We start from the raw sequence: 288,358 nt of genomic DNA on the forward strand, positions 1-288,358 counted from the left end.
GGATCTGTAGGAGAGATGGACAGTGTGATCTGGAGCACTGTAAGCACCAATCCCCTATATTCTGGATACCACAGAAAAGGTGAGAACAGGTGACTTACCTTTTCTCATATTGATCTGAGACTGTGATGCAGAATTCCCCTTCTTTACTTCACAGACGTTTGGATGCATGAACTACAGGGCTGGATTTTTACACACACACACATCTAGCTGCTCTATAGAAGCTTCACCACCTAGCAAGAGGAGGGAAATTTCTTGAGGAAATTTCTTGAGACTTGCTTGAGATTTAGAGTCTCATTCTGTCTAAGGACAGCTCCTTGCAAGTACCAGTGGTTAACAAGATGGAGGAGCTAAATGGAAAATGCATTGGATAATTCTCACTTGAGGTGATACTCTATAAATCACTGATACTGGATACTATATAAATGTTCTTTTCCATGTCATCCAGGGATGCTCTACTGGTCCCAGAATTCAAGAAGACTAGTGAATTTTAAGAGCTAAAGATCTTATATCGAGGGCAGGAGAGTGTTTCTTTTCATTACACTTACAATAAGGAATTAACCCCAAGGGTATCCACTTAATTTCATAATATATAGACTGGAACACTAATAATGTGAATCTTCTAAAATGCAATAAAGAAGCAAGTGACCCTTTGTCCCCATGGGAGTTTTATGTAAAATGTTTCACCAAAAAAAATGTAAAACAAAGGTTTAGAGTTAACAAGTTCCATAATGTCACTGGCTCCATGCCCCGTGTGATAGGGAGTCTACAAACACAAGCATCGATAATTTTTTGTGCAGTCAGAATTCATTGACAGAATTCTATTTGTAGCACTTTGTTGGCGCAAGAAAAGAGTGGGAAAATGTAGAGAGGGAGAAAACTATTTTATAGTGTAAACCAATAAGCATGCTAAAGAAGTGGGTTGGCCAGAGGACAAGAGAAAACAATAATACAAATTAATGATGTGTTTAAAGGCACATCCGGACATAAGAAGCATGGACCAAGCTTCCTAAGAAAGTAATATCAACTAGGGCTGCCAACTCAAGCTTGGAAAATTCCTGGAGACTTGTGGATGGTACCTGAGGAGGGGAGAGTTTGTGTGAGGGAGATGCAATGCCATAGAGCCCCCACCCCCACCCCCAAGCTGCTGTTTTTTCCCCCAGGGGAACTGATCTTTGGTGTGTGGAGATCAGTTTTAATTCCAGGAGGACACCAAGCCCCACTTAGAGGTTGGTAAGCATAACAACAGCCATTCTGGAACAGAGCAATGATCCATAGAATCCAACATCTGTTTCACACAATGGCCAACCAGGTACTCCAGAAGGCCTACATTAGGGCACAGATATAAAACTGTCCTGCTGTCAGTGTCTCCCAGCACAGGAATTAATAGGGTTGTTGCCTTTAAACATGGAGATTTCATTTAGTCATATATAATAGCCACCAATTGACCTGTCCTTTATTAATTTTTCTGATTCCCCTTTAAAGCCAATTTAGGCACTACCCGTGGCCATCTTCTACAGAAACAAATTCCACAAGCCAATCAACCTTTGAATGAAGAAGTACTGCCTTTTGTCTGCCCTGTGATATGCTAACATTTTACCCCATATTCCAAAATAATGTTCATATTGGTGTTCTTGACAGTAAGCAATTGCCTATGAATATTCATCTCTACACAGGACAAAAAATATTAGAAGACCTCTGTACTATAATTGCATCAAATTCCTAAGAACAGCTTGAAATGCTGAAAAAAACGTTGAATAGTTGGAGGAATCTTCATTTAAAAAATGAATGCCAAATTCAAGCATTTCTAAGTCAATGAAGGAAACCTAATGATCTAAACAGATCCCCTTTCTGGTTTGTTTGCATTGACCACAGAGGGTAATTTTGAGACTCATGGAGTGTTATTTATGAAACTGCAGAGACACTATGTCTTCTGCACAAAAGTCAGATATTTACAACTCAACTGTGCAAGATCCCTTTGGAGATCCTTGGGGCACATGTCAAAGATAGGTTGAGAAGTTGCTAAGGAAAATCTGAAAATAAGAAGTGCTAGAGAACACTTAGGGGAACAATGCATCATGTTAGGCTAGGAGAGCTGAGAAGTCAGAGTCTTGTGGATGGCTAGAGAAGCCATCAGATGTGTCAGGAAGACATTAACTAGACACAGAGGAACAGTAGGGGAAGTCTAAGAAAGGGTCAAAGGATCAGGGGGGAAAAAGACAGACAAAAACCATAGGAGACTGCAAGGAGTACATGTGGAAATTTGGCATGAAATGAAACATATAATTCAGAATGAGAAAAGTTTTGCTAGCTTCAGGACAGAGCTTATCAAACATTTGAAATAGACTGGCTGGGGAATGCAACCTATCAAACATGAAGCCCTGTTTCTTCTACCATTTCTATACCTCAGAGACATAATTCCAGAATAATCTGTAGACCAGACTGTGACTCCTTCATACATGGTTTAACAGATTCTGCTAAAAATATAAGATTCTGTATTTTTATTATCTGCTTCACAGTTTCCGTGCTACTAACATGCCCCGTATCGCCAATCTGCATTATTATTATTATTAGTAGTAGTAGTAATAGTAGTAGTAGTAGTAAATTTTATATACTGCCTTTTCAGAGACCACATAGAGTAAGAACATGGCTTATAATTAAAGGGTTATCAGGTTGTAAATTCCTCCCAGTAAATGTCAATGAAGATGAAAGCAGGAGTTGAAGATTGGGACCAATCTATATTTCCAGTCTGTTTTTATGATCAGGAGAATATTCTCACACAGAGAAGAAGGCAACACCATTTCCAAGTCCACAAAAATGTTGCCTGCCTCAACAGTGCAGTCCTAAACAGTGTTAACTCTACAATCCTGAGGAGGTATACTCAGAAGTAGGTCCCTCTGCATTCAACAGGATTTACTCCCTAATAAGAATTCTTAGGAATGCACTGTGAATCCGTGCGTTTTCATAAAGGTGGCACACTTATGGGTTATGCTTGTTGACTTCAGTACTGCTCTGTGGTGTAAAGGACTGTATCACTATGAATAAATAGCTGATAATCTGCCCCAAGAAATCAATAAATATTAGAAAGAATAAGGAAGACATAAAACTCATCAAAATCAAGCTGAGAAATATTCTACAACAGGAACATTCTATTGTCTATGACTGTTAGATCATTGTTCTCTTGATTGCCTCACTTATTTGTTTTGTAAAATATGGCATCAGTTTCTTGAAGGATTTAAATGGGATTGTCTGGGCAGAGATAGGCCAGCCTAGCAGCAATAATTGAAGCAGAGGTTTTTATTATTTCCCAGTACTGTGTATCATTATACCCTAGTATTATGGGCTTCTTAACTTCTAAAGTAGAGATAAGATAGAATCATAATAGTGGGTCACTTTTATGAGTAAGCATTCTAGAAACACAGGGGAATGCTAAATAGTTTAGCAGTGCATAAGAGTCTTTGGTCTACTCTATATCCTTTCTCCTCTAAACCAATCAAGTTATTACACATGGCCAATTATGCATGGGAGGTTTTGCCTTGGGTTTGCCACTCTTTAGATACACATTTTCCCCATCCATATTCTCAAAACTCAACAATAAGCCCCCATGCAGAGTTTTGAGAATTCGGATCGAGAAAATGTGCATCAAGAGAGCAGCAAATCTAAGGCTAAACCTCCCATGCATAAATGGCCATCAGGTCAGTCAGCATTTTTCTCTAAGTTATTAGGCTGGAGTAACTCTTATGATTGCACTGTTAGTGCTGTATGATGAACAAAAAAGTAAGAAAATAACATAATCTAGATATTTCACAAGAAAACTATGTGCTTCAATCATAAGCTCTAGATTGGCAACAGAGTGTCCATATTAGGGAGTCAGGTATCCTGCTTTGGCAGAAGTCCTCCTGCCCCCCCCCCCCAGCTCTGCCTGCCACTGCTCATCTGATCAGCAGAGGGAAAATACTGGGGGAAATGGGGGGGATGCCATGATGCCATTTCCAGCATAACCTAGAAGTTATGTCATGGTGCTGAGCAACTCTCCAGCATTCACCCCAAAGTTTGGAGCAAATGCTAGTGTTGCCCCTACCCAATGGTGTCACTTCCAGGCCATGCCAGTAGTTAAGTAACTGCATTGCCAGTTGTACTGACAGAAAATCACACAGAACCTGATACATTCAAGAACTAGGATGGCAGCTGCGTTGAAGGAAGCTAAGCAGGTTCAGCCCTGGTTAGTACTTGGATAGGAGACTATCAAGAAAGTCCAGGGTCCCTACAAAGAGGAAGGCAATGGGAAACCACCTCTGTTAGTCTATTACCTTGAAAACTTTATGGGGTTGCTGTAAGTGACTTGACAGCCCTTTACACACACACACATTCTCAGCTAGTGGCTAAAAAGCACACTGATTAATTACTAGGAGTGTTTGGATAACAGTCTGAATGCTGGACATTGGACAAGGTAGGGCTTTTTCCTGGCAACTGCCTAAAATCCTTATTTCATTAGTGTGATTTAATTCATTGCACCCTGCTTTTTCTGCTGGTTCTCTGCTTTTCCCCCCTGTGGTAGGCAGAGAACTATTTAACTCTAGGACAAAATCATGGAGGCTAAAAGATCTCAACCTCAACATGTCGAGGTTATGAACAAGATGAAGGAAATCTCACAACAATAGGCCCATGATTGTTACATGGAATCTCTGTTTGCATACTTCTGAATATCAAATACTTAAAACATACAGCGTATAAAAATCTGAGAATTATGTGGCTGACTAGTGTTGGGGCGGGGGGAAGACTACTAGACTAGATGGACCTTTGGGCCCATTCCACTGCATTCATTGCTGTACTGGATTATATGGACCCATCACATTTTCATCCTGCCTTTCCTCCAAGGAGCTCAGGGCAGGGTATATGGTTTTCTCTTCCTTCACAACAACCCTGTAAAGTAGGTCATGTTAAGAAAGTCTGGACGGTCCAAGGTTAACTAGAGAGCTTCATGAGGGATTCCCAATGAAGTAGAACCGTTACAACTGCATCTTCATTCTATACCCCTCTTGAACTGGACATACATTTGCTGAAATCTTAAAATCCCATATCTTCCAAATGGAAGAAGAGGCAAATTGTGTTTATACAGAAATCATTCTGACTTTGCCTATCAGCCATCTGCGACACTGAATTTGCAGTCAGGACTTGCTCTGTATTATCGGTTTTCTCTTTGGCAAAAGGAGCCATGTATGAATTCCACTCTGGAATAGTCAACCTGAAATCTGTCAACAGTGTCTTCTGTCGCTAAGTTTGGATCAGAAAAAAGAAAAACTGGTGAGTGCTCAGCATGGTACATGTCAGCAGGCCCATAAAATATGCCTGGCTTTGCATTGTACTGTGGTTGCAAATTCACATTGACTTTGCCAAGAAAGAAAAACAAATGCTCATGAGTAGCAACGCCAGTAAATATTATCACCTCCAATAAAATCATTCCAATCTGTGGAGCTTTTGATCATCTTCTTCCAAGAGATAAAAAGCCAAATGAGACATCAGTCATCCTTTGCTGTCTTTTCGCAGAAGAATGGGAAAACCACACAGGAACAGCTGCTTGACTGAACTTGGAGTGAGCCTTGCCAACGAGAAATAGGAAAAAGCTACTTCATTGCACCCTTATGATCCTAAAGACAGTCACATAAGGAGTAAAGTCAACACAGAAGACCCACATTATTCAGTGGATCTTACTCCTGAGAGAATGTCCTTAGGATTTCAGCCTTAGTCCCCTGGGGTCCCTTGAACTGCTTGGATGTCAGGATTACTTCAGGCATCAGTAGCAGCTGTGAACATTGCATAGAGATACAGACTCTTGCTGTTGAGGAGCTATCATTTGGCCCAGAGCCGTTCTGTGCCCAGAGACCATCAGTCCACTCTAGGGGCTTTCATTCTAGGCCCAGGGCTGATTTCTCTAAATCCTCTCCACATAGGGTTGCCAACTGCCAGGTAGTAGCAGGAGATCTCCTGCTAATTCAATTGATCTCCAGCCGATAGAGATCAGATCACCTGGAGAAAAATGGCCGCTTTTGCAATTGAACTCTATGGCATTGAAGTCCCTCCCCTCCCCAAACCCCACCCTCTTCAGGCTTCGCCCCAAAATCTCCCACCGGTTGAGAAGAGGGACCTGGCTACCCTATCTCCACATTTTCATTGCAACTTTGGTGATCTGTAATGTATTCCAATGGAGCCGTCAGGCCGCAGGCCTCTCCCATTGTTTCCAATAGGTATTCTTGTCTTTGTTTTAGTACATCCCTTCCTTCGCCAGACTTCCCCCTGTCGTCTCTTCCCATTGGTCTGCCATTATGTACTATGGGGGACTTTCGGGGAGGCTGGAGTGGTTGTTTTTCAACCAAGTGGAACCGAAATGCAGCAGAGTGGGGGCTGCCCGGCATCTCAAGAACTCCCAAGTTTCAAGCAAATTTGACCAAAGGTTTGGATTCTGTGGGCCCCTGAACAAGCTGCCAACTCTCTATTTTCCTAGCCATAGCATTTGCAAACAATAAAAAGGCTCTGTCCCTCCCCCACAAAGCAGGGTAGGAGGGAGAACAGCAGCTCTATGCAGCTTGTCTCCAAAGGTGATTTGCTGGAATTGCTCTGTGCTCCTCCCTTGCAAGATCTGATTGGAGGGGAGACATGACATCGCTAAGGAAATCAATGGTATCAGATGAGCACATGCTGCTTGTTGGTAAGCAAGCAAACCCAAAGAGGGGGCTGTTTCAGAGAAGGGGGTTTCATTATACCAACAACCCTGGATTTTTGTTACCATTCCAGGAAATCATGGTACCTACTTAGGGTTGCCTACCACCAGGTACTAGGTGGAGATCTCCGCTATTACAATTGATCTCCATAGGATTGCCAAGTGCCCAGTGGTGGCGGGTAAAATCCCGCCAATCCTGAGGGCCAGTGGGCAACGCGTGCACGCGGCCCTAAGGTTTTACCCAGAAGTGTCACGGACACTCTAGCAGCCTCCACTGATAGAGTGTCCACATCGCTTCCAGGTAAAACCGGAAGTGACATTGGCTCATTGCCTAGATCTCCAGCCGACAGAGGTCAGTTCACCTGGAGAAAACGGCCGCTTTGGCAATTGGACTCTATGGAAATTGGACTCTCCCCAAACCCTCCCCTCCTCAGGCTCCACCCCAAAAACCTCCCTCTGGTGGCAAAGAAGTACCTGGCAACCCTATACCTACCCAAAGCAGCCATTTCCATGTATATCTTCAGCTTGGCAATAGGGCTGTTGAAAAAAAAAATCGGTAAAATTCGGATTCGGCAAAATTTGGCCCGTTTTGATTTGGGAAATGTCGAAGTCTGAACTCCCCCAATTTGGATCCGTGGAATTTGGCGCCAAGTTCCGAGTTCAGGAAAAAATTTGGCCGAATAAAGCCATTAAAAACACATTCGCGACTTTCCGTGGCTCCGGGGGGGGCATTTTTGGAGGTAGAGGTCCCACACTTTCAGCGTAGCTTGAGGGGACTCTTCTTGCAAGAACCCCCAAGTTTTGTAAAGATTGGGTCAGGGGTTCTCGAGATATGGGGCCCGGAAGGCCCCCCCCCAAATTGCCCACAGGAATAAAGGCATTAAAAACACATTCTCGCCTTTCTGCGGCTCTGGGGGGGCATGTTTGGAGGTAGAGGTCCCAAAATCGCAGCATACCTTGAGGGGACCCTTCTTGCAAGAACCCCCAAGTTTTGTAAAGATTGGGTCAGGGGCCCCCGAGTTATGGGGCCCGGAAGGGGTCCCCCCATCTGCCCATTGGAATGAGCCATTAAAAGGGATGTACTAAAACGAATGACAAGTCCGCCCATTGGAAGCAATGGGAGAGGCTGCCCAGCCCATTGAAGATAATGGGAGAGCGGAATGTCGATTGACTTGCATTGACTCCACTGAAATATATTACAGGGGATGTACTAAAACGAATGACAGGCTAGCCCATTCGAAACAACAGGAGTGGCTGCACAGCCCATTGGAAACAATAGGAACCAGCCAGAGAGAGACTCACTGACCCACAGTTAACTCCACACGAAATTGGCAACCGGTGAAAACAGTAGAAAGCACAGTCCCACACAGAGGCAATCAAGCCCACCCCCCGCAGGACAGGTAAACCCTCCCCCCTTTGGCTTCCCCCTCACACACACACAGAATCCCCCCCCCACATACACACACACACAGGAAAAAAATTATAGAGAATTATAGAGAAAAGCCCCCAACTGGGTCTTACTGTGGATGTCCTCTTCTATCAGGAGCAGGAACTGGGAGGACTCAGGAGTAATCCAAAACAATTCTAGCAGACTCACACACACACACTCTCTGGCACGGGAGGTTTTGCCTTGGATTTGCCGCTCTCTAGATGCACATTAAGGATTGCCTGCTCCCATTCATTCCAATGGGTGGATGGGGGGGACCCCATAACTCGGGATTAATTGCCTTTTAGTCAGACCTCCGGGCCAGGGTAATGGGCACTTTTGTGGGTGGGGCTTTTGCCCAGCAGGGCTTCTGACTGGCCATTGGAGATCTGATTGCTTCAGCAGCCATTGCCATCACATGGATCTTCACTGTTTTTATGTCAGAAAATGTTTTTAAACATTTTAAAAGGCATCCCGTTTAACAGAGCTTCTGCCTGAAATGTTGAAGTGTTACTACTAGAGTTATGCATGACCTCCCTCCCTGACAATTTGTGGTTGATTCTGCCTCCTGCGACAGCGTAGGCTCCACCCCCGAATCTCCAGAAACTTCCCAATCCAGAGCTGGCAACCCTACTTATTTTTTATCCAGCTCTCTATGTTGGCTTCTTTTTCTCTCCCCCCGATTTTGCCAGAAATATATTTATAGCCAGCCCTAACCTTGAAGGTCAGGGTGGGTAATGACTAGAAAATCAATGAACTTCATATATATTTTTATGGCCATATTTATATTGAATGAAAGACTTAGCCTTCATGATTATGGAAAACAATGATGTGTGTAACATTTACTCAGTTAAAATGTCTCCAGGTATGCCTTATCTTGCCCTTTATAAGTGTCTGTCCTGAATGAATCAGGCCAGCCGGTCCAGCAGAATAAACCCCAGACAAAGGCTTGTGGTCCTGACTTTGGATCTGCAGTTTGGATCAAGATATGACTTACCCAGGAAACCAAAACAAGCAAAATCAGTGTTGTTCAAACTGTATATTTTGGTGGTGGAAATGCATTTGGAATTAGGTGCTTGGTTAACTTCCAAACACCAAAGAGAGGTGGAGATCTTTGAAAGAACCAGAAGTAAGTGATTTAACAAAGAGTTGTGATTTCTAAGATTTCTGTTTTGTTAGTAATGTTTGGAGTTCAAGGGCTGTTCACACCACCAAAGCAACTCTGTTTTATTTGTATCACAGCATATAATTCCTCATCCAGGCATCCATTTTAGGAAACATGAATAAATCCTTCGTTCCCCAGGGGTATGCCAACTCTGACTGCTAAACAAAAGTATCTGCCACTTGGCCACTCGGTGGCTACTAATAGGAACAAAGATTACCTTGTTTTGTGCATTTTGTATTTGAGGACATTTTTAAATACTCACTGTTTGGATGTGGTGTGGTACCACAGAACAATTGAACAGGTTGAGTGGCCGACTTGAAAGGATATTGCAAATGGGATAGTTTTTAGTTTAAATGAAAATCATGTATGGTGATGAGCAACTGTCTTGGTAACGTGGGAATGATAAATGATTAATTGTCAGACTCTCTTGCTTACTTCTGCATTCATTCTCTTTTCTAAGAAATACAGAACTTGTAAACTAGTCAGGAGACTAATGGTTCTATTTGCAGTGAGACAGGGCCTAACTACATGATACACTTTTTCAGGTACATCACCACAATGGTTTGACAGAGAGCATTACTTGATTCCCAGGTGTGTGGGAAAGGGGGTGATTGGGATTGGGACTTTAATCCATGCAGAGAGGGGGCCTTAACACTTCCCTTCCATATTCTTTTCTTCATCTGAAACAGCCCTGGGAAGCTGTTGTTTGCCCATCTGGAGAATCTTGTATATAACCCATTAGCTGAAATACCTTGTGGTGCTAGAAACCTTTCGTTCTGGAAATCTGATGTATAGCGTTTGATTTGCTTCCAAGAATGCTTCTTTGCCTCTCTATGTTTGCTCTACCATTTATAAGTAAAGCAAATACCACAGAAACAACATGTATCTCTAGAGCTTTCTCCTTCAACCCAAGTAGTGCTGCTCCCGGAAGTTCTCATTGCTTGGGGAAGTGGGGAGGGCATAACCCTTTGCTCCTGCTGCTACAATCTAATTTGGCATTGGTTTTATGTGCCACAGCACTGCACATTATCCACTATAATCCATTAATCTTTCCCAGTAATGCTACTACCTAGCAGGGTACCTCCCATTTTGCATTTGTCTTTGTTGAATTTCATTTGATTGCCAGCTTCCAGTTTTCCAGTTTATTCAAAGCATCATGTTTAATTTCAGTTCATCCCCCAGAGAGGTTGTAATCCCTCCCAAATTTGTTTCATCTGCAAATTTGATATATTCCAGAGTGGTAGCATGTTGCATCAATAAAGAACCAAGTCTTTTGGCATCTGAAAGACTAACACTTTAATTTGATTTAAACCGTCAACTCCAACCTGGATTCCCTAAGTGTATAGTTCACAGTGTTAGCAAGAAAGTCATTCACATATGCAAGTATGTCAGTTTGTGGAAAGCCATTTGGTCTGGGGGTATGAAAGTGTGTACTATTGGCACTAATCTTTCTGCTCACAGAGGAAAGACCATAAGAGTAACCACTGGAGTCAAGAGATTTCCTTGTGAGTGTGGCTGATCTCTCTGCAGTTCCTTCCTTTGGCCAGAGCTATGGTTACCAGCCTAAAATAGGGCCTGGGGTTCTCATGGAATTATAACTGACCTCCAGACTACAGGGAAAGAAATGGCAGCTTCCGAAGGAAGATTCCATAGCATGGGCCCCCCAACCATTTTGACCTCAGCAGGGGTAAAATGCCATAGAGGTTTCTTCCACTTGGGCATGGGATATTGTGGACCCCCGTTGCTGATGTCGCTGCAGGTAAAGCAAAGCAACAATGGAGCGTTCACAAGGCAGGTTTGCCCACAGTTTCCCTGCCCCAACCCTCACCAGTGGCCACTTCCCTCCCCTGGGCCTCCAAGATTTTTGCAAAAAAATTTTTTTAAAAATAGCACTTGAATATCATGATATCAATATAACATTGTAGCTACAGATGTAACAGGTTCTCTGAATAGCCAACTTTCTTTTTTTTAAAGTAATTCTCTAGCCCTTTTGTTTGTAAAGATATGTTTTTTTCCCTTATTTCTCTGCAGGGGATGGGTATAGAGACTTACTTTTTTAAATGAAAGCTGAGAATTTCTGATACTTGCTATACCTATTGTTACAATTGTACATCAATAGAACAATATTCTAGGTCTGATTTTTAAAAAGCCCCCTGGTGGCGGGGGGAGGAAATGGCTGCCATTGGAACAGGGCCAGGGAAAATGGCTGCCAAGTGGGCCAGAAAATCCAAATTTTCCCACCCACACAGCAGCCATTTAGGCTTTACTGCGATCTTTCCCACAACTTTGGAGCAAAACAGGTTTGAGAAAATATCAGAGAAATGCTAGGGAACCACCTAGAGGTGCACAAATGCACTAAAATGCTGTAAGGAAGCAGGAAAAACAAAAGTAAAAACCATTGAACTTGAGGCAAATAAGCTGAGTGAAAGCCATCAGAGCCCACCTTCCAAACTAACCATTTTGCCCAGGGGAAACAGTCTGGAGATCAGTTGTAATTCCAGGAGATGTTCAGCCCCTACCTGGAAATTGGAAACCCTAATAGGCCACAATTTAGCCATAATTCCAGGGGTGTACATGAGTATGATGGTATACAATGAGTAGGATTTAATCTTCTGTGAGGCACCTTAAGTACCAACCCTGCTAGACTAAGGGGTAAACCTGGAAGGATAGCAAAGGCAAAAGTCCAGCACAGGCAGGGATGCTAGGCTGTGGTCTGGCACCCCTTGGAGGTTTTGGAGGGTTAGTATAGGTACACCAGCATCACACTGGTATACAATGTCACTTCTGGATAAAACTTGAGTTGACTTCATGACATCAGAAGTGACACTCTAAAATCTGCCAAAACTCTATGGTTAAACCATAGACTGGGAGGGATCCTAGAGACATACCCCCAATGTCATAATGTCACTTCTAGTTTTTGCTTACACATAGGAATGGAAAGATACAGAGAACACACAGACACGATGGGCCAAAACTGAAGTCATGTTACCTTAATGTTACTTTAATGGGGAACCATATGTTACTTCTACCATTATCGTAGCTACAGACATATAAAGAAGGAACAGAAATTAAAATGTGATCCCTTTGCACATGCCAAGCTGACACCATGATTCAATCTGGAATTAAAGATGGGGCTAGATCTTTTTATGGAAAATAATGGGCAGAGAAACAAATCAATTAATTAGACCATATGGCAACTTCTTGCCCTTTTCAACATTGCAGAAATACATATGCTTCCTAAACAGATGGATTGTCAATATATGTAAATGCAGGATGTATTAAAATATGAATTGGGCCCTACAGCATGTGGGACTTCAAAATGTCTCCAGATATTGGAAAGATAATTTCATTACCTTAGATGCCCAAGTCTAACATTTTCTTGTACCAGAATATATGAAAATTGAACTGCAATATCTATGAAACATCAGTGGAAGGCAGCAGTAGAAACCATAAAAGAATTGTCTGTAGTCATAAAATACAACACAAATTAATCTTTATAAGTTGAAACATAAGTGGTACTGTGGACTGCTGGGGGTGTGGAAGTGGCATGGGTTCACTGGTACATATGATGTGAGATTGTTCAGTTATCTCAGGCTTCTGATGGCAGTCTGTGTATGAATAAATTTAGTATTAGAAAATGGCTCCAAGATTTTCAGACACAAATTTCAGGATATGGCCCAACTGTATATAGCATGTTGAAATAGGACATGAATACTACAAGATATTGATATTGAAATATTGGGAAAGCAATAATTATAACATTACCAGAATATTAGAATATTATGTCAAAATCTTTCATTCATACAGAAATTTTTCTGTAGTCAATTAACAATATAAACTGGGAAAACAAATCCGACTGTGGAAAGCAAGAATAAGTTGTGAAGGTATGTAACTCCTTTCCTTCTGTGCCTCATTTGTTTATTTTATTTTGAGGTTCTTGTTGGCATTATTTCTTGTTCTAGCTTCTTATGTTATTGTTAAAAATATAAAAGAATCATTAAGCATATTTAAAAACTGTACATACATGGCTTGGACCCCATGGTCAGGAATGCTGCTGACTTGACCATTCCAGACTCAGGGATTATACTTTAATGTGTATAGCCATCATGTTTTGTGTTTTCTTTAAAATGCCTACATCCCAGTGACCGTGTGGGTAGGGGCCGGGCCAGTGCAGTTGTTCCCATTCCCCGCCCCCCCCCCCCAACAGCATATGTTAGTAAAAGTTGTGTTTGCTGTGCATGCAGAGACCAGGCCTCGACACATTTTCTTCAGATCTTAGAGCCAGCCTAAAAATTGAGGAGATGACTCATTTTTCACCTACCTCAAAACATCATCAGACCACCACCACCCCATCCCATAACATCACTAAAACCCACCTTCTGGCAATGTCCTAACTAAAAAACTTAGGTTTGAAAAAAAATTAAAATTGCAGATTGTGTATTTTTGTGTGTACTTTCCCTGCTGTTGTATTTATCATAGGCAGATGATGACCTATTTTTATCGTTGCACCATAAAAGCATGTGATACTTTGCACTGTAAAAACACAGGGGAGAGCTTTCGCAGCTCTCTGCCCCCAAGAACCTTACAGTCTACATTTAGATGGGGTGGGGGGTGTCTGCCAGGTCCTGATCCTAAGCCTTCTTTGTCAGAATCCTGTATAGGATGCCCTGCTGGCTTTGACTTGAATGGTCACAGGATACCAGGTTGCTCTCTTGCCATGCTGGGAACAAGAATTTGTAAAAGTAGGTCTACTGGAAATGTAAAAGCTGATTAACTGTCTTACCAGACATCAGATGGAATCTATACGCCACTTTTAGAAGGACTTTGTTATCTCTACGTTTGCTTTTCATTATTGGTCTTTATTATTCATTTAGTGCATTTTTATCCCACCCTTCCTCCAGAGAGCTCGAAGTGTCATACATTTTTCTCCCTTCTTCCCTGTTATCCTCATAACAAGTCTGTAAAGGCGATTAAGCTGAGAAAGGCTGACTGGTGTCAGGTCATACAATGAGCTTCTCCACCCTAGGCTCTCTCTCTATTTCCTGAGGTAACTGTACTCTTTTCAGCAGGGCTGCAACACAGGGCTTTGGTCTCATGTGGAAAATCTAGCAGCTGCAACCCAGCTTTCTGGAGAGACTTCTGGAGAGGGAGGAAAGGATGTTTTGTCCCCTCCCTACCAAATAGGGATGCCAGCCTCCAGGTGGGACCTGGCGATCCCCCGGAATTATGGCCCAACTCCAGACAACAGCGATCAGTTCCCCTCAAGAAAATGGATGTTTTAAAGGGTGGATTCTAGGGCATTGTACTCCACTGAGGTCCCTATCCTTCCCTATGCTCCACCCCCAAAGCTCCAGGAGTTTCCCAGCTGGGATCAGCCAACCCTATCCCCTCAACCCCTGCCGGTGGCCAGGGGAACCTGGCAACCCTACGTACCACAGCACATTGACCAGGGAATGATTGCTGGCTCCTGCTCCCTGAATAGGAGCTGCCTGATCAATTGCTCTCGATCCTCAGAAAAACGTCAGCCACACCTCATGGCCAGCACAATTCTCTTATCTTCTGCTGTCTGCTGGTGGGACGTCAGGGCTCCAGGCAGGCTCCAGGTGGCATTTTGAAGGCCTGGGGCCTGGGATTGTTGACCCCTGGCATAAACTGCATGATTGTATGGTGATCAATCAACATGGCTACATCACATCCTGCAATCTGAACCCTGGACTTTGCAGGGCATTGGTCCCGTGCCCTGGTACAAAGTCATCCTCTTCTGCCTCCTCATTGAAGCCTAGAAGCCCATGTAGCCATTACCCCACATGGGTCCTGTGACTCCAGAAATCAATTTTCACAGAGTTGGAAATGGTTGCTGTGGGAAGGGAAGAGTAGGGAAGATCCACAGTCCCTGAGCAAGCAGATTGCTGGACTGGACCCCATCTGCATTCATTCACTCTAAAATGTTGGATGAATAGCCCTAGTGTGTTAGTACTTGGATAGGTACTAAAGAGACTGAGAAAAGGAATAAGGAGAGTCAGAAGCTGAATGTTCTCAAAGTATGTGAACTAATCAGAAAAACTTACCATGGAGGACAGGAAGCAAGGAAAGCCTTGGGCCAGGAATAGGTCACTCTGACAGCAAGTTTGGTCAGTGAGCCATGAAATACTACTGTGGTGTATGACAGCAGCACCAGAACTTGCCACTATGCCTCGCCTGCATGTCTAGGGCAGAATCATTTCTGCCTTCAATGAGGCACAGCTGCCATTATTAGTGAGGAAAATAGGCAAAGAATGACCTTGGTTTTGATGTCACTTTGCCTCTTTTCCCATCGTTTCCCTCCTTCAGTGCTAAAATCCACAATAGTGGCATTTAGTCCTATAGTTCTCTTGGCTGTGGTTATACGGGCAATTTATTCAAAGAATAATAATACACAATAGCAATAATCTAGGATTATTTCCTTAGTAAATTGTAAGGGCACATATTTCGCTGAAGCATTACGCAGTTTGGAAGGTAAAACATACCACTGGAACAAGTATCTGGTCACTGTGACCTCTGAAGAAAATGGCTTTTCGCAGTATGAGCTAGACGAAGCCATAATTTATTAAGCCCAGCTCATGAAGAGAGAGAACAGCCTTAAATGTGGCCTATTTCAATAAGTTTGTTAATTTCCTATCTTTCTCACTTTGTTAGCCAAGTAATAGATTTCCTGACACTAGTGTACCAGTGACTAGCATGACTAATCAACGTTCCATTGTATTTCCACAGTGGAAATAGCTGTTTATATCTCCTTTGCTCTGTCTTGCAGTGAATTATCATTAGGGGCTATTACGTTCCTCTTAGTATTTCCAGTCATTTGTCACACTCAGCAGAAACACTCTGCTGAATAATGGCAAAATATTTCTTATCACTCTTTCCAACAATTCACTTCTTTACCTGTTTTTACTTTATCTTTTCCTCCTTGGTGCAGAAGGGCAAAGCCCACATAGCCGAGGCCACTGTTCTGCATTGCGCCGCCAGACGTTTTAGGTGCTGCAATAATGTGAAACTGTGAACAGCTATGCTGCTAGATTGATGAAAAAACGTGCTTTTCATTTCTATAAGAGAAGTATTTTCGCCTAGGATGGGGATGTGTGAAGGAGGAGCTTTCCCCCCTCCTATTAAGAGAGATACAATCATAGAAACAAACTTCCCCACTGTACAAGCTCAGACCCACACTTTAATTTCTACAGGAAATCACTTTTCCATCTGCCAATATGAGCCATATTTGACCTAGGTGAGCAATAATCAGTATCTACTATTTCTTTAAGGCTAAAAGCAGGTGGGGGAGGTGGGGTTTGGATTACAGTGCTGGGAACAGTGGATTCTCCCATGCCATTTTGCCACAGTGCCATTAGTTCTCCGTTTGGAGGTTCCATGGGACCAATGGCAACTTGAGGCAGGGTCCTTTGGGGCTGGGGAAAGGGGGAAGGATTAAACTTCTTGTCCTCTGATTACCATTGACATAAACTGAATTGCCTTTCCTTCAGGAGGCTGTATGTAAACTTTGAAAAACACAGGTGATCCCAGCCATGGATCTCCTAGGTCTTATCGATTGGAGTGCCAACCCATCATCACACCATTAAATCTCATTCACCATCCCTACTGCAATCTTGGATTTATGAATGTAAGAAGGGCACTCCAAAGGTCTTTTCTTCCTTAACAACAGGCTCCTTGAGGAAAACGTTATCTGATATTCAACTTGCTGTCTAAAAAATCATACATTCGTGAATGGCAGAAAGAAGGCATAGTGGCCAACCCTATTTCCAAAAGACATATCAGTAATATCCAATCTCCTCCAAGCTACTCTGGATGACAACAGATCTCTTTTCTCTTCTCCACCTATACTCTGTGTTTATGGAAGACTACCAATGGAAGACTTTCTCTTCCTTCCCATCTGATGTCACATGATCACCAATCCCTTTGATAATTGCCCCACTGGAACTTTTCCAAACTCTTCCTCTTTCCATTCTCTATAAGCATGTGTGGAAACAAGCCAGATCTGCTCCTTCATTTCAGCTCAACACCTCTCCTTTCCTCTGGGCTAATTTATGCCAGGGCTCATTGCTGGTATCTGTTTCAACAGTTGATCTTATCTCTGGAACATATTAATTAAGAATAGAAGCAGGTGCAGAGCAGATGCAGAGTACATTTCCCTCACTACTGGAAAGATACATACAGTTTTCATACATCAGCTATTAGAGGGATTTCAGGTTAGAGGGTAACCAAGGAGACTTGAGGCTCAGCATCCTTTCTTCTAGAAATTAAGTACTGCCCCGCCTCTGTCACCTCTTCCACAGCCATATTAAGGACCTTTAGATCTCCTGTTGTTCCTCTACCCAACATTTGTCCTGTATTGCATCATCAGAATAAACAAAATGCTGTGCACAGTCTCTTGCACATTATATACATTTCCTTCTAATAAATTCTCCTGACTGGCATAATAGCCAAGTGCCCGTCATTGTTTCCTGAATGCTTCTTTCAAATTCAGACTCAGCAAGAGAATAAAACACATAACCTAATTCTGTTGCAGGCAGACGCTGTCATCTTGGGTGGTATTTTCAAAATGCTTAGAAATCTTTCAAGCTTGAAGGACCTAAATACCAATTATCAGCTAATAACATATGCTGATTCAAATGATACATCATCGTCATTATATGATACATAGCCACATAGGTTGGCATATGACTCAAGTGCTGTTCCTCCCAGTGCCCATTGCTCAGACTGGGAAACTTAGATGTGCCTTTCTTACACTCCTGTAACTGTCAGTCTTGCCCCTGAAGCCTTGACCTACATGCTATTCAAGCCTTCTTGTTCTGTTCCATTGCCAGCATGCTGGGAGATGTGTACACCCATAGCAGACCAGTGGGGACGGTTAATCAAGGTACCTGTCTTTCCCACCTACTGTCCATTGCTGCACCCATTGGGGTTACTCCATTAGAACCAAGGATTCGTCTTTTGAAACACAACTGTTGCTAGGATAGCAAAATTGTGCAATCTAAATCCTAGAAATGACCAAAATGGTGTATATTAAACAACTTTCAGCTGATGAAGCAGCAATTAGCAGCTATTGTGGGGAGAAGCAAAGCTGGACTATAAAAAAGGGTTTGATTAATCTAATTGCCTCTAATTATCTTTCAACATTTTCACATTTGGGGGGAAGCATCCAACTCCTTTCCATCTCAAAGCAACATCAGACATAGCTTTGTTTCCTTAGAGAAAGGGGGCCACGGCAGTCCCCCTGCAAACATGGACTTAATAACATTAAATTCCTGGCGGCAAAGCTGCCCTTGAGATATTGTCTGGTTTGGTTATTATCAGAGAGGAGAAGACAGGCTTAATCACTGTGTAGCTCCTTTCTTGGTAAATGAAAATATTTATTGCAAGATGCATTATTTTATTTTTCTTGCTGCTATTTGGTGACTATGGGGTGAATGTACCTCTTCGTGCCAGAGTCTTTTCATTAATAAAACATTCAAACATGGTTTTTAGCTCGTTCCCAGAAATCCTACTTCCAGCATCATATCCTGTTATAAAATGGTTCTACTTAAAAATCTATAAGTAAAATTGGGATAGTACTATTATTTTTGTCTTGGAGATAAGTGTGTAATTATAAGCTCTTTATCTATAAGCTGATGACATGTGACCCAGCCCCAAAGGCCGAGGGCTAATAGAGGGAGGCTGATTGAATGGTGCACGGTTTTTCAAGAGGGCGAGAAGAGCGTTGCTTTCGTGTAACACAGAAAGTCACATAGTGATTGCCAAGCATCTTTCGCGTGCTTCCCACTTTCCCAAAGTGGTGAGACATCCTGGGGTTTAGCTATCATTCAATTAAAGAGCAGTCTAATTGTATCTTTGCAATATCAGATTTATTTACAAAGATTATTCATGACGGCCCAGACATTCCAAGAGAGCTTGCCAGCAGTGATTGAACCACATGATTGTTTCTCCGATACATGAACCATTGAAACACTTGATTGCAGTAAGTTATGAGAAGAAGGTGGCAGAGAAGACCACTGAGTGCGTCCTTGTTCCTACCCTGGCTCACTCTGATTCATTATTCAGAGGCAAGTTGGTCTACATATGGCTTGTTGACTATTAACACCTACTGGAAAGAAGTGTGAGAAATTCCACTTGCAGTGGAAATAAAGGTATCTTGCTCTTGTGCCTGGATGGGAAGCAGAAGTTTAAATAATGGCAAAAGCTTGTTGAAAAGGATAAATAAAGGAAGGCGATAACATGAACCACACAGGGTGTTAATTGTGTGCCTGTATGGTTTCAAATTATTTTCAAGATTAAAGACTGAGAAGTTATTTTGAACGTTTGAGGCTAGCCATAGTCTTGCTAGTTGACAAAATTAGTCCGCCTGGAAGACTGGACGTATCTGCCCCCAATGACCTGGCAGTGTGCAAAATTTAACCACTTACAAATATACCGTATATACTCGCGTATAAGCCGAGTTTTTCAGCCCAAAAAAAGGGCTGAAAAAGCCGGCCTCGGCTTATACGCGGGTCAATACGGTAGAGGGGGGAGGGAGGAGGGAGGGGGGAACTTACCACCGCCATCTTTTCTCTGCGGGGAGAGGCTTCCAGAGCCTCCCTGCGGCCGCGGGGAGGGCGCTCTGCCGCCCCCGCCGCCTTCTCCCGGCCGGGAGGGGCCTCTAGAGGCCCTCTGTGGCCGCGGGGAGGGCGCTCGGCCGCCCCCGCCGCCTTCTCCCGGCCGGGAGAGGCTTCCAGAGCCTCCCTGCTGCCGCGGGGAGGGCGCTCGGCCGCCCCCGCCGCCTTCTCCCGGCCGGGAGGGGCCTTCAAAGCCTCCCTGCGGCCGCGGGGAGGGCGCTCGGCTGCCCCCGCCGCCTTCTCCCGGCCGGGAGGGGCCTCTAGAGGCCCTCTGTGGCCGTGGGGAGGGCGCTCGGCGGCCCCGCCGCCTTCTCCCGGCCGGGAGAGGCTTCCAGAGATTAGCTGCACCATCAATTGACTGAAATTCATATCATGTAATTGACCACCTTTCTACCAGAATGCTAAATTAACCCTGCACATCACCTTCTTTGAAAATTGTTTCAGAAATAGATTCTTACAAGTGGGAAACCCACAAGGACGTGTGGACGTCAGCTCATTACTCTCTGTATCTCCCCTCAGTATTTCTTCTTTCCATCCTCCTGGCAGCCCCTGGCAGCCTTTTCCTGCTTCTCTCCCACCCACTAACCTCCCTGGCCCTCAGCCTTCAGCCTTATTTGTAATTTATTTAATACATTCATACCCTGCCTTTCTCCCCAATGGGGTCCCAAAGCATTATATTATATTGTTCTCCTCTCCTCCATTTTATCCTTACAACATCCCTGTGAGTGAGGTAAGTTCCACCGATAGTGAGTGACTGGCCCAAGGTCACCCAATCATGGCAGAGTGGGGATTCAAACCTCAGTGTCCTAGATCCTAGTCTGACTCTCTTTACCATTATAGCACACTGGCTTTCATGCAGTGGCTGCTGTTGAATAGTAGTGAGTTGCCAGGTGGTTGCCACTGGGCCTGAGTGAGTCATGCAAGACATGTGGTAGTGAGTCACCTGGTGGCTGCTTCCAGGGCAGGGGGGAGCAGGAAGAAGAAGAGGCGGAGGAGTCGGTTTTTATACCCCATTTTTTTCTCCACCTTTAAGAAGTCTCAATCTGCCTTACAACCGCCTTCCCTTCCCCTCCCCACAACAGACATCTTGTGAGGTAGGTGGGGCTGAGAGAGTTCTGAGAGAACTGTGACTAGTAGCCCAAGGTAACCCAGCAGGCTTCATATGTAAGAGTGGGGAAACAAACCTGGTCCAATAGATTAGAATCTGCCACTCTTAACCACTACACTAAGCTGGCTCTGTGATCCCTAAACAGCCTTGGAAAGGGCCCCACACCTTCCCCCTGGCTTTTACTGATAGAAAGAAGACTGATGATATTGTAATGGTTGCCTAGCAACACCACCCAATGACCACTAAGAGGGCATTCATTTCTTAAAGATGTAGGCACTGCTTGCATTATTGGTGTGTGGGGGGGGGGATGAAGCACTCAGTGCTGTGTTTTGTCTTGTTTTGTTAATTTCAGGATTTTCTGGTAAATTGGAGCTTTTCGGATGTTTGTAGAAGATCTGGCTTGACTGTTCCTTGTCCCATTTTCTGGATTTAAGTATCCTCGGAGGGGGCTACGCTGAGAATTAGACATACAAGTGGGAACCTGCAAGGAACTTGTGGGTAGGGGCAACCCATCTCCCCTGTCTCTGCATCCTCCCTCTCCCTTCCCCCACCCTTCTCTGTCCCTCTTTCCCTCTGTCATCTCGCTGGGTGACCTTGGGCCAGTAACACTCTCTCAGCCTAACCTACCTCACACGGTGTTCTGAGGATACAATGGAAGAGAGAATGATGTAAGCCACTTTTGGGTCTCCGTTGGGGGAAAGATGGGGTATAAATGAAGTAAATGAATAAATAATAAATATTTGCATAGGGAACCCATGAGACTCATGGGGGGATCCCATCCTTTTATCTTGATCCCCCCAGAAGCCCTCTCCCTCTCTTTTAGCACCCCACTTATTTTGATTCCCCTGCTCCCTCCCTATTCCTTTTTCAACCCCTTCTCATTTTCTTCTCTCCTTCCCCCCATTACTGCCTCCTCCTGGGCTTGCCCAGCTGTGCAAATTTTCACTCACTATCTCGCTTCACAGATAGTGCAGATGCCCACTATGCTATACCACCACCACCTCTGCCTGCCTGGCTCACACTCATGGCAGCACCTCTTTCTCCTATCCTCAACTGGTTCCTGCTGCCACCCTTCCTTCCCAATTCCTTCCCTTCTCCTCCAAACAGAGCAGGCTGCCTTCACAAGCCTACTGCAGGAACCCTGCTGGGCTGAAAGCAATGCTTGGTGTGCACATTGGCTGCCCTTAAAAAGCCAGGAGATGACAAGGGAGGGAGGAAGTGGAGAAGGGGATAACAAGCAGGAGACAAAGGTCTCTTGTGCATTGGACTTTTATCTGAGGTTCCTTGCTCGTTGGACCCACACTTTCCTGCTGGGAATCTATACACCAGCAGTCTCCAAGCTTAAATCAAGTCCTGCCCCTTTAAATGCTGCTTTGTAATTGGCTTACTTGTAGTGCTAACTGTGAGAGAAAATCCCCCCCCCGCAACCCAATTGCCATTCATAAAAAAGCATTTTAAGAACGACCACAAAAATGGAGCAATTGGAAAGTGGGGGGGGGGAGAAATCCAAGCCTTGGTTTTAAAAAGATTTCTGCTCAGAAAGAGCTCCAAGGAAGCAGGAAGTATTTGAATCGCCCCCTCTGGACATGCTGCTTTGTAATTGGCTATGAGAGAAACCAAGCTTGGGTGTCCCACACTTTGCCTTCTGCATGGGGATTTCACCTGGGCTTTGCTCGGGGAAGATGGAAGAGTCAGGTTAACAGAGGAATGGGAAGACCTGGACATTGCGAGTGCTGGCAGCAAGGTAATCTCTAATAGACAGAAAATTCATGCATAACTCCAAGGAACATCTGATTCAGTCCGGGGGCGAACGTGAAAGTACCCATGCATAAATGACCAAACCTGAAGAGAAGCAAGAGATTCTGGGGAGGGCAGCTGAGCAATGCTGGAGTCTCCTCATCCAACAACCTGTCTCTCATCCATAATGCTGGAAGCCATGACTGCAATAGCAGTGCTGGGCCTGAGGGTATCATTGTTGAGGTTGAAGCCAGGTAAGGTGCCTACAGCGTCTCCCCCTCACAGCAGAAACATTGTCTGCATGTGCACAAACAATGCTCCTCCGTTGGGGGGGATTTATACCCCCAATCAATTTTTCCCATTTTCAGATTTTCTGCAAACCTGAGGGCTCCTCCAGGATTGTAGAAAAACATTTCTTCTGTGTAAATGGGCCAAATCCATGGATTTAGATATTCTCAGAACCCCCTCTTTCACTATTAGATATAAGACTGATACTTAGAGGAGGTACATGTTGGAACATGCATAGACTTGCAAGAGGCATACCATTTCCTCCTCCCCCACTATTTCCTCTTTCCCTTTCCTGGAAGCCCCCATAACTTCTCCTCTTTTTCTGCTTCCTTCTCTCCTTCCCACCCAACAGCAAACCTACATTTTTCTGCCCTTCTGACTTCAGCTTTCCCTCCCTCCCATCATAGGAAAACTATGTGCCAGTTGTGCGGTGCTGGCCACTGGGCAAAGCCCACTCACGTGGTAGGGAACCTTCAAGGACTGGAGGGTACCTTTCTCCACAGTGGGGACCAAAACAATTTGCATTATTCCCCTCTCCTCCTTTTTATCCTCACAACAACCCTGTGACTTAGATTAGGCTGAGAGGATGTGACTGGACCAAAATCACCCAGTGAGCTCCACTGTCAGATGTGAATTCGAACCTGGGTTCCCAGAGATTTCTCTAAAGTTCCAACTACTACAGCACACTGGCTTTCATAGGGTGCCTGCTGTTGAACAGTAACAAGTAGCTAGACCTAGTTGAGCCATGCAGATCAGGTGGTATCATGTAATCCAGTGGTTTCTGCCAGGCCTAGGGTGACAACCTCCAGGAGGAGCCTGGAGATCTCCTGGAATTACAACTGATCTCCAGACAACAGAGAGCTGTTCCCCTGGGGAAAATGACTGCTTTGGAGGGTGGATTCTATGGCATTATATCTGGTTGAGGCCCCTCCCCTCCCCAAACCCTGCCCCCCTCAGACTCCACCCCAAAATCTCCAAGAATTTCCCAACTTGAAGCTGGTAATGCTACTCAGTCCTGGCCCCAATGAGTCCTCCCTCAAAGGCCAAAATAAGCCTGGGATGGACCCTGGCTTTATCCCGCTGCCTTTTTACTCACAGAAACCCAGCCTGGAAAGCTGTAGTTGCCTAGCAACAGCCACTGAGAGAATCTGTTTCTTCATGCTTCAGGTGCTCCTTTTGTCATTTTTTTTTTTAAAAAAAAAACAATATTCTTTTTTTTAGATTTCAGATTTTTCTACAAATTCAGGCCCTTTTCACGCTTGAAGAAAAATCTGTCTTGTCTGTTCACAGCTCTTGTCACCGGATTTAAGTATCCTCAGATTTGCTGTCTTTGCTATTAGTATATAGATGATGATCAGATAATTTTTTAAAAAAATGATGGCCAGGTTTTTGTGTAACCATGCAGAACACAGTAACCACTAAAGTTAACTACAATACCAGCAATAATAATGATAGCAATTGTTCTTATTATTGTGATTAGAAATTCTCATTTATTTGAAATCCGTTGGCATTTGAGAATCAGAACATAGTTAAAGAGAATCCGCAATCTTGGAAATTTTAATTTTTCAAGTTCTCTACCCCAATATCAAAATATCTCTTAAATTATCTCATACGTTAGTAGCGCTGAAAGATCAATTTACATTTCTCTATAGTATGAGCCAGTTTGGCAAAATAATCAGGCTTTTGAACTTCAGTACCAATTTATATAAACATGTGAGAGGATTAAACTGCCCAGTTCTTGATAAACTGCGGCAAAATAAATGAGAGTTCCAAATTAAGTTGAAGACATGAAAGGGAAAATTGAAGTGACCTTGATTACAGCTTGTCTGTGTCAGAAACTTTATTTCTAATAACAATATTTCTTTTGTCAATATTTGATTTGGCAAAGGAAATGCCATGAGCCACCACAGCCAAACAAAACAAGAGGCTAATGTCATATACACCATATTAAATATAATAAGCTACCTAATTAAATGAGTGTTGAGAAAAATAACAGCATGGAAGGGCTTGTAGGGTTTTCTTTATGGGAGTTGCAATGAATATTTTATAACTTTTTTCACAAAAAAATTAATTCTTCTAGTAACCCTATCCCTGCCCTGCCTTGCTGCTCGCACAGTCTATATTTGAGTATCAGAGACTTCATACACAGGTGCAAACATAAAAGTTTTATAAGCTTCAAGCGTTTCCCACAACTGTTTTGAAAGCCCCATTCATAATCATGTGGTTTGAACAGAAATAAGTATTCATATGCAGACCAATTTTCAGTTCCGAGCTTGGATGAGGATTTATAGAAACTAACAGGCAGTGTTGTTTTGTTGTCTCAGCTTTGATAGAGAGACCATTTTTACGAAATGTGTGGCTTGGGTGATTTTCTTTAATAATTTACCAAATTACTTGCAGTAAAATGTCTTCACCTGCTCTTTGTTTCCTTAGCATTCAAAAGTCTGGATTTATTTTATATCCTTCTTCTGCTGGTGTTACTTCCAGCCTTAAATCTCTCACTGAAGTTCTATTTGTGCACACAGTTTTCTGAAGCATTAAAATTCTGACCTAATTTAACCCAAGCAATCTAATGCATTCTCTTTGATTTCTTCAGTCTATCCATTGTCATTCTTTCCTCCTTTTCGTTTAATCTTCACTTCCTGATGGCTAATACTTTCTATAGCAGTGGTTTTTTGTTAGTGTTTATAAGTTCAGTTTTCTCATTTGTCTTCCTTTATTCCAGGTTATGACCAAAGAAAACAGTGAAAAACTGGGCCTGTAGGATCATGACCATTACGGCAGAACAATCCTGAAGGGGGGCAACAGGGGATAGGAGCCGCCGTGATCCCTGCATAGGGTTGCCAACCTCCAGGTAGTAGCTGGAGATCTCCTGCTATTACAACTGAACTCCAGCCGATAGTGATCAGTTCACCTGGAGAAAATGGCCACTTTGGCAATTGGACTCTATGGCACTGAAGTCCCTCCCGTCCCAAAACCCTGCCTTCCTCAGGCTCCACCCTAACAACCTCCCGCCAATGGTGAAGAGGGACCTGGCAACCCTATCCCTGCACCAGCATTAGTGCTGACTAAACTGGCACTAACGCCAGTGCAGGGCCACTTACACTGACTGTGGGGAACAGCCTCACTAGCAGTGTTTCCCCAGTGCAAGGACTCTCACCAGTGCCAAAGGGGGCATTCCCAGGGGTGGGGCTGACTTTAGAAGAAGAAGAAAAGTTGGTTTTTATATGCCGACTTTCTCTGCCACTTAAGGAAGAATCAGACCGGCTTACAATTACCTTCTGTTCCCCTCCCCACAACAGACAACTGTGAGGTAGGTGGGGCTGAGAGAGCTGTGACTAGCCCAAGGTCACCCAGCTGGCCTTATGTGTAGCAGTGGGGAAACCAACCCGGTTCACCAGATCAGGGTCTGCCGCACATGTGGAAGAGTGAGGAATCAAACCTGGTTCTCCAGATTGCAGTCCACCACTCCAAATTACTGCTCTTAACCACTATACCATGCTGGCTCTTTAGTCTGCTCCCTGAGCCCTTTAACCCCGGGAACATCCCTTTTGCTGGAGCTAACTTGTGCCTGCAAAAGTGAGGCATAGCCCCATTAAACTTAATGGAACAGTTATCAAGATTTTGCTAAAATAACATTTTTGGCTTGCTGCACTGAGGCAGCAAGCCGATCAGGTGGCGGTGTGGTGGCGCCGTCCCCAGGTTCAACCCAACTACCACCACCACCACCACCACATGCAGGATTGCACTGTTAGTTTAATTTAAAGCCTCAGTAGGAAACAAGCTCTAGTCCACCAGTATATGACCTTTCTAAGGAAAAGCCATGAACCTGGAGGACTTGAAGAAGCCTTCAAAACTTCAGTTAAGAAAAATGACTCATCATAAATGCTTTCCTTTAGTACTATTTGTGCTAGCCTGCTTTTCATTGAATTACATGTTTTAATAATAGGCTAATATAGTGTTCAAAAAAAGAATTTTGCAGCCATTTTTCAATTAATTACCCATGAAAATCTGAGACAAGTTACAGGGTAATAATTATACCCCGGGTGTGAAGCATATGCTTCGTAAAAAAAGTGCAGTCACCTTGAAATTACATGGACACGGTATTCCACTGAATTTTCATATCACCATTCTTATAGATGAGATGTCTTGAAAGTTGTTCATTTGTTGCTTTTAGAATGTTATCCGGTCAATTGGGCAAAGAAGAAGAAAGAAGATAACTATGTTATCTTACAAAGCTGGAGTTTTTCCCCTCTAGGTTATACATTTTAAGAAAAAAAATGAGCTCTCTCTACTCCTTAAAGTTCATATTTAACTCAATTTACAAAATTGCTGACTCAGTTTAGCAGTTACTTAAAAGCATGGACGCACCAATACATGCATGGAGCTCCTTTGACCCCAAAAACTGTTCCATTTTTTTTCAATCAAGTATGCTGCAACTTTGCAAGTTATGTGATTGACATTCAGACTTATCATAAGCCCCCTTGACCCATGAAGAAAAGTAAGGTATACATGTTTAAATAAATAAATAAATAAATAAGCAAGCTTATCTGAAATCCCCAATTTGCATCAATTTAAACACCTCCTATACTAGCCTTAGGAGCCCCTTGGCGCAGAGTGGTAAGCTGCAGTACTGCAGTAAAAAGCTCTGCTCACGACCTGAGTTCGATCCCGGCAGAAGTCGGTTTCAGGTAGCCGGCTCAAGGTTGACTCAGCCTTCCATCCTTCCGAGGTCGGTAAAATGAGTACCCAGCTTGCTGGGGGTAAAGGGAAGATGACTGGGGAAGGCAATGGCAAACCACTCCATAAACAAAGTTTGCCTAGTAAACGTCGAGATGTGACGTCACCCCATGTGTCAAGAATGACCCGGTGCTTGCACAGGGGACCTTTACCTTTACCTTTATACTAGCCTTACTAACTTGCTTGCAGTTCAGAATGAACAGCCTTTCTAGTACTTTTGCATCTCTGATGTGGTGGCTTTCAGTGTGGTGGTTAGCCAGGTACCTGTTGCAAGCTTACAATGTACTGGCATATTTGGATTATTATTTATTAATTATTAATTTTATTAATTTTAATATCCCACCCTCCCCTTCAAGGCCAGGATCATCTTGGACATATTATAAATATGTATAAATTCAACAAAGAACAAATTAACATAAATACAGCTTTGAGGAAGGCAATGTTGGAATACTATATAGAAAAATTATAGTTTCCCCACCCCACACCCTTCCATGACCAAGATGACCAAGGAAACCTCCTCTTTTTAAAGTTATGTTTTCTAGTGGTGTGTTTGGCAAAGAGATGGGAGGGTGGCAACCATGGCAAAGTATTTGTGATCCAGAGCCAACAAACACTCCGTCAGCATGGCAAAATGCACAAGGCTAGAAGAGAGGCACGAGCCACACATCTCCCTGCCCCGTTTTCTCTTTCATGTCTTCAACTTAATTTGGAACTCTCATTTATTTTGCCTCAGTTTATCAAGACTGAAGCATTTTTAAATTAATTTAATAGCTTTTTTACATATTACAAAATTGATGGGTTTGAGGACGGGGACAATGTTGTAAGAACATTCATATATAGAAGTTTTTTTTATCCAATTACATTTTTTAAAAAAATCAAACTTTTTTCAAGGTTCAAGCGTCCTGTTCGCAATTTTGGGTCACATTGTGATCCGAACAGAGGGGTGACGGAGCATCCCTGATGTCAGTGGCTATAGTAGGGTCCATACATGAATCCCTGAAGGCACAGATCTAATACCAAGACTGGAATTACTGGGACAGCTTATAAGCACAAGAATTTTACATCACAGCAAGTGCAGAATTCTAGATCCTGTGAAATGTTTACATGCTAATTGCATTTTAATGTTCACAGTAAGTTCTAAGAAGAAATAAAAATACAGTGGGATGAATCCAACCATCCTCCAAATAGCCTTCCTCCATGTTAAGGAACCTTATTCAAATTTAAGTGGCTCTTCCTCCAATATAAGAGTAATTTACATTGGAGGGAGTCTCCTTAGAATGGAGGAAGTCTTCAAACTTGAGCCAAAGGAAAGGTGGGGTATGGATATTTTAATTAATAAATGAGTAAATAAACTTTGCTTAGTTGAACGGTGGAATAGGAGCAAGACCCACCCCACTATACTGTAAAATAAAAGCATAAAATAACAACTACTACTATAGATAAATGGTATAAACTTGCTGGGTGACCTTTGGTCAAGCTTGTCCAAACTAATTATTGTTAGTGGGAGATTTAGGGATGATTTATTTTCTAGCATCGATCATTTTTCTGGTAAGCAGAGTTTGAAAGAATATACACTGGGACATAGGAAAAGGTACTGGATAAGTATCCCTGATAACGTAACATGAAAAATATATATACAATATGCTACCCAACCCAATAGCCTGCACTTGCCTTCCAGTGCTCTTAGAGCTCTCTCAGCCCCACTTTAATAGGACCAGACCATCCATTAGGTGTACCTAGGCAATTGTCTAGGATGCCACCGGTGAAGAATGGTCACAACCAATCCTGTCACTGCCCTACCTGTACCATCAGGGTCTGTCACAATAAGTGGCAGCTCCAGGTGGTGCTCCCAACCCCAATGGGTGGCCCATGACAAGCCTGGTCCTTCCCTCAGTCTGTTGGCAAACAGCAGATGGGTCCTCTCTTCCTTCCCTCTTTCTTAACTGGGGGGAGGGGGTTCAGTGCCATGGGTGAGCCAGGGGATGGGGCCCCTTTTTCAGGTCATTTTGGCCTCCCAATCTGCCACTGTTGGGAGGCATGGAACCACAGCAATCCACCGTTCCAGCCGCAATGAGAGTGAGTGGCTTTGAGAGTGAGTGGCTTCCCTGCAGTGCTGGTAGAGAAGGAAGAGGGGGTGGCTTTCCTACGGTGATGGGGGAGGAATGTGGGTGGTGGCAGGGCCATAATTGGGGGGGGGGGCAAAGAGGGCAGCCACCGCCCCTGTGGCATGCAAAGAGGGCAGCAGGACTGCCTCTCCTGTAGGCGCCTCTGTGCTGGATAGGAGAGGCAGTTCTGCTGCCCGCTCTGCATGCCACTGACATGGAAGCAGACAGATTAGCAGTTATCCAGGACACACCACCAGAACTCCTTGCTTTATAGAAAATTGTTTAATTTACAGTGCACATATAAAAGACAAACCGTCACGTGCACTCTCTCCACCAAACTTCCCAACAACAGAGTTACAGTTACATAGGCTTATATACAGATTCTTGTAGGTTATCCGGGCTGTGTAACCGTGGTCTTGGAATTTTCTTTCCTGACGTTTCGCCAGCAACTGTGGCAGGCATCTTCAGAGTAGTAACACTGAAGGACAGTGTCTCTCAGTGTCAAGGGTGTAGGAAGAGTAATATATAGTCAGAAAGGGGTTGGGTTTGAGCTGAGCATTGTCCTGCAAAAGTAATGTGCTAATCATTGTCCTGTAAGCCTTCGACAATACTTATATACAGAACTCCACCTGAAACCAATAAGGCCACCTGTAGACCTGGCCACAGTATTACATCATTCTACTGCTTCAAACCGGTTAGTTGCAGTTCACCCTAAAACCTGCAAGGCTATTGCTGCCTCTTGCATCATCCCAGATGCCTCTGATCTGACAGCTGCCTATCAGCTGTCTCTGTCAGATTATTATGGGCAACTTGTTACTCTGACAGCCACAGGGGCGGTGTCTTCCATCCTCCCCCCACCCAGTTACAGCCCTGGGTGGTGGCTGTGGCTGTCTTGCAATGTAGGGGGCACAGCAAAATCATTTGTCTAGAGCTCAAAAAATGTATTCACAGTGCAATCCTATGCAGAGTTACACCAGCCTAAGCCCAATGAAGTCATTGGATTTACAGTGGAGTAATTCTGCATAGGATTGTACTATCCATAACTTTATTTTACCCACATGAAACTACCTGTATTTAGGTTTTGCAAGCTATAGTCTACACATTCCATGAAATGGTCACTTGCTTAGTGGAAATAGATTGAAGGGTCTCTCTTTCCCCCACCCAATGCCAAAGTGAATCTCTTAAGTGTTTTTTTATGGTGTTACATCAGATTCTACATGGACTTCTTCAAAAGTTATACACACATTTTACAAGCTTTGCATTGTTTCAAGTGACCATGAAAGCTTGATATATATAAAAATGGATTGCTTCAACACAAAGTATCTCCTCTATGCTGACATTTGCCCTAAGTTGGAAACAGTTAAGGATTTTTTCCCACAAATGTGAGGTAATGTCACAATTACTGCATGCAAATGAGTTAAAATTGTGGGTTGGGAACCCCACGTTTGCCTCTCTGAGCTCCTTTGAGGAGGGTAGAATTACAGAAGAAGGAGAGAGAGAAAGAGAGAGAGACAGATTAAGGCAACAAAAACAGCAGATTCACAATACTTCATGCTGTGTAATAGCCTACCTACTAGAATTCCAAGTGATGCTGACAACCATAATTCATATTACCAGACATTTGTAGCTATTCCAAATTCTAGAAATATACCAAGTGTCAAGTGTGAACATCAAGTACAAAGTGATGACCAAAATCCAATGTCTGTTTCCAGAGTGTCTCCCAACACATGCAGATTCTGTACAAAAGCATAAAAAAGTAGCAGAAGACTGGAACACTTTCAAAAGGAATTTAAATTAGCTTCTGTGGAGAAATACATTTTTACTTGGGGTTTGGGCTTGACAAATCATCCACGTTCAATTATAAAAGTTTCTCTCTCTCCAGGAATAAGATAGGCAGGAAGGGGGAAGTCAGTTGCTCCCAAGTATCACCCAAGTACCAACCATCAAAGCTTTGGAAATGCTAATGGACATCCTGGCCAGAGACAATGAAATTGTCAGCTTCCACCTTGACTAGAAGAGACATGGGGTGTGAGAGGGGCTAGACTGTATCTTCATGGATATTTCAGGAAAGGATTCTTTGACCCACAAGGGGCTGGGAAAACAGAAGAGATAAAATCCTTTGGCATGTAGGGTGAGGGGTCCATTTTGCTAGTCCATGTTTGCTTTGGGGGTGGTGAGGAAGGACAATCTATGCACTGGAGCCCCTGCCTTCCAATCCTTGCTGCTTGTGGGCTCGGACCTCCTTGTGGAGGTCCCAGCCAGCATGTGGCATGGATTGGAAGGCCTCCACAGCCCAGACTGGGACTGGAGGGTGTCTGCCTTAGCTGGCGAGCCCACAGTGGGCTCAGCAGCACAGATCAGAAGTGGAGAGTGGCTCCCTCGGCTCGTGAGCCTTTAGCAGGCTCAGCAGCCCAGATCAGTAGTGGGGAGGTGGCTTCCTTGGCTGGCAAGCCCAGTGCATACTTTGCCCTCCCCAATAGCCCTTGACTTTGGGGCAGTGGGGAAGGGCAATCCAATGCTGGTCTGGAGCTACCGCCTTCCAATCACCACAGCCTGGAGCTTGGACTTCTACATGGAGGTCTCAGCTGACAAGCAGCATGGATCTAAAGGCCCCCACAGCCCAGAATTGGGAGTGGGGGGAGTGGGGGGTGGCTGCCTTGGCTCGGCTTGCAGGCCGGATAAAAGTGCTCAAGGGGCCAGATCCAGCCTGCGGGCCTTATTTTGACACCCTTGCCATAATCCCTCTGTGCGCCATTTGTGGGGGGGACGACTCAAGATGGTACCTAGATGCCTTAAAGGGCTGAACAGATCAGTGCTCAAGGGTTAATGGAGCTGTTCCACCAGAGCTTCAGACAAGATAAAAGAAGCAGTTAGATTCTTATGACAATAAGATTGTTGCTGAAGTTGCTATTGTTGAGTTTCACCCCATCACCACCACCAAATGGGTTAGAACAAAGTCCATTCCAGGAATTTTTTAAATATAATTGACTCTTACTATGGTGCAGCTATGTACTTCTGGCCCTGACCTGGATGACCCAGGCTAGCCTGATCTCGTCAGATCTCAGAAGCTAAGCAGGGTCACCCCTGGTTAGTATTTGGATGGGAGACCACCAAGGAATACCAGGGTTTCTGTGTAGAGGAAGGCACTGGCAAACCACTTCTGTTAGTCTCTTGCCATGAAAACCCCAATAAGGGTTCGCCTTAAGTTGGCTGTGACTTGAAGGCACTTTACGCACAAGTGTACTTCTGAGTGCATGAAAAACACCGATTCCATATGAATGAAGGTGGCCAAAATCAATCATTGATTAGTCATCACTGATTTCACCTCCATCTTATCTCAGCGCTTGGTGTATAGAAAATATTTATTTTATTAATTAGAAAATATGCGTGCTGCCTCCCCAGACCTGTTTGGGGCAGCTCATAATTAAAATAGTAAAAAAAATTAAAAAAAAATTAAGGTCATACCAATAAGAACAAATAGAAATAAATGGAGAGAAGGGTGACCGGGGGACACCTTCAGCAGCTGGATGTAAAATTAGATCCCTTCATCCAATGCATGTGAAACTTAAGAGATATTTAATAGAGAGAGAAGACTAGGCTGAAATTTTGGTGCCATTTGGTGGAAAACAGCTGCTCCAGGCCCCTTTTCTACAGTACTGCCACCACCCATGTTCCCATTTGTGTTTTTTAAGTGTTCACACATCAGCTTAGTGAGATCTAGGCCCATTCTGTGTGCCTGTTTTAGAGACGTGTGTATCCTGACTACGTATACTGCCCAGAAGTGCTGTGATTGTCTGCAGACTTAATTAGTACCATAAACTACAGAGAGGCCCTATAGGCACATGGCGGTGGAGAGACTTTGTTTTCATTGAACAGTGAGAATATTTGTATTTACACCACTTCTTTAGCCAGTGCAAAGTTACACCAGTATAAGAGACTGGAGGTCGAGAGGGTATAGGATGTCCACGAACTCCTGTTCTTCCCCCAATGTCACCCAAGTCTGCCCCCTACGCTGCTATAGTCATGCTGGTATCAGTGGCACACTGGTGTGTCTCCAAGAAGTAAAGTGCAGGGTGGTCGTTGCCAATCTAAGCCATTCTAGAATGGTCATGGGATTGAGCGATTAGTTCACTATTTCTTTTTTCTGGTTCCTCCATTTTACTCTAAATGTCACACCAGAGAGTGGTACAAGTTGGCATGCTGAGTGGCCTGAAGACGTTGTCAAGAATGCCTGTCAGCCGCTGGCCATTACATGTACTAAAGATGCATGAAATGGCAGCTGAATTGTTCCTTTCGTTTCATACAGAGTCTAAAAGGAAAACGAGAGTGCCTTTATTCATCACACTGTATTTGACTACCAGAAAACCCACGCACAGAGAGAGGCTTTATTATCTTACCCCCTACTAAAAATATGCCATTAGGACTCAAATAACCTGATGAGCCACAATCTATTTGGGGTTTAATGTATGTTTTCATTGCCCCCCACCTAGAAACATTAATACTGTGTATGGTTTAATGGCTGATAAATAATTTAGTGTGCACCACTTTTTTTATATTTAAAGTTTATTACAACTTCTTTTGAGCAATATAAAACAGAGTCAAACAGTTTTTCATTCCCGCAAGCCTACCCTCTCCTATAGCCCTAAAAAGGAATTAGAAAGGGACAAACAGCAGGGTGTTCAGAAAGAGAAGAGGAAAAGGAAAAAGAGAAAGACAAAGGCGGGGGGGGGGGGGACCACAAAACAAAACAAAGGCAGGGGTGGGTAGAAATGAAAGTGGAACTCATCCAAACAGTGAATATAAATACTATATCAGGTTTCATGAAGTTCAAAAACATTTGGCCCAAATGCTGTCGAATATAATTCCCAGTTCCTGCATCCTGCTTATTAAATGCTAATCTTCCCTTCACTGCTATGTTCAGTCATTCTTCTATGGAGTTTACAGCTTTCCAGTGCTGAAGGATAAGGCACTCAGCAATAATAGCAGCCCTTAATCTCTGGCCCAGTGAGGTTTCCCACATGGAAAGCACATGGGTCAATATTAGACAGAGAACTTTTTCTTTAAAAAAAATGCACTGTGGCACTACGTAAAGATACTTAAGTCTGAACAGTTTACTTTGGGAACAAGTTCTCTGACACAATTGATGTTGAAATGAATGGGCGGTTTGCATGAATACAACAGTCCCATAGGAATGATCTTGCAAGTTCACATTTATTTCAAAAGGGGCTTTGTGCAGGAGACCCTCCCAGTCAATTGTGCCTTTTAGCTACTGAAAGCACCACTTTATGATACATTTGGTTGTATTGTCACAGGCATCTCTGCACTAAACTGCTAGTATATGATATACTTCTGCTCATCTCCAGGGCATGATGCACTCTTCAACATTACTACAATCTGAATAGTTGCTCGAGAGGAAAAGGGTAACTACCACTAGACATTGGCAAAGAGAGGATTAATTAATGTGTTTTGATTATGTAAGAGAGAACTGCCAGAGTTCGCATTTCATGCCATCTTTAGAGGCATGGTTTAGTGGTGGAAATTAAACTCACAGAAGGACAAATAGAGAATATGCTCCAGTTTCAAAGCATACCACGTCAAATATTGATCAGGTGAATGTGGACTGTGTATCCCGGAGACAGAGTAGATGAGGAGGCATGGAAAGCCAATGTTTAAAGAAAGGGAATTAATATGGAGCCCAAGATTGCAGATTTAGCAGTGTGTGTGCATAATACTGAACTAGCATGTTGGGAGAAAGTATAAAATACGCTTGGCTTTGTGAGTTAGGCTGGCCAAATGGGCACAGCTGAAGTGTACAGGAAACAAACGAAACAGTTGTTGCCCGTTCCACCTACGGTAGCTAGGTCCCTCTTTGCCACTGATGAGAGGTTTGGGGAAGGAGCCTGAGGAGGGTGGGGTTTGGGGACTGGAGGGACTTCAATGCCATATAGTCCAATTGCCAAAGTGGCCATTTTCTCCAGGTGAACTGATCTCTATCAGCTGAGATCAGTCATAATAGCAGGAGATCGCCAGCTAGTATCTGGAGGTTGCAACCCTAGTTCTACTCCATCAGGAGCACTACAGTCAAGGAAAGCGCTTATTTGTATTTTTCCTGTTGAGGCTGGTGGAGGGCAGAACAGACGGTAGAACAAGGACTGCTGTGGGAAAGCATTATGAGAACGTACAGGTGCTCTCCAGTTTAGAACAATTCCAGCTGTTCCAATAGCAAACTTTTTTGAGTATTCAAAGGTGAGGTTTGTGATCAAATGATTTGAGCAGAGGAGTAATTGGACACCGTGACTTCAGCAGCATGCTCAAGTAGTGTGGTGTACTGGTTAGAGCACTGGACTAAAATGTGGGAGCCCCAGGTTTGAGTCCCCACTTTGCCATGGAAGCTTGCTGGGCCAGTCACACACTCTCAGCTCAAACTATCTCATCGGGTTGCTGACAGGATAAAATAGAGGGGTGAAGAAAGTAAGCTGCTTTAGGTTCTCACTGCGGAGAAAGTCGAGGTATAAATGAAGTAAAAAAGCAAATAGTGGAATGAAAATCGACACAAGCAGTCTGGCTTCTGTGTTGTGCACCAAGTGAAGTTTCTAGCCATCTTCAGAGGCAGCCAACGTAAACTTCGTTACAGTGATCTAATTGGGATGTGATCAGAGAATGAATGACCATTGCTAAATCTGCCTCTCAAGGAAAGGCTACAGTTGGTTGAAACAAGTGAAAAGCGCTAAATGAGATGGGTAAGTTGTAGCCTGCACTCCAAGGCCCTTTTTGCATGTTCAGTTTTGATGCTCACTCACAGCTCTTTTTTAAAATGTGACTTTAAAAAGGCCTATTCACAGTCCCGGCGTAAAAGGAGAAATTCCACCCCCCACTTGCCTGCTCCTTTGTTTCTGTTTGCATAGCAATTACCATGTGCATAGCTAATGCACCGCTGGTTTTTTTGCATGGTTCCCGCAGGGGGATTCTTCACAGCAAACACCAAAGGTTGCATTAAATGGGCTCTTTAGTAATGCAAAGGAGGTCTGCGCTGGCTTCGCAGTCACTTCCAGAATGACGGTTCAGCGTGTAAAATTTAAAAAAAAAATGTGGGGCAATTCAGGCTGGAACGTTCAGCTAATTGCCATGCAAAAATGGCCTATGTTTTCTCTACTCGGGAACAACCTTTGTGACAAACTGGTTTCGACTTTGTCATCTCTGCTGTTTATTTTCCTGGTGCTTCGGGATTATGATATTGTTGCTTGTACTCAAAGTAGCACGACTGCTTTATTTCATTTTGTAATCTGAACTTGATACTGTTTGTAAGCCGCCTGAAGAGTAAAATAAATATTTACACAAAGGTCACCACCGTATTCAAAAAAGTCCTTTAAAAATGGCAGCATTGAGTATATCTTCCAGTCTGCCTGCCTGTTCTTCTCTCTCTCACACACACACATGCGGTGTTACCTATCCCTGTTTGATCACTGCCTCCAAGTTTCCTTTCAGCTGCTGTAAACAAACATTGCAACATGTTTGTATCCAAAATGTGAAACTTAACTGTAATTCTACCTTTTTGTTTGCAGCTGGCAGAATCCTTTAATTATGTGCTTCTCTGTGTCGTTTTTTTAAAGAATCCCTGTGGAGACAAGTCAGGGAATAAAGGAAGGTAACAAGCAGGTAATGTTAAGAACGGAGCAAAAGTTCATTGGGGAGAAGGAGCAGAAACCTCATCCCTTTGCTGAGCAAATACGTCCAGACAGGTATTGATCCGGCAGAGGAGGGAACGTTTTCAGTTGCCATCATGAAATAGTGCTTATTAGGGGTGAAAAATGCAACAACAAGGTTACAAATGGGGCAGATAAACTGAACATTTGTTTGTGATCAGCAGGCATTTGAGAAAGGGATAAAGTAAAATGTTTTGCTCCCAATTTGTGCTTTTATACTGGTGTTTCCTGTTGGGAGTATTTTTCATATGAAAAAGAAATACAGAGAACCATGTAACAGATTCAAAGCCATTAGGGACCACATCACATCATCCTATGTTAACCTCCACCACATCTGGATATGTGCTGGTTCCCAATTGCGCTTTATATATTCCCCACATATGTAACAGCAACAAGTGCTCCTGCCCTGGAATACTGTGACACAAACCCTGGAATACTGTGATACAATACTGGATACAAACCCTGGAGAGCCGCTGCTGGTCTGAGCAGACAATACTGACTTTGATGAACCAAGGGTCTGATTCAGTATAAGGCAGATTCATGTGTGAATTGGTTCTTCAACTGTGAATTGCAGTAAAGCATCTGTACATGAAATGTAAGAGGGAACAAGTCACAAGTTACAACTTAAGGTTGCTGTGTGCATCTTGAGATGGTAGTGAAATAGCTCTGAAATGGTGGCAAGTGCATACTTGAAAATACATCTGGATAAATCTTGACAGGCTCTGTCTTGTCCAAAAGTCTCAGACAGTAACGGTAAGTATAATCTAAACATTGCCACCTCTACCCTGTATTATGTGAGGCAGATTTATGGCTTGAGAGGCAGAATGGTGTAGTGGTTAAAAGTGGCAGACTCTAATCTGGAGAACCAGGTCCCGACTCCTCCACATGAAGCCTGCTGTGCGATCTTGGGCTAGTCACAGTTCTCTCAGAACTCTCTCAGCTCTACCTACCTCACAGGGTGCCTGTTGTGAGGAGCGAACAGAAGGCAATTGTAAACCTCTTTGAGACTCCTTACAGTAGAGGAAAGCGAGTATAAAAACCAACTATTCTTCTTCCTCCTCTTCTTCTTCACATAGAACACAGAAACATGTATTGGAAAGCTGGTGCCAATTCCATTTCCCTATGGTATATTCTGAACTAAATTTGCAGTTGCATTGTAGAAGTGAATATTCAGTAATATTTGCTATTTACCTGTTTCCATTGTGACATTTGAAGTGCCCCTCATTCCGACTATGACAAGTTACATGTATGTTGCTCTTACATAGCCACTTCCATACTGGTGGTTTAAGAAACAAATGTGTAACCAAATTAGAAGTACGATGAATATCTGATATTTGTGTTATTATGGTCCATCTATAGGCTTAGTAGTGGTCATGGCAGACCATACTGAGATCTCTGCATTGTAATGCACAAAGAGAGGTAAGGTGACATGTTATAGGCAGATCTTGGAAACTAAGTAGAGATGATACTTGGATGGGATACCACCAAGGAAGACTGTGCAGAGGAAGGCAATGGCAAACCACCTCTGCTTCTCACTTGCCTTAAAAATCTCTTGCTGGGGTCGCCATAAATCGGTTGCAACTTGACAGCACTTACTTACATAACACAAATAAGGTGGTTGACGTTGTGCGTGGAATTTTTGTCCCAAAGATGCTGTTTCATTTTACTCTGTGATGAGTTGGTTTCAGACACAGTCTTGCCTCATATAAGCAAACCGATTTATAAACATATTTGTGTTTAAATTCTCCTGAAGGGCCAACTGTTTTAAGTGTCAATCTCAAGACCTTTTAAAAAAAAAGCTCGAAATATGGCATCTGGACCCACAGCCTTTTTTTCTGCGCCTTTTCTTACACTTGTTGTCCTGGGTTTGATCTTTTCCTTCATCTCCACCTTGTGAATGGGTTTGTTCTGGTTACTCCTCTTTTCTGCATTTTTCCAAGTTGCTAGAAGTAGTTGATTTTGAAGTTGGGAGCCAACTTGCTTACTTACCAGAAAATGCATGCTTATATTTTGTTATTTTCCCCCAGCTGTTTTATTCTTTCTTACCTGTTGAGAAGAATGTGATTAGGCAATAAGCATTAAATTTACCAGCAGAGCTACAAGAAAGAATGCAGGGAGGTGGAACAGCATTTGCTGCGTGATAAGCTAATGAAACACAGGGGAGAGCAACAGAGATATGTGACAAGAACTGAACCATTAACATTCAGAGGAATCTGTGTGAATCTCAGCTGTGAACGTGCAAAACTAAAATAATCCTCCAAAGTATGAAGAAGTGAAGTATCTGTGTGTGAAGTTACAACCTATGGCTGCCCTTTAACTTCCTGAACTCAAGTAAGTTTTCAGCGATTGTCTATGTTTAAGAATGCTGTGTTTAAGTCTTATGCTCTTCTGGTTTTGTTTTTGCAATTATTTTGATAGAGATCAAATTTGCGGGACAATTACATGTTCTGCCCTCTTAAGCAACAATTCCTTTTAAGTCAGTGGGACGATCAAAGCCAGGTCCAGCCTCTGGGAGGCTCTTACCAGCCAATCAGGAGAATGTGGGGAGAACGGAGGGTCGAAGCAGGCAGTTAAACTGCCAGATAGGGCCAGATAAAAAGAAAAAGTAAGATGGATTTAGGAAATCAGACTGTATCTCAAAATTCCTCACTCTGAGGAGGGAATTAGAAAGGCTTTTCTTAGGAAAGGGGGGAAAGCATAAGCCCATTGTAATAAGTGTTAAGCTCTTAGTGAGATGCTTTGGCTGAAAGCCAGGTTTGAAGGCCATAGTTACTGAATTATTAAATGAAACAACTTGTGTTATACAGGCCTGAGCCCAGTATTGGTGAACCACTAAACTTTTTACCCTCTCTGAATGCACCAAAATAAAAGTTCTTCAGGAATAAGCCATCTTCAACCTATGTTCAACCCACTAAGCACAATATACTAAATTCATGTAGCCCAGTATTGTCTACTTCTCTGGCCAGCAGTTGCTGTCCAAGGTTTCAGGCATGGAAAGGTATTTTCCACACCTTTTGCCTGAGATCCTTTTAACTGGAGATGACCGGGATGTAAATTTGAAAAATGCAGAGCATATTATCTCTGAGCTATAGGCCATCCATAAATATTCTCATTAGGTAAAATGAGTATTTGTTCCCAAGAAGAACAGAAGTCATAGGGGATGCCATAGGTTCAGTGGTGGGACGCAAAATTTCACTTTCTGATGGCAAATAAGTCAGAGGATCCATTCAACTCCATGAATGTGCATTGGATAGTAGAGACCAGCATGAAGAAGACTGAGATACTGGAGAACCTGTTGAGCAAGTATGTTTATCTGCAGGAGGGTTTGGATGCAAAATATTATTGAAGACACAGTGGCCGCTCATTCACACCTCTGTTCAAGGTACAGCCTTCCAAAGAAACTTTTAAAACATCCTGGACTTTTTCAGACCCTGCAGTGGCCTTGCTGAGTCAGCTTCTCCGAAGCATCCTTCCTCCAAGAGACTTATAATGAGCTGGGTAACTTTACTTCAACAAATTGAATGCCCAACTTGATGAAAGGCAGGTATTATAATTTAATCTTTGCCAGGCTGAACTCTTATTTTATTTCACCCTCCTGCTGGCATCATGGTTTGACTTGCATTCAGCGCTTCCTTCCTTCGCTGACAAAAGGAGAACAGCAGGATGTTGCCCTTTATAACGAACGGGATTCCTTGAAAGTGTGACCTGGAGATTTTGCTGAGTTTCACAATCACATTTATATCAGTGATAGATGTTATGTTTCCTAAAACAAAGGCAATGGAATTTATAATCGTGGCAAAGAAAAATCTGAGGAGAGACACACATTGTGAATAAGTACACCTCCTGAATTGTCATCTGTATGAATATGCTTATCTTATGACTAGGATCACAAACAACTACAACAATTGGTAATCACAGTTGGTAACCATGTTGTGAGTTTTGTGGGAACTGCATACAGGCTCTTTATGTGAAATATTGATCAAACAATCCTTCCATATGGACCTGATGTTTCCTTTGTCTTTTTTCCTAGTTGTGGAATATGGGCATAGTTTGGAATTGCAACCATGTAAATATCCCATCAATATCAAATCAAGCCTGAACTGACCCTAGAAGCTAAAATGACTAAACTTTGGCTATCGTATTTTGGTCACGTCATGAGACGACAAGAATCACTGGAAAAGACAGTCATGCTAGGAAAAGTTGAGGGCAGCAGGAAAAGAGGAAGACCCAACAAGAGATGGATGGACTCAATAAAGGAAGCCACAGCCTTCAATTTGCAAGATCTGAGCAAGGCTGTCAAAGATAGGTCATTTTGGAGGACTTTCATTCATAGGGTCGCCATGAGTCAGAAGCAACTTGAAGGCACTTAACACACACACACAAATATCCCATCATGTAAATTACATTTCCCTTCTAGAAAATGGCCAACAGTGAACCAAACCAAGCAAACTGTTGGAAATGTTCTGAGGCTGAAGGAAATTATTTCCACCAATGGTGGATTTGTAAAAAGGCACAGAAATTCTGGAAGAAAATACAAACTGAACTGCAAGCGATGTTTCGAATGAACTTTGAACTACGAGCCAAATACTTTTTGCTAGGTATAGTTCCTCCACAAATCAAGTCTGTAAATGAAGAATTAAACCAATATGGGATGACGGCCGCAAGAACACTCTACACTAAGTACTGGAAAGACAAAAAGACACCAACAGTAAAAGAATGGATTACAAAAATGTATAACTATGCTAATATGGCAAGATTAACCAACCTGCTGCGAAAGAATATGATGGAGGAACATGAACAGAGAAGGCAACCTTTTTATAATAGAAATGCGTTCAATTTTTAACATATAAGTAACCAGAGAAGCAAATATAAAGTTAAATAATAGACAAGATATTAGTGATATTCATTGGAAGTATTGTATTAGTGTGATAGATATTATGAATGAGACCATAATCATCAATTTTGACAAAGTTAAGACTGACTGTTAAGTTGAAGAGCGCTTGGCCTGGATGCCGACCCAACAATGTAACTCCCCAATTTAACTGCTTTCCTTTTTTTCCTGTATCCCTAAAAAACTTAATAAAATATTTATTTTTTAAAAATAGAAAATGGTCAACAGTGGAAATCACAGTGATTTTTTTACAATATTCTGCAATAAAAATTGATTTCTGAATGAACCAATCATCATAAACTATGTCCCGATTGGGGGAAAACATTAATGCAGACAGACAAAACAGATATGGAATCTAAGATTTTGGCAACACACGCGATTGCAGTGTGGCCAGATATATACAAAGACAGTAATTCTGCTCATACTCTCTCAAAGATGTGTTTTGAGTTCCAAGCCCAAGTTGTCAATATAGTAGGACATGGTAGTGACTTTTAGGTTTTTGTACCATCTCCCATACTGCAACCTTTAATCATATTTGTGGTTTATGCATGTAATGTCTGTGTACTTGTGCAATCCACCCACTATGAAAAGAAGGGTTGTGTTGAAGAGGTCTAGTTACATAGGCATTAATGTGGTTCAGTTCACATCAACGTTTCTACATCATGCTATGTAGACATTCTACATACTGGGTCAGCAGGTGAACAGAGATGCCCCATCTTTCAAAGAAAAGGTGGGGGCTCATTCAGCTGCCACCTCCAACAATCACCTACCTTTCAAGTTACCCTAGCCAGAAAACACATTGATTGGTTGTTGGGAATCAGTAGCTCAATCTGATGGTAACACGAAGAAAGTACAGTCATTATAGTTATTTCTAGTATAAATTTGAATGAAGTTTTGTATTTTCCAATGCAAAGAATTTCAGCAGGGGTGCGTGTGTGTGGTATTATTCTGCATTCATAGACTAGAATAGCCAGGGGCATTTTGCAGCTGAGTATCAAAAGTTACAGTTTTGTGCAATGCTGGCTTTCTAAAAACAGTTTTTCCAGGCCCCTGTTTCCAGCTGGCCTGGAAGTTATTAACCAACAAGGAAGCTTCTCAGGGTCTCCAGCACAAGGTTGTTTAGAACTTGGGTCATGGGCTTTTGAGTCACGCGCTATAATAGAACCAGCTACTGTCATCATCTGATCTTGTAGGTTATTTTCCAAACAATAAAACCATTTTTTTTTAAATACGCTTTTAAGGGACTCACTATGATATTTTAAGGATGCAAGAGGTTAGAAGTCTTTACAGGACATGCAACTTTGCTTCACAATAGATGTCACTGATGACACAGTCACAAAAAGTGGCCAACATATTCTCTGTAGGACTATTTAAAGGATGTCCAGAGGTGCAAAGATGACACGAAGTACAAATGATTCTGTGATTGACAAATAGATTTATGACCTGACAGTGACCCCAAGGAATACATGCTTCTTAAGGAAGCTCTGGTTTGTGGACTGTGTAAGTGCAAAGCAACTGCAACATATTGTTTATTGTGTGTGTGTGTGTGTGTTAAGTGCCGTCAAGTCGCTTACAAACTGAGGGCTCTGGCTTCCTTTATTGAGTCAATCCATCTCTTGTTGGGTCTTCCTCTTTTCCTGCTGCCCTCAACTTTTCCTAGCATGATTGTCTTTTCCAGTGACTCTTGTCTTTTTATAATGTGACCAAAGTACGATAGCCTCAGTTTAGTCATTTTAGCTTCTAGGGTCAGTTCAGGCTTGATTTGATCTATAACCTACTGATTTGTTTTTTTGGCAGTCCACGATATCCGTAACACTCTCCTCCAACACCGCATTTCAAAGGAATCTACTTTCTTCCTATCAGCTTTCTTCAATGTCCAGCTTTCACACCCATACATTGTAATAGGGAATACCATTATTTATTACCAAGACACAATTGACCCCATAGCACAAGCAGCTGACTATAACTGCATAACATGCAAAGCTCTAGGGAGTTCAGTCAAGATAAGTTCACCTGGCTATCATGTTCATGCTGGAGTTCTCAGCACTGACATTCTAGCTGCACACATGCATGCAGAAACAATTGTCCATGACTTCAAACCCTTTCTTCTTTTCTTAACCCAGGACAGTTTACAATACCTGTGTAAGATGCCCTGCCTGGACAGGCGTCGCCCCAAGGACCGGGGTAGCTGGGGGAGGTGAGGTCTGTGGGGCCTCCTCGGCCTCAGACCATTCCGAGGGGGAATCGGAACTCTCTTCCCCCTCGGAGGAAGCCAGCATCATGGCCCAAAAGCTCAGGCAGTATGGCAAACGTTGACTCCTTTTTCCTCTCTGGCCTCAGCCTCACAGCCTCTTTTATACCCCTCCAATATCGGCTCCACCCCTGTCTCCACCCCCCAGGTCCCGCCCCCGAGCCCATATAAGGGGAGAGAGAGGCTTACATCAGCCCTCTCTAATCTCCTGCAAGGGATGCATTGTCCTCCCCGGCCCCGCCCTGGGCAGGCTCGCCCGCTTCCCAGCTGGCCATTGGGCCTTTGAGGTGGCCGTGGCAGGGCGCCGCTTGTCAGCCAGCTCTTTCCCGGCTTCAGGGCTGCCCTTTCTTCGCGGGTCACCGGCCGGCCCTTTTTCGGAGCGTCTGCTCCCCCTGTCGCTGACGACCCTGCGGGCAGAAAGTAGGGTGTGGGCGACAGCTCCTGGCCATCCCCGGTCTCGGCGGTAATGGCGCCTCATTCCTGACAGCTGCGTTGCAGCGGAGGCGGGCCTGCGAACAGGGAAGGGGGTAGAATCATAGAATCACCAGGGACCACCAGGGTCATCTAGTCCAACCCCCTGCACAATGCAGGAAATTAACAACTATCTCTGCCCACATCCCCAGTGACCCCAACCCTCCCCTGCCATGCAGGATCCCACAATCAAAGCACTCCTGACAGATAGCCATCTAGCCTCTGCTTAAAGACCTCCAAAGACAGGGACTCCACCACCCTCCGAGGCAGTGCATTCCACCATCGAACCGCCCTCACCGTCAGGAAGTTCTTCCTAATGTTTAGGTGGAATTGCTTTTCTATTAGTTTAAATCCATTACTCCGTGTCCTAGTTTCTGGAGCAACAGAGAACAAGCTAGTTCCCTCATCAACATGGGCTCATGCTGGCCCAGAAGCCTCCTTCCCCATCAAAAACCCCTTTCCTTGGCGCACGAGGTGGCTGCCGCCTCACTCACCAGCCCAGAAGCCCCCTTCCTTCCCTGGCCAGAAAGCTCTTTCTTCCTTTCCTTTCCCTCCCTCCCTTCCTGAAAACTTTCCTGATTCCAGCAAATGCCTGATAGGTCTCTCTAGGACTTCCTCAAGAATGGAGAATACAGCCCTCCCACAACTGGTAGACTGCCTCTGAATGTGAAGGTACCACTATGGATGTCTGGTTCCCAGCTATATTAGTTCTAATGCAGTTTTTGTTCTAATGCAGTTTTTGCAGGCAGCGCGGAGCAGTTCAAAGGCCCCACCCCCTTCCCTTCCCTGGACCCTGGTTTTGAACTGCCCCCCTCTTCCCTGGACTCCCCGCCGCCCAGCTGGGAGTCCAGGGAAGTTGTTTTTTCTAAACTAAAACCTCAGTATTCAGGTTAAATTGCCGTGTTGGCACTTTGCAATAAATAAGTGGGTTTTGGGTTACAGTTTGGGCACTCGGTCTCTAAAAGGTTTGCCATCACTGTCATAGGGCATGGATTCCAGACCTCTGACCATTCTGGTCGCCCTCCTCTGGACACGCTCCAACTTGTCAACATCCTTCTTAAATTGTGGAGCCCAAAACTGGACACCGTATTCCAAGTGAGGTCTGACCAATGCAGAATACAGTGGTAGTATTACTACCCTTGATCTAGACTCAATACTCCTATTGATGCAGCCCAGAATTGCATTGGCCTTCTTAGCCGCCATATCACACTGTTGACTCATGTTCAGTTTGTGGTCCACTAAGACTCCCAGATCTCTTTCACATGTACTGTTGTCAAGCCAACTATCTCCCATCCTGTACCTGTGCCTTATGTTGTTTCTGCCTAGGTGAAGTACTTTATACTTCTCCCTATTGAAATCCATTTTATTGCTTATGGCCCAGCTCTCCATTCTATCGAGGTCATTCTGAACTTTGACCCTACCCTCCGGGGTATTAACTACCCCTCCTAACTTGGTGTCATCTGCAAATTTGATTAGCATGCTCTCTATTCCATCATCCAAGTCATTTATAAAAATATTAAATAGTACCGGTCCCAGGACAGACCCCTGTGGTACCCCACTGGTCACTCCTCTCCAGGATGAAGTTGTGCCATTAATGAGCACCCTTTGGGTTCGGTTGGTCAACCAATTGCCAATCTACCTAACAGTAGCAGTGTCCAGCCCACATTTTACTAGCTTTGTTTCCAGAAGATCATGGGGGACTTTATCAAAGGCTTTACTGAAATCAAGGTACACTACATCTACAGCATTCCCTTCATCTACCATACTTGTAACTCTTTCAAAAAAAGATATGAGATTAGTTTGGCATGACCTGTTTTTGAGAAACCCATGTTGACTGTTAGTGATCACGGCATTTCTTTCTAAGAGATGAGAGGTGCGGACCCCTTTCCCGCTGGCCAGACGTCTTTTCCTCCCCTGCTGGTGCAGGGGTTGGCCCCTGAGGAGGAACGGGAAGGTCCGAGCTAGCTCTTGAAGGCAGCTGCCTCAGGACAACCTGCCTCAACCATTTTGTACCACCTACAAGTAATAAATGAAATGGTCACAACAGGGTTGAAATTTGGATCCAGTAATATACCGTAGCAATCCACTACAGAGTCAAAAGTCATTACCTAATGTACAGTCAGACAGTAAACCCAATTCATAATGTCTTCCTTAAGTAGCAAAGTTTTAGCCAGAGACTTCATGGTTCTGAAACCCTTTCACAGTAGGTATCGGGACTGAGCCCTGTATCTTACACATGCTGATCGTGTACTCTGTCACTGAGCCCCGAAGCAGTGTTGTGGTAACAACAATTGCCATTATACCCATGAATCGGGAGCAAAAGCTAACTAAAGTTAGAAGCTAGAGGGGAATTTATATCACTAGGTAGATACTTTATTGTACAAACTAGAAAGAAGCTCAAGGATTATGAGCCTCAGGATGTTACTAGCACTCTCAACACTGACTCACTTGGCTATTCAGGTTCATATCGTCCCCCATATTGTCACCAGAATCTCTCTCTCTCTCTCTCTCTCACACACACACACGTTCAACAGCTCCGGTTTTAATTGTAAGATAACATTAGTTTGAAGTTAAGCTAAGCTTATCATGTGACTCTGTTCCCGAGACTTACTTCAGCAGCAGGCCGCCAAGATCAAACCCTGGCATTGAGCAAGCACTGATATTAAAAGCTGCCATTCTGCTGAATGAACCCAAATGAATCTTTATTAAAGCAGAGAGCTAGCATGGTGCAGTGGTTAGAGTAACAGACTAAGACTGGGAGTACCTGGCTTCAAATTCCTGTTCAGCTGTGATGCTCACTGGGTGACTTTTGGTCAGTCACCTAACATACTTCACAGGGTTGTTATAAGGACAGAGTACAGTAAGGGAGAAGTGTGTGAACTGCTTTATTTACAGAAAAGTCAGGATAAAAATGTGAGCGCTTACCTCAGAGTAAGATCGGGTGAGTTTCCTAGCAGGTTCAGAAAGGTATTTTGTAAGGTGATGCAATGAGGAATTTACTTCAAACAAGACAGTGCCCTTAGGTTAAAGTTGTTTATTAAAGAGACTCAACTAATTTAGTATATTTCAACTTTCTTTTTTTTTAAATCCAGAGTTATTCAACTAACAGTGCTATCTTGGGGAATTGATAGTACAGAGGGGAGAATTCTGAATGAGCTCAATAACCTTTTCCTGAAGACATTTACCTCCCAATGAAGCTATTTTTAAAAAGTCATAAAAATAGCATGATTCATGCTTGAAGGGTACTTTAATAAAAGCCTGGCTCTTAGAAGTTAGTAGAAAGCAATGAAACAAAGCAACAATGTTTTCCATATTGTAAGAACAAAAAGTTAAAGGTCTAGAACACAAACCAGAAGTGCAACATTTGAGTTTGTGTTATTCAGGTTATTAAATAGTTATTTAGGTTAACAAACAGGTGCAAGAACAAGAATTAAAGGAAAATAGGAAAAGAAATTCAGAAATGTGGAAGACAGAGCCATATCTAGCTGGGAAAAATACAAGCAACACAGAAAATTCGGGGAGGGGGCTCCCAAACACTGCAAACATATGAGAACAGTAATGGAAAATCTGAAAAATGCACAAGCAAACATTCTTCTTAAAATCTACCTCAGTGGCAATGGAATTTTTGTCTTTCAAGCACGCACCTTCTAGAGTTCTTGCTTCCACTAGAAAGATACCATATGTTTATATGTTCACAATGTCTAGATGAGGAAAACCTATGCTGGACTAAATGTTTTAGCCCTTAAGGTGCCATTAGACCTATACTTATTTTTACTGTAAAAGACTATCTTTCTGGAAAGATCCTCTACAACAGGGGCCTGTAACCTACGGCTCAGTACAGAACTAAATAAGGCTCTTTTTTAAAAAAAAGATGAAATCTTTAAATTAAGGTATATTTGAGTGGGCCCTGACCTGGATATCCCAGGTTCGCCCAATCTCTTCAGATCTCAGAAGCTATGCAGGGTCAGTCTTGGTTAGTACTTGGATAGGAGACCACCAAGAAAGTCCAGGGTTGCTGTGCAGAGGCAGGCAATGGCAAACCACCTCTTATAGTTTCTTGCCTTGAAAACTCTACAGGGTTGCCAAAGGTCAGCTGTGACTTGACGGCAGTTTACACACACACACACACACACACACACACATTTGAGGGATAGGTGGGATGCTAGAATAACCAGTATGTGATGTGAATGACAGGCAAAGATTTGTAATGGGCTTCTCAGAGATGCTTTAAATAATGGGAAGTGATAGAGATGAACAGTTGCCAGTGCGAACCATACACAATTCATTCCTGTTTTAGTTCACTAAAACAATTGTGTAGAATACTTCTGTGAGAGGAAGAAGAAGAGTTGGTTTTTATACCCTAATTTTCTCTACCGTAAGGAGTCTCAAACTGGCTTACAATTGCCTTCCCTTCCCCTTCCCGCAACAGACACCTTGTGAGGTAGGTGGGACTGAGAGAATTCGGAGAGAACTGTGACTAGCCCAAGGTCACCCAGCTGGCTTCATGTGGAGGAGTGGGGAATCAAACCCAGTTCTCCAGATTAGAATCCACCACCCTTAACCATTACATCACGCTGGCTCACAATTACTTATTGTGAGACTTCATGTGAACCAATTCCTAATAAAAGACTTGCAAAAACCTGTTGGGCTGCAGAAACTTTATGGATTATTATCAATTATATGTAATGTTAAACTGACCATTTTCTTATATTGGGTGTTTTTAAAAAAATCTTTGTTGATATCTTTCTCTGAATTTTATTGTGGTATATCTCTTTGCCCCTGACCTGGATGGCCAAGGCTAGCCTGATCTCGTCAGATCTCAGAAGCTAAGCAGGGTCAGCCCTGGTTAGTATTTGGATGGGAGACCACCAAGGAACTCCATGGTTGCTGTGCAGAGGAAGGCACTGGTAAACCACCTCTGTTAGTCTCTTGCCGTGAAAACCCCCCAAAGGGGTTGCCATAAGTCGGCTGCGACTTGACGGCATTTTACACACACACATATCTCTTTAATTGTAAAAGCTTACTGAGCCCTGCTCTACAAGAGGAACTTTTCTAATTCATTATTAACTTCTTGTTGACATCTTCTCATCAGTTCCTGGTAGTAAGGCTTTTCCTGCTACAAAACAGTCTGCATCATTTACTTTGGAATGTAAGGTGACAATCTGAACCAAATATAGAAATCACTTTCTCACTACGCAGGTTGACTTCCTTTGTGCTGGATGCATCAACTCTCATCTACATTCTATATTCAGGATGCTACAGAGACAACCACGGCAATCCTAAATATTTCAGTCCAAACACTTCAATGCTTGGGATTTGACTCAGCAATATAAACTCAAGTCCCCATGGCTCTACATAGTGCCGTTACCCACGTGAGATGGGAGCAGGTGTTAATTAAAATTACAAGCTAGAGAGAGCATGAATTAAGAAACAAAGAAAATGGAAGCCAGAACCAAATTATCTGTGAACGAATCACCCTTGCTTTACTGAATCATAACCCCCACCACCAAGAAATTATTAGACAAAATGTCCTTAAATACAGCATCTATCACTCCATGGAAAAATCACCAGGAAAGCATGTAATTAGAGCCAACTTTAACAATAAGCAGCATCTGGCATCTCCCCCCCACCCCGTTCATACTCTGGCAGGGCATGCCCAGTGATCTGTCCCTGAGATCTCAGACAGTATCGAGGGCTGAAACATGCTTGTTCCCACTTTTTGCTACTACTCCCCACACATTTTTCTTTTTAAAAGGTAACAGTAATTTGAAAATATGTTAATGATTTGTAGAGCAATTCACTGTGTCATAGCTCTTAAAGCAAACAATACACAAGAGGAGTTGAATCGTGTGATAGCCTGGAGAAAAGAAGGTTGTGTGTATATGATGCAATTTTACAGGGGGAAAAACCTACAGAATTTTATTTATTTACTTTCTTTTGTTTCTTTTATTTATGCTGCACACGTAGTGGTTGGTTTCTTAAGAATCTCAACTTGCACTTTTTTTTAAGCAAGTTTTTAACTTTCATGATGCAAAAATATAGTTGGGAGGTTTTGGTTAATGCACAGTTAAATCTCAGAAGACAGAGAAGGTTCTGAATTTCCATGGGTTACAGGAGAATATTTAGGATTTTTTTTTGTGGCTTTGTATTCTTTGGACTGGCTGAAGCAGAAGAACATTTGCACATTTATTAAGATGCAACATAAGTTATCCGCAAGGAAATAGTGCAAATATGCCTAGCATTGCTTTTACAGTATGCAGAATATGGGTTATTCTGCTGCATTCTATTTTTAGTGCCAAGTACACACAAGCCTGCAAACACTCCTCTACACAAAGCACATTTGTGAACAGCAAGGAGTGGAGGCACTTTTTCTTGACAAACCCTTCCAGGAATATCTAATCTTAAACTGTGGGTGGGCATGATCACATAATAGGCTAGGATGAGACAGAAAGGAGCTTACCCTCTCCTGAGCTGAACTCACCTACCACATTAAGACCCACTGCATTTGAGAAAAAGCACAATTGTGTTCTGCCAGTTAGGGTTGCAATAAATTTGACTTCCATCTCACAGGTGAGAAATGAAGAGTTCAACTCCATTAAGAGAGCTTACAGCTAAGGCTGTCTATAGAATTCTTCCAAGAGATCTCTTGTAATGCGTCTTGCAAAAGCCGTTAATGACTGATTAACACAAAATGCAGAGGTTTTCACATTCTGAAAATAGAAAGGGATGAGAAATTCTATTCCAAATAAATCACAAGCAATCTTGCTTAGCCAAAAGCAGTCTGTGTCAAGGAGATACTTGCCATTAGGCTAAATTAGAATACAATTTTTGATCAAAGAATCTCAGGATTTTCATGGGATCACAGTCAGCTTTTTAGTAATGTATATTGTATAGTAATATATTTTCCCACTGCAACTAGAGGCAAGCATTTTTTACCAGTATTGTAGCTGAATTAGTATAAAGCAATCATTCAGTCTTATGTCAGTTTCCCATTGTGGGAAAAGTTTGTACGGTATTTATCAGGGGCGAAGTTTAAAATTAATGGTGACATAATACAATAGAAAATGTAAAAGAACATATGATGCATAAAATAATGCAATGCCAATAGGAGTGTGCACTGGAGAATCACTATGAAATATAAGGTGGATCCCATGGATCCATCCTGCTAGCAATGGTACTTTTTTCCAGCACCAGGAACCTTCCCCTGACTCAAGAGACTCAAAAAGGAAGGAAGGCGCCATTGCTAGACAAACACTGTGGAGCCAATACAAAGCTAACAACACATTACAGCCAAGTACTTCACAATGGTTAGCTCATATGACGTGCAGTTCAATGTAGTTACTCCACTTCAAGCACATTGGTTTTAGTGGGCCCAACTGGAGTAACTCCATAGGATTTCCACTGTTAGCCTCATGCTGAATGGTTGAAGCTGGTTAAAGGTAGAAGGAATGCTCAGGGCCACCAAGTGAATGGAGTAGCTAAATCCCTAACATCTCATAAGCATAGTCTTTAACGGGAAATCCGTCTGCATTGCATAAAAATATTTGCCCACATACATCCATAAATGACAATCCACTCTTTTGGGGTTCCATCCTGACATTTGCTTTTATTTTAAAATACTAGAGAACTTGCTTGTTTGCTCCCCCTGCTTTCAATGATCCTGACAAGGGACTAGAAATCTCAAAAACATAGAAATCTAGTGGTGTACTTGTACTGCAGTCATCCAGCAGGTTGCCTGCACGATCAGGGTATAATCTGTTTACACTTTAAAAAAACAGGGCCGAAAAATCCAACTTTGTCAATTACAAATCAGGCTCACAAAGGTTAATTTAAAAAACTTATTCGGCATAGTACAGTAAAGCAGATCTGCTTGGTGAAGCAGGCTTCCAATCACAGCTTCTCTGGCAGGATTGGAAGTGTAAGCACAGAATATGGTGCACCCAGATCACTGGGGTGATTCCGAGAAGTAGAAACTGGGGCTTCACGTGTAGTTTTTGATGCTGCACACACACACATGCACGCAGAGTGTAGGAACTACATAGCCAGTATGCAACGCATGATCAACTATTGTTGGATGCAGATGCACACCTGAGACACAACAGATCCCTCCATGCTTTCTGGACAGGGATGTACCATTCCTTATCCATCTTGCATAAAATGGAGAAGCAGAGATGATGTGAGCTACTTTGGGTCCCTGTTGGGGAGAAAGGTGGGATATAAATGCAGCAAATAAATTCCTAATATCTTCTAGTGACCCCCAGGCAGTTAGCCTAGGCAGTTTACTGCACCAAACCAGCCTAGCTTAGGAAAATAACTTCATTCTGTGTCTTCAAAACATTCTCTGGACCTACTAAATAAGGACATACTTACTAAGCAATCAAAGATCAGGAAAGACAATAGGTGAATTCTTAGGAAGCCATGTGTGATAGGGAAAGGAAGAGACAAAGAACTTCCCAGCAGCCCCTTGCAGCCCCCAAGAAGCCACAGCTGAAGGCTGAATGCACCTTGAGGAACAATGTGCTGTGTAATCCACCTTGAGTCTCAGTGAGAAAGAAGGCTACACAGGGGAATAAAATATCCCAAATATAGAATGGCAAGAAGCCCTGAGTAATAAAGAGCAGCTGCAGCAGGAAAAGAAAGGAGCTGAAGAAACACCGCAAAAGGCCACTCAGTGTAAAGAACTTCAGCTACCACCCCGTCTTACCACTCAGTGGTAGCAGCTGGGGTTTGAACAGACCCTTCCTCTTATATGCTACTCAGCAGAAAGGAAACAAGAGTCGGCACCTGCTATCTAGGCCACTGCTGGCTATGAGCCCATCAGAACCACGTGGGGCTCCAGGTCGGCCAGAATAGCAATGATGTTCTGGCTAGAAATTAATAAATCTGCTTTAAGTTTGCAAGATGGCCTGAGGGAATCATTTTGATCTGGTCCAGCCTCAGCATACATTTGCCAGACTTGAGGCATATGTAGGACACATGAGCTACAGAAGTTTCCTTTAGATGAAATCCCATCAACCACCCTGTAAACACTACTGGGAAGTTTCGCTGCTTAAGCCTCACTCAATTCAAGAGTGCTTCCATATATTTCCAATGGATTGTGCCCAACTGCCTTATTAAGGAAACAGTTGGCAGCGTTTGCAAGCAACCAGGGCTGCATGAAAAAAAAGAGAGAAATATACTAACAAATTATCATGAAGCATCTGTATATGGTTTAAACTCAAATGACTGGAAATTAAAACTGGAATCGGAAGTATGCTATAGGCAATATAATGTAGAGGAATAAACCGATCGTTCCAAAATAGTATGTCTAAAATTAAATCCTGATTCTGCTGGTGACATGCTATAAACTGCTTTGGGCAAAGCATCAGCTTCCTGCCTCGATTCCCCATCTGCTAATAGTAGTAATAACAGTAAACTAATTTGCATATCACAAAAGACTGCTGTGATTTACCATCTTTGCAAGGCATTGAATATTCACAGTGCTTCTATAAATGCTACAATATTAGTAGTTTTTCTCTATGACAAGAGTTTATTTTTATCCCTAATTATAGCCATATAATTACAGTTGCCTGAAATATGATAGCACAGTTTGCAACCTTTTTTTATTTTTAATAAATCAGATTCCTATTTGAATTTTTAAAATCTGTTGTAAATGGAGGACACTGCCACACACTTTTTGTAATGGGAGCTTGTGTTTCTGATCTTGATCATATGTGACTATGACTAGAATATTAAGTAGCGGTAATGACCTCTATTCGATAGAGATTATATATAGACAGCTCCTACTCTTGTCTTCTACATATAAACTGAGAACTGTACAGGAGCAGTGCTAAGCAGAATTTAGCCAGCAGTACATAATCGAGCTAATGACTCATAGGTAAGAAAGCGCATTTTACCTATTTGGAAAAAAATTCACATTTATTTACTGTCAAACAGGTGTTAAACTTTACATTGGATATTAGTGATGGGCTCATTATTAACAGGTTTACACAAAGGGATGAAAAAAGCAGATTTTTTCTGAAACAATGTACAATTAATTAGATCTTTTATCATAAAATAAATTAATTACTAAATATAGGCAGAAGGAGTATGGAAGAGTAATATTTTTGTTTTCTCTTAGCTTAAAAAGGACAGGCACGATTTGTTCCCCAGTAAGTTTTCAGAGTAATATCCTGGGTCCCTCCTTTGGTCCCTCCCACTTCTACCCCCTCCCCCAGTTAAAGAATGAAATGGGAACTAATTTATAATTTGTCACAGATCCTTTACCAAATTTGTGCAAGGCATGGCATTAATTGGCTTCTAAGAGAATTCTCCCCAGAAAATGTTCGTTTGGCAATAAGAAGTTTGAAATATAAGAAGAAATACTAACGTCAAAGCAGAACACTGTTTACAGTGAAAAAGAAGTGAAAATGGGAAGAACTTGCATTTTAAACATATTACGGTACTATAAAACAAGTGTAAGAAAAAACAGCTTGTAGCATATGTGCAACCAAGAGCGTTTCACAATATTTTCTTCAAACTCTTTAAAATTATTTTAATGACAATTATATTTCCGTTTGGACACAAATGTATTTATTTTTTTACCCTAGCAATAGAACAAAATATAATTTCTTTAGCCATTTTTTTTTCATGAGAACAGTTCATTGTACAGTTGAGGAAATATATGAAATAAGGCCTGTGGCTTGATTGCTAGTGGTTAGACATGTTTTCAATCTTTACCATAATGGAAAAGATTTGCAGTGAACTGCACACTGATGCAGAATCTCTCTCCTGCTTTTGCAAGTCTTGTCAGGAATAGTAAGGTACAGTAAATTTGTCCCACAGGATTTTTAGAGCCTACGCCTTGTATATAATACAATGTAGGCCTACAAAAAATGATACAGCCATATTTACAAATTTAGTTCACAAACTGCTGCAGTAAAATGGCTGGGACGCTTTCTGTGTGTGTGTGTGTGTATGTTTATTTCACAATCTCTTCTATGTCAGCAGCAGAAGATATCTTAAAATACCTTGATGGTATCTCCTTTTTCCTTTGTAACAAATAATTCTTTTAGTATACTCTGTGTATATACAAAGCTTTGTTTTATAAAAATTCACAGAACTGCAAGGTCCAGTCATCTCCGTTACATGGGAGAAAGAAACCACAGGGACGACAGAACTGTCTCTTCAAGCAGATATGAGGGAGCCTGCATGGGGCCAATTAAGTCTGTTTAATACTTGTATGTGGTCTTCAGTATTCCTTTGCTACACTATTAAAGGCTTGTCACTAGTTGCATTTGTCCTTCCCTAACGTCCCCTTCTGGAATACATCCTTCCTTGTTTATGGGAATTATATAGCCATCGCTATTGCCCCTGCTGATTTGATAGTACATCTGAAGCTGATGACCAGCTCCGAGATTTGGCATGCTTTTGTAGTAAATGTCCTCATTCTCACTCCTCCTGGAGGGAGAGAGGTCTTCCTCGATGTCAGGACTGCTCTCGGGGTAAGGAGAGTCTCTGAGGTTGGGCATGCTTGTGTAAAGAGAGTCTCTGTTGGGGGACTGGAGATGGTCTTCGACTTCAGCTGTCAGCTGTGACACATAGCTATCTGTTCCTTCAGTTTTCACTTTCTTCTGCGGCTGGTACAGAAGCGAGTGAGTCCGTTGGGGAATCAGGGGGGCCTCAAGTTCCTTTTGGTGCAGCTCCAGGCCTGGGTTATCACTGTGCATCAAAGATGAAGCATCTGCGACGATAGCATCATCTTCACTACTGCTCCCACCGATCACAGCTTTGATTGGTAATGTGCGCTCTAGGTTGTGGTTCTTGTTGCTGCCCCGCAGGTTGTTGTGCACTAATTCTGAAATGATCATTTTTTCAAATGCGGCATCATTCAGGCTTAGTCCACAGTCTACAACTTGCACGCTATCATTATAGTCTCCATTGCGCAAAGAGTAGCTGTTGTTGAAATTACCATTTAGCGGTAGAGTATCCATGGCACTTGTATCCCTGGCATTGTTCAGTGAATGTCCTGCAAGAGAAAAGTGACACCCTGGGTTAGTGTCTATGCTGGAGCTACGGTTCTTATTCTATAAAAGATCTTTAATGTAGTTCAGGACAAAGTTGTACTTCGAAGTAAGACTTCAGAAATGTTAGGGTGACTGGATGTTCCCAACGGTAAGGATATGTACCTTATAAAAGAGAGAGAGTTTATGCAGTAGTAAGACTTTTCATGAGGCTTCCATGTTACTTTAAATTAGAAATTTGAAAGTAAATGCAAGGTTTCTAATTTAACAATTTAGCGTCAGTTCTAGAAGTCTTCCAACAAGGAAGAGGAAGGTCACTCCATGCCCTTGCATATGTAATGCAATGCAATTCATTTGTAAACATTTATATTTTAAGTACAACACCATGGTTCGGGGAAAAATAAAATCAACAGAATTTGTCCTAAACAACACTAAATTAAAACAAAGCAAAAAAAAAAGGAATCAGGTCACATACAAAACAGAAGGTAAATGTGTAACTAAACCCACGCCATTGGCAAGCAACTACTGTTACAGCATTTCTAAATTTCCCTTTTGTGTGTGTTTTTTTTTCTTTTGAAGATGGAATAAAGAAAAGAATGAAAAAAATGGACAAGTACAGAGATTTCATGTTAAGCACAGACAGCCACCTCTCACACTAAAGGGACTGGGTGGGTCCACAAGCACCATCCAACAACACGGAAGACAGCAGGTGGAATGACTCACTTTGGACAACTCACATCATGTCTGTCTGCTCAGGCTATCTGGCCTAAGAGTAGCTGATATATAAAAGAAAGTAAAATGATTTATTGTAACATGATGAAGAATTACTAAGCTTCTCAGCAACTTAGTCAGAGCAAGGGTTCAACAAATTAGATTACTTGCAATAACAGCTCCCTGCCCCCCAATTTCAATGCAAAATTTTTGTTTTTGTTTTTGGTAGCATTTCTCTCTGCCAGCAATGGCCCCAGGCTTCAGAAGGTCAAAGATGGCCTGTAGCCCTGCAGTCTGCATCAGTCACAGTGACAGCACTAAATGAAACCACCATAGTCTATTTAAGAGTTGGGCCCACAGACACCATGGGCAACATGGAAGTCAAAAAGCAGAAATGTTAGGGATTCCTCTAAGCATGGGTTACAGAAATTAACCAAAGAATAAATAAAGAATAAATATTAAGCTGTGGAATGGGAGGAGATTATCAGCCAAGGCTGACATTTTTCAACTGCTGGAGAAATGGAGAAATTGGATAGGTCTTGCTGGAAAGATGAAAAGAAGTTTAGGAAACAAAAACAAAAAAACCACCTGGAATTTTATGGTGACATGCTCTTTTTCTAGAGATAAAGAAATTGGTTTTGCTAGAGACACAAAGACATGTAAACTAAGACATCACATTGCTTCCCAGGCAAAGAAGAAAAAAAGAAAGCTTTGAAAGAAACTGAATGGTATGTGTCATGGAAAGTTAGGTGATTTGTTAGTGAACTCTCCTAGAAGAATCACTTTTATCATTCTAGAGAAATGTGTGGAAAAAATCAAGAAAGAATGAGGTACTGTTTTTGGAATGAAACTGACCACTGTGAGGCTGCTGCATTATATGCAAGGCTTGGAGTAGTTACACACAGAAAGAAAAGTGATTTTTTTTCAGTGTGTCTAAGGACATTTCCTGATTTACTTTCAGCCAGCGCTTAAAGCTGCAGCTTAACCAAGAAAATTCAAAGTTGCTTCTATAAAGATAGAAAGATTGGATTTATGCCCAAAAGTGACTTTTTTGTTTGGTTACAGAATACTAATTTTTGAAGTGCAAGAGCTGCAGCTAATCTTGTATTGTGTTGTTCCAGCCATCCATGTGCACTGAATTAGTCGAAAGGATGGCAATTCTTTGAACAGCTTCTCTAGGCTTTGATTAAACAACTTTTTTTGTAGCTGGGTAATTTCATATATGTTCCTAGATCTTTCTTGCAAAAAGCCTTATCCATATGGAACATATGGCATTTATAAGAGACAGCCAACACATGGACTACATGACGGTATTAATTTCCCTTACGAAGGCTCTCTCTCTCTCTCTCTCTCTCTTATAGAAATAATCTAATTCTTTATCCTCTGCTAAGGAGATATCGAAGCATATTTAATAATCCAAAATGAATTTTCTATGATATACTGCAGAATTAAGCACACTCGAATTTACTTCAACCGCTTTTAAAGAGGCAAGTTTAGCTGCCCGTGATCAGGTAATTCACTTGAAGTCTTTTCATAGCCTGTAGCAAGATTACGGTGGGAATGTGAAAATGTAAGTCAATTATTAAGCATCTCTGCTCAACAGTGCTCTAGTTTTTAGCAGCAAATTATTTCAGCATTGCATATCCTCAGTTACCAATAGGGCTTGCTACAGACCTCTCGTGAATTTTTTCCCTTCCAAAAAGCAGTACACATGTACTGTTTGAACAGGGAAACATTTTATTTGCAAATTGTGAACCACTTGCCCGCTGAGTCTACTTCATGACCGCTAGTTATGTTTTAATTGTGCCCATTAAAAATCATGCTGAAAAAATTTACATTTGATAGGCAAAGTTAAGTTTTACTCCCATACTTGTCTCTCTGTAGGTTGCTAGAGGAAAGCATAAGGAAAGTAAGAAAACAGGAGAATGAACATAGAAACTGCAGTTCAGTTTTTAAAAAAGACGGAAATCTGACGTGTAACAATAGGTCTGGTTTTTAAAAAGAACATGCTTAACACAGACTTCCAGTTACATTAGAGACTCTTATGGTTTAACTCAACTAGTAATTATTTTTAAAAGGTTTTAAATTGGGAATTGATTCAGTAGCTAAAGACAAGCAGTTGGACAGTATAGTACAGTACAAGTAAGTTAGTTATGAGGCCCTGACAACCCTGAACTTATACATTACCACGTGCAAGTGTGTCTGCCTGCAGTGGTGAATTAATGTCCCTGCATCTGCCTAATGCATCAGAGCAATGTCATGTTAAGTGACAAATGCTCTTAAGCACACCCCATCATCAACATTTAGCTGCTGGTGTTGCCGACAGTCTTAGGATCAAGGCCATAAGTCCCACACTTCTATGCTCGCTTCTAATTCTAATTACTGCCTGAACACTTTCCTAAGGAAAAGAAAAAAACTCACATAAAGCTGCACTATACTATAGTTTGCCTCGAAATATGACTCTGGATACAGTTTTCCACACCAGGATAATCCAGATGTCAAGATGCCTTGTGCGGGTTTAATTGTCTAATCAACTCCAGAAGCAGAATGTTCTCAGCAAGCTTTTGATTAATTTTATATTACATAGACATGATACCTCTAAGTGATATATATCTTGAAGATGGGCTCTCAGACCAGGGGGTGTCAGTCCTGTAATAGTATATTAAGATTTATGCCACCTGTGTTAAAAACATGGATGATTATTGGCAACGGCTATTACGGCAAAGGCATTATCACTATAATATAGTGCAGTTTTACAAGTCTGGCATTATCAGCAGTACTTCTCAAGCCTACATTCTGAAGGCAGCTCTAGGTCTCCAACTACATTAAAGGAAGGGGGTGCTGAGCAAAATATCATAAAGAAACATAGGCAAAATCACCATATCCCAAAGTGTGGGCACACCTGGTGAGTTAAACACAGGAGCTGAAGGGGCATTACATACAACGGTTTCAGCGAGCAATGTGTTATAAGGATTGTTAGTGCCGTGCGGTCGAAGAAGAGGATTTGTTAGTAGGTAATTGCCAGTCATTCCTAAAGCAAAGAAACAGAAAGAGAGAGACATCAGCTCTTTAATTTGATTCTGACAGTTCCAATAAAATATTTTTTTTGTTTCATCATGAGTCGTGTATATCTTGTCAAATTTAATTCAGCTGAACATTTCTGAATGTATTTGAACTACTAATTTGAAGGAAGAGAGTGAAAATGTAGTTAGATTTCAGTAATTCACAGGTGCCGTCCAAATCCCCAAAGTAAACACCTGCTGAGAATGACATTTGCTAATTTATACAAAATCGCTGTTAAAACAAGAATAGCAATTAAATACAGAAAGACCCAATGTTCTGTTTCAAGATGTTACAACTTAATGTCTGTAACCTTAGTCATGGATAGGCACCAGAATAGAGAAATCAAAATCGTGTTAATTTAAAGGCACTGGACAATATCTGATGGAAAAAACACCAGAGTTTATGTCTAACTTAAGTAAAAGTAGAGCAAGGTTTTTGTTTTTTTAAAGCACAACTTTTTCAGCCAAAGGTAAGTTGAGCACAAGTTGCAGGAAGCCTCTCTTATTATATGCAAAAGAGCACATGCTGAAGATGTGTTGGGGGGTGGGGGAGACTGCAGGTAAATCATTCACATATTCTCGTAGAATAAATGGAACCATGCTGCAATATTATCTGCAAGGCTTTTTAAAACATCAATTATCTTTAAGATATGTCTGTTCCCTGTGTAACAATAATATTAAATGAACACACTAAAAGCAAGAACAAACAGTTAGTTTAGCTACTTCAGTCCAAATCCATCAATATTTTTTTTTGCATTAGTGTCTAAATAAGCAGGCAAAGTTTCAAAATAACATCTTAAAAAACAGCTTTTAGAAACCCACATGGATCTTGGGTCTCTTAAATGAACACACTCGTCAACAGTACATAAAATTAGATTACAGCCTTTGATAGTCTTTATGGGCACCCATATATCACATAAGAGATAGGTGAAGGTGCTATTCTACTGAGCAGTACAGGAACGCATAAGGAAGGGTTGATCTTATCTGAATATATTACATGTCCAGAATGAGATAGAGCGCAGTCTAAGAATTTACATATAAAATTTAAATTGATTAGCTTCTCATTGTGGCAATGGCGGCAGATATTACATTTTAAATATTAATGCCTTATCACTACTCAAAATATTATTACTGTAGGTAGCAAAAAATCCTGGAGTTCGGGGAATTGCTTTACTGACAGATTATGTTAATCTTATTTGGTGTTGGTTTCATTTATTTGATTTTCACAGATTTTTTAAAAATGCAATCTACATACAAGAAAGGGCAGTTCAAGTAATCTTCTGCTGTAGCGTACATCACAAACTTTCGACTATGGTAATTTCAACTAATTAACATAAATGAACATGGATCTACCGTCCCCATCACTGTCATTGTGCTGTAGCTGAATGAATATTGATTCTCATTTCTTAACCCTGGTGGAATGGTTCTAGTAAACAAAGCTCAAAGGCCATGGGTCTTGCATGCAAGTATGGAATATCGGGTTGCCAACTTCGAGTTGGGAAATTCCTGGTAATGTGGAGGTGGGGATGCTGGAGATGTGGAGGTGGGGAGAGACCTCAAGGAGGTATAACGCCATACAGCACACCTTCCAAAGCAGCCATTTTCTCCAGAGGAACTTATCTGGTATTCTGAAGATCAGTTGTAATTCCAGGAGATCTCTAGACCCCATCTGGAGGTTGACAACCCTAATGGAATATGTAAGGAATTTCTCTTTCACGAGCCCTGTGTGACACCAAGCTAGGTGAACACAGCAGACCCTATGATTATGAATGGCTATCAATGCAACCAGTCTGCCAGCAGGGAAAGTTTCTGCTGGTTAAGAAGGGAGTGGCTATGTATTCTACTGACAACAAATGTTTCTCTTAGGGCTTATGCAGATATTATTACAGGGCATTCCTAAGGAGAGAGTTACTCTAGTCTAAGTCCATTCATTTCAATGGGCTTGGACTAGAGTACTCTCCTTGGGAATGCACTGTTAGTCAGGAAAAAAATGTCACATTTTAAGTGTTTCAGATTGGCACCCTCTTACCCTACTTTCTCATCATGGGGAGCAAATAATGTCTGAACTTCACTGGATGTTTATTTAAATTCAGTTATTTTACGACCCTGCTTTTCTATCTACAGAAGGAATGTGACTTTGCGGTTATGGGATCAGGGAGATACTGTGCTCTAATAAAAATGGTACAGCTTGAGCTACAGACTCATTTTTTTCTCCCAGAGAGGGGTAAGGGAGAACTTCAGAAGGATGAAATTTTCCACAGGTATCATCTGAACAAGTGCCTATCTTCCAGTACTGTATGCATTTTGCCAGAAAATTGGTGGCCAGTTTATTAATTTTAGTTGAGTTGATGTGCCTGGGAGGAAAAAGAAACCAGGCCAGAAAGATGGTGAACTGGTTTGGGATGTGGGACATGTGCAGTTCCACATACATCAGAAAAAATGTGTTTTTCAATATGGGTACATGCACAGGGAACTGCAAACAGTTGCCACTTCCTTGTGGTGTATACCAGAATCGTACAATGATTGGAAAAGGAGTATCAAGCATTTAAACCAAACCATACAGGTACACAGAACGATAAGGTATGAGGCAGCCCTTAGTTATTAAGTTCACTGAGCAGCCATGTATTTCTGAGTGTAATTTGAGACTCTGGTGTAGGGAAAAGTGAGAAAAAGCTTGTAAAGCTCTCTACATGAGACAAATAAAATGTATATATACAACTATCACCCCAAGGCAGAAATCTGTATGTGCTGTGCACATCAAGCTCTTTTGAATGTAACGTCCTCCATTTATTTTGATGCAGCAAAAAGTATATAACCATATTGTTTTGTGTGCACAGAGCTACTCTCGGCATGAAATGAGAAAGGAAACTTTGTCTGAAATGCAATGGAGCTCCTGCTCCAGTTTTTCTCATTTTCTTACTGGGCAAACTCAAAACGTGACTCTAGAAGCTAGAGGCAGAGTTTTAAATCAGACCAGCTGACCATTGATTGCTTGGGATTTCTTGGAAGATAATAAGTCTTGGGGTCAGCAAGTCAAAATCTAGCAGCAACGGTGAGACACTGGTTTGGTTTTTATCACAACTACCTGGGAGGCCCTACGTCTTATAACCTATGTGTGTGTTAAGTGCCGTCAAGTCGCTTCCGACTCATGGTGACCCTATGAATCAAAGTCCTCCAAAATGTCTTATCTTTGACAGCCTTGCCCAGATCTTGAAAAATTGAGGGCTGTGGCTTCCTTTATTGAGTCAATCCATCTCTTGCTGGGTCTTCCTCTTTTCCTGCTGCCCTCAACTTTTCCTAGCATGACTGTAACCTAGATTTAGATTTTAAGGAAAGAAGTAAGAGGCATCTTTTGGATAAAGATGTTAAGGTTAAGTGTTGTCCTATTAGCAACACATTTCCCCTATGAAAAGATCTGGCAAGCAAGCCAGTGAGAAACGTTGGTTGTCGTTTAGTATTTATGGCTGGAACACAGTGGAACGGCCCTCACTATCATTTAGTAAACCTATAGGAAGAGATGTGAAGGCTTTACAAACATTAATCTGAGTTACAATGATAAATCTATGTCCAGAGGTCTTAAATCTAGTCTATGTGGCTATGTTTTCTCCCTCTCGCGCTGTCATGTGGCTGACAAATGCTACGTTACAGACATGATCAAAACTATACAGGGGAAAAAAACCTTTGCAGATGTCTTTTGTATAGAGCTGCTCTCAATTTGATTTCACGGTCAAAATGCCGTCGTATTGAAATCTAATGCATTTAAAATGTTACTGCGCTGGTAGTTCTGTTTCAGTTTTAGACTACAAAGGTTAGCAAAGGTTTAAAATTATGCTCTTGCTTTTAAGTTAAATTATTGATGAGAATTATTTAAATACACTTTCCATGAATGGGAATGCCAGCTTCTATCCTAAAAAAAGAGGCTGAGGGAACCAGATTTTAAATGTATTCAAGATAGACTTTAAATTGTAATTTTAGCAAGCACTGCTTCTGAACTGTCTATATCCACTATACCTACTCCAGATGTTTGGTTTTTTTTATTTCCAACACAATTCATCTAAATTTGTACCTAATAAAATACTGTTGAATGATTTAAAAAATAAAACAAAGTAGAATGAAATATGTCTAATAACTGACCTTGATTAAGTGTTGAAGTGCTATTGATATCACCTGAGATAAAGGAAGATTCAGATTGTTTTCTCACAGTGTCATTCCACATTCTTCTTATTCGGCTCTGTTAACAAAGTAAATCGAACAAAACTGTCACATTTCAAGCAGCAGACTAGCACTTAATTTTTTTTAAATCTGCCTGTGTATTGCATTCTCCATGCATGCTATTATGGCTAAAGTACTGGAGAGTAGGGAAGCTGCGGATTTTGTAGTAAACCAGTTTGGCAGTCGAACACCCCCTGGTTAGCACACCCTCTCAGTTTGTGCGCTTATCACGGTTATGTTCACCTTGCTCTGAACAAACTGAACAGCTGCCCAACAACTGTGCAGATGCCTGTTGGTCAGAAACCAGTTCACAGCTGATTGTGGGAGTTATGTTTCTTCCAGCAGTTGTGTGTGTCTTAGCTTTGCTGTGATGGGGCACAGGAAAGTTTCAGGGGAGAATCAGCAGAAGCCAAGTCCCAGTTGATAAGGGAGCAGCTGCAAATAAGCTTCTGATCGACCCACTGCCCTGCTTGTAAGATACTGATTGCATCTTTTCCAAAGTAGGTAGAAACTGATCACTAATATTATCCCCCTCCAGCAGAAGTAATTAGTGTCCGTTCTTCCTGTCCTAAGCATCTCCTATGTCCCTGCAAGGCAGAGATTCAGGGAGAGGCAAAGGGGAAAGATGATCAGTTCAGAGCTAGCTTTTCTTCCTCCCTCAAGTTTCTTTCTTAGTTCCTGCAAGGCTGTGACACACTGAGAAGTTTCCTGTTCCTGCCACACTGGAATGAACAAATAAACAGGCATTCAGTCTACTGGCTCCTTGATCACTACTGGCAATAAGAAGGTGAACCAAACTGAAGGGCGTTCAACTATCCCCACTGGAAAGAAGCATGTGTGGGATGTGTAGGGTTTACCTTCAAACTAATTTCTGGCTCTGTGCCAATTTACAGCATTATCTTAAGTAGAGCCATGCCCCTTTAAGGCTACTTACTTCAGTGGACTTAGAAGGGTGTGGCTCTACTTAAGATGATACCATCAGAAAACCAAATGCCTTTCACTTCCTTCTCTACATCCTGACCACCTAGCACCAGATGAGCACTGACAATCCTGTCCTGAGACTGTGGATTTGGTAAATCTAAACCTCAACATGTTGAGGAAAGAACCACATTTAATTTTTAAACCAGGGATGTCAACCTCAATTGTTACAAGGGCTGGATATGACATAAATGTCACTTGGTTGGGCCAAGCCATGCTTCACCAGCCCAGATCAAGAGTGGGGGTTGCCTTGGCTAACTCGCGGGACGGATAAGAGCTCTCAGGGGGCCGGATCCAACCCTCGGGCCTTATGTTTGACACCCCTGCTTTAAACTAAAAAGGGCCAGCTCGCCAGGGGTCCAGGGGTTTGGGGTTCAAACCCTACAGGGCCCTAAGCATATATTCTTGATAATTAGTTTGCGCATTCCAGAGCTGAACATGGACATGAAATAAGTTCAAGTTAAACTCTGGATGAGGGCTTGTAGGGCTGTGGCATTTTGATAAAAAAGAGGAAATATTTATGACCTGTTTTTGATAAAGAGGGGGAAAATATCCTTTCTTCCATAGATAGAAGGGAAGAGATAAGGAAAAACTAGTTGAACTCAGTAGCTGCCTGAGGAAAAACGTTTTAACACTAAGTCAGAATGTATTGTTCATGGCAGTATATATTCTATCTAAACACAATCAGCATTCTTGCTGTAACTGTTCTTTCCCTTATTCTAGCTTTACTATGCATACCGGAAAATTTCCAGAAAATGGCCAGATGTGTTCATCTGTATAATGTGAAATCATATGTGAAATATGCATTTGATAAACATTCCTGAAAGTGCCTTACTAAAAACTGTTCACTCATTATCCCTCAGAGATATAGCCCTCACCACTGTCCACCAAGAAGTGGAAAGTAGCCCTAAGTCTGCATATGGACACCTTATGTTTAAAAACCACCTTTCCACCTTGTAGGAATGTTTAGAAATCAAGTCCAGAATGTGAAAGCAAGTAATTGTCATCTAGATTACTATGATAAGAACACGATTAGTGCAGCTGTACATCTCAGTGGGCTTTTTATAAGTAAGGTTAATTAAAAGATACTGTCATTAAAAGACGCTGTCAAGATCTTTGTTACCTGAGTGCCAGAGGAATAGCGAGCACTAGTTCTTGTGGTTGATGCCTTTACTGAACTATGTGGGCTCTCTGTCGGTAATCCTCCACAACAATAAGAATGTCTGAAGCACTTTCCATATTCCTTCCGTACCTGTGAGTAAAAGTGCTCATAAACATACACGTTCACACTTTCATTTTTTTAAACTGGATCACCCTATTCAAGAGATTTGAGAAATAACAATGCCAAACCAAGTTTCTTCAGAATGGGACCAAATGTAGATTTCCAGTTAAACAGATACATGTTGATGCCAAGCAGTATTATTTGTGTATTGGTCCTTTCCCTCTTGAGAATTGGTATGGTTTGGTAGATAAGAGTTGAAATGATATCACTTCAAAATTGCCAAGCCATTCCCAAATGCAGGCATACAATGATGCTGTTTGAACTGCAGATGGCTTCTTTGTAAGTAATTCATATGTTTGTTTTCCACTTAGCTGACTCCTGGTTGCAACCAAACACCAACAGTATCTAGAAGTGAACTACAAGAAGTATTTCTTGTCCAGTGATACATTCACACCTGTTCCAAGTAATGTGATCATATCAAATAATCTAAGGAGAACTGAAGGCTGCAAACAGCCTTCCTACTCTAGGGAAAGAAGCATTAAGAGAACTGAAAAACTGTCTTAACATTTGTTCAAGCTGCTAACTAAAGTTTAATTGAAAACGATTAAACCATTCAATATGTTTCTCTACAACTCTCTGATACAGTAACAGTGCAAAACTAAGCAGAGTTATACTCATCTAAACCCATTGACATCAATGTAATGGGATGACACTGTAAGATCTATATACTAATAGTGAAGTCGGCCAAAAATGAAGAAACTTAAATCCCGTGACTGGAGCTGTGCACGGGCAAAACAGATAGTTCTACAAACCTGAAAAGGCACCAGGTTTGCATAAAATACTGATATTTTTTTTAATGGGGGAGTGTAAAAACCCAAAAATTATAAATGAAGTGCCAGTAGCTTTAAGCAACAGATTCCCTCAGTGGCCTTTCCCAAGCAACACAGTATTCCAGGCTGAGTTTCTCAGGGGAGAAAAAAAGGCAAGGGGAGAAGATAGTGTCCTTTCCAGGCCTATTTTAGCCTTTGAAGGAGGACACATTAGGGCTAGGCCTGAGTTCTAGAGTTGCCAGCTCCAGGTTGGGGAAACTCCTGGAGATTTTGTGGTGGAGTCTGAGAACAGCAGGTTTTAGGGAGGGGAGAGGCCTCAGCTGAATATAATGCCACAGAGTCCACCCTCAAAAGATGCCATTTTCTCCAGGGGTCAGACCTCTATCGCCTGAACTTAAGTTCTAATTCCAGAACATCTCCCAGTCCCACCTGGAATTTGGCAAACCTGGGCCTGGCAGCAACAGAGGGGCAGATAAAGGTAGGTTGGCTGTTGGGTGGGAAGGAGATAGGCTTGTCAAGTCCTAGTTAGGAAATACCCGGAGATTTGGGGGTAGAGCCTGGGGAGGGGAGGGTTTGAGGAGGAGAGGGGCCTCAGGGGGTATAATGCCATAGACTCCATCCTCCCAAGCAGCCATTTCCTCCAGGGAAACTAAAGTTGCCAACTTCCAACTAAGGGTTAGAGATCACCCAGAATTACAACTGATCTCCAGATGACAGAAATTAGTTCCTTTGGAGAAAATGGCTGCTTTGGAGGGTGGACTCTATGGCATTATACCCTGTTGAAGTCACTTCCCCCCCACCAAACCTCACCCTTCCAAGGCTTCACCCCCAAATCTCCAGGAATTTTCCAACCTGGAGCTGGCATCCCTAGGGAGCTGATCTCTGCAGCTGGGAGATCTCTTGTGATTCCTGAAGATCTTTAGGTTCTACCTGGAGGTTGGCAACCCTAGAAGCAGGGGAAGGGGGATAGGCTATAGGGAGAGGGGGAAACAAGATGCCTCCTGCAAGTCTTTGTGGGTTCCCAATTGTTATTATATATTAGTATTATATATTATACAAAGATGATGAGGGAATATTTTGCAGTGGCCTCTTGTGCTCCACAGGAGTGATCCATGTTAAAGTTGCCCTTTTAATGTAAAAATGGGGTGATAGCAGTGGCAACAGCGGTGAAAACATGGCTCTACATTCACAGAAGTCTGGAGAAGGCAAAATCATCCTCACCTTTCTGTGGTTTTGCTCTATCATTCTTTCAATGGACGATGTTGTGACTTTATGGTACAGGAGTAACTTGAGTAAAATGTCAGGGTCAAAAACTGTGATTGAAGCTGGTTTAGGTGACTCTCCTTCTTCAGTGGCTGTTCATTAACAGCACTTTTTGCTTTACTCATTTACCAGGTTAAGGGAAAGGTGCCATCAAATGTGAAGACGATAGTAATGGGGGTGCATAAAATCTATTGTTCAGATGGCTTATGTGGGAACCCAGAAACATATTTTAAGTTCAATATGGTTGGTTAAGATCAGAAACATGCGGATCCCTAAACTTGTGGGAATTACAATACAACGCTACACTAGAACATCAGGAAAACATGGATCTAGATTGAACATATTTTAACTGCAACAGAAGCATATTACGAATCAGAAAGCATATGACCAGAAACGTTCTCTTTTTACCCAAGTACCACTCCCTGGGGCTGATTTTGCCTAATGTCTCTACTGCTGCGAATGAACATTATCTGTCGGTGCAGGCACACTCCACTGTCATTATTTCTAAATTATAGCCTGTTCAAAACTGAAGGAAGTTAACAGCACTATCATCTTGTCAGAACTGGAAACATAATAGTTTTCACTTTCACAATTCTATTTCTCTGTTCAATTTACTGACCAACTAGTAATAACAGAATAAAAAGTCTGCATTAGCTATGTATACAGCAGTTGAATGATATCCAGTGAAAGACACTGAAATTTTTAAACATTAAATGGCAACCTGAATGTTCGTTCAGGTATGAATCATCTTGCGCTAGATGAAGGTTTTCTATACTTGACTGGCACTTTAATATTGCTTTCTGCTGACTCCACATAACAGAAGAAACAGTGCACAATTCTAATAAGAAACAAAAAACTGAATACCTCTGGATTATATATATATATATATATATATATATATATATATATATATATATATATATATATATATATATATATATAATTTGTAATAACTTACACTAGAAATGATTTGCATCTCTAAGATTTTCCTTTCAAAATGTTTCCAGCATTCAGCTCATGCCCTGTTCTGATGCCAAAGAATATCTGTACCCAATTGACTATCCCATCTATTTTTTTTGTCATAAACAATTTTGTATGAATTTCTATAAAGGATGCCACACACAAACAAATAGGATGGCATGAAGGCTCATTCTGAAATGCTACACTTCCCAAAGGGTGCTTAACTCACTTTCTAAAAAGCAGCCTATCTCCAATGCACATTCAGTCAAATCCATTAAAATCCCCCGTGAATTACAAAGGGGCAGCATTTCATTAACGCGTGAACAACATTTTCCTTGTTAAAACTCTCTAGTAAAATGCCTACTGTAAAACTTTTATTCTAATATGACTAACAGCATTATAAGACACCAAGAATAGTGTCTTCTTTTTTGTGTTATTTTCTTATAACTTTCTTCCCATCTGCTCAAATTTTCTTAACTCTCTTGTAAACACTTAGGTATGTTATTTGTTTTCATTTATGGAAATCAAATGTGTTGCATCTCAACTGGAATGGAAATTAAGTGATGGGTTGCTTTGGCACAGGTAACAGTATGTTCAGCTTTGAGGATTCTCATTTTCACCTTCCTCTGTCAGTGTAATTTGTTTGACAATGGCTGCATTCAGAAGTTATGAATAAGCCACGGTTCATTTATGATGAGAACAGCCAGGAAATTCTCTGGTTCAAGAGCTCTCTCTTTTCTCTGCACTACACTGCGCGGCAGTAAAAATGAACTAATTTGCTGTGATGTCAAAATTGGGCACTTTAACAAATCATGGTTTGTTTCTTTCCTAAAAACCAGTATTCTAACCAGAGGACTTCTTGGCTTAAGACACCTGAATGCAGCCTATATAAAGATATGGTACTTTTGCATAGTGATAGCTGTTAGAATAGGGAACACTGGAAGCTGCCTTTATTTACTCTTCCATGGAAAGCTATATTTCACAAAATCAAAGTTTTCTATCTGATATTAACAAATTGGAACAAAACATTTTTTAAACCTAAATATATGAAATCAGAAGATTTTCATATTACAATGCTATTATCAAAACCAGTACATGGTAGATGGAGAAATACTTTCTATTATTAGCCTTTTTGAGTCTAGCTTCTGCTGAGAAGTTCAACTCCTGTCAATGAACAGTCTCCAAAATCAGCAAGAGGTATCATATCCGCGATGTTGTGCCACTAAAGATGATCAATGGCTATAAGTGCTTTAATGACCAATATTTCTGAGGGGTGATGTATATATAACTGCTATAGCACAATTTAGAAGTTAAATATGTTAACTACTTTTTCTGGGCTTTGTAGTAGTAATGTAAGTGATTTCAATTGATTTTTCCCCTTTTTGATTGACTAAGGAAGTTTTAATGTATATACAGTTTACCACATATTTCCTGTTCTCTTTTTCAATTATACATATAACCCATTATAAACCTGTGCCACAACCTGCTGACCTTCCTCTGACTATCATCCTGTTTTCTTTTAAATTTCCAACCATTACTACTACATCAGCTATCAATCTGTTTGCAATGGATCAACAATGAAATTTACCATCATCAAAGAATCAAATTCATTATGATGTGGTGACTTCAAAGTGACCAGATGGGAGGGCTATCACAAGAACAAGATTAAAGGGCAAAAATCAAATCAGATTCAGGACTTACTCCAGTGTGCAAACCACACTGGGAAAAGACCGGTGGAAAGTAGAATACAAGTTCTTTCCTGTAGCCACTGTTTTTACCTAAGTGCCCTTTAAAAAAGTTAGTTGAGATATTCTGGATGAAAATCAGAGAAAATGTGTAATGACTCACTTTCTTTTGGAGTGCGCAATGAAAGATGAAAATAAACATTCCTTGGAAAGCATTAAATACTGTGAAAAGGTATGCCATCACAATGGTTTCTTCGTTGACAAAAAGCAGCCCAAAAGACCATGTTAGGCCAAGAAGACACAGGAGAGCAAATGCACCTAGGACCCACGATCTGAAAAAGAACACTGGTTTTAATCACATTGTGGGGAAAAGTGCACACGGCAAACCCACATATGAACATTTTACTTGTTGTATTAGACTTTTACTAGCATACATATTCAAATGAAAAGCACTCTTGGATTTAACTTTTCATCTATTAAAAAAATAACAATTCCATTTGGTAGTTTTCACCTCCAGCGAAAACAGCAGTGGGCTTTCTTCTTACTCAAGTCTGCAAAAAATGGTCACAACTATTTTGAAGTGCAAGACACCCCTGCTTTATTATTTTTTTTCAAGCAGAGGCTGAAAACCCTAGTTTAGCTGGTAATGGAAGCCCATATTTTAACAACTGTGCTTGCATCTCACAAATACACAAAAAATATATCATGAATACACAAAGGTTAAATGGCAGATCAAAAGCAGATAACCTAAAGTTTAACACTCTGATTAGCTCAGCTAAACTGATGCTAGATGATCTAACTTTCATATGGAAGTGCCTCACTGAAATGTAAAAAAAAATACATGGATTGATCCATAAAAGAAAATCTTTAAAGGATATTGTCATGAATAAGTTTCAGGCGGGAAAAAAAGAAGAAATTGCAGAGAACAGTGCAGAATGAAGTGGGAAAGGGATTTTATTCAGTGCATTCCACATCTAACTAATGATCTTACTTGATAAATGGCTTATTATCTTCATAGCTAGAAGGCATTATAAGCAGAAAAGAGAAACAAAATGATTAGACAGAATTTATATTGAAATAAATAAGAAAGCATTTTAGTAATTTTATACAAAAATTAGTCAAAATTAGAAAAGTCAAAGTGCAGGTGCAAGCAGTTTAAAAAAATAAAAGGCATATAATAATTAAAAAATAGTTTAGCAAATGAGACATCTCTAGAGTAGTTAATCAAAATCAGGGACAATCCACAATGCTGTCCAAATTAGCAAAGTTTTAAAAAATCATGCTTGAAATTTGTTAATATAGGGTTCTATCTTACCCAGGTAAGTCCGTATTATAGTAGCCATCACAAACACGGTAATTACTGGTGTGGATGAAAAGACAGAAAGAAGAAGAAAAGGAAGAAAAGAGAGAGATGCTAAAGATTAGCTCTCTCTCTTATCATGCAACATGCAATGAAGCTGATACTGTGACCTATCTATGTTCAGTGATAATTCAACAGCCCAGCCCTAGTTACATTTTACTTGTAAGGCCCAATTATTTAAGCAGTGCTTACTGCCAAATAAAAGTGTTTTTTATTTTAAAAAATCCTGTCTTTCCAAAGCAAGTCTAGCAAAATAGGTAATACCTTATAGAACTAATGAAGGGGTAGGCAACCTACGGGCAATGGCTTTTATTCAGACCCAATAAGTTTCCTTCAGAGAGAAAAAACAACCCTAGGTATCCACACAAAGGCAGGTGTGGGCTAAAGATGGGGGAAGAGAAACTCGTGTTGCCTACCTGTGACCTAAACTGATCCACCACTGCCAGATTCTTATTAACTATCTTATTAACCAATCACACTACTCTCCAGAAAGGGGATCTGTGACTCTCATACATCACTGGGGTAAAAGTAAACATTTGTTAAATTAGCATAAATAGCATCAGATAATCTTCAAGATAACAGTGGTAATTTGAGCAAATTCTCTTAGGGGAATAGGATTATAAGCAGAGAAACTGCTGAGAATCCTTTAACTGTAGAGAATAATTTTGACAAAACTCATCAGAACACCAGCCATGCAAACAGGAACATCATTTTGAACTGTGTTTTAAATGCAAATAAAATTACTAGATTGCTGTGGAATTTCTTGGCAGCTGTTTCCAGGCAGGAGTTATTTAATTTTGACCCTTGCCTGTGACATTATAACAACAAAGGTGACGAAAGAAGGTCTGATGCTCTTTGGTTGGCATTGACAGCTATGGCTGCTGGGAGCCAAAGCCATGTGGTTCCTAATGGAGGCCAGCTTTCAATCAGTTTGAACAATCAGAAAAATAATCATAGTTCTTGGATTTGAACACAAAGCACTTACTTAATGTTTTCCAACCTGCTGGAGTCTGGTTTCAAAGTATTTGAGTGTTTCACCATTTTGCACAGTGTGATCACCAGGAAGATAAGATTCAGCTGTCAAAACAGATACCAATGAAATTAAACTATTTCAAGTAACAGGATGATGCTATAGACTAAATAAAGAAAAAACGGTTATTTTACAGCCTATCTGGTGGGCTAGTGACAGGACAGCTTCTTAATTCCACAAATCTGTTGCAAATAAGGATTAGATTAAGAATGGTCAAAGGCATTCAAGCACACATCTTATATTACTTTGTATGTTCCTTAACAATTAAGTTTCAGTTTAGTTTATATTCATTCTTCTTGATGTTAAACATTCTTAGGAAACTATTACAAACTTCTTATATGACTTTACAGTTTGGAGCGCTTCATACATTTTCAAAAATATACCTAAGCGTTGGAACCTACAAACCATGAGTGCTTTGCATTCTCCTTCTCACCGCAGCTTCCTGTGACCCCTGAAAAGCAGAGAAGACCCCACAAGGACAAAAAAAGCCATGTGGCGTGTGTGTGTGTGTATGCTGCAATGAGGAAGAATCAGGAGAAACTGTGTCCCTCCCACTTCTGTCAGCACAACCTTTTTTGCCAGCACAAGGTCTGTACAAACTCGATTGATTGTCCTGCCTCACTGTAGTTCCTTGTGCCACTTAGCTTTTTATCTACAGAGGTTCCTTGACCCTTGGAAATGCATTTTTGTGGGTAACAGGATGCTGCCATGGAAAGGGGAAGGCAGGAGATTGCAACAGATTGAGTTATTCCTTGTCCAACTGCTTCCCTTTGCTTGCAAAATACATGTAACTAAAAAAAAATATCACAAATGTTTCATTTGTACTACAAAGCAGAGCAAACCTCTTTGGTACTACAAAGCAGAGCAAACCCTTCTTCTGGGGGACACTTAGCCTCTTCCCTTTGGGAATATGGGATTGCCTCACAGTTGTAATTAGAGCGGCATTCCTTTCCGGCCCAGTCTCTATCACTGACAAAAGATTTTTTTTGTTTTTTGCAAGCTGTGTATCAGTACCTAGAGTCTTCAAACTCCTGTCTATGAGAAGTCCTGGAACTTTCGATTTCAAGTGTCAGCAGCTGTCCTCCTAACCAGGAGGACAGAGACATTTTACGTGAGAGGCAATACAGGCCCTTCCTGAAAATGTGCCTGTGCTGTTTGAGAGCCAGTGTAGACTTGGTTCTGTAGCATCACCATGGCATCTCTTCTCTTGCTCTGCACTAACCAACACAGGATTTATTCTGGCATTGGTAATTCTTGGGGTGTCTTTGGTGTACAATGGCATGACTAGTGACAGTTAGTGCAATTGAGAGGGACACGGTTACAGTAGTTGTCAGTGTTACTATGTTACTTCCACTGGTATTGTTTTGATTTTGACTGTGCTGGCAGGACATATTAGGATTGTAATTATGTTACACCAACGTAAGCTGACTATAGGAGGTGTTTGCAAGTCAGGGCTGTTCATATTTTACTTCAGTTGCTTTGTTCCCTCACAGCAGCACTGGACTGATATAAGCAGAACAACTTGAGCCAGGAGCTTTTGGATCTCAGCACTGACAAGCTCTATGAATTATGAAGTCCCGAAAAGCAGCTTTCATACCACAAACATTATTGACAGTAGGGCTGTCGATTCGGTTCGGCTTGAACCGAAAAACAGCAGAATTTCCCGATTCTGCGGTTTTTAGTTCGGGACGAACCAAACTCAAAAATGGCGGGAAAACGAGTTTGGGAGTTCACGAATAAATTCGGCAAATTCGGGACGCAGCATAATAACCGTCAGTAAGCAGCATTCTCCCCCGACCAATTGGTGGCCAAGCTGGGTCTTCTTCTGGCCAATCAGTCAGGATTGAGTACTGGAGGAATCAGCTGCTGCGCGGCCTGGCCGGGGAGAGAAAGAGGGGGGGTGAGTGTGCACATTCGCTCCTTTCCATGGCTGCAGGGGGTGCATTTTTGGGGGTAGAGACCCCAAACTTTCAGCAGAGCTTCAGACGAGCCTTTTTTAAGAGACCCCCCAAGTTTTGTAAACATTGGGTCAGGGCCCCCCGAGATATGGGCTCCACCCCTTTTCCCTCCCCCCTTTTCCATTTCCGTGGCTGCAGGGGGTGCTTTTTTGGGGGTGCAGCCACGGAACTTTCAGCATAGCTTCAGACGAGCCTTCTTAAGAGACCCCCCAAGTTTTGTAAAGATGTGTTCAGTGGGGGCAGAAATATGGGCTCCCCCCTTTTCTCTTTCCGTGGCTGCAGGGGGCACATTTTTGGGGTGCAGCCGCCAAACTTTCAGCATAGCTTCAGACGAGCCTTCTTAAGAGACCCCCCAAGTTTTGTAAACATTGGGTCAGGGGGTGTCGAGATATGGGCTTTCCCCTTTTCCCTATTGGGATGAATGGATCACCCGATCCTGTATGCATCTCCAGAGCGGCAAATCCAAGGCAAAACCTCCCGTGCTTAAATAGAATTGTATTGGATTACCCAAAAATGCCCCCACAGAGCTGCGGAAAGGCGCGGTTGTGTTTTTAATGGTGGAACAGAAGACAGCCACAGTAAGACCCCTTTGGGGGCTTTAATCTATAATTTTTCTCCTGTGTGTGTGTGTGGGGGGTGAAGCAGAGTCTGTGTATGTGTGGGGAGGGAGCAGTTTCTGCGGGGGGGGGGAAGCCAAAGGGGGCTTTCGCCTGTTCTGCCTGGGGTGTGTGTGCCCCCTCGAGTCTCTCTCTCCCTGGTTTGAGGGGGGGGGCTTCAGTTGTGTGTTCTCAGGTTTTCCCTCATTCATAAGATCGGTTAGGTCTATTTTGATGCTTGCTCAAAACTGGTTTTCAAATGGTGACTTAAAGAATGCATGTGCTTGGTCCCGAGTTCGATGCAAAAGGTAAATTCCACCCCTCCTGCTCATTATGCATAGCTAGCTGCCTCTGTCCCTTTCCATGGTTTGCAAACTCCCAGGTGTCAGGTGTTGCTTTGCATGGTTGCAAACGTGTTGCTTTGCATGGTTGTGTTGCTTTGCAGTTGTGTTGCTTTGCCAACTTCTTCGCACCTGCCCCACCCTTGCTCCCCGCAGCTCAGCTGTTTGTCGGGGCTGGGAGCTTTGTGCGTGGGTGGCAAGCTCTGCTCAGAGATGCACATTAAGGGTGGGGGGACCCCTTTCGGGGCCCATATCTCAGCCCCCCCCTGACCCAATCTTTACAAAACTTGGGGGGTCTTGCAAGAAGGGTCCTTTGAAGCTCCGCTGAAAGTTTGGGACTTCTACCCCCAAAAATGCCCCCACAGAGCTGCGGAAAGGCGCGGTTGTGTTTTTAATGGCTTTATTCGGCCGAATTTTTTCACCGAACTTTGAATTCGCGCCGAATTGCAGGGACCCGAAGCGGGGGAGTTCGAACTTCGGCATATCCCGAATCCAGACGGGCTGAATTTGGCCGAATCCGAACTATACCGAATTTTTTTTCAACAGCCCTAATTGACAGCAATGATCTATGAGATCATAACTTACATTACACTACTCATGCAAGTAGACTGCACCCAGGATTAAAGAAAGTGGTTGAGAGTGCTGAAGGAATCAGTCCACAGTGGCACACACACACACACACACACACACACACACACTTCCATCTCCATGGATGTTGGTCCAGGATTCAAGACCAACACATAATGGATAACTAATAACTAGTAATGCAAAGATTTTGCAGGCTGTATTACGAAGGAAGGAAGGAAGGAAGGAAGGAAGGAAGGAAGGAAGGAAGGAAGGAAGGAAGGAAGGAAGGAAGGAAGGAAGGAAGGAAGGAAGGAAGGAAGGAAGGAAGGAAGGAAGGAAGGAAGGAAGGAAGGAAGGAAGTCTGACAACAGCTCCTGAACGGAATATGATGTAGGTGAAAATGGAAGAATACAGCAAAAAAACTGCAGTTCCCTAGCAAAGTAACTATGACAACAGAGCATATGATACTTGTTCTCCACATATCTGTGAAATATGATATAATTTAAAGCATCACCAAACCAAAGAAGACTAATTCACTACCTGAAAACAATATTCAGACATCCTGCTTTTTCTATGCTCTAGGTACCTATTGAAAAATTATTCAATTTTTGCTTTAAAAAAGCCACTGAGAATATACATCCCTCTGTATCAGTCACCTCCAGACATCGGGGGGGGGGGAAGTTATTTTAAATAATTTGCTCTCCAGGATACATTCATGAGTCAAAGAAATTGGGAGCTTGCCATTTTATCATATAATATGGAAAGAAGAAAGTGCAGGGGAATTTGCTGAAAAAGAATGCACTCTTATAGTTAATGATTTCCTCTTCCAATTTCAGTTAAAATAGAACTATATACAGAAATGTATTGCTTATTTCCCATTCTACTAATTTTTATCATTGTTATCCAGCTAATTACTCACAAAGCATGAATATTGGGGTAAAAAAAAAGTGTCTTGCATACTTCATTTTTAAATGTAAGACTATTTTCCGTAGAACATTCCTAGTAATTTACAGCATTATATAAGTGGATGGCACTTGACTGGGCTATGCACATATCTACTAGGATCAGGGCATTGGTCTTTGTCATACTTTGTCATACTCTGGACTTTTCATTTATCTTGGATATGGTAAATATAAAATTTTACATATCCTCCATATAACTGGAGAAATATCTAACTTTCAAAAATCTCCATTATACTCAAAAAGAAAGTTATTTTCTTACTGCCTGCATTTTATCCAGCAGATGAAGTGAAACATTTAGTATTTTATTTATCACCAAAGTGATATTTGACCAACTGAGGGAAAATAATGCCAATTTACAGAGGCAGGTGATAGACTTCTCAGCTGTGGAAACAGAACTGTGAAGAAAATCTTTATATCAGTAAAAATTACACAGGTAATTTATCAGGTTTGTGAAGATCCCTCACAGAAGCCTCCTATAAACTATAACCAACCCACTATGAATGGGATGAATGAATCTGGAGGAAACAGAAGTCGAAATACATCCTTTTCAAACCAGAACTTACAAGGGTACCCTGTTTGTTTTATAGCCATCAACCTGCTCAATTGAATCACATTCACCTGAGCTTAGCAGCTTGAAATTCATTCCACACAGCCTGAAGTGCTGACATGGATATGATAAGACAGAAGAACAGAAACACCACTCTGAAGTAACCTAGCTGAACTGCACATGTTCTGACCCTGTTTGTCCTCCCTGGAGCTTTTGTTACCTGGCAAATGCAGCTCTAAAATTGCTCTTGTATCTCTAGATCTTTGCTCTTAGCCATGCAGAAGCCTATTTCACCCTGGGACTGGAAGCCAGAGAGGTGTTCTCTGAAGAAGGCTTCTAAATGAGTGTGCAAGCTGAACTCTCCCTGAACTTAATTAATTATTAAAGACGCAGATGGAGCTGTCCGGATGATAAGAACAGCTCCTGACGTGTCATGATCCAAGCTTTCATTAAATTATTTCAGGCATACTAATGGTTTTCTGCTGCTCATTACTTCCAGGAGTTCTCTTCATAGATATAATAACCCTAGCGCCCATAAACATCGAGTCTGAGGGAAAAATCAACCGATATCCTTTGTAGGCACAAACAAGCATAGGTATCATTGGCCATGATTCTGCGCAGAATTAGGTACGCATAAAGAATGTGCTTAAATGTGCCAAAGTCATTACTGAATTATGGCCATAGAAGGCTACTTACAGACTACACTAAATACACCTCTTGCTTCAATGCATATGATGTATCTGTACCAAAGCTCTTTTTCCTAGATCATATAAACTGTCATAACAGTCCCATAAATCAGGGTGGATTGGATTTAAATCAGATCGATTTAAATCCCAGTTTTCTACATAAAGACTCATTCTTGCTGGTATAATCTTAATATTTACACCCAGATGGTTTCCTTTTTAGAATAATAACTTTTCAGATTAGTTTTACAGTTGTACCAACAATTACTGGTTTAGTTATACTATCAGAAATACTTAGATAATTAAGCAATTATTGCGAGGTGAACTACCTCCTGTTTCATTCGGGCCACCAGGCCTTGCATTTCTTTACTCCAGTGTTTGCATTTTGCACGCATGCCTGTCTTACCCATAGGCAGAGGAACTTCATTAACACATTCCCAAACTGGGTCTCTTTTATAGCCTTTTGTCATTATAGATTTTCTCCTCCAGGGAGAGAATAATATGATAAACCTCAGGCTATACACACAAAGATCCCAAGAACTGTGGAGTATTCTGCTCAAAAGTTTTCCCTTTCATTTTTACTGCTTACCCCTCCCTCCTCACATTTAGCTCTTTGTGCAGATCTATTCCACTCCAAACAATCTTCTATTCATTGAACTTCTTGAAACTTAGCACTTAAGAAGTAAGGGGTTGATTCTGTGAACATAGATTTGCAAAGGAACAAAGGGGTTAAAGTCTTTTTCTCACATCTGTATGTTTATTTTATAACATTTTTGCTGTGAAGAAGAGGCATGTTATGAACTTTATCAAATACATGAATTTCTGCACGTTGATCAATAACTGTCGTTTCGCTGCTCTTCAGTAGATGGTAACTTCTCTGCTTTCTTATCATAATAACCCTTAAAAATGAAGCCATCAAATGTATAATCTAACAACCTGGTCTTATGAGTCATCTTGTTGAGACAACAGCTTATGGAAACTGATACTAAAGTGACAGTGCTAACAAAAGAGGGCAAACTGTTGCCTTTGGCTAGTGCTTGACTTCACTCTGGGTGGGATCAGCCATTTGCAGTTCTGTGCCTATGGTTCTGTCCTGTCCCTGGTGCAGGTTAATTACAACATTTGTGGGAGTTGCATCTTCCCAGCCCCTTAGGTCCAGAAGAAACATAGTGGTCAGCACTTGCAAGTATTGGGGGGGGAGGGAGCTGCTTGGAAAGTGGGTCCTAACCAAAAGAGAAATCTGGCCCTACTTTCTTGGCATATAATGGCAACCTGCAGTAGAACTTGGTACTTACCCTAGCCAAAGAATGCTCAAGAGCGACTAATGCTATATAGCATAACCACTTTGGCTATCTAAAGGAAGCCTGTAGACGCCAGGCCTTGAACATGTATGTCAAAGGCAGAAAAGCATCATTAAGATTGTGTATTTATAGGAGAGGAATAAAATCTCCAAATTGCAAGTGTAAAAAAACCAGCTCTGTGACTGAATTAAAAAAGGTTTATAAACCTGTATAATGTTAACAGATTGTTCGAACCTAAAGCACAACAATGAAGTGGAAGAAGACTTTTTTCTAATGATTTCATTTAGGACCACTATAATAAGCACAGCAGGACATCATTCAGATATTCCGAAACCTTTCATGTAATCTAGAAATGTGTTCTGTAAAATTCAAGTTGACATTCTCAATATTCCGCTGGACATGTATACTCTGCATGAGAGGTCATATCCTAGCCTCCAGCCATACTGTGTGTGGCACACTATTTGTGTTAAATAGGAGAAGCAGCAATAATTCTAGTACTGCAATCATCACAAAGCCAGATCTTTACAAGGATTATAATCTTAAATCCCTGAATGCTGCTGATAATGTATGTACATTAATGTGCGCACACGGCTATTCTTCAGTAACACTGTTCTGGAATCATTACACTTTTTTCTTTTGGTCGGGACGATTAGAGGGCAAAGCAATTGCCAGAGAAGAATTACTCCCAGGAACTGTGCAGTGATTGCTACCTGCTGTTTCATATTTTTTTGAAGTTGGGAATACTGCTCCCAAAGGCCTTTCACTTCTCAGCCTAAATGATTTGCAGGAGGATAATAATGTCATGGCCGGTAAATAATAGTAGACTCTGAGTTACATGGTCAATATGATTAAATGTCCCTCACCCTGATTTTCACTGTGACCTGGTTATGAGGAAACACCAATATCTGCAGCAATGCCCAAGGCCCACACAAACGGCAATGTTATTTAAAGAGAGCGAGAAAAAAAAAAATGAAGTGCTCGTAGTAAATAATGCTGCTGTTTTAGTTAAAAGGAAAAACGGGGGCTGCTACAGGAGCTGCACACTGAATTGACTGTCGAGACACAAGACAAATTCTGGTTCACCCATTACCATTGGCCACTTTATTTAGTCACAGGAGGTGGCCCCCTGGATTGTACAGAACACCATGTGAGATACTCTCAGTAACACAAATCTGGAAAGTACTTTTTGCTACTTCGGAGAGAAAGGACATTATCATAGCTGTGATCTGGGAGAAGGCTAGACCTGTTTTTTGCACCGTGCACAACAGAAAACAAGAGCCGCATAGTAAGAAAATGGTCAGCTGCAGCATATGCCACCAGCTTGCAGTATTTCTTTTAAAGTATCCCCCAAAGGCGTGCATGGTGGTATATTGAATCAAAAACTGCCACTTTTAAATTACGATGCCAAAGTTGGGGCAGGGGAGCAAGGATGAGGATGGTTTTCATTAATTCCTAGACCCTGAAACTATGGCTCCCTTGAGTCCAAGAACTGCACTGTCTCATGTTTTCTGTGCACGCTTACATCAATTGTGACACTAGAGAGACAAAAGGAAGACTCCTTAAAAGAGAGCCTTGTTTGTGAAATGTGAATAATTTGCTTGATACACAATGGACATTTTTTATATGCAGAATGGAGAGGAAAGGAGTTCCTGTGTAACAAAAGTAGTCTTCTAATGTGGCAAAGAATGCTCCTGAAGAGGCATCACTAAAAAGAGTTCCTCAGAATGCAACAAAGCCTAGAACACCTCTGAAAACTGCTAAACTGTGAAATTATTAGTTGGCAGTATTTTTATCGGCTGTTTACAAATGAGAATGCACAGAACATTTTTCTCTATCAAATCTGCTCACACAGTGATGCAGCTAGAGCCAGGACTTTTTTATGGGCTATACAAACTGTGCATATCACATGAGCTGTACTGAGAACAGCTCTCCTCTGAACAGCATTGCCTAAACAGTGGTAACCATAGGGATTGATGTTAGCTGCCACACAGGCTCATATAACAGCATACAGAACTGGGCTGCAGGACTACAGCAGGCCTCAAGATTAATTCCTTCTTGGGAAAAATTAATTTTGCATCAACGCATCTGGCAATGGCATAAACAATTAACTCTGATATAATCACTTTGATTACTTTTCAGAAAATGCTGGGAAAGCAACACCAAAAGGATCCTTATGGATTTGTATGAGGGAGTGCTGGCACAGCGCAAAACGCAGTTTAATGCTTGAAACGGAGCATTGCCTGGATAGCCCACCCTTTGCAAAATATGCATAAGCTACTCCAAGATCCTTTGAAGAAAGAATAAGGAGCAACTGGAACAAATAAATGAATGAATTAAGCCAACTGTAACCATTCAGAAAATCACACGTAATATGCCCCTCTGATTAGATGGGGAAACCACGTGCTTTCTTAAATGTAGCTAATAACAGCCATGGGGTGACTGATTAAATTTTTTTTAGTTACTAATATGACATAACAAACACACTGACGGAAAGATTACTAGATACTGTAACTATGAAAACAAATTTGTACATAAATATATGTTTATGCATATATATCATAGATGTAATGGCAGTCAAATTAATTCATATTTATTCTCTAAAGTTAGTATTATTATCAAAGATTTAGTGGGGAACAGACATTGTTATCATGTATATGATTTTCAATGTATTTTGGTACTAATATATTATGAATATTATGCAGGAATTTTAAAAGGTTACTTATTATATAAATGCATTGTGAGGTAGTTTTGGTTAGTTGTTGGGATACCATCCCCCTTTCTATTTCCTGCTGTCCAGGAAAAGGGTCTGATGTATATGTTGCTAGCAGCTGCTGTGTCACTATTCTCACATCACTCTAGTAACATTTGAAGGAAGACAAAACGGTAGCACGATTATTTTAAACACCTTGCTCAAAACTAGAAGACAAATAAAAGAAGCTCAAATGTATTAAGGAATTGTGAGTGAACTAACACAAGGGTTAATAATTCATATATCATTACAATTTTAATACATTCTGATAGCTACTGCTCATCAGGGGGATGATTGTTCAAATGGCTACTTTGGCACAAACAGGAAAGTTCTCACTATGTCCCAGCCTTGTAGGCACTCAGAGAAAAGCGTGGGGGTGGGGGAGAAGAGACGCTGGTGCTCAGCTGATCATTCTCCCCCCCCCACACTTCTATTTGGGTACACTGGAGATGCTTAGAGTGGGAAGAGCAAAGCTAACTGCTTCTCTCCCAGCTGAGGAGGGGAAACATTAGTGATTAGCTCCTCTCCATTTGGGGTGAGGCGGGGACAAACTGACCCCACCAAGTTTGAGAGGGAACAGAAGCAATCAGCAGCTTATCTCCTTGGGAGCTTATCTCCTATTTGGTGGGTTTTCAAATTGTCCAGTGCAAGATGAGCATAACCAGAATTGCCTCACTGTTTGGTCATGAGTGCCAAACAGGGTGTGGTTAACTGCCAAGCAAATTTGCTGCGAAATTCACAGCGTTCCTAGCACAGAAGTGCATTGTGCTTAAATATATACCTGTGGATTTCTTACATGCAAGGTGTGAGGTGCCCCCTTGGCCTGCCTGAGCCCCTTGCCCTCCGCTGTGGTCCTGGAGGTATTCGCTCGGCCTCAGAACAAGGTGGGCCTTGCAAAAAAAAGAGAGGTCCTGACTCCCTGGCTGTCAGGTATAGCCTCTTCTGGCAGACCCTCCAGCCTTCTTTCCCCCTAGCCACTTGGGCATCCCTCCTTTTTATTCTCTTTCCCTCCCCTGTCCTTCCTTGTCCATTTCCTCCCCCCCCCAACCATGATCTGTCTAAGCTGGGTAGCATTCTGCCCTTCCTATCTCCCCACCACCCACATTCCTTAACCCTCACTCTGCCCCTCTCTCCTCTGGCTGGCTCTCACTTGGTTCCTTTGCCGCTCTCAGTACTGGTTGCCTGCGAGGAGGCTTGCCCCGTAGCCTCCTCCCGCCATTCTGCCTGCCTGCTGCTTCCTGGGGCCTCTTTCCTGTTGGCTGGGGGAGAGACGCAGGCCCAGGCCTTCCCCTATGATGTGTGCAAGTCGCTGGTGAGCTGGGTGGCAGCAGAGCAGCTCTCAGGCCCTCGGACCGTGCTGGCATCTTTCCTCGCCACCGTGGCTCTGTGCCTCTCCCCGCTCGAGCTCTGGAGGGCTCCCCAGCACGAGACCATGACACCAGTAAGTGTGGGGGGCGACGCACTGGGGAAATTCGGGGAGGTGGACCCCAGACACAAGGAGTCCTCATTCATTTCGACAGAATGTTTTGAAATGCTAAAAAGTCTCAGGTGAAGAATTGTATGATCAGTGATATACAGAATTCATAACTGTCATTAATTGGAGTAAGAGAGAGGCAGACTATTAGCTGGAAAGGAAATAAAGCGTTCTTACCAGAATAATGAAGGTAACAGGTCCAATAAAACTCCAGATAAAATAGTTGTCAACCTTGAGCCAGCAACTGTTTCAGAAAAAAGAAGAAATGTTATGAGACTATGGTGCATGGACTGAATTTTGCTTGTGACAAGTGCAAACCACAGGCATTATTTATATGACTGTTTCCTAGCTATTATGTGATTTTTTCCCTAGAGGCTATCTAGTGGAGGTGCACACAAAATTCAGTCTTGGAAATGAATATAATACCTGTGGCTGTCTCACTTTCTTATACCTGGCCAAAGTCTAAGAACTGCTGCAGATGAGTGGTGTCTTATTGTAATATGTAGTACATTTTTTCTCATCTTTCCTCCAAGGATTTCACAGTGGCATGCACAATTCTCCTCTCCTCCATTTTATCCTCACAACAACTCTCTAAGGTAGGCTCGGCCGAGAAAGAATGCCTGGCTCAATGTCTACCCAGCAAACTCAACAGCTGAGAGTGAATTTGAACATGGGTCCCCCCAGTCCTAGTCCAACCCACTGACCACTATACCACAGCGGCTGTCAGCAACTGCAATAATTTATGAAAATGAAAACCAAAATAATTTGATCTGCTTCATGAATGATAAATTGGATCGTGACACTCACTCCTTAAGTAGTTTTCTCATGGTGAATTGATAATGAGATAATTTGGAACAGAAGTCTACTCATGGGCAGATACGTGCTAACCTACAGCTGTCGGTTCAAGACTCTTCATCAACACTGTGTTATGATCATATACTGTGTTTCAGCATAACTGAATATTGTTATGAGAGACTGTTATCCTGTGTGATGCACAAAAGGACTTGCTATGAGAGGATGGCTTTCAGGGGAAACCATTTAATATGGTCCAAACATCGTAGCTTGTATTCCTTCTGGAAGTCTTTGATATAGGCCTGTGAACTCAGGCATTTAGAGTTCCCCCTCCTCACAGGTTTTCTTGGTAACTCTCAAAATTGCTTTTAACTGTCCATCACATGCAGACGTGCCTTCTCCTCAAGGAAAGCCAAGTTAGAAAATGATTACATGTCATGTTTTGCTGCAGAACAGCCTAATATCAATCAAATGCCCCAGCGTCTAATTGGGAATTGAATAGCTAAAACAAAAACAAATGGTATTAAACCAAATTAAGCATCTGCTTATCAGGACTTTATTTCACTTAGTGATTCGCTTTTCATACACCACAGCTCCCTGCTGAATCACATTTATTTGTCTTTCATCAGCAGCAAAATCAAGCAGATTTATTGTATTCCACAGTATCTGCCCATACTGTAACTAATTTCATCAAAGGACAAAGTAAGCACTAGTGGAAGGCACATTTATGCCTCCAGCAACTAAAACCCTCAGAAATATTCTAAGTCTACCTTCTGTCACTTTCTTTAAATACCTATATTTTTACAAATAAAAGGCAGTGGCTAATTTTAATTCTGTTCTTTCTCATCTGATAAAATATTATCAAAGTGAACTATATGGGCTAAAATATTGAACTATCACCATCCAAATAGAGACCTAGACGGAGGGCCAGCTAAACAAGGACTCTAATGAGTCACTGGCTTAAGAACAGGTGGTTAAGCTAGTCAGACACTTTAAGTTGAGGAGACTGTTCATTCCTTGTTATTATTATTATTTTTTTACTCAATGTGAAGCCTAAAAGTTATTTATTTTTTCTCCAATTTGTTTCAGGTCAATCTTTTGTGTTAAAAAGAAAGGCCATAATTTAGAATCTGCCTCTCCAGAGTACGAATCCTCTGAACCTATAAAATTACAAAAGACCGTATTGGAATTTGCACACAGCATTGCTATTCTCTTACCAATAAAGCTTTCAGATGCTATTTTAGTCTGTCGGGGACTCTCTGACAGCTAACACACTTTAAAAAATTATTCACTCGAAAAACACTCAGGTCACTAGCAATTACTTACGCTTTCTGTGTTCCATAGCTGCTATAGTCAATAGCTGCTGAGACTCCCACAACAGTGGCCGGGAAGAGGTAGCCAGCTACATAGTAGTACTTCTTCCTAGAATATTCACTTTCAAATACCTCTACTAACATGAGATAGAGTTGCACCCCTTCTAGGCACATCCAGGCAAAGGCTGCCAGGAAGAAAAAGTGTAAGAGGCCTGCAAATATTGGGCATGCAATCTGCAAAGAAAGAGAAAAATAAAATACAAACACCGTCAACAATAAAATACAACACCATCAATCTTCCTGTTTAACCTTAAGGCATCAGAATATGAAACGCTTTTGGGTTCACAGCTGGGACCGATCGGGAAGCAGAGGTATAGACCAAACTTCAATCCCTCCCCCCAATTTCCCAAACATAACTTGATATTGAGCAATGTTGAAAGTCTATTACATCCCCAGTAACTAAAGCCTTTGCTCGGTTGCACTCTGAGTTAAGATATGGAAAATATGTGAGCATTAGCATTCTTTAATGTAATGGAATATCAAGTGAGGAAAGCAGTCCATTAATGTTTGGTTGTGAAATGTTAACACTCTGAGTAAGGCTTATATTGCAGATGATTTGATGCAGGAAGATAAAAATCCTTCTACTAGGTGCATTATTTTATACCTTCTGTTTAAAATCCTTATGCCACTTTCAGAATTTTCTCTTTCCTTCATATCAAATATCATTTTTTTTCTATTTTAGGAAGGTTAGCCATCATATCACTAGACAAGAAACATTCCCTCCTCTGTAGCTAAATATTGAATGAAATGCTTCCAAATGACACCATTTTAAAAAGGAGGTCATTTTTGAAAACCATGGGATCTTGTGCTGAGATTTAGGAATATCTTATTACTATGCCTGAAGAGAAGACAGGCAGGTGCACCTAAATTATGTTGTAATGAATAGGAGTGACATTTTAAAATGTGTATCTTAATTAATTTAATCCAATAGGATAGCCATGCCTATTTTTTTTCTGGATTACAATCATTGCTCTTTTAAACAACTATTACCCCATGAAGCTATCTTATACTGAGTCAGATCAGAGGTCTATCAAGGTCCATACTCTGAACTTAGATCGGCAGCAATATCCAAATCTCAGGTAGAGGTCTTTTACATAACCTGATTCTTTTTAAAATCAGATTTGCCAGAGACTGAACCTGGGACCCTTCTGCATGAAAAACACTCTTTCATTGAACCATGCTCTCCACCCTCACAAGGAACAACCATATGCCAATCTGATCTGTTGGCACAGTGTGTCAAAAACACAAACTCGATACTTCCAGGTTACTGGAACAAAATTGTGTTTTTTTCATAAAACCCAATCCTTGATTTTTGTGCAGCATCTAAGCCACATTGTGGTACACTCGCGTTCTGTGCAAAGTAGGCCACACAATTTTAAATGCAATCCACCCCCAGCTGAAGAAACAGTTCCAGCTTTATGGCAGAACATGACATTCAGTGGCAAACACAAGATGTCCACTCTTGTATTTTCCTCTGACATACAGTGTGTTCATGTGTAGGGGGGAACCAGAAGGTGGGGGGGGGGGAGGGGGAATGCATAACCCTGATGCTTGTTCTTACAACCCCTCCCAATCTTGCTCCCCTGGAAAGAGAAACAGAAGAGGAAAACCAAGTGACTGGGGATTCTGTAATTGCAACCCAACATCTAGCTCTGGCCTTAATGTTGCAATCCTTTTCAGGCATACATATATACATATATAAACTGTATTTTAAGTGTGGAGAGCTTACCTTATATTCTGTCTTGTCAATGCCTATTAGGAAAATGAACTCTGCAATGAGGAGGTTGATGCAAAGGTTCTTGTGAATTGTGTTTCGATCACTTTGAAGGCCACGGAAGAAACAGAAAGTGAAGATGCAAATTGCCAGGCAGACAAGGGAAATAACAATCCCTACCCAGGTGATGACAGTGAGGAGTAACTCATGCATTCCATTTTTGTACTGCAAGTGATGAAGTGAAGAAAATTAGTGTGGTCACTGAACAACACAACACTAAACATCATGTTCAGAGCAAGCACCTAGAAACTGCTATTTTGCTTTATGGGAGACACAGGAACCCAGGTTGGCAAAGAAAAAAAAAATATATTTCTTAGTGAAGATATGAACACTGCAGGTCTTTAACAGTACGAAGATGAACATCTGGGTTTAATATCTGGGTTTTTTCCAAGTAACATGCTGCACTACAAGTATAAAGAGCATTTTTTGGGAAAGGGAGAATCGCTGGTATTTAATGCATGAAGGTTTTTTTTATGATAATGAAGGAAGTTCAGGGAAATTAGAATTCTTTTCTGTACGAACTGCATGCTCCACAATGGGAATATGTGAATAGACCTACTTAAGCATTCTGTTTAGAGCATGATGGCCTGTTAGGTTCTGGATGTTTGTGGTCAGGTAAAGGCTGATTCATATATCTTTTAGTACCATCTTCAAGCTTTTGTTATATTTTTTAGCTTAGCAGCTGCACCCTATCAAAATCTTTAGTAGGTCTTTTGCTCTGCTGATTGAAGAGTAATTCCCAGTACTTTGAAAGCCTACAGTATGGTCTTCATGACGCTACGTATGAAGTCTGGAAAAATTCATGGGGGAAATGTATTGTAGGGGGGAAAGTCTGCTTGTTTTAAATCTTATGACAATCTTCATAAGATCATACTTAACAAAACTGGTTGCAAGCTCTCAGCGGCTGCATATAAACCTGTGATATCCTGTAAGTTGAAAAATGTGTGGGTTTGTGATGGCAAATGGGGACTGGCTGAGAACTTGCAGAAGCAAATCAGTTTTCCAATGCACTTGTGTGAACAAGACTCAGGATTAGGGGTGTGCATTGGGCTAACGCCGAACCGAAAAAAACCTCGAAAAATACATTGTTGGTATTTTTTTAAAACCGGTTACAAAATGACGGTAATTAATGGGAGCCAAAAAAGGGGATCCCAAATAACGCTGTTTTGGGGGGCATTATTTGGAACCCCTTTGGCTTCGCTGCCATTTTCCCCCTCCCCCTTTACTTACCAGCTGGATGACTCCTCGCCACCTGCTGCTTCCGAAGAGTTCAGATTCGAAGCCCCAGCTTTCAGATTGCTGCTGCCTGCTGCCTTTGGAGTCCACATGGATTTGGGAGATGGCGAGCAGTGGTGATCTGAAAGCTGGGACGTTCAGACGACCATGGATGCCGCCTCCTGGAGTCCATGTGGACTCTGAAGGTGGCAGGCCACGAAAATGTCTGACTGTTCAAAATGGCTGAATCCTTACATTTGGCTTTTTGGAAAATATCCATGTTTATTAAACCCAAAAAATAGCCCTACTCAGGATGTCCTCGGATCATATGACTTCCACAAGATCATGCTACTGCACAGCTTGTTACTGGACTGGACTGACAATGATAGTGTTGTACTATTGTAGAACATAATTCACATTTTGCTCAAAAGCATTCTTTTGGAAGGGTAGATGTCCTTTTCGTTAGCTATCCATTCAGATTTTAAATATATCACGGTTACAAAAAAATAAGAATCTGGATCATGTAATCTTAAATGAAACCATTTCAGTGGATTACAAGGCACTTGGAGAGGAAACGGAGGGAAAAAGTTTTCAGAGTATTCAAAGTTCACCAGAAGGCACCATAAATATTGGCGTATATCAATGGGATAGATTGCTCATTTATTTTTCATAACAAAAAGTATTTCCTATAGTGAGCAGAATTCTTTTTCACCTGACCAAATAATGCTGCTTTTTTTATTTGTGTGTAATTGTTTTAAGGCACAGAGAAACCTTTTAAAACATTTTATGTCTGGACCCATGAAGCATGACAGTGATATGAATACCAAGAAATGAGATAACCAGAAATATTTAGAAATAAGGCTCATTTCTGGCTATCTAAGGTCCAAACTACATGTTACATCTACCAGGTCTTGTAATAATACAACAACTGCAAGGCCCCTGTGGAAACCCAATTTAGAAATGATGCAGGGGCCCGATTCGGACTGGGAGTGGCACATGTAGGAGAAGGGGGTTCTTACCAAGACAAGATTTTCCTGAACTGAAATGCCCCATTGAAGGTAGAGGGCTGTGTATTCACTGAGTGTTTGAACATACAGGCCCACAATGGGGCAGTAGCAAGGGCCCCTCCCACCCACAGAACAGTCCTGAACTGAATGAGGCCCCTGTGGTGCTTCCAAGTTGAGACCCCATGAGGAAATCACAGCTCTTGTATGGCTGCAAGTGTTCAGTTATGTCTACTGTGATCATGTGGTAGATGTAACATGTAGTTTGGCCCTAAGTCCCCTTATCACCTAGACATATAACTAGGTTTTCTCAATTCACTGATCAGAGCAACTGTTGCTTACCACAATTCCTCTATGGGCCATGAGGATTGCAAAGTTGGTTAGATGGCTGCATGCACATGTGGTATGTGTTTTATTGGTGTCAATTAGCTTGCAACCTTGAGTAGACCAATATCCCATCATAGTCCGTTCTGAGTAGTTCCAGAAGGAGCAATTGGCATTGAAATAATTTTCAGCCTGTGAAATAAAATTAGGATTACACACACATTAAATACAACAATGCATTTAAGATGCATGAACTATTGTTTAGATTAAATTCAGCACATTTTTCAGTTCTGAGGTTTTGGACACAATTGATCAAACCCTACTGAACTCCCTATATAATAAACAGTGTGAAAACGAATAAAACCTTGGTGCATTGTGCTCGTTAGGAAACAAATAAACTACATTGGTTGCTACAAGACTGCTAGCTACTCAAAATATGGACTAAGGTTTAGAAAGATTTAGACTGTATTTTAGAGTATAGTCCACAAACAATAACCACTATAATTCAATTACAATTTCCCATCTGAAATTTAACGCTCACACTGTGCACTCACTCCTCTTTAATTTTTTTCCACTCTGCTGCAGTACAAACATGATTTTTTTCTACAGCGTTTCTTGAAGGTTTATTAATGCATTCACTTTTCCATTCTAATTCTGATCAGGTCTAAAGCAGCATAAGTGGGAAGTCAGGATCTTAAGTCAAATTAAATTGACACAAAAACTTGGCTAGGGAAAACATATGCACAGCCCCTACCCAGTCCCTGATCTTCTACAGACCCCTTTTATGGTCTCTTTAGGTAAACAGAACATCTCATCCTGTACAATAAACAGCGCATCAACCCAGAGAAGAGAGTCCAGGGGAATTATCTGAAGAAAGACTTTGTGTCAAATTGAATCAGAGGGAACAGCCCCATCATTCTCCCCTCCACTGGCCAAAACAGATTTGAATGACTGGTAAATGGGCTCCAGAAGACAATGCAGAATGAGAGAGAAATGCTTTAAATGCCTTTGAAATTTTGCTACATTAAGCAAGCAAAATCATAAGAGCTGGTGTTTTCTGCCCTGCTGCTAAGGTAAGAGTTAATTTTCACTTAGGAACAAATTAGAGCCGTTTGCATTTTCATGTTGATTACTGAATTAGCTTTCATTAAGAATACACTTAAGTTCTAATAATCACTGATCCAGGCTCATTTAATTTTATGTTCGTCGACTTAAATAAACCTGTGCCTCTGACCTAGCCCGACATTTAAAATTCAAATTGAAAGAGTCTCCCTCCCCTTTCTTTGCTCTTCTCTCTCTTGCTGGTTTTATGACCTTCCCCATTAATTCATTACCATCACTCACATCAATGTGCGCCAGGGTGAAAAGAACAGGATCGGTCAAGTAGACCCGGCTGGACTCCTTGTTGATGGAGGCAGCAATGACGTCAGAGTTCACCGCAATGGTACTGTTCCTGCCGGCAAACTCGCCGCCTAGTTTTATGGTCGCGTTTTCAGTGCTGAGGAACCGACCCAAGCTTTTGTAAATTATGAAAACCAGCTTTGCTAACCCTGTGAAAAAGACAGCTTGCGTTATATCAACTTGGAAGGAAAAAAGGGGGGGAGTACAAATCGCTCGTCCCATCCCACCTCCCCAACTGTAATGTAAAATCTTAGCCCAGAGGAATTGATTCCAAGCAAAAATGCCAGCCAAACATTATGTACAAATGAGAGTTACGGAAGAGCTATTTTTAACGTTGCTGAGGGTGTAGTCACACACCACACTCTAAGACTTTAAGACGCTAGAGCTTGAAATAAACTGTTTGCAAAGACGTACCATTTCTGCTGTTCTGTTTCACAGTGCTTGAAGAGAGCTGGATCGAATTGCCTCCAGTATTACCCTGAGGAAATTTCAAGTCCTGCACCTGCCCTTCTGTACTTAGCACCGCAACTTCCAGGACTAGGTGGACCAAAAGCAAAGACAATTTTGGGGTGGTCAGATTTGTATTTATTTAATTGAAATCATCTTATTTGGCTGCCTTTGTTTGCTTGTACAAGACAGACGCGTAACCGGGTGTATTTCAACAACACAGACTCAATTTTCTTTAAATTTTAATCAAACTCAGTGCACATGCCAACGAAGTAGCAGCATTTCAGTTCCGAGAACATGACATCCAACCTGACTTTAATGTGCTGCCTAAAGGATACGACTTTAAAAGCCCTGAGAGTGATTTGTTGGAAGAACTTTAGGAAACCAAAGTTGCTGAGCTGCATGCATTTTTTTTCTTATCTACTATTGTTAAGACCAATCTGAAATAATTAAGCGTTTGAGGGAAAAAGAACCAAGTGAGGTCTGCCAATGATCTCCGAGGAATGGGAAGCTTGTAATAAAAAGCTATTGTATATAAGCAAGCATTTTACAGCACTTTTCAAAAGCACAACATGCTTGTCTCCTGGCTCGTAATTCTTTACTGTTGTCAGTTTTTGGATTTCCCGCTTCATCTTAATGATTTTCTATGAAGCTTTCTGCAATTTTATGTACTTTGGCCTTATCAGAAAAAATGAATTAATATTTATTTTCAGGTTATGGTTTATAAAATCAGTACTCTGAAACAGAAAAGGTTATACAGACTTTTTACAATTTCTTGAAAGAAAGACTCTCCCTAATTAAAATGGGAAAAGACCTCCTTGTTTCAACTAGTTCAAAATGAAAAGATTTAAAGACCAGCAGTGCGCATTTATTTTGTTTGACGGAGTTTAAAAGAGCTGAAGATTGGGAGCTTTTTTTTTAACAGGCATACAAGCTTTAGGGCCTTTAGATAAAATCACTTCTGTTCAATTATATTTCAAATAACAACAAAAGGATTATTACGTAGAAACTATGTCCACTTTTATATTTAGTTAGATATTAGTTTAAGCTTCTCATTATAAAACTGAGGTCACTACTCAGTATCTACAAACCCTTCTCCTTCAGCAACAGAAGGTACCTCAATGCATTCAGAAATTCAAACACTGACATTCTCCCATATCTAGGGTGGTACCTGGAAATCTCCCGCTATTACAGTTGATCTCATGATTATCCAGATCAGTTCCCCTGGAGAAAATGGCTGGTTTGCAGCATGGACTCTATGGCATTATACCCTATGGAGGTCCCTCTCTAGGTATTTCCCAACCCAGAGCTGGTAACCCTACCCATATCCCATTTGTAGTACTGCAATATCCAGGCCCCTGCCTTTCAATCGCTTAAACCTGCAGGAGGGGATTCCTTTGCTCCCATCCCCTTCAGCTGCAGCTCACAATACATCCAGAAATCCTGCTCCTGGGGAACACGGAACCCTCAGGAATAACGCGAAGGGCAAATGAGGGCTTTGCACTAGGCTGGAGGTATCAGTGAAAAACCACCCTACTTTTGATTAGCAGAAATTTATCATGCTATCCAGCCACTATCTTTCCAGCTTGGACATAATCAACTTCCTAGTACATACACACTGGGGCAAGTCTTAAGGATACAATACAAATAAAAGTTTAATCTATACACAGTGATACTGTTAAGCATAAATGGCAAATTCCTGTATGTCTCTAACAGGAAAACTTTTCATTTTTCTGACACCATTTAAATGATCAACTATGCTCAAAGTGTTGTTAGGTATTTTCCAATCTATGAAGCATGGCTATTTTGTATTGGGGGAGACACAGCTCACTGGACACATTTTCACCCAAAGGCAGTTGTGTTTAATATAAACATTTAATGTAAACATGTGCCCAAAACTGACATGACATTCACCCAGAACATAATTTAGTGGAGTTCCATAATAAAACATTTCTGTGCTGTTAAAGGATCCCTTTTCTAAATTAAGGTGCCAGCAGAATTGAAATGAGGGTTCCAGGAAACATTTAATAAAGCACTATATGCCATTTAAACAAAACTAGCAATGCTTGCCACCAAAGATCCTACTATATGGCTGCTTGGAAGTTCCTAAGTTCATTCGTTCGTTCCTTCCCAAAATAAATTACTTTCTGTTCTCTCCTGGTAGCTGGCTGTTTTCTTTAAGGTGAATTATCAAGTCTTCTGGTGAGAGGGAATTCTGCAAAGGACTCGACCTATTTTTTTTTCCAATCTTAAATAGACCTAGATTTACCTCACTATATATGTATCTTAAAGGCTTTCTGTTTTCCACTGTGGGTAAACCCAGCTGATCAAGATTAATTCACTTACCAATATGATCTGTAGGCATTGCGACTCTTGTAGGTTCTAAGAGATTGTCAGCCAAGACAAAAGCCCCCTCTTCTAGCGTATCAAGTAACATTGTTGCGGCATGTGCTTGTTCTGTGGAATTCATATCTTTCCAAGATTCTAGAGCTTCAGCCCTAAGCAGGTTGTCCACCGTGTCAACGATTGCCTGTATCAGTAGGAAAAAAATTAGGCCATATTGCCTTCGGCAGCAAGAGAGATTGCAGTGATCTGATGACAATGGTAATATTTAACTGTCAACATGATTTAAGGTGATTTAACATCAAAAAACGCTACTGCTTTTTCCTTAGTACTGTGAGTACCACTATAACATACCCTAGAGCAGCTATGAAAAAGTACATTGCTGAAGAGTGCAATGAGTGAATGCTGGTGGCTTAAATTTTAAAGCTCCTGGTGCCAATCTAAAGCTCTATTAGGCTTTGATGATCAAATAGTTCTTTGGGAACAAGGGACTTCCCCATTCATTCAATGTTAAGAAATACTCCATGGTGCCCTGATGCTGTCTGGCTATAAGCACATTAAATTGCTTGCAGCATAACAGCAAATCAAGGAAGAGGAAAGGGACTTAAGCGGAAGGATCATATTCACTCTTCAAAGTAATCAGATCAATCATGCTAATCAAATGATTGATCAAACTGTAACTCTTACATTACTGCACAATAAAGCCACATCACTGAATAAGCGACACATTGCTGAATCACCCTGTATGCTCTGCCCAAGTACCTAGTAATGTGTCATTAAGTACATACATAACTTGGTTGATCAATTTCAAAAGTAAGGGGAATGAAAACAGGATGTGTTAGACAAACAGAAAAGGATGTTGGGTACAGGACAGTGTGCTCTGTGTGTGAACAGATAGCAATAGTTGGTTGGGGCTATTGTCAGGAGCAAAATTAATGAGCGTAATCCATTTTAATAATCCTCTTTCTGTCTACATTGTGAGCCACCGCAACAGCAGGTGGAAGATACTTTGGAGTGGCACAAAAGGTTTCTCTCCCCCTTTTCTCTAATGGGAAATGGAAGAGTCAAACTGTTCGCACTGATACTGCTGTAGCCATTAATAGAGTGGAACAGAAATTGGTCTGCAGAGGGCAAATTCATTAGTCACCAAGAAAGACGGATCGGAGCCTCTGATCTGAGTTACAAATGAATCCTCCGTTGTAAAGTGGGCACTTGCTTCATTTGCATAGCATCAGCCAGTTTTGATTTGTAATTTTAAGAGGTTTTAGCAGTATTATCCATGCGGAGAAGTCAATTGAGACCTACTGAAAATGCTCCTAGTCAGAAATTAACGCTGTGCTTCAGTTTGTGTGGCCTGTGTATATATGTCAAGCTGATGCTACACATTCATTAGTATGATTCACTTTTTATATATATTTTCATATGTCTGAATCTGCATTTCTCCAGTGGCTTGAAAATGGTCTGCATATAATGACATTTCCTCCTGACATGGAGAGGGGAAAAATAATAATTAAGGTATGATCCAGCTAAAATTACACATATTCACATTTTATTAGTTCTAAGAGAAAAAATTAATCATATGAGTATCTTTCTTGATTATATCAAATGGATGTAAAATGATTCATTTTATTTGGATTATGTCAAAGGATGCTTCCCATCCTGATAACACTCACATCTTCAGGAGCTTACCAATCATTACATTTTATATATTGACACTTATTATCAAAGGTGATACAACCCAGAATAGTCAACTCACTACAGCAATCATATTGCACCTTCACCAGGTTAAAAAACAACAATAATTATTACAGCGTTATTTAAGACATAACTTCTCATTCGAGGAAAATGATGACTACACAGGTCCTGGTCAGCACACGAACATACACCACAAGGGTATTCCAGGTTAGTGTTTTGAATTCTTTTCCTGGTCTTCCAGCAGCTTACTGGAAAGTCAGCATTTTATCTGGAGTTCAAGCTCAAGGTATGAAAAACTAAACTTGCTGAATTTAAGAGTGCATCTGAAGGAAAATAAAGCAGGCTGGTTGAAGGTGTGTATGTGTGTTTTGGCTTTGGTCATGCACGAACATGGGATGTAATCCACCAGGCGCTCTTGCTACATAAACCCTGCTAAAGCAAATGGAAGCCGCAAAGCAGAAGTGATCAATGGATTCCACTTGCTAGGGTTGCCCAGTCTTTGATCTCCAAACATTATAGCTACGAAACAATTTCTGTTATTGCCAGCTTGTTTTTTTCTTCCACAAGTATAATATCATGAGGAAGGCAAAGCCATTATCAACTCCAATTCAGCTAATGCCTATTGTATGTTGCACTACTGAAAGTGGAAGGAAATAAAGTAGAAAGTATTGATTGCTGGCTTAATTGTGGCAGTATTATACCTGTGCAAAGCCAACCTTTTGTACAGTTGGTAAGGAGGCACAATGCACCTTTAACAAAGACTGAAACACACAGGATCATGCAGCAAGAGGGTAATGCGTAGCAGTGGGTTGCTGAAGCAGGGGGAAAGCAAGGTGACAGCACAGGAGATATACCTTAAGGTAAGCCCTGCATGTCTTCTCTCGCTTTTGGAGCTTGTTAGAGAGAAAAAAAGTCAGTTAGACACAGTAAGTCTAAGAGTAATGTTAATATTTAATTGTTAAGACACAAACGTGTTAGCCTGAGAAATAAATTCTGCTAAAAAATCATTTTTTTAAAAGGGTTGTTGAATAATACTGATGGAAGAATCTGCTGTTTTAAGAACGCCAAAGATATTCCCATGGATCTGATTTACTTTTTGGAGTATCAGACACTTCTAGGATCTTAACAGTGTAATCCTTAGCAAAATTACATCCTTCTAAATTAATGGGTTGGAAGGATGTAACTCATCAGCCTAAGAAAGTCCACGCAACATGATCAATAATAATAAAAAACCCTTCTTGCCCTCTTCCTGTGGCTAAAAAATATTAGTTTCTGCAAGAAAAATGATAAAATGATGTAATGGGGTTGAATGTTATTTATATTCCAAAAACTGAGGGTTTGTTCATTTGTTTACTACTGTTGAAGTATTAGTAAAATTCCCTATTCTGTTCTTACTGCTCATGTGGAAATAATCATGTTCTATTCTTTTCTGGCACTGTGAAACATAGCCCCAAAGCCCACGTAGCCTAGGGAATGCAGTCTTGTCAATTTGCTAGTTTTCCTTCATATCATTAAACGCGCCCAATAAACTGACATCTGGTGACAGTGTTTCTGGGAGGAAACAAACAAAACCATGTCAACTCTCTTTTAAAACTCACCAGAAAAGACTGTACACTTCTGTACCTACCTTATTATAACTCCGTCCAGCAGAGTCCTTTTCATTAGGTTTCAGATCTTGCAGCTGAGCATCCAGAATGTCCACCAACTGTTCCATTAGCCTGACTGATGAACTCACATCGCCAGCAAAGATTGGTCCTTTGGTGTGTTTAGCCAGTTCATTGGCAAGGCTAGCAGCATTTTCTCCACTTCTGATCTGAAATGACAATTCAAATTCTCCTGAGAAGATTCCTTGGGTATAATTGGTGGCCATTCACTACCTGGGTTTTTACAGTTGGCTTCTATTGCATTATTTATTTTTTGGGTTCTTATTTGTTGCACTTGTTTTATTTTTTATTTATTACCCAGGTATTAAATTTCATTTTTGTTTTAATGGTTTTTGTGACTGATTGTTAGCTGTCTTCAGTGTCCTATGTAAAAAAAAAAAAGGTGTGGGAGAAGAAATGTTCCAATAAATAATCCATTCATGAATTGGAAATTTTATTTGAAAGCAAACACCAGATTGTTTGCCTTGGAATTAAAAGTCAGTAAACCTTAAAATAAACAAAAAACAGCCACACCATCTTCTCCCTCTCCATCCCTCAAATGGGCTACAACAACAACTGATTACTAGTGGGAGATTAAATCTTCTGCAATAGCTACTTTTACTGCTGCTATGACACATGGAGAAATGTGTCAACATTTCAACGTTCATTCTCACTGTACTGATGGTATTTTACTGATCTACTAATATGATGGTTACTTCATGTCATGACAGCCATGGGAAAATCCAGTGAGTGTAGACTCTCATGCTATGACCAGCAGCTACTTGTGTGATTCCCATAGCTGGTGGAATACACAAGAATCTCAAGCATTTTCCCCCTAGCTACATTACTCAAACCTGTTCTTTTCAAAAAGTAGCAGATTAGAATTATTTCCATCTTAAACATCATATATTGTTGGAAGTGTACAAATTCTGGTGAAAACACTTGCTGTGAAAACTAGCATTAGATATCTGAAAAGGCACAGCAGCATGTAACATGGGAGCAACAACTGCAGAATATGACTTTAAAATGTCATGCTAGTGCAATCAGTACATTCCCTGGGATATGAGTAGAGTTTCTCAAGGAACTTAATCAGATATTACTCGGCTATATTCTGCTACCCAAAAAGTAAGCACTGACAAAATATGGCCTAAAATACTAAACCATTTTAGTATTTTAGGCTACTAAAATAAACCAAAGACGTTTACCTTACTTGCAACCCATCAAGTGGAACATAATCCTCCCACCCCTGTATGAGGCCCAACAAGGCTTGGTTCAGCCAATTTTTGCTCCTTGACAAAATCTAAGCTTGCAAGTCATCTGAGTTTTAGATAGGGATAGGTGGGTATCCAGGCTGCTCCTGATTATTTACGTCCTTCAGATGCCTGAAAAAAATAATCAAGTCTCCAAACTGAGCCTGCTGTGGATCGGGCCTGTTCCAAAGTTCCTGATGGATGCCATTTTCCTGAATGCATCAAGGTGTGAGGAGAAAGAAGGGGGGCATGTGGGTGCTGTGGTAAGGGCTTCATTAGACTCTGGATGCTGCTATACGCATATATGCTGTGCTATGCTGTATCATGCAAGTGCTGTGCTGTCTCCCTTGAGAGCTGTATCATGTTAGAATATTCTTTCAACCCACCTTCTGGGCCAGCTGATTTACCCAGTGTGAAGTACAGTTGCTAAGATCAGGGCCCTTAGGATTCCATGTTCCAGTAGAAACCATACAGAGGTATGAAGCTGTTCCTATAAAAGACGTAGAAAGCAAAATCCAAAGTGAACTTATTTCTCCTGCAATCTCCAGCAAACATCCATGAAATCTGGGACTATAACTTAAGTGGCTTCTCTATATCAAACAGAAAAACTAATAAAAGCAGCTGACAATGAACTGACAAAATAAAAGACAATGGTGCCAATTAAAAGTCAGGACAAAAATCTCCGGCCTGTCTGGCAAATAAACCAATACAAAAGATCATGCTTTTCCCTGAACTCATACAAAGCAGAATTCAATAAGGAGAAAGACAGCAATAAGCACATTTTGCTATAATCCTTCAGCCTATGATCTTAAATCCCGAGAAGGTGCTTTAATGCCATTCTGTACCAAGGCTTCAATGCCCTCTACAGCTTAAAACTGGAAGCTGCCACTTTCTCCTAAGTAACCAAAACCAATTGACAGATACCGTGAGACCTATCAGCAGGACCAGAGGTTTGAAAACTTGTTCTGAAAGATTTACTAGAGCTGAAGGCATAGTCTGAAGGACTTACCACGAGTTCCTTTGGGACAGGGACGTTCCACCATGATTCCCCTTTGTGTCTGAGGCCAACTAATCCCCCGGGCCACATCAGGTTCACAGAACCTTTCTGGCAAAGGGAAAAAGCTTGTCACAGGAGGGATTTTGGTTGTTGAAACTGCTGGAGGTGGTTTGGGGCCTTTACTTGTCCCTGTAGCTAAAGTTGTACTGATCGGGACTTTCTGGGGTGTAGTGCTTGTGGTTGATACAGTTGTTTTGTACAGCTCTGTGGAAGGGGTTACTGTCTCCGCTGTGGTAGGCACTGTGATAGAGGGAGGGAAAAAAAGCAAGTTAAAAGGGGAACTACAAATAGGAACATGGCCAGTGCTGAAAACTGGTGAATGTTGGATGTTTTCTCAGAGAAGCTCAAGGCTTGGGATAATTTTAAGAAGGCAAGGGGAAAGTACACTTATAGTAACAATAATACATAATGCTTACATTTATCTGTCAAAAAAGTATTTTTTTTATTTCTTCTTTGTGGGATACATAAATTTTAGAATAAACACATCAGAGCTATTTTTAATATAGCCATATTTCATGGGTTCTGCACATTTTTGTAAAAGCTTCATTATAATATGATTCTGAACAACTGCTTTTGTTGCTTCCAATATTCATTGTGCTCTTGAACATATGCACTCAGAAGTAAGTTCTTTGGAAATTATTCCCAGGTACATGTGCACAAGATTGCTACCTCAATAGATAATACATTCTCTTTACAAAGACATCTTCATAAATACATACTGATAAGCTACATTTCTTAAGAGCAGGAGGCATTAGCACTGAATTGTCTGTACATGGCAAACATGGACACCACATTTTAATACTTCGGCAAAGAAAATGTAGAAGGTTCGTATACAGCAAGATGCTATAGATACTGTTATACAGTTAAAAAGCAACCACCCCTTAAGAGGCTATAAATAACCAGACAGTTAAAATCAAAGAAAGCCTAACTTCACATCACCCAGTCTGCAACTTGCAGAAAGATAATTAACGTCTTCCCACCCGGCAGTCACTCTTGCTTGAGAGATTTTCAGCATGCCTGATTAGATCCAAACAGAAATAAAATGTAGCATGCATGTATTGCTTTAGTATTTGAACATGCTAGCCTTTAAACCTCCTCCCCACACTACCTACTTTGATAAAGCAGGTGTGAAGAAACAACTAATTCAAGCCAGTGGCAAAATTACAACTTAATCATCTATATCAAAGTAAATGCTTTTGAACAAGTAACTTCTGTTTTGAATTCTGGAATTTAATATTACTGATCTGACAGTAATGTCGACATGTTAACTGAAGTGCCAAAGGTAACTGTTCAAGCACAGAGGTTATTTCTTTTTGATAGGCATTTACAATATTTGGCATTGATATATATCATAACCACACCTGCCAAGATTCAAGACTCTCTCTCTGAGCAACACAACCCCCCCCCCCCAATCCTTACCCACGCCACAAGTAAAGCTAATGGAGCTAGGCTTGGTATTTTCATTCATTCAGATCACACTCCTAGATGAAGATATACAAGATGGTTTATATGGTGTGTCTTATGATTCAATAAGGAATTTGTTCTCTTCTAATGTATGGGTAAGTTCTACCTCTAATATGGTTGAATTTTCCACAAGTTTTTTTTTTTTTTAAATGGCGGGGTAATCCATTGTTTTAAAGTAATGAGGATAATGCAATGTTTGCCCAACTTTTTGGGAGCCTGACATTTATAAACAGCAGTGTGCAAGATAAATCCTGGGCATCTCCCTCAATGGAATAAATATTGATCCCCTGATTATAAGTGAGTATTTATAACATAAAAATGTTGTGCAACCAAGATTAAAGTGGGTCGAGTTAACCATACAGATAGGAATGTTTTTATTCTATTTATTTTTAAACTGATTTATATTAATATCAATGAGTCAATAAATAATTTTTCAAAGGATAATCATGTCTATTTCTTATCTTGACTTAAGGGGTAACCACTCCACTTAGGATAGTTTAGGCTCAGGGTAACAGCACAAAGTTGGTATAAAAGCCACAGGACATTTTTAATGAAGCTAATAAAAATGACGGAGAAGACAACATTATTTTTTCTCTCCAAGATACAGCATAAGATTACAATCAAGACCATTTATCCTAGAATAACTACCAAGTGCATATACAATGAGGACTAGAATCACCATTCCACACACAAACTTTAAAGTGAATGACTGGCGGGAAAAAACACCACCTTTTCACTATGTGAATACTCCACATGTCATTAATGAAGTGATTGACAGTGCAATCCTAAACAGAGTTACACTCTTTTGTGCCCTCTGAAATCACTTACTGCACTGCAAACTGTGCTTAAGCAGTCTTGCATATGTGCCTCAATTAACTCCAGCCCTGATATGGCAGTAGCAGAACTGTTATGCCCTCCCACCCCGAAGAGTTACAGTATCAGGATGAAGCTTCCCCCCCCCACAGGTGCCACATTAACTCTTGGTTTTTATTGATCCAGCTGGAACGGATTTGCAGTTATAGGGGAAGAAATGGATGCAGTAAAACCAAGAAAGCCTCTTTGCCCTGTAGAGCTGGAAAACTGGAGAGGCCTTTGGATTCATAGAAGTCTGGGCTTTTAAAAGATGGATGGGTGACACCTCCATTAAACTCCCTTCAAAGTGGTCTTTATGTGAACCCTGCAGAATATAGCACGCAGTCCATGCATAACGGCTGGACATCAGTTTTAATATAATCTACCTCTTTTTAATATTCAGATTTTTAATGTAATTGATATTGTCATGCGTGTATAGTAAAATATAACGGTATATCATGCATAACTACAGTATCAATGGAATGTATTATTATTCCCCAGTTTTTAAGTCCCTGGCAGACATGAAGTTGATAAAGTCCCTACATGCAAACTATTTTGTGTTTTCAGCATGCACAGGTTTGCTTTATGCACACGCACAGTGAAGCTGAAAGAGCTGAAAAAGTAGCTAAGAGCTGCTGGAACACCCTTTTTGGAACTAAAACAGGCAGGATCTTGAAGTTGAGCCCTGGAGTAGGATGACTTCTTCAGTTGGGGGACAACTAGAAAGCGTTCTGCCGCACTATGGCTCAAAAACAACAATCAAAACCAGACATGTTTATCCTTAGGAGGAATTACCAGTGTTTGTGCACAATGGCATGGCTACCACCAGTGAGAGATGGCTTTGAGGTTTTGGGTGGGATTTTGATACAGAGAAGGAGATCTAGAATTTAGATCTCTTATGCTGAAGCAACATATGTCCCTTGGTTTCCAGTCTGATCTGGAAAAATCCACTGGCCGCTGCCTGATCCGCTTGCTGGGCAAGGCCAGCACTGCAACCAGCAGCACCAGTGGGAGAAAAGGCACATTACAGTAGGTGTGGCCAGTTACAACTGGAGATACCTCCTGTAAACTTGCTAATTCGAGGGTGCTGAAGTGTATTAATGCTACACCTAAAGGAAATAATCGCTGGTTTTGTTGACTTTAATTGAGAGCTTTTTGTATTAAGATCAGTTTCCAAGACATTTCAGAGAAGGTATAGCAAACAGCTAACCATAAGAAGGCAACTTCAAAAGGGTCAGGGAGGTAGATCAATTCTGATATTAGTAGCACATCTTCTGTACAATACTGCCTGTTCACTGGAAAATGAGCCTCTGGCAACAGTTAAAAATTCAAAGCAATATTGGCCAGCGGAGGGACACAACTCACCACTTATTTCTCCATCTCCACAGGTGTGCCTGCCACTTTTACAAACAAAAAAAAGACAGGTCCCTGCCTGGAGGAATTTACAAACTGTGACAAGCATTCACTGCTTTCTGTGTCTATGTTTCTTCTAGAAACAACTGGATCTGACACTTTTCAGGTTTTTTTCTTTGACATTTATTTCCTAAAGGCTTATGCTTTTTAAAAAGGATTTAAAGCTCTTCTGTCCTTAGGCTAGAACTTATCAAAAACATATATTCTTGAATGTAAATTGAATTTAACCACAAATTCAAACAAGGAGAGAGGCACCAGACAGTCTTTCAAAGGACCTGAAAAAGAATGGGGGTTTTCTTTGCAAAAAAAAACAGAGTTTCTGCGTTGTTTTTTTCCAGAGCAGGGACAGGAGTCACAGAATAAAGCCCTATATAAATCTTTTTTTTAAAGTCCTAAAAATGGTCAAAGCTCGAATTTGCCTGTCATCTCCCCAGGGAAAACTGGAACACAGATCTTTTAATCAGGGGGCTGTTCCTGGGAACAATGAATGCCAGCACCGTGTCTAAAATGCCAACAAGAGTTTTTGATGGGATGCATGTGAATCTCATTATTTTCCTCCAAATAGATTTCACATACACTCAGGTATTATGAGTTAATCAAAGAAACACACAAATCAATGAATTTTACTGTGATTTTTACAATTGTTTCCTGTTTCCAGCTGCATACTGCCAACCCCCCCAATCCCCCCTCCAAAACCCCAACCCACACTTTTTGGAAAGTGTGATGCTTATTCCACATCTCAGACCGGAAACGCTTTGAGCGCTGTGCTTTATTCCCAGACTGATCGAGTGCTACTTATGCCTGCTGAACTTCTCGCCTAGCCTCACTACTGCAAAAACCTCTCCTAACCTGTCTTGTCTGCAAGTACTTGCCTGACATCTTGTGAAACCTCTGGATTTTCTTTTGATTATAATGCAGCCAGGCTTTCAGTGCTTACTCAATTAACGTTTGTCAAAAATGTCACCGGTGCCTGAAACAGTGTCAAAAAACTAGTGCTGATTCAGATCTCAGGGTGCAACAGGAAGGATCTAGGAAGATTTTCCATCATTACTAATATCCTAGGCATCCAATAACACCCTGTGCTTAATGAAGTCATTCTTCATGACAGGAATCTGTATCAACAATGGTGTGATTAATACCTACCCGTATACTTTGGATAGCTTCTATCTGATTTAAGATATCCTTGTGCCCAGCTGCTTAACATCACTAAAGGGATCGTGGTCTTCTTACTGAAGTCTAGTGATGAGGTCAGAATCACAATAGCATATCATTTTATCCAGCACACTGTTTGCTGCTGCTCTTTTGCCAAGGCAGGTTTGATTCACACGATGTTGGATATTACTCTATTGTAACCATTCACCTCCTGGATTTTTCTGTCCAGCACAGATTTAATGCCACAGATTTAATGTGGTTCTTAAGATGAATACTGAAGCACACCTGATTTGTCTGAAACACTATCCCCACATTTTTTACTAATAAGGCATTTTTTAAGGGACTTTTAAAAAAACCTCAAACTAAGGACTTCGTTTAGAATTAAAGATGGTACAAATTGAAAGTCAAATTCGGAAGGAATTTTAGTCACCAAATTAAACCTGAGTTGAGAGGTCTCCTTTCTCTTTCCTAAAGGTGGCACCACAAGCATCCAAACAGACTTTTTAAGTGCAGACATGGAGAAAGGCTTGAAGTAGAAAATGTTGGAAGAAGAAGATGGAAATCAAGGGCCTCTTCATTCTAACATGTCTGTGCATTCAACAGGATACGTTATGAGGCAAAGATTATAGACAGGTCAACAACCATTCTTTAGCACATTATTTTTCCTCCTGGGATAGCGCCAAATTGATTTTATAACTGTTCTTAGGATGTCAATTGGCATAGATGTTTTAAGCCTATGTCACAGATTGGAACATGTAAAATCTCGGTTTTGGGTTGTTAGGTGCACATTTAAGTTCAGAAATTAATAGTGCTGGCACTGGTTACCTGCACGTGCAGCATTCCTGTTTAAGGAAGAACAGCAAGGGATCTCTCATGATTAAGCCAGACACAGCTAAAGCAGCCCACATTGATGTGCCCTAGGTACATTATATCTGATCACGTAATCTGCTCTCTTTCACCTTTCTATTACCTATTTGGCTGCACTTTCTGGCTGTGTATCTCTAGGGGCAGCCAGAAGGAAGTTCCTGTTGAAACAGGCAATTATGAAACCTACTGGAAATCCTTGTATCTCATGTGAATATCGGTGATAATACAGCTAGCAAAAAGGTCAGGGACAAGTCACCAAAATAAAACAAAGTTTAGGTTCTGATGCTGGAAAAAGGAACTCTGAGTCAGAGGTAGTTAAGTGAAGTCTAATGTTCTTGGATATTTAAATACTGGCACGTAAGCAGCTATCCATAAATTCAGAAGTTAAGATAGTTTCCCATTAAAGAACAAGAAAGGATAAACAAATTGGGCCAGCAAATCAAGTGAACCCCTTAGTAGTTCAAGAATATGTCGCTTGAAAAGAGAAACAAGAACAAAATACACGGACAAAGCATCTATGTGTGTGCATTAAATACTGCTGAACTTGGTCCGTATCCTATGGAGGCCTAGAACGTTATCCCATCACATAAAAACCATTTGTGTGTACAAGTAAAGCAGCTTAGGTCTGCCACTCAAAGGAAAAAATCTCATCCAGACTGATTAAACACCAAAAGGAGGTCTTTACTCTTTTGCTAAACACATCTTGGAGAGGCTGGGAAGACTGCTAATGGAACAAAACCAAGTCAGAACCTTGATCTTATCACATATCTAACATAGTGGCACAGCTGAAAAAGAAACCAATTCCCCATCTCCCCATCCCAGACCCATCATATATAGGCTCCCACTTATTATTTTCATAGGATGGTTTCTTCAATTGTGGCCATGTTGTCTCCTTGTCTTCATGCTAAAGCACTATAGTTAAATGCAAAACATAGTAAATTCACTCAAAGGGAAAGACGTGTTTAACTGACACAAGATCAAAGGTGATAAGGTACTCAAAACAACGGAACAAAACTACAAGGTTAAACTGCCAGGGAACCATGAAACTGTGCCATGATTGAAGAAATGCTTCTGAAAACAAAAGGATTTCTTGGCAATAATTTTCCACATTCCATGAAGTAGGGACTTACTGTACACTGGGAGGAATTGTATTGCACAGTATAGCTTCAGCATTGCAGGCTGGTAGACTCCAGGTTGGGTGAAACTGGCAATGCTGTAGCCACTTCAGTTTGCAGAACTCAAAAGCAATATCCAGCTTCCAGAAGCAGCACATGGTTGAGGTCAAAAATAATATCTGGCCTTGAGACTGAAATTAACGTCTAAGTTCAGGAGAGCAAGTCAGATGTATGTGACAAAGGCCTCTTTTTAGTCGAAAGGGTAAAGACTATAGTGTTTGAACCATTTTTGTTAAGTAGGAAGCTTTGGGGCAGCTAGGCGCTGACAGGCAGAGAGATGAAAGATAGAGGGCTCATTGAGAAAGTCAATATATCATTACTGCTCCCATCACAAGTGAAGTGGCAAAGGCTGCTGAGTTTTCCATAATGGCCTCAAATTAGGCATTGCAACAATAGAGGCTATGACTTCTGCAACAGAGGCACTGACCCCATGACATCATTAAGCACTTGATATCAGGGCACGTCAGCAGAAGGCAACTTCCTTCCCCTCAAAAACTGGAAAGGCCTCCAAATGCTACCTTGAAAGACCATTTTACAAATTTACTATCACTCTAGGAAGTCTTTGCAAACTAATAAGTTTAAATAAATTATCCCAAAATGTTTCAAGTTGATTTCTTTTCCTTTACTACTGAGTAACATTTCAAGTTTTGCAAAATATAGGGAAGACTGAGGACAACTAATGCATTGCACTCTAGAGGTATATCCTCATGATCAGTATATATCTTTTCATTATTTAATCTAAAATGAATTAGATCCATTCTTACCTTGTTCTCAAGATCACTTGGCTTAAGAAGGTTATTTAACTAGAAACCCATTTAAACATGCCTCTGTAAAAGGAACGCTTGAAATATAAACTGTATCTTTGTCTATCCAAATATGCATGTGAGCTCCAGCATATTTACCATTAGAATATGATACTATTCTTTTGTACATAGAGATCAGGGGGAAAGCATGGTAAGACTGGACATTTGTAGAGATATACTCCTACTATAAACACTATCTAAAAATTATGGATTAATTGATCAGCTGTGTTTTTCTGGACATAGGCATTAATTAAACGCATTAAGCATACTATAGAAGAGGAAAATAATTAACCTCTTTGAAGAAGAGTGAATCAAATCCACTATAGGATAAACTGTAGGATAACTCCATTAACTACTCCATTTAGGTCACTGTCCATTTTTTTTAATTGATGGCACATTCTTTATAATTTCTCTAGCATTCAAAGTTATCTTGGGACTGGTCACTTGGTTAGAACGGAAGGAAAATTATGTATGGGATGCTTGGAAGCTATTTAAAACCTCCCTAAGTGAAGCCCAGATAGAATGTATTTCCTAGCTTAGCCGAGTCTAAAAAGTTGCCTGTGTGGTTAATGACCTGAGTCAAAGAAGCCATAAAAGGCAAAAAAAGGCTTCTTTTAAAAAGTGGAAGGTCTGCCCCAATGAAGTGAACACAAGGGAGAACAGAAATATGTTAATAATTACACAAGCAAAAGAAGAATTACTTAAAGCATCAAGAAAAACATGCATTTATTTAAATATATCCGGAGCAGGAAACCAACCAGAGAGGCAGTTGGGCCTTGGATGATAGAGGAATAAAAGGATTGCTAAAGGAAGATGGGGGAATGGCAGAGAAGCTAAATGATTTTTTTGTGTCTGTGTTCACTGTGGAAAGTGTGTGGCATGTACAGGCTGAAGAGCCTGGGACATTTCAGCTTAGAAAAAAAACATGACAACAGGGCAGCATGATAGAGGTTTATAAAGTTATGCACGGGGTAAAGAGAATGGACAGAGAGACCTTTTCTTTCTTTTCCAAAATATTACAGCTCAGGAACATCCAGTGAAGTTGATGGGCAGGAGATTCAGGATGAATAAAAGGAAATACTCCATTACACAATGAGTGATTAAAATGTGGAATTTACTGCCAGAGGATGTAGTGATGGCTACAGGCGCAGACGGATTTAAAAAGGGAATAGACTGATTTATGGAGGATAGGTATATCAGTGGCTACTATCCATGATGATTGAAGGGAACCTCCATATTTATTTGGCAAATTTTTGTGCCTTCTTTCCAAGGAACCTATATAGGATATTCTATTTGAAATTTCAAAGTCAGGAAAAAGCACCGATGCTAGCATGCATCTCATTCCAGGTGGATGCATTTATCTTGTTCACTGTAATAAAAAACTAAACCTGACCACTAGTTATACTACTATAGAACTGATAAAACAGGCACAGTTTAAAAACCTGTTTTATACGTACAAAGCAGACTTTATAGTTCCTAAGGAGCATAGCTTTATAGCAGTCTAGGGTGCTGGACCAGGATCAGGAAGAACTGGATTCAAACTCCCACTCTGCAATGGAAGCTCACTGGGTGATTTTGAGCCTATCGCTCTCACTCAGCCTAACCTACATCATAGGGTTGTTGTTGTGAGGATATGGTGGAGGAGGGGAGAATGATGTTGTAAGCCACTTCGGGTCTCCATTGAGGAGGAAAGTGGGGTAAAAATAAATAAATGCTAGCTTCTAAAATACTGGAGTCTAGTTACACTAGCAAGAACATCAAAGGGATTTAAAGAAATAGAAATCAAAGAGAATTCTTACCTTGAGCAGGGTCTGGTGGGCCAAACTCTAGAGAGTATCGCAGGATGAAGTTGTTGTTCCACACATACAGTTGGTTATCTCTCGGATTGTAATCCACGGCAGCAATGTAATGATACATGTTGGGGAAAGGAATATCTATGTATTCTCCTCTGCTTAACCTTGTGTTATAAATATAATCAATTGCGTTCTTTCCAGTTTCGCTTTCATTGTCTTGGTATACTGAGCGGACCACGTAGAGAACCCCACATATCATAAAAGCATTGGATGCTGCCCGTTTGTCGTACGTTGTTTCCCATGTCGCTTCAAAACGCAGAGTATATGGGTTCAGCTGACTAATCACTATCATTCCATTGTTTTGTTCCGTAGCATAAATTACCCACAAGCCATTTTCATCAACGGCCAAATCAATATCAGTCTTTCCCCCCCATCTATAAGGAGAAGTGTCATGGTAGTTAGCATAATTTATAATAGCCTCTCCGCTCTTAATTCTGGTCCTTAAGTCAAACTTTACAATGTTCCTGGTTCTTTCCTTGTTAAAAAAAACAGCACCATCGTATACCACAAATCCAGTACCATCCACTCGATTTGGAAGCTTATATGTTGTCTGCTGGCGTCCACTCTGGAAGTCCTCTAAAGAAGAGTATTCTATCAGGTTATCAGTACGGTACGGAGTCCATGGCATGAAGTATATTTTATCTGCTGCCTGAAGAGGGTCTTTGCACCAGGCACCTGCCTTTTGCTCTGCTTCATATAAATTTGGAGAATCCACAACGGTTTTCAACGTCCCAGGGCAAACAAAAACTAGCAGTCCAAGAAAGAAGGAAGACAAGATTTCTGTAAAATTAAAATGTTCATACTACCAAATAAAGGCTAGGTAAACATCATAAGTGACTATATGGGAAAAAAACATTTTAAACTGGTAACAGTGGTTGATAAATAATATGTAATTAATGCATATAATCATTTGCCATCATTGTGTGTTGATATTATCTCAGTGACCAGTATGTGATGTTTTCCCTTTTATTGACCAATGTTCTATGGCACACCAATGTATCTGGAAATGCGGAACTACACTTGTTTTTAGAAAGCCATAAACTTTTACAAAATTGGGAGGTTGGGAATAAGAGTGCCTCAACATATGACAAAAATCAAAGTGATAAAAAATAAAGATGAGATTTATAGAGATCTTAATTAGAAGCACAAATAAAAGACAACCAAAGCGATGGATGGAACAGACCAGGAAGGAACCCTTGTAACCATGGCATGCTATGAAGAGGGTTCTGGAAGCCAAGCAAGATGAGGTTTCAGTAACAAGAAGTATTCAAGGGTAAGAAAAAGACAGGGAAAGAGAGAGAAAGGGAGGAAGAAAGCAAAGGGAGCGTCCGTCCCAGAGCAGGTACGTCAGACAATAAATCCCACCACCTGCTTTAAGCAGACAAGTCAGTTTATTGCAAAGTCGGCTTCTTTATGAGGTGTACATATGAGATCCTGCTGATTATCATAGTATCAGTGTTGAGGAGAGGGAAGGGGAGGAGGTTAACATCCATAAGGCACATAACAAGGATCTGGGAGGGGGTTGGACTATGTACATTATTTACCTTTTTGCTCCACTTCTATTTCAAGCATCGGAAGAAAAATGAAAAAAAGTGCAAGGGAAAAAAGAAGAAGATTAACATAAATTGAGTATTAGGCGAAGATTAAATTAGTTAACAGATGTTTAACACAGGGAGAATAAGAACTGCACTACACTGGATAAAGAGAAAATAGACAACAGGAAAACCGACCAGGAGAAAGATTCTACAGTTACATAAGTGAACATGGATCAATCATTTTAGTAGGTTAAAGAGGCAATACAGAAAATGCTGGGATGTAGTTTCACTTAGTCAACCTGAATAAATAATGAAAGACTTGACTAATGCATGATATACATACCCTTCTAGTTCCCAAGCCCAAAGTAAAACCCTGAAGACTTCATCTTTTAAAAAACGCCTTCTATTAATATTCTCTGCATGTGTGTATGTGTTATATATGCTCAAAAGCAATATATGTATGCGTATATATTATTTCCTCAACACCAGCATACCGCTAGTGAAATATTCTACTTCTGTTTCTTGTAAGGAATTTTTATTTTTGCAGAATGTAACTTTTCAGTCTTGCATTGCAAAGTTTCTCTAAAAGGAATAAAAACCATCCTCTAGAAGAAAGAAGCAAAGCACAATAAGCAACAAAAAGGAGGGGAGGAACATTTAGAACACTTAAGAGTCTCTCCAAAAGGAATAAAAACCAACCTCTAGAAGAAAGAAGCAGAGCACAATAAGCAACAAAAAAGGTGGGGAAGGGAGGAATATTTAGAACACTTAAGAGTCTCTCTAAAAGGAATAAAAACCAACCTCTAGAAGAAAGAAGCAAAGCACAATAAGCAACAAAAAAGGAGGGGAGGAACATTTAGAACCCACAGACATCCTTCAGCATCGAACAAGCCCAAATCGGGAAGCTAGGCATCCACCTGTAATCCACCCAATAAAACAAACATTTGTGTGTGTGTGGTGGGGAAATTACTTAGCTAGCAAAAGTCATTCTTCACGTGCCTTAAGAAGGTAGTTCCAATAATGCAAAGCTTTCTCACTTGCACAGCTTCCTGAACAATTTCAACAGCAGAAACTGATTTATGTGCATGTAGCCTTGCACAAATGAATCTATTTCTGTCACTGAAATTAACGGGAACATACAAGACCCTGGGTTGGGGAAGAACATATAAACTGTTTTGTGTCCTATAAATAACAGCTACAAAACTGCACTGGTAAATATTACCTAAAATATTCCTTGGAAAAAGCTAGTCATATCGGTTTTTATGCAGCCTGCATCACTATCAAGATTATACACTAAAAATGTACACAAAATAACTTTAAATATTATATGAAATAAATACATTATTTGCTATAGAAAATGGTGTATACTGACTTTCCATGACAACCTATGATTGTTATGTGAAATGATCGAGTTTCACTGCAGTATAACATGATCCATAGTGTGAATCTTTAAAAATAAACTTCTTGCAATCCAGAAGGGTTCTGCACATCAGTTTGTACAGTTAATTTCTCCAGTCATATTAATTTCAGTGGTACAACCAACTTTCTCTGGATTGCATCCATTTTCCTTAGTGCTGACTTACATTTGGCATAGTTTTCAATACTGCATCAATTCAGTATTCGAGTGCATTAAATATATTCAAGTATAGAGCCTCTTAATTTAGTGTTAATGACTTCCTGATGATTCTGTGCATGAGCTCACTACACATTTAAAAAGAGGAATATTGTACCTGTTTAGAATAAATACTAGTGGAACAAAGATATAAAGACAACAATAAAAAAATTTATTCGTAGCATGTCTGCTATGGTTACACTGTATACAGCTGCACATTCTCAGGGCAGATGAGTTTGCTAAAGCAAATAAAAACTGCAAAGTCCAATCAGTACAGCTAGGGAATAAAACACTTCAGAATACTTTCCACTAAATTCCTGGGTCCAAGAAAGGCTTAAAATAGAATGTCATGAACAGATGTAGAAAAGTGGTGCTTCTGATGTGCTTATTAATTCTAAAAGAACTGACTTGGGTTATTCAAAGTATCAACATACATTGTGCAGTATAATTGAGAGAAATGTCAAGTGGGATACTCTCAATTTCTCTGTAATTTAATCAATAACACTTTTATTCAAGGACAAGCAATGCATTTTAGGTTTTTTTCAGAATTTTGATTTTAATAGCAATTCAACTGAAGTACCTCAAAACATCTTTCTTGTCAAAAAGGTTTAAGGGGGGGAAACACTGGCAGCAGATCTGATTTTTGAGAAACAAACAGAAAGAGCTCGTGAGTGAAAATGTATTTTGAAAGGCTGTGAGATTCAGGAAAGCTCAATCAGCCAGGCATAGGGGGTTACCACACTTTGTATTCCCAGCGATGTTGTAAAAAATGTTGTAAAAAACATCGCTTTAAAAGGGTTTTTGGATACCAGAGCTTATAAATGGTTGGAAGACGTTTTCACAGCTAAAGGGGCCAAGCAAAGTGCGAACAGTATTTTTTATAACATTTTCAAACTCTTAATACATCGCTGGGAAAACAAGTGCGGTAACAGCCATAATCTTCCCAAGACTACTATATCTAATGCAGACCTGGAAGGTGTGAAGAAACCAGCAAGTTTTTTAATGCATAAAAGTTTATACATAGGGTTGTGAGGACACTCTTTGCCATCGGCAGGAGGTTTTTGGGGCAGAGCCTGAGGAGGGCAGAGTTTGGGGAAGGACTACAATGCCATAGAGTCCAATTGCCAAAGTGGCCATTTTCTCCAGGTGAACTGATCTCTATCTGCTGGAGATCAGTTGCAATAGCAGGAGATCTCCAGATAAGACCTGGAGGTTGGCAACTCTATTCATACAGCACAGACTGCATGGAGTTCCAGCTCTTTATGTGATCCAGCACATGGTTTTAGGACATCCAAGCACAGAAAAAAAAATAACAAGGGAAACCCCTATGGAATAACCCTAGTTTGCTTTCCTACACAAAGCTGGAGTTTGCACTTTAAGGATAAGTTCTTGAACATCCATTTTCCCCCATTTCCATTTCCCATCTGAATGGAATATTTAGAACATTACAGGGATCCTTCTAGATCAAAAGGTGGGTAGAAATCACATAAATACATTGTATTGAACTCCAAGGGTTTACAAGACACAAAATCACTATCCCTCTTCCTGTTATATACAATCACTACTAGTCCAGATCACATGGTAAGCTATAAATCGAAATAAATTAATAAACTAAACAAACTTTATGGCTCCCAGGGATCTAAATGCCCTTTTCACCTTTGCCGACCCTGTAGTATTTCCAAGCATTCAGATGCTTGGTGTGCTTTTTTCATGTAATAAGTCACTCTTTTCTTGGAAGTTATTGGGTTCTTTAAGTATCCTTTTAGAACTGTTGTTTGGTTCACAATGACCCCTCCCCACCCAAAAGCCTAAATGACTCCCTTAACTAGGCTTGAGAGCAAATGAAATGTTGCATGACAATGTGCTAGCTTGTTCTATGCAGGGCTATGTTTGAAAACTGTGCAAAAACAACAAGTTTATAAATGAGCACAGAATTTACTGCAACCTTATAAACTGGTACATCTGCACAAGATCACATCTCATTAGTTCTGAAAGCGCTTCAAAGGCTGTTAATCAGTTTCCAAGCACAATTTCTTACATCTAAAGGTCTAAATGGATTGGGATTGGGGTACCTTAAAGACTGTCATCTCAACTCCCCAAACATTAACACATATTTCCCAATAATTTCAACACATGACCTGTTAAAGTTAGGCGAGTGGCCACAAAGAAAATGTTCTTTTCTTGTTTGTCCTCTCATTTGTGGAGTTAGTTCCCACCACTACCAAACTAGCAACTTCCCTGCTAAGCTTCATTCTAAGTAAAAATATTATGTATCAAAGCATTGGTGATTTGTTTCCTTTGCTGGTGTAACTACTGCTTGCGACACTTGTTCTTGTATATGCTACCAGACTGGATATGTATATTTCATAGTTTTATCTGCTACATGGCATTTAAAAATAATTCTGCTGATTCCGTGTTTATTTCTTTAGTATTCCCACTGCTGGTTCAATGAGTTTTATGTGTCGATTGTTAAGTTGCATCATTTCCTCTTGTGCACTGGCTTGAGAGGCTTACAGATGAGAGGCAGTATAGATGACATCCAAATAAATAAATACGGGAGAGAAAAAATTCAGACATCAAAGGTCAAGTATGAGCCCATAATAAAAACTATTAGTGCATTTAATACACTGCACAGCCGATCCCCTCATGCTCACTAATCAAGCTCAAAAGTGACTGCAATATATAGCAGCTGTCCTAGTGAAGAAGGAACATGGCAATACATATGTATTTCTGATATGGATGATCTGTCCATGGCCTAGAACCTGAAACACACAATGGATTGTAAGTGCGTTTGTTAATTTCACCACGGAAGACTGAAGCCCTTCACCACTGAAGCAAATAAACAAGATGCAAGAGCGGCGTCTGAATATTTAACATGTAACTGTCAAGCTTACAGCAACAGCTGAGTTTATGAAATGAATTTCCAATAGTTCAGGAGTCTAGGCATCGAAAGGGCTGAAATTTGAGCACTGCAAAGCATCCAGAGCTCTCAAGTTATACACAGAAAGCTTCACAACCCCACTACAGAAAAAATGATAAACCTCATACATCACAGTAAAAACTTTGTTACCAGGCACTCATGAGGAATGGGGGTTGCCAGTTAATCAAATGTGCCAGATACTTAAGCTTATTGCTCTGTCCCACACCCTGCCTAATGGAATCCCCAGCAACAAAACCTTACTCAATTGGGAATGCTGTGGCAATAGCCCCCACACTTGGCAGACCCTTCCCCTTTCTCCCCAAGCCACAGATCCAACCTTTGCAACAGACTGACAAGAGGACCAGCTGGCTCGCAATGCCTTGAGAAAGGCTGAGAGGAAGCAGGCACTTGAGGATGACATCAGCTGTTGGAAGTCTAGAAATGGTTGGAGGCATCAAGTTGGCTGGCTAAAGAGGCAGGAGTGGGGTGTGTTTGTGCCTGAAGATGCAGGGGTATGGCAGCTCAGGGGGAGGAGCTTGCCCTCTGGTTGACACCAGATTACTGAGCATTTTAGATAATCAAGTGCTGGATAACAAAGCTTTTTCCTGTATTTGGCATTTAGAGAGAGGAGAAAAGATTAAAAACAAGATTAATGTGGATAAGCAGGAATATTCATACAAGGACTTCATTGTTGAATATTTTAAAGGCTGTCACAAAGATGTGACAATTTATGACACACAATTAATTTTGGGACCACTGCTCTTTATACTACAGTTTGGGCAATAATTCTCCTTTCTCAGCTTTGTAAACCCTGAAAATCCAATTCAGATATGGATTGTCTATTTCCTTGCATTTTCATAATAATAGTTAACTAACTGAGATGTTGTATATAATATTGGTATTTCTCCAACTCTAAATTGGTGTGTGATAATTATCATATGATTTAATGTAGATTTGTTTAAAGTAAGACATGGTACAGGAATTTAAATGGCTAGTGTATACACTGCCTGACACGTATATAAGAGAACTGAATTACTAACCAACAATATGATTTTTTTTCAAATCTTCCAGTTACGTACTTCTACCCTGCAGGATATAACAGGATCTCTAGTACAAAAAAGAAAGCAATGCCTAAACTTTGTCACACTCAACAAAAATAAAAAGCTGCATTTCATGCATGACAGAGGCATGCTGGACCTAGAGTTTGTTATTTTCTCCAGGAGCTTCCTGATAAAATCCAAAAGAGGGTGCCAATTGAAACTGTATGCAGTGGGCTGATTGGCTTTTGAGAGAGGCTGCAATCCTGCACCCAGCTATGTATGCTTAAATGAATTCTGTATATGCAATAACATGCAAGTCAGTGCAGAACTGCAGCCAATGTTGTTATATTTAAATACTGTGAAGTAAGTAACAGTGTGTTATCATTTGATCTTGTACTACAAACAAGAAAACATTATAATTTACCAATATTAACTCACATTCAAGGTCTGCCTATTGAAGCTCTGAATCTGATTCATGAATCAGTACAGGCTGAATCCAGCCCTTCCCAAGGTAACTAAGAAGAGTATTATAAGAGAACAAGTAACAAAACAATAGATGAATTTATATACATTTTCTAAAGGAGTAAAGTAACTATATGTTAAGACAGATCACGATGGGCAGCCGCGTTAGCCGGTCTGTAGCAGTAGAAAAGAGCAAGAGTCAAGGTGCACCTTAAAGACTAACAACATTTCTGGCAGAGTATGAGCTTTTGTAAGTCACAGCTCACTTCTTCAGATTCTTTATATGTTAAGAGAGTCTTTATATGAGTTCTGCGTAGGCAATGCCGTGCAGAATGTCCTCCTGTTAACTGCAAAAGAAACAAATTGCTTGATAGACCAGGAAAACCCAATCAGCAGGACATATCCACACTTGTCTCCCTAAAAGCAGCACAGAAAACAATCTGAAATCTGAAAATAACACTTGCATAATTTTTGTCTTCTACTGCCTCAGCCTATAGGAACAGGCCCAAGGCAATGCAAACGTCTTGACATTTTGGCCTTATGTAGGGTTGCCAACCTCCAGCTGGGGATTGGCGATCTCCTGGAATTACAACTTATCTCCAGACTACAGAGATCAGTTGCCCTGGAGAAAATAGCCATTTTGGAGGGTGAGGTCTGTAATTATACTCTACTGGGTCCTTTCCCCAAACCCCACCCTCCCTGGCTCCATCCCCACATCTCCAGGAATTTCCAACCCAGAGTTGGCATCCCTAGCCTTTCTGGGAATTTAGGAATAGAGGCCATGACCTTAACGTAGAGGAAATTTTGTGAAACAAAATGGTTTTTTGTTAGATAGGGAAAACAACATTCCTCCTCAAAAGTGCTACACAAAGAACGATTACAATGAGCCACCAATGAAAGACACAGGAAGACAGACACTAACGTCAGCATACACAGTAAGCTTCCAAACCTACTGAAGGCACAGAAAAATAAAATCACAACGAGCATCCATTCCACAATGGTACCGGAATACACAGCAAGGATGAAAGGAAAAGATGATCAGTGTCCAGCCTTTGACTCAGTAAAGCTAATGCAGTCATTTAGTATTGAGCACTGCCTAGATGCTTGAAAAGAGCCCTGTGGCGCAGAGTGGTAAGCTGCAGTACTGCAGTCCAAGCTCTGCTCACGAACTGAGTTCGATCCCAACGAAGTTGGTTTCAGGTAGCCAGCTCAAGGTTGACTCGGCCTTCCATTCTTCCGAGGTCGGTAAAATGAGTACCCAGCTTGCTGGGGGTAAAGGGAAGATGACTGGGGAAGGCACTGGCAAACCACCCTGTAAACAAAGTCTGCTTAGTAAACGTCGGGATGTGACATCATCCCATGGGTCAGGAATGACCAGGTGCTTGCACAGAGGACCTTTACCTTTAGATGCTTGAGGTTAGTTTTTTTTTTTTTAAGGTGCACAACTAAACAAGTAGAGTCTTGATATGACTTGTTTTAGAAATTGTACATGCCTCTGATTTTTGATGCATGAACAGTACTAACCCTAAAGTGAAACATCTCATGCAAGGTGTGTGCTCGTGCTCTATAAATATATACACGCACAAATACACAGAGAAGCGCACAAGTGCTGTGTTTTTTTTTTAAGGTATGAAGGGCTGCCGTGTATTAAGAACATTAATCTCACATTTATAATAAATGGAAGCACAATCAATGCATTGCTGAAGTTTACTGTTACAAGCAACGACCTTCCTCTAATGGAAAATATGAGGCTAAGCGAGAATTTTATTTTGAGGAACAGCATTATGAAGAAGAAAACAAAAGCTTTTCAGAAACGAGATGAATCAGCTCTTTAGAGACAAGGCAGGCAGCACAAGTTTCATGGACTGCATAGGGCCTGCCAAAGATCTTCCCCTCCGCAGATGGGAAGCAACGTTAAGAGCACTGGGAGAGAAAAAATAGTATAGAGTCTATCACGGTATAGCATGTCCCTGAATTTAATATTTTCAAGCTGTGGAATTCTGAAAATTAATAAAAAGGTTAAATGTAAAATGCTGTAAATGTGATCATGAAGTACAAAGCTCATGAGCTTTAATATGAACACTTAAAAACCTCTACAAAATCAAATAATAATTAGGGAAAGAGTCCCTAAAAATTTCCATGGAACATAACACAAACACCCAAGTTACCACAGCAGGGAGTCTTTTCAAATGGCTGAAGATTAAAATGGAAGCTAGTGGTTTCTTTAGAAAACTACAAGCCAAGCCAATTTGTCAGGAACTGGTATTGGGCAAAAGTACAAATTCCTATCTAGTCTTTTGAATAGCTAATTCAAGTTCGTTTTTTTGTGGAAAATCAACCCTAGTAGCCTTAAAAGCCAAACACTTAAGAACACAAGACAGACACTTGGCCAGCATTACATTATGGCTCCTTTCCACACTGTGTGAAGCTTACTGGAGGCCCTAGTTTGTAAGTGCTCCGCGTGCATAATGCTTCTCAGGCCATAAACGTATGCTCTTTTCGTTAATGTAGCATGGCTCTGGCATGAGTTGTGAAAGCTAGAGGAAGTGAACAAGAACAAAAAGGAAGTACTTACTGTAGGGGACACATTCATATTGGACTTCGAGGTATTTGTATGTTCCAGGACAAGGATCAGGAAACACATCTGACCCAGTAACTACTATACACTGAGTTCGGTTGTTGCACCTGTAAGAAGGAATGGAAAAGCAATTAATTTAACTAAAATTCATTTAGGAATTTTTTTTTAAAAAATTATTTGCTTTGTTTATACCCCACTTTTCCCCCATTGGGACCCAAGCGACCTACCACACTCTCACCTTCTTCATTTTATCCTCACAACAATCCTGTGAGATAGATCAGGCTGAGAGTGTGTGATTGGCCACCAGCAAGCTTCTATCACAAAGTGGGGATTTGAACCTGGGTCTCCCAGATTATAGTCTTGTCATTCTAACCACAAAACCAAATTTCTATCTGTTGAATAGTAGATTTAAATTTAGTTTTGTGGCAAATTAGCCCTAGTAGCTTTGAAAGCTGGATTTACACTAGCACTCTTTGAAAAGTGTATTTCTTCTGGATCTATCAGTGTCTTGGGGTGTTTTTGCATACAACTACAGAAATCTGCAGTGCATGTTGTCCCATAGTAAGAACTTCTAGATAAAAAGCTGACTTAATAAATTGTATATAAAATGAGAGTGACAAGCAAAAGCAGTCAATTTGTGCAAGTCTGGCATTTTGCAGGATTTAAGAGACTCCAGTTTGGATTTTTCCTTTGATGACTTGATCATTTACAATTAGAAATTTAAAAAATGGCTGTGGCACAGCTAGTCAAAATAAAAATAAAGCAAAACAAAACTATCTGTTGCCCTAAAAGCAAAGGAAGGAGGAAAGTAAAAAGATCGGAAACAGTTTGGTGACCAAACAAAGAAAGCTTGGCTGATCTCCTGGGTGAGTTCTGTTTGTCAGTAAACTGAAGGAAAGGAACCCAGATCTTAAAATAATAGTCTAGCCTTTGACTTCAGCCATACATCAATTCCAGCATTACTAGTCCTTCCCACACTACTGAATACCCTTGTACAAGTTGAGAAGATCTGTCTTGTGTCAGGGAGCTTCTAACATCTGTCTTCTGCCAACAGGTGCAAGATCAAGCTATATTTTAAATTCATGCTGCTATGCAAATATTAAAGCCAGACTAACTGTAAAATCTCCATATGACTTGAGAACCCCTACCCACCACTCTACACAATGGCTTTGGGAAGGGACTTGTTTTAGAATTCTGTCAAAAGCATCAGGAATGGTGCAGATTTCTTTCACAGCCAGTAACACTACAGATCTCAGGCTATGAGTGCTTTCTGTATCTGTGATGCCCATCACAGAAATTAGCAATGTCATCAAAATTTCTTCTTCTGTCTGGTTTGTCATGAACAAAAAAATCACCATTTTGATTTTGTGTGAATCAAACTACGAGACTCTATTTTATATCAACTTCTGTTTCCTCTTGCCAAATTTTCTCTGGGAATATCAACACACTGTGCAATGTTACTTTCTGTCAACTGCATACTAGTATGCATAAATTAGTAATAGTAATTATGAGAATGATAATAATAGGTGGATATGGCACCAACTCTCTAAAAGGGTAGAGGATAAATTAAAATAGCCTGTCTACAGAGACTTATGGATCCAGTTGATACTTTAGTCGAAGATATATAAACATGTTAAATAATCAAACAAATAAATGGATTCTGGAAAGTACTGTTGTATGTTACAGAATTGGGTAATCTGAAGAGATGCCTTGAGCGTCGTTGGAAAACTTGAAGAGAATCTGACAAGAGTGTGCTACAGAGCCTCTTTGAAGGCCTAGGAGGTTGCCATGATAGTGGGGAAGAAATCATTCTTTTCTGCTACTATGGCATCAGCTAGGTCATATCTGGTTCGGCACTTGTTGACTTCTGTGACACCTGTGAGTTGTGAAGGCCATCTTTGTTACTGAAATTCCTTAATGAGCAGATTAATGAGTCCTGATGTCCAGTACAAATAAATCACCAACACTGGAATGCTTTCCTCAGCCACTAGAGGAGGTGGTTATTCATCCACAATGTTAAAAAAATACTGCTGGGGAGAATGATATGGCCATTTATGGTCTTGTCTCTAATCAGCCCTTTCTGGGCAAGTTAGGAGAGGATGGTGGCAAAGCAATTTTAAGTCTTCCTGGATGACCCATCTATCCTTGACCCTTTTCAATATGGTTTCCCACTGGGCTATGTGATAGAGACAGCATTTATCTAAAATGTTTATATCCTGCCTTATCTCTACAGATTCAAGGCGACTAACAAAGTAGCAATAGGTACAATAATTTTTTTAAAATCCTTTGGATTAGAGTTAGAGGTGGCTGATCTGGCCACATGGATTCATGCCACAGTAGCCTCAAGACTAATAGTAACTTATACTATTGTAACATGCTCTGCATAGGACTGCCTTTGGAAACTGCTGGTACAGAATACTGCCACTTAAATACTACCAAGAGCTAGGCACAGCTACCATGAAGCACCTACTCTGCAGAACCACTATTGGTTACTGAATTGTTTCTGGGTTTAATTTGTGCTAGATATTACCAACCAAGTCCTTCGTGGACCAGAACACACATATTTGCATGATTGCCTCTCCCGACATGCTCCACTGTGACAGCTTAGCTCGTCTGTGGAAGGTGCTGCCCCTTACAAACAGGCACGATCAACAGCTGCCCATACCTCAGCACTCTTGATTATGACCCTCCCATGGTGGAAAGCCCTGTCTGATGAGGTCAGAAAGGCCACTATACTACTATTATTCCACAGAACATGCAAAATGGAATGGTTTAGTAAGCCATTTTTATAAAGGGGATTGTGTCAATAATAGTTCTGCACTGGCAAAGGGAACTGTGTCAATGTTTCAATGTCAGTGAAATTTTTCTGGATAGTTTGTATTGTATTTATTATTTTTATTGTACTATTACATTTTATTACCTCCCTTGAGTCTCTGAAAGAAAAGTGGAATATAAATATAGAAAATAAATTCTAGACTAGAGTGTCTGATTTGAAGTTAATATTTCAAAGCTTCTCTCAAAGGAGATGCTTTCAATCTCCATGGAAACATCCAGTTTGCTCACTGCCATAATAAAAACCACTTGTTCACTGGCTATAGTGGTGTCAATAATATTTCTCAAGTAGCTGGGAAGAACAGTCTGAAAGTTGCCTTTAAGCAGTGAAGGGGGCACTGCTGCCTCTCTCGCATGGGCAGCCCAATCCTGAAGGGGGGCAGACTGTGGTGGCCAGGAGGGGCGCAGCTGTGCCTCCTCCTCAGAGGCTTCCTAGCTGCTATGAAGGCAAAACCCTCCTTTTTAAAACGTTTAAAATGTTAAAAAGTGGAAAATGCCCCATAGCAAGCAACGAGGCTGTGCCACTGAAAAAGGTCCTGCTGCACTCGTCTTGTTTGTGGCTTCCTGGAGGCACCTGGTTGGCCACTGTGTGAACAGACTGCTGGACTTGATGGGCCTTGGTCTGATCCAGCAGGGCCTTTCTTATGTTCTTAAGGTGCTGCAGCCCTGCCGCTGCTCAAGGGTGCATTCCCGGGATGAAAGGGCTGTGGAAGCTGCCTAAAGGCAGCTCCACCTCTGGGTACGCCGCCCCAACATGCCGGCGCAGACTTTCCCTTCTGGGAAAGCGCTTCCGGTGTGAGTGCACTGGCAGTGGGGCCACCAGCACCCAGACACTGGCATGTTTGCCCCTGTGCTGGTGTACATGCCACCTTATTCTTTGAAAAGGTGACACCTACGCCTGTGTGGGGTCATGCTGGCTCCTAAGGAGCTTTGTCCCCCCTTCAGGAATGGGTTCAAAATTATCACTAATCATCCCAGCAAATATGCAAGGGGCTAGTCATATCCCTGACTTAAGTTGCCATCATAAGGAAATTCTTCTGGAAGTAAGCCCCAGTGAATAACATGGGATTTACCTCTAGTAACTTTCTTAGGATTGCTCCCCTAATATACAAGAGCCATACAATTTGCGTGTATTAAATGTCCAGAGTATGAACCTCCCTTTTCACCTCCATTACTCTTTCAAGAGGATCTGTTTGATAGGCTCCAGAACTCATAATGTTTCTCCCTACCACAACAAGGAACCACTATAAAAATGTGATAATCACCGTAAGCGCCATCTTGCTTCAAGTTAGTATAAATAGCAGCATCATTTTGTTCTTCTGTTTTAATTAAAACAAAAAAAACTAACAAAGATTAGGTTCAGTTAGGATTTCCATAATTTAGAAAAAAAACCTGATCAAGAAATATTGCACCTAATTAAGATTTCTCAGTGAAGTGGAACATTAACAAAAAACCAGCTGTATTGGCTATGGGGTTTTCATGTGTGGTAGGACAAAGAATATTATTTACTTTCAGAAAAATATTGTGCACACCTAATAGCATTATGCTATACATAAAATTAATGTAGTAAAATATGCTATTATACAGAAGTCAGCAGCCAGATGTTAGCCAGTGTAGTTATTGCAAACTATTTATTTTTTATTTATTGTATTAGATTTTTACATGTAACAGCAATCTTTGGGAATATTTATAGATGTATAAATTGTACACTACTGATATTCTTGCATTGTGTCTGGAAATCTTGCATATGTAGGACAGGATGGCTAGTTTCCTTTTATTCAGAATTCAAGGTCTTGCCTACAGTATTCACTGTCTCATAATTTTGAAAGCATTTGTTCAAGGCTATAATTGCCTTCAAATTCCTTACAAAGGAAACAGCTTTCTGAGATATAAAGTTTATGGCAGTGTTGGGAATATAATTTTTCACTTCTTGCAAAATTAAGATAGTGTTCAGAAAAAAAGGGGTCATTGAGATGGACACAATGGGATGGATTGAGTGGAGCCATTGCTCAAACAGTAGGAAGTTCTACTCCCACAAGGAGAGATTTGCAATATTTTCTTGGCCCCCCTGCATTGCAACACATACTGTTCCGTGTGGTTTTCCAAGCCCTAGGATAACTTTTTATGATGGCATGGGGATGGCGGGGGCTAAAAAAATTATAAGGTGGTGGAAAGTTCCATTCCACAACTGGAACTCATGTTTCTTTGAATCTAACTCATATGATAACATCACACATTAATTAGGAATCTTATTTATTTTCATCCACAGTACCCACACATAGACAGATATCTCTTTCTCTGCTGCAATTCCAGACATACATACACACACTACCTATTTGAAAGTAATGGTTAACAAAATTCATTATTTATTTATACACACACACAAACTTTTTTTTTCATTTAAACACAAATGAAAAAAGTTTGGTTTATCTGGTACAGATATGTCCCTGTGGGAAATCTGAAACCGAAAAGGGTCAGTTAATTAACAGCTCCAGCAAGACACCAAATTCCGCTCACCTCAGATGAATGACTGTGCAAATGCAGGGCTAGGCTCTTCACACATCAGATGAAGAAGGTCCCAGAAAAGCAAATTGGTCTTTCACCTGCTGTTAAATCTGCCCACTTCATGTTTATCCCAGCATACTGTGTAAATTCATCCTCACGCTCTTAGAAAGCGGTGCTGTTGCCATTATAATTTGTTTGTATTCCCGCTGTAATCTCGATCCGTACAATTCCCAACAAATTGCTTTTGCTTTTCTTTTGATTATCTTACGCTCATTATTACACTTTACCAAGTGAAAAGTATGGTGATGAGATTCCATGTGTAATCTATTTGCGTGAGGTGCTTTAATCAATAGTCTTGCTCTGCTGATTAAGGAGAGGCTTCTGTTTTGGCAAGATAACATTAGCTTCTCCTGTCATGCTCCAAAAGCCATTGGGAATCTTCAGCAGATCATTAGATATGCTACAATAAAGCTTTGGTACATTCCCTTTTCTTTCTTAAATTACTTCTTCACTGTCCTATCATTTCCCGTCACCATTGGCACTGCGTTATTACAGCTCCCCTGAAACTTGCACTAGAGCTATGTCTCCAGGCCATAGGATGCCATTTTCAATTGAGGCTTCTGCTTGAAAATATAAATTAAGAAAATTTCATTATCTCCTGCCAGGGGCCATTATTCACCACTGTTCTAGGGAAGATTAAAAATGTAAAATCTACAGACTTGAACAAATACTCAAACATTAAAATGAAAAGCTTGGTATATCAAGACAAAGCTAGCAAGCTGACAGAAGTACTGAAATTTGGAAAACTGCGCACTAGAATGTTTTCACAGATAATTGTCCCAAGCAAAGAGAAGTGCGGGAGATCAATGAAATGGCTACAGAATGAACTCTTATTATATTACACACATTCATGATGTTATGTTTTTTATGCAATTAAATATGTTTGTCATATTGTAATTTAATTGGCTAAGCAATTGTGGCTTCAACCAAAGAACTCTGAAAATTGTAGTCTGCTGAAGATGTTGATTGGATATTAGTTCCTAAAATCTCCTACCCCATTAATTTTAAACTATTTTATATCAGAATTCCACCTGTTGCTAGACGAACTCCTGTAAAAATAGCAGCTAAATAGAAGGCAAATTTACAACAGGCTCAGATTTCCCCCATCTCTTGTGTCTTCCACAGTGTTTGTGCAAAATGTTGAGCTAAACACGTCATAGGCTCAGACTACTGAGTATATACTCAGACTTATGCAGATTAACACCCTTTAGCTCAACACTGTCTACTTTAACAGACAGCAGCTCCCAGGAAGAGAAGGCTCTTTTCATAAAACTGCTACATGAGATCCTTTAAGTAGAGATGCCAAAGGCTGAACCTGAGGTCTTTTGCATGCAACACAACACTAAGCCACAACACCTCAAAGCTTCTGATTTTGATGCCATTGTCATAGGCACAGAAGGCAAGCCAGACAAAAAGACAGAAATTAATTAGGGCCACTAAGATTTAGTGATTACAATTTCTGTAACATAGATCTCAAAATTCATCTCACAATCTTGAAGTGTGAGTTAGTCAACATTACTGTCATAAACAACAGCAGATACAAAGAAACAAGACATTACAACACTCAAGCACCATCCAAATCAGAAGTTCTGCAGGGAAGAGGGCCTGCCGGGTATGTGGATAAGACTTCTTGCCAATAATTTTAACACGGTACGAAAACTGCAGATGCAGTTTTCTTTCAGTGTTTAACAACTAATGATTTGTTGAATCTTATTAATCACTAAATAAATATAACATTAGGAACTAAATGTGATGCAATTAATATGGCAAAGGAGGTGTTCCACAGTAATGATCCCATTTGTCATAATTAATGAAATAATAGTGCTTGTGGCATGGTGGTATTATACAATTCTTGGAATTAAAACTCATTTCCTTAAAATTGTTGATTTTAAAATCCAGAACTACAGGTATTATAAAAAAGCAAGTCAAATAATAAATACAGTGCTTTAAAAAATTGTGTTTGGCTAGTTCTGTAAAATCAATTAAGACATCAAAATTAGTTTGGAAGAAAATGTGTTTAATTGTGCTTTTGCATGTGTGCACTCTTACAGATATATATAAACAGAAATGCAACAATGATGAGCTATAATTCTCAGTACAATTCAACAAACGCTATTATCATTAATTTCAGAAACGCATCTTCAGGGTCTTCTATTTACAGGCCGTTGAAATGAATGAATCTGGTCCAGTGACGGGGATGGGTGGGTGGGTGGGTGGGGGAGAAGGGGGTCTGCCTTAAAATACAGAAATCAGATCCCATGTGTGAAGCTGTACCCTTTGTCGAGCATTTTCAATACATTATTCTGATTGAATTGCTGACATATTTCCACTCTATAAACAGAACCTTCAGATTTCTATTGTCAGCGAAAAGCCCAATTATTTTCCTGAAGTATGCCTATGCCCAATGGACATAAGTAAATTCTCATAAATCATCAAATTGGGGTTGGGACTGTTAATACTAAAAAGAGAAAACTTTAGTTAGTGGCTGTCCAATGCAGAAAAGTTCAACGATTTCTGACTGACCCACCACATACTCTCTAAAGCTAAAACACTTCTGTAAGTCATTTCTGTGACTCCTTTACTTGACTGAAATAAATCCAAACAAATCTGATACGTATTAGGATTTCAACAATATATTATATGTACCCTTGGTAGTACTCTTCATTTTAAACACTGCTTTAAATTGCAAGGATTAGATTAGAGGTTGGCGTTGGTCCTTTCAATGATTAGCTCCAGAACCTGCTTTCAGTGCAACGGATGCATAATAAAAAATGTGAAGCATAAAGTGTTGTTGAGTATGAATAGAGAATAGTAGTTTCGATACAGCATGGGAGAGTTGCTTTTCCTGGGGCTGGGAGAGGGGAAGGGGGAAATCCCACAGATTATGTGCAAGTCTTTGGAGGTGGCTAAAGTAACTCTTTGGATGCCAATCACTATGTAGAAATATGTTCCAATGAAACAGAAATAGTCTTTTCTTCCAAATGGTGTGCTCAGAATTTAAGTATGGGAGAACACAGAATGAGTGGTAAACTGTTCCAAACCTATCCTTTTATGTATACAATTCTTAAAAAAAGAAGAGAAACTGGCAACTTGGTATTCAAGTGTTCATAATAGTGTTAAAAGTTTTACAAAGTCAGACTGGTTTTTCTCTTGTTTTAATGTGATTCTCAGAGTAATAAATGATGCAGGATTTACAATGGCAATGTTATGGGGATTTTTCTTTTATACAAGGTAATTTGCATAAATTTTGAATATAACTTAAAACTGCCTTTAAAAGATCCTTTAATTAGTAAAATAAGCAATTTTTAAAACAACACCACTAATTTGTTAGTAAAACCTCCGATATGTTAGAAGCCTTGATAATTCTGAGCAATTTTACAAGACCTTTGGGTCAGTTTAATGCAAATTAGGCCCGACTTGCTCATAGTCTTATTAATCCAGCCAAACTTTCGTTTGCAGAAATGCACATTCAACATAAAAGTAGCTTAGCTTTAGGAGCAAAATAAGACATATTTATTTACAGAACAGACCACTGAGACCCCCGTAATTTCACAGGGTCATCATGTCTCAACATAATGTCGGGACAACATGATTGCGGGTGCACAGAGCGAGCAAATGGCCATACTTATTTATTTAAGTGCCTATAGGATGCCTGGAATTTCAAGACCTCTCCTTGGATAATTAAAATATATTTCCATATATTGGGGCCAGTGTCAATTAGGACCAATTACTTATGAAAACGTTCACCTACTGCAGTTTTCACATATAGAACAATCACTTCCCAGTTTGACAAGGGAAATGGGAAATCGCTATGGGATGTCCTAGTTAAGATTTAAATTAGCAAGAACTTGTTACCAGGCCATACAGAAGAAACAGCATAATAAGGCATGACCTTGCAGAACCTTGGAGGCAATCTGAATTTCCCCCCCTATAACCCGTTAATTATCTGCAAAAGTTACCAGCCCTTTTGTGGCAGGTTATTTTTCTTTAACTAGTGAGAGGGAATAAGGGGAGGGGGAGGGCTCCTAAATATTTAATTAGTCGCATGATGCGATAACAGCAGCACATGCCAAGTGCTTCTATTCTCAGACGATGCTCTTCCTAATTATGCTCAAATTTAGATTGGTCATCGCAAACCCCAGCGCTTGTAATTATTTATTCCTTAAAGATCCTTCCGTGGAGAAATATTTTTTACCCTCATGGCTCTGGTTTTCCCTAAATGGCTCTTCTAGCCCATTAATTACCCTCTCTGAGTATTACAGTCAGTAATGATGCAGAAGTAGAAGGGAAGGAGGAAAATCAAAACATAAAAACCTTTGTGTGTAGCCTGAGCCAGTTCCTAAGGGCAAAAATATTTCTTTTTGGGAAAGAATCCACAGGGAGGGGGATCCTCTTTGGGGGTCTATTTATCAGCCTTGGTTGTGAGCATCTGCATTATATTTATATATTGATCTATTACGGCACATTCCAATATACAGTCAAACAGAACTTTAAAAGCAACTGGGACCATAAAATGTCTGATTGCAAGGCATTCCCTAATGATCTGAATTTCTTTCCTTTCTTTCTTCTACTGATTAGATTGCAATCTGAGACCAGCTTGTCATGACTGCTCCTCCTCCCCCCTCCCCAACTTTCCAATCATGGCTTTAAAGTATAAATGTCAAACTGGTGGCTAATAACTAAATTAAAGGCTTTTGATTTGATCTCCTGGTCTCCCCACCCTCTGCTCCCCATGTGGTTTAAAACATGCGACAGTAGTAGTGTCCCCTTGGAACAGTCTGTAATCAGCTCAATAGTGGCGGTGTCATTTTCTATTAAAATGTATCTCTGAATTTTATGCTACAAGTACTTTTTCCCTTGGGGGGGCAGCATGCTACAAAAGAGCTGTTGTTTATCAGCCACCGTGGTGTCTGGGTATAATTAGCATCTGGAAAGTTTGTAAAGGTTCCAGGTGTAACGCTTCCTCTCAAAAGGTATCTTTTCACTCCTGCAACTCAAAGGAGTTTAGTCTTTGGGAGAAAGAGGGGAGATTAGGTTGCTTCTCTGAATGTGCTCTGCTAGAATCTGCCATGAGCAACTGACAATGAATTGCACATTTGTGTTGATTGTGTTGATTTTTTAAGGCAGATTGTGTTGCCTTAAAAAAATATCTTTTGAAATGGGTACTTTGGTGTACTCTTTCTCTGAGAAGCAAGTTCAAAAATGCCAGAATCCTGCAAAGAGACCGACTGGCTCACTGTTGTCAGCTCCCAACTAATCTTTTTTTTATCAAGCTGGAAATATTCATAATCTAATCCTTTTTATAAAATTGCCTGCCACCGCAAGAGCTTCATAGGCATGTACAATTAAAACCCCCATGTTAGCCAGACATAATACTGCATTACATTGGATGCAAATCCTTTGCCATTGAAATAACTGGGTTGACAGCAGGAAGTGGCTGATAAGAAAGCAACAAGGCATTGCTGATGGCATTCATGATAACTGAACACTAACTCATATGTATTTAGCCCCATTACCCAAAGAGCTCTTTAAAAAGTGTGACTACACTGAGGGATCTTTAGGCTGTATCTCAGTCACAAAGGCAAAGAACTATCTCAGAATGTTAAGTATACAGACAGTTTTTCAACCTATCTGTGATACTAACTGTGGAGTAACACACTCTTGACAGCAGATACATTTGAAATGAGAAATGACCTACAGGTAATCGTACCACTGATTTCATTGCCTGAAAGTTACCATCATGCAAATGTGCACAGAAGTGATTATTCTTCCAGAACGAGATAAAGGTTGAACCCCACCTGCACACAGAAAGAATTCCTCACACAAATGCTAAGGTTGAGGACAGCAGTTTGATTTATGCTGGAACAATAGCTTTGCCGAGCTGGTAAAATGCCTAGATTAAAGACATGTTCAACATCATTACCCCTTCTGGCTAGAAATCACAGCAAGAAAGCAATATCACAAATACTAAAAAGCAAGGTTAAAGATAAGACTTTCACCAACTGTCACTAATAAAATAATATGTTTTTTTATACTTCCAATGTATACATTTTGGTGAGATGAAATACTAGTTCAACTCAGTAGGGAGTCTAGTGGGTTGAGACTGAGGCTGCAACTGAACATTAGCGAGACGTAATTATTATCAGTTATCTGTGGTAAAAAATTTAAATGTATAGATGTTATATTCTGGGACACTGTATTGCATATTCAGGCATTTTTAAAACACAAATTTCTCATGCAGCTATTTAATTCCTGATTATTGTGACAAAACTAAGAACAGCTTCATGCAGGGTAATCTAACAGTGTGAACAGGAAGCAAACAGTGGCACCTGCCAAGTGTTTCCAGAAAGTAGGCAGGGCCAGGTGTGGCTTTTGCCCAGCAGTGCTTCTGATTGGCTGTGCAGATTTTTTTTTAAATGTTGCTTTGGGAGCAGCTGCCATCACAGCATAAGGATCTTCATTGTGTGCCTGAAGGTAAACTGTGGGTATGCAACGAAGTATTTTATGTTCATTTTTAAAGGCATTCTGTTAAATGGAGCTTCTGCCTGAAATGTTGAAGACTTACTATTAGTTATGCATAATCTCACTCCCTGACCGTTTGCAGATAGCCCCACATTCTGCAGCTGCCATTTTACGGTTGCACCCACCACTGTGTGTCTGAATCCCAAAGGGGCCACAAGCTAAAAAAAAGCTGGGGTCCCCTGATCTAGTGCTTCCTATTCCTCTGCTACAGTACAATAATAAAATACACCCATGTCAGAGATATCTTCCTAATGATGTGAGAAAGATGCTTGTAACACACACACCTTACGTTTCAGATGTGATGGCACTGTAGAGAAATCGGAAAGCATAAGACACTAGAGATTCTTTCTTCAACATCTGAAGGTGTTCATAATGTTCTTGGTGTTAGGTAATAGCTCGTAATATTGCCCAGATACTTTTACTACCCAGATTTCCTTCAAAGTCTGACAGTCTCGTGAAGTGAATAAAAAAAAAATCATACATATCTTGTTTTAAAAGGAGATAGTCAAAATGAACACAAAATTTAAGGAACACAAATCTGTATAATTCTTTAGTAGCATTATTATGCTGGCAAACAAAGTTAACGTTCAAGGTTTATATGAGGGAAGATTTTTTTATGCCCAATTGATGTATCTGTAGCAAGCTAAAAATATTACTCTGAGTAAAGCATTTGTTCTATGTTACCCTCTTAGACTGCATTAACTTCATAGCAGTCACTTGCTTTATAGGCTCTGTTCATCATGACCTATAAAATGTTAGGCTGAAGTGCTTTAAATATCTGCTAACACCATGTGCAGGCCTGGGAGTACAAGGCAGTGTGCTGTGAAGTGGCAAAGACAGTACTCTTCTGAGAAACTAGCACACACTCTTGTGTCACTGATATAAACAGGATAGGCATGCTAAATATTGTATGACACAAAAGTCTTCATAAGCAACTGGAAGCCTAGGTGTGTCTGTTTTAGTGTCCTTCCTTTATACTAGATTGTTTAAAATGTATTAATTCCAACAACAGAATTTGTTTGATTGATGTCAAATATACAGACACGCCCACGTTTAAAATGTGTAGATCACATGAGGAAAAATTAAGCTCCCTCTAATTTCTGGCTGTAGGATTCTGTTTTACATTTATAAAGGTGGTCTGGAATTATTTAGGCTTCTTGAAAGGCAATTAGCTACAACCATTCTTGGAGGAAGAACTGATGCGCTCTCATGCTGTTGCGCTTATCCTTAACTCTTAATCTCTCCCACTTCAGGAGTTTTTATTAATGTAGAAAAAATACACTTAGGACAGTTGGTTGGGCACAGCAAATGCAAAAATCTAAGGGGTTCAATTTAAAAGGTATCACCACAGGTGTACAAAAGGTTAGGTTCACATTTTCATTACAGCCAGGAGACGGTGTTTGTGTCGTGGTAGTGACCTCTAAATATAATTAGGGATGTCAGTACAGGAGCTACTTCCTACAAGTACAATTTTGCATTTAATTACTAATGTTTCAATGCCAGTTTTGCTAAGGAACATTTAATTTGTCTTTAACCTATGGGGGGGGGGTAATCCATAAATCCCATAAAAGTTCTCTTTGGTTCACTTTTCTGCCATTTACGATCTCCCCTACAGATCCATATCGTCATATCTTGCTTTGTGTGTCGTTCCTGTTTACTAAATGATATTCAACAAATTTCCTATAGAGCAATGAACCTTAACAAAAAGCTTTAATGGCCTCACATAGGAAATGACATTGCTATTAATTCCACAGCAATCCTATAATATATAAACTATTGCTTTGCAAACTCTAGAGCAATTAGACCTCTCGGCTATTTGGCTAACTCTGCTTCATGATACCCAGTGCAGTTAATTATATTTTTTGATGTTAATAGTCTCTGTCAGTTTCAAGCATAAATCCGCTTTGATGAATATTTAAATTATATTTGAATAAAAATAATCTTGGTTACATTGCCTATTCACCGGTCATCACAGCTGAATAAAAGGTTGTTCAGGAAAGGGATGAAATAAATGGCTTGTGATCCCATGTACAAGAATCCTAAATCTGCTTGACATCGGATATTGTGGGTATGATGACCACTATCATACTGTAATTAATCATGCCTTCATAGTGAAAGGGAAAGGTCTCCCAAACAGTTTAACTTCCTATACTTGTTTTGCATATTAGGTATATTATGTAAGTCAACAGTCCATTGGGTCACAATTTTGCAGGCAACTGGGGAGGGGGGGAAAGGAAAATCAAAATTGTCCTGAGGCCTAAACATCCTCTCAGAAATCTTCAGGCCTGGCCCAGAATCCAACTAACCTGTAACCTACAGCCCTCAGTAACTCTACTCACCTGTTGAGGGTTGGGGAAAGGGGGGGAGCCTCATGAACTTTGTCTCACATGGCATGAAAGAGGCTGAAAGGAGGAGAGGGAATTGCTTATAAGGTGTTGCGTTTGCGCAACAGAATTAACCGTGCAATCCTGGGGGGGGGGGGGTTCTGTTGCGGTTGGAGGTGGCAGAGCTGCGCTGCAAGCCAGTGCAGTGCAGCAAGCCGGAAAAAGATTTTTAAAATATTTTTTAAAGCCCCATGGAACCCCTCATAGAGTTCCATGAGGCTGCGCCATGAATTTTGCAGGGGTATCTTTGATGCCTGGAAATCGGCGCATATTATGCCAAAAAGGGGTCAAGAAGTTGCCTAAAAGGCAGCTCTGCCCCTGTGCATGCTCCCCAGGACACTGGCATGGGGAGATATGCCAGGGAAATGCCGGCAGAAGGCTGCACTGGAGTCTGAGAGCTGCACTGCTGCCGTGGCCCAGGGGGCCAGCCTAAGTCACCTTACGCTGGCACCTGTACCAATTTGCATGGTGCAAGTGACATGGACGCCAGTGTAGGGGTCACAACAGCTCCTATGGACATTTGGGGGGCCCTTTAGGAATGGGCTGTAAGTGCACATACTAATGAGTGAAGGGATGAGTAGTCCAAACTTCTTTCATAATGTGTTCCAAGCTCACACCTGTAGGATCCAGTCATCTGTACAGTATTTTACAGTTCAATGTACTTCACTCATTGTGTACCAATGGGATGCAGTATGAATTATGGGATATACCTGCTTTCAGTTGAGAACATGGAACGTAGAGGCTATGGATCAGGAAGCCTCCAGTTTGAATCTCAGGTCTTCCATGAACTCCTCATGTGACCGTGCCCCTTTTCCAATGCCAGAATAGGAATACAAATACTTGGCTACCTACTGTACAAGGTTTTTGTAAGGGTAACTTCAAATTCAAATAATATTTTATTGTTTAACCAAAAGTTCATTAAAGTAACAATGAAATATATTAAATGTGAAGCATTTTGGTTCTAACGTGTGGTTTGCTAAATATTAGCATTATGAAACACTACTCAGGCAATTGTGAGTATTTCACTTAACCACAGGCTCTTACATTTGTTTGCTTTACAGTGAATTTACAAAATGTGGTCAATTTTAAGAGACTGAGCTTAAATGGGAAGAACTCTGCAAACACCCATCTGACTACAAATGTACTCTCTAAGAAGAGTTTGCAGAAAGAATGCCTGTGTCTGTGAGTTGACTTTGATGTGAGCTGAAGCCAGCTCCAAATAAAGGCATGTCTAAGAGAGAGAGTCTGGCTCTGATAATCATGTACAGTAGAGGTTTGTCAAGCATCTTTCAGACTCTGGTATTGAAAGCCAATAACGTGCCACAGGAAAGTAAGGACCTGATATTTGAGATCAGTCATTTACAATGACAGCTTTGATGCACATTCAGTCAAGGAATGCACTTGACCAAATTGGTATCTGATATGTGACAATCAATACAGTCACTTTGGGGCTGAGCAAGAAGAGTAAGTCTCCAACGTACCAAGTGAAACAGAAATATAAAAACGTAGGCAGCACTCAACTAGAAGGCACCACTTTCACTAAAGAATACCGCTAACAGAGTCAGCAGCCCCGATCCACAGAAAGAACAGCTACTTTTATTCACATGAAAGCCAACAAAGCTGAAGAGGTCAGTGGAGTCCTTGTGTAAGACTGAAAGATCCCAAAAGAAGGTGGCTTTATTCTCAGTAACACAGTGCCTTTTCAGGATGGGGATGCCAGAGATGAAGCTCTGAACATTAGGACATTTTCAACCCAAGTTAAGAAACGGAATTGGAACGCTGTACTGGAGCTCATTTTATAAAACTGTTTTTGAGAGCTGTCACAAAGCATATATAGCGCGAGGCTCCAAAATGGTTCTCAGTAGGGTGCACTGTAATGTGATGAGGTAGCTGGGAAACTATTTTCACAAACTGGTTTAGGCTTTCCACTAGTGTGGACTTGGGGCTTAAGGGGCCAAAGCAATTCATGCTGATGAGATTAATAAGATGAGATGGGTGAGTTCACCATCCATCTGTCCAAGACCCTGGATTTTAGTGAAAGATTTTCCTTTATTCATTATCATTATAAAGAAGACGGCCAGCCTTGTTTCACTTGAAAGGACTCAGTCTCATATCCCTGTCCAGCTTCTTTTTTTCCAGGCCTGACAAGCAAGGAAATATGTGAAACATGCTGGCAGGATGGAATCTGATCAGGAAGGTAATTTATTTTTGTTTTCTTTCAGCCAACCGTCATTCATGTTGACAAAAGGAATTAAAAACATCATTTGCCAGAAGATATTTGATTGCAGGAGAACATCTCCATTTCCTTTCCCTTCACTCTCTCAAATAAATGGGCTTTTCCCCATCATTATATTTAGAACAGTAAAAATAATGGGGATTTCAAATTAAAGGTCCAGGAATTTTAAATAGCCTTGCTGCTAAATTACAAATAGAAAGGTCAGGGAGCCAAGCAAGTAAACAGCTCTCATATTGAGCTTTGATTTTGCGCAGCTGTGTCCTCTGAAGGATGAATGAGTGACACGAGAGGGAAGATTATTGCAGCATGAGAATCTTTTGGGCGTGATTGTTCACTAGCTTGATATACCTAGTATACTAGACTCAGTACAACAATTCAACCTGTGCACTTAAATGGTAATTCTTCTGTTCCTTAAGGAACACTCTTGAAAACATTTATACTTAAATTGCTGAACATGTCATTTTCAGTTCCACTGTCTGTGCCATTTTGAGTAACTGAACTTCTGATTACTATTAGATAGGTTAATAAGATGCGTGCAGTCAAACCCGCAGGTGAAATACAGTGCTGTCACAGTATCAGTTGGCTCTGAAATATAGGAATACAAATTGTAGACCTTAATCACATTACATTGTCACAGATAATGGCCAAGATTCAATGCTATAACTCCACGGGTGCAAAGGGGGCTCTCCCAATGTTAGCTATGGCAGATCAAACATTGTATTAAGTGTTGAAACTTCATTTGCCATAGAAGGTGCTGGCAGCTGTATGTATATTTTCTGAAGCCAATTTTGTGGCTTGTTTTTATGCTCCGGTGATATGATTTGATTATATCATTTTACTTTGTGAGCCGCCTCTAGCAGGTCTCCAGAAATGCAACATAATTTTTAAATAAATAAATAAATACTTCCACACTCTAGTTATTTAATACACTGAGCATGATACAGGCCAGACTGAGGAATGAAATCCTGTTCTTCTGCTGGTGGTATTAAACCACATGTTTACTCTTCCATTTAAATAAATGGATCTTAAACATGCTAGTTGGATTGTGCCAGAGGTAACTAAATTTTGCCAGGGTTGAAGAAAACTGAATGGAATGGCATGAATATGTTCTCGCATGAATCCAGGAAAAATACGTATATTCTAAATCTACCTATAAGCCCCAAGTGATCAGCAACAAATGAATCATAATTAGACAGAATTAACTATCAATAAATACTCACATGAGCAACTGGGGTGGAAGGAGGTATACCTCATTAGAATTTAGAAGCTTCTGTGAGGTATACAGAACATTTCATTGTGCCACACGCTTGTTAACTGCCTTTGGTTCCTACAGTACTGACTTTACAAGCCATTTCTGGCTTTTAATTGCAGTGTGGTATATAACCTTCACTGCAATAAGCCATTCCAGAGACATGATTAGGAATGTCCGCGGCAAATCTAAATTTATTTTGTATTTATTTTGTATTTTTATATATAACTCAAATAAAATATCTGTTTTCGTCCTGAAAGGTGGTGCCACCTTTATTTGAATGTGATGCTTCTTTTTGATGTACCATGTATCCTATAAATTATAAGCAGAGTTTAGGTTTTCCCCCCAAAGCAAAACTTACTAATATTAAAAATTCACATTCTTTAGTTGACCATCTTTATTTATGATCACTGTCATATTTGGATCCAACTGCTACGACATGTTGGTAATAGGTTATAAATGCTAATGATGGTTAATCAGCAGCTATAAGGGTGGAGTTTGATACATTTTCTAGATGGGGAAAGGGTCAGTTATTGTGTTAAATGTGTTTAATTGGAATTAATATTCAGAAGTTTCTTAAACAGGAAGCCACTTCTGAAAACCTCTGAGTGGGATTCTGACTACACAAAAGAGAAGGATACAGTAACTAAAAAAAACACGATTCTGTCCCTTTGCAGTCACCTTTCTGTTTTCTTGCACTTTACTCAGAGAAAGTTTTAAAAAGAATAAGCTCAAAGATCCTTGTAAGTGGATTTATTTTTTATTATTTCTTGATTAAAATGGTGGGGATATTTAATTTTCCCAGGAAAAAGAAATTAAAAACAAACAAACCAAAAAGTATACTCAAACTTTTTTTAGATGTCTAGCAAATTGATTCCTTTTTTGTAGTGTACTGAAATAAGCATTATGGTTACCTTTGTGTCATAATTTTGTAGGCATCGGGGAGGAAACATTCTGTGTTCTCCATCTGGAAAGGGTCAGCATCACAAATTTTGTCATCTGTCCGCCCATAATTAGCACTCTCTATCATGATGACATCACTCCCTGGACAACGAAGATCAATGGAGTAGCCCTCACAGGACAGTTCTCTCCTTACTAAGCCAAATGGTAATGCTGCTCGACTGAAACCTAAAAAAGCAATCAAAAGACAAATTAAATAATTAAATAACTATTTTCATATCTTAATTGAAAACAAAACAAAACAAAACCTAAGATCCATTGTATCTGTGATCCTGGGAGCACTCTTCAAACAGCCATGATCATGGAAATGGCTATGCCTGCTGTATCAAAGTACAGTTCATTTCATACTTAGGTTTCTTCTTGATATCTCGTGAGAGGGAGAGATTATACGGAAAAAATGTTCCCACTGTTTTGAGCCATGCTTAATCCTAGCCGTAATTCAGAAGACATTATCCTATAAATCTTATCCATTTCATTTACATGAAGATATCTGTTTCATTTACATAAAATGGCCATTAGGAAACAGTATCTCTCTCAATTTTACTAATACAAATCAAATCTTGCAATGGCAATGTATGGAAAATTCATAATATTGCATAATAGCTAAACATTCTTTTGGCCAGCAGGTTTACAAACTAGAATACAACCATACTTCAAGACTAATCCTATTTAATGACTCTCAACATATGTTAATGACTAGTATGTCTAGCTTATCCAATCCTGGGACCAGGTCAATCAATCCCCAGATTGACTTAGTGGAAAATAAAATGCCGTGCAACAAGTCTGTTTATTTTCCCTGCTCTCCCTACTCACCCATTAACTATCAAACCTAGAACAGTCTGCAATGTTTATGTAGCAAGCCCTCACATAGCTTTCCTTACCCCCTGCCACAAAATAACTGAGACGTGGGGCACCTACCTGTGAAAAACACAGTAAAATGTAACAGGCTTAATAAACTCTGTAACCTAAGACCAGCATGTGCCTCAATCCTTCTAGTGTTTCTTTATTCCTTCCTCTTGCTCTTTCGCCTCAGATTTTTTCTTCCTATACACATTTACCTTGATCCAGTTCCCACATCCATGTCTCTTCTTATGAAAAAAAAATACATTTCCCTCTCAAGAATTATGACTGATTTTATTCATGCATGGTTTATGCTTCAAAGGTGGTTGCTATCATTCACTCAGCTGCCCGATGCAATTATTTCACATAACAAATTTTCAGCTGCTGGCCTACTCAGCTACACTTTGGCTGTGCACAGGTACCTGTACATCTTTTGAACAGACAAAGGGCAATTCCTTGTTTGCTGATACTGACTAGAAGCGAGTGCATATGACCAGAAGAAGGGCTTGCAAAGTGCTTGGAAATATTTCTGAAGGGGGGAAATGTGCAAGCAACTGCTGGTGACCTAAGCATACCTTCATGAATCAGTATAAACTATAATGTGAATTAGCAAAACTCTAGTTGTAGTAATAAATGAAAAGCAATATTAATATGATGACAATACTTGGTATCGTATTTTAATATTGTAGGCAGCTCTACATGGGAAATCAGCAGCATTCTTTGAATATTCAGCAGAGCCAGTAGGCATCCCTCAGGATATATTAATATGCGAAGCCAGAGGAGGTAAAAAAACAGGCATGAGTTTGAGCTACTGGGGGAGGAAAGTGGCTCCCCACGGTAACCCTTTTTTTTTTTTTTTTTGGCAAACAAGGACACCCTGGAACATGTGACACAATAAAGAATGAAACACAAAGCTCATTTATTTCATTACTAACAGTGTGGTCCTAATCTAAGTTCCAACTTTCTAAGCCCATTGATTTACATGTACTGAGAAGGATGCATCTTTTCTTAGGATTACACTGTAAGTAACCTCAGCTAATGCCACCTTCCGCTGCCTTTTGGATTTAGGAAAATGGCTTGCACAACTGAGAGCGTAATTTTCTGCCAGGTTTGAGCCATAACATCTTCCATTGTGGTGTACCAGCTTACCACTGGTGATAGCACGTATTCCTACTACTGCTTCAACCCCTAGCATTTGCAGATTTCAGTCTCACTGCTATGGACACCAGCAATATACATAATGACAACACACACATGCAAGTCAGCTTGGTTAATCTTTTAGCATGCAGCTATGAATGCCATATATAACAAACTCAGTGAGTGGAAATGTGACTGGAGGCTGGATGTGCCAAGTGAACACCATTGTTAACAACTGTGAGAACAGGCCTCAAGGAAGTGAAGATATAGCAACGGGAGCAGCACAGCTTGAGCAACTAGGGAAGAAGAATGCAACAATGAAAACACTGGCTATCTCTCTCAACTCCTGCATTAGAAGTTAGCTATAGATATTGATGTAAATATGCATATCCATATTTATATCTCTCTGTGTGTATACATTTAAAAATACATGCACCGACCCCCCCTTAAAATGTTTCTAGATCCTGCTGGGAATGCTTGGAGGGAGAAGAACTATAGTGCAATAATATGAAGGGGAAGCCTTTACTGATCTAAGGGCAACTTTTGATTCTGTACCAAGAAACCAGCTATGGACCAAGTTGAGAACCGCTTCCATCGACTGTAGACTCTTGAGGCTAATTGAAAGGCTATATGAGCCCTCCTATGCATGTGTCTGTTGTAGCAACGCTGGTCATTTGTCTAGTTCCTTCCCTTTGTGGAGAGAGGCCTGTCAGGGATGTGTTCTGGCTCCCTTATTGTTCAATTTATATTTGAATGATCTGTTTGCAAAGTTGAAATCACCTGATCATCACTCCCCTTCTTTAGCTAATGTTGAAATTCCTTCTTTAGCTAATGTTAGCTGAAGCTAACTTTTGTCTCCCCAGAAACAGGTGGGCTCTTTTTACTGAGGATGGATGCTTTTAGAACCACCTGGCAGAAACTAGTAACCTCTCGCCTGAACTGTTTGGGGATCTCCCCTAATCTCAGTACCAGAATCCGGGCCTGTGGAGTTTGTTCTCTTTATTTGGGACTGGCATATCCAAACTCCAGCCCAGTCTATCCTGACTACTTGACAGTTCCCAAATACCGACGACCCTTTATGTTGGCTCACCTTAATTCAATCCCAATGACAGGATTTTTTGGCTGCTTTGGGGGGATTCCATTTGCAGACAGACTTTGTAGCTGTGACACAGGGAGCCTTGACACCTTGCTTCATTGTCTATTGGATTGTCCAAAATTTCCATAGGTATGTTTGTCTCTCCCTTTCTAAAGGATCTACTTAGCATTCCAGCCCATTGTAAACTACAGACCCTTTCGGCTGGAAGTGATCATAATATCACCCTGGCATTTGCCAAGTTTTCCCCCCATGTAATCAAATCTAACAGTTTGATAGATCTGAGTAACCTGATACCCTAGTTGCCATAGGCGTATTTATTGTTATTATTACTTTTACTCTTTTTTGTTCTGTTGTTGAAACTGTTTGTGCTCAAGACTGCTGCCATAAGAGAGAGAGAGAGAGAGAGAGAGAGAGAGAGAGAGAGAGAGAGAGAGAGAGAGAGAGAGAGAGAGAGAGAGAAAGAGAAAGAGAGAGAGAAAGAGAGAAAGAGAGAAAGAGAGAAAGAAAGAGAGAGAGAGAGAGAGAGAGAGAGAAAGAGAGAAAGAGAGAAAGAGAGAAAGAGAGAAAGAGAGAAAGAAAGAAAGAAAGAAAGAAAGAAAGAAAGAAAGAAAGAAAGAAAGAAAGAAAGAAAGAAAGAAAGAAAGAAAGAAAGAAAGAAAATGAAGGGGGGGAATCACAAAAGTGCTTTGGCTGCAATAATGTGTTCAACAAAAAACAACTCTTCCTATCAATTTATTCAGAGACTATTTATATGACCAAAAGAACTATACAATATTGAACAGAGTATTACATACTGCCAAACTATGACACAGAACTTTACTGAATAGCTGCTGATCTAAAAGAGTAGCCTTGTCAGAAATATGTTTCTTTAAAAAGAATCTCTAAAGCAATGAAGAGTTATGCATAGTTTCATCATTAACAGTGTGTTACAGCTTGAGGCAATGGAGCCTGTGCTTTTCAAAGAAAATGCCCCCTACGGTACTACTTTGTGCATGGCAGAAACATGCCATTTTCCATTCAAAGACATGTGCAACAATGTCAACCACTTGGCACACTGATATAGATAATTACTCAATTAACCACAATTATCTCCAGCAGCTCCAGTAACGAATTCAGATTTTTATTCTGTATAGTGTTTGATTTATGAAGTCATGCTTGTTAGTTCCCCATCTTGATTTCCCACCAATAAAATGGGGTTTGGGACCTACTTCATGGTTTGTTGGGAATGTGAAATATGCTCTTCTTCCTTCTGATAAGAGGATGCAAGTTTAAAAATAACAAATAAATAAAGAAAACTATAAATGGCACTGTCTGGGGCCAGAGACTTACTTACGTGCTCTGAACTGGGCTGCCTTGGCAGGGGAGATGCCGGATGCATACCTGGCCAAGTGACAGAACTGATACCGGCAACATGACCAGGCTTGGGGAGGAGCCTGATGTCTCAGGAGAGCTACAGCTTTCACAAGAGGCCAGGAACCTCCACCAGGCATGCTCAGTTTGTTCCATAGTGTATAAATGTGCTGGGTGGGTCGCCAAGCACGCACAGACTGCCTGCTGCTCCCAATAATGGAAGACGGTTGACAGGAAAAACAAGGAGGACCTAGGTGAGAACCCCCCCCCCTTTCTGGCTGAGGCTATGGGGAAGGCTGCCTGGGCGGCCCAAGCCAGTGCCAAAGCAATGGGAGAGGCAAGATAGCTAAGACCTCCCTCAACATGTGCACATTCTTTGTATGTCTAAACCAACCAGAGTTAATTCAGTCTAAGGCCATTAAAGGGGACAGGCTGGAGTAACTCTGCCTAGGATTGCACTATATATTGCATTTATAAGTTTTTTAGAAATTGAATATGCTATATGAATAGTGTTCTGTTCTAACTATGTAGAAGGTTATAATATATAATTGTTGTGAAGATGTTTGATAAGGTGCCAAGCATGCCTTAATTAGCTTGGTTTTGGGGAAGGAACAGCTGGGTTATAGGCAGAGACAAAGCCTTCCTCTCAGTTCTATAGTTGCAGGGTGTATATTGTGTTTTATATATTTATTTACTTTTTAACCTTATTTTACTTAATTGGTATTATTTTAAAGTGGAACCTAACTGGCTTGGCTGGCTGAAAAGGAGGTTCTTTGAGCTTTTTCTTTTCTTTATGTGTGTGTCTTTTTATGTTCCTCATAGAAACAGGGGTTTTGTTACGAATTGAGCACAAAACTAGTGTAGTGGTTAAGAGGCAGCGTGGTGTAATGGTTAAGAACAGAGGACTCTAATCTGGAGAACCGGGCTGGATTCCCCACTCCTCCACATGAAGCCTGCTGGATGACCTTGGGCTAGTCACAGTTCTTTCAGAACTCTCTCAGCCCCACCTACCTCACAAGGTGTCTGTTGCGGGGAGAGGAAGGGAAGGTGATTATAAGACGGGTTGAGACTCCTTTAGGTAGGGGTATAAAAACAAACTCTTCTTCTTCTGGTTATTATTATGGGGAGGAAAAGAAATCACATTTTTAAGGAATTTTCAGCACCCCAAAGAGCACAAAGTAGAATGGACAATTTCCTAGATATTAGTACTCCATCTGCTCAAATCATCGTTTACCTTTGCTCCCCAATGATAAAGCTCCACTATTAGCTGATTCAAGTATTATTAATGTGACTAAAATATCTTTTTTCTCAACATCTAAGTTACTGAAAATAGATTTCTCCAAAGAACAATATCTAAAGATTCGTTCTAAGCACTTTGAATAAATAATAATCTTTCGTTTACTATACAGCAGATTCTTAATGTTTTCCGTGATATGTCAAAGTATTATTGCAGAGATGTCATGCAACATTTGCTGTCACCAGCCTAGCTGTCCTATGTCATACAAGTACTGTGTAGCCCATGGCAATGTAGTCTGAATATAAAGGAACTATGTTAAATTAAACTACCTCATCTGTAACTGTATATCACATGCTTTTAAATGACATCCTGGGGTCAACCAGTTCAGGAATCCTGGGATGAATGGGTCATTATCTTTTGAAGAAAACAGCATTTGTTCTTTACATATTTGCCACACATATGTGCCCATCTATGCACACGAATCTGTATTCACAAACAGATCAGAAGGTAACTTTCTGAGTTCTACAGTTATAAAGAACTGGACTGCAGGGTACAGGATGGAGAAGGTAATGCTATCACCTACATTCTTCCCGATGGTGTAAAAAGTCAACTGTTGCATTTGGGATTACTTATCAGGCAGACATTTATCACTGAAGATTTTTTTTAGGACAAAAGAAAATCAGATTACAATAAATTCTAACTTTTTCCTTGTTTGTTATTATGGAAAGTGTCTAGATGTTGACAACAGTTAAGTTTGTTCACTGAATCTCTTCAGTTCTAGCTGTAATTCACTAATGCCGGCATCTTGGATGCAAGGGCAATAGTCTCCTGCTTGGTATAACAGGAAAAATGTGTGTGTACTTAAAAAACAAACAAATGCTCTGATTTAACAGCACTAGACTTTAACCTACATCTAACTCTGTGCTATATTTGGATAGCTACCCCAAAATAATAGGTTAAGATCTCAATTCCCAAGCAAGAGGGATCTTACTTGATGCATACTGCGCCACACATCACAAAGAAACAGTGCAATATGATGCAGCATCTACAGTAGAAGGGAGCTTTTGTGAACTCTTCTCTGTGCCATCATCATTATCATTAACATGTGTTTAAAATGAATGCCTTTAAATGAAAAGCCTACCAATAAACACCGTGATCTTTATTTTTAGTCTTTTTAAAATAAATAAATGGGGGGAAATAAGCTTTCCAAGAAGCAGAGTGTAATTCAATCCATCTTGCAACCCTGACAATATACTTTTTTAAAAAAGAAAGAAAAAGAAAAAGAAAGAACTGGTGGGAGGCTCTGTGAGCAAAAAAAAAAAATCAATATTGCAGCTTTGTGCTGTGCAAATGTGAATAATGCCAAAATAGCAGTGTTTAGGGTAAAATGAACTGTTTTGCTCCATTTTCTTCTCTCCAAACAAATGATTTTTAAAAGACAGGTTTTTTTTTAAGAGCTATAAAATGTCAAGCAACAACTCCCTGTGCTTTAGGCGAGTGATTGGAATAAATCCCTCCTGGCAACAGGTGCAGTGACTTAAGACTGAAATATATTCACATGCGGGAGTAAACTCTGGTAAACAGATGCCTTCCTTCACGATAGAAAATGGGAAGACCAATGTCTAAATCTTACAGCTAGTTTCTCCATCTTTTCAAAGATCTTCAGAATTAAGTATGCTGGCCTGTCAATAAGAACTGCTGTCACTGTTGACTTTGAGATGCAATACCAGCCATTGATATTTAAACACTATGCTTTCCTGATAAATCTACAATTCAGACTGCAAAATAATAAAAAAAAAACTTCCCAATGCTACGCAAAAGCCTACTTCAGTAGGATTACTGAGGGTTCAACTTGACTTGACAAGGGAATCTATACATATTTATTTATTGTTCTACCCATTCACATATAAAAATAGGATGATGGTGGAGTAATTTTTTTTTCTTTTCCCCTAAAGCAGGTTGTGAGCGGGAAGAAAGCTCAACAAACCATGGCCCCCTTCCCACCTTACTTCATTGCCTTAGGTTGTCCGAAACATTTTTCCCACTTCAGTTCCAGATGGGAAGTGAAAAGGGTTGGGATAAAATGCTTCAAATAATGAAGTACTAAGATAATGGAATAAGTAAGATGAGGCAGAGAACAGGTTTTAGTTTACACGGAAGTTCCAATTTATGTAAAAAGTAGACTTCCACCCCTGCTATATACATGAACGGTTGGACATGTGAATAAATACTGGTGAAAGTCCCCATTACATCTACCTTTCCATGGAAATTTAGGCGAAGTTTTTTGAATACTTCAAATGAACTAGAAAAATGATGAACACTTTTATTATTATCAATAAATAGCAATGCAATTTCCTAACGTTTTCAGTAATTGTTTGGAGCATCTTTAGATCATGGATGCATTGCTCATGCTGGGAGAGGAACAGGGACGCCCACAGCTTGCTGATTGTCCAAGACCTTTTGTGTTGCTGCATATGTGACTCGTAGCATAATGGAAACATTAACTCTGCCAAGAGCAACCAACACTGCATCTGATACTTAACAAAGAAAATGAGTTAAGTCAAGTTGAACATTTACCTTAGTAACAGGTTTCCTGGCAAATATGCTTCTTCTTCTGTGGTTGTGTGTGTGTACAATTTGTATGTGTTACATTTCAAACACTAAAATGAATCAGTTCCCTCTTACTTCCACCTCTATGAAAGATGCTGATGATGTATTATTACTTTGTAGATAAAACTTTTCTGCGCAACTCGTTTTTATTTAATAAGAGCAAGTCCATGGAGGAAGGAAAAGGGGGCTAAAATAAACTGATTTTTTACCGTAGACTTAAAATGAGCTTCATGATCACTTAAAATTGTTCTCAGAGGTTTTGCAAAATGACATGTTTGTTTCATATTCCATTTCTCTTTACTTTAGCTGCACTGAAGAAATGGCTTGGACTGAAGGGAAATAATAATCTACATTGATTGAAGTACAGAGATTATATTGCTACTTCATGACTTCAGACATTTAAACTGCAAGTACTAGTGGGCAAGTCCCTGACCTGGATGGCCCAGGCTAGCCTGATCTCGGCAGATCTCAGAAGCTAAGCAGGGTCAGCCCTGGTTAGTATTTGGATGGGAGACCGCCAAGGAATACCAGGGTTGCTGTGCAGACGAAGGCACTGGCAAACTACCTTTGTTAGTCTCTTGCCTTGAAAACCCCAAAAGGGGTCGCCATAAGTCGGCTGCGACTTGAAGGCACTTTACACACACTAGTGTGTATCTGTGGACTTTGTGGAGTAGGATTTTCCTGCTTCCCTCTCCTGCGGCAGCTCTTTGAGGCCCCCTCCCAATTTTGTTCTGGGGATCTGCAGACCTTCAGGAACAGCATAGGGGGAAAGATACAATAGGAGAGGACCATCAGTGGAAATCACCACTTCTTCCACAAACGGAAATGGCAGTCCATTGGGGAAAATGCTTGGTTGCATACAAGACAGTTATCACATAAAGTGCTAACAAAGGCCCCTTTCAGATTACGGCTCTAAACTGGATGTTATCCGTTGTTTTCCCGATTCCAAATAAAGTGATACAGGGGCAGGCGTTTCATATGGGTCCTCAGTCCATCTATGAGCCATCTCTAAAGTGTTCTGAAACGTTCTGACCATTTCAAACAGTGCTGCGACCCCCCCCCCTGCCTTTTTTTCGCAGTGCATTCTTTTTGGTTGTTTTTTTTTTTAATTAGTGCTATAGCACCATAGCGCTAGACCATCATCGCAATAGCAATCCAGTGCATCTGAATGGTGGTGATATAGCACTGAATTGCTATATCACCAGCATTCAGGTGGATTGGACTGCTATTGCGATGGTGGTCTAGAGCTATGGTGCTGGGGCACTAATCTTTGAACATTTTAAAAAATGCCAAAAAAAGAATATGCCCAGAAAAAAAGGGGGGGAGGGAGTGGTCCTTTAGGAAGTACTCCACACATTTTAAACAGTACACTGCCGTGATTCAAAAGTGCAAGGAAGAACTGAAAATGAGAGAAAGCAGTTTTCATTAAAAAACAACAACTGAGCCCCGGGTCACAAGCAGCATTGTCTGAAAGGGTGAAAACAAAAAACCTGTTAGCAGCTGGGAGCCAAAATGGTTGCATCTGAAATGACACAAACATCTGTTAGCAACCAGCTGCTCAAACAGATTATAAGGGCAGTTTGAAAGGGGCCAAAATAAGGACTTTTGCCTTTGGATTTTGCTCCAAGCAGAGACAAATAATGTAGCTTATTGAGGAGTCCCCATGTGATGCCCAAGGGTACTATGGTGCCTGCCAACACCTTTCCTGGCTCCCACCAAAAGTTTTTAGAAAGTGGGGGGAGCCATGTGGGGTTCTTGCCCTGTAGGGCTTCTGATTGGGCACTGGATATGATTGGTTGTGCAGAATAAAATAATGTAGTTTCATTTGCAGCTCCCACCATATTGTTGGTTTTATTTCCTCTCACTCCTCTTTCTAGTGTATTCTGTAAATTACCCCTCTTCTCCCCTGCACTTGAGTTTCCTCTATGTGTTGGCTCTGCCGCCTATAGCAGCCTTTTTGTTATTGGTTCCACCTCCTGGGGCAGCCATTTTGTAGTTGTACCCACCACCCTTTGTCAGAATTTGAAAGGTGCTCACAGGCTTAAAAAGATTGAGGTCCTCTAGGATATACTGCTTCAGATTATTAGCAATACTGCTTATTGTTAACAGCAAGAGACTTTTTGGTAAAGCATAAATCAACAAGCACTTCTATTCTAGAAATATGACATGATTCTAAGGAACACAATGCAAGTTACTGAAAGCATCATGAAAAAAATAATCTCAGCATAAATACATTTCTCTGCCAAGAATGAAATAGTGCCCCTCCCCATGTTATTTTTGCACTCACAGAAAAGGTCTTTTGTAAAGATCACATTTTCCCAAGAGGAATGTTTACAGTTGTCTTTTTGACAATCTTCTGAAATCATGAAACATGATGATACAAGTGGCAGCGATGCACGTTAGGCAGCATTTCAGTTTTTCTTGTTAAACAGATGTGATGCTCCATGAAAAAGGGTTATTGCATTACATCATCACAACAAAACAAACAGCAGAAAAGGAAAGATGAAACACAGTGTATCAATATCTATCGGTTCTTCAAATTAGATATGAAAATTGAACCTTTATATTGTCTTTTTTGATTTCAGAGCAATGAGTTGGATGCGGGAAAGAAACAAAGGGGCAAAAGAAGACAGGCCTATTCGAATAAACATTCAGAATCTTCTAGGTTCCACTCTAGAAATTCATTAAGGACCTCCATTCATACTATCCCAAAGGAATTCAAAACTTCCAGCAGAATACTCTAAATTTCTTTATTAAATAAGTCGTAATCAGTTCTCAGTGTTCAACAACAGTTAGAGAAAATCTCTCAATGAAGCAAAACTGAGGCTTATTACAGTTCTAAAGGAAGGAGCAAAGGGGGGACAACAGACCTATGAATCACTACAGTGGAGTGGTAACAGCTTGGTCCTCAATGCATTTGAACAAAAGGCCTAGGAAATAGAATTATTTAGATCCACTGTCTTCAATGAAATTAAACTGTTACATCTACTGTTCAGTACCTCATTGTTTTTGCAGAATGAGGCCTAGAATTTATACTACTCAGCTCCCATTTCCCTGAAAGTCACTGGATTAAAATACAAAGCACTGGCATAAAGACAACACTGAGAGCAGCTTGTTTGTGCTGACCTGGCTGAGAATGTGCTGAAAGTTTAGTCCTATTTTTGTCCCTCTTTTTCTAAGAGATTTGTAAAAATAAACAGAATCAAGATGAACAGTAAAAGAACATAAGGCTAAAAAAATAGTAAAACTGAACAGATACTGTGATCTTTGAACACACAAAATCCCATCTTATATTCTAACAGTGAGGTTGGCCAAATGTGAGGATATTGAAATATGGTAACTGGAACAGTGAAGTGGCAAGACAGATCTTTCTACAAAACTGAAAAGGGCTTCAGGTTTGCAGAAAAATGTGAAATCTTAAAAAAAACAAAAAAAAAAAAAACCCTGAGCACATTAAAAAAAACCAAAAATGATAAAAGGAGTGCCTGCAGTTTTCTGCAATGTATTTCCTCAGTGGCTGTTCCTCGGCAATCACAAAGTTCTAAGGCTTGGTTCTGTCAGTAAATGCAAGGGGAAGCGGACAGAGCCCTTTCCAGGCCTATTTTGGCCTTTGAGAGAGGGCACCTTGGAGCCAGGCCTGACTAGGGTTGCCTGCTCCAGGTTAGGAAATTCCTGGAGATTTTGTGGTGGAGTCTAAGGAAAGCAGTGTTTAGAGAGGGGAGAGGGCTCAGCTGGATATAATGACATAGAGTCCACCCTCCAAAGCAGCCATTTTCTCCAGGGGGATAGATCTCTGTCATCTGAAGTTCATTGTAATCCAGGGGGATCTTCAGGTCCCACCTGGAGGTTGGCAACACTGGGCCTGGAAGCAACCTCATGCAAGCAACCACCCGACTTGCATGACTCAATTAGGCCTGACTGCTTGCTACTGTTCAACAGCAGCCACCCTAAGAAAGCCAGTGTGGTGTAGCCATTGGAACTTCAGAGTAGGGTCTGGGAGAACCAGGTTTGAATCCCCATCTGGCTGTGGAAACTCACTGGGTGGTTTTGGGCCAGTCACATATTTCCAGCCAAACCAACCGCACAGGGTTGTTGTACTGATAAAAAAGAGGGGAGGAGAATAATGTAAGCTGCTTTGGTCCCACTGTGGGAAAAGGTGGGGTATAAATGAAGTAAATAAATAATAAATATAGCTGAAGATGGGAACCAGATAAATGTAGGTTGGTGAATGTCTGAGAAGGAGAGAATGAGGCAGGGAAATGGGAGATGATGTCAGAGTTGCCAGGAGGTTAGAAAGAGAAATAGAGTGGGGAGGGGAATACAGGGGAAAGTGAGGTGCCACCCGACAAGACCTTAATGGTTCCCTACCATGCAAATGGGCCTGGCCCAAGGGCAGGCACCACACAACTAAGCCACAGTTTTCCTAGGTTGAGGCTGCTGGGGGCGGGAGGGAAAGCTTAAGACAGAGGGGCAGATAAAGGTAGGCTGGCTGTTGGGTGGGGAAGAGATATGTTTGCCAACTCAAGTTATGTTTGCCAACCTCCTGGTGTGGGCTAGAGATCACCTGGAATTACAACTGCTCTCCTGGTGACAGAGATCAGTTCCCCTGGAGAAAACGGCTGCTTTGGAGGGTGGAGTCTGTTGCATTATACCCTGCTGAGGTTGCTTCCCTCCCCAAACCTCACCCTCGAAAGGCTCCACCACCAAATCTCCAGGAATTGCCCAACCTGGACCTGGCAACCCTAAGGGGGAAGTGATTCTCTGTAGCTGGGAGATCTGTTGTGATTACAAGAGGTTTCCAGTCTCCACCTGGAGGTTGGCAACCCTAGAACAAGGGAAGGAAGCAGGAAATGGGGAGAGGCTATGGGGGCTTTTAGGAAGGGAAAGAGGAAATAGTGGAGGAGGTGGAAATGAGATGCCTCCCGCAAGTCCTTGCAGGTTCCCACTTGTGATCTTCTAAGTGCACACATGAAGCTGTCATACTGAGCTCCTTTTCATAAGGGCTCTTTAAGCCCACTTTGGTTTGTGAAAACAAACAGATTTTTTGTTAATATTTCATATACCTAAAGGACAAAAGTGGGAAAACATTTTATTTGCAAGCCGACCTATCCATCGGTTTTCAGGTTCAGAAGTTCAGCATAGCCGAGGACTGGTGGAAAGAGCCGACTGCCTGGCTGGCGCCTCAAAGTCTGGGGGCTCCCTTCATATTTGGGGTGCATAGCATATCCATGCAAATTAGCTTCCAAACTGAGGGAAACGGCTTAAATGAAGAAAAATAAGGCACAGAAAACATTTCTTTTGGTGGCAAATGACATCCTGTGAACAGTCCTTTATAATAGTCATCAAAAGTCTGATTTCAAGAGATGGTCACGGTGTAGGGAAACAAAGCCACTACTCGGGGCTACTGAAAGCAGGTTTTTTTTGGGGGGGTTGTTGTTGTGATATTGGGGCCAGCCGAAGTCTCGACCACGGGAGCTGTACTGAAGGACACTACTCAGCCGTGCAGGTGAGGAAGTCTTCTTCGGAAGCCTGGTGGAGTGAGCAGCTGTGGAATCCGGTTCTTTTTAGCTGAAGGGTATATCCCTGCAGACGGGACTGGGTGAGCCCCGTCTTTTAAATAACCCTTATGCTTAATCCAGATTAACCCACTGAATGCTGATGATTGGTCAGTCCAATTACACAACCCCTACCTCAAAAGTGCCCCAACTATGGGGCCCTAAGAAAACCAGTCAAAGACAGAAAAATGGGAGAAAGCACAGAGCCATGCATCCAAGAAAAGGTGAATAGCCGAACCCGAAAAAGCTGAATAATTATTCAGGAATTGCCTGTTCGGCTTTGGGCAGATTTCCAGGTTTGGATATTTGGTCTACCTAAAACCCAAATATTGCTGAAACGGCTAATTTCAAGTTTATTTTCAGTTTGGGTATATCGATATGCACAACCCTAGACCTGTCATTACACTGGGCCATTCTAGCTCAGTGTTTTCTACTCTGACTGGCAGTTGCTCTCCATGGTTTCAGTCAGAGAGTGGTCTTTCCCAATATTTGCTAGTTGGGATTCTTCAACTAGAGATGCCAGAATCTTCTGCAAAGAGAGCAAGTACTCTGCCACTGAAACAGGCTCCATCCCATATCGTAAACATACAGCAGTTTAGTGCTGGCACAACAAAACAAAATCCTGCTGTACATGGGGGGAAAGCAGATCCAATTATCATCTTTCTGCTTGCACAATCCAACCTAGGACCCTGATGTATGCAGAAAATCAGAGCCTCCCTTGAGGATGGGGAGAATGGATGCACTGTGCCACCTCTCGACATACAAAGCCTTGCATGTGCACAGCGCAAACATGTTATCCATTTCTCATATCAGCTATAGCCACATTTGGCACTTGGGGTGCAAAGAGCTTCTGTTTTCTCATCCATTCACAGAACTACTTGCAATCAGCACTTTAGTGTGCAAGAAAGTCTCAGATCAGAGCTCTTATACATGATAGAATGGCTTGCCGCTGCACAATCACATAGAGCTGCACTGAAATGAAAAGCAGTCCTCAACTGATGAGCATGCCTGGAATGAGCAACTCTCAGGCAAGCATTTTACAATAGTATTTCTGACAAAACTAAGGATATTCTTAGTGGCAATACTATAGCCACCTCTGCATTTGCTAACATATAATGAGCCCCATAAAAAGGTAAAGGTCCCCTGTATAAGCACAGGGTCATTCCTGATCCTTGGGGTGACGTCATATCCCGACGTTTCCAAGGCAGACTTTGTTTACGGGGTGGTTTGCCAGTGCCTTCTCCAGTCATCTTCCTTTTACCCCCAGCAAGCTGGGTACTCATTTTACTGACCTTGGAAGGATGGAAGGCTGAGTCAACCTTGAGCCGGCTACCTAAAACTGACTTCTGTCGGGATCGAACTCAGGTCGTGAACAGAGCTTGGACTGCAGTACTGCAGCTTACCACTCTGTGCTGCGGGGCTCCTTTAATGAGCCCCATACTTAGTTCTAAATAATTAGGGGGATCTGCTTGGAGAGAATAAGAACCAGCATGTTGCAAGGATTTAGAAAACTCCCATGTTATTTTGCAAATATTACCATGCTCAGTTCACTGTCCCATTCAAACCCTCCCGACAATCTTGCCAGTGCTTTTCTAAGCCCTTCATTCTAAGTCCCATCCAATTGGCGGATGCTCATTCTGTTTTCTGTTCAAGGCTTATAACAGGTTTACATTATTTTAAGTGCTGGCTGACTCACTACTGTGCAGATAACTGCTGTTAAGGACCAAACCTTATTGTGTATCATCTTACATAACACAGAGAAATCTCTCTGCAACACCAAAGCTGCCAGAACTGATTTTCACCCCTTGCTATATTTGCTGTATTCATCTGCAGCTGCAAAGATGACATCTTCACTCCTAAAAGCCGCCACCATGGATTTTAGTGCATACTTACTATGGGCTGTGGCTACAGCTTACACCAACAGAGTTACATGCTTTCTGTAGCACATAAACAGAATATAGAATAGCTCTGAAATCACCACACTGGAAGGATCCAGCCAAATCATTTACCTTAGCCAAGTGGCTGTAATCCAAAGACCCACACTCATCAGGCATTTTTGGCAAGAGACATAGCCTTATATATGTATAAATGGGGTCTTTGGATTGAGGCCAGGGAGGGCAACGAGGCAACCACAAGTTAGGCCATAATTCAACACAGTCTTACAGACATTTTAAATACTATTGATTTCAACAGTTATGGCAGCTTGCACAACTGCGTGTGGGGATTTAGGTTCTCAAAAAGTGAGTTACAGGGTGTTTGTTAGCTGGCCTCTGAGAGCTTATCCTCCTTTTCTTCACAAGAGCCTTCAGAGAGTGCTACTTGTCAGGAAGGAAAGGCTTCCGAGCTCAGAACAATTTCAGGAGGACTGAGACAAGAAAGCACAAACTACAAACAAAAGAGTTTTGTGTCAAAAACTGTGCGTCAACAGAATTTCCTGCTGCATTGCTTCCCCTCAACAAAAAAAGCTGTACCAGAACGAAAACAACACCCACATACTCCAGTATTTTTTAATTTAAAAAGTTTATCAAGTACACTTACTCAATAAACATTTTTTTTTATTTTTGAATTCTCATGCAGTTCCTGTTGGCTCAGAAGTTTTTACCTACCATGAGAATGACAAAGAGAGAAAAAAACAGAAAAACAAAACAAAACCCTCTCTCTAAGCAAGATTCAAAAGCCACTGCTGAGTTCACAAACTGACAAAGAAAAAATGCCTTTGTTCCCAGGCTTTACAAACCAAACCAAAACCCTCTGAATCATGAATGTGCATTATTTTATTTTAGGGGGATCTAATTCTGTGGGACAATGAGTGTGGGTGTAAAAGAAAGGAGATCAAAATTGCTAGAATTCATTTGCCTATAATACATTATGACCTCTGTGTGCTGAAGGGGCCTATTTAGTTTATAACACAGTCCTAAAAAGAGGATTTAACAGATTGGCTTTAGATCATAGATCTAAACATTTATGTTTTTCTCCAACTAGTCTCATAAATTCCTATATATGGGCATTAGCAGGAGTACTCTGGAAAGAAATGACAACTGGGAGAGAGTGCCCTTCTGGCCTGAATACAGGACATTCAAACATTCCTATTTGCTTCATTTATACCACACATTTTGTCCCCAATGGGGACCCATAGTGGCTTACAACATTCTCCCCTTTTCCATTTTATCCTCACAACAACTAGGGCTGCTAGCACCAGGTTGGGAAATACCTGGAGATTTTGGGGGTGGAGCCTGAGGAGTGTGGGGTTTAGGGAGGGATTTCAAAGGGGTATAATGCCATAGAGCCCACCTTCCAATGAGGCCATTTTCTCCAGGTGAACTGATCTGTTGTATTAGCGGGAAATCTCCAGTCACCACCTGGAATTTGGCAACCCTAATAACAACTATCCTGTGAGGTAGGTTAGGCTGAGTATGAAGATAAGTGATTTCGTCTTAGATTTTAAAAACCTACAACCCTTCTATCTATATAAGCACGCACGCATACACAAAAAACACCTTTTAGGTTTAACAGCTTCTCTGAATTCCGAGCTTTCAAATAAAAATAAGTTTCTTATCTCCTTCCCTTATGGAAACCTGCATTTCCCCTTATATAGCCATGAGGAAAGAAGCTAGAGACTTACTTTTTTTTTTAAAAAAAGCTAGGAATTCAGAAAACCTGCTAAACCTCTCACTACAACAGTATACTGATATAACAATTTTCAGTGCAAAATTGGAGAAAGGAACACAGCCATTTAAGGGCTACTCCCCAGATCCCAATGTCGGCGAGGCGGTGGGCTAAAAGATCATGATTGACCATGTCAAACACTGCTGACAAGTCCAACAATATCAGCAGCCCCGACCCGCCTCGATCCAACTGACGACGGAGATCGTCTGTGAGGGTGACCAGAGCCATCTCTGCCCCATGGCCAGGGCGGAAGCCCAAATGGAATGGGTCCAACAACGATGTGTCATCCAGGAATGTCTGCAGCTGCTTGTCAACCGCTCTCTCAACTACCTTGCCCAGAAACTAAAGATTCGAGACTGGGGTGGGGGGGTATTTGGCTAGATCTTTAGGATCTAAAGATGGCTTTTTGAAGAGCGGTCGAGCCACGACCTCCTTTAACACCTCTGGGAAGGTCCCAGAACTAAGGGACAAGTTGATAATCTCTCCCAGAGGGCCCCACATCGCCTCCCATCTGGCCTTCACATGGAAGGCACATGGAAGCATGCACAAAAAATAAAAGGGAGGTGTTGTGATGCCACTAATGATGACAGCATTCTCCCTTAGGAATCCTGATTATTTAAGGTACGTGAAGAAGAAAATAAACTGACTCCACAACTGTGAAAATACAGAGAGAAGGCAGACGTGCAGAACAACTGTGCTAAACCTGATTCCAATGCTTGTGGCTCGACTGCCAAGAAAATCAGGAGTAAGTTGAGTGCGCAGAAAAGCCCATTATCTGCCACATGATAACACAGCTAAGCAAAACACAGAAAGAATCAGAAGCCCCCAAAGGCTGCTGTGTTGTCACAGGAGACAACAGTAACATGAATGCAAGGAGGCTGATAAAGCGCTTGTGCTTCAGTCTTAAGTTTGATCCTAAATGCAGCAGCACTCTGTAATGTGCTCTACGCGGGGCTGCCCTTGAAGGCTCTCTGGAAGAGTGTTGACTGGAGTGGATCATAGGGACTATACCCAGTCTCATTCCATCTATACTGGCTTACAAATTGCTTCCAGGCTCAATTCAAGGCACTGGTATTGACCTTTAAAGCTCTGTATGGCCTGAGGCCAATACATCTGAAGGACCTCCTTTTCCATATGAACCAACCCATATTCTCTGGTCATCTTCACAGGTCCTGCTTTGGTTGCCCCTGCCCTCTGAAGCTAGATGGGTGGCAACCCAGGAAACGATGGCACCAAAATGGAACTCCCTCCCAAGGGAAAGTAATCTATCTTCCTGTATCAGTGTCTTTTGCCAGCAGGTAAAGACTTTTTTGTTTCTTCTGGCACATCCCCTATAATGGTTACTGGTCCTCCTTCTGGTATTGTGTGTTTTTAATTGGATTATTATATAATTTCAATTGTATTTTAATTGCTCAAATGTTTTATTTATTTTTTAATGTTCGTGGGCTTGTGGGCCCTGACTGGGTGGAAAGACAGCATAAAAATGTTTTAAATAAATAAATAAAACAATGGGACTGGGTCTCCAATTTCCAAAGAAGCAACATGTAGTACCATATGTGTCCAGCTGAACTGAACTGAACTGAAAAGTCAAGTAGTCATACGACCTGACATATATAATAAATAAGATTAACCAGTTAAACTCTCTACATGCTCATAAAAGCACAACAGAAGCATCACTATTGTTGGGGATCATTACTATAAAACAATGTAATTGCAAAGTGCTGACACCAGCTATTCTCAATAGGTCGATCAGGTTAATTCTCTCTTTCTCCTCCCCCACCCCATGCTTATACTCTCCTTTTTATTGTATTATTCCAAAACATTACACCACAGCCTGTCTCTTTACATTATGAACATCTAACTTGCACAATATATTATGTTACTGTATTTGATTAAAGCAAATGTATTTTAGATATATGGAATCTACCATCAAATTGCTAACACACAGCATTGCATTACAAATGGACAGCCCAGGAGAAAGAGAGAGAAATTTCAGTGGATGAGACATATCAAGGTAGGCTGCCCTAACGTTAACTGTAGTTTCATCTTATGTTGTGCTTCTTGTCAGCCACAGCTCCATGATATATTATCAAACACGGGTGCACAGAATGGTGACTGAAATGCTGTCAAGAGTTTCTTCTATCAGCTTCGCCCTCCCTGCCATTAGCCAGGCCTTCCATGAAGTTGAAAATATGTTTTGACCCACCTAAACCAATGATATACATGGGAAGCATTTTACATTAAAGTAGAGTGTAATCCTATCTGTAGAATGGACTAGTTATAGAACCTGCTGACATACTGCATAAAAGAATCAAGCTGGTACGATAGAACTTAGTACTGTGTTTTCCCGAAAATAAGACACTGTCTTATATTTATTTTTCCTCAAGAAGACACACTGTGGCTTATTTTCAGGGGATGTATTATTTTTATTAAGTATGGTACAACAATCTATTTATTCAAAGATAGTTAAGTCGTCTTCTTAACTAAACCTGCTCGATGGGAAACGAACCCCGCCGCAGTAGACACCTGAGCTGACGCCGCCAAGCCGAATCTGCCCGCCGAAAGCCAGGCGGCGTTGCCCTGCAGAGCACCGACTCTGGCGTAAGCGGCTTCGGGATTGCAGGCTACTTTCTCACAGACAGCCTGGAGAGTTTCCCCAGGTCCCCCTCGCCCGTTTTACAGTCACACAGAACCGAACTTGCACGCATCTGGTCCTCCCCCCTTGCAACTTAATACTGAGACACAGAAATGCCCCCGGTTCTCCCCCCACCCCACATACAATTCCCCCCTTTTAAACAGATGGTGAAGGGAAGCATCTGCAGATGGAGAAAAGAAGCCATTTTTACCTGATGAGGCAGTCCTCGCTCTTCTTCCTTTGGATCTCACCCAAACCCCACTGGGTCAGGAAGGTGGAGAGGGAAGCTGCCCGATTCCTGCATTGTACTGATTTAAGGATCGCCGCCAAGATCTGGCTTTGTTCCATCGCTGGCGAGAGCCCCGATCCTCCTCATAATCCCCACCTTCCCCTGACAATACGATTCTCTCGGGTGAGCAAGGGGGGTCTTCCGGAGCCTCTATCCAGCCGGTCATTCAACCCAGATGCGCCAAGAGCAGAGGTGATTTCCAAAGCCTTTTTTGTTTGGGGGGTGCGCAGGGAATCAAACCTCTCCCCACCCCCACCCCCCGCCAAAGATCCCGAATGGCGAAGGGGCTGAGTCAGTGCAAGGCACGGCCCGCAGACCCTGAGGTTCCCATCTCCCCAAAGCGCGAGCTGTTGGATTTCAACCGGGGGGCTGTGGCGGCTGCGGCAGCGCGCAGCGTCGCCCGCCTCGAACAGCGCTTTACCGCTCCACGCCGGTACGCTGCATAGCCACGCCTATCACCATGTCTTATTTTCGGGGTATGGCTTATATTGCAAAAATGCTTAGAAATCCTTCTACGGCTTATTTTATGGGAATGTCTTATTTTCGGGAAAACACGGTAGTACTGGGAGAATAAATGGGTCTATAATTCCAACATTAAATCAATCATTACTGCACAGTTGTTGAACATACAACACACATACAAAGCAGAGTGAGACCTGATGACAAAAGGCATTTTCTAATCCTACTTCAAAGCAACATGAATTTGCAATCCTTCTGATAATACCCTGTACTAATGCAGTCAAACAACACAATAAACATTCCATATGATTCTTAAATGAGAAATAGCTATGAGAAATATCACACATGGATGCCTTTTATGCATGTTTCTAAGAAATGTATGTTATAATAACTATTTGCCTGGAAAAGTCTCTGGATTTTCCATAATGGTACCTTTCTCTATGGAAATGTTTTCACGGACTCAGAAATGTTACCAAAATATCAGACACAAAAGCAGCACAAGCAGGTCTAAAAAGACCAACTGGTATCTTCAAAGGTTAGATTTCCCATGACTTCACAGTGATGGCACAGAAAATCAGAAATGGAGTGACAAGTATAATTTATTGTGCTGGACTCCCAGCCCTACATCTTAATTAAAAGATCACCATCCTCTAGAGATTCCCAGGCTACAGTGATGAACACTTTAGAAAAAAATGAAAAGATTCTGCTGCTGAGATCTTAGTGTTGAAATATGTTGTGTGCCGATTTTTCATCAGAAGGGACACCAACGCATCAAAAATATTTCCCAGTCTGACATCCACACAAAATACTCTACGGTGCTGCTTCTGTATGCATTCACTGTTACTCTTGTTTTCAAACTTATTTAGATTGGAAAAAAGAGAGTACACCCTATAAAGCAAGAGAGGAAGGAAGTGTTTACATATGTTAACAGCTCCCATTAGAGGAGCTGCAGCAACTAAGACAGAATGTACTATTAAACAATGAATCAATTTATGGGAAGAACTCAAAGACAAGTTTTAAAAAAACTGTATATAATATATAGGGGGAAACAGAATATTACTGAAAACACAGGAAAACCCTGTTGAACTGCCTTGGAAAATAACCACTTTCTTATTATCATGACTAACTAATCACCTGTGTACACAATGCGATATCATTTTATCTCCATTATGCATCATATTGTGTGGCTGACAAGTAAGGTCATTTATGCATGGATACTTGGACTCACGTTCACCCCTGTCTGGCTCAGTTGTTCCTTGGAATTCTGCATGAGTTTTCAGTCCATTAGAAATGAGCTCACTGCCAGCCCTTGCAATGTCTGGGTCTTCCCATTCCTCTGTTAACCCAACTCTGAGCTCAGCCCAGATAAAATCTCCATGCAGAAGGCAAAGCAGGGGAAACAGAAGCTGGTTTTCTCTCATAGTCAATCACAAAGCAGTATGTAAAGAGGTGGGGATTCAAATGGTTCCTGCTAGCTCTTTCTGTGCAAAAGAAAGGCTTTTAAAAACTGAGGTTTGGATTCCCCCCCCCCTTCTTTCAGATTGCTCCGTTTTTGGTTTTTGTTCTTAAAATGCTTTTTTATGCGGCAATTGGGTTTTTTGGGGGGGATCTTCTCTCACAGTGAACACTGCGAAGTAACCCAATTACAAAGCAGCATATAAAGGGGCGAGGACTTGATTTGAGTTTGGAGACTGCTGGTGCAGAGATTCCCAACTGGAAAGTGTGGGTCCAGCCAGCAATGAACCTCAGGTAAAACTCCCAGGCATAAATGAACTAAGTATACACAGATGGGGCCATGTTGAAAATTAGATTTATTGACAAGTGGAACCTGCTATTATACCATTTTAGATTGTAATGGCCTACGGCCTTATACAATAAACTTGACTTGACAAGTGGGAACCCACAAGGACTTCTAAGGGGAAACTTTCCCCTTCCCCACTATTTTTTCTTTCCCTTCCCTGAAAGCTCCCCAAACCTGTCTCCTTTTGCTGCTTCCTTTTCTCCTTGCCACCCACCAGCCAACCTACCTTTATCTGCCTCTGTCTTTAACTTTCCTTCCTTCCTTCCCTCCCAGCAGCCTCTCCCTGGGAAAACTCTGCTTGGTTCCAGCAACTGCAGATTTAAGTATCCACAGATGGGGCCACATTGAGAATCAGACTATAATCAAGGCTGCAGTCCAGGCAACCACTGCCTTCATTCCCTTCATGCCAATAATTTCTTCATGCCAGCTCTCGTTCAAACAGGTCAATTCTTCTCAGCCAGCTCTCATTCAAATAAAATGAATCAAGCTTCTTCAGGTCTTTGATCCATCTTCTCCTCTGAGGGAAGGAGCAGCAAGCTGCCAATCCACTTTGCCCTTCCTCCTGCACCAATCAGAAGTGCTAATTCTAACTTTGGCAGACTTTGGCAGTCCTCCTGGCTAAGCATGTTAAAGTCATGTGTTTCCTATTCTGCTTAGTCCTAAAATTGAGTCCCCTTTCCAGTGCAAAATTGCACACTACTATCACAATCCAGAACATCTTACACATGCTCAGCACACTGCCAACCTGCACAAGTGCTTGCCTGCCTCATAGCCGTGCACGCCCTGGGTTTTGACATGCGACTGTACTTGGCCCTCCCTCGAAGCCATAGCTGGTGTGACCGTCTGATGATCGACAGAACTACCCAAAACTACTCCCTAACTGAAAAGGATACAGAGTACCCCCGCCAATCGTCTTTCTCTGCTTGCATCTTAACCTGACCCTTTCTCTTATTCTCTGAGGCGTGCACCACTCCACAGTATTTATTACTGGGTGAGTGCCAGAATTGGTACTGGTATTGTTGGGCAGTGTGATATTTTGTGCTAAAATGTACTAAAATACCGTTCTGACTGTTTAGCCATTACCCTGGTCCCCCTCAATAAACAGTCCCTTGTTATTCCATTTCATTACATCCTTTTTTCCTTTCTAAGCCTGCATTGGAGGGAGGTCCATCTTTTTTTCTTTTTTTTCCATTTCAGTCCCAAACCTCTGGGCATGCAGTACTAATTCTCCTCCATCTGGGCCTCTGTCTGAGTCCTGTGTACACGGACCCAAGAAGTTTACACGCACGTCTCTGAGCTCATCTGGTAACAATCTATGTATTGTTGACACAATATCCTCTCAGGCTATGTTTCACATGTGACGATGTACAGTGGACACACTTTTTTTTTACACAGTGATTGTCCTTGTGAAGCGTCTCGCACTGTGACTTCTGTCTGAGGGGCTGCCTGAGGCAACCATGAATGATTTTTCTAAACTGAACTTTGGATTCCTAGGCTTCAGGCAAACATTTATGTGGTTTGCTTGAAATTCTTACGGCCCACCTTTCCCCCAAAGGGTCCAAGATGGCTCAAAAAAGATACAACAACATCAAAAGCAACAATCAAAACATCACAACATTAGAAATGGACCAGCCTGAATAATTAAATTCCACACATTTACCAATTTCATAACATCAGATGAACCCCCTCTCACCTAATCGCCTTGGATAGATCACTCCATAACATTTGGGCCACAATCAAGGATATGATCTGGAGCTCACCACTCTAAGAGGTGGCACAAGCGGTATAAAAGTCGAGGAGAGTATCACTGGCACACTGATTCATTTAGAAGCCACAACTGTTTAACTATGTTGGTCCCAGGTGATGCAAAACTTTGCAGGTAAGAATGAGTCCTTTAAATTGAGCCCAGAAAGAAACAGGCAGCTAAAGATAACTCACTCTGGCAGGGACTAGTACTGTCTGGCAAAGTGTTCCTGTATGGTGACTTTCTATGCAGATGCTGTTAATTTTTCCATGATTCTGGATATTTATGCTGGCATTGTGCAAAATGCCCAAACTATGGGTTCAACCACTACATACAAACACATCAAAAAGTGGTGTGAAGGACAGCATGTTTTTATACAAAATGAATTCCCAGCATGTAGAAGCTGATATACTAGTACTCCACGTTCAGAGAGCATTCAAATGTGATCCCTTGCCTATATTCGGAAGTGCTAATTTGCAGGACTCTGCCATGTACTTTTTTCTGAAGCTATTCACTTACCATTTATCTCACAAGAAGGCAGATATGAAGCATAACAGATCTGATTGCTCTTCTTTCCCCCATTCCAAATAAAACTACACTTTCCTATGGAAACTTCCACTCAGATCTGTGATGAGATATATTATTCAGGTCTACAAAAAGTAGGATTGTATAAGAAAATGAGAAGGAATGAGACAGTCTGTGGTTTAGGCATCAGGAATGAAATACCACAACTTCCTAGAAGTATAATTCCCAGCAGGGCTGACTCCACAGCATTATTCTCAGGCAGATTAAATTCAATTCCTTTCAATTTACTATGTGGGAGTCTCTTTAGATGAGGAGGGGAAAAGCCCTGTCTACTCTGCTTAGGCATAAAAGACACTACAATGCATCAGTAGGCTTGCATGAGCGCCGTTGTTAAGCTTATTATCTATTTCTTTGTAATATGTTTGATTTTATAAACCCATTTTGTGACTTGCTTCAAGCCTCTCATTATTTTTTAAAGACATTCAATCAGTCACTGTTTCAGCAAATTGACTTGATAATTAAGGAAAACAAGCCCATATTCCTTAATAACAACTTGCATTCATACAACATGTTTGAAGGACACTAACAATAACACTGCACAAGTATTTAATATTCATTTCACTTTCACTTTTTGAAAGCTAGTGTAGTACCCAGCTGTGCTATGCTTAGTTGTACTAAAAACAAAAACAAAAAAACAGCCATGTGCACTGGGATGGGCTCTGCTCAAATATTTCTGTCGAGACCTAAGTAAGTGGGCTTTAGGAAAGCTACTACTGCCCTCCCCCAGACCCTGATCTGAAATATGGACATAATAATTCTCACCTACCTTGTCAATTTAGATTTCAGATGTGTGAATAACATGGGTTACAGGATTACTAGGAGATGTTTTGCACTCTCTAAAGCAAAGCTTCTTAAACTGTGGGTTGCGACCCCATATGGGGCCGCGTAACTGAATGTGGGGGTTTCGAAAAATTTGCCAACAGTATAAATTTCTTTATAATTTATTATCAGTTGATGTTTGATTTGCATACCTATTTTATATACCTATCTACCCGGGGTTGCGTAACAATTTCTCGGATGAAAAGGGGTCGCAAGTGGAAAAAGTTTAAGAAGCCCTGCTCTAAAGAACCTGTACATTCTATGTATATCCAACTGCACACATAGCCTTCCAGATTAAAAATCTGCTCAATGAGACCACATAGACGAGGGCACAGGATCCTACAGAAAAATATGAACTTTAAAATAAAAACAGAGATCAAAATGGAAGCGCAATGTCTATGTGTATACACACATTACAAACAGGGGCCACAGATTTCCAGTCAACCAAGATCTCATGACAACACCACAAGATCTTAGCTGTTTTGCTGCCCTCTGCCAAACATCAGGCACATGGTTTCTTTGCAGATGGTGGTAAACCTTTCTGTACACAATGAGGTAAGGAGGTTCTCGCCATAGTGAGGGGGTTGCTTCAGTAACCCAGAACGTCATAACAGCAGCTGACACAACCAGAGGGAATAGAAAGCCAAAGTGAGGGGGAAGGAAAACAGAGAAAGAATCAGTGGGGGTAAGTGGGAGCAGGAGAGAACAAGCCAGCTGGCAGGTAGGGAGAGAGACAGAGAGAAGGGAGGGTGGCAGGAAAAGCAAAGCAAGAGTGGGAAGCAAGGACCTACAGAGGGGAGAGGGCAACATAGGACTAACAAGTGCTTCTTCCCCCTCTTGTGTTATTAAAAGTAGCCATGGCAAAGCACATAAAGCAAACCACCCCGTAAACATAGTCTGCCTAAGTAAACGTCATGACGTGACGTCACTCCATGGGTCAGTAATGACCCAGTGCTTGCACAGGGTACTACCTTCATCATTTGTGGCAAAGTGAAGAAATGGAAAGGGTGAACAACCCATTTTACAATCTCATATGTTGGTTTGCATTTTGCCATCAAGTAAAAGCTGGCTTATGGCAACCCTGTGGAGTTTTCAAGGCAAGAGACGTTCAGAGGCGGGGGACATTATTCTTTGCCATCACTGCCTGTCAATTTAGCATCTATCTTCATGAGCCAAAGGAATGCAGTCACATGAAGAATCATCCTGAGCTCATAACTATTACTTTGAACTGAAATATTGGTCTGTTGCATCAACTGGAAAATATTTGGCCAGGTTCAGTTACACAGGCGAATTCATGTTTTGTTTCACCCCCCCAAACCTCAGGATTAAATCCTTTCAGTCATATAGCATATGAGATAGTATATTGTTTAATGAGCTGTAATCTGAAGTTGCACTTGAACTTATGAATCAGGTTGATACTAAGACCATCGATCCATGTACACAGAACTTGACTGTTGTGACTGGCAGCGGCTCTCCACGGTCACAAGCAATAGTTTTTCCCAGGCCTGTTATCAAACCTTTTCCTAATGCTCTACACAAATACCCAATTCTGAATCAGATTTATGCAATTCTAAAGAAAAGTGTACACAGTTCTGAAGTAGTAAAACAAAACAAAAAATAACTAGAAAACACATGCAACTACTTAATCCAGTAGACATGCTGAACCATGCTTTCTTTGTTTCTCTTGCCATAAAAACCCTTCCACATTAAATAAAGTTACAATATAACTAATTATAAAAACATTAATACATACGTAACTAAAAGATAGGGTTACCTTACCACTGACCCTCTTTCAGTAGTAAAATTTACACTGGGGAAAAAACAAAGATTTTTTTGAGATTTTTAAAGAATCGGTTGGATCCAGCTAGATTTTTCGCTTAGTCTTAACCAATTCCCACCCAGCATGGCTTTTGTCCATGCAGGTCCCATAATTTCACAGCATTGACTTTTTGGTGATCAAAGAAGACCTTCTACTCCCTTTTTCACCAGTGGAAAAGCTGCTTGGATTCAACCCAATGTTTATTATGCTAAAACATAAAATCAAGCTATTCAGGAGTTGCAAACTGAAAATTTACTGTAAATAGAAAAGTCCCTATTGAATTAAGTTATCCACAGACTTCTAAAGAAAAATCATTCCATATGCAGAGAAAAACGAATAAAACCACCAGATTCCATGTCGTATATGTCCTTTCCTGGTACAAAATTAATACTTCTAAAAATGTATTCCCGGGATATCTGAGATCTCCTACTCATATGCAATAGATCAGGAAATAAACTTGTGTCTTGGCTACACCACATCAAACTGTAATTGAGAGTTCCAGGGCAGGTGGAAAGTTAGCTCAAAACACCTTTCTCTGCCATCACATATTGAGAGAAGTTCAATAACTGATCACACAAGTTACAGAGGAACTAATAATTGCTGCTAAATCTGAGAAAAGGTTGTTACTTCTTCAAGAGATGTAAGTGGCAAAACCTCATTATTCCTATTCTAAATGGGGCCTCCAGCACTAGCTCTAAAGGTGAATCCTTCTGAAACACTAGTTCTCAATACTGGAGAGAGGAAAAAGAAAGAGGAAACGGGTTTTATTCTCACTTGTTGCAACTATTGCATGAGAAAACCATCAGTGAATGTGTGTATGTGTGTGCGTAAGACAGACTACAAAGTCAAGGGAACACAGTTGCCTATTATATGTACTACATTAACAAGTCATTCCCCAACACACTAACCACTGGCTTTCAGTTCACTGTTGTCTAAGTGACCAGTCTAAAATTCCACTGCGCTTTAATGTTGAAACTAATCCGTAGGGGCTTCAGAGCAACATCAATTCAGAACAGTTGTGATGTCATCATAACAATAGTGCTGGGATATTCAGATTTGGGAAGGGATGGACTTATGGAAATCCCTCTCCCTAATTAAATCACAGAATGAGGGTTTGAAGTGGTAAATAATAAATCACAAAGAATCTGCAATCTGGTTGCCAAGGAAACTGACATGCCTTTGCCATAATTGCTGCGAGCCCCATCTTGCCCTTTCTGACACCAAGCCTTATCAAGCATTCTGGTCAGAGAATGAGAAAGTGGCTTTTCTGTTCCTCTCAGGCAGTCATGTAACATGCATTGAGCTTGACTGAACAGGGCCATGCTACCACACAAATGTTGCATTCAACACCATCCCTTTCTTCCTACCCAAAGACAGTAATTAACTAGCAAACACCACTACATTCGTATCAATCCTGAGATTAGAAATGGCACTAGATTGCTTGACAATGCTTTGGAAAGTCTTAGCAGCTGTGTTCCATAGAAAGGTTGCTGTAATTTATTGTTGTCAGGCAAAAGAAATCATTCTGTCTTGGGCCACTGTTAGCCATGTTATCTCTGGATGGGTTTTGTTGTGAGTTTAAACTGGTGGGGGGAGCAACTTTTATTTGGATTGCAGGAATATAATAAATTATGGGGGAGGATTTTAGTAAAGTTCACTAATCAACACTGCTTAAAAGCTGAAAACACTAACGTCAATGTTTTAATGAAGGGTGTGTCAGATATAGGTGTGGCTATTTTAATTTTGGAAAATTGTTTTCATGCAACCAGATTTCAAAGATGCAAATATAGTTAACCTAAAACAACCAGCCCACTCAGGTATCAGCAGTACCTCACCTAACAAGACTATTTTAATAGAGCTTCCATCCACAAAAGTAAGCTCAGGATCAAGGCCTTAAATACCTGGTGAACAAATTAAGTGCTAGAAACCTTTTTTGTTTTGTTTTTAAGTTCTGAAGAGAAAAAGAAACAATACTTAGTACTACAGTACAACTTAGGCAGGCAATGCTTTTGAATAGAATTACAGGTGTACATTTTTTGTTCCATCTGTTTTTTTCTACTCTTGTCACTAGTGTCAAATTTGAAATCACAATCCTGCTTTGCCGTGCTTCTCAAAGTTGCTATCTGCCATCTTACCATGGTGGCCACAGTATGGCTTTGGTCACCTGGTGGATGGCATGGAGCAGGGGAAGGTCAGGAGGAGTTAATTCTCCTGGACCTCTCAATGGCTTATGATACCATCGATCATGGTATCCTTCTGGATCCAGGATCATGATATCCTTCGGGACCTGCGGATCCCAGGGAGGCTGTGAAAATTGTGAACAGGTGTCTTGAAGACAGTTTTAAGAACGATGACGACTGATACACTGAAACTTAATCCTGACAAAAATGGGAGGTGCTACTGGTGGGGAAGAAGGTTTGTCCCAAGAAATATCTCCTGCTCTGGATGGGGTTGCGCTCCCCCTAAAGGAACAGATTTATCGCATTGGGTGCTCCTCGATCCAGGCCTCCTGTTGGATAAAGAGGTGGCAGCAGTAACCGGGGGTGCCTTTCATTAACTTCAGAGATCTAGCTGCAGCCCTTCCTGGGGTAGGAGGTGAGATCCTGACACTGTGGTACATGCCTTGGTATAATCTAGATTAGACTGCTCCTACATGCTCTGTGTGGGTCTGCCCATGAATATTGTCCAAAAACTACAGTTGGTACAGAATGCTGCACCAAGAATGTTGATGAACTAAAGACCATACAGCACCAGTCTTGTTCCATCTACACTGGCTCCCAAATTGCTTCCAGGCCCAATTCAAGATGCTGGTATTGATCTTTAAAGCTCTATTCAGCTTGCAGCCAACATACCTTAAGGACCATTTTCTCCCGTATTTCCTACCTGTTCTCTCTGGTTATCTTCAGAGGCCCTGCTCTGGGCGCTCCTGCCATCTGACAGTGACAACCCAAGAAAGGGTCTTCTTGATCGTGGCACTAAACCTTTGGAATTCTCTCCCCAGGGAAATTCATCTGTCTCTCTATTGTTATCTTCTCTATTGTTATCTTCTGTTTGGCATACCCCTAATAAGTATTATTGGCCCTCCTTCCTGGTTTTTGGTATTATGTATGTTTATACGTTTTTATTGAATTATTTTGTATATTTTTTATTTTAAATGTTGTTTTAATGTTGAAATACGTTAATGTTTGGATTTTCCCAACCTTGGGGACTCTGTTTGTGTGGAAAACATAGAAATGTTTTCAATAATAAATAAATAAATGATTACATGCACTGTGTGATAACAAATTTGGTAAAGTATAGCCTCTAATTTCTCTGTTCTTCTTTTTCCACTTGCCAACCTTTTATCTTTTTCTACTCCTCCAGAAACACAGTCTACCTTAAGTGTCCTTAATGATAACTAAGCATCTCTTCAATGAAAAATTATTGTTGCTATGATGTTTTCAACCAGTACAGAAGTTTACAGACCACCTTTGAAACAGCATTATTTAACTATGGCTAATCTCCATTCAAGGAGCCCCATGGCGCAGAGTGGTAAGCTGCAGTACTGCAATCCAAGTTCTGCTCACAACCTGAGTTCGATCCCGATGGAAGTCGGTTTCAGGTAGCCGCCTCAAGGTTGACTCAGCCTTCCATCCTTCCAAGGTCGGTCAAATGAGTACCCAGCTTGCTGGAAGGCACTGGCAAACCACCTCATAAACAAAGTCTGCCAAGTAAATGTCGGGATGTGACGTCACCCCATGGGTCAGGAATGACCCGGTGCTTGTACAGGGGACCTTTACCTTTTTAAACTCCATTCAGCAACAGTGGTCTGTGCTGCTTATATACCAGTCTTTTCACCTTGTTCCTGTGTGAACCAGCTGCGCATAAGAAAGCTATGGGCTGCCAATAGTTCTTTACTTAAGACATAGAGGGCCCCAAATTTTTAAAAATTCCTACACGTTAATGTAAGTTCCTTACAGAGTTATTTGCCTACCCTAAGATTTATCTTCAGCAGCAGTGGTAGACACATCTGTTTGCTGCATTTACAGTGGTCCCTTAGGGTTGAATGGAAGAAAATATGGATGCTGACATGGAATAAGCATCCATCTATCCCAAGATTTTCACTCTAAAAACAATGAGACAATACCAAGTGATCATGAAGTTATCTATCACATATTTTCAGGTGGGTTTATGTCAATGAGTATCAAAATAGGTATCACTGAATAGGCTTCCCCAATGTAACTTGGTAATTGTTATGCAAAATTTCCTGGTTTCTGAATTACATGTACTTTTTTTTAGCTGTCACCATTACACAGCAGATTCTTAGAATGGGTAATTACCAAGGGAGAAAAAAATTGTTTCTTATAATCTCTCTTTTCCATGTATGGGGACCAAGAGAAAGAGTGCCAGCAAGTTCCAACCTATATCATATAGCAAGTTGCATATTTCATCCTACTTGTAAAAAAATGGAAGGGGGGAATCAACCGGAGAAATCTCAGCTATTCATGAGAGAAGCACTTCTGGGTCCATCTAGGACAGAATTCTGTTGCCATTCAGTGACCAACCAGTTGCCCGGGAGAACCAAGAAACAGGCTATAGAGCCAAATGTTTTACCCTGGAAATGATTGGTGGAATCTCTTAGAGAAATACCCAAAGCTTGGCTGCTTTAGCATTTCATAGCCTTTTATGGATGAAGAAACATTTGGGCAAAGAACTCCAGCATGCATTGGTATGATGTTTAGTGCACTTGCAGCAGCTGGGAGTATAGAATGATCCTTGCGCTAATAGTTAAAAAACAATGGGGGGGGGAGAATTTTCAGACATTTACACAAGCACATATAACAACTAAAATAACTCTTTTGTACAAAAGAAAATCCTGACATGCAGGCCCACATTAAGATTTTATAATACTAGCTATGACAGGCCCTGACCTGGATAGCTCCAGGCTAGCCTGATCTTGTCAGATCTCAGAAGCTAAGCAGGGTTGGCCCTGGCTAGTATTTGGATGGGAGACCTCCAAGGAATACCAGGGTTGTGACGCGGAGGAAGGCAATGGAAAACCACCTCTGAATGTGTCTTGCCTTAAAACCCTATGGGGTCGCCATAAGCCAGCTGTGACTTGACGGCCAAAACAAACAAACAAACAAAAACAGCTAAGGCAGTTGTCCCATTACTCAAGAAGTTCTATCTGCTGAAATGGTAACGAGAAAGTCACTGACGCCTGGGATCACCACCATGATATTGTGATAGAAAAGAACAAAAGTTATTTTAGATGCAAACTGTCACATAGTCCTGTGCCTTCCCTCTATATGACTTCATCATCAAAACACAGTTAATTTTAAATACCTTTAAATACAGTTCTAAGCTAACTGGCTGCAATTAATTTAGAAGGGTATAACTATGTATAGGGTTGCTGTTCACTAACTGCTATTCATAATGGAAATGGAAGTACTAGAACAGTGGACATAGAAGGCACACCTAAATAAAAACAGCATGCCTAATTATGGGGTAGGCATAATGATGTGCAACCACTTCTGTCATAATATTTAATCATAAATTGTCATTGTTGGTAGATTCTTCGAAAATGTGATTATTATAATTTATTTATTTTTGCTGTTCAGTCACATCTGCTTATGGTGAGCCCTGGTGGGGTTTTCAAGGCAAGAGACATTCAGAGGTGGTTTGCCACTGCCCACCTCTGTGTCATGACCCTGGTGTTCCTTGGAGGTCTCCCATCCAAACATTTGCCAAGGTTGACTCTCTTAGCTTCTGAGATCTAACGAGATCAGGCTAGCCTGGACTATCAAATAGTACGCAGTAAAACCCACCTCAAAAACAAGTTATCATACTGTTTGGTTATGAGAATGATACTCTTCTTGTGGTGATCTCTGCATCCTGTGCAGAAAAGCACCTGGCCTGCCGAAAATCACCTGGCCACAGTTGTATTTTTAAAAGAAATCTGCAAGGGCAACTTGTAGCTTTTAGCTCCCTTCAGAAACCTGTGCCATAGAGAATACTCAGGTTTACACATCAATATATTCTTTCTTCCAAGACATTCACATTCCAAAAGCATCACACCAGGCATCATCTGATTGGTTTTCCCAGGCACATACCATGATGCACAAAGAGTTCAAAATTATCTGTACCCTGCACTTTCATAATCCACTGTGAAAGAAGTACCTCAGTATCTCGCATTGACTAGGAAGTCCTGCCAACCTGATAGTTCTTAATCTGAACTGTTTTTCAGGAGGTCAATTTGATTTGTCAATGCTTTAATATCTCCAGTGTATCATCTGTTAGAACAGCAATGAGTCTATCAATCATTGTCTCCAGGCCTATGGTTTTTGTCTACATTCCTTTCTATAATCTTGGACAAGAAGCTTTCAGACTTTCAATCTGTCTTACTATTATGCCTTAAATTGCATCTAAGCGTTCACTAATATTCACTGTGATTCAGTAGTTAACAGCATGTTTGGTACAACAAAACTGAATCTCTTGAAACCAAAATATAGGTAGGCTGGACCCGAGGTATTAGACATGCATCAGATACTTGTTTGAATATCAAATACCCAACCTTCCCTCTCTCCTCAACCTTCCCTCTGTCCCTTCTTTTCTCTCTCACACAGGCCCACTTTTTCAGTGTTTTCAGAACAGATCTGCTTTTAAACACACAGGTTTACTGCCATCAGACGTAGTTTGGCCCCAAGACTGCCACTGCATCGAGGCAGGGATCTGGTTGTCTCTCCCTTACATTATTCTTTAAAAAACAAAATGAACACTGATTTAATTATATGATATTAATCATAACTGTGCCAATTTCTGTGCTTGTGAACAGACCCTGACTAAAGAATTAATTCAAAATACTCAAAGTAGTATTTTGGTCAACTGAACCCAGTCAACTCCAAATCCCATTTCCATTACTGATATATGAAATAACATACCTTCGTTTTACCTAGAGCAACTGCCCAGCCATGACGGAAATCATTCAGAAAAGTAATATGGGTTTTCATTATACCTTAAAATGTTTACATACTAGTTTTCCTGTTTTTCCATCAGTGCATATTAAGGTGAAAATATGGCTTATCAAGGTGTGGTTCAGAAAACAAAAATATTATCTTGTGCATTAAACATACATCAGCCAGAACTGTTGTTACCATGGTGCACATGACAAGTTATAACAATACATCTTTTTGAAGAAAGAATTATACTCTGTGTGTTCAACTATACCGCTATAAACCATATAAGACCCTAATTATTTAAAATTTCCCATGTTGCCATTTACTCCAGCTTTTAATCTTTTATGTGACATTGAGCTCTTTTATAATCATAAAATACTTTTTTAACAAAAAAATGACCTGTTAATTTGAAAGGGACACATTACAACATCTCTCCCTGGTGCTATAATAATTTAATTTCTTTTTTTCAAGACAAACCAGTTGGAAAGTGACCATCTGGTAGTGTGCAAGCACTATTCAAGCAAAATAATGAACAAAATGTCCTCCATTTCCAGGAAGAGAGGGCCCATTAACTGAACAGAATTCATGAAACAAAACATATGATGTTAACAGATTGATTCACCAGAAAATTAAGTCTCCATTTCTTTGATTATTGTTACATCCACTGGTTGCAAAGATGAAACAGAAATGACTTTTTGGTGGACATTATGCCTCACATAAACTACAAAAGTAATTGGACTCTTTACTTGAAGAAAAGTTAGGAAAGGGTAATTCAACTTCCCCCGATGCTTTTGTTCACCATTTGAACTGCTTGGCCTTGTGCAAATAACTGCTGGCTGAGAAACTGCACACACAGTTTTTGTCCCTCAAAATGAAGTTACTTTCTAGCAGTCTGGATACTGCGTTAGTTTACTTAGTCAACATTTAACATCAAATTATAGGTAAAGAAATTAAGGTAAATGCAACTGGACAAACTGTAATATGATCGGCAAAACTGTATTTGTGTTATCTGCTTATAGTCTTTGCAGAGCTCCAATCTAACTATAGATAAACCGACTTGGAACTATAATAATTTATCAATAAATGTCATGCTTATGGTTACCATATGATTCACATCAGCCTTCTCGAGCTACTGAGTCTGGGCCTCATATTTTATACTACCCAATGTCCAGTTTTCTAGAAGTACTCTGTAATGCATCAGATAGTGTGCTGAACTGAAACATAGGAGATTCACTTTTCCCATTCCTGCTCAGCCATGCAGTTCACTGGCTTAACATGGGCAAACAATTTAACAACTTTAATGCACTTTGCACGCTGTGCTCCTCCTTATACTTAAAGGACTGCTTAATAGTAATTAACACACAGCAACAACACACTTTGCATTTACAAATTAACTCGTTTGTTCTACACTGCAGAGTCTCACAAAATGGAACTGAGTAAGACTCATAATTGACAAAAATAATCCAAGCCAAAATTCTATCAGCATCCAGAATTCCAAAATGAATGCCAAGACAGAAAGAGAAAGTCTAAGTTACAAATTTCCAAGTATTTTTGTTTCAAACTTGAACTTTTTTGGGAGGAGGGATTAACAAACTCTTTAAAACTGGCAATTCCAAATTCAGAGGGTTGTTTTTTTTTGTAATACAATGGAAATCATCCGTCTTGATGTGATCTTAATGGTTAAAGTAAATTATTACTTCAAAATTCTCAAATATATGGCTTTGGCAGGACAGCTGAATCTATGTGATGATGGAATGAAGGCCGTTCAATGACCAGTTACACTGGTGCAGTCCCACAGAAGTCAATGTAATTGTGCCGCTGAAATGATTACTGAATCATTCCCACAAGTCTAATAACTAGGCTTCTTTTATTCATGAAATAGTGTGAGTGTTTTTAGACACCAGTGCATCTTGCTGATTAACCATTAATGAAATGATACACACATCCAGGTGTCTAATAAGTGCATGGATCTCACTGCTTCCCCTTGCTCCTTTTAAAACTATATTTCATAATAGCAATAAGACACTTTCACAATGTATTTCACAGGGAATATAGCCCTTCTGGGACTGATAAAGTCACTTTGCCTTCATTCAGCCTTGTAACGCTGCATGAAATGCAATAAATGCTGGGATATGTGATGCTTGCTATGTGTCTTCTTACACCCTGTTTCTTCCCAAGCAAATTGTTCTTGCTTTCACATGAGATACACACACACACACACACATTTGATATTTAAACACATCTAGGAGGGCACCAATAGGCTTCAGAAGCCTCCAATGAACCCATAATTTAAACTATGATCCTGGTAGTGTAGGCAAAAGAAGAACAAAAATTAAATGCTACACACATACAGCTACCGTGGAATAATTCCTACTGAATTAGACAGCTCTTTAGGTGCTGGACTTTTTCCAGATCAGATAATTTTGAATGCTGCAATCAATTTGTCTCAACACCTCCACTTTTCCATAAGAAATATACTGTGCCAATTACCAACAATAAAACTGCCATTCAGACTCAGGACTGACAGAACACATTCCATGACAACCATCTTTTCCTCCGCCAAAGTTCGGTGAAGTAAAGCAGAGGGAAGTTAATGAAAAAGCCAAGGGTTCAGACTCTATAAAGCATCTTTTGTAAAACATCATTTCACTAATACTCCCAGTATTTCTATACAGCATTTTAAGGATAAATTTCAGATGTAGTACAACACACAACTGGGTTTGTGCACTTTGCAGAGGATTGTGCAGATAATTGGAAAGGAGGAGGAAAATCATAACTGGAGCAATGAAAAGAATACCTGCTGCATTTCAGCCTCTATATGAACCCTCTATTAGATTTTTGTAACAAGAGCTCAGTCTAACTCCAAGAATGTCAACCAAAATAAAGGATACTCTAACTACCCAAGCGTGTTCTTTCATGAAGGCAGCTTTACATGTTCAATCATATAAATGCTGTAACGATAACGATAATTCATTTATTAAATTTCCACACAAACATTTGAATATAAATAAAACATCCTGAAGACCAAGCTTTTGTAGATCGTGCACGTTTGTCACAGAAAAACACTTTCTCAGAAGAAGGATTCCATTCTGTCTGAGAGGAGGAGGAGGAGGAGGAATGTTCCTTGGAAGGAGGCCACCAGAGGGTTCGCACTTAACATTAAAAATAATTTATATTTTTTTAAACTGTTGTCTGGTAAGCCAGGGACACTTCTTAGAGACTTTAACTGCTTAATTCTAAACGAACAATCGACTGAATGTTAACCCTACTGCCAGACTGAATCAGAAAACCACTGCATTATATTTGGCACTTATTTCAACCAACCTTATCGGTGGAGCCTTGGACCCATGCTCGTTTAAATAGAATTCTTCCACACTGCACCGGTAAACGGTGAGAATGACTCTTGGCTAAACATCTGACCTGGTCCAATCTTTTGCCCACATTTCTAGCAAAGGCACCAAGTCTATCACCATGCTAACACCTCAAGGATGAGCACTGTTGGGGACCTGCTCACTGCGCCTGTCATATCCCGTTAATGCAACTTTGATTTCCCTTTGTTCTGACAGTAGCAAACAGCTGCTTGTAAATGAGCCACTGTCCCTGGGCTGCCTCCCATTATTCCCCGCTTTTGTTTGACAAGGTCACTTGCTGAGGGGATTTTGGGGCAGAAAGAGTATACAGCCTACAGAATTAGAGTTAAACCACAGGCAACCCAGTTTGAATGCTCTTATTTTCCCCCCCATTGCATCAGCAAAGCAAGAATAATAAAGAGCAAATCTTTTTGCCTCTGTGAGCAAGTCAACCCGGGTTTTATCTTTTGCTCCAGTAGTATTGATTTCCTAATCCTAGCACTATTTTATTAAAAGCAAGTCATATTTTGAAAAATCCCCTTTCAATTCAAATCTTTCTGAAAGTTATATAAAAAGATGGATTTAATTACAAAACAGGATTAACACAGCCAGATTAATATTATATTATTCATTTGGCTGCCACTAGACAACATGAGACAATACGACTCCGTCTAACATCAACTATAACAAACAGCACATTGAGATACAAGTTGGAAGGGGAGCAACATTTTTATTAGATATTTATTTTATGTGTGGTGGGCCAAGTTTGGTCAGAAAAACTAGACCTCCAGGAAGAAGAGTCTCATAAGCAAAATATTATACTAGCTGCTTTTTTAATGGGTTGCAGACATTTTACAAGCTTAGAAATATGTAGCTTTGAGGCTTTTTCTTCCAAACTCACTGACAATTTACTCATGACATCAAACATTTTCCCTATAAGGGGCCCTCTTCCTTCAGTCTGACCCATGATCTCAAGGACAACAAAAAAACTAAAGAGACATTAGGGTACTGCTTCTCTTTATTCCAGTTGTGCTTTTGAAGCAAGACTTGATGCTGAGAGTGAATGGCAGATATTCAAATCAATGGCTGATAGGATAGTAGGAGACGCCCTGTGGCAGTTGTCTGAGTGAATCAGAGTGAAGTGTTTTCAGAATTTCACACACAAAAAAGAAAGGGGAGGGTCTACTTGAAGCATTCTTTTAACTTCTTCATCAAGGGCCATTCAGAACAATGAATGGAAATAATTCTTTAAGGTATCTTTCAGCCACCCTGCTACCTGTCTAATTCCAAAGAGCCATCCATGATTGTTCTGTTCTGTATTTCATCAACGTGAAGCACATTTAAGCTTTTCTCTGATCTCAGCCATTTGTGCTCAAGTCAACTGGCTGTCAAACCAATATTTGGCAAAAACAAGGGAAACCACTGCATCTTCAAAAAATGCAAGGAACAAAACCCTCACCCTTTCTTTTTAAAATATAGAACTCTCTACTACCTTTATGAAAACCTGGCAGTATATCACAGAGTATGTCACACAGCAAAATACAATATAAAACATTTGTGATTTCTCTACCACAGATGGATTTTCTTTACTCTGGAGAGGGAAATATGTTTACAAGTCCTTTATGATTTCTTTCCTGTTTTGCCTAATCTATTTTCCCATTCCATTCCCAGCTATAATATTTCTCAACTAGTAACTTACATTCAGCTGAAACAATCTCTCTCTAAATCTCAGCTGGGTTACTAACTGTCAAACTCTATTTATGCAATAATTACTTACAGATCTTGTGAATTCCAAACAAATTGTGTTTTAGTAATCAACAGCCAGAAAACATTTATGTCATAAATAATAATAATATTCTAGTGCAATGGTCTTTACATTCCAATAATGTCCACGGAATATATTATAGAATACTTAATTTAAAAGACTGGACCAATCTGTTAGACTTACTTGTATGTATGTGTGTTACATGTCAAGTAGCTTCCCACTTATGGCCACCTAGGAATCAATGACCTCCAAAATGTCCTATAATTAACAAAGTTGCTCAGGTCTTGCAAAAGTGAAGGCTGTGGATTCCTTCACTGAGTCAGTCTATCTCACGTTGGCTCTTCCTGCTGACTTCAACTTTCCATAGCAATATTGTCTTTTCCAGTGACTCTTGTCTTCTTAAATTGGGACCAAAGTACTACGGTCTCACTTTAGTCATTTTAGTTTCTAGGGAGAGTTCAGGTTTGATTTGCTCTAAAACCCATCTATTTGTGATTTTGGCAGTCTACTGTATCAATAAAACTCTCCTCCACTACCACATTCAAATTAATCAACTTTCTTTCTGACAGCTTTCTTCACTGTCCAACTTTCACACACATACACAGTAATGGGGAATACTAAAGTATGAATTATTTTTATCTTACTCGCCAACGACACATCCCTACATCTAAGAATTTTTTTCTAGCTCCTTCACAGCTTCCCTTCCCAGTCTCAATCTCCTTTTGATTTATTAGTTGTAGTCTCCTTTTAGGTTGATGATCAAGCCAAGGTATAGATAATCTTGAACAGTTTCAATTTCTTCACTGTCAACCTTAAAGTTGTACAGTTCCTCAGTAGTCATTACTTTTGTCTTCTTGATGTTCAGCTGTAATTCTGCTTTGGCACTTTCTGCTTTAACCTTCAAAGGTAGCCATTTTGAGACTTTACTATTTTCTGCAAGTAGTATGGTGTCATATGCATATCTCCTATTGTTAATGTTCCTTCCACCAATTTCCACTCCATCCTCATCTAAATCTAATCCATCTTTCCTTATGATATGTTCTGCATACAGAATGAACAGATAGGGAAATAAAATGCATCCCTGTCTGACACCTTTGCCAATTTGAAACCATTCTGTTTCCTTGTATTCTGCCTTAACAGTAGCCTCTTGTCCAGAATATAAATTGCACAACAAAACAATCGGATGTTGTGGCACACCCACTTATTCAAAAGTTGTGGAATACTTATTGGTATGAAAAGGTAATAATATAATGAACATTCATGTACATTTTTCTAATATCCTTACTGTGTTGACAGCAGGTAGACCACTGATAGATACTTCCTTTGAAAAAAACCAGATAGTTTAAAACATCCATGTTAAATACCACAAATTACTGAATACACCCCAGACTTTAACTTCTATGTTGTCTTTATACAGGCTACAATAAAACACAAATATAGTACTTTGTTCTCATTTTAATCTACAATCCCAAAACTGGCTCCATACCATGAATTTACCCAATCTGGTACATTAGAAAAGGGAGATGTAGATCAAACCCACTTTAGATCTGGCAGAATATACTTCTTAAATGACAGGTGGAAAGGTGCCAAATTCCTTTTCCTTCCTTTGCTAGCATATCGGAAGAACTTCTTAGGAATGCTAGCTAAATCGATGAATTTCTGGTATCAAAAAAAGGAACTGAATTCAGGATTAAAGACCAGCTAAAGTGCTTTTCCTCTGTAAAATGAATACTGCTCTGTATTTTGAGGAAAATCCTTCCAAAAAAAATTGAAGAATCACACCAAAGGGTTTTTTAAAGTATTAAGATCATTAAATTGAGCTTAGCTCCTAATTAATTCTTTCATGCTAAGAACAACTTTCTGCAGTACCAGTCTCTCTATCCAGCTGAGATCTGGTGGACAGACTAGATTAAAATAACTGTACAACTCTGAAGACATACGTACCCAATATTACTTTTATTTCAATCCATAACCAGATCCCCCTTTCCATCCAGGGCTTGGATTGACCAAAAAAACGTCCATGGGTGGAAGCTATTTCCAAACACAGAGCACAACTTTCCTGCCTCCCTCCTCTGGCTGCAACCCAAGATTCCTCCTGAAATGATCCGTCTAAAAGACAAGGATATCCAGGAATAGTGCAGGTGAAGAGGAGGGGGCAGATGGTGTCCCCCTACCCCTTACACAAAGAAATTCTAACCACTACACCATCTCTCAATAGATGTACACTTGGAAGATCCAGTACAGAAGTGTAATTTTGTGTTGGTCTTATTTTCATCGCATTTCATTTCTTGTATTTGTTATTACTTGTATTCTGTGGTGGTTCTGAACTATTGCAGCAACCAATGCAGCAAGCTGTAAATGTTTTGCATCTTAATTTAGTTATTTCACCACAGCTACTTTCCCAAGGAACTAGTTCCCGCACTCCCACCGGTTCATATGCCACAACAGTCAGCATTCAAAAGGGATGCCTACTGAACACCTCAAGGGTGAACACTGTAAGAAGACCAGATCAGGTAACTTGATGGGGCATTGCAGACAGTATGTCCCTATGAAACTGTTATAAGACTTTAATTTCCATTTCAATTAGTATTTACCCCCCCTTTTTTTTGTTTTACAATCCAGCTTAGACCCAAATCACACCAGTGTATAGAAGGTCATGTAGCACTCCTATGGGGTCAGTACAAAAGAATGTGAAAAAGTATGCTGCAATATTAGCTGACCATAGCGGCCTTGAATTCTTTGGTACATTTGGTTTTATGGAACAATAATCGTCTGGCAATGTGTAATTCAAGACCAATAAAAAAAATTGGGTAAGCATTACTAAAGTTGATGCTGAACTTGTGATGCCTTGCAGGATCACACAAAGTCTATTACTACGTAAATTAGACATTTTTTCAGTGAGCATGTACACATGAATGCCTCCACTTTCCTGCTCTAAAAGAAAACTTAAAGGACATTGGCTTGCTGCATGAATTAGAACACACACACTCAGAGTTTATTTTCAGTATTACTATTGTTGGTAATAGGTTGTAAAACACCACTTCCTATGGGTGAAAGCGCTAAATGTTCTCACCCTCGTCAGCTACCAATGCCTAGGCTTTAAATTCAACCAGCATCTGATTCTGAATATCTCAGATTACATCATTATGAAGAGCAATACCTCTGGGTACAGGTGTGCCTGTAGAGACTTGCCAGAACCCATGTAGCGTCCAACGAATTCCTATTCGTTTGTATTGTATTTGTATTGAATTGAATTTCCTTCACCTGAGTTTCCTTTGGGATTATTTTAATAGGCAGTGGTGGCAACAGGCTTGTTCATGGTGGTCTGTGCCTGCCATACTATAAAGCTGTCACTGGGTTAAAAAAAAATACGAAGACAATGGGACCAGCCAACCAACTCTACCTCATCTCTCCAGACAGTCACTGATGTTTCTTGCCACTTGCTTATTATGTTACCAGCCTCTCCTCTACATTGTTCTACGGTCCATTTATGGACATGATAAGCAACAGTACAATCAAGCAAAATATGACTTTGCATATGATGTGGTGAGGTTATAACCAAAGCTGTGGCATCTAATCTTTAAACATAAACTACTACAATCCAGAGGGAAGTCAGGTGTTTCTAAATGCCATCAAAACCAGTGAGGACTGATAATATCTGAAGTACTCTGGATCTCACATTTGCTCAGCTAGGATACATTAAAACGGGATGACTCAACACTGTAACATTTTGTTTGTTACATGTTTCATTCCAAGTAGAAATACTAACAGTCCAAAGCAAGGACCCTTTCTGTGATACATGGAGAAGGCAAGAAAAACAACACATTTTAAGCAGCTATAATTATTAAATTCATTACCCAAAGAAGTGTCAATACTAATCAGTGAAGAACAACAAAACAAGTTAGCAGGACCAGTCATAAAATTAAACCTGGGACTGTAGTTCAAGAAAAATTGCCACACTAATGCAAATTACATCAGAAGCACCAAACATAATACAGCTAAACTGCACAATATACCCATACGGTCACTGTATTTATAATCCATAATTTGGAGAACAGTCCGGGGGGGGGGGAATCTACAAGGCATACAACAGAGAAATATAATTTTCTATATGTGTAATCTTTTGTTGAAGTATGTTACTTCCATCCTCAAGTTTTTAGCGATAATGAAAAACAAACTCAACTATCTAATCTAGACCCATTGTGTTAGTTCTTAAGTAACCTTGTGTAATTGATTTGGAACTGCAGATGCCAATTTATTTTCTAGCAACTAAAGTGTTTTTGCCACTTTTAATGATGCGTTACCAGATCACCCTCACCAATTGTTCATTAAAGCACAGAAAGGATAGATAAATTTGCATCAAGCAGAGTTCTCCAAGTACTTCTTTTGGCCCCAGGTTAGCATCATGCACATCCCAAAACTTCAGGGCTAGATTACCCTCTTGGCTGTATGATGTATCTTCCATTTAATGGCCCAATTAATCACGAAGATATGCTTGCAAGGGAAGTGGAAATCTTGTCTGGATAATAAAGTAGAGATTACAGGATGTCTAAGTGGGAATTGTGCTGTAAAAGCACAAATTGAGCTCTTCCATTATGGCTCTACAATAAACTCCATTACAACTTTTGGAGGGAGCTTAAGGCTATCCAGAATTTAACGCTGATTTTATTAATTAACCACAAAAGGGTGAAAAGAATAGAAGTGGACTGAATAGTTTCATATGGACATATAATCAGAGATGGGAATTTGGTAAAGTTGTAGGTAAATGTGTTTTGGTTTCAATGATGCAATCGCAACTAGGGCTAGCTTGCTGAGGAGACAAGGGAAAGAAAGTTGATTTAGTTGTCAAGGTTGAGATCTTGTCCACAGAGACATAAGCACTGATAGCAGTGATGGCAAAATAAGCAACGTGTTCCCAATGGCTAGTTTTGCCCATCTGATGTACAACTATTGTTGATGTCATACGCTACAAGAGTTCAGTAAGTGAGCAACTCTGCTCAGAATCCTACTAGGTCTATTAAAAAGCCTCCACCAGCATGAATCTGCTCAGAATGAGCTATCAGATGCGGGTGCCCACTATGTGATATCAAGGCCCTGTACTATCAGAAGGGAAGTTGGCTGGTGCTCATGACAAGGAGTTTTCAGCTGCTACCTCAAGTTTATGGAAGTCTCCACTCCCAGAAATACAGTTGTGCCCCTCTTCCTCTTTTGGCCTTCTGGCAAACTTTTAAAAGTTTATTCTGATGGGCCTCTGAAATTAGTTAACATTCTTTATCATATAATGATGTCTCATGGGCTTATGTTAAAGTTTTGGGTTTTTTTGCAGTGTGATTCTATGCAAAATTATTGTAATGAACTTAGACTGCTTTAACTCTGCTTAGGATTACATAGTTAAGACTGCTGGTACTGCACTTTAAATTCCTCCTGTTGTGCTTTAACTGAGTGTTTTGCCTCACGTTTCATACAATATTTTTATTATTGTATTACTTGTACTTTATTATTACCTCATAAACCACCTTGGTTTTAAAAATAAGATGATTAAGAGGCAGAAGTTGAACATGCACATTGACAGCTGTATTCTACCAATATCGGAGACCTCAGACACCCAACCATTAATAGGATTAAGGTGGGGTTTGCTGCAGCCTGTGGAAAGGGAGACAGGGCAATCCTTGGCACACTGCATTGAGGTGGAGTAGAGGAAGCCCATAAGTCCACCTTGTTTGTTCAGACGACAGAGGTAGCATGCATGGGAACAGTCCACAGACCTCCTAGATATATGTGGCATTGTACGAAGGAGAAGTATTAGGAAGTTTTCACAAAAGATTCCCAGCCCTTCATTGAAGGTGCTGGGCCATGTGATCCCAAATAACCCCATCCTCCAGTAACACCGCCAACAAGCTCTCTCCTCCAGTCCACCCAATGCAAACAAGACTTCTGAGAGGTGTCTCACTTACCTACCTCCTGGCAGCTTTCTTTGCTGCTGGCGCACGCCCTACTCAGGAGCCTGCACAAGGCAAGTGGGGCAGAGAAAGCAGGGCTCCCAGGAGGTGCCTCACCCACCAGTCTCCTGTCCTTTCTGCGGCAGCCTTATTCTGCCTCGTACACACTCTGAGGCATCAGTTAGTAGAGTGAAGGGGCAGTCCTTAGACAAGAGGCCTGGGCCTCAGGACCTTCATAGAACTGGTACAGGACCCTCTTGAGGGATGGCTGGCCTCATGAGAGAAGGCCTCATGTAAAGGGGCTAGCCAGGAGAAGCAGCAGGTGAGGATTTCTTAGCTAGCTCAATATGTATACTAATATGTATACTAATATACTTATTTGTGTGAACTCAAGTATTTGTAAACAATATGCTAATTTTAAAAGACATCCCATCAAACAGCTTCTGCCTGGAACATTGAAAACTTAAGCATAATCTCACTCCTTGGCATTTTGTGGTTGGCCCCTTTCCTGTGGCAGCCATTTTGCTGTGGCCCCATTTCCTGTGGCAGCCATTTTGTGGTTGTGCCTACCACCCTGCATTTGTTTATGTTTGGTCTAAGGACCATAATAATAAATCTCTTTCCACTACCCTGTGTCAGAATTCCAAAGGATGAAAAAGTCTGAGAATCCCTAACCTATAATATTAGGGAAATGGAAGATGTATGTGAATATAAATTGCTACCTATATTAAAGAACAGTAATGAAATAAATAGGAATGCATATTCAAACAAACAAATCCAGGAATAAACAATGCACTCTTATCCTTACAGTATTCCCTTGTCAACCTACTAAGTAAAGACTCAATGGCACACAGTATGTTGGAATCAGTTCAAAGTGATGATATTTTTAGCACCCAAGCCAGGATTTACTTGGACTTCTTATGGTTTTGTCTCATTGATTCCCAATGGCATGAAAAGCTTCATTTATTTGAGTAATGAGCTAACAGAAACATTTTTTAAAGAGAAGATAGAAAAAGGAAAGGTAGAATCAAGTAGGTTATTTTAATGCTTGATAGCTAAAGTCATCTGACCAAGACTTGGATAGGCCAGGATAGCCCAATCTTGCTCGATCTTGGAAGCTAAGCAGGTTTGGCCCTGGTTAGTATTTGGACGGAAGACCACCAAGGAAGTCCAGGTTTGCTATGCAGAGGCAAACCACTTCTGTACATCTCTTGCCTTGAAAATCCTTAGGGTCGCCATAAGTCAGCTGCAACATCACAACAAAAAGTAATGTGACTGAAAGTTTAAATTGAAAACTCAATGGTATGTTGATCTGAAATGCAGGGATACTGAAGTTTTAAGAGACATGATTTCATAAATATAAAATGTCAACAATGAAAAAAACTGGATTAGAAACTTTGCATTACCTTAAGGACATTGTAAAAAAATGTCTGACAGCAAGCTGTACATATTTTTAGAAGAAAGCATCATAGCAAAAGCTATCTTACCAGTCAACATTATCTCCTGACTGGTAAAACATGAAAGAAGTTCAGTTATAGAGTTCCCTATCCATCATGCTCGTGTCAGTGAAATAAATAACCATAATGGAATGCAGTACTATGATTGAGGAATCCAGAATACAAAGCTTTCCCTTTTACTTTAATAAACCATTGTCCAACTTGTTCCATGATGGGATATTCGGCCTGGCTTAACAGCAGTTGTAGAAGCAAACAATAGACGTCTTTATGCTCCATCTAGACATGGCAAGGTGCTTATTCAATTTCTTCTGCATCAAGAGCAGTGTTCCTTACCTAATATGTATACATTTGCTGAGTGTTATTCAGCCTTTGTTGCTCCTGACCCTCACTTGGCATTTAATTCCCAGTCCACCAGGGTATTCATGCTTGATAGCACCGATGCACACACTGAATGATTTATGTAATGGCACAGGAATGAAGCTATAAACTGTATTAGACAATATCCTGCTTAAAAATGCCAATGGCTGGTGACACTGCACTGCTAACCCCTAAGTACAGAGGGGAATATGTCACTGGATTTTAGAGGACAGTAGATAACAACTTGTCAATGCCAGAGAAGAGGAACAAGGAAAGATGCAACCAAAATAGCAGTTTTAAGCTGCATTAAAATGTTCCTGTGATACCAGTCATGGCTTTGTTAGTAGGTGTAGAGTACCCAGACAGCCTTCTCTGTAAAAGGTTTTAGAAAAATAGCAGACACGGACATCTTAGATGGAATACAAGAAATAGAATCATTTGATATTGATACCATTTTCAAATCTAATTATTTAATTCATGTTATAATAATTAAAATGAAATATACTCTTGTTAGTAGCAATATGTATGTGGGGCCCCTATCTTCTCCACAAATCAAATTTATATCTTTTAAACCATGTGCCATTTGGAATTGGGTCTCCCAACATCTGTAGGTGTTAGCCATGCGTTCTTCACGTTGATAAAAAAAGTGAGACCCATTCTAAATGTCTGCAAATATATTGGGACACAACTTTCTCTTTAGGAGTTTCTTTCAAATTATTCACTCCCACTCCAATCCAGAGATTTGTGTGCGTCATGATGCTCCCTATTCAATTCAACAGGGACTCCAGCTTTACATATTCCTTTGCATATTCCTTTGCATCTGCATTCTATACAACTCTTTTCACTGAAATAGATGGAAAGTCTGTATCCCTGGACATATCATCTCTGATGTGAACTTGTGTGCCTGTTCTTGAGGCAGATGGGAATGAAGAAGGAAACAAAATGTATTACAATTGCAGTGAGACTACATTGAAATACTACATTGAAATGTTTTAAAAAAAAACATTATTCAGAATAACTAAAACAGCCAAGTGCAAATTTAAATCATCCGACACAATACCAAAGAGGTCAGGCAAGAAGGTTCCCTTGGGTAGGGAACTCATACTCTTAGCCTTTTTAAATAGATCCATTATTTACACCAATATACGTATATCAACTAAACTGACAATGTCTTTTCCTTGTTAAAGATAAATTATTTCACAGCAGTAGATACCATGTGTTATTCAAATGTTCCCTTTAAAGTGTCTTTTTATCTAAAATTAACCAAATGATATTTAACCAAAACTCTCTGAATGCTGACCAATCTAGTCATGACCGATTGACTTTCTGCCCCATTTCCTAAAGTGAAAGCACTGGCTGAAGGGAAATATCACACAGATGCTAATAGATGACAACAGCAAGGGGTATTTCAGAGGGACTTAAATTATTCTTGAAGCCCAGAACTTAAGATCCATAACAGCTTATATCTTCTGTTGTTTTTAATTATGTCTTTAAAAAAAGGTCCCCTGCTGTGTTTCTGAAATACTAAATAGCCTCCACAGCTATGTGACATAATTCATTTTAATTCATGATTACGAGATGTTTTCAAACTACTCTCGGTTTCCCAGCAAAAGCAAAAGGAAATTTTTCTTTTCTCCTTATTATCAATTTATACTTCTCTTTCCAGATGTAGGCTAGAATAGTGAGTGAAATAAAATGGCTGTATATACTGAGCGTTTTCAGTTTTTTCCCATCATTCCCACTGGAATAGCTAATGAAAATAAGACACAAGTTAGTTATAACAACTTGCTATTCTAGGTTACACACTTACATACTTATCTTATACCTGCAGTGCCTTTTGCAAATATTATATTTTTATATGTTACCGTATCATACTACAGATATAATGCATGATGGTACGTGTTTATTTCCCCCTCAACGTTTCAGGGCTTATCAATATTTGAAGCCAACAACACTTTGTTGATTTTTGTTGCATTTTTCATTAAATACACTTTCATTTCTATTTTTAGTTTCAGGTGATCAACTCAGTCTAGAGCTTTGTGGGGGTTCTGATGATGCACAGAGTTCTAAACATGAAAAGGCTCCCCATTCACTCAGGATCTTGGAAACCAGGGTCTAACTAATTTGTGAAACTTTTGCTAGGTTTTGGAATCCAAACATGAATTAGTTACAAGAGCTTTTTGACAGAGGGCAGAGCAGAAATGTGTTTAATAGTAAATAAGGTATTATACTCTCAGCCAACAAACCATTAAAGAGGAAACAAAATAGCTAAAAAGACATGTAATTTGTGCCATTTGTTGCCACAACCTCTTTCCAGGTCAGGGGTGGTCTTAACCAATGGGCAACAGGGGCAGCTGCCCTCAGCCTCGTCTTGGGGTGGTTTCAACTGCCTATAGCCCATCCCCACAAAGGAGGAAGGAAAAGATGAACATGTCCCTGTCGCCACTTACACCTGCCCCCTTTGAGTCTTAGGCGGGTGGGAGGCAGTGGTGGCTCCTGTTCACCTTGTACAGGATGTGGGTTACTCCTTGCTTGGCCTTGCCCGGGGTATGTGTGGCAGTGATTCAGGGGCCTTAGGACATACAAACTCTGCTGGATCAGACCATTGGTCCATCTAGTCCAGCATCCCGTCTCACACAATGGTGTACCAGTTCCTCTAGAGGGCGAACAATAGGGCATAGAGGTTGAGGCCTTTCCCTGATGTCGCCTCTTAGCACTGGTATTCAGAAATGTATTGCCTCTTAATGTGAAGGTTCCCTTTAGTCCCCATGGCTAGTAGCCTCTGATAGACCTATCCTCCATAAATCTGTTTAATCCCCTTTTAAAGCTGCTTGTGCCTGAGGCCATCACTACAGCCTCTGGCAGTGAATTCTACATTTTAATCACTCATTGTGATTAAGTATTTTCTTCTGTCTGTCCTGAATCTACTGCCCATCAATTTAATTGGACTCCCCCCTACCCCGTTCTAGCATTTTGGGAAAGAAAGCCCTATGCATAATTTTATAAACCTATATCATGCCCGCCTTAAGTCACTTCTTTTCTATGTAAGCCTTTCCTCACAGGAAAGATGCTCCAACCCCTAATCATTTGGTTGCCCTTTTCTGTACTTTTTCCAGCTCCGTGATGTCATTGTTGAGATACAGTGACCAGAACTGCACACTATTGCAAATGAGGCTGCACCAGACATCTATACATAAGGCATTATAATATTGGACATTTTTTTCCAATATTTTTCCTAATAATCACCAACACAGAATTTGCCTTTGTCACTGTTTTTTTTTATTTTTATTTTTATTATTTTTTCCATAATAACACAATCCATCTTATTTGGTATTTCATAAAACTTATCATCCCATATGTTAGTAAGCAGCAATATATAGCTTGATGTATACCTTCAATGTTAAATACATCTAATAGTTTGGACTCCCCCCCCCAGCTTCCTCTAACCTATTCATAATCTAGTCCCTCCTTTATATTGAATATTATCTATTCTTACTAGACTAGTATATAATTATTTATAATTTTCTATTTATTCCTAATGTCCATTATATACCCATTGTCTTATATAACCTAATCACCAATATTATCAATAAAAATAAAAATAAATAAATAAATGCTAATAGGTTACATAATAATTCCCCCACAAAGGATAGATCTATAAATTCTTTATATTAATAAGCAAATTAAAAACTCATTGTTATTTCCCCACACCTCCCCTCTCTCCCATCATTTCAATACCCTCCAACCCTTTAACCCTTCTTCTTGAACGACTTTTTCTGTCTAGGATTTCTGTTGATTTTTTCTTGCTTTCTTAATATAGTCTCTTGGTGACCATGGTTTCCAGTTACTGCTTCTTGCAAACTTGAGTTTTCATCCTGTGGTGCTTCCTCTTGTTCTCTTCCTTGAATAGGATCTGCCAGTTCTTTATTTCTTGATAGAAATCTCTCCACCTCTGCCAATGAGTTAACAGCACATCTGTTCTGTTTATAGGTGAAAGTAAAACCTTGTGACCTTTGTCACTGTTGCAGCACACTGGGTTGACATGCTCATTGAGATGTCTACTGCAACCCCATGATTTTTTGGCCTCTCAGTCTCAGCAAGTTCAACCTCATTGGCCTATACTGGGAGTTGGGATTTTTTTTGTTCCAATGTTCACCACCTTACACTTACTGACAATGAATTTCATCTAACACATTGTTGCCCACTCACCCAATTTGTGGAGATTCTCCTGGAGCTCTTCACAGTAATCTTTAGTTTTCACCACCTTGAATAATTTTGTGTCACCCACAAACTTGGCCACTAAACTTCTCACCCCTCGGTCCAGATCATTTATGAACGAATTAAATAGTACTGGTCCACATACTAATCCCTGTGTGATCCCACTGCTTCTCTCCATTATGAGAACGGAGCCTTGTTTACTTACCGTGACGGCTCCTTCTGTTCTGGGTCAAAGGGCATCTTGTGATTCGTGGGTATTATCATCACGTGCCTAGGGAGGCAGGACCAAAAAACTTTCCAACTTCCTGTCTCCCTGGGCGGGAAGCCCAGTTTACGGACTCGCCGAGCTAAAGAGACAGGTAAGTAAATACGGAAAAAACATACGGCAAGTAATAAATACCACTAACACATTAACTATGAACTCCTTTACAAACAAAAGGCAAAAACCAAGTAAACAACGAGAAGGTCCCCTGAACAAACATTAAGAATGATGGCGGACATAGGGAGAACCTTGCCCTGAAGTATAATTTTATCCCCAACCCATCTTGGTACTCCTCTAAGCAGGCAAGTAAGCAGATGACAGGTAAGTCTTGGAACCCTAATGGGCGGGCAAGATGCCCTTCGACCCAGAACAGAAGAAGCCGTCACGGTGAGTAAACAAGGCTCCGTTCTCAGTTCTGGGCGAAGGGCATCTTGTGATTCGTGGGATATCCAAGAGCTAGAATACCGGGTGGGAATTAAGCTGAATCCAAGACTTGCTGCAGAACCCTTCTGCCGAAGGCAGCGTCAGCAGAGGCCATGGAGTCAATCTTATAGTGTTTGATGAATGTAGAGGCTGTTGACCAGGTGGCCGCCCTACATATCTCGTCTAGAGAAGTCTGTTTGTTAAAGGCAGCAGAAGTGGCCGCGCTGCGCACAGTGCGCGGTGATGCCAGCCGGAGGGGGGATCCTGCTCGCCCTATAGGCTTCTATGATGCATTGTCTCACTGCAGTGCTAACTGCAGACGGAGACATCTTCCCACCTTTGGAAGGACTGGACAAGGAGATGAAGAGCACATCTGATTTTCTAAAGGAAGTTGTACGCTTGAGATACACCTTCAATAATCTCCTTAGGTCTAAGTGATGCCACTCCCTTTCCTTTGAGTGAGAGGGATTCGGGCAGAAGGACAGTAAATGGATCTCCTGCGACCGGTGAAAAATTGAATTCACCTTGGGAATGAAGGTAGGATCTGGTCGCAAGACGACCTTGTCTCTATGAAACATGCAGAATCCTTCTCTACATGAGAGCGCACTCAACTCGGAAACACGGCGAGCTGAGGTCACTGCTGTGAGAAATATAGTTTTGAGTCTCAGTATTCTTAAAGGGATCTCTCTGATAGGTTCGAATGGGTGACGGGTTAGAGCCGTTAGGACCACGTTCATCCGCCAGGTGGGAAAACGGTGGACTATTGGTGGACTAGTTTGGCCCACGCCCTTGAGGAAAATTATGACATGTGGATGTTTAGACAGAGGGGAGCCCCCCTCCATTGACAACATCGTGGACAAGGCTGCCACCTATCTACGTAGGGTGGAGACCTTAAGACCCATCTGAACACCCTCTTGCAGGAACTCCAGAATGGAGGGAATGCCCGGGGAGAGAGGGTCGAAGAGCTTGCGCTTACACCACAGCACAAAGGCCCGCCATGAGGTGTTATAAATCTTCCTAGTGGAAGGCTTTCTGGCCTCTAACATTGTGTCTACCACCGCTGCAGTGTAACCCTTCTTTAAGAGGGACCTCCTCTCAATTTCCACGCGGTTAAGCGCAGCCATTGAGGTTCCGGGTGCAATAATGGGCCCTGATTCAGTAGGTCCGGTATGTTTGGAAGCTCCCAAGGTTCCTGGACCGAGAGTTCTCTCAGGCTGGGAAACCACGGTCTTCTTGGCCACATAGGAGCTATGAGGATTACCGTGGCTTCCTCCTGTCTGATCTTCCTTATCACCCTCTGGAGGATGGGGGTAGGAGGGAAGGCGAATAGGACCTCCCTTGGCCAGGGAGCCAGAAGGGCATCCATGTCCTCCGCCTCCGGGTGAAAATAATGGGTTAGAAACCTCGGAAGCAGATGGTTGGCTGCCGAGGCAAATAGATCTACCTGTGGCTGGCCGAATCTCTCTACCACCTGTTGGAAGACCGACCTGTTGAGGGACCACTCTCCCTCGTCCAACACCTGACGACTCAGCCAGTCGGCTTGGATGTTGAGTACCCCACTTACGTTCTCCGCGGCGAGCAACAGGAGGTTTATTTCGTCCCATGACAAGATGGATTCTGCCTCTCTGTGGAGTCTGGATGACCTCGACGCCCCCTGCTTGTTTAGATATGCTTTGGCCGACGTGTTGTCCATCCGGACCAAAACATGCCTGTGTAGGAGAAGAAACTCGAAGTGCCTTACAGCCAATCGAACCGCTCTTAGCTCTAAAAGATTTATGTGTAGCCTTTTTTCCTCCTGAGACCAGGTCCCCTGGATTATATGGTTCTGGCAGGTTGCACCCCAACCCTCCAGGCTTGCATCTGTGTAAATTTGAATCTGTTCCTCTGTCAAAAAGTGCAGCCCCTTGCTGAGATTGCTGGCCTTGCTCCACCAAAGAAGTGAGCTCCGAAAGCCTAGGGGAAGAAGGATGGGTTTGTCCCTGCTCTGCGTAATGAGGGCCTGGTATGGTTGTAACAGCATCTGTAGCGGCCTGGAATGGAACCTGGCCCATGGTACGGAGCTGAGGCACGCTACCATCTTGCCTAGGAGTTTGGCTAGAATCATTATTTTCCCCAGAGTGGATTTGATGGTGGAGTGCACCATGGACTGGATCTTGGTGATCTCGATTCTGGTGTGTGTCTATAATGACCCCCAAGTGTTCCAACCTCTGCGTGGGGGTTAGGTGACTCTTCTCTGTGTTCACAAGGAAACCGTGTTCCGTTAGGACACTGATTACCCTGGATGTGTGTAATGTGGCCTCATATCTGGACTTTGAGCATATTAGCAAGTCGTCCAGATAGGAAAAGACTGTTATCCCTTCCTGGCGCAGAAGCGCCACCAAAGTCACTAAGACTTTCGAGAACACTCATGGGGCGGAAGTAAGCCTGAACACTCGTGGGGCGGAAGTAAGCCTGAATGGGAGTGCCCTGAACTGGAAGTGGGATTTGTTGAAGCAGAATCTGAGGAACCTCCAGTGGGAGGTGTGAATTGGGATATGGAGGTATGCCTCCTTTAGATCCAAGGAGGTTAGGAACAGATCCACCTGAAGGGCCGGTACCGGACCCTTTTGTTTAGGTGTTTCAGGTACAAGATAGCTCGCCAGTCCCCATTTTTCTTGGGGACTGTAAAGAAGATGGAATATACCCCCTTGCCCTGTTCCTCTGGAGGAACTGGTTCTATGGCTAGAATTTGTTGTAAGTGACAAATGGCCTGTAGTGTTCTTTGGTGCTTCTCCAATCAAATTGACCTTGGTGAATTTAGGAATTTGTCTTTTGGTATGCTGGTGAATTCTATGAGGTATCCCGATGAAATGATCTGAGACACCCAAGCATCAGTGTAGGAGCGCTCCCACACCTGATGGAAATGCAGGAGCCTGCCCTCCACCTGTAGTGACTTGGCGTCACTGATTGTGGTTCTTGTTGAACTTGTCTCCTCTATTGCCAGGGAACTGTTGTTGTTGACCCTGAGAGGGACGAAAAAATCTGCCGCCCCCTCTACGAAAGGAACCCCTATTCCCGGTGTTCCAAGATCCTCTACGCTGGTCGGGCCTATAGGGGGCTAGTGTGTGAGAGGATCTGAAGTTGGGGAAAGAAGGTTAAGGCTTCCCATCCTTCTTGAAGGACTTGGGGAGAACCTTTTTTTTTGGTCTTTATTCTCTATTAAAATCTTTTCAAGTCTTTCCCCGAAGAGCTTACCCCTGGTGTAAGGGTAAGACATAGTTAAGGTCTTATTTTTGATCTCATTTTGCCATGGGCAGATCCAGAGGGCCCTTCTGATGGCAATGTTCGATGAAGTGGCCCGAGCCGCAAAGGACATGGCGTCCAGAGACACGTCCGCCATGAAGGCCGAGACCTTAAGCAGCCTGTTAAGACCTTCGGATAGTTTACGATTATCTCCAGTGTATAACTGAATGATTTTTCTGAGCCACACAATGAAGGCTCGTGCCTAAGGGAGGTAGCTGCAGAGGCCTGGATGGCCAGGGTAGAAGCCTCATGCACCTTTTTTGAAAGGATCTCTGCCTTTCTGTCGATTGGATCTCTTATGGTCCCCATGCCATCCTCCAAAGGCAGGTCAGGGGAGTGAACAGCCGCTACCGGTGCGTCTATGAGAGGCAGTTGAAAGAGGCTCATGGCCTGAGGTACCATAGTGTAGAGCTTCTTAATGATAGCAGGAAATTGCCTGTTAGCAAGGGGCTTATCAAACTCTGTTTGAACCTGAGTTTCAAAAAACTCTGGAAAAGGGATTTCCCAGACACAGGGCTTTGTACAGGGAAAGAATTCCCTGGTTCCCTTTTTCTTGGACTTGGCCTTAACCTCAGTAGCCGGATCTGGGTCTTCATTGAGATCCAGAGCTATCAGTGCTTTATTAAGCAAGCCCTGAAAGTCCTCAGCCAGAAAAAGGCGAGGATGTTGTTCCTCTAACAGAACTCTTCGTCAGAGTCAAACTCCCCTTCTTCCCTGCTTTCGTTGTCAGAGGCTACTGACAACTGTTCTTCCATGGTCTGTTGTGGTTGTAGGGAAGGTTGGGCTTTTAGGGCCGCCTTAGTGTGCCATTGCGCTCCTGGGCGGCTCTGCCTATCCCCCTGCTCCTGTTGAGAGTTGGCAATGGGTTGGGAATGAGAAGGGTCGTTGCCCTGGATGATGGGGGCAAGCGAATTTCTAAAAGCCTCCATCATCTGCGCCTGTTTATCTAGGACCCCATTAAAAAGGTTAATAATTTCCCTTCTAGAAACCGGGGCCTCCAAATCTGCTAGAAATACATTCCCCCCCTCCCCGATGAAGATTGGACTTGTCCGAATCCTCGATTCTCCCAGGTTTTGCCGGGGCCATCTCTGGAACGGGAGCCATTTCGCGAGTGTCGCTCTGCGCCATTTTGAGGCAGCTCCTCAGAGCGCGTCTTTTTTGAAGTGGACGGCCCCTCCGCGCCGCGGTTCCCGGGGCCGCCACTCCGGCCGCCGGCGGTTTCTCTGCGACGGCGCCCTGCCGAGATGACGAGGGCTGAGTCGCGATCCTCCTCGGACAATAGATCCGAATCTGAATCTCTCCTGCCGTCCGCCATCTTGCCTAACGAGGCAAAGTGGGGTTGGAGAGATAAGAGAGGAGCTGAGGAGGCGGGGGGGAGGAGAGAGTGAGCACTCGTGTAGAGCACAAGGGAGCGAAAAAATAACAAACAAGAAGTGGAGACGAACAAAAGGGGTCAAGACAGACTTGAAAAGAGAAGGGGTGAAGGAAAAAATTCCTCAAGATCGGAGTTCAAAAACTACATTGTCACCCTAACCAAGGCAGGATGGAAACTGGGCTTCCCGCCCAGGGAGACAGGAAGTTGGAAAGTTTTTCGGTCCTGCCTCCCTGGGCATGTGATGATAATAGCCACGAATCACAAGATGCCCTTCGCCCAGAACTGAGAACTGTCCATTTTTTCTACTCTTTGCTTCCTGCCATGTAACCAATTTTTTATCGATAAAGAGTACCCATTATCTTATCCCAGTCTTTGATGAGGTACCTTGTCAAAAGCCTTTTGAAAGTACAAGTATATAATGTCCACTGTGTCAGTATTATTTACATGCTTATTCATGCTTGAACCTTTGCCCAGAGCCCTAAAATCACTAAGAGTGACCCTGTTTCCAGGTGGTAATCTTCTAGTCCTGTGCTTTGTTATGCAGTGATGTCCCGGATCCAGCTGAAGAACCCCAGAAACTGCCCTTCATTTGTTTTACTCTGCTATTATTCCAGCATCTCAAAAACAGGCCCTAATGATGAATCTGTGTGAGATTCTGAGGCAAGCATGGGAGACTGACAAGAATAGGAAACAAAGCCTGGCTTTAAACCAGCCCACCTAGCATCATTTCCGTTTGCACCAATAATTTCTGATAGTAAAGGGCCTTGTGTTTTTACACAGGTAAATGAGTCAGTGCCGAATCTAATCTGAAGCTGATAGCGTGAGGATATTAGAAATGTAACAATGATTATAGGTATAGTCCTATTTGACAATGTCCCTAACTATTAACACTGACATCTGTCATTAAATGCCAAGATACAAAGTTATAGGAAGCTTTTCGCTGTAATCTTAAGTGATTTACTCCAGGATTTACTCAGTATATATTATGCAGAGTTCCCATTTCCCCCGCCCATCAATCTCAACAAGACAGATTAATGAAAAGCCTTAAGGGGTCATCTTGTGTCCATGTATACAGGTGCTGACATTTTTCTTAATATCGTCATTCCAATATTGTTACCCTGCTTAGAGCTGTCTCACTTCTCCCCTACTGCTAGTCACTGCTTGTTAACAAGTACAAAATACCTAAATAGGAATCATTGTCATCTGCACCCTTGAATTGTACTTTACCATATCATTAACAACAGCAGTACAACCAAGGAGATGATAGGGGCAAGATGGGGAACAGCAGTCTGTTCCGGGCGATAACAAGCAGGCCTTGAAAAAAAAGAATCAGGTAGACAATTATCAGGTAGACCCTAGAAGCTAAAATGAGTAAACTGAGGCTATCGTATTTTGGTCACGTCATGAGACGACAAGAGTCACTGGAACAGACCGTCATGCTAGGAAAAGTTGAGGGCAGCAGGAAAAGAGGAAGACCCAACAAGAGATGGATTGACTCAATAAAGGAAGCCACAGCCTTCAGTTTGCAAGATCTGAGCAAGGCTGTCAAAGATAGGACATTTTGGAGGACTTTCATTCATCGGGTTGCCATGAGTCGGAAGCAACTTGACGGCACTTAACACACACACAATTATTTAATTTGAATTAGTCAAAAAATATGCCACATATGAGACTTTGTGATCCAAACGCTTTTTGTGCTCTGATAGTGAAAAGAAAAGCAAGTTCACATTGGGAGAGAAAGGAGCATCTGATTTCCTAGACAGTTTCCCCAATATATTGCAGCTAAGGCTCTGTTTATCTAGAATAATGCTTGACAGATGCAAGTCCCCCAAGCACATGCTCTGATACAATGCCCTGAGATGGGTAAAGCTTGTATAACAAAACGATGGAACTTAAAGCAAGACAGCCAAGTCAAGCTGTTTCACAGACTCCTGTTCTTGAGTGATAGACACAGGGACAGTCTCTTGGAAATGGGCAGCAAAACTACCAACTCTGGTGGGGAGTTCAATGTCAGTATAAAAAGGGAGGGGAGAGAGAGAGAGAGAGAGGAGGGAGGGAGGGAGGGAGGGAGGGAGGGAGGGAGGGAGGGAGAGAGAGAGAGAGAGAGAGAGAGAGAGAGAGAGAGAGAGAGAGAGAGAGAGAGAGAGAGAGAGAGAGAGAGAGAGAGAGAGATTCCACCCTGAGTTTAAGCAGCACATTAAAAAAAGGCTGACAGAATCAATAGAATTTAAGATGCTCTAGTAATCTGGGTTTAACACCAGGACAACACCTTTAATCAAAGACGCAGAACCCACTGTGGCATTCTGACATCTACATCTATCATCTAGATACTGTTTGCTTTTTTTTAATGGAATGGAATTAACAACTTTAGTCAAATAATTAAAACCTAGCTGCCCAGAAATGTCATGATAAAACCCGTGTGACACTTTATCATTCCTGTAAAAGTTTCATTTTAATCTACATGTTCTGCCAGCTGCTTTGAGGTATAACAATAAAAGTCCTTAGAATGCTACTGAAATGGCAAGAAGAAAAAGCATTATCTACCGCTAGGCACATATTTAAGTCAGGACCAGTTTATTTCACAGAAATGGGAGGAGGAAGCCCCTCATAAAAGCAGATAATCAGTACAGTCAGAACAAATCATCCTCTTTCTTTTAATTAAAACCTCTATTTAAAATTTTTAAAATCCCATAAGGAAAAAGTTTAAGATAAAGAAATCAGGATAAGATTTGGATTCTGGGAATCAATTTCAGACATCAAAAGCAAACCTTAGTTTGTTACTGATGGGCATGAACCTGCTGTGCTCATCTCTCCTCATGCTGAACTGGTGAACTCTGAGTGCAGGTGCCTGTAATTCAACAGTATTAAATCTGTCCTAATGTTTCTTTTCTTTTCCTTTCCTTTTTTGCCATCAAGTCTCAGCTGACTCATGGCAACCTCGTAGGGCAAGAAAGAGATGTTCAGAGGTTGTTTGCCATTGCCCGCCTCCATGTCACCCTGGTATTCCTTGGAGATCTCCCATCCAAATACTAGCCAGGGTCAGGGCTGAGAGTGTGTGACTGGCCCAGAGTAACCCAGCAAGCTTCCATGGTGCGAGTGGGGATTTGAACCTGGGTTTCCCAAGCCCTAGTCCAGTAATCCTAGTTTTGGGGACAGAATTCAAAACTTCAATTAGTGAAAGCACCAGCATTCAGACATACTACTTAACTGGAATCAAATAAAGATGTTTCTCTTATATTGTAGCACAACATATAAGGTGAGAGTAGGGTCAGACCCACGTACAGGACCATGTCCCCCAAGTTTGATGGTGCTTTCCTAGTTTTTTAAATGCTTGTGTTATAATGGCTTTGTTTTAATGGCTTTGTTTTATTAGCTGTAAGCCACCTCAGAGACCCAGCGTGGTGTAGTGGTTAAGAGAAGCGGATTCTAATCTGGAGAACCGGGTTCAATTCCCCACTCCTTCACATGAAGCCTGCTGGGTGACCTTGGGCCATAGTTCTCTCAGAACTCTCTCAGCCCAAGTGGAGAAAGGCAGTGGCAAATCACCTCCAAACCACCACCTGCCTAGAAAACCCTACAGGGTTGCCATAAATCGGCTGCAACTTAATGGCACTTTCCCCCACCAACCACCTCAAGCAGGTCTGTTTATTAAAAAAATAACCAAATGCATAACAACTAAGATCGGTAGCTGCCATAAATTGAGATTTTTGTTCGTGACTGAATTGAGCCTAGCTGGGTACTTGCTGCTGTTTTATTAAACATTTGCATCTGTAGGGTAACATACTTAACAATCGATAGGATGATGCAAACATCTGACATTCAACCACTGCAAGCTACAGCTTGGTATATGGTCATCTGATTCTCCCTTGCAGTCTTGAAATGCAGTTCTGCTTCAGCTGGTGCATCAGTTGTGCTCGTTTCTGGTTCAGTCAGTCCTAGCTACAGTGTTCCATGTCTACTAAGATCTAGACCAGATTATTGTAATGCGCTCTACTTGGGGCTATCCTTGAAGAGTGTTTGGAAGCTGTAGCTAGTGTACAATGCTGCAGCTAGACTGCTTGCTGGAGCCAGCTCCCGGAGCATGTGACTCCAATACAGCAATTGTACTGGCTACTGAGCTGTTCCCAAGCCAATTCAAGGTGTTGTTTTTGCCCTTTAAAGCCTACATGGCATGGGTCAGGGGTATCTGACCATCTTCTCCCATTGATTCCTTCCTGTGAATTACCAGTGCAATCTTGGGGGGGGGATCTCCATAGGAGCTGGCATGACTCCACGCCAGCATAGGTGCCACTTTATCATGGGATAAAGTGGCAAAAACACCAGCATGGGGGCAAAGACACCGGCATCTGGGAGTGACAGAGCTTCACTGGGCCCTGCCGCCAATCCAGGAACTAAATCCTGGAAGAGAACGGCCACGCCGACGTGAGGGGGGTGTTCCTGGGGCTGGCACTGCCTTTAGGCAGCTTCCATGGCCCTTTCGGCCCTGGAATGCCTCAAGTGGCAGCAGTTCACTTTTTTCAATGGGGAATTACTCCCCATTTTCTCTTATTTTATTTTTAAAAAGGCTTTTTCCCCTCCGCAGCAGCCTCAGAGGAGGCAGCTCGGCTCCGCTGCTTCCGGCCACCGCGAATCTACCCCCTCTTTAGGAATGGGCTGCCCACTCACAGGGAAAGGCCCTCCTGACTGTCTCACCAATTAAAGAAGCTTGTCTGGTGGACACACGAGAGGGGGCCTTTTCAATGGCAGCCCACGATTATGGAGCAGCCTCCCCAAGGAAGTGTGCCTGACCCCCTCGCTTTCAATCTTCAGGAGGCCAGGAGGCAGTTGAAGACAGTTTTATTTAGGACAGCATTTGACTAATTTAGTTTTTATTTACTGGAAATCCTAACTGAGATTTTAAATTCTGGTATTTTATGTGTTTTTTCTGTAAGCACGGGTTTATATACCTTGTAAGCTTCCTTGAGTTCCACAAGGCAGAAAGGCAGTTAATAAATGTTTAATATAAATATAGCCTTTCTGATGGGGCTGTGCAGGTGGTGGACTTATGCAGCGGTTGCTTCCTGAGAGGTACAAACGATCACCTCAAGCCTCAAGACTTTGAAAAAAATGTAACTTAATAAACACAAATTTATCAAAGGTGTATTTTTAACACACACACACAAAAAGAAATGAGAATATTTAATTAAGAGTAACCATGTCTCTTGACTAAATTATAAAGATACACAGTTCATTGCTGGATAGTCATGATGTTGATGTCTGTAGCAAATCCATCAACAATTATTACTTTTACACTGGGAATGGGAAATTTCAATTATATATCCAGAATTTAAATCTACAGTTAATGAAGTGTTCAACATATCACACTTGTTAATGACACAACAGCTTTGCCATGCGAAACTGAGCAACTTATGTTCCCCAATGTTTTTAAAACCATCACATATAAAAACTGGAAAGCCCTTATTTTCTACTTCAAAGGCAATTTTGAGGCCAAGGAAGGATTTTCTTCTGAGGGAAAGTACTAAAGAGTGAGATTTGTTTTGCGTGTGTGCGGGGGGGGGGGGGGAAGGAAATTTCTCCTTTGTTTTAATAAAATTACAAACAAAGCAACAACCCTAGATGTTTCTACCCCTACTGCACAGAATCGGTTGTGTTTTATTACTTTATTACTGGGGTTGGTTTACAAGACCATCCCCAACAGGCATGACCTTTTGAAAACGCAGGCACAAGTGCGGGAATGCAGAGGGGAGAGGGGGTGGAATGAAAGATGATGCCAGTGCTGCAGTCCTCTTTTACTAAAGATCTGGCTTCAATGTGTAATTCATACGGATGCAGCCAGAATAATTTAAGAGCTCACTTTTCAAACTGCCTACAAAAAGTGAGTGTTTTGTTTCAGGACAGGCCTTTTTCCACTATAAAGCCAGGAATGAATACATGATTATGTCAAAACAAAAATGGCAGCGATTTTGCTTAACAAAAAAAGACGTGGTGCATTTATTTTAAAAACGTATACGCTGCAGAGGGTGTATTTTATTTCACTATGCCAGTTATTCAGGCCTAATGTTGATGTATACCTTGGTTTTATGTAATTTCCACTCTTGCTTAATTGTTCAGATTAACTCAGGGAGAAACCACAAATTACCTGAGTAGGCAAAAGCAGAAAAATTATCTTTTACCACAGAAGGGAAAAAAGAGCTGTTTGCTCATTCTGCATTTCTAAAAGACTAGAGGTAAACGGGACAGCCAAGTAATCAGAATGATCTTTTTTTTAATGCTATCCTTTTTCCTGCCTGTATATGTTTGGATGAAGGAAAAATAGAATTTTTTACCAAGATAACTCAGATTTTGTACCAAGAAAAGCAGGACTCTGCAACTTCAATTACATATGTAAACAGAGGGACTGCATAAGCACACTGCTTCTGCATAGCTGATTTTGCTTCTGCTAGCCATGGAGACACAAAAAACTATGTCAAAAAGGAGAAATAAAGAAAAAAAAGTGCTGGTTGCTCACCCTGATTTCATCAGGAACTATTAACTCCTCTCTGCATCCATAAGATGCTTGTCCATTACAAATAAATGCTATGATTCTTATGATGCTGAATTCTCTAGTTGGGTAGTTTGTGAAAGCTGCTTCCTTGCAGCTTACTTGAGAACATGACATTAAATTATTTTCAAAGCAACAAATGATGTTTTAAGTTATCAACAGGACTTATAATCAGCCAGCTTATTTCAAACTAATGTCCTACACTTATCATTAGTACTGCAAAGGTCACTGATTTGAAGTTTGAAAACCCTGCTATTATACTGCTCTCTAGGGTTGCTAACCTCCAGGTAGTAGCTGGAGATCTCCTGCTATTACAACTGATCTCCAGCCAATAGAGATCAGTTCACCTGGAGAAAATGGCCGCTTTGACAATTGGACTCTATCGCATTTAAGTCCCTCCCCTCCCCAAACCCTGCCCTTCTCAGGCTCCACCCCAAAATCCTCCTGGCCATGGCAAAGAGGGACCTGGCAACCTTACTGCTTTCCAAAATGTGGGAACCTAGTCTCAAAAAGTACCATTAAAGAAAGATTTACTTCATAAGGATCAGCCAAATATTTTTGCACTCCTGATTCTAGATTTTTTTGTAAGTTTACCAGCTATCCTTAGTGAATGCTATACACAAATTACATAAATTATAATTAAATTGGTAGCATGTGCATTTTGTTAATTAAGCAGTTTCTAACTTTGAAGGTGTTCTATATTTACAGCTTCAAATGCAAACACACATACATGGTTTTATATATAAACACACATTATCAACAAGAAAAACAAACAACTGCTGGCAGCAGCCATGTTTGTATTACAGACACATGGTATATTTCCCAATTGTCCAAATCAAAACAAAAATAAAACTTTCACTCTCACTTACAAAAAATTAACAAGAGAAGCTACATCTAAATTGTCTGCTTTCCTAATGTCTTGTGAGTCGTTTAACAGAACAATCTAGATCCAAGGGAACTCAGCTGACAACTTTAGAGTGGATCTGAATAAACCGAGTCAAAGATTTCTGAACTGCAAAAAACATTCATGACCTCTCCAGCCTACATGTCTATGGGCCCTGGGAACAAAAAGATGCCTTGGGCAGCTTCCTAATGCCATTCGCCTGGAAATGCCCCCTTGAGCTGTGCCACCTTTTTTGGTGGCACAGCCTCATTTTCTGGAATTTTTACATCTCTGTTGGGGAGTCAAGAAGGATGCGGATGAGGTGAGTGACAAAGAAGAACAACAGAATGGTTTGGCTATATGTTTGGGACTACCAAATCATTATTTGCCTATACATTAGAATCCACTCCACAGCTTGAAGTTCTAGAACTACAGTTAGTGTGCAGAATGGCCTAATACCAAGAGCCTCTGTTTTGGAAACCAACACTACAGATTCTTTTAGACAATCTAAAGCAGAAGTACAGAAGTATGTATTTTTCAACTACCCACGAGAAATGCAAACTACGCGCCACATAACACGCATACTGAAAGGATCAGACAGTGGAATGCGCATTTATGAAATGATTTAGCTGCATTTCATTAATTAACTGACCCAAAAGGAGGAATATTTCAGCTATCTGGTTATATGATTAAGACCAAGACAAAAGCCTCCCCCCTCCCCAGTGTTCAAACCCCACTTCTTTTAATAGTGCCATTTAGCAGTGAGCCATAGTAGCAATTTTTAAAAGAACGATAAAAAATATCTTGCCAATTCAGCTGTATTCTGCTAGTGATTAACTCTAGCCCACAAGTATGGCTAGGACCTGAGCAAGGGGGCTTTTTTGTGTCAATGGGAGATCAAAGAGGCATTTGTAAAATTATGCTGTCACTTTCAGTGGGGTACTGAAGGAGGAATATGAAAGTAATTCAGAATCCTCTGCCTACAGTAAGCCAAAGTGTGATGTTTCCTTCAAGTGCATAGTGGCTAAAAGTGTGAGCTGTATGCTCCCATTCAGATCTTACTTCTGCCATAAACACACAAGGTAGCCTTGGGCAACATATTATTCTCTTAAGAATCATCTGTGCAATATGAATAATAATACCAGGCCATCGTAAGTGCAAGCACTCAAGCAAAGTACTCAAGCAAAGTTACACAAATGCTTATTATTATTCATCTGTTACACACATGCAATCATTTCTCTTACTCAAGAAAACAAAGAGAGAAAACCCAGTTGTTTTCCATAGATCCTAAGAGATTTCATTTCCATATAAACCTCCTCTCAGTTTTTCATTTTCAGAGCCGGAATTTCATCCCACCTGAGGGGACATGCCCACATTTTCTTGTCATTATGGACTTCCCACTTTTCATTCACAAGGTCTGGAGCAAAAGCACCAGAGCAAGCGCCGTTTGCCAACTAAGTCACAACAAGATATCCTTCCCCAAGTGGTCTAACCAGGCTGGCACCCAAGAGCATTTCCAGGCTTGACAAACAACACCTTTAAGAAAATAATTACACAGATGGAAGCAGATAGTAGCAGCAATTCTGTCTGCTGTCCTATCACTACATGAGCACCTGCAGCCTTGCACTGCCCTGCTAGGTGTTTTGGAAAACACCTGGGCAAGCTGCTTGCCCGAGATGCTAAGAGATAATTAGCAAATAAAACCACTCCTGGCACCTCTTCAACATTAGTGTCGAGCCACAGCAGCAAGCTGGCACCTGGCAAAGAGAAATGCTAGATGCGATAATTCCAATTTACACATTCAGCACAACATTCCATCTGCCTGTCATCGGGAAACAGTTTCATATTCAGTGATAACACAGATACCCCGAAAGAATACCGTGTCCAATTGCTGACATGGAGATTCTGTGCACAAAGCAGGTACCATCTGCAACTTTACTAACATGGTGACGGGATATTGTTTTTCCTGTTGCCACAATATATTTTTTTAAAAAATCCAACTATTCAATTCTACTATTTGGGGTGTCGACTTTCAAAGGAAGAAAAGAACCCAGCAAGACCATTAAGCTGGTTCCTGCCTACATTGCAATCTAACTTGGCTCAAGTTTGATAATAAAAAAAAGAATAAACTGATAAGACAACCAATGCAGAAGAGACTTTGGAACAACTTCAGACAGTCATACACATGGCACTGGAAAAGCCTGGGTATGTATGGGCATGAAACTAGAGAAGGCTGGAGATGGGGGGAAATCAACAAAATATCTACAATATGGAGGCATCCATGGACCTGTGCTTTCCCTCCTTTCCTTTCCTATTTGGCCTACTTTCAGATAGATTCAGATGTCATAAACAAAAACCTAAGCTGGTTTGTAAAATTCAAAAACTCAGCTTGCTGCAATGCTCACATACTCCCTCCCTCTTCACCCCATACAAGGAGAGAGTCTGAAGATGCCCTAGTTTTGGAAGCCACATGCCACATTCCAATATCAGGTGGCATCAACATACATAGGAGCTGCTGTGGGATGGGGGAATTGGTAAAAACTGCCCAATTTAGTCTGACTCCAACCCTAAGTTTCCTGCCAACAAATTGAGATTCTAAATCAGTTTGATCCCATTTTAGAATTCCAAATATTTGGAATAAAATACAATTCTAATTTGTCTAGAATCCTATATTTGGACCTCATGGCAAATCACGTTTTCACTGAAGGCTTCCAAATGAGGAATCCTTCAGTTATATTTTGAGGGTAAGAAAGGTAAAGGGGTAGGTTGGAGGGAGCACAAGCATGGCAGCAAGGCAAATTCATATGGTGCCTGAATACAATCACTGTCTAAATGAGGAAACTACTATGGTTTGTACTTGTTTTCTAATCCATAATAGTAAACCATGACTTGATATAGGGGTTGCAAGCTCAAATTCCAGTTTGCTCATTTGGATATCATGAAAACTGAAAGTAACACCTCTGTATGTAAAGTGCCGTCAATTCACAGCGGACTTATGGCAACCCAGTAGGGTTTTCAAGGGAAGAGACTAACGGAGGTGCTTTGCCATTACCTTCTTCTGCATAATGACCCTGGTATCCCTTGGTGGTCTCCTATCCAAGTACTAACCAGGGTTGACCCTGCTTAGCTTCTGAGATCTGATGATATCAGGCTTCCGTGGGCCCTTCAGGTCAGGACGAAAGTAATGCCTACACATAAGGAAAGGGAGGAAGAAAAAGGGAAGGAGGGGACTACACAATCCTCCATAGTTTAAAAAAGCATCAGAACCAAGTAATTGCCATCAGGAATTGCCCATAATGGACACTGTCATTTCCAAATGTCTGAGCCCTCCAGCTATTCTTTACTGTTGTGTGAACTAAGCTACACAGTGTAATTCACCCATGTAACATGAATGGGAAGGGGACATTTTGAAAGAAAGGGCAGAACTGGGAATTTACTAGGCACATGAAGCAATGGGCAATACCAGTATGTTTGACTATGTCATCATGTAAAAAAAGTAAAACAGAATCTGGCGAGTGTTTGACTGACAATTATTACTACTTTCCTCTCCAACAATATCTGCTAAATTACTAATATGCACTGGCAGAGACAAAGATGCCACAAATACTGGGCAACTGGGGGAAATAACATGTGAGAAAGGAACGGAGGACTCTTTTTCTCCCTTAAGCTGCTTTTAAGAAACAAATTTAGGTACCAGTACCCACTTTTGAAAATTCAGTAGGCAATTTAAGACTAATACAGTACAGATGTTGCACTTCATACCTACACAGCTTGGAACAGAAAATGAATAAAACCATTTTAATAGTAAAAGCTCTGGGGCAGGTTCTGACATACAGAAGGGAAGCTATATTTCACACTATACCTCCAATTTAACATTTGCAGACGAAGTATATATCCAAAGGATATAGGTGGTCAACATAAAACTATATTAAAGATATACTTTCAAAACCAACAAGGGAACCACCATTCTACAGTTTCTAAAGGTAAACTATAAGTAAACATATTATGCTGCCATGTTTGTATATCATAAGCGTGGGGAAGCAAGCCTGAAGCTACTTGATGATTTAAGGTTGCCCAGCCAATCAGAACTAAAACTCAGTGATGACTTTAAAACTGAAGCCTACAAGCCTGGCCTAAATCGACGCATTCCAATCCAGAGATTTGCATGGACTCTAATATAATGTTAGGGATCTCCACTGATTATAACTGCTTCTGCATACAAATGAATGAGCTTTGTTCATTAAAGTCAATATGGAAAACATTCCAGATGATGGAGAAATATTTATGTATCAAAGCTGGGATGATGCGGGGGGACGAACATTCCACTGACACCTGTGGAATTTGAGGTGCCAACACTAATCGGGAAGAAAGTATGAAGATTACCTGTTGATGTTTCAATAGCTTATAATTATTTGAACTCTATATAAAACTTAAACCAACAGAACTTTTAGATTTTATGAAGACTTCAGTAAAAAGTCACAGTTTTGGGCTCTGAGACCTGTAACTTTCATCCTTTAAAAAAAATCTCTCTCCAAGCTATCTTCCTGCAGGAAAAAGGAGGAGTTTGGGGATTTGATTCTAAGCATCCTCCCCCTTAGTGCTGTTTGCCCTGAAAGGAGGCAGCACTGAGCCCAAGAGTGAAACAGCCGCCGCCACTGCAGCTGCTGCTCCATGCTGGGGCTGGCAGCTCCTCCCAGTGCAAACAGTGTGCTTTGCATTGTTTCCACTGAGAGGAGTGATGGTGGTACTGAGCACACGTTAGGAGCCGCTGCTGTTGCTTTGCACTCAGCCTGAGTGCTGCTCCCAGCACAAACAGCGTGCTCTGGACTATTTGCTCTGGGAGGAAGCAGTGCAGAGTCTTGGTGTGTCCAGTATTATTTTTTTTAATTTGGCAATCCTAATCACTGTACAATTATAAAATATGCTGCAAACATCTCAAAAACATAACATATGAGAGCTACGCCATGTTTAGAAATATATCCATCAAGCATTTAATTACACTACAAAGCCAGGATTTTCATGTTCACAGCCCTGTGTCCCACTGTGTTCTATTTGACTTGTTACCTACTGGGTGAGCCTTGGGTTGCAGCCTCAGTCACTGCCTATAATTCTGCCATTTCCAATTGTTTGGTATCAATTTTAACCCAACAAAGAGTTATAATCTTCTGTGGAGAAATACTTAGATTACGTATGTTAGGTATCACCACAAAAAGACCCACCAGATTGTTAGAATTGGTGCAAAGCAGGAGCAAACTTCATTCTCACCGTTATTTGTTTTCTTGGTACCACTTGAAGCAATTGTTTGGGCCTTATCAAAGAAAGAGTTTCAATTTTCTATCCTTCCATTTTAACCTTCCTTAATCAGTTGAACAAAAGTACTTTAGGTAAAATGATTCCTTTAGTTGCCGTAGCTACAAATCCCCATAGTATGCTATTATTGAAATCTTAGGACCCCAAATTAAGCCAAATACAAAGTTAATTCAAACACTCAGCTGCTGTCATGTAAATGGTTAGTGGGGGAGGGTTACTGTTGTTTAACATCTCTGAATGTGTTAAAATACACCCTGCTCTTTTTTCCAGGTCATAATGATTTACCCTGAATAGAAACAGAGGTTACTAACACTGGCCTCTTCAGCAACGCCCCTGATAAAGTCATTTATCACTAAAGGTTCCCCACTTATTTGCCAGTAAATCTTTAACTATGAGCCAATTAACAATCTCCTGAGATAAGGAATGCTCTAGCTCCATGGCAAATAAAGCAGGTAACCCTCAACATGCAAGGTAATGGAGGGGGAGACAGCAATTTTGAAAGCTCCTGATTACCAACTACACTAGGACCAAGCTAAGGATGACAAATTTCTGTACAGTTCGTTAAGAGAATAAGGGATGAAAAGGGACATCATGACAACTGCATTATTGGAAATAATTCTTGTTGTAGCTCTGATGGTCTCATTACAAATTGCTGCTAACAGTTACCAGAACATTTTGTGAGCTCTATGAAGTAGGAGCCTTTCCCAGGATGCCACCTGAAATCCTTTTTAACTAAAGATGCTAGACAATGAACCAAAGTAGCATTATACATTAAGTTGCTGTTGGCTGTTGAGGGGTGGGACTGAGAGCTGTTCGTTAAGAAGGCTCCTCTCACCAGAGGCAGAAGCTGAGGCAGCTGGGCCGAGAGACTGCAGGACCCAGAGTTTCAAAAGAGTTGCTGTTTCCTGAGTGAGAAGGGCTGGTGTGACTGGGGTTAATGGTTGGCCCCTCCCTCTGCTGTGTGCTGCTGAGGGGTGGGACCAAGAGCTGTTCATTAAGAAGGCTCCTCTCGCCAGAGCCACAAGAGCTCTTAGCCTGGGGCCCCTGAAAGCAGCTGACAAGTTTCTACATCTTTTATGTGTTGAGTGTTTTTACTTCTACAAGCAGGGAGCCTTGAGAGGCAGTTTGTCAGGGGAACTATCAGAGTAGTGCAGGAAAGAAACTGAACAACTTCAGCAATCATAGTAGTGTGGCTAGTGAGGGAGATGAGGCAGTAACATGCAAGGTCTGTGGCATGTTTGTATTCTTACCTGAAGGTAACAATAATTGCACTTGCAACAATAATTACACTTGCTGAAGGAGAAGATACAGGGAATTGAGGTACGCTTGTCCACACTCTATTTCATAAAGGAAGGTGAAGAGTTCATGGACAGAATGCATGAAGCCATCTGTCAGCAATGCTGATTCTATGACCTCAGGCAGATCATGAGAGGGAGGGCAACTTGGCCATCTTCTGGGCATGGAGTAGGGGTCACTGGTGGTGTAGGGAGAGGTAGTTGTGATTTTCCGGCATTGTGCAGGGGGTTGGACTAGATGATCCTGGTGGTCCCTTCCAACTCTATGATTCTAAGTGGCATCTTTTGTTAAAAATGATTTCAGGTGGCATCCTAGGAAAGACTCCTCCTTGATACTTTGAGGAGCTCCTGGCAGCCAGAGTAGGCAGTAATAGGTAAGACTGATTAATAGTTTTGACTATTTATTAAGTGTAACAGAGTTGAACAGATCCTAACCCCCACTGCTAACCTATGTAATGAAGGTTTGAGGACGCCATGCACAATAACCTACATAATCCACCATTACCTCCCACTACCTTCTAAGTTCATGCATTCCAACGTCATCTGTTGTCAATTACATAATGAAAAGGGGCAAGTAACAAACTGTACTCTTTGTTTACCAAGGACTGATTTATCTCAAACCCACTGAAATGCATAATCAGTTCTAAATAGCCACAAAACCTCATTTTCCCAAACAGAATTATGATGCTGAATATCCATTTGAATCTGGACTCTATGATTAAAATTCATTTCAGAAACATCTTGTTCCAATAAGAAGCTCATTTAATGACACAATCAAAAATATAGTCAAAGCATATCTATTGCACAAACAATGGAGGGGCAGCACCACATTCTCAGAAGAAAGGACTGGGTAAAAGAACATTGATACATCAAGGAAGGAAGATCAAGTTGCACTCATGAAGGCTTAAAACTGGTTCAAGGGATCAAAGACCAACTAATATTTACAAGGTGGGGGAAGTTAAAGCCTCTCTACGTCACTAAAACCTCCACATTTCAAACAGAACTTTAGTTAAATCCATAACAGATAGGGAGGGAAATCTTCTTACACAGAAAACCTATAAGCAGTTATGTGTACAGTTAAGAACAGGGCAAACCCTCAAGCTAGCTTTCCCCTGCCCCTCAAGGATACCACTGAAGAAAAAACTATAGTCAATTCACACTTTAGTTTGTCAAAGTCAGGCACAAAAATTACTCATGATTAAAGGGCAACACAGATATCACCATCAATTGTGAATGGCTGACATGCATTGAAATGGCCAGATCTCCCTGTACAGAAGCAGCAACAAGGAACGAATTGGACCCTGGGTTCCAGAGTTAACTCTAGGAAACCTGGGATGGTTCTACCCCAGTCAATTGTGGTCCAGCAGCCACCAAGTGTACACTCAGTTATAGCGACATGGATGACAATCTTCTGTCCCAATCTTTCCTTATCACACTCACGGTTTTTTTTAGGATTCAAATTTATTGCATTTTTTTCCGTTTTGTACAGAATGGAAGCACAATCCGTGTGAATAGTCTTTATGCTAATGATCTGTAATCAACACTAGTTCCCACTGTACCTACAACCTGTCAGCAGTTCACCTACCACTAACAAAATGATTTTAAAAAAAAATTAGGACCACTATAATATTAAGAATTAGAGCCATTCCCAACGTGAAAATGAGCAGTAAAAATCAACACAGAATCATGATCTGAGTCCACTGGGTAAATTATTCCAATGGTGTCAAATCTCCCAATGCAGATCTTCCACGGTAACTGTGCAAACAGCTAATACCACAGCATTGGTTGGCCTGCTCTGGTCACTTAAGATGCCTGAGAACTGTTCCCAGTTGACAGCACAATTTGTGTGTTTTGACATGTAGAGATACCTCTTAGAAACCTGAAGAAACTCTCCGAAATGAGGAAATACCTTGTCTTAAAGTACACTACACACACATGCACATCAATTTTACTTTTCTCTGGTTTTCTTTCAAAAAACTTTCCTAACATTCCAACATAGAACTGAAATTATTATAGGAGCTCCTTCCACATACAAGCTGCTTAAGAAACCAGTATAAACAGATTCAGAGTTAGCTTGGATCCTAAATTCCTTCTCTGCTTGCAGGAGGCGGAGGACTTTCACTGACTCCCTCTCTCACAGCAGCCCCTCCCCCCCCATCTTCAAGACTGATCATGTTTTTGCGAGTCCACTGGTTCAAAGAGACCCAATGACAGCACGGGGGATTGAAACCAGAGGAGAGACCCCGAGACTCTGAAGAGCCACTGCCGGTCTGAGTAGACAATACTGACTTTGATGGACCAAGGGTCTGATTCAGTACAAGGCAGCTTCATGAGAGGAAGACAGGAAAGTTGCAATTACAGAATGCTGGTTGACTTGGGCTGAAAAGGGTCAAGCTATTCTTACCTCTTTCCTACTTTTGGGGATGTAGCTGGTGAGGCAGACAAAAGGGAATTTATTTTCTATACCTCATTACAAAATAACAGGGCAATCTCTACAAATTTCCTCCATACTACAATCCAGAAATAGCCTCCACACAATCTCATCAATTTTGAGTTTGCTCATACTCACTGGAAATGAGGAAACATTTTATTTTTCTGCTTCTAGTAAAATCCCATTGTCTTGGACATGGGATGACTTGTCTACACATACTGAAAAGGAGATCCACTAAGTCAGCTAACAGTGCTACAACCACCATTTAAAACAAAAGCCTATCCATCAAGATAAGGAAACTACAAAATGCTTCAGCACAATACAGTTGCAGAGTTACAGAAGCATCTCAAGTTCCCTTTTAATGTGAAAGGGGGGGCTGAAGCTCTCTAAAACCTCACATAGCTCAGTTTTTGTTTTGTCAGAGGAGTCTGTGGATTATAGTTGATTTGCTCACAAGAATTACTGGATCCAAACTGCGCTTTTTGTTAAAATGGTTTGCAAAACCAAATCAGTTACTAAACATAAAGAAGAGCAATCAACTTCATTATACAGTGTTTCCAACAGAACACCAAAAAGGTCAACAGAGAAGTGCCTTGCCATTTAACAAATCTTTCAAGCTTGATAAGATTTTACTGGGGGAATAACCTAATGCTGTATAAGAAGGTAGAGGGGAGAGAATAAGAAAGAATAACTTTAACTTTGATGAGATTAATTTTTATTCCACTTAAGACTTGGATTTGAAACAAAATCTTGAAAGATGCTACACACAGCAACAAATGGGCAAACTGTAGACATCAGAGCAATTCTTTTTTGAATGCTAGCAACATCAAATCAAGTCTAACCTGTGTTTCACTCGCAAAAGTAATTAAAAGTCCCATGGTATCTACAGACTACCACACATATTATGGCATGAGCTTTTGTATCTATTACATTAAGTGGTCAGTACATTGATAAGTGAGTATGTTTTACATGTGTATGTGTGTGTTGCCCACCACCCCTCCCAGTCCTGAAAACTTTAAAGGACATTTTCTCCTTTTTGGGAAGGACTGGCTAATTCTTTCAAAGACTGGCATTTGTAGGTAACACATTAATACATCTATTGTAGAAATAAGGGTTCTAGGTCACAAATTGTGTCCAGGCATTCAGTCATCAGAGGACACAGGTAACTAATCTATAGGTCACGGTATATTTTTTATGCAGCCTTTGGTACTGATCAAGTTGACTTCCCAAATTTTAGATCCTTGTTTTTATTCTCTTTGTTCTGTGACTTTATACAGCAACACCCTGTATGGTGTTCCACAAGCATAAGTTAATCTTGTTAACCCTATTTGGTTGTGGTAGAAAGTGCCATTAAGTCACAGCTGACTTATTGCGACCTCATAGGGTTTTCAAGGCAAGAGACATTCAAAGGTGGTTTGCCATTGCTTGCCTCTGCATGGGCTGAGAGAGTTCTGAGAGAACTGTGACTGGCCCAAGGTCACCCAGCAGGCTTCATGCGGAGGAGTGGGAAATCAAACTCACTTCTCCAGATCAGAGTCCACCGCTCTTAACTACTACACCATGCTGGCTCCAGAACCTCATTTACTTGGTAGTAAATTCCACTGTCTTCTGTGGAGCAACCCAATCATACACATTCACCAAATCTAGCACCTCCAGTACACATACCAATGCTTCCATACTCACTTCCATATGATGGATAAATAAAAGAAACAAATAAAAATAATCTCCAAGAACCATGCTAGGAAGTACTCGGTTTAAGAAAAGGTGAGTGGCACAAGCCATTTACAGGTAGCTGAAATATAAAGCTAAATCTTCAAATCATAAAACAAGTCAAAGCAAGACTAAAATAGCAACAATGCCACCTTTCACAAATTGTGCCTATGCAAGGGAGCTAAACAATTCAATCTCATCCCACTGGCTGAACCTAGTACTAGGAGATTGTACACAGATATCACAATGGCATGGCAAATTAATGCAATCTTTTAGAGAGTTATGGAATTCTAACACATGACTCTAGCACAAACATACCCAATTTCAGCTGTTTTCGGAGAAATTTCAACATCATTTGCTTTTAAATACTACATAAAAGCCTCTAGAAGTCTAAACTGCTTTCACAATCTTACTTTGTTTAAAATCAAGATTAAAGCCAGAGATCTTACAAGGGCCAAGTGGATTTGGTAGCTCTCATTATCTAATTTCAGAGCAAAGTTGTATTAATATACTTGCATCGCTCAATGAAAGATTTCCTTGTTGCATCTCTAAACAGATTTGCCTCAACAAACTGCTGAAAATGGCAGTCCACAAACTAAAATTATTAGGGTTACCATACTCACTGTCCCGTAGAAAGTTTTCTAGCATATAAATAAAAGATATTTTTCTTGTCTTTTACAGGATATGCCCCCTAGTTCCTCCACAGAAAGAACACTGAACAAGGCATATATGCATATTTTCAAAAACATGAATACACAGTGCACACAGCTTTTTTTGCAGTTATGCATGCGCTTACTTTGACCACCTATTCAATGCTCTACTGTCAATTAGGAAATAACATAAAAAACACTAAATTGATGCTTTGATGTTTTTAACAGAAAACTCATGGAATGCAAGAATCGTAGGTATGGACTGGGAAAATCTTGGTTTAAATCCTTACTGAGCCATGAAGATCACCTTGGATGACTCAGTATCTTTCCAGGATGTACCTCACAACACTGCTGTGAGGACAAATTGGATCATACATGTATTCTACTCCCCAGCTCCGTGGAGGAAGGACAAAATGCAAATATGATAAAGAAACAAACACTATCAGTTGTACACAAGCGGAATAGGTACAAAATGTCTGGCTTGTATCCATAGGCTGTTTTCTGCCAGCAGAAGAGTAGTGCTATTCCTTCCATTTCCCCACCCCCATAGCAGATCCCATATTGTGCCCCAGACTGTTCTTGGAGCACCAGAGAACAACAGAGGCAGCATTTTGAGAGCACAGGTTACTACAGCAGGAGCAAAAGATGAGAAAGTGCTACCCCACAATCTCTACACTATTTTAAGTGGATAAAGCCTTCACATCAAGTAGCCTGACCAGACAACTTGAAGATGACAAACACATCCAGACATGATGAAGGCCACCTCATTTGGCTGCAGAGTTCCAGCCAAAGAAAACAAACTACCTTGATCAGAGCATATGAGATGAGGAAGACAGTAGCAATACATCTATTTTGCCCCTGAGCTTTATCACCTTGACAACCTTAGCAGTACAGATTTTTAACAACATGGTTCATTAAACTATTTATTTGTAGCTTTTTGGGGAGGGGGGAAGAGTTACACATTAATACACTATATTACCTAGACTGATTTGTCAAAGCAAAAGCTATTAATTTTGCTCTAATAAACAGCAAAAATGTAACTAAAGAATACTAACAAAATTGAACGTGTATTCCTTTTTTATTTATTTTCCTTTTGCATGACTTATTTCCAGGATACCTTCACTCACCCACTATCGGTTGACAGTTGAAGCAAACAGTATAATGCAGTTACCTCACCAGTGTTTATCAAAGTCTCAGATACATGAGTAAATTCTCTGCATGTTTTTCTTCCATCTGGAAAGAATGTATATTCTTTCCAGGTTCCTTTACTGGATACAACAGCTATCACCCACTATGTCTCAAAATGGAGACATGCTCTCTGCATTTTTCCAGACAATGTGGATTTTGCATGAGGAATGCACAACTGTCACCTACTTCCTACAAAGAATCCAGATGGAGTAGTGCATTTCCCTGTCCTCAGATTGCAACGTACAGTTTCTGGAAAATACATCCACTTCCACAGTAGGTGACTACAAATATTCCATTAATTAGTGTGTGGATCATGGTGGTGCCGATAAGACTGGTGATCCAGTTTGGTCAAAGAGTGGACCAGGACTCAAATCCCTCCTCTGCTATAAAGCTCACTGTGTGACCTTGAAGCCAGTCACTCTCTCAGTCTAACCTACATCGTGACGTTGTTTGTTGTGAGGACAAAATGGAAAAGGGGAGAAAATCAAGTACACTGCTCTGACCAGACAAAAATTTGATAGACGCAAGTTCCTCCTCAGAACACGTCCCTTCTCACTATGTCATTTCGACAAGCTTAAATACGTCAACTCTCACAATGTTTGTTGTCCTAGTTCTCCAGAGCTAATTGCACACAGTTCCTCCAATACGTTTTTTAAAACACCCACCTGCATCTGCACCCCCCATTACATAGATAGTCAGTGTGGTATAGTGGTTAAAGTGTTGAACTAGAATCTGGGAGACCCAGGTCTGAATCCTCACTCTGGCACCGAAGCTTGATGGGTGACCTTGGGCCAGTCACACAATTCCAGCCTTACCTACCTTGCAGAGTTGCTATGAGGATAAAATGGAGGCGGAGAGAACAATGCAAGCATTTTTGGGTCCCCAATAGAGAGAAAGGTGATGCATAAACGAAGTTGAGGAGGAGGAGGAGGAGGGTAGTGGTGGTGATGATAGGAACAAGGATACATAAACACTATTGAGCAACTTTGTGTATACAGTAATATGCATTTCAATCAATCAAGTTTCATTTCGATACAATTTCAACTCTGAGTAAAAATCAAAGTTAGGTTAAAATATGCATTTTTTGTTTTGGTCATATAGGTAAGTATCCAATTATGAAAGGGATTGCTAGCTGGGCATATAACAAAAATATTAAATTACCAGTCACTATAGTTAGTTTTGGCTCTTTTAACAGCAAAGAGGCTTTGGCCTGCATGCTCATATTTTCATCATGAGATTATTTCCTTCGTCATATCTTTAACACAGGTGCAATTGCAATGCTTGAGTGTCAGGACTTGAGCCTGCAATGATCGTCAAAGGAAAGTTCTCGGCCCCAATATACTTTTAAAGGTCAGGTGATACCACTTGTCCCTTCAAATACTTCAGGGTGCTCTGAGTAACCAAGTGACCTTGTTGCAGAGAAAATGCCTTTGCTTTCTGCCTTTGCCTTGTAGCCTTATACCACCCTCCCTGATCCAGAAAAGAGCAAGAGTCCAGTAGCACCTTAAAGACTAACAAAATTTCTGGCAGAGTTTGAGCTTTCATGAGTCACAGCTCACTTCTTCAGGAAGAAGTAAGCTATGACTCATGAAAGCTCATATCCTGCCAGAAATTGTGCCTTTAAGGTGCTACTGGACTCTTGCTCTCTTCTACTGCTACAGACAACCACAGCTACTCATCGTGATATGATCCAGAAGAGTCTGCTCATGCTCCCAGCTAAGCCCTGTTGTTGTTGTTTTTAATCAGCAGCCAATCTACTGCTCTCCACTCCCTTTATTTTGAGGCCAGAAAGAAAGACATCTTGCTAAAATATTCAATAAAAAAAGATTAATTATGCTGCTTTGGCTTGAAGTTACCTCCACATTAGTATTCCCTTCCAGAATACAGAACCACAATATTTGATTTATTTTAAGAATTTGTAATTAATGTGTCTCCATTCCATCTACTCTTTCCAATTTTTTTCCCAGTTTTCCTTTTAACTGAGAAATGTAAGATTTTTTTTTAAAAGAAAAGAATTCATTTCAGTACCAAAGCATCAAAAACTGCCTTCGGCAACTGCTGGCTACTAAAAGCAAGAAAAATAAAGAGATGAGAACAACATGAATTTAAAAATGCCACAAATGGAAATGAAAATTAGCTTGAAAATGGTGTAAATTTATCGTTTGACTTTCTTCCATAATATATACAGCAAGAGTTTTCTTACTAAATACTGCTCGTTAAACAGCTCCAGATTGACATTATTTTGCTCTTTAGTCTTCTTATCCACAGTACTTGTTGCTAGGCTCAAATATTTATCAAAGTAACACCGTGATAAAACGAGGCTTCTTTTCTTTAGCTGTGCAATTCTGAAGTTGGGGGGGAGAGGAGAGACAGGTCCTGACAGTATATCACCCATATCCAGAGATTTGTTCTGGGCTCAGGAATTTAATGTGAATGTAGAGAACCCAGACCACATTCACCCCTCCTTTCAATGGAAGGAGGTAATCTATAAGCACATCTTGCATGCGCTCTGTCCCTCCACTGAAATGAAAGAGAACCTGTAAGGATGTGAGAAAGGGAAATGCAGCTTTTAACAATATGTTCTACAAGTACTGTGATCATAAAAGGGATGTTTTTTAAAAGATACACACAATAATTATCAAGGGCAGCTGGTGGCTCCATGTAGGGACCTCAGCTCCTAATTAGCTTTTAACTTCTTTACAATGCAAAGGTGGCTGCACAGAACATCACCTCTCCTTTGTACTCTGCACTTCCACAGGAAAATAAGATTTCATTCACTCCTACAGACACAAAGGCCACCAGGAACACATGTCCATATAACCTCTGCCAAATCAAAAAACTGCCATCTAATAAAACCACAAATAAGAAGTGTGTGCCAGAGTCAGTACTGTCCTTCAGCACTTCACCAACAGCTCAGTAGAAAGGGGGGGGGGAGATAGGTCTTAAAAGTTGGTCAGGCAAACCAGACTTTCGAAGGGCAATATCCCCTGAGAGAGATTGCAGGCCTGCATTCCGTGAAATCTAAATTGGAGTTCCTACAACACTTTTTTTTAATTCCAGCCCATGAGCCGTGTCTTAGAACACAGCCAACATTAAACTAAATAGATAACCAATGTAAAGGCGTTGCAAGATATTCAGGGAAGTAAACAGCAGTGTTTATTGTTCAGCATGCATTGGCAACTGGGGGGGGGTGAGTAGATTACTATGCATTGTAATGGTTGAAATCTTCATCCACAGAACTACTAACACTCACAGATCTGCCCCCTTGTGCCACATGAAAACATAGCTGGGAGGATGGGCTGACTATCACACCTACAGGGAAGGGATTCTACAAGACAAGCAGCATGCTCACGATTCCTAACAGAAGCAAAGCAGTTGCTGGGTGCCAGGGTCTGTGAGAATCCTGAGACAAATTTAAAGGTCTTAACTTTTTTAAAACCACGTTAGCAAAAAAAAGTGATGTCAGTTATGGTTTAGACCAGTGGTTCCCAAAGTGGGCAGTATCACCCCCTGGGGGGCAGTGGGATTATCTAGGGGGGCACTAAGAGGCAAGGGGACAGCAAGGGGGTGCTAGAGGTGGGCCTCTTCAACTGTACTGTTGGATAGGGTAGGGGGCGCTGGGGTTGAGTTTGTGGAACCAAGGGGGCGGTGGCCCAAAAGGTTTGGGAACCACTGGTTTAGACTGAAATACTGTGCGTACTACCTTTGCAATAAGCCTCACTAAACTCAACCTATCTTTCTTTTATGGCCAGGCTGCTATGGAAAAGAAGGTCATTAAGAGAAATTTTACCATCTTCATATTTTTTCAAAATGCTTTTTTCATCTAAACATCACCAGAATTTCAAGTACTGGCTGAATATATCTTATCCGGACTGCTTGGGACCAGTCCTGGTCCGTATTTCGGATCTTTCCGTATTTTAGAATATTTTGGAATATTTATGTATACATAATGAGATATCTTGGGGATGGGACCCAAGTCTAAACACGAAATTTATTTCTGTTTTATATTTGTTTAATATCTATTTTATACACAAAGCCTGGATATAATTTTAAACAATATTTTTAATAATTTTGTGTACATTGAACCATCAATGGCACTGCTGAGGGCCTGTGAGTAATGCCTGCATGCCAGCTCAAAAGGTCTGGTTTTCGGATCAGTCCAGATATTGGATGTCCGGATAAGGGATACTCGACCTATATTTGTTAATTTCAATAAAATAACCCCATTGTGGAAGTCCATCTGCCAGTCATTACTGCCACATAACCTCCATTCCTTTCAAAGGCATTTATATAAAAACTGCTTGGATGTAATGGTGGAATAAATTTAAATTAAAAAGCAATCTTGCCTGATGATCTATAACTTAAGCTGTTGTATGTGTGGCAGTGCTGTGCAGATTTTATGTCATAGGGAATCACCCTTGCACAAACAGCTAGGTCTATGGTGCCACAAAACAGCAGAGACAACGGTTTTTAAATAGAAAAAAGACGCTGATTCATTTCTTTCTAATTTAAGTCTAGCCTCAGGTACTGCATGTAACAGTAGGTAAATAAATTTTCAAACAGCAGTGAATTTAAATTGATGGTGACCCACTTTCAATCCACTTACCCAGTTCCAAAATGCATACTGTTGATTTGCCACTAACAACTTGCCACACTGTTACCAATAAGCCCAGAAAATGAGAAAGCACAAAATATATAGGAGCCCCAGCTGCACTTTCTTTTGCATTGGCTCATGCATATTTAAAGTTGCTCTGTCTTGTGTTTATATAACTTGGTGGTATTCAAGGACAACATTAGTGAAAGGCCTGAACCAGAAGAATCCAAAAATACACCACTTGCTACTTAAGGACAGTCACCCTGCAGTGATTTGCCAGACACTGTGTTCCATTGTCAATTAATCTTCCCCAGCCCCCCAAAAAATCTCTCTCTCTCTTTTTTTGGTACAGCAAAACCTGGAAACAGGATCAGCAACAATTAGCTATTTCAGACACTTTTCTCGAATATCTGACCATGCCAATCACATAATGAAGATCTGAAAATATTCATCAAGATGTCCATAAAAAGAAGAGGGATAGGTACCCCACAGAAAGAATAATGGAACAATGCACCATTTTTAAAAATGGAAAAATATACATTATGTCATCCCCAAAGATAATAATATTGATAATGTAAGAATATGATCCAGAAGGATAGACTCTAAAATTTTCCAAATATTCTTGCACCTCCCAAAACATGCGCTTTCACAGTGCATGGGTCTATATGTGAAGTTCATCTTTGGGGCAACATTTCTGAGCCTCATTATGTTGCCATTTTGGAAATGTACAAATCTTTATATTTGCATTATCTAGTAGGGCTTTTGGAGTTCACTCTTTTACAGTTACACATGAATGTAAGCTTTTGATCTTAACAGCATCAAGAAAGATTCATTGTAAGAGGAAATCTACTTAATTGTAGATAGACAGATAGAGAGATAGATGTGCTTGTATCTTACCTTCCGTACACTGCAGGAAGCTGACTATCAGTAATAGCCAAAATCTTTTCATTCTGCAATCAGAAGCCACCATTATTGACCCCCTTTATAGACTTTTCTTTTTATTCCTTAATGAATCCAGTTATAAATGTCCAGCGTCATTCAAGTGGGTGGTCTACATCATTGTTCATAACTGAGGAGAGAGATGAAAATGAAAAACTAAAATTAATTCACGTTCATCACTAAAACGTTTAAAAATGACACAGAGAAGACTCTTGTTGATGAGAAAACTGAGGAAAAAAACCCAGTTTACCTCAATACCACAGAGAATCCGACACTAAAAATCATGATAAGAAAAGCAGGAGGTGTTAATGATACTGGCACACTCCTACAGAAAATGGCGGGGATTTCCAGGAAATCTCAAGCTAAAGTGCCAAAAGACAGCAAAAAGAAAACCCACGTAAAAGAAAGTAGGGCAGCTGCCAAAGGGAAACTAAGCAGGCGGTCTCTCCTTCTTAGGCTCTTTACTCCCCTCTTTCTAAAGCAGTACCACCCTTTGTGTTATAAATGGCTCTGTGCCCCCTCAGACAAAAAACAGAAGCAGCAACAAGTCTATCAAAACATCCATTTTTGCTGAGGCAGCTCTTCTCTCTCTCTCTCTTTTTTGACCAGCAGTACTTTTGTGTTAAACACCAAATATGTCTTCTGTGAAGACATCATTTCTTGGATCCAAAGAGAGATCATTAAAGTCTTCATGGCAACTCTGACAGCAATGAATAGAGTGCCGGCTCATATACCACAGGGCTAACATCTGTCAGAGCTTAGACATAGCACGTGAGGGGGGGGAAATCACACTGAAAGGAATACCTTTGTGGAGGGACCACTTCTCCCTCACAATCAAGTAATCACAGGCACACACCCACACCCACAACTGAGATTAGGCAGAAGGATTTCAGGGCCATGGCTTTCACACACACACACACACACACACACACACACACACACGAGTCCAACACCTATTTTATCTGAAATAAACGACTGAGCCACTCCTTCCACATGCAAAAAAAAAAAATGGGCTTGATAGTTGGTATGAGCCTAGTACACTACACACATATTTTGAAGACTTCAAACCCATACAGAAAACTGAGAATGGATGAGTATCCATTTATCTTCTATACTCTGAGAAGCAAACATCTTTCTGCAGCCCAGGAGGAGACCGAGCACCATGCATTTGTGGGAACTTTAATCTCTCTTTCAAAACATCAGCTGCTACGAGAGAAGCCTTCCACATACAAACAAATAAGTCTGCAATGTTCTCTGCAGACAAAACAGCTCTGGTAGCCCTTCTTTTGCTCAATGCTTTGCAAAAAAAACAACAGCAAAGTCAAACCGACAATGTGAGCTTTTCAAAGTTGCTCTTTTTAGCAGCCTACAAGATGGGGGGGGGGGGGAGTGAGTGAATCCTGCCAAAACTGTCCTGCAGTTGCTCCCATCTATAAATCAGCCACATGCAATAATTCTTTCACCAGAGTACAGCCTCTGTAATTCTGTGGACTTGCACAGTAAAGACGTGGGTTTGAACCTCTTTCCAGCTGCGACCCAACGCAGTCAGTAACTTCTCTTCCCAGCATTCTTGGGTGGGGATAATAATGACCAACCACATAAGGTTTACACAAGTAAATCCTTTATACCCAATGGTACTGCTTTGGGGTAAGCATTCAATGGACTGTCCCAAGAAGGAAAATGTGTTCATCATAAATTTACACTTGATCCTAACCAGGTTCTCCAAAGTACGTCCCACTGATTTCACTGGGCTGTAGACAATCTGCAAGCAGAGCTCCATTCACACAACAGACCTTTATTCCCACTCCCACTATAACCTTGCCGAAACATTGCTCCGAGAAACAGTGCTGGAAGCAATGTTTAGGGACTGCAGTGGGAGAAGCAGTGAAAAGCACTTCCTCTGCTGGAAGAATTACCCTTGTGCCAGTGGAAACAGTAGGATCCATCCCAATGTGATTGCCTTTGAAGGTAATATGTGCTTAGGCTTGCCAGCATTAGAAAGACTTGGCTGTAGTCTTTAACAGGACCCTTCCCCAGAACATGCAATTCTCGTAAAAGCACACATTCAGGATCACTCATTTAAGATTAGTTAACCATTTCTACACTTTAAACACAATTTTCTGGAAGATGGTACATTTCCTTCGTACTTTAAATGCATGAAATTATGCTTAAAGAGATTATTATAATAATCCGTGTTAGAAATTATGATAATGAAAACATAATAATTACTCCAGATTAACACTTCTGTTGAGAGATGCGGTTCTGTGTGTGCCTCCTAAAATCTGCTAGTATTCTGAAGGTGGGTGTAATGAAAGAGGATACAGGTTAAGCTAATTCCCCACTTATTATGTGGTGAAAGGGAATCTGCCTGATGTCCACTGCCTGATCTTGATTCCTATCCATAATCCCTGACATTAACTTACAAATACTTATTATAAATTCTCACATCCTGAACCCTGATAGTGTCCCTGATCTGACTAGAAGAAAAACTGCTTCCTAACAAAGCCTCCAACCATTCAGGTTAGGATTAGATTTTTATTTTTAATATGACCCAGCAGAAGCTTGTAACAGGCACAACATTTGGGGGCTCTGGAAGAAGTGCTATCTCTATACTGCCTTCCCTCTTAGTGACATGCTCCTAGTTTCAAAATCCTTCTTTGTAATATGTAAATACAGCCAACAAGCTCTGAACAAGCACCAGGGCAGAAGGATTTATACTTTGACACAAAGACTATTTCAATACAGGGCAGGCACTGGGGGCATTTTCAATGGCATAGGGGAAGAGGTTCAGTGCAGACAAACAAAGCATAGTTCTCTCCCTGGCAAAGGCCCAAGCACCTAGAGGTAAAAGATCCATCACCAGTTAATCTAGTGGCGGCAGGTCAGCTGCTGCAGGAGTTTCCTGAAGCTGACACAAAGGAATAGTCATGTTACATCTCAAAGTCTTTCACCCAGAGCAGGGAGAGCTTTCTGTGTTGAAAAATCTATACGGTCTCTCAAGAAACAAGCAGCATGCATAGCTGAAAGGATGCCTCTCTTTTTTTCTTTCTTTTTAAAAACTATTCCCAGCCAGGTAAATCAGTCATGCCATTAAATTAAGAACGGAAGATTCATACAAACAAAGATACAGACATACACACAGGACATCACAACGTTAGATTAACTCTTTCTCAAAGAGTAACGGCTGATCCATTTCACAGACTGTCCCGATATTACTGTGTTACTTGACTGAACCATTAGAATAATTCAAGCACATGGCTGAGGCACATTAATGACTGAAAAGGAAATTAAGCCAGCCTTTTGATTACTCTCAGACTATTCAGAGGATTTTTAGATTTGCCGAGATTTGGTTTTAATGGGTTTTTCGATTTCCTGAACATAATGCTAGATGGACTGCTTAGCTCTACACATCAATCTGAAGGGGAAACATTTTTTTTTTCCATCTTCACTGGTTAGACAGTTACAAGGTTGTGTTCTGTCACATGTCGCCTCACAGGGCTGTTGTTTTTAGGAAAGGGTCGAGAACTTTGTGGGAGATTGAAGACCACATTTTAGACAGTGCTAGCGGAACAGCTGTCAAGACAGAGAAAACAGTGGTATGAAAATAGACTTTAGCCTGAGAATGGACCCCATTTGAGGTATTGGCATGACTTTAAGAAGCTTGAGGATGTGTCTGGGACAACATAGATGTAGCCACAGGAGCAGCAACTGTTGGCTGAAGGACAGCGCAAACCGATCTCCTTTGACAAACAAAGTGTTGAGAATGTAGCAGCTGGCAGCAAAAATATATCTTGGTTCAGCTTTTTTGTATTGAAAGACAAACCTGAAAGTCAGCAATCAGGCTTTTTTAGATTATTTATCCCTTGTGCTTTCACCGAATAAAGATGTTTTCTAAGATTACATATCACAATAAAAAAATATTTAAATTGAAAGTGTGTGTATGTGTGGGGGGTTATAGCAGTACTCTAAACAGCAAGTATTAGTGAGCACCTTCATTCTTCAACCCACCTCTCCCCGATAATTAGCTAAGGCACCAACAATAAGCCAATTGTACAGACAAATAAAGTATACAGCTTCAGCAACATAGCACAAAACTAACATCCTCCCCCCCCCAAAAAAAAACACACACAGATAGAAAACCTGGAGCCAGAGGATACTTGTGGGCAAAGATGTTGCTGACAGCCCTGTCTTTCAGACCATATAATTGCTGTAGATAAGGAGACAGTCACTGGAATCTCACAACAACAACAAAACCCAAAACAGACAAAACACCATCAGGAAAAGCCATATCATGTTACCTCCTTGCAAACAGAAAAATGTAGATCATAGTAAGTGGCCATTCTGTGCAAATAAGCCATTTCCCTTCAGACCTTAATAAAACCTTTGCTTTGGATTATGTATAGCTCCTGCTTGACAGTGAGGAAGGGAGACAGTCTCTAGGGCCAAAAGGCAGATTGAATTTCAGAATGCAACCAAAGATGCCTGGAAAACTTTGCTGGTAACTTAAATCCGTAATGTTGGGACACAGTATGGACTCCCGAATTGTGACTTTTCTTTTATGTATGCCCTCTTAAAGACAACTCATTCGTACCAACAGAGGGGCTGCCACTTTTTCAGCCTTAGTAAACCCTAGGTGGAAATGGCATATTTGGTTCACAGACTTCTAACTTACATCATCTTCATGGGTTCTTGTTTTTGGAAGGGAGGGGAAAGTATTGTGTTCAGGAAATTAAACAAACGCCAACGCCAAATCTGTGATTCTGGCAAAGACGCAAAAAAGGAAGCCATGAACCCTCCAGACTACTCTCAGAATTTGAGTTCCTGATTGACTGAACATCCCACATGGGTGTAGATAAAAGATACTCCATAGAAGCTGGATAGTGAAGGTAGGTACATTGTGTCAAAAATACACAGCAGAACTGGAAGATAAAATCATTTCTTAGGGAGACCTCACCCTTCACATATCTTGGAGTTTTTGCACAAAATAATAAGATGGACCAGAACTTATTTATTTTAAACATTTATAAGGTGCCTTTCTCCCAGATAACTGGGACCCCAAGGCAGGTAACAATAAAATCAGCACAATGTACCATAATTCCAACAACAGAATTAAATAGCAGAAAAACGTAACCACTATCATCAAAACACCCACGAAGCAATCATTTTGAGGAGGTAAAGACTCTTCTAGAAGAACTCTGTTTTTAAAGCCCTTAAAACTGAAAAGGAGAGATAGATTTTCTAATTTCCTCTTTCCAGAAAAAGTCTATTAGTAGGCAGCAGCAAAACATAATGCAGGGGTCAGAATAACCAAAATACATTGCTGCTTCTTTCTGGTGACAGGGGACTACACTCCCTTTTTTCCTCAGCCACAGTTATTAACAGCTATTCAGTCTATATTTATAAATAATGAGGGCAATATAAAATACTCTTGACTTGCAATCCATCGAAGCAGAATCAGTCCTCTTAGCCTTCAGATAAATTCCCTTGCTTTTGTGCTCAGATTGATACAATTATTCAAACTCTTATTTTCTCCTATTTCCATCTATTCTAATTGTGAATAAGGTATCATTATTAAAATATACTATATATCCAACCTGAGGGCAAATCTAAATATTTAGAAACTTAAGTAAAGTTTTGCTAGGGCTGATCTACTTCAGAATGAATGGAGGAGGGGAAGGGACAGTATTTAAACTCTCCTGAACATCAGAAACTCTAGGAACTCTAATCTAGAAAGCTAGCATTTAAGGAATAATATCTCATTGACATACTAGATTTCTACATATGGACTGTTATTCTATTAAAAATACCAGAGTGGTTGGGGAGGGGGCGTATCTCTGGATGTGTACTTCAGTCTCCATTAATTAACACCGTGAATGTTGGATTTCAAATACAAAACGTCTCCATCTGAATCACACAGAAGGAATGCAGTATCAGGGAAGGGAACAGTGCAGTAAGTATGAGACCTGACCAAGGTGACCCAATGTTAGAGTAAGAAAGTCATTTTTATGCACTCAGCTGCTGCGTGCTCTGAAGTGATACATCAATGCTTTAGTGAAGCCTGAAACAGTATGGGATAAATATACATGTACCCTGAATCTAAGCTGAAAGAGAGATCAGAAAGCTCGAGTCCCACCGGACTGGATCCTGTGTTAATCACTACAACAGCGTTTACTCACAAAAGAAAATCTACCTGCATGACAAGCCAAACACTATACAAAACCATTTCAGCTTTACAATTTATCCTCTCTGTCCACAGCGGCACAGTGGTCTACCTCAATCACTCACAGGGAAAATAAATGGGATTTGGGGGAACAAAAAGGAAGGAGGGGGGAGAGAAAAAAGGCAATGATTTTCACTGCCTATCATCATTCTAGTAAAGCTTTGCTTTCTTCTCTATTTTCCATCAGTTATGTTTTAAACATTTTGTGCACAGAAGTGCTTTTCTGACAGGCTAGTTCCACCCCTTCTTGTTAACACTGCCTAAAACATGCAGTCTGGGAAGTTCTAATTCAATAACCTATGAAAGAAAATCTTTGCTAGCCCTAATCTGGGGGGGGGGGAATCCAGTCATTCTTTTTTGTCAATATTTTTCATCCTATCGACTAGATCAAGGTTGTCAAACGTAAGACCCAAGGGCTGGATCCAGCCCCTTGAGAGCTCTTATCCGGCCCATGAGCCAGCCAAGGCAGCCACCCCCCACTCCTGTCCCAATCTGGGCTCGCTACAGGCTCACCAACTGGGGCAGCCAGCCACATGCACACACGCCCCCTGATCTGGGCTGACACAAGCTCGCCAGCCAAGGCAGCCACACACAACCCACAGTCCCAAGGTGTCAATTGTCAAACACTGTTAAATAAAAGAAAACACTGTGTTATTGTTTTAAGAATATTTGTATTTTAAGTAAAAAATAAAGTAAAAAAGCCATATCATTAATTGGCTTTGCCTGTGTCTTCTATAAAGTTTGTATCGCCAGTACCTGCCATTTAATTTTATGGTACACCAAGTGACATTTATGTCATATCCGGCCCTCATAACAATTGTGTTTGACACCCCTGGACTAGATCCTCAGTATCACGAGGGCTTATCGCTCATACATAATATTCTTCCCTTTCATTCCATCTCAAACTAAGCCACTGACTGATTCCACAGATTTCTTTAATATTCTGAGCTTCCCGAATACTAGCTCGCCCTTAAGATGATCCCCACTGTACAACAGTGGAGGAGAAAAAAAGACTGAAAGTCAATTGCAACTATTATCGGCTGTAATATCTTAGAGTCATGCTGAGCATTTTAAATATGCTGATCGCTTTGGACACCAGAGGCACAATCTGAAGCTGTTTGCCATTCCCTTCATTAAACGCTCCTAGACCCGTGTGAGAACTGCAAAACAAATAGGTCTCATTTTCAGTCCTAATGTAGGCTGGATTTTACGTACATCAAAAAACAAATAAACAAACGGGAAAATAATGAAGAGCTATAAAGAATGCATGTGCTATAGCCCACGGGATGACCCTAAGCAGGCCTTACTGCAATTCTAAAATAGAGACTACAGCAGGGAATGGAGTGATTCCCCCAATTTCTTGTGGAATAAAAATTTACAAAATGAACAGTATGTCACCCACGGTTAATTGCTGGACTGGATCTGGGTCAAATCTTGACATGCATCATGCCGGTTTTGATTTCCATTATATATCAACCTCCGTTCCTGGTCCATAAAACGAGAGTAACAGTGAGTGGCCTGTCTCACAGAGTTGTTGCAATGGAAATGTAGAACACAGGGATGTTTTCGGTGTGTGGTGGTACTCACCGGAACTGAGTACTGGCACCTTTTGGGGGATGGCTTTCCCAAGTCCTGAGGGGGAAATGGCGGAAATCAGTGCAATCTTGTATATGAGTATTGGCACCTTTTTTTCTTTTTTAAAACAAAAGCACTGTAGAACACTTTGCAAAATTCAAGAAGTGCTTCAGACATGATGAAATGTTTATTCATAGCAGACATGGACATGCTTAATGGCATTGTTCCTGTGCTCTTTCTCCCTTTTTCCCTCCGCTCAGGTTTGGGCACAAGTGAGGACTTCCTGGTTTTGTAGAGTGGAAGGTACAGAAGGTACAGTTTTGGAGAGTGGAAGGTACAGAAAGCAACCATGACATGAAGGAGGCAGGAAAGTTGGCTTCTTCTTCAGTATCTCTGAGCGTGCTGTTTAGGACCTAAGTCCAGGATTCTCAAGAAATCAAAATTACAGGACACATGGATGGTACAAGGGGTTAAGAGACTGAGTATTCAATAACCATTAACCATATTAGTATCCTTTACATAAGTTTGTTTGTGAAATCTGAAAAGAACCCATCTTTCAACTGAGGAAACGATAGTCCAAAATCGTTAAGGAAGACACTGAACTTGTCTTTACTATTTTGACAAGGATTTCCAAAAGTATGTGTATTTAAAATCTGTCATATTAATTTGGTTGCCTTCTTTTTCCATCCACATTTTTTATGTATGGTTTTTTAGTTCTTTTTTCACCCTCATGAGGTGCAGAGACAAACATAATGGATCTGTGACTAGACATGCCTGTTCCTCTGGAATGACTGTATCACGTGAAGCTTAATGCGGCACACTGTGAGGAATTTAACATAGTTGATAGGCTTTATGACCTTTCTTTTCTTGGCATGAGAAAAGCCAAGGGGAAAAAAATAAGTTTGAAAGAAAAAGAAGGTTCACACATGCCATTCACAGTTGACATCCCAATGTACATAACGTCATCAGCCCTGGATCCAACATCCACCTGACAAAATAAAACTGAGTCCGTAAACTTGGCAACAAATCAGCTTTGTAGGTTAAAACATACTTCATTGTTTGTTTAACCATCTTGGATAATTGGGTTAAATAAAGCTTTAACTTCCAGAGACTGCAAGTTGCAACTGTATTGTAAATGGGCCCAGAGCCAAGGACGCTACAACTGAATCCTCCACATGCCATTCTAAATGTTTTGGGCTACTTAGGTCACAGCAGAAAAGACTTGTTGAAACCTACGGTAGGAGAATTTCTTTCAAAAAGACAAATGAACTATTAAAAAGGCAAGGCCATACAATACTTGTGTCGGAGAGAAGAGATAACATTAAGATCATATCAACATAATATATCTAAAGCAATTTTTTGCCTGCACATCCCTATCCTGTTTTTTTTTTTACTATTATGATTACCTGCATATGAACTATTTAACCTCAACAATGTATGGATACACACCATTTGAATAGTGTTTTTCTCTGTTTACCCCGCGAGTGAGGTTCTCCTATGTTCTGTTAATGAGGAAGTGCAACTGTGTCTCAGAAATAGCTACTCAGATTTCTACAACCACCTATGTTTTTCTTTAACATGGTAGGCAACCAATTTCCGGCATGAAGCAGCTGTTAATTGGCTCACTTAGGTGTTTCAGCCCCCGCCAAAGGATTTGATCGTCATTTTCAGGATGGCAACTGCACCATCCATGTGTTCTATAATTCCCACCCACCCCCCATTCTCACTTCCCAGAAAAAGCAACATTCCAGCTGGAGCGTCAGCCTCCGCCAACTATGAATATACTGACGGAATCAAGCAATTTAAAGCTGGTGTTATACCCTAGGAACATCAATTGGAACAATCATTTTAAACCAAAGGTGACCATAAAATGTCACTATGGTCATGCTAGCCGTCTCAGTATTACTCCAAGCATGAAAATATTTTTTGTGGGGGGAAATGAGCTGGGCACCAAGTGTTATCCATTACAGCCTCAAAGGTCGTTACATGGAGAATTTCCCAGAAGTCACTACCAACCTGAAGCAGGAAATGAAAAGCATCTTGACCTCTTGTTCCTCATACTCAGCCTCTTATTGGCCGCTATTCAAGCAGGTCTCCCCTACATTGATGCAGTGCATAATGATTTCAGCAGAAAAACTGCAATCTTGTTATGCGAACAGGGGAGACCATTCATACATGTCAGGCAGCAGGCAAGCCGGTTTATTTAGTTAGTTATTTTTATTCATGGCCCACCTTCCTCTGAGACTCAAGGTGGATCACACAATATAAAACAATGTAATCAAACAGCAGAAGCAGAAACAATGCAACAGGACGAGGATTACAAATGTTAGAGAAGCAATGCAAAAAGAAAAAGGCGTCAGACATTATATACCAAACAATGCAAAAAATGGAATTATAGAACAGCAGGATGAAACATACAATGAACACTGGATTTGACTACAGTCCTAAACCTTCCCCATGGCATGCTGGTTTTCTAAGTGCACAGAATATTCTCGCTCTGAGAGAGAGGGGGGCATCTTCAGCTTGGGTTATTTACCAATCCATATCTGGGAGGCAGGAACTAAAAAAATATCAAGACTTCCTGTCCCCCAGGGGGAAATGACCCCTCCCTTCTCAGAGAGTCAGTTTGAGTTTCCTGCCTTGATGGGAGAGCAGCTTCTTTCAGTGCTCTGCTAATCCGACTGTAGGAAATTAGTTTGTTCTTTGTTCGTCTTGTTTTCTCGTTGTGTTATACCTCTGACTACTTTGTCCTCCCCTCTGTACTTGTCCTCCCCACTCCTAGCGTCAGTCAGGCTCTCCTCGCCGCAGGCTATAGCCGCTGCAGTTTCCCGCCTAAAAGAAAATGGCGGCCGCGGCTTCTAATGATGAGTACATCTCGCTTCAGGATTTAGATCCTAGCCTCTTACTTGCCGCTAATAGCATTCTACAGGCCAGCAGACCCAAAAGGAGCCTCAGCCTAGCTCCAAACGCAAAACTAACTAGTTACTTGGAAAACTCGGGGAAGGACTCCAAGAAGAAAAGAAGAGAGAGGACAAGAAAAGTGGCGCGGCTCCTAGACATTTAACAGCGCCCCAGGCTACTTCCTCCGCCCAGTCGGAGCAGCCTGCTGATCGCAAAAACACAGCGGCGCGGCTTATTTGCCGGAGGAGAGCGATCAAACACAGGACCATTGTCAGCCCAAGAAAGACTGCATCATAGGATTTCTGCTGCATTGGCTCTCGATTAGTTTTTGCATGACTGAGTTTTATTTACTGGCATCAAATCCTTGATAAAACCAACTTGATCTACTTTGAAAGGTAAGAAATGCACATTCAAGTCCAGTCTTGTCATGGGAAAGAGGATAACCAAGGAAGGCAACAGCAGAAACAGTAAGAAGAGAAAGGTGGAGCAGCCCTGGATGACCAGAGGGTGAGCAATACTTTCTCAGCAGTTTTTACAAAGCTGCTATAATCTGTGCAGACAAATATGTATTTGCATTATCGATAATTAACTCTACATTTGGATGCTTCTAGAAGGAACATAGTTTCAGAGCTAGTACTTGTGATATCATGGTCTAATCACTGTGCAGCGAAATATGAAACAAAATCAATGGTAGCTCATAAGATGTAATCTTGCTACTCTGTTTGGCTCACTGTGCTGAATTCTTAGCTCATAAATCATTGTTACTAGCCATTCAGTGAATCAATATTCAGATTCCCTCTTGGTCTATACACACAACCACTAAATGAAATAATAATGACCCAAGATCTGTCATATATTAGGTCATCAATACCACCAACAGAGAGATTTCTTGGCAACAATGAAGTAATTGGAGATAAAAACACATCTGATGAACATGCAAGCAATTATGAAAAATCTGTAACACAGAGAAAAAAAGAAACTCCACGCACAGGTCTGCACATGCTCCTAACCGCAGCCCTAAAACCACTTACTCATTTGGCATTTGAAAGACAATTCCTGAACAATGGCATAACTCAGGAGTAAGTGGTTCAAGACCCAGTATGATCATGCCTTCAGACATAACGTTCATCACAGAACTGTAATAATTCACATTTTAAAGAAAGCCAGCTTTTACGATAACGCTGATACTAAATATATTTAATTAGACTGTAAACATGCGATCGTTAAAGGCTATCTTCTGTCTCCTTCGAATCCCCCTCCTCACTCCCTTATCCTCTCTTTGTCTTTTAAAAGCACCATTAGTACATCTGTAAAGAGAATTCCTCAACTCCGTTCTCTCATTCCGATAGCCCCAAAGCCCCAGAGGAGCAAAGATTAGTCCCATTAAAAACCAACAACAACAAAAAATAAAATAAACTATTAGAGTGCTTTCCGTGAAGCCTTATTCCCCAAATGCTTTACAGACCATTTAATTATCTCAAGGTAGTGGAACGCCTCTCTGCAGATGAACCTGAAAGCTACTGCACGTTCTGTCTTTCTCTCTCTCTCTCTCTTTCTCTCACACACACACATTAGCATCCCACATGTGGGCCACAATGCTATTTTAATCTCTAATGGTAATAATATCTGTAAGAGCTAGCAAGAGAAAAAATATGGGCTAGGACACACTACTTGGTTGTTGTTTTTCTTTTTAAAAAAATCAATAGGACAGGATCTTTAAATTACCACCAAAACAAAGCAAGATAATCCATAGGGGCAAATCTAGCTTGTGGGAGGAAGCTACACAAAACTACAAGCCAGCCCTTTGCCTCATTCCACTATGCATATCATCAGCAGAAAAAGCAGTGATTGCTGCCAGTGACTGACATAAAGCGATTTTCCAGACATGCCACTTTACCCAGCAGGGGAGCAGCACATTTAGGAGGCTTTATAATAATTATGTTTCTAAAAATGGGAGGGGAGAGAGGAATCACCACTCACTCTTTCTCCTTGTTTGGCATCCAGTTTGCTCCCACTCTTCTTCTAGAGCATTAAGAAGATTCCACCAGGCAGATAACAAGTAGACATTTAAGAAGCCCCCAGATCAGGAAGTAGCACAAAATGTCGTTACAGATTGGGCCACATTTGCTGTTTTTAACTGCAACTTTCCAATCAGCCGCTCATGAGGCCCAAGTAGCAATCGTCTCTAGGAGCACAGGCAAGGAACATCTAACTAGGAGTCCCACATAGGAAGCACCACCAGATTATTACTGTAGCTGTGCATGCTGCCCTCCCTGTCCTGAAGATATTAGAAGCTTCACTGTTTTTAAAATTATCTTCCATACTTTCTTAATGGGACAACCCAGCAACCGATTTATCTCCCGCACAGTGTCTCCAACAGTGGCTACTACAGGATGCCACAGAAGAATGATAATTCAGTAAAGGGCACTAAATAAGGGTGCCCTTACAAAATTTCCAAATTACAAAATTTCCTGACAGACTGGCTGGTGAACATGCTCCTGCTATAGTAAATATCAGCCTATATGCCCAACCTGCTGCATTCAATTTATTTATTTTTTGCCGTCAAGTCACATCTGACTTACGGCGACCCCTGGTGGGGTTTTCAAGGCAAGAGGCATTCGGAGGTGGTTTGCCACTGCTTGCCTTCGCATCACGACTCCAGTATTCCTTGGAGATCTCCCACCCAAATACTTGCCAGGGTTGAACCTGCTTAGCTTCTGAGATCTGACAAGATCAAGCTAGCCTGAGCTATCCAGATCAGGGCATTCAAACTGCCAGGTGAAGAAAAGCAGAAAGACCTGAGCTATGAAGCCTACCTCACAGCAAAACATACAGATGCAGAAATGACTTGGGTGCTGATGGGGTGTTGGACAAAAAATATCGATGATTTAGTATAACAGTATCCAACAATCAAGTAAAAAAACGAGACTCCAGTAAAGAATGTTGGAACATACACATTATTTATTTTAATAATGGTTATGTGATTCACATGCTTACTACTTTATGAACTCACCCTTCAGGAATAAATGTATCCCCACTTTAAACTTTATACAAAAACGCAATTACACATTATTGCCCTTCCCAACACACATGGAGCACAAGGGCAGACTGGCCATTAGAATACTGGGGAAAATCCAAGCGGGCTGATGGCCTGGGGAGGGTCCTCCCCCTCCCAAGGTCACCACAGCCCCCAGTGATAGCAGTCCTTGTAGCCCCGCTGCAGAGAGCTGATAGCTCTTGTCAAATGTAGGGTGGGGGAGTCACATTCGGCACAAGCAAGCCAACAGCCGCAGCCTCGTGTATGAGTTTGGGTTGCCACAGCTCCCCCGCTCCACACTGGGACACTGCAGCTGGCTCACTCGCTTGGGTTGCCACAGCTCCCCCGCTCCACACTGGGACACTGCAGCTGGCTCACTTGCAGCTGTCGTGAGAGAGAGACATCTTCTGTTCCTTCCCTCGGGGTGGCAAGTCTGGGGGCTCGCAAGGGGGTAGGGCCAGGGCCATTTTTGCTTCCCACTCCACCCTTGATGTAGTATGTGAAGCTTCCAAATTGGCCAAATAGAAATGCATTCATGAAACATGATGTTTAGTCCTCAGAGATTCAGCCTCCCCAAAAGGCAACAAGAAAAGTTGTTGAATTTGGAAGAACATCAACTCTGCTTCCAACACATGCATACTTGTGTGTGGTTGTGAGAGAGAGAAAGAATGCTTCCAATCTACTGTGGAAATGGAATAGAAATGTTAATTTAAGTTTTCCTTGGAATTCAGAAGTGTCCAAGGCTCAACACTGTTATGTTCCTGAACTATCTTATTGAGATGCTAGCAGAATGGAAAATAGAAGTGTATATACAAATTATGAAATTATCTTTAAACCAGTTTGTATTGCACCCAGGTTTCCTGGAATTAGCTCTACCCCCATGACATTAAACCATTTAAAAGTTCCACCAACTTCAGTTTGAACATCTTTGACACTCTTTTCACTTACAAATGAAATAGATATGCACTTTTTGCCCTAGTAGTGCCAGATTTTCTGCTTCATTTTGTTATTTCACAGTGCAATCCTAAACAGTTACACTCTTCAAAGCCCATTAAGTTCAGTGGACTTAGTACCATGTAACTCTCCTTAGAAATGCACTGTTGTCTTCCCTATTTGTTTCAAAACTGCTCCTGCCAACACTGACTTCCAGCCAGTTTAGAAACTGGTAACTCATTTTACTCTTACCCACAGCATAAAATCCTTGCAGCACAGTAAATTCCTATTAAACACAGCATATTACTCATAAGAATGCTCTATATGATCAATTGTGAACTTGTTCAATTGTATGCCATTTCAAATTTATTCTCTCACTTCATGAGTTTCACATTCACAGAATACTGCTGAATCTGATGATAAAATTGCCATTGTGTGACTTTGCATTTTAGAGATAACCATTTAACAGCATGTAATATTCATTCTGTATATTCCTAATGCTGGCCTGAGTAATTATACTTGTAATTTTGGCCTCACTTGCTACAACATGCCGCTGATACGATTTTTGAACCACAATTAACAGCCCACTCAACAATCAGATTCTAAAAGTGTACTATAAATAAAATAGACAAATGAAAGCAGAATTTTGTCTATCAACCTTATTTAGAACTGAAAAGAGTGAAGATTACAAATTTTTAATAAGAGTGTTATATTATGGATAGTAATAATCTAGGTGTTTTACTGGAAGCGAAGTGGATTACTGCAAATGAAATTTTAAAATGTCCTTTCCATTTTAGATAACGCAAAATGACTCCTTTCATGTCTCCTGCGATAAGGATACATTTGCCACACATTTAAATGGTGCCTTCACCCCATCCAACCCATGTATAAATTAATAATTCAGTGACATTAATACAAGAAGATAAATGATAAAGGTTGCTACATGAGGGCCAACAGTACACACAGACTTCTTTTGGAGGAGCTAATACCTCTCTGCCAATTACAGACAGAACTTTTTAACAGTTTTCAATGGCATTTTTACAATCTAAATAGCAGCTTATGCACACACAATTTCACACAACTCAGGCTTAATAAATCTCCTGCTGGTACCAAACAATCATTTTAGGGGATTAAAGTGCAACATCTGCTACCATTAATAAGCATTTTATATAGCTGTGTGTATAAAAGCAGTCTCTACTGAATTGTTAGCCTCAGAAAAAGCTTCTAGACCCAGGCACCAGTTTAGCATAAATTACAGCTTTATCATTTGATTGGTGACTTTAGCTTATGACAACAATGAAGGGTATTACTACACAGCAGCTCCAGAATAAAAATATATACTAGGAAGAACTATTATTTTCCAGTATGGCAGTGTTCCAAATGGTTGAAGGAAAAAAAGCAAATTACACAGCCACATGAAAAGTGTTTCCAGTCATACTTTGCAAACACCAACATGTTTTGAACATGCCCCCCCCCCATTGCAGAAGTTACATTTCAGATCAAGAAAGAATGTCTCAAAAACTTTATTCAAGATCTGTTAACTGATTGGCTTTTTGAGAATGCAGCTCATCTATGTCATCATTCTATATTTTAATGCAATTTTTCCAAACCAGTACTCAATTTGGCTCATGATCACAACCTCAATTAGGAGGCAATCCTTAAGACACTTCTGGAGCCTTCCCACAAATGAGATCACTTTTAAAGTAACCCATTTGATTATTTACAGCCCTAGACTATATGTTAATGTTTGGTTCCAGAATAAACTTTTGCCCAAGCAAATGTGTTTCTTTAAATAAAAAGCAGTAACTTTGGGGGGAAATCAAAAGGTATTACATTTTTCATAAGGGATTTGCAAAGTATAGATTTTAATCAAAGTTGGCAGTTCCTGGAGATTCAGGAATGAGGGTTCCAAACATATGATTGACTAGAACCAACAATACTGTTGGCATATACTGCACAAATCTCTCTGCTCTGAACTGCCAGATAATGTAACCCCTGTTGTATTCCTTCCGGACAATGGAATACCATAGCCTGCCAATCATGTCCCATCATAAAATGAGAATATAAAGCAGAATATATACAAGCTCTGTTTGACCATTTTAAGCCCAAAGAAAATTTGTTTCCTTTTTAAAGGGGGAAAATAATTCTGCTGTGTTTTCATTGACCGAATTTTCAGTTTGATCCCAGTTTTGCCATTACTTATTTTCCCATGCTAGAATGCTGGTCCAAGTGAAATAGTTGTTTTGCATGTGAATATGAAAGTATCTTCTGAGAAATCTCATACATTTTGAACAGCTTTTTCTTTTAAGTATCACAATGCAAGGAAATATTGTTGACTTACACTTACAACCATTACCAATATGTGGCAGCTAACACATAGGGTAGAACCTATCAGCCGTACCAGGCTTTAAACTATGCACCGCTGAGGTGACTCTTAGCCAAGGGAAACCAGCTGCTTGGAAAGAAATTGGCTTTCCAGCATTAAGCCAGGATGTAAGTAGATTTAGCATTCTTTTTTGTTTCACACTGATGGTTCCTTTTGGCTGAGAAATGTCTCCAACAACTCCCATAAGTACTTTATAGAGAAAGGCACTCAAGACTGGAGAAAATCAACAACTTGGGCACTAGGCGTGTTATTATACAAAGAGCATTATCTGAAATGTTAAGTAAATAGTACTGTGTGAAATAAGGCAGATGAAGAGATTGCTTTCCCACCCTTAAACCAATTTGAAAGTACTAAGACCAAAACCCTAAGTAAGAGTAGGGTGTAAGCTTAATTATTTTACTTCTGAAGTTATTTGACCATGATTCAGCTGGAAACCCATGTGTTGACACTGCTTTAATCTAGGCACAAAGTAGGTCTCGAGGCCATGTAGCATTGGTCTTCTAACTTCTTCTTCTTTCTAGTTTGGGACCCTTGTCCACACTGACATCCCACATAAACCTATGCATTGCTTATTTCAGAGCAAGCACAAACTTGGAACAGTAATCAGACCTATTGCATATCATCATTGTTCTGTATGAACAGAGAGGATGCCACTGAGACTGCTCTGAACAGCCCCTTGAGGCTGCACATTGAAAGGAAAGATGAACAGTGGCGACCTAATGTGACATAGTGCAAAGAAGCTACACTACAATTCAAGAAGTCCCTTGTTTAAATCTTGACTTTTCCACGAATGCACTAAATGGCCTAAGGCACCACCCCATCTCAGCCCCCATCCCATCTACAATATGGTGATTACCATCATAGTCTGCCTTACATGATAGTTATATAAGTAAGTTACTTTGTACACTCAAAAGCATCATAAAGGTGTTATTATTGATCTTACTGAACAACCTCAGGATTCCCCACAACAGTTTAAGAAACCATAACCAGACACCACAGTGAAACATCTCAGACACTGAAACATCAGCTTAGAAACAGGCAAAATATAAACTCTGCATTGTAACCTATCACAATCCCGCTTGGGTACACTGAAGGAGAGCGAGCTTGCTTGCTTGTTTGCAGGAACGTGTATTTGGAGTTTTAATGTCTCCTTCTTAGTTCCCTTTTACTTATTTTACCTCACATATCCGTCACATATCCCTACATCCTTTGCAACCAGTTCTGCAGTTTGGAAGATGGGGCCTGTGGTAGGAAGAAAGCACAATGTACAGACCAGGCTTATTCTCACACAAACCCCATTGGTTTCAATTATGTTTGCTTCCAAGTACATTTGTGTAGGAATGCAAGTTTATTATGAAAGATTAGCAGGGTCTGGAGCAGCTCCATTGTTATTTTCAAATCTAGATCACAACTGTTCATTGTTGATCAGATCAGCATCTGAAATTTAATCAGCCCTAATGCAGCAAACCTCTCTCTGTGTAGGTATATATATATAACTGTAATTTTAAGAGTGTATATATATTTATAATTATATATATATCTGTGCTACTCATTTTGCTCAAAGTAGTAGAATCATAAGGACCCTGAGCACGTTTAATAACTTGAGTTAGTATATGGTGTAATATGTCTGCCTTAATTTAGTAGGATAGAATTCTCGCATACCATTCCTCTTGTTGAACACAAAAGACCTGTTCTGGCATCTCACTAAATTGGAGCGCTGGATTCTCACAGTATGAATGTGCAAAGTTAGAGTTTATTAATACTTTAAATCACGCCATTATTCAGCTTTGCATAATGAAATGTACTGTAGTCTTACACTGAGATGACAAAGACTCTTCTGTAACCAGCATTCAGTTCCCAAAAGGCAATATGCCAGAACTGAAGCTTGCCTAGAAGTCATGTCCTTTCCCTGATAAGCCCTTTCCCCCAGTTGCCATTCGCTGAGACAGGAAACATAACCTGCTTGTACTACGAAATACTCTTAAAATTATTTTAGATGTACTTAGGGAAAGTCATGGTGCTTTTAAACCCCTACACTCAACTTCATGAACCACAGTTGAAGTTAAACCACTGATGTGGCCTTAAAAAGGTAAAGGTCCCCTGTGCAAGCACCGGGTCATTCCTGACCCATGGGGTGAAGACACATCTCTACATTTCCTAGGCAGATTTTGTTTCTGGGGTGGTTTTCCAGTGCCTTCCCCAGTTATTTTCTCTTTACCTCCAGCAAGCTGGGACTCATTTTACTGACCTCGGAAGGATGGAAGGCTGAGTCAACCTTGAGCCGGCTACCTGAAACCAACTTCCGTTGGGATCAGCCTTAAGCAGACCTTTATAATAATAGCACCCCATCAAAGGCACTTTGTAGGGATGCTAGCCTCCAGATGGGACATGGAGATCCCCCTCATCTCCAGACTACAAAGATCAGTTCCCAAGGAGAAAATGAATGCTTTGAAGGGTTGACTCTATAGCATTGTATCCCACTGAGGTCCCTGTCCTCCCCAGGCTCCATCCCCAAATCTCCAGGAGCTTCCTAGCCTGAATCTGGCAACCCTACATCCCCATCCCGTGCCGGTGGCCAGGAGCACCTGGCAACCCTTCAACTTTTGAGATTGGGAAAATGACAGCAGAAATTTGAGTTAACTGTAAGTGACAAAGTTCATCTCTTTAGAACCACTGCTGATTTTAAAGGGAAATAAAACAAACACAGTTGCAAATAAAGGCATACTGGCTCTCAAAAGAGCTCCACCAAAACAAACACCATTCAGATCTATGAGGCCTACTTATCACCTCACAGTCAGGATAACAAAGCAGCTGACTGAACTGAATGAAAATTGTTGTTCTTGTCCTGTGAGGAATTTTAGATGAGGACTGTGTGATACTGACGGCAAATCAAAAGTGGAGCCAGCTTCTGAAAGAGGTTTTTTTTTTTAAAAAAGTGTGTATCTTGTGACCCCTACATTTTCCCTCCACAATCAATGTAATTCTTACAGGAATTATTGTATAATGCAAGATGAGATTCATATTCTATTCATTTGTAGTAAGGCGTGAAAGAAAAATGAAGCAGAAGATTGTATAACATCACTCGGTTTGCATGAGATTTTTGTAATTAACTACTTGGGGAAAATGTAAAATGCTAACGAAGTGTCAAATACAGAAGAAAATCAACTCCCCCAAAGTTATAATAATTCCATTGGACAGGTAGTAAAAAGGAAATGAGAGAATAACCAAGCCTGGAAAAGTGACAGCAAGATGGAAAACAAAAACCTGACAACTTAAACTTCACAATGAGATGAAGGCTCCAACCCAGGGGTGTCAAATATTAGGCCCAGGTGCCGGATTCAGCCCATTGAGAGCTCTTATCTGTCCCGTGAGCCAGTCAAGGCAGCCACACAACCCTCTCGATCTGAGTGGGCAAGGCATGGCCTAGCCTGACTAAGTGACATTTATGTAATATCCAGCCTTCGTAACAATTGAGATAGACACCCCTGCTCTAACCATTAGGAATTAACATTGTTTTGAGTGTAACCTTTTCATGATTCAAGTTAAAAGAACAAGTTTTGAGATAGGGTTATAAAACAGTAAACTTTGAACATTATTAAAACCACGTGGATTCATTTACTGTTCATCTACTGCTGGAAACATTTTCCATGGCTTTGAAAACCAGCCAAAGGTGTATTCCAGGATTGCCCGTGGGTGTTTTCACCTAGATGTTTTGCTCCATATTGGCTTCTTTATAACTACACTGTTTTGGGGAGCATCCACATGATGCCATCTTCTATTCATCCTGCTTCTGTGCACCCTGCCCTGCTGCAGTCCTTCCCCAACCTAGTTTGGTACTATCTTTTTATAAATACTACAGTCAAAGCCCCTCTGGATGCCATATGGACAGGAAAGTGTGTTTTGTGGAAGATCCGACTCATGCTGGCCTCAGTCCCTGCAGTCGCCATTTCCCCTTCCAACCAAAGGATTGGGGAGAGGAGCTTTTCCTTATCAAAAATTGATAAACCACTATAAAACAATAAAGTTACAATCTACTGCTACAATCAACCTGTTTGCAGTTTCATCTTTTAAAAACATCTAGACCTTTTTGTTGCTCAATTATAAGGAAAAAATGTGCAGCCTGCATCTTTCCCCTTATAACTCTACAATAGAAATGGCTCGACTTTGTTTTTAATGAAAGCTAAGAACTAGTACATTGTTATAACTGATCATTATAACATTATTGTGCTATATTGATCTAGCAAGTTGTCCCTATGTGGAACCAGCCTGAGTCCATGCTAGCCTACTGCAGTGCTGGTCTTATTGTGAATCATCTGTACACAACACTGAATCTGTAGCATATTAACAAATTAATTCTTAACAAAATCAGTAGCAGGTCTGATAAGATATAAGAATATATATGTCAAATAGATTGTGAACCTATTTATGTTTCAACATTTCAACAATAACATCTTTGATAGTTTAAATGGTTGCTTTATTAAACAAAATATACATTTGTATCCAAGATCGTCTTGGAGTTCTACACAATCCATTTTAGTTTTCACCATCCTGAGTAATCTGGTATCATCTGCAAATATGACCAATACACTGCTCAGCCCAAATTCCAAATCATTCATGAACAAATTAAATAGCACCAGTCCCAACACTCATCCTTGTGAGACCCCACTGCATACTTTCCTCCATTGCAAAAAACCATCCATTTTCTTTCTGCCTTAACCAATTTTTAATCCATAGAGGGCGCTGTCCTCTTATGCGATTGTGAACTTTACTCAGGAGTCTTTGGTGAGGGATCTCGTCACAAGTATTTTTGAAAGTCCAAGTATATAACGGCTACTGGATCACCTTTCTCCATGTGTCCATTAACCCTCTCATTGTTGGTCAGGTGGGTGATGGTACATCCCCACTGGAGAGGGAACATATACCTTGTTTCCCTCTCAAGTATCTTTCCTCCTACAGCCCTTTGATTTCAAATGGTAACTGTTTACCACCACCCTACTTCCATCGTCAAGTTCTTGTCTACTCCCAAAAAGATTACCCTTGGTAATTTACTCTATTATCCCTTAGAGATGAGTTGCCCTAAAAGGGAAGCTCCCCAGCCCATGTTGGCTTTCCCCCAGAAGTTAGTTTAAAAGCTGCTTTGCAACCAAGGTTTTCCTGAGGTTGCACTCCAATAAAAACAAAAAATGAAATAAATCAAGAAAAAAACTAAAACAATACATGCCACCCCCTTCCCACACCACAATTTTCCTGAACATCAGAAGTGAGGTTCACAGAGGGACCACAGTGGTAACGAGGGAGGCTGCAGGAATCTCTTCTTGGCCCTGCTCTAAAGCAGCGTTTTTCAACCTGTGGGTCCCAATTCAAAAGTGTGCCAGAAAGCCTGTGAAAGTAGGCCCCAGATTTTGCCATTTTATCGATTTGTGCATGCTTTGTGTGTGTGTTTGTTTAAATGGTTCAGCATACTAAACTTGGACTTGCGCGACACCATACTAAAAAGGTTAGGAACCACTATTTTAAAGGATCTGGGCGGCAGGCTCCATACTGCAGCATATTACAGTTGGTATCTGTTGTTAAGAGAGCCAGCATGGTGTAGTGGTTAAGGTGTGAGACTAGAACAGTGATGGCGAACCTTTTAGAGACCGAGTGCCCAAACTGCAACCAAAAACCCACTTATTTATCGCCGAGTGCCAATGCGGCAATGTAACCTGAATACCACCCCCAGAGGGGGCCCAGAGGGAGAGGCTAGGGTTGCCAAGTTCCTCTTCGCCATGAGTGGGAGGTTTTTGGGGTGGCGCCTGAGGAGGGCGGGGTTTGGGGAAGGACTTCAGTGCCATAGAGTCCAATTGCCAAAGTGGCAATTTTTTCCAGGGGAACTGATCTCTATTGGTTGGAGATCACCTGTAATAGCAGATCTCCAGCTAGTACCTGGAGATTGGCAACTAGTTCCTTAGTGTTTTCTCTCTACATATCAAGACAAATGGAAAGGTGTTTGGAGGATAGCTTGTGGGCACTTCAAAGGTGGAATAGGACTGCACTCCCCTCCGCCCGCACAGACCCAGAAGGCGCCGGAGAAGCCGCTGGAGGGAAAGAAGGAAGGAAGGAAGGAAAGAAGGGAAGGGAGGGGGAAAGGGAAGGAAGGGAGGGAGAGAAAGAAAGAAAAAGAGAGAGAAAGGGAGAAAGAAATGGAGCAAGGGAGAGAAAGAAAAGGACAGAGGGAGACAGAAAAAGAAAGAGGCCATTTATGCATGGGAGGTTTTGCCTTGGATTTGCCACTCGGTGGGGCACGGCGGCAGGCTTGTGAGAGGCGAGCAGGGTGGGGCAGAGGGCGCCTCCTTCGCACCCACTGACCAGCCATGCCCTCCGCCCGACAGGCCCAGAGGGCGCCGGAGAAGCCGCTGGCCATGCCGAGTGTGAGCGCTCGGCTTCTGTTCCCCGCTCTCCCACCCGCCTGGCTGGCCGCGCACACTCCAGCGGTGGCAATGGCGGCAGCTTCTGTGGGAGAGTCCTGGGGCCACCGCCAATGATGTCGGAGGTTCCCCATCCCTGGGCTACAGCCTCCCCCATCCGGGGTGGGGCAGAGCCGGAAAGGCCAGCGGCTTGGAGGAACCGTGCGTGCCGGAAGAAAGGGCTATGCGTGCCGGAAGTGGCACCCGTGCCATAGGTTCGCCAACACGGGACTAGAACCTGGGAAACCCAGGTTCAAATCCCCAATTGTGCCGTGGAAGTTTGACCATAGGCCAGTCACAGACTCTCAGTCCTGACCCTGGCTAGTATTTGGATGAGAGACCTCCAAGGAATACCAAAGTAGTGACGCGGAGGCAGGCAATGGCACACCACCTCCGAATGTCTCTTGCCTTGAAAACTCTATGGGGTCATCATAAATCAGCTGACACATGACTGCAAAAAACAAACAAAATACCTGTTGTTAAAACTCACACAGAAGATGATATTCCAATTTTATAACTGTTGGAAATTCCTAGCTGCATACAAGACTATTAGCCAGAGGTTTGAGAAAGTCATTTTATAGGATGTGGGAGACATTAGAAAGAAAAGCTTTTAAAGATCCTCTGTTCAATAAACCTGAGCTCTAATAAGATACTAAAATAGATCTTACATTTTCGTATGTCAGCTCTTATTACGCTACTTTGCACAACTCTGCCATGTGTCAATATACTATGTCTCAAAGAGGCTTTCTGATCTATTTTTAAAATGCACATTTGGTCAAGAGTTCAATCAATGGTTCTTCACTTAAACCAACTTTTTTTCCTTCTTTTTTCTAATTGTGAAAATCTTTCAGTATACAATTAATACTTTGAATGATATTTTTTCAGTTTACAGCCAACATACCATAACATTCCAACTGCCAACCCATGTACCACAGTAACCTCTGTAGTATAAAATAAAGAGAGCAAAACTAACATTGTGAAAATGAAATTTCAAAAGTTACATTTAAGCTTTCCCACAGTATTAGTACTTAGTTACTAAAAACAACACCAGCTGACAAAAATCAGTCCGGACACTTCATTTCTGTTTCTAACCCTTAATCCTTAAGACTGAATTGCTACGAATTCAGATATGTCGCTCGCGCACCCCATCTCTGAAAGCCACTACTAAGTATTCATGACTAATCCAGGTTTTAGCTTTTTCAAGTGTCAACCTAATACTGGCAGGAAGAAAGAGAGTATCTCCCCATGCAACTTATATGTGTGTGCAACTCACACATCTTTCTGTGGGGGAAAATGCAAAAGTCGCCCTTGTGCAAACTACTAGGATCCTCAAACATTTACTAATTTAAAACATTTCTACCTCACCTGTCCTTTTTGAAGCAGCTTACAAAAACTACTTTTCAACATGGTACACACAAGCATTTAAAAAAAAAAAACTACAAATCCAGCTCCATCTAAATAGCATCACTGCGTCATTATTGTCTGGGCAATGGGCAAAATAAATAAATAAATAAAAATAGCCAGGTCAATGGCTAAAAAACTCCACTAAATAAGATACCATGCTTCCTAAACTTTAACAAGGAAGCACATTGTCAAACATGCAAAGTGGCTTTTAGTTTCTATTCACAAATCGCTATGTTTCAGAGCCCAGGGCTCCAAAGACTCATGGTTTGTCTGCATTTGGGGATGTTCTCACTCATTTCAGTGAAAAAGGAGTGTCTTTTCACAAGCATCCCTCTGCACATTGGAATGTGACCTGGAGAAGCCATTGTACACAGTAAGAGGTCACTAGATCAGGCTGAAAGAGTGTTGCTACTCAGAAAGCTACACATGCTTATTTCTCGTCAACTTCAATATGAGATAAGCACAAAACTTTGTGCTACAGCCAATGCTTTATCATGAACTGAAAGACTCTTTGGCCTTTGAATCTACAATTTCTGTATTCCCCAAATAGATAAATGTACATGTAAGTGTACATTTCTAGAAGAGAAACTTAAGTTTTCATCTCGACTAGGCTTTGCAACTGAATGCAAGTGTACTAGGTACTTTACAGTACTTTCAGCTGAACAGGTCCGTTCAGCCATGAAAACACACCAGCAAATGTTCCATTTAAGTCTAAAAATTTGTCTTGTAATGATCAATAATGGTCTTGGCAACAGATTCCCATTCCACCCAACACTGAACCAGCATGCATCTTAATTACTTTTGTGCACATAAACCACCAATTGCCCAAGGCCTGGGCTTTGGCCAAGTACTTTTTTGCCACAAATCTTGCAATTTGAACTCTATTAAGTAAACCACAATTATGAAAATGTTAGCCTTTCTTTTCTTTCTAGCTATACTGGGATGTAGCTAATTAAAATGGGGTAACATGCTACTGTAAAAGGAAACAGGTAACGTCATACTACAGACAACTGACCAAGGCATCGATTATTGAAGATGATTGGGAAACACTTTTCAACAAGATTAATTTTTAAGAATGCAAAAGGAAAAAAATAGGAAATATTGGAGAACTAAAATGTTTGTCGGTCATGCCGGTGGTTTTCTTGTTTCATTGCATTGTTTTTACCTTGTGAGCCACCTCAAGCAGGTCTCTAGAGAGGTGGCATCTATATTTTCTAAGTAAATAAACAACACACCGTCAGCGCAATCCTATGCAGAGATATGCCTTTCCAAGTCCACTGAAGTTAATGAGCTGACAAGGGTATAACTCTGCTTAGGATTGTGTAGTATGTCTGCTGTTTTTTTGGGCAAAGTGAACCTCCCTAATGTCTTCAATGGAACTTAAAATGGGATACTTGGACCTGACAATTACATAAACCTTCTGTGATAGTAATATGTATGATTTACAGAAGATCATTTTCATGACTAAAGTTGCTCACATGCCACCAGTGGAAATGAAAACAGCCTTTCAGCATCCATAGATGGATAAGCCATCCCAAGGATTAAGGCACAAGTCAAAAGTTTCCAGCAGCATTACAACTGCCAAAAAAATCACTTCTGTTCAGTTGAGGTTTCATGCTGCTGCAGTTAGTATTTGAATTTTGGCTAGATTACATGATAAGAGCCTGTTCAAATATCCCAGTTCCCTGGGGGCTGGCGGCATTGCAATGGATTCAGAACCCAAAATCTGACTAACTAAGCTAGACTCTGAGTAAATTACTTTTGGAAGCAACTCTACCACTAAATTGAATTGGCTCATTTCCTACAAACAAATGAATTCACAACCAGTGTTTCTAGTTATCATCAATGGGTAATCTCTTATGTTTCCCCAATTTACTATTATAGAACTTGTTTAACCAAAAGGGGGAAAGTATCATAAATGCTATTCTTTTTACCTTTAAGTGGCATTTGGTCATGTTGAATATGACCCCCTAGAGCAATTCTACTGCACAGATACCAAAGCAAGCAACAGCTTTCTTTACATTCTAACCCAACCAAGGAAGAAGTCCCCCCTCCCCCTAAATTTCCTTTCTGGGCATTGAGCAGATGATCTATATGTTTCTCATTTCTCCACTCCTAGACACCTGTAGGACAAATAGCTTTTATAGCCATTTAGAAAAATATCCATAGGCCTATTGCCATATGTCTACTCATCACTAGTGAGGTCAGGGATGGCATCCATTTGATATGAAAGAAACAGACAATGTGATTCATCTTCAAGCGGACCCTTGAGGTAGCTTGTTATCACCTAGCCCAGTACCACAGTTATTCTATGGAGAATTTTAATTTCAGACTCTCTTGCCAGATTAAAATTACTACTGCAGATTCATAAACAAAATCAGTTTTGGATGTACTTATAGCTCTGTAAATACATGACCGATGTTATTACTTGTCATCAAAAGTACTGACTTAACCAGCATCAAAACAGTTATTAGCAGAGGGAGCACAACAGTCATAAATAACACAGAATAGTCCATGATGAAAATTTATCACATACCACCCATGCACTGGTAGCATAGCATAGAAGAGTCAAAGGAATCCCAGTGGCGTTATTTTAAATACAACATTAATTGCTACAAACATGGAGTAGTTAATGCCAGCTTTAAAAGCAGACACTAATTCACACAAAATGTTGATCCTAAGACTCATCCCATCTACACAAGAACACAGTGCACCCACAGGTCTTTGGAGTAGGTGATCATTTATTCCCACAAGTTTATTTTTAGGATCAGGTGTATAAAAAATGTTATGGTTCCAAAAATAAAAATAAAACCCTTGTGGTACGTTCCATTATCACCTCTCTTAAAACTGTGGTGTATGGGCTGGTGTTCATTGTGCTTGTGTGTGTAACATCATTATGAAGGAAGCAGAATGTTAACAAACACGCGCACATAGCAAGTGCACCTCATTAAAAACATCATCTAATGGAGTTATAATAAATGATAATTCACTGCCTCCCCTTTTTTATTTGTTGTATTGATATCCCGTCCTCTATCCTGGCCAAGGCCGGGCTCAGGGTGGGTAACAAATCATAAAATACAATAAAATACAATACAACATTCGAATCCATACTATTTTATTAAAATCGAACAATTCTCAGTTGAAAAAAAAGTTTAAAATAAGGCAGATGGCGCTCAAATTCGGCCCACAGGGTCTTTAGCCCACTCTGAAAGGGACAGCCAGGCTCCCTTACTTAGGTGGTAAACAGTAAAAGATGGGGGAGTGGAATAGGGAGGCCAGCTCTGATGGAAACCGTTGGTGCCTCAGGTTTATTTTATGGTCAATTCATAACCAGTGTACTCTATGTGGGGCTGCCCTTGAAAAGCATCCATAAACTCCAATCGGTACAGAATGCTGCAGCCAGGATGTTGACTGGAATGGATCGTAGGAACCATATCACTCCTCTTGACTACACTGGCTCCCAATCTGCTTCTGGGCACATCAGAGTGCTAGTGTTAACCTTTAAAGCCCTATATGACTTGAGACCAGCATACCTGAAGGACAGCCTAGTCACTTATGAACCTATTTGAATGCTACAGTCATCATCAAAGGCCCAACTTCAGTTTCCCCCTGAGAGTAGGTGGGTGATAACCCAGCAGAAGGCATCCTTGGTTGCAAGACTTCTCTCGCCTGTCCCCTTCTGTTGCCAGCTTCTGCCAACGGGTGAAGACTTCTGTTTTGTTTGGCATTATCTCAGTGATCCCTCCTTTCAGCCCGTTTTTAATAGTTGTTTATAAGTATGTATTTTATTGTGTTATAGCCATATTTTAAACTGGTTTTTAATTGTTTGAATTGTGGTTTTAACAGTTTTTGAGAAGTGTTTTTATTAAGTATATATATATCTAATCTGTTTTAATCTGTTAGCCTTGTTGGCCGCAATGAGGACAGAAAGGTAGATATAAACTTTGTAAATAAATAGTATATAAAATAACCACTTCCTGGGATCCAAAGAAGAGGAGGAGAAGGAAAGTTGGTTTTTATATGCCAACTTTCTCTACCTTTTAAGGAGAATCAAATCGGTTTACAATCGCCTTCCCTTCCTCTCCTCGCAAGACACCTTGTGAGGCAGGTGGGCTGAGAGAGTTCGGAGAGAACTGTGACTAGCCCAAGGTCACCCAGCAGGCTTCATGTGTAGAAGTGGGGAAACCAACCCGGTTCATCAGATTAGAGTCTGCTACTCATGTGGAGGAGTGGGGAATCAAACCTGGTTCTCCAGATTAGAGTCCACCGCTCTTAACCGCTACACCTCTCTCGTCTATCAGGAGCCTTGGAAATGACCAATAGTTTACATTTTTTTCTTTGAATAGCAACATACAAAAGTCCCATCAGCTTTAAGAAAGTGTTATCTTGTAGTATGCTAGAGTGCTACTAAAGAAACTCAAACATAAAGTCCCTGAATTGCACAATTCTTTGGACCTTTATCTTTTCTTATAACCTTATCTACTAAGCACTATCAATGTTCATTGCAACAGAGGGAAAGATTCCTGATATACTTGTCATTTTTATGTCACTTCTAATCCCTTTGTTTCTTGCTATAATGAATGTAGTTTGCTTGGAATTTTGGAAAGATTTAATGCTATAGACTTAAATCCTTTGTCTGGTGAGTGGTCCTACTGCTATTGGTTCCACAAAAAAATCTTTACCCACCGAGTAATGCTTCCTCTCTTAGTCAAACCACACACTTTAAATTGTGTAAAGAAAATACCAACAAACCCAAAGTTAATGAAAAGGGGGATAAAAACAACAATGTTTTACCTTTGGGCAAAATGATAGAAATCAGCTATTAAAAGTTAAAATGTCTTTTTCAACCTGCCTGTTCTTTGAAATGTCTTCATTAAAATTGAGATTTTTTACTTTCTGACTGAGTTGTTATTTTTTAAAAAGGCAAACCAATTCTCAGCATCTTCATTTAGAAGACACTCACTCACAGAATGTAGTATTCCTTAAAATAATCAGCTTTCACAAAGTGGCTGACACAGGCTTCAACTTCTAATGCTGGACATCATTATTTCTGCTTCTCCTTCACTAATAACACTAAAACTAATTACATATTTGCTCGACTTTAAGCAAAAAAGAAAAGCCACCCTGATTTGCTGTCTGAACAGAAGGAGGAATCAGTTTTCCCAACATAGCACAAGGTATTCCATTTTAGAAAAACAAATTAGACTAAAGCACAATGTTTTGCTACCACAGAAATATTTTTCTCATGAAGAAAATCAGAATGACATTTTACTAAGTCTATGACATAACTGTTTACTTGAAGGTACTGAAATTAATGTTGATGTTTTAGAAGAAGGGGGAAGCAATGCAAGTCCTGAAGTCACTCACTTAATTCAATACCAGGTTTTATCAATCAGGATCCACATAAAACACAGTTCTGTAGTCCTAAACATCTGTTTCTATCTAGCAAGCAGCTCCATGTTCCAGAAAGACAGAGGACTAGACTTACAAAATTGTTCTTTAAGAAAGCAGATTCTAGCACTACTCCACTAGCAGTTCCATGCTTCACCCATTCTTTGTATCAAGATGATACAGAAAAAGTTCAAAATAAAATTGACAGATTATGTCGAAGACTATAAAGATTAGAAAAAACACCACCTGAAATTCCAGACAGTGCCATAAGTTTCAATTAAAAATAGGCAAATTGCACTAAACATCAGCTTTAAATACCAAGCAATATAAAAAAACATTAAATCGGTATTCATTCATGAATTCCCCATTCTTTAATATCATCAAACTACCTGTGAAAATATTGACAAAATTAATTCACTTCTATTTGAGTATAATCAGTGACATATTCAAACCACTTTCTGCTACATTCAATGGAAAATATTATTCTGACTTTTAGTCCGTTGGTGCATTGAACTCCCCACCACCCCCACCCCAAACAATGAATATTGTAAAGACAGGAATTTTAACCAGTAGTAATAGATCATGTGTTCAGATCCATAGAGATGGTATTCATTCAGCACGCCATGAAATATATTCACTAACATACACTAAACAGTGGCGAGAGTAAATAATTCACCGGACCACAAATCAGCTGATATACAAAATGTTAATTGTGACTTTTATTAACCCAGACATAATTTTAACGATGGTGGTAATAAAGCACCATTGTGCCAACCTAACAACAAATATCACAATCTAGTTAAAAAATGTTGGGAGGAGAGGGAACGTTCACAAAATACCTTGATGTGTAGCAGAGAGATTTGTATTCCATGCAGCTAACAGGTTAAAATGAAAAATTTCCATCCACAGGTATATTTCAAAGGTTTCACTGCATTGATGTACGCTGTTCTGTAGGTTTCTCGTTCCTCAACCAGCAGCTCCTTCCTGGTCACTTAAATTCCATTTTCCAAAGAGTAAAGTTTTTATTAGTCATAACCACTGCTCTCTTCCAAAGGTAGAGAAGAAACTCCCAAACAAAAAAAATCAGTCCTCTGCACATAAATGCTTTCCCACAGTGATTCGCTAGTAGGGCATCATCATTTAAGATGAACATGACCAGTGAAAGCCTACAGCGCAGGCTCGTGGACAGATTTATGATCTCTCCGAAGGGAAAATGCTAATTTTCTTACAGCCATCTAACTCAAAGTTTCTAAAGCACATGAATGACACAGAACCCAAATGCACTCATCTTAAGTATATTCATCCAAGTACCCAAGTATACCTATCTCAACTAGTCTAGCTTGTTTATGCTCTAGAAATAACCAGGCACACACAGCAATGAAAAGGCAGGTAACAGCATGTAAATTTTAAAGTCATTGGAGTATTTCCCTCTTGTATGCTCCAATTCTAAAAACATTTACTAGCCTTACTCGAGTAAGAGAGCAGTACCTTTCAGAAACTGAATAATGCTGCAAAAATCTGTTCTTTATTTTTATATTATTAATTGGGGGGGGGCAAAAACTATTTTAAAAACAGACTTCTCATGATGCACATCGTCTGGATCATTCTCATCCATTCTCCTAGTACACCTTTCCTTTCAATTTGTAATAATGCTAGCTTTATTGCACTCCTATGCCAATTTATCTGGGAGTAATCCCCAATGAATGCAGTAGGACTTACTACCCAGTTACCATACATAGTAGTGGGGAAGTTGCAGGCTATATGCCTTCCACTGGGTAAACGGACATACCTGTTGAAAAGTCTCTTTAGCTTTCTAATATACAGAAATTGTAACTGGAACATCAAATCCAATAATATATTTGAATGGCTTCTGTTCAAAAATAAAAGAATTTTTGCTATAGACAAAGGCTCTGGAAGACCAAAGTTGTCAATGTTGCAATACGGGTGATATTAATTACTGGAAGATTCATGGGAAAGTTATCAGCCATTAACTTGAATGTTCCCATAATACGATAGATTTTACGTAGCAAAACCTCAAATAGAAATTATCATTATTAGAAACCAATGTCTACAGCTGTAGCATTTTAAACAAACATTTCAAAAGCAAGAATTTGTCAATATATGTGTGTAATATTTTTGTATAACATTCATTTAATCTTTCTTTTCAGTTCTTCAGCTGCTGCTTTGTAATGACATAAAGTTCTAATTTGTCTGTAAGTGGAGAACAGGCAAATCCCCCCCCCCAAAAAAAAAACCCTGATACTGCATGCCACCGTTCAATGGCTTAATGCTCTGCTCAGAATTTCACTACCTGCCTGGGAGACAGGTGGGGAAGCAGCCCATTCACGTTCATAGAGCACATCTGCTTCTGCACATATCTCAGAAACTCAACACTCAGATCAGTGAGTCAGTTCTCTTAAAGTAATCTATACCCAAACTAAGATGCAAAGAACTGGCCAGCTTCATCGGACCTTTTTGTGAAAGACATTTTTAATCCTGCATACAGAACTCTAAGCATAGTGCATTTTTGTGTGGGCACATCTCTGGATTGGGGCCTTTATATTTAAATTCACCAAGAATATACAAATCTTTATTATTAACTGTATTAGTAATCATGCAAAAATCGTATTAGCAATACAGATTTTAAATTATTTAAAATTTATTTTGATTATTTGCCTCATACCATCCATACGGTCTAGCGAAGGAAGCAGTAATTTAAAACACATGAGCATAAACCTAGTGGGGAAATACGTGATAGAATAAAAATATTAAGATTATTGCACACCTGTTTAGCCCTGGTTGTTAAAAAGCCAGAGCAAATTTACAAATCTTGTGGATCTCAGGCTTGTATTTTTATTAACCTCTAGTAGAAGAACTTCTCCCAGTTGCATTCACAGTTAAATGGTTGCCCACTATACCCTGCTTGAAAGGTTACCAGGAGACATCTGATTGACTATTGTGACTAGATGGACTTTTGGTCTGATCCAGGAAGCTGCTCTTACCAAGAATATATTTCTTCACGCCCTTGTAGTTCATACTTTGCATTTCAGACATTCAGGAAGAAATAAAGCCAATCTTGCATTTAAAACGACATATACGGACAGTAATCATCAAAGTGCTGACATTTACATTGGATAATGGCAATGGATGGACAGCCGCTGTAAGTTTCATGCTTTTACTCGAACAGAGAAATGAAAATTTAGATATTTCATGTGAATGTGGTTGTTTCGCAAAGCAGTTTTAAGACATAACTTCACTTATAAATTATACCAAATTAAGAATTTAGCAGTGACATGAACTGTTGCATAAACAAACAATGTTTTGAGTACCTTTTGAGTTTTGAGTACAATGGCAAAACTAAACAGCTTCTTTACAGAAATCTATGTGATGAAATTACGTTAGAAAATGCTTTAGTGAACTAGCTTTACAGTAATGACTTCAGCAGAAGACATATCACATGGGTTAACTCAATATTTGTATGCAAGTAAGTGTGAAGAGAAATGTGCACGCTTTTGAAATGCAAAGCACTGTTCCTAAGGCTGAATATTCCTTTCAAGCCAATGGTAGGGTATGTGAAACTCAACAACCTGCATACTCAAGCACCGGTACACGCTGGTACCCATAAGGGTCTTATCCATTTCATACACCGTCTTCTTCTAGGACTGACAAATACTCTGTGCCCAAGTATAAGAGTTTTGTACAAAAATATCACATCTCCTTGATTTTGTGCAAGAAATTATGTATGAATCTTACATGTGTCTGTTCAATAGAAAACAAGGATCAATCCTCACAAGGCCTGAAATTTCCAAAGTCTGTACCTGAGTATTTCTATAGTTCCAATAAGTCTTACTGCCATAATCATATCAGAGTGCAATGCTCTAGCTAACATTCTTACCCTTTTATGAAAATGCTCCACATAAATGTGGCACCAAGTTGTTACGATAACACATGATCATGCTGTGAAAGGGTAATTTCCTATACAATAGCCTTTCCCAATACCATAAATCTCTTTATTAGACAACAACCTATTACAGGAGATCTACTTAACTGTTTCTCTACTTAAAGGGCCATTTGGTACTACAATAACAAGCTGATTTTTCACATTAGCAAGGATTAGCCAGTATAAATAATGAGTCCGCACCAAGGCAGTGCACTTTTGCGACACCGGTAAACCTTTCGCTAGATGTTTAAAATGGTAATCCAAAATACAGTAAAAGCTCATTCTCTTGCACATATACACATTTTTAAGTTTACAATGCTGTAATGAATCCGGGGGGGGGGGGAGGAATTCAACCCTCAAACCAATTTTCTAGGAAGATTTATGGCAAGACAGCATGTTGCTGAGTGCTGTTTCTGTTTTATGGAATGTGCAGGTATGCATAATGCTTTATTTCATATTAGTATCATAGCAAATAGCATGCAAACTTCTTCAGCTATCACAAATGAAAAAAGAATACCACCATTTTTCAAAGCTAAACAGCGCTTATTTTAGCTCTATCTCCATTATGCTCCCTGCCCAGCAAGCTAGATAATAAGTTATATTTTTCTCATTTCTATTTCTTCTGTTTCTAGAAGGATCATATGACTTCATTGTGCAGAATGCACAAAGTTTAAATTCTAAAATATGTAGGAACAGGGTTTTTTCCATTTGCATTACTATATCTTAAAAAGCCACATTAGCAAATGCAAGTACGGAGTTTCCTAGAAGGTTATACTTATTTATTAATAACCTCATAATCTGATATTATTAGTTCTGTGAGGTTCTTTTTCAACAGTCAGCAGTTTTTTTTCCGTCTTAAAAGGTTTAATGCTGGGCTTTAAAGGTTTAACTGCTGAATGTCCTGTTTAAATACCATTGCAACTAATTTGTCAGTTCTAGTGCTGGTGATCTTTATTTTTGAAAAAGCATAAAAATTAAGAGTTAAATTTGAATCCATACTGTAACCAAACTAATTAAAAAGACTGGAGGGACGACATCCATTTACAGCTTTTTGTTTAACATGCTAAACACTGCTTTGACCTAACTAAATCTTTAGGATTTTTAAAGGCAACAATTTATTCACTAACAATTCTCTTATGCTCTAGCTCCCAAAGATTTATTTACAGCTGTTCTATCACAACCACTCAGGTATAACTGATACAAAAAAGAATATCTCTTATTTTAAGCAAAACTTGAAAGAGGTCAGAGAGACAGACCTGAATTTGAAATGGAAATATCATTTTAACATTGTTACTTTTGCATATTGAATTTGCAATGGTTTGCCAACTACAGTCAATGATGTAAGTCCTTCTCAAGCATACCCTTGAGCATTCTTTAAGTGTAAAAGCATTTTTACTGTGGGCAAGCGTGACAAGGAACACTACAACAAACTGAAATTGTATTTTAGAGTGAAAACAATTTCCATCCTTAAATGCCATGATTATTCTGATTATCTCATATACAAGCTCCCTCTGCAGGTAATAAGAAGGGGTAGCAAAAAGTATGCAGAAAATGCAAAATTTAGCATACAACTCCAGACAAACGGTGACTATTTTAAAGAAATCCCCAAAGAGGCTTGTCCCTTAAGAGTTACCTGATATCTGCTGCTACTGAAGAAAGCACCCTGACAGATTTTCTGCTGGCTCTATACTGTTACCCTTGTCCTTCAAAACAGTTAAGCAAGCAGCTTCAGCCCTCTGCACTCCAAGATGCAAACACTTTTTTCAAAGTCACATAAAGGCTTTTATTGGAAAAAGAAAACACCAAATGATCCTGAAATGGAGGGACCACCCGAAATAAGTCATCCCGTTCAGCCTAAATCATCTCCTTATCCAAAATAAACAAACAGAGCACTATGGCTCTGTTTAATGTCCTTTTGCCACCTAAATCAGAACTTCTTTCACTTGGGATTAACTCTCTACCTCAAACTTTAGTATCAATTACACTAAATACAAACGAGGACATTTTAAGAAAACAAATACATAATCCTAAACATTTCTCTCTTTTTGTTAAGAAAACCACTTACTAGTTTTTGTATCTTTTTTTTCTCTCTTCAGTCTAAGTACACTATCTTTAACAAAAAATACTTTGGCCTTGAGTTTTTGGGGAATTTTTTAAAATGTGCATGTTATTTTTAAAAAAAATATCCCCAATACATTTTAAGAGAAACCAAAACAGAAACTCTGATCTGTGCCAAATGTACAGACAAGCCAAACTGAGATAGGATTACCAACCAAATTTGCCTAGCCAATAGTTCAAAGTCTTGGAACACTGAAGTGACATTGGGGCAAATAATACTTTTCTCCTGAGCAAGAAAATAATTTTACTGTTCAGCAATAGACACCTGCCCATTTGCCACAGATGATCTGAAGGAACACTCATGTTCAGTAAGAAAGGAAGCATAGCCTAATTTGGCGGGGGGGGGGGGCTTTTGTTTGATTTTAGGTAACTAAGTTTAATTCTTTGCCTTCATTAACTAGCAAGTTCCTTTCAGTCTCTCTCTGCAGCCCACTTCCCTAACCTATAAAATCTGGATATTGCAGCCCCAGGGGTGTGGGTGAGCTCATAAATTTCAGGAATAGGGGCTAAAATCCAACCCAGATGGCAACATGATTTCATATGGACCATGCCTGCTGGTAAGAAGAGTAAGCAGAGAAAAGCATTTGTTTTAGCAAATAAAATATGAACTTACATTTTAAAAACCGAAGAGAGAACAACAGGGGAAAAAACATTTCAGAATGCACTAAAACTGTCAGAATGCACTAGGGAAAATGCTTAAAATCACAGTGAATTTATAAAATGCACTTAAAACACATACTCTTTTTGGTTACAGGAAAGCTTCTAGTGGTCAGATCTATAACCTGTCATTAGCAGGTATCTGTTCAAGAAACTGAATGTTGTAGCCATGATAGCCCAGGGCAACTGATGGGAGTGAGCACAGAACATTCCCAACTCAGAGTGAACACATACAACGGAATGAAGATTTCAGAAAGCGTTATTTGTCAAAGAAGGAAAAACAGTCCTTAGAATTCTTTTTCCTACCTCCAAAGTTAAACAAAATCCAAACAGAAAAATCACTCTGTAGGCACTTAGACAATGTAAAAAGAAGGAAATAAGGCCTACCAACAATAGCTTACTGCGAACCACTCCTTTCTGCAGCTGAGCAAGATTAACTTTAATGTACCCGAGAAACTAGAACCCAATTATTTCTTTCACACAGACTAATGTAGCTATGTAGGTTTCAAAAGATGTCCATCTAGTCCAGATATGCACCTGCATAGCACAAAAGTAGCTGGGGCATTTGCCTGTCAGTAAGGAATATTTCATCAACAATCATAAATGTAGCAGAGCTCTCCATGCTACTGAAATTGATACAGAGGCTAACAGAAATATCTGTTGGGAAAAAAAGGGGGGAAGAACATTTTATTTACAAGAAGATCCTGTATTACTACTAGTCTTTAAATGCAGAATCCTTCAACCCAGGAGAAAAGAAAAGGATTTGCATCAAGCTGTAACACGGTGAAAACAGCAAATGCAATGACTGAGTCACATCAACAATCATGTTCCATCATGAAACCTGAGTCATAAGCTTGCCAAAAGGTTGCCACCCAACAACATTTAAAGTGCAAAAAGTAATAGATGAACTAGCTTGGCTGGATAAATTGCATTGTTTGGGGGGGGGCACACACATGCCAACTCTTACGGCCATGAGTCAGGGCAGATATTCTTGGCTTGCCATTGGAAAAGGTAGTGTATTTGTATGTTTGTTTGCTCCTTGGACATAGCTAGTGGCAAAGACTGCCTGAAAGTCTGGTCACTTTATAGGACATTTCAAGAAATGTGGGGTGGGCTTTAGTTATGCTTTGATGATGGCCTCTGCATTTGCTCAAAGGCCCTCTTTTCTTTATGGTTATTTTACATGTTGCGGGGATGGGTCTGATCAATTACTTGTTTCAAGTCAGCACTCACAGGTAAGCCCTGTTTCTTCTTAAATTCTGTCCCTAATTAAAACCCAAATAACCATTACAATCTAAGCATGAAGATAATTCACAGTGGGTAGCCGTGTTAGTCTGTCTGCAGTAGTAGAAAAGAGCAAGAGTCCAGTAGCACCTTAAAGACTAACAAAAATATTTTCTGGCAGGGTATGAGCTTTCTGAAGAAGAAAGGTATCTGAAGAAGTGAGCTGAAGAAAGCTCATACCCTGCCAGAAAATATTTTTGTTAGTCTTTAAGGTGCTACTGGACTCTTGCTCTAATCTAAGCATGAGTTTCAGCTTTGTATATATCTGCTCAGCCACCATGAAGAAATCTCAGAAATCCAAAATAAATTCAGCCATAAAGAACAATGTTGGCAGTAAAGGGAGTTAAATTATCCTGTCATCTAGATGCAGAGTAATCACTATTCCAAGGTGTTGATTGATACGAAAATACCTACAGAGGACACAAAGCACAGTTCAAAGAAAGGACATAACCAATCTGAGGTTTAGCGTTGCATCAAGAAATCATATCAATTGGTAAAAGATTTTAATTCAGAAGAAATGGGAAAGGGCTCAGAAATAGATGCTGCATTCCTAATTTTTTTAAAAAAGCACGACTAACTTGCTTAAGTTTTGTGTAAGCTTAACTTTACAACTCATGAGTGATAGGGCAATTTTGTCCTATTGTGTCCATTTCAGAACACAACAAACCGGAAAGGCCTAACCCAAAAATGTCTGTTTTCTTTAGAAGCTTTCTGGTTTTAATATCTGCATTCTAATGTAAAAATATTTTTGCCTCTGAACAGAACAAAAAAAATGCAAATGCTCAAAATGCATGAAAACAAATACATAATTTTAACCTATGCAGTCTGTGTGCATACATATTTACTCATATGAAAGGAGCATCTAGTCAACGGGACTTGCTCCTAAAATGATAACAATCCTGTGCAAGCTTTCTCAGCCCCATCTAATTTGGCTTTCTTCAGCATGCGACTGTAGACCAGAACCAGAATCTCTATTAATACAGTATATTAAAGAGTCTCACTTTTTGCCAAAACTGGTATCTTCACTGGAAGAAATAAGGCAACGTTCAACAAACATCAGGAGGTAAGGGCATTCCTATGACAACTAACCATTTAACCTTAGAACTGTTTTTTTTTGGGGGGGGGGCGACTGTACATACAGTGCTCCTAGATATTACAGAAACAAAATAAAATATAAAAGGAAATAATATAAATTACATCATTAGACGTAAAAGCATCCATGTACCAGTCATACATAATGAGAATGAGTTTGATATACTTGAACTACGATTCCTTTTTTTAGCATTATTATCATCATCATCCTTCTTCATGGACTTCTGAATATTCACTTGACAGGCTTTACCTGGCAAATGTGAAAATTATGGGAGGTATACTTCAGTAATCAGAGTGCTGGATTTTGGAACTGAATCCTTGGGTAAATCACATGCCTTCAATATCTCTTAAGAATAAATAACATTGTAAAATATTGTGTATGCTAAAATGCAATATGAAATTCATAAAGCACAGGGTATAATGAGTATCATACATATATTTAGAATTTTGTATGATTCCTGTGATATATCTGAAAGGTGATGTATCTGGGGTCATTTCTTACAAGAAGATTTTATGTTTGAATACAAAACACCGAACTCTCTCTTCATTTATAAAGGATACATGTGTGTATTAATCCATTGCATTCCCCTTCAAAATACTTACAGACAAGTGTCTGATTTTTTCCCTGTTCCAATCACAAGGGAAGCTTCACAGTTTTCTCACAGGTACCATCATAACTGATGCAAAAGGCACCCATGTTCTGTACTCAACTATCTTTACTCAAGCACAAAATGTTTTGGACTGAACAGCTTAAAAGGAGTGCATTTCAGCACTAAGATGCAATGATTTAAATACCTGTCTTTTAATGTTTATAATGTCCTCTCCTAGGCTGTCAGCCAACAAGGTCCCCTTTCCCCCCCTCAGCACACGTTCCCTTGTCAGGCAATGATTAATTCTGGGCTCTGTAGAGGGAGACATTACATCCGGGCTAAAACAGACCTAAATTTTACCCTGAGGCAGAGGTCTGGTTTAAACATCTCCATTCAAAGTGGCATTTGTCTTCTCTTTTCAGCCACTTTACTCAGAAATTCTAGTGTGATGACTCTGTGACCTAAAAATGGCCCACAGGATTTAAATTGTTATGTCGTCTGCCCCTTGTAACTAAGACAGTTTTAGTGACTCAGTGAAGCAAGATTTTATGTGCTTCAGGAAACTGCACTAAAGCAGGTGTGCTCAAAAGAACTATGAATTCAAGTTTCCAATGAAGCACGTTCAGGCTATATTACTATAAAGTATCGATTCAGTAGATACACTTTTAATAAAAGGCAACTATGAAAGGTTTAACAGTTAACAAGAAACTAGCTTTCCTACCTGATCGACATAGATGTGGGCTATTATTAGCGTCCATAATTCACCTTTTAATCTCTAACTTTAACCGAATGAGCTGTTTGTATGCATTTTTAAAAACCCCACAAATTTGACATATACACAAACTGCTCATAATACTATTTCTCTCAAATACTTAGTTCAGTATTACTCCATTTGTTTTGTAAAGTTAACACTACCTGGTAATCTTACTACAGAGATAAGGAAACACTGGCATAGTAGAAATACATTGCAAATGTACTTGAATGACTAGTCCATATTCTTATTGCATTAAATATGGCAACTTTTGATTAATAGTAGGCAATTCAGACACTATTGGTAAGTTGCTACTTAACAAGGTAATCTCATTTCTGTGGTTTTTCAATGTAAATTGATTTTTCCCTCTTAGCTGCTCTGATAATTGAACAAAATTATACAACCGTGATGGGATTCTACTTACCAGCATACAACACATAAAATCTTCTACAAAGATGAAGTGTATTACTCCATAAAACTTCATTTTTGTTGTAATTAAACAAACTGTATTTAAGCTTGCTTTGGCCTCAAAAGCAATCAATCGCTTTTTTTTAATTTTTTTTTTTTTTTTGCCTTTTCTTTGGCTGGAGGCTGCACTTTACCTGAAAGTGTTAGGCTCTGTATTTATTTTAGTCAGACTGCAATGTTCTTGATTATTAGGCCATTCTAAATAAAGAAAATTTGGAAGGAAAATAACAGGTTTCTGTACAGTTGAAGCATTAACGTCCTACAAATACCACAAGGGAGGAAAAATAATGGCACATGTAAATTATATGCTGCATGTTAGACCCATAAAATGCTCAGTTTAAGATAATCAGCCACACCTTGCCTGTGCTATAATTCAAAAATGTGATCAAGAACGCTTTTCCTTAAAAGAGCCAACTGATGGTTTTCAGCTCATCAAACTGAGGTTCTTGTTTTAAAGCTCATTAAGCAACTGCCTTTTTAAAATGCCATACTATAAGAAGTGTTGAATTGTGTATATCTAAATTGATGTAGCAGTTATTTAGAAGGTTTTCAGGAAAGGCAACGTTGAACTAATCTTATAGATGAGACTGAAGACCTGAGTGAACCAACCTCTGCCTGCAGACTCCCAGTCAACATTCCCCTATTCACATCCAGAAAGGGCCACTTTCTGCTCAAAAAATATAAATATCTTCAACAACTACCTAAATCAACCTAAAATAGCCTTTATGGATTCCTATTTGTCTTCCCAAACTATTACAACAGTGACACAATTTTTTTATTAAATGCAAAGAAAATTGGAAAAAAGATTTTGCTTGAGATTTCACATGTGCTCTTAAAAAGCTAACATCAGATTCCAAATGGCCTTTCACTTCACACTTGTACCATCAATTCTGCAAAATACTTGGAAAGATGTACCGTGTGATGGGAAATGTACAAGCATCAATTAATGATTTAGTATGAAAAATGTTAATTCATCACTATTTACCATTCCACGCACGAATTTAAAGTTACCAACACATTCTACCACATTGATTATTACTTCTTATACATCACCTGGTGTAGTAAATCAATTTTTTAAACTTCTTGCTTCAACTCTCCCATTTGCAAAAAATAAAAAAAGCAACAAAAGCATTCTTTGTTTGGCCCTCCATTCTATTAAAATCTTCATTTCTAAGGAAAACTCAAAATGATTATCACTGTGGAAATGGTAGAAGCTTTTAAAAAAAAAAACCACTATGGACTAAAATTGGAAATAATTTCCTAACCATTTCCTACCTTCAATCTACATGTCTCTGTAATGTCTACACCCACTTCTCAGTGACAACTTTACCTACATTCAATTAAGTGGTTTTCCCCTAATCAAACTTTTGTAGAATTTATTGCCAGCAGGTGCAATATATCCCATCTAATTTTTCTGCATATGCATTTCTGTGAATTAAAATATATATTATACAAGACAAATTAAACTAGATGAGATGTCAGATCACTTTTCAGTATGTTGTTCTTTTCAAATACAAATGGCACTAAGCTTTCTACAGTGTTTTCTTACCAAATCTTTGGGATTTCATCCTAGTAACTAATTCTTGACATGATTGTAAGGGACAAATGAACATGGAGTAGCTTCTAAAGTGTCTAGCCGCTAAGCAAACTTGGTTTTTAAATGCTCTCCTCTTGCTCATTTTAAGGAAGGAAAACACCCAGAAGCCTGGTGTTAATGTCTCTGCTGATTGTGAAAATTGCTGCAATAAAAACTCCAACTGCTTGCCTTAAATTAAGACTTCCAAGCCTACATGCGAGATCTATATCTTTGCATTGGTTTTTATAACATTGGAAGTTGGGCTGCTTACTTTGATGTTGGTCTATTAATGAGCAGGGGAGCCAAACATGACAGAAAAAAATTAAATGTTTATTGGAATCTCTCAAGTCTAAACCCGAAGTAATTGGTTTGTTCTACCCCACGTTGATTCAATATCCTGAGTTCTCCAGCTAGCAGCCTCCAGAACACTCTGAATATCTATGTTCAGTTTCTATTGCCAACACAGAGTAAGCCACTATGACGGAAAAGGGCAGCTGATGCACTGCTGTAGTACATTAATTTCTGTCTAAGTGGTCCAATTTTGTCCTATGAAATCTTTAACATCTTCCTTCAGTGGTATTTTATAGCATTAGAGATTTGTCAGATTTTCAGATTGCCATCATATGAACTTGAGTGCAACGTTTTTTGAGACCATTTTAAGATTACCTCTAATGGCTCTGAGGAAGAATGCACTTTCTTCACAGAACTGTTCACCCAAAGTAGATAGTTAAAAGCAACTTAAGTTTCATAATGACAATTACACCAATATGTTCTGATCAGATCACCAGAAGGTACTACTTCAGGCACCTTGACGGCAACAGAGACACTGGCAAAAATTGTCACAGAAATAGCACACCATTTCAGAACTGCTAAAAGGGGTCTGCCTACCAACAAAATTCTGAAATGTTCCTGACCCATTCAAAACAGCAGAGGTCTCAAAAAAAATGCTTGTTATGTGCGTTTTCAAGGTTGTTGCTGCTAATCAGAGCAGTTTCTTGATAAATGAAACTAAAAGGAATTATTCTGAACACTTAAGACATAAACCCCTTCGCTCTAGCAACATATTTTTCTCAGCCAGAACCAACCGTCAACGCTTATAGTAAGTTGTGGGTTTTGTAAAACTGATTCATGTACTACACTGAAGAAAAGGCCACTTTTAACCTAGCTTTGGAGAAATTCTTTTTGTTTAGCTTAATATGAGATTTACGGTACTAAATTTCAGTGCACCCCCCCCCCAAAAAAAAACAATCTAACATTTGGAAAAGAGCTCACCTAACATATTGAAGAATTGCTGTATTCTGGTCAGCCAGATAATGAAATAGTAGATTGCAAACACAGGATAGGAAAAACCAGAGCAGCTAATGAATTAAAAATTACATAAATGTGACAGCAACATATACTAACTTAAAATGCAATGATGAATATTCCACAACCAGACTGATGTGGCCAGTCCTGGTTACAGCTATTTTCAGAATATTCATTACATTCACAATGAAAACAGTAACAACAACAAAAGATAAAGCACTTGACTGTCACTAACCCACACAAAACTCATTAAGTACTTTTTTAAATTATGCAGGAAGTTGCTTTAATTATCCTATTTTTCTCTGGAAATTAACTGGCAGCAGTATCCAGAGGAGAGTTTCAAATATCAAAAAAGAACACAATCTATGGAAAAATTATCTATTATCCCAGTATTACATATTAAAGAGATGTGTGTGTGAACTTCAAAGGGGCTGAGTGGGTCTTTTATTTCAAGGACTCATTTGTGATTTTTGAAGTAATTAGAAGTTCTTTTCCATTCAGACCTCCTAATGCAGTAATGTGTAGGCCATAGCCAAAGCGTGAGTGTGGAAGAAAAGGCCTTGCAAATCCCACTAACAGAACAGATAGGGGACACCAGATACTATGCAACAGTGGCTGCCATGAAAAAGGTCACCCTTTTTCTCAGAACAAACCATTAATCAATAGAATATAATTGTTTGGCCGTTTGCAAGGGCCCTGCAGCATACAGACTATGTTCTTCACTGGCATAATTACAAAACAGTAAAAGTTCAGAAACATAACCCAAATCCACCTCCCCTTTTTACCCTTTACAATTCCCCACTGCCCTTTGGGCCTCTGCATTGGAAGCAAATGGAAGACAGGCTGAAGTTTTCTCGATTGAGCTGAAAGCTAAGAAACCTTTGATATGCTAATGCCCCCTTCAAATGGCAAGAATTCACACTTGCATTAATTCAAACAATTTGTGCAGAATGATGTGAAATGGCACCTCTTTTAGTGGCAGGCAACAAAAGGGAGGGAATCAGAGTGTCTGAAGAAACCAAACAACAGAACATTTGTTCTGGAGATTTTTCTACCAGCCACAAGAACAATTTATTGAGGAAAACACACACACACACACACCTGAAGCCCAAGAGGAGATATCTTTACTTTCTGCCAAACTGACTGTGTCCAAACCCCACCACCACCACCAGAAGATTTGCAAGATATCATTAGTAATTAAAAAGTAAAAAACCCAGAAAGTTTTACAAGGTTATCATCCAGACTTAAGAAATCCCAACACCTGAAGCCCCAGAGAAGACCGAGCTTTTTCTGTCTACATGAACTGAACAAAAACACACCCCTCATCTAAATTTACAAAAAGTATTTCTTGCCAGTTATACATTTTAAAGAATCCCAAAGCCATAAATACTTTTTAAAAGCATCTTCAGTGTGCCACGTATACCTCTGAGGCATTATCTCCAGGTGGCTCTTAATTTCGGTAAATAAAAAAGTAGCTTCGACCTTTTTTTTAGGCCGCAACTGAGATGTTCATTTTTATCCAGAAGCTCCTTGCAAAAAGGCACCCTCCTGCTCCGCTTCGTTTTTGTGAACATAAATGTGCAACAAGTCCTTACTCACTAAAAGGGAAGTAACTTCTTTCAGGGTACAACTTGAGTTCAGCAGAGAGAACAGACTTGGTGGGGCCTGCAACAGACCCACAGAGACAGGCATATGAATGGAACTAGCCACCAGGCTGAAGGATCCAGAGAGAGGATAACAGCCTGCCTCACTGTTAACTCAGCAAAGAATGCTAGAACAAACCAGAGAAGGCGAACAGAAAAGCTTGCCTTTCTCCAATTAACAGGATCCAGATGGCTTCTGCTGCTAATACCAGACTTGCAAGGCTGCTCCTTTTTCCAAGGGGTTCTTAAAGGATCCCCCCCCCCAACATGGTCCATGGGAGACGGGAGGGCTACACACCCACGAAGCAAACCCGGCTGGAAAGAGAGACCCTTCCCTTACTCAGTCTAAACTAGACTTCCCACTCCAAACTGAATCCACCAAACCCAGGCGCTCTTGCCTGGAAATAAAAGTCAGTGGGGCACTTCCAAGGAAAACGTCCTTCGAGTTAAAGTATCAACGGGGTGTTAAGTATCACAGACCCAACAGGAGGCTGCGAGCCTATTACAGGCACGCTTTCCTGCTTGGACTGGGCAGCTCCACTCAAACCAAACAGGGCTAGTTCAAGGTTAACAAAAATAATAATAATAATAAGACCTTTACGACAGGGTAAAGTTTCGCAAGTCCAACAGACTCCCCTGTGCTCCAATTCCCTTCCCGCTCATCAAATATTTGAGGCGCTGGCGGCTCATCAGAAGGCAGAAGAAACTCCTAGACCCTGCAAGGATGGGTCTAGGGATTTCGTGGGGGGGGGGGTGCAAACGCTTCGCTATCTCAAACCCCCCCCCCATCCCGTAACAACTCAAGCACTGACCTAATGTCCACATCCCCGCGAGCATGGGTCCCCCAGCCCCCGAGAGGTCCACTCTGCCTCGGACCCTCCGCCCCCCTTGCATCCGCTCAGGCCCTGCAGCTCTCCCCCCCCCCAAAAAAAGCCCCAGGTCCTCCTCTTCCTCCCGGCCTGGAGGATGGCCGCAACCCCACCGCGCGGGTTCACATCGGATTGCGTTTGCGGGTCACCTTTCTCCCCCCGCCTCGTCTGGGAAAGCCCTCTCTGGCTTCCCAGCATTAACTCTCCCCCGAGCTGCCTTTCGCTCACGGCAGGAGAGAGAGAGACAGACAGGCAGATCTGGAAAGTAAGGGGTCGTGGAGAACCTCCCCCCCCGTCTTCCCTCCCCCCTGCATCTGGGTCTGGCTCTTCGGTCACCCCCCCCAAGCCTTCATCCTCCCCCCCCCCATACACTTTGACTTACGCCGCGCGCAATATTGCCTTTTTTATGGTGATGGTCGGGAAGCTGAATGCATTGGGGGGAGGAGGAGATGGGAAGGGAAACAGTTGGGTTTTTAGTAGCAAAGGGCCAGAGTCCAGGAGCACCTTAAAGACTAACAAAAATATTTTCTGGCAGGGTGTGAGTTCGGTTTCTACTCCCATCTTACGTTTCGCCCTCCCTCTCCCCCCACCCCACGAGAAAACAAAGGGATACGTCTTAACTGCGCACACTCCCCGTTCACATCCCCCTTGCCAGCAAAGGGCAAGAAGGGGGGGGGGGAGAATGGAAGTAAGCAAACAGGTACTGCAAGTGGTGTTTCTCTCCTCCCCCCCCCCCTTACCTTTGGATTTGCTGCCAACGCTGGGCCGGGGTCTCTCCCGCATCTGGGGCGCCCCGGTGTGAAGGAAGCCTCCTGCCGGCTCCGAGGCGATGGATCGTGGCCCGGACGGCGCCAACAGCCAGAAGGCGACGCGGGATCGCCGGGGAAGGCGGCAAGAGCCCGGCCGGGGACAGCCTCCGCCGGGCTGGGACCCAACGTCCACGCGCGGGGCGGCTCCTCCTGCTCCCTTCCCTGCAAGCCAGCCCAGCCGGCCGAGAGAGGCTTCGCCCGGGGTTAAGTCAACATTTTCTCCCCCGCCGTTCCCAACGCGTCCAAAGAAGAAAAGCGACTGGCGATGGGGGGGGGGGGTGGAGAGCTGCAACAGCCACACGCCAAGGAGGGGCGGGGGGAGAGCCTGGAATAAATCTGCCGGTGGAAAGAGACGAAGCGCGCTCGGTGCAAAAGCCCCGCGGATGCGACCGACCCCGGGGCCCGCGCTCCCCAGGCAAACTCGGATCCGGAGCGGGCGAGGCGGCGCGGCCGAGATCAACTCGGGAAATTCCCGGGAGGGAGGCGAAGTCGGCGGGAGGGGGGCGGCCGCGGGGCGCAGACACACACACACACACACGAGGGGGGGGAGCTCCCTTCTCCGTCGTCCGCTTTCGTTCACATCTCCCCGGAGGACATCCTGGCCTCGGGCACGACCCGCTCCCAGCCCTCCTCCGGCGTCGCCCGTTCCTCTCGGCTTCCCTGCCGCTGCTGCCCCGGCGCTCGGGAGCCGAAGCGATGCGGAGAGAGGGGCGGAGGGGGGGGAATAATCTCGGAGCGGCAAGCAAAAGAAAAAAAAATCCCGGCGCCTGGTCTGGCCAGCTCCTTCTCGTGCCTGCACCTCTCCGTGTGTGACTGGGGATGGCGAAGTCCCGACACAGACTCTCCACTCCGCTGAACTGGAGCCACCTCCGAGCCGCCGCCGCCGCCTCCTCCTCCTCCAATCTCCACCCCTCTCTGCCTCCCCGCCACTAGGCTCGGCTAATCATATAAACATATTATCATGTATAGAAGCGGCGGCCACAAAGGACGCCCCCGGAAAAAAAAAACACACAAACCCCCCCCCCCCGTATCTTTCTTTTCCTCCCGCGCCGGCAAATAAAAGCAGCTCGGAGCGCGCGCGCGCTGAGCACCCAACGCGGAACGGATAGTCTAAAGGCTCGGTCTGCCCCCACGGGCCATTTTCCGCTCCATTGGAGCTGCTTGCGGCTGGGGGGGGCGAGGAGGGGGCCCCTCGGCGCGGCGCTCCGGCCGAGGCGCGCCGGTCTCGCCTCCGCGCACGCAGCCCGCCAGCTCCGGGGCGGCGGCCGGGCGAGAGCCGGGGAGTGGGCGGCGCGTCGGGGGGCTCCGTCGGCCGAGCGGGGCGCTGCAGGCGCCTCGGGCTTCCGCGCCAGGCCGGGGCGGGAAGGGCGAGATGAGCGGCCTGCGCGCGCGCAACCAGGGCCGCCCCGCAAACTTTCCCTGCCGGCTTGCTTTGCCCTCGCTCCCTTTGGGCTCTTTTGTGTGTGTGTGTGAGAGAGAGAGAGAGGGAGAAGCGATGGCTGGGGAGGGGAGGGGCGCAGAAGCGGGCAGGGCGGCGGGCCGGAGGGCCGGAGGGGAGGGAGCGCCGGCGGGGGGTCTTTCAAAGTTCAACTCCGAAGGGCTTCGCGGGGCGCGCGGTGTAAAACGCTTCTCCGCCGCCGCCCCGGCCGCCATTCTCCACCGCCCTCATTGTCTCGCCCGCCTCCTCGCCATTCACTCGACTTTGTGGGGCTGTTGAGCGGGTCATCAGCTCGCCGGAACGGGGGCGAGGAGAGGAAAGCGCGGAATTGAAGACGCGCGACTTTCCGTGGCTCCCTAGATGCGTGTGTGTGTGTGTGTCAAGTGCCTTCAAGTCGCAGCCGACTTATGGCGACCCCTTTTGGGGTTTTCGTGGCAAGAGACTAATAACAGAGGCGGTTTGCCAGTGCCTTCCTCTGCACAGCAACCCTGGTATTCCTTGGTGGTCTCCCATCCAAATACTAACCAGGGCCGACCCTGCTTAGCTTCTGAGGTCTGTGGAGATCAGGCTAGCCTGGGCCATCCAGGTCAGGGTAGATGCGCTTAATGGCCTTTTTTTTTCAGAGGTCTGTTTCCTTCCATTGAAACAGCTTTGATCTTGTCCAGTGAGCACATTTCCTTAGGACGCGTCTCTCTCTCTCTTTCCCTTAGTAGAAAAAGGCCCGAGTCCAGTAGCACCTTAAAGACTAACAAAAATATTTTCTGGTAGGGTAGGAGCTTTCGTGAGCCACTCCTACCCTACCAGAAAATATTTCTGTTAGTCTTTAAGGTGCTACTGGACTCTGGCCCTTTTCTACTACTGCAGACAGACGAACACGGCTACCCACTGTGAATTTTCTCCCCCTTGTCAGCAAGCAGAGGCGGCAACAGGCCACATGAAAGCACGCGTGTCGAGGCAAGAGAAATAATGCCGGGAAACAGATCTCGAGAAGGATGTACATTTGACTTGACGATATCAGCAGGGCTGGGAGAAGCTCCTCCAGTTGCCTTTCTCAGCGAAACCCAGCAAAGGGTTTTCCCTCCCCTTGCAAAATACAAAGTGCTGTTCTTTTGTTTGGACAACGGAGTGATTTTCAAATTATCTGCAGGGGGGGTTGTTAGTAGTTGAGGTACCTACCGGTATCTGGAGTGGCTGGGCCGGTGTATGCACTGTTACCCTGCAATAGTGTACAATGTATATTTATTACACATTTAAACAGTGTTTGAGGAAACTTGGCTTGGAACTGTGTTTATTCTCGGCACATCATCATATCAGATTCTCAACACAGCCAAATCTGTGGATATTGAAACCTGGAAATTGGAGCCATGAACAGGCAAGTCAGTTCTACAGAACTGAGAAAAGCCACACGTTTGCAGAAAAACCTGGCATCTTTGTAAACATATTTAAATATATATCTACACATACACATTGAAGATTCACCCCCTCTAATTAGAAGCAGTGTCTGTACCTTGAAGAAATGAACCCCCTCTCAGTGGCCATTGTGAGGTTGCAACTACAACCATATAGCCAGTCTTCAAGCCTTGGTATCTGTCAGTAAAAGGCAAGGGGAGGGGAGCAGGGCCCTTTCCAGAGTTGCTTTGACCTTTAAGGGAAGAATTAGGAGGGCCAGGTCTGGCTGCTTGCTACTATTCAACTGCAGCTGCCATGCAAAAGCCGGTGTGATGTAGTGGTCAGAGTTTCAGACTACAATCTGGGAAATCAAGGTTTATATCCCGACTCTGCCATGGAAGCTCACTGGGTGACCTTGGGTTAGCCACATGCTCTCCGACTAGCCTACCTCTCATGGTTGTGACGATAAATTGGAGGATGGGAGAACTATGTGCTGCTTTGTCTCCATTATGGAGGAAGGCAGGGTATAAATGAATTAATAAATAATAAGTGGAGCTGAAGATGGGGGGCAGATAATAGGCAACCGCACAGTTAACAATTCCCACTCTATAACATCTTGGATAACATACCCATGTTACAGCATTTTGTGTTGTGGAAGCTATGACAGATCGAGCACTTTGAATAAAATCAAGCATCTCACTTCCCAAACCATTCTTAATACTGTGTTTCATGTTTTTCTGCTTGTTCACCCCTACCAGTTGCAGCCAATGATGCAGAGGGGGATTGCAGATCACTGTGATACCAAGTCACAGGAAGCTGTTTGAGATGTTGGGGGGAGGGATGGTAATCAAACACACCATTCCCATTTTCAAGGCCATCTGCACATTTAATGTCACATTCGGACCTGAGTGGCATAACTTCCAAACCACAGAACAGTGTTAGAGAACTATTGATGGATTTTTTAAAATCCCAAACTAGGCAAAATTCTGGTGGTGCAGACTTATTTCAGAACCGCTGCCACAGAACAGCCTCAGGGGTACCATGTGTTTGGGTCAAAGACTGAGTGCATTAACATCATGGGTACAAACTAATTGCAGCTGTGAGTCAAAGTGATAGGCCCGTATCACAACCACTTCCTGTGTTTCAGACCATGTCCTCTTTTGCTGTAATGACTACAAGACCTAAACTGATATTTTAAAACCCTCTAATATGAGCTGTGTTGTGCCACCTTTAATTGCCCTCAGGTCATTCTTCTGGAGTGAGTTATGTCAGCTTCAGGGCCAGTCTTCCAGTATTAACTCTTGTGCCACCACAAACTGCCCTAGGGTCACTGTTCTGAAGTGCAGTTATGCAGCCCATGGGGTGGAAGAGAGCTGTTAGTTCCACAGGAAAAAATAAATGCATCTTTAGCCAGTTGAGAAGCCATTTAATTTTGCGAACTTTCAAAGTTATAGTTACCCTTTTTGGCTCTGTTAGCACAACCGAGGTTTTTCATGCATGCAAATGATATTGCTTTTTTAAACATACTTATTTGAAGGCGTTAAGAAGGGCTTTCCATGCTTAAGTGTATCATCCACCTTGATATTTTCACAGCATAAAACAGTAGTGGTTTTTAATGTAGTTATTCGAAGTGGTTAAGAGAAGCATTCCATGTCTAAAAGTATCATCTACCTTGAAAATTAGCTAAGTGAATTCTTCAGAGTAACTAAGAGGTCTCAAGGCAAGAATGCTATTCCTTATTGCTGTATAATACCATTTGTGCCAGTGATCCCCTGATGTGTTCACAGGCCATATTGAAACAGTTACATTAAGAATGGGCCATCCTGTCTCTGAAGTCTCTGTGGCCAGATAATTTGGTCTTGGTCAGAATATTGTCTGAAAGTCAGAGTGAAGCCACAAGAGGACATGCAACTGATACAGGTCAGGGTTTTTTTTACGCTTCTATAAGTGTGAGTGAAAATGTTAAGCATTTGATTTCTAATCTGAAGACTCTGTCTCTCTCTTTTTTTTCCCTTTTTTTCTTTTTTGTCATCAAGTCACAGACGACTTATGGTGACCCTGTGGGGTTTTCTAGGCAAGAGACATTCAGAGGTGGTTTGCCATTGCCTACTTCTGTGTCATGACCCTGGAGTTCCTTGATAGTCTCCAATCAAAATACTACCGTATATACTCGCGTATAAGCCGAGTTTTTCAGCCCCAAAAAAGGGCTGAAAAAGCCGAACTCGGCTAATACGCGGGTCAATACGGTAGGGTAGGGGAGAGGGGAGGAGGGAGGGGGGAACTTACTGCCGCCGCCACCGGGCCCACGCCACTTCCTGCTGCCAAGAGCGGCCTGGGGCGACCTCCTGAAGCTGCAGGGAGGCTGCCCTGGCCCTCGCCTGGCCGCGCCGCCGCTTCTGGCGGCCGAGAGCGGCCTGGGATGGCCTGGGGCGGCTGCCCCGGCCCTCGCCCGGCCGCGCCGCCGCTTCTCGCGGCCGAGGGCGGCCTGGGGTGGCTGCCCCGGCCCTCGCCTGGCCGCGCCGCCGCTTCTCGCGGCCGAGAGCGGCCTGGGGCGGCCTTCTGCAGCTCCAGGGAGGCTGCCCCGGCCCTCACCCGGTCGTGCCGCCGTCGCCACCAGGCCCGCGCCCCTTGCTCCTGTGCCGGGAGCCCAGGTAAGCCTGCGGGGGGGAGGGGTTATAAGCCGACCCTCGGCTTATACGCGGGTGCCTAATTTCCCCCCATTTTTGGGGAGAAATTAGGCACCTCGGCTTATACGCGGGTCGGCTTATACACGGGTATATACGGTAACCTGGACCAACCCTGCTTAGCTTTCAAGATCTGATGAGATCTGGCTAGCCTGGACTATCCAGGTCAGGGCCTACCCTAACTAGGTACATAATATTTTGAATCAAAATGAAACTGCAAACCCTCTCTACCACCTATTTTTTCCACAGCTGGAAAAATAATCTGGGGGGGGGGAACCTTCATCACCTGGACTTCAAGACAGAAGACAGGTATTCCATAGGAGATGATCTCCTGCAAACTTGATGTACAGTCTTCAGTCACCCTGTGAGAAAATATGGGACAGCCTGAGGAAAAGGAGGATGGAACCAAAAACATTGACAGTCATTCCCTCTTTCCAAGAATCCTGGAAACTAGTTCAGAGGGAGAAGCAGGAAGTAAAAATTTTTTGGCACTTTTTAAAATGAATTTACCAAGCTATTTAATTCCTTTGAACACCTGTTAGCTAGTGAATTCAAATGCTATGTCTGAATAAATTATGCAAACCATATAGTGATACTGGTTAATCGGAAATCTAAGAACTAATACTTGAGGGAGAACATAAGAGCAAATACATGGAAAAAAGAACAGGGGAAAGTAGCTTTACAGAGCACAGAGGTTCTGTGACTATTGCAAGCCTCACTGAGACAGGTGCTGGTTTTTAAAAGGACCCCATATAACACTTGCCAGCTTTTCTTCAGAACCTTGAGATCTAGCTCCAGTTCAGTCTTGATCTGCAGTGCATTGTGCTGGATCCTCTCCTGTGTGGTACAATTGCTACATACAGCTACAGTTCACTTGGCTATAATCAGATTGACTACTACCACTATATGCTGCTTAATGTCTGTAGGCTAAATGAGCACTTTCATCATTAAAGTTAGTATTACCCCTATATAAATGACTCTCTTGGTCTATCTGATATTTGATTATGTTTATTTATGTAGATATTTATATTATATTTTTCTCCCCAATGGGAACCTAAAGCAGGTTACAGCATCAATCTCCTGTCTTCCATTTTATCATCAGAACACCCCTGTCAGATTGGTTTCCGAGAGAGAGAGAGAGAGAGAGAGAGAGAGAGAGAGAGAGAGAGAGAGAGAGAGAGAGAGAGAGAGAGAGAGAGAGAGAGAGAGAGAGAGAGAGAGAGAGAGAGAGAGAGAGAGAGAGAGAGAGAGAGAGAGGTAGATAGATAGGTAGATAGATAGATAGATAGATAGATAGATAGATACTGGCCCACGATTACCCAGCTAGCTTCCATGGCAGAATGGGGATTCAGACATGTATCTCCTAGATCCAGGTCTGATACTCTAACCACTACACCACACTGATCTCACGGTGAAAGCATTTTTATGTCCAATATTCAGTTCCTTTTGCAAAAACGAAAGATGTTTTGTGCTAAACTGAGTTAATAGGTCTAAATAGTACTTCAGGCAACATGGGCCATTTATGCATGGCTGTTTCCTTGCAGTCAACCTGTCCACTACACTGGGGCTTTGCCTTGATTATGCATGCATTTTCCAACCGTCAGAGGTTGCCTGTCTCTCCTCGTTTTTCCTTGCATTTTGCCTGCGTTTTCTGGATTTGTGTTTAGCCAGCATCCAGAAAATCCAAGTAAAATGCGCGGAAATGCACAGGGAGAGCAAGGTGACCTCTGACAGTGGGAAAATGCATGCATAATCAAGGCAAAGCCCCGCAGTAATCGGTGGGGTGATCACGAGGAAACAGCCATACATAAATGGCCATGGACACTTTAACAGAGTCCTAAGGATTCAAAAGTGCTCTTCTTGTAGAGACTTCTGTAGGTACATGCAAGGATTCATCACATGTATTATTTTCCTCTTTCAGTATTATCATATTTTTGCAAAAATACCTTCTTTCCCAAGATAGGTGCCTGTGCAGATTAAAAGACTTGAAAAGGGAGTTCACTGATATAGGTGCTGCTTCTGACCTTGGCGCAGTCAGAGAACGGGAGCAAGACTGGGTCACCAACCTTTCAACAATAAACAGGGATTATTGTGTTTGCTTTTCTTTTGCTAGGAGAAAGAGAGAAATTCCTTCTTATCTCTTCCTTGTCAGCAAAAAAAAAAATGTTTTCCCGGGTGGTGGTGGGGGGACTCAGTTCACAGTGAAAGTTTTACCTGAATAAAACTTTAAACAAAAATTCTACTCCCAAACACAAGTAATTGCTACTTGGCTAGTCACATTTCTACCCACATAAAGCACTGTGTATGCCTCTGGAAGCAGAAATAATTGCTAAAAAGGATCCAGCCATTAGATCCTATTGTTTTCAGTGCGAGAGCTAAACACATAAAATTGATGCGACTTAACAAGTGCCTAACTTTGGCTAGATTGTTCCAACACATTTTTTGCTGAAATATACAGGGATCTTTTCTGAATGCCTAGATGTTGATTAAATACCAGTTAAGGAAATCATAGCTGCAATAAAAATTAATCTGGCAATACTGCTTTCTAAAAAGTCTTTTATATACCCCACAGTTTTGGTAATAGGAGAATTATATAAATATTTATAATATTTTTACTGTGACACCAGGAATATTTTAGCATTGTTGGTAAATTTTATGTCTCCGTGCTGTTTCCATGCTTATGCTAATGAACTCAGCTTTTCTTTTCTTTTAAAGGGAGTATATGTCTGCAGGCCCTGATCTGGATGGCCCAGGCCAGCCTGATCTCGTCAGATCTTAGAAGCTAAGCAGGGTGTGCCGGGTTCGTGTTTGGATGGGAGACCACCAAGGAATGCCAGGGTCGTTATGCAGATGAAAGCAATGAGCAACATAAACTTGCCCATTGACTTCCAGTCGCAGTCACATCTGTGACCCCTCAACCCTTCAAAAGCTATGCCAAATATCACTGTAGCTACACACAAGCTCCAGTGTTGCATGTCATATTGCTTTTGTGAAAAAGTGACCAAAGCTACCATGTAAACACATTTTTAAAATGTATCAATATTTTGCTTATTATGGTTCGCATAGCTGCCTTGTTTGCATTCAGCCAGCATGCTTCCTTATGGAATGATCCACATGTTTACTTTTGGACAGGTGGTACAAGTGACAATGGTGTGTGGGAGGGGGCATGAAGCTCAGAGGCAGAGCTTCAGCTTGGCATGCAGAAGGCCCCAGGTTCAATCCCTAGCATCTCCCCTGCTTAAAAGAATGTGTCAGCAGGTGATGTGAAAGACCTCTGCCTGAGACCTTGCCAGTCTGAGTAGGCAGTACTGAATGTTATCGACTCAAAATAAGACAGCTTCATATGTTTGTGTGTGGATGGATGCTGCAGCCTTTCATCATGCTCCATAATCATCCTGTAAACTCTAAATGCATTTTTGTCATAGGATTGCCATGAAGCAGTTCAGAAGGGCTGCCACTTTCTCAGAACCTACATGGTCATACCACATCAATTGAAAAGGTATAGTCTGAATACACAGAAACAAAACAGCTCATGTTGTACATACCACAGTGGGCATTTGATTCAAGGCACTTGTGATGGTATACTTGATATAAGATAATTAAAAAAAAAACTTTCTCTAACACAGTTCTATTTAATGTTAGGTTTTGTACCATTTTCCTTTTGCCTGTATGACTGTTATACGTGCAATTCTGGTCAAACCAGTAGGAGCAATTCACTGGATCACCTACTGGATAAGGCACTTCAAGACTAATGGCCAATTGTTATGGATTATTGCCATGATTCTCAAGGAATTGTATACAACTTCACTGTGTATAGGCTCTCTAATGAAAGGGTACCTGACAACACTTTCAACCAATTGTACTGACAGCTGCATTCTTGGGAAGAATGTATTTCCAAAAAACGATTGAACCTATCTGACAAAATGGGTCAAATTGCGCTCCCAGTTACAGCCACACAACGCTATTGCTTCTGCTAAACAGTGTTTCAGCTATGAAATTGCTGAGTATGTGCAGCTACTTGGGGGGGATATCAGAATATGTTATATCTGCTGCCATTTGAACAAAAAATATTAAAGTGATTTGCCTGGAACTAGATATACCTCAGGGCTATAGTCAAAGGTATTGTATACTTAGGAAGCATGGGATTTGATACTGATTACAAAATACAGAATAGAGAGAATTTTCTAGCCCTCAAGGATATAGTCTTGAAGGTGTGTAAACAGTGTTTGGAGAAGTCTCAGCAGCTAGAACAGGACAAGCGAGGTGCTAAATTCCACTAATCAGATACCAAGCAAAGCAAATATATTCAAACTAGCTTAATTTAAAAAGTTTATTCAAGTTGCCAGATTGAGTATTTTTGGCATATATTGATATAAAATAATGATTTTTTTAAAAAAGCACAGAGTACATACAACCTAGAAAAGGAAAATAAAAGTAGATTAATCATGATGGTACTAGGAAGGACCAAAGTCTTTTCAGCCTTGAAGGCTAAATGAAAGCAAGAGCTGGATCGGAGCCAATGACTAACAGAGCCAAGCCCCTCCCTCCAGGTAGGGACAACCACAGCCCACTGACCAATCCAGGCCACAGGATTCTCAAAGAGACAGAAGGGAGCAAGCATCAGCTTCTCATAACCCTAGCAAATATGCCAAGATACCTGCAACAGGGCAAACCAAATCACTATAAAATAATTAAGCATTGTGTCTTGAAGTTAATCCATTCACACTCTACTAATATGGGTCAGTTAAAATTTACAAAATGAATTAAGTCACACACAAGATCACACACAAGAATTAAGTCACACACAAGATTGTAGGAAAGGAAAAGCCACATTAGAAAGCTTGTATAAGGTTCTACACAGAACTGTATTATAGGCCTCACTCTTCAGACCCTTGTCAGGATTCACAAGGGTGTTAGCAGATAAAGGTAGGATAAATGCAGCTGTACAAACACAGTCTTATCTATTCTCTCATCTTTCACTGTATAAGAAGTATTCCTGGCACTCCTATCGAATTACTCAATTTCACTGAATTCATGAACATGACCACTTCTTTCTTGTGGTAAGGCAGTGGGGCTTGGTTCTCAAATTTACTTTCTTTAGGGGATACTTTTTGTGTCAACTTGTCTGCCACAACCCCCCCCCAAACCGGAGTGACTTCGCACCTTAATCACTAGCAAGGTTGTCTATATTATGTGGCAGTATATGGGCTTGAGAATTTTACAGCCCATTCCTGAGCCAGAGGGCCGAATGGGCTTAGGAAGTGACCAGCCCCCTACGCTGGTGTCCGTGCCACTTGTGCCGTGCAAATTGGCACGGATGCTAGCATAGTGCCACTTGTATCGGTCCCCCAGGACTGCCGCAGCAGTGTGGCCCTTGGACTCCGGCTTGGCCTCCTGCCAGCGTCCTGCCAGAGCAAGTGCTTGCGCTGGCGTCCAGGGAGGCGTTCCCAGGGCTTTCTGGGAGGTGGGGCTGCCAATAGGCAGCCTCCTAACCCCTTTTAGCTCGGGAATGCCACAGCAGCGCCTCAGCCACGCTGTCCCTGGCCACTGCAGGGCTCAGGAATGAGCTGTTAGTGCTGTGTATTAGTACTGATTTGTTTTACTTAGGCAAACAGTGCGGAATATATTGCCCACATATATTTAGATGCTGTTGGCTAGTCCTGTCGTGTCTTTGAAAGCAGGAGCATCCAGTCTAGACTAGAAGGTGCTTCAGGATTATTAAAAGGCTTGTTTGTATTGTAGTTTTGTCAGGGAGTGGTGATACAGGCAGCTCTCATTTTTCTGGGAAAAGTGGTCTGAATTTTCTGTATATTTAGTAATGTACAGTTTCAGCTGAACTAGACTTAGTTATTACATTCTAACATAAGCATTTCCAACAATTGTGTGGTCTGTTGTGTTGGGACATGTCCAGTGGGAGTTGTAGTAGCTTTAGGAACTGGAGTATTTGCTTCTCTGAAGCAGCAAAACTGCAGCCCACATCTGAAATCTGGAAATAAATTCAGCAACATTTCATTTGCCCCAAATCAATAATTGAGTGTGTTCATGGGCCCTCAGATCACTATAGTTACATCAAAGAAACCATACAGAAATTGTGTTTGAAAATCATTTTTATTGCAGATATCATTTTCCAATGGTAGATTTAAATATGTGTGGAAAAATTTGACTACATATCACAATCAAAGGGGGAAATCTTGTGTTAAATGAGCAACACTTTCTAATGACCTAAATTGCAGGATCTGTATGAACCAAAACAGATGTGATACTAGGAGATCCGTGACTTGATTTTCCCAATATTTTAGAAAAGATGAACAACTGCCCCATGGGGCCCCGATTCAGACTTGCCTGTGGCAATAAGAGATTTAACTACCCCTGCGCAATTGAAACCAATCCTTCCCTTGGAAACCATTCTTTCTTCGGCAAAAGGGGGATGCCCCCTTTCCAGGTCTAATAACAGAGCAGGAGCCTGTTTTAGCTTTGATTAACAAAACCATGGGAGCAGAAGGATTAAATCTATTCTCTACTGTGCCATCCAAAATTAAAATCCTGTGGAGTAGTTATCAGTCTTTTTAAAATGCTGGAAAGATTTTCTCAACAGCAAGTCTGTTTTGGCACTTCAGACATTACAGAATGCACAGGTTGGGTCCATGTGAGCTGTGGATTCTCATCAATTCCCACATATGTGGTGTACAATTCAGATCATAACTCTGGCTCAGGGAGAAAAGGGGATTCAGCCTTCACCCCACCCCCATTGCCATTTTCCTGATTTAAAAGAGTCTTGAAGTTGCTGTCTGGCCTGTTTGGAAACCCACAAGTGTACTTGCATGTTTCCTCAGCAAGTCTAATAGAGTACCCTGGTGTCATTACAGGCTGGGGAAATTGAGGGGGGGGGGCTGAAATCTCTTCTCCATGCTGCCACAGTCATGATGCGGATCAGGTAAGGACCCCAGGCCCAATCTGTGTACATAGTAACGTGTGAACCAGCCACTAAGATAATCAATAGAAGTTATATCTGGCTGTCCTCAACCAGGACCAAGGCTTTTTCGGCCCCAGCCCCAACCTTCGCACCCAAGAATCGTGGGAAGCATTCCCATGAATGCTTGCAATGGGTTTGTGCACAGCTCAAAGCTATCCAAATAATTTCCCAAAGCTACTATTAGCTCTCAAGGTGGAGAAGATGCTGGCATCATACAGGTATCTCTACCCCCACACACACTGAGTCAAATAGAGAATGTGATATTATGAGGATATTAATTCGAGTTTTCCCCGTCTGCTGCAGCGTGAATGCTAAATGCTCCGGTCCTGAAAGTTACTCAGAAGCCAAGGCTGCTGGAATAGATGGCTGTGGACTTTTGGTGTTGATCAAATTGAGGGAGGCATAAAAGGAGCTGAGATCTGCCAAGAGCTGAAAACCCAGGAGAGACTTGAGTCTGCATCTCATTAGCAGACATGAAATCCCTCACTTCATCACCCAATCAAACATAAAAACCTAGGAAACAGGGCTGTACCTAAGCAACTACCCCCAGTTTCATATTTGTTTTTTTTTTACTAAAGGTAAAGGTAGTCCCCTGCACAAGCACCAGGTCATTACTGACCCATGAGGTGACATCTCATCATGACGTTTACTAGGCAGACTGTGATTATGGGGTTGTTTGCCTTTGCCTTCCCCAGTAGTCTACACTTTACCCCCAGCAAGCTTGTGATAGGAAAGTCTTGATTTTGAGAGCAGAGACTTTCACACTGAAATTATTTGAAATTGGTGCATATGCCCTTATAATGAAATCATGTGACATCAGAGTATAATTATGCCAACATTGTGCCTGTGTATTTCCTGATATGTATGGGGCATTTGGCACTACCTGAACTCATATAGGCACAGCTGCTTACTGAAGGATCACATCAACAATGCTAAGCTTCTGTTTTCTGTGAGATCTTCAGTATGATTGTTTTATTTTATTTCTGCCTTTCTCATTGAGACTCCAAGGCACATTATACAATTATACATTATGACAATCCATAAAGGTCAGCTCAAGTTAGGGTGCATCTGTACACTGCCACAAAGCTTGGTTTGAGAGAAGGTGTCCATATCTATTGACTAGAGCTTCAAAATAACAAAACAGAACTCTGGTATCTTAAGTCTCCTCATATTCCCTATGGCTGTAGGCTTAAATTTATTTCTCTGCAAATTTAAATCAAATAAGTTGTGTAGAACTAATATAGTCTACACCAAGAAAATGTATGGGTACAACACAAGGCATTTAAGAATGCCACTCATCATTCTCATGATTTGTGGCACCAGTTTTTTAGTTAAGGTAGTAAGTCTTGACTACATAGTAACACCTTGGAAAGCAAACACAAAAGATCTAATTTTAGCCTACAGTGATAGCCAAATCTCTCAACAATAGTATACTCAGAAAGCTATTTAGGTTCTTTGTTATATTTTATTCTCAGCAATGGGAACAAACCAGAAATTTTGAGCATTCTTGTGTGAAAACGAGAAAGGAGTTGGTTGTTCAGGCCAGATCTGTAGAAGAATCTCTGATTCTTTGATCTTCAGTATTAGAGTCCACTGCAAAAGATACTGGATGGTTTTTCCTAGTCCTTTAATCAATTGATTAATCCTGTAGTTAGCATTTCTTTTGATTCCAAGAAGTTTGTTTGTTCCATATATGCATTAAATATTTACAGACTGCCTCAATGCAACCCATGACTTACAACTCATGAACAGAGCCACCAAGACCTTCACCAGAATGAAGGTATTCAGGAACAACGGGTGCGATCTGTGCAAATGTCCTGGGGTCGCTGCAGCTGGACAGGGGGGATGACTCATCTTGATATCAGGATCACTGCTAACGACCCATTGAGCAACGGAGGAAGTTGGGAGGGGGAGCAGCTCGCATTGAGTACGTGGCTGTCAGCTCTCTGCGAAATGGCTGCTGCTAGAACAGAGGTTTGCAGGAACATGGCTCCTCTCAGGTTCACAAGAGACGGCCCTTTGCATCTGGTTCTTAGCGGCTGGTTGCCCGGGCTGGCGAGAGCGGCTGTGTCAGCTTTCAAATGAACCGCGCCGCGACCGCCCAGTAGCGTTTGGGGCAGGCGCGCGGCTGGAAAGCAGTAGTGCGCTTGCATAACGGGTTGCCAGGTCCAGTCCTGGAGATTTAGGCCGGCCCGTATGCTATCACCATGATGTACTTTTTCTTCTACTGTATTCTCAGTGGCTTCATAGAACTGTATCAGATTAGATTAAGTGGTTTCATAGTACTGTATCAGATTAGATTACCATTGCCTTTTTTGAACAGGTGATGTGTTCTTCAAATCCCTGGCGCATTTCCAGAGTCTAATTGCTAGCAATTGTAGGGGTGAGTTCTGAGTTCCTTTTTCCCCCCTTCTTCATTCTACCTACATCACATCTTTAACCGTTCTGTGACACCTTGACCTTCAATCTTTCTCTCTAATTTGTCATTCCATGCCAACAGTTTTGGTAGATTCTAATTATTTCCTTGTATCTCATTTGTCTGTTGTGCAGCTTTTTTTCAAGTTGTACTTGTCTGTACAACAACCCTGCAGAACCTTAAATTGAATTGTAATCTGACACGTCTATCTTCAGCACTGTCCTATTCATAGACTTGAATGTTATCTTGCATGTATTAATTTTTGTTTCTTTTCTACAGTGTATTATTCTCCTTGCTGTGATGTGTAAAGAGGCTGTTGTCTGCAAACAAGACTGTTTTTGGTGTTAGTATTTATTTTTAATTCCTTGCTTAACTGTTTTGGGGTTGGGTCAGATGTCACATTTGGCTGCTTTTTCACTCTCAGGTGACTTTCTGTACCTCTGTTCACAGCTCATACACCGCATTGTTGATTCACTTGCAAAAAAGCACTTCTGCAAGTAGAAGTAGCACCTAAATGCAATGTCCAAAGGGGCTCTTGGGTTATAGCTTCAAACTTTGAAAGAGGATCTTGCAATCCTTTTTTTTTTTTTTTTTAATGGCAGGTAAATACAATTTCCTAAGAATTATATTTGGCATTATATTTATGGTTTACTACAGAAATAAATGATAATGACTCCTGATTTAAAGTATTATTTAATAAATAGCAAAATCATCAACTTTCACATAATACTTGCTAATTGTTTTTTCCCTTTAAATAAATTCTGCACATGACTAAGGAAACACCCATTTCCATTTGTTTTATGTTAAATCAACATCTAACCACTCATGATGATTTCATTCAAAGAAAACAGAAGAAACGCATTAGCTATGTGGTTAGAGAGATTGATGGGCTTCAAACACTTTCCCCCCTAACTGTAGAGGCTCATGTTTTTAATTTAAATAGATTCAGGAAAATGAAATTCATTTCATTCAGCATTTTTTTATTCCTTAGGCATAAATTAAGTTTAATATTTTTGAATTAACTGATAGTCAAGAGGAACCTTTTCTTATAGAGACCAGGCACACACAACAAAAGCATGTCTCAGGTTAAAGATCAACAATAACTCTTGCAGAGACAGCATTACTTTGAGGCAAAGTAAGGAAGTAACTGTAGCTGGCAGACCTGAGTGCCATTATGGGAGGTAGCAAAGGAGGTACAGGCCTCACAGAATAGACAGGAACTGTGGCAAGTCATATCTTATCCCAGGGCCTGCCTTAGAGTTTATTTATTCATTACCCCTCTCCCTTTCTACAACTAGAGCTTCAAGGTGGCTTATAAATATGTTTGATCTGAATGTAGGTTTCAGTTGAAATCCAACATTCTGCCCACTTCATCATTCTATGTTGACTCAGTTCAGACATAACATAAAACTCCACTAATTATGGTTTGTTGGGGTCCGTCAAACCAGGTTCTGAAACCATAGCTTGAAGCTAGATGATTAACCACAGTCTTAATGAAGGTATCACATAGCATACAAGCAAGGGCATCCTGGCTCGTTCCCAAGTAGTGCCTTCAACACTCTCCAGCTATATAGGCATCTGGCCAGACAGAAAGTGTCAAGACCTGCATTTATCCAGGCAAACCAGAACTTGAATGATCATCTCTGAGCTGAGTCCTGGTTTCACAAGCTAACCATAGTTAAACTAAACTATGGTTTCACAGTTTCCCAATGCATTTGAATAGGAAATGGATCAACTGTGCAATTGCAGTCTTCTAGCTGACATCTTACAGTGCTTCTGTAAAACTTCCTGGTGTGAATTTAACAGCAGTAAGAGTCATTTTGTTTCAGCAGATCAGCCTATAAAGGCATCATTTCAGTAATTATTTTTTTCTACATTACAAATACCTACAGCAGAATCAGTTAGTGTAGGAGATCAAAGATACTGCATCTTCCTTTTTTCTTTAAATAAGGATTTACTTTAAAATCTTCCTATTTTTGACAAATATCGTTCCAGTCTGATTGAAAGCATGGTTACGCCTTTCAAAAACAGCAGTCAAAAGAGTGATATCAATGCCAAGCTACTGTTGCAAAGAACATCAATCACCTGCCTAGTACTAGTTCTAATTATATATTTGCATTTACTAATTCATTAAGATGCTATTTAAGATTTCCACTATGAGAACTTTATAGCCATTTGCAGTCTAAATTGACACTCCAAATAACTTTTAAGGGAGGCACATGGAAGCTGTAGGAGAGATATGATAATTCTTCAACCATTTATTGTATGGCTAGAAATAACTCCTGTAAACAAGTTTCGGTTATGTGCTTGGAATAATGCTTCAGACACACTGTGCAGTCGGATTTTGTGAAAATTCTTTTTAATTTTTCTGTTGTAACAAAGGTCATGGACTCACAAACTAACCATAGTTCAAATAAATAGAGAAATTCTGTTCACATGATACAGTGAACACATATATCTAGTTGTAAGAAAGAGCCAACATGAGTTCACTTTACAAATGAAACGGGGGACCAGTACCTGGATAAATGTGTGGTTTCAAAACTTTGAAAACATATTCAGCTGCACGTGTTTTCAATATAATATGAGAATTACCCAATGCACATAAAAAGAAAAATCAAGTGTACCCTGTAAATTGCATGTACATGTGTTCACTGTACAGGCTAGAGACACATTTGGGCAGGGCAGGGGGAGATGAGGGCCTTTTTCCACCTTCACCTTTTCTGACAGTGCCATCCTAAGTGGAGTTACACCCCTTGACTTCACGAGAAGGGTATAACTTTGCCCTGTCAAATACCTGGATTGCACCTTATAGTCCAGATTCGTTGCTGGGAGTCATTTGTACTGACAAAAAATGACAAATTCCTGTCCATGTGCATTCCCTGTGGTAGCTCCCACTTTGTAGAAAGGTTGTCAGGAAGCCACCTACGCTTCTATCATTTCACAGAATGTTCAAAAAAAATGTTCAGGAGGGTATTTTTATAAAGGGATTAGAACC

General features: G+C 40.9%; 1 protein-coding gene across 18 annotated transcripts; it reads right to left on the reverse strand.

Annotated features, from left to right (window-relative positions):
- Positions 1-55,136: 55,136 nt before the first annotated feature.
- Positions 55,137-223,198, reverse strand: ADGRL2 (adhesion G protein-coupled receptor L2). 18 transcript variants are annotated; one of them, XM_056845397.1, is made up of 24 exons: positions 223,027-223,198; positions 140,477-140,690; positions 121,772-121,881; positions 111,574-112,374; positions 102,001-102,288; positions 101,378-101,481; positions 99,726-99,911; positions 98,953-98,991; positions 96,407-96,590; positions 94,028-94,150; positions 93,557-93,762; positions 92,231-92,404; positions 89,625-89,834; positions 87,849-88,069; positions 85,908-85,974; positions 74,508-74,599; positions 73,478-73,522; positions 73,154-73,180; positions 72,326-72,494; positions 67,326-67,454; positions 65,147-65,243; positions 60,853-60,981; positions 59,821-59,838; positions 55,137-57,244 (listed from the first exon to the last, which is right to left on the reverse strand). In XM_056845397.1, exons 1-24 carry the CDS (start codon positions 223,097-223,099, stop codon positions 56,490-56,492), a joined length of 4,461 nt encoding a protein of 1,486 aa, XP_056701375.1. In that variant the 5' UTR covers positions 223,100-223,198; the 3' UTR covers positions 55,137-56,489. The 18 variants fall into 18 exon arrangements, with proteins under 18 accessions (XP_056701375.1, XP_056701378.1, XP_056701376.1 ...); XM_056845408.1 differs by lacking the exon at positions 59,821-59,838 and adding an exon at positions 57,963-58,015 and having other exon boundaries at positions 57,130-57,244; XM_056845409.1 differs by lacking the exon at positions 59,821-59,838 and adding an exon at positions 57,977-58,015 and having other exon boundaries at positions 57,141-57,244.
- Positions 223,199-288,358: the final 65,160 nt, after the last annotated feature.

The sequence above is a fragment of the Euleptes europaea genome, chromosome 2 (genome assembly GCF_029931775.1).
Source record: "Euleptes europaea isolate rEulEur1 chromosome 2, rEulEur1.hap1, whole genome shotgun sequence".
Lineage (NCBI taxonomy): Eukaryota > Metazoa > Chordata > Lepidosauria > Squamata > Sphaerodactylidae > Euleptes > Euleptes europaea.

Excerpts from the sequence above, each read along its gene's own strand:
- ADGRL2 (XM_056845397.1), bottom strand. The coding sequence starts at position 223,099 with ATGGTGGCTTCTGATTGCAGAATGAAAAGATTTTGGCTATTACTGATA. Across the intron at positions 74,600-85,907 it reads CTGTTACCTTCATTATTCTG|CTGAATCTTATCTTCCTGGT; the intron begins GTAAGAACGCTT and ends CTGTTTTGACAG. Across the intron at positions 67,455-72,325 it reads ATTGCGCACTCCAAAAGAAA|GTACGGAAGGAATATGGAAA; the intron begins GTGAGTCATTAC and ends TTTTACTCACAG.